The sequence below is a fragment of the Rhipicephalus microplus genome, chromosome 6 (genome assembly GCF_043290135.1).
Source record: "Rhipicephalus microplus isolate Deutch F79 chromosome 6, USDA_Rmic, whole genome shotgun sequence".
NCBI lineage: Eukaryota > Metazoa > Arthropoda > Arachnida > Ixodida > Ixodidae > Rhipicephalus > Rhipicephalus microplus.
This window is the reverse complement of record NC_134705.1, coordinates 202,484,448-202,772,805: the sequence shown is the minus strand read 5'-3', so window position 1 is coordinate 202,772,805 and position 288,358 is coordinate 202,484,448. Positions and strand designations below refer to the sequence as shown.

General features: G+C 42.0%; 4 protein-coding genes and 1 long non-coding RNA gene across 7 annotated transcripts in view; 1 reads left to right on the top strand and 4 right to left on the bottom strand.

Annotated features, from left to right (window-relative positions):
* Positions 1–119,128: 119,128 nt before the first annotated feature.
* LOC119166935 (L-asparaginase) lies at positions 119,129–159,283 on the bottom strand. 3 transcript variants are annotated; one of them, XM_037418325.2, is made up of 14 exons: positions 157,841–159,263; positions 157,099–157,216; positions 154,124–154,235; positions 151,332–151,457; positions 143,087–143,170; positions 138,265–138,391; positions 136,362–136,474; positions 133,192–133,377; positions 130,075–130,188; positions 127,089–127,199; positions 125,505–125,600; positions 124,138–124,385; positions 123,755–123,854; positions 119,129–120,839 (listed from the first exon to the last, which is right to left on the bottom strand). In XM_037418325.2, the coding sequence occupies exons 1-14, from the start codon at positions 158,127–158,129 to the stop codon at positions 120,639–120,641; spliced, it is 2,025 nt and encodes a 674-aa protein (XP_037274222.2). In that variant the 5' UTR covers positions 158,130–159,263; the 3' UTR covers positions 119,129–120,638. The 3 variants fall into 3 exon arrangements, 2 of the variants coding, with proteins under 2 accessions (XP_037274222.2, XP_075723742.1); XR_012884415.1 differs by having other exon boundaries at positions 120,700–120,839; positions 124,112–124,385; positions 157,841–159,269; XM_075867627.1 differs by lacking the exons at positions 119,129–120,839; positions 123,755–123,854 and adding an exon at positions 124,765–125,079 and having other exon boundaries at positions 124,251–124,385; positions 157,841–159,283.
* Positions 159,284–176,936: 17,653 nt separating this feature from the next.
* LOC142765825 (uncharacterized) lies at positions 176,937–185,816 on the bottom strand. The gene is made up of 4 exons (XM_075867626.1): positions 185,621–185,816; positions 181,358–181,553; positions 180,084–180,209; positions 176,937–177,322 (listed from the first exon to the last, which is right to left on the bottom strand). The coding sequence occupies exons 1-4, from the start codon at positions 185,636–185,638 to the stop codon at positions 177,096–177,098; spliced, it is 567 nt and encodes a 188-aa protein (XP_075723741.1). The 5' UTR covers positions 185,639–185,816; the 3' UTR covers positions 176,937–177,095.
* Positions 185,817–186,645: 829 nt separating this feature from the next.
* LOC119166932 (uncharacterized) lies at positions 186,646–261,606 on the top strand. The gene is made up of 17 exons (XM_037418322.2): positions 186,646–186,924; positions 187,639–187,715; positions 228,050–228,157; positions 245,852–245,914; positions 247,596–247,707; positions 249,052–249,174; positions 249,265–249,356; positions 249,493–250,620; positions 251,556–251,627; positions 251,690–251,811; positions 253,611–253,753; positions 255,092–255,195; positions 255,730–255,829; positions 257,142–257,223; positions 258,928–259,042; positions 260,227–260,331; positions 261,293–261,606. The coding sequence occupies exons 1-17, from the start codon at positions 186,831–186,833 to the stop codon at positions 261,548–261,550; spliced, it is 2,898 nt and encodes a 965-aa protein (XP_037274219.2). The 5' UTR covers positions 186,646–186,830; the 3' UTR covers positions 261,551–261,606.
* Positions 261,607–265,222: 3,616 nt separating this feature from the next.
* On the bottom strand, positions 265,223–276,572 carry LOC119166933 (decapentaplegic morphogen). Its single transcript, XM_037418323.2, has 2 exons — positions 276,315–276,572; positions 265,223–266,627 (listed from the first exon to the last, which is right to left on the bottom strand). The coding sequence occupies exons 1-2, from the start codon at positions 276,328–276,330 to the stop codon at positions 265,531–265,533; spliced, it is 1,113 nt and encodes a 370-aa protein (XP_037274220.2). The 5' UTR covers positions 276,331–276,572; the 3' UTR covers positions 265,223–265,530.
* Positions 276,573–287,480: 10,908 nt separating this feature from the next.
* Positions 287,481–288,358, bottom strand: part of LOC142765824 (uncharacterized) — a 3,221-nt gene continuing 2,343 nt past the window's right edge. Inside the window, exon 3 of the long non-coding RNA XR_012884414.1 lies at positions 287,481–287,799. This is a non-coding gene — a long non-coding RNA (uncharacterized LOC142765824). The remainder of the gene's footprint in view (positions 287,800–288,358) is intronic.

Here is a 288,358-nt window from a genome sequence, read left to right as displayed (position 1 = left end):
TCTGGATCAATACCACAACATTACTGAATGTTGGCCGCAACGATTTCAGCTTTGAAATCTGGATCACTGCTTAGGTTAATTATTCTTAAAGGCTACTAATTAAAGATCAATAAGTGCAATACAACGAAATAAAGTTCAGGTTTATTGCAATACTTTTGTTCTATAATAATGACCATCTAGCATCCTTATATGCCATTTCTTTGGTATCATTAAAATCAAGTTTATGAAATATTGACGCACTGTGACGTGATAGCGCTTATTGATCTAAGTAAATTACATCCACAGCTCTAAGCACCCTTTTAACTCATGCAACTTTGCAGAATACAACTTTAATAACATTTTTAAAATAGTTCCTATTACGTATCAATACCTTTTGCGAAAGGCATAACATTACAGTCAGAATAGAGGCTACTTCTTGGAATACCATTTTCGAGAAGTAGTTTTTGTTTTACATGCTTTTATATTTTGATTAGACAACATACTTAAGCATCTCATTCAAATGCTATTGCTCAAGTACTTTTCACCTTACAACCATACCATTACAAAAGAATTATTCCTGTATTTATATTCTAATTTGAGCAATGGTTTTTTTTTTTCAAAGAACACCTTTGAAGGGGGTTACCACCAGGTTTTATTTTCCTATGCAATATATGCTATAATTTGGATTTCGTTCCTTTTTAGAGTAGTATTTCAACAACTGTGTTCAATTTTTGACAAAGTCACATTACTTTAACTTGTCATGAGTAACACTATATGCGTTATTGACTATTAATCTGTGGTTACGTGGTTCACTATTGTGTGTATTATCACTCATTTCTCGACTCCTAAGCATACAGCTTGAACCACTATTTTCTGCTGTTGAGCTATCACGACCTATGGACCTTTCCTAAAGTACTATGGTATGCATGCCTACAAAATTAATTTTACTTAATGCTTCTATATATTTTTATTTCTGCCATGCGTATTCCATTTAGTATATTATGACCATACTGTTTCACAAGTATATTTACATATACTATTTCACATATCACTACTTTTTTCATAAATACTTTAGAATATTTTCAACCTTTAATGAATATCTCAGATTAATTGCAAATGAACATATTCTAATATACATAGTTGCTAGACACACATTCTTACACCTGCACAGTGTAATATTTTAGTGTAATTGTGCATCACTCAGTACAGATTCCACACACACAAATTCACAGATCTGTATACCTTGATATATTGGTTTGAAAGTACATTTCAATTTTTCAGATTTCATCGCATCGATCTCACCCACACATTTTCATTGAATAGTGTACAGCTATGTTTGGTTTCAACAGAGCTACAACTATTTATACTTCATTCTACTGATTTCTTTTTATTTACCTGTACTTCTGATATTTTGGTTCGAAAGCACATCTGGACTGTTATTTAGCAGTGCAAATATCACCCGCACTATTTTACACACCAGGCCATATCCTTCTTGAAATTCACTAGTGCATCAATATTCTTCATTTCATTGTACAGATGAACCAACATGTACACATGCATACTGCAATACTTCAGTTCACTGAAATGTGCAGATTTCACTTACATAATGATACACTTGTGTACCTTGATATTTTGGTTTATAGCCTATTAGTATTCATAATAATTACACCCACATATTCATATACTTATATACTTTGGTTAAAACTATATTTCATTGCACAGTATTTTATAAACACATTTTCATTGAACTATCCTGTAATACTTATGTTCAATAGTGCATTGCTATTCATACTGATTACACACACGTATTCATACCCTTGCATGCATTCGGTATAGTTGCCCATCATGGTTCGTATCTTATTATTCAGATTCCACATGCATTTATTTAAACATCTGTATACTGTTACTTACCACTATTCTATTTTACCACTAATTTTCTCATTTCACACACACAATTATTCACCTTAGTGAATACTTTGGGTTAACAAGGCATCACTATTTGCATCTCATTTTACAGATTTGACCAAAACTCAGATGCACATCACAATTCGAATTCATTCTACGAATTTTTCTCACATTTCAGTGCACCTGAATACTACTATACATTAGTTTGAAGTCCATGACTATTTATCATTTGATTGCATAGATTTTACAGATTTTCATACAGCTAAAACCTAGATATGTGCACACAATCATATACCTGTGCATCGCAATATTTTTGTTAATTAGTGCATCGGTATTGATCAATTGTATTGACTTCACCCAAAAATACTCGCACACCGATATACTCCGCCTATACATATATTACACCTGCATACTGTGAAACCTCATTAACAGACCATCACTATTCATAGCACCGATTTAACCTTATAACATATTTGTACACCTGTATACTGCAATAGTTGTTTTTTCATATCGATTTCACTCATGTTCACACACCTGTATGTTTAACCAGTTGTTTTAATAGTGCATCACATATTTCATTGTACCGGTTCCACTCGCATACCTTAGTTCACCAAAGACCACTATTTTTATTTTACCGTACCAATTCAATTCACTGTTTCATCTTAATAACTCTACTAAATTCATATCGATTACATTCACGTTCACACACCTGTATACTTTATAATTGCTTAACTTAGTTCACTAAAGACCACTATTTTTATTTTACAGTACCGGTTCAATTCACTGTTTCCTCTTAATAACTCTTTGCAATTCATACCGATTACTTTCACGTTCACACACCCGTATACTTTATAATTGCTTCAGTAATACCGCACATATTCCACTATACCAGTTCCACTCGCATAACTGTATCTTTTAATACTTTGGTTCAATGAAACACCACGATTCGAATTTCACTGTACCTATTTCGCCTGCATAACTATTCAAACACTTGTATATTTGATCTCTTGGATGACCAGTGCATCACTTCATATTTCATGGTAGATTTCACCCACATGTTCATACCCCTGCATACTGCTATATATTGGTTTAAGAGCACATCACGACTCACATTTCAGTGTACGTATTTCAATTATTTCTATCAACTGTACTCTGCGATATAGTTCAATGAAGACCACTATTGTTATTGAATAGTACTGATATCATTCACAACTCCGGTTTATTCCGTGCCATTCATATCGATTTCGCCCATTTCACACACCTGTATGTTTAACCAGTTGTTTTATTAGTGTATCACATATTCCTTAGTACCAGTTCCACTCGCCGATATAGTTCAATGAAGACCACTATTCTTAATTCACAGTACCAATTTCATTCACTGGTTCGGCTTAATAATTTTTGCAAATCATATCGATTTCACTCATGTTCACACACCTATATACTTTATAGTTCACACACCTGTATACTTTATAAATTGGTTAAATAACGCATCATTCATTCCACTATACCAGTTCCACTCGCATAACTGTATAAAGTAATACTTTGGTTATATGAAGCACCATTATTTCAATTTCAATGTACCTATTTCACCCGCATAACTATTTAAACATTTGTCCACTTTATCCTTCGCATGACCAGTGCATCACTATTCATATTTCATGGTACATTTTACCCACAAGCTCACACCCCTGCATACCGCTATATGTTTGTTTAAGAGCACATCACAACTCGCATTTCAGTGTACGTATTTCACTTGTATCATTCAACGAACAACTCCGGTTTATTCCTTGCCATTCTTGCCAATTTCACCCACGTTCACACACCTGTATGCTTTACGAGTTATTCTAATAGTGCATCACATATTGCATTGTACCGGTTCCACTCGCATAACATAGTCACAACAGCGGATTATTCCTTGCCTTTCTTATCAATTTCACCCACGTTCACACACCTGTAAGCTTTACGAGTTGTTCTAATAGTGCATCACATATTGCATTGTACCGGTTCCACTCGCATAACATAGTTAAGCAAAGACCACTATTTTATTTCACAGTACCAATTTAATTCACTGTTTCGGCTTTACTCTTTCAAAATCATATTGATGATACTCATTCACACACCTGTATACTTGATAAATTGGTTCAGTAACACCTCAGATATTCCACTTTACCATTTCCACTCGCATAACTATACTGTAGTACTTCCGTTCAATGAAGCACCACTATTCAAATTTCACTGTACCGATTATCTCTTGAATGACCAGTGCATCATTATTCATATTTCATGGTAGATTTTACCCACAAGCTCATTTATACCCTTGCATACTGCTATATGTTGGTTTAAGAGCACATCACGAATCATATGTCAGTGTACGTATTTCACTTATTTCATTCTACTGTGCTCTGCGATATAGTTCGATGACCACTATTATTTCATAGTACTGATACCATTCAAAATTTCACTTTAGACCTTGCCATTAATTTCGATTTCACCAACGTTCACACACCTGCATGCTTTATGAATGGTTTCAATAGTGGATCACATATTGCATTGTACCGGTTCCACTCCCATAACATAGTTCAATGAAGAGCACTATTTTATTTCACAGTACCGATTTATTTCACTGTTTCGGTTTAATAACTTTTTGCAAATCATTACGATTTCACTCATGTTCACACACCTGTATACTTTATAGTTCACACACCTGTATACGTTATAAATTGGTTAAATAACGCATCACTTATTCCACTATACCAGTTCCACTCGCATAACTGTGTACTGTAATACTTTGGTTTAATGAAGCACCATTATTCGAATTTCACTGTAACTATTTCACCAGCTTAACTATTTAAACACTTGTCTATTTTATCCTTCAGATGACCAGTGCATCACTATTCATATTTCATGGTAGATTTTACCCACAAGCTCATACCCCTGCATACTGCTAAAGTTTGTTTTAAGAGCACATCACAACTCGCATTTCAGTGTACGTATTTCACTTGTTTCATTCAACGCACAACTCCGATTTATTCCTTGCCATTCTTGCCAATTTCACCCACGTTCACACACCTGTATGCCTTACGAGTTGTTTTAATAGTGCACCACATATTGCATTGTACCGGTTCCACTCGCATAAAATAGTTCAGCAAAGACCACTATTTTATTTCACAGTACCAATTTAAATCACTGTTTCGGCTTTACTCTCTGAAATTCATATTGATGATACTCATTCACACACCTGTATACTTTATAAATTGGTTCAGTAACACCTCAGATAATCCACTATACCAGTTCCACTCGCATAACTATACTGTAATACTTCCGTTCAATGAAGCACCACTATTCAAATTTCACTGTACCGATTATCTCTTGAACGACCAGTGCATAATTATTCATATTTGATGGTAGATTTTACCCACAAGCTAATTTATACCCCTGCATACTGCTATATGTTGGTTTAAGAGCACATTTCAGTGTACGTATTTAACTTATTTCTATCAAATGTACTCTGCGAATAGTTCAATGAAGACCACAATTGTTATTGAATAGTACTGATATCATTCACAACTCCGGTTCATACCCTGCCATCCATATCGATTTCACTCATTTCACACACCTGTATGTTTAACCAGTGGTTTTTTAGTGGATCACATATTTCATTGTACCGGTTCCACTCGCCAACATAGTTCAATGAAGACCACAATTCTTAATTCACAGTACCAATTTCATTCACTGGTTCGGCTTAATAACTTTTTGCAAATCATATATATTTCACTCATGTTCACACACCTGCATACTTTATAAATTGGTTAAATACAGATCACTTATTCCACTATGCCAGTTCCACTCGCGTAACTGTATAATGTAATACTTTGGTTCAATGAAGCACCATTATTCGAATTTCACTGTACCTATTTCGCCCGCTTAACTATTTAAACACTTGTCTACTTTATCCTTCGGATGACCAGTGCATCACTATTCATACTTCATGGTACATTTTACCCACAAGCTCACACCCCTGCATACTGCTATATGTTGGTTTAAGAGCACATAACAACTCGCATTTGTTGGTTTAAGAGCACATCACGAATCATATGTCAGTGTACGTAGTTCACTTATTTCATTCTACTGTACTATGCGATATAGTTCGACCACTATTCTTATTTCATAATACCGATGCCATTCACAACTCCGGTTTATTCCGTGCCAATCATATCGATTTCACCCATTTCACACACCTGTACGGTTCCACTCCCCAATATAGTTCAATGAAGACCACTATTCTTAATTCACAGTACCAATTTCATTCACTGGTTCGGCTTAACAACTTTTTGCAAACCATTACGATTTCACTCATGTTCACACACCTGTATACTTTCTATTATTGTAGTTCACACACCTGTACACTTTATAAATTGGTTAACTAACGCATCATTTATTCTACTATACCAGTTCCACTCGCATAACTGTATCCTGTAATACTTCAATTCAATGAAGCACCATTATTCGAATTTCACTATACCTATTTCACCCAAATAACTATTTAAACACTTGCCCACTATATCCTTCGGATGACCAGTGCATCGCTATTCATGTCGTGGTAGATTTTACCCACAAGCTCACACCTCTGCATGCTGCTATAAGTTGGTTTAAGAGCACATTTCAGTGTACGTATTTCACGTGTTTCATTCACCGCACAACTCCTGTTTATTCCTTCCCATTCTTATCAATTTCATCCACGTTCACAACCTGTATGCTTTTATGAGTTGCTTCAACAGTGCATCACATATTGCATTGTACCAGTTCCACTCGCATAACATAGTTCAGCAAAGACCACTATTTTATTTCACAGTACCGATTTGATTCACTGTTTCGGCTTAACTCACTTAAATTCATATTGTTGATACTCATTCACACACCTGTATACTTTATAAATTGGTTTAGTAACACCTCAGTTAATCCACTATACCAGTCTTAACTCACTTAAATTCATATTGATGATACTCATTCACACACCTGTATACTTTAAAAATTGGTTTAGTAACTGGTTTAGTAACACCTCAGATAACCCACTATACCAGTTCCACTCGCATAACTATACTATAAGACTTCTGTTCAATGAAGCACCACTATTCAAATTTCACTGTACAGATTATCTCTTGAATGACCAGTGCATCATTATACATAGTAGATTTTACCCAGAAGCTCATTTATACCCCTGCATACTGCTATATATTGGTTTAAAAGCAAATCACGAATCACATGTCAGTGTACGTATTTCACTTATTTCATTCTACTGTGCTCTGCGATGTAGTTCGATGACCACTATTATTTCATAGTACTGACACCATTCAAAATTTCACTTTATACCTTGCCATTCATTTCGATTTCACCAACGTTCACACACCTGCATGCTTTATGAATGGTTTCAATAGTGGATCACATATTGCATTGTACCGGTTCCACTCCCATAACATAGTTCAATGAAGACCACTATTTTATTTCACAGTACCGATTTATTTCACTGTTTCGGCTTAATAACCTTTTGCAAATCATATCGATTTCACTCATGTTCACACACCTGTATACTTTATAGTTCACACACCTGTATACTTGATAAGTTGGTTAAATAACGCATCACCTATTCCACTATACCAGTTCCACTCGCATAACTGTGTACTGTAATACTTTGGTTTAATGAAGCACCATTATTCGAATTTCACTGTAACTATTTCACCCGCTTAACTATTTAAACACTTGTCTACTTTATCCTTGAGATGACCAGTGAATCACTATTCATATTTCATGGTAGATTTTACCCACAAGCTCATACCTCTGCATACTGCTATATGTTGGTTTAGGAGCACATCACAAATCGCATTTCAGGGTACGTATTTCACTTGTTTCATTCAACGCACAACTCCGGTTGATTCCTTGCCATTCTGCCAAGCGCACATCACAACTCGCATTTCAGTGTACGTATTTCACTTGTTTCATTCAACACACAACTCCGGTTTATTCCTTGCCATTCTTGCCAATTTCACCCACGTTCACACACCTGTATGCCTTACGAGTTGTTTTAATAGTGCATCACATATTGCATTGTACCGGTTCCACTCGCATAACATAGTTTAGCAAAGACCACTATTTTATTTCACAGTACCAATTTAATTCACTGTTTCGGCTTTACTCTTTGAAATTCATATTGATGATACTCATTCACACACCTGTATACTTTATAAATTGGTTCAGTAACACCTCAGATAATCCACTATACCAGTTCCACTCGCATAACTATACTGTAATACTTCCGTTCAATGAAGAACCACTATTCAAATTTCACTGTACCGATTATCTCTTGAATGACCAGTGCATCATTATTCATATTTAACGGTAGATTTTACCCACAAGCTCATTTATACCCCTGCATACTGCTATATGTTGGTTGAAGAGCACATCACGACTCACATTTCAGTGTACGTATTTAACTCATTTCTATCAACTGTACTCTGCGATATAGTTCAATGAAGACCACTATTGTTATTGAATAGTACTGATATCATTCACAACTCCGGTTTATTCCGTGCCATCCATATTGATTTCACCCATTTCACACACCTGTATGTTTAACCAGTTGTTTTTATAGTGCATCACATATTGCATTGTACCGGTTCCACTCGCCAACATAGTTCAATGAAGACCACTATTCTTAATTCACAGTACCAATTTCATTCACTGGTTCGGCTTAATAACTTTTTGCAAATCATATATATTTCACTCATGTTCACACACCTGCATACTTTATAAATTGGTTAAATAACGCATCACTTATTCCACTATACCAGTTAAACTCGCATAACTGTCTAATGTAATACTTTGGTTCAATGAAGCACCAATATTCGAATTTCAATGTACCTATTTCACTCGCATAACTATTTAAACATTTGTCTACTTTATCCTTCGCATGACCAGTGCATCACTATTCATATTTCATGGTAGATTTTACCCACAAGCTCATTTATACCCCTGCATACTGCTATATGTTGGTTTAAGAGCACATCACGAATCATATGTCAGTGTACGTATTTCACTTATTTCATTCTACTGTGCTCTGCGATATAGTTCGATGACCACTATTATTTCATAGTACTGATACCATTCAAAATTTCACTTTAGACCTTGCCATTAATTTCGATTTCACCAACGTTCACACACCTGCATGCTTTATGAATGGTTTCAATAGTGGATCACATATTGCATTGTACCGGTTCCACTCCCATAACATAGTTCAATGAAGAGCACTATTTTATTTCACAGTACCGATTTATTTCACTGTTTCGGTTTAATAACTTTTTGCAAATCATTACGATTTCACTCATGTTCACACACCTGTATACTTTATAGTTCACACACCTGTATACGTTATAAATTGGTTAAATAACGCATCACTTATTCCACTATACCAGTTCCACTCGCATAACTGTGTACTGTAATACTTTGGTTTAATGAAGCACCATTATTCGAATTTCACTGTAACTATTTCACCAGCTTAACTATTTAAACACTTGTCTATTTTATCCTTCAGATGACCAGTGCATCACTATTCATATTTCATGGTAGATTTTACCCACAAGCTCATACCCCTGCATACTGCTAAAGTTTGTTTTAAGAGCACATCACAACTCGCATTTCAGTGTACGTATTTCACTTGTTTCATTCAACGCACAACTCCGATTTATTCCTTGCCATTCTTGCCAATTTCACCCACGTTCACACACCTGTATGCCTTACGAGTTGTTTTAATAGTGCACCACATATTGCATTGTACCGGTTCCACTCGCATAAAATAGTTCAGCAAAGACCACTATTTTATTTCACAGTACCAATTTAAATCACTGTTTCGGCTTTACTCTCTGAAATTCATATTGATGATACTCATTCACACACCTGTATACTTTATAAATTGGTTCAGTAACACCTCAGATAATCCACTATACCAGTTCCACTCGCATAACTATACTGTAATACTTCCGTTCAATGAAGCACCACTATTCAAATTTCACTGTACCGATTATCTCTTGAACGACCAGTGCATAATTATTCATATTTGATGGTAGATTTTACCCACAAGCTAATTTATACCCCTGCATACTGCTATATGTTGGTTTAAGAGCACATTTCAGTGTACGTATTTAACTTATTTCTATCAAATGTACTCTGCGAATAGTTCAATGAAGACCACAATTGTTATTGAATAGTACTGATATCATTCACAACTCCGGTTCATACCCTGCCATCCATATCGATTTCACTCATTTCACACACCTGTATGTTTAACCAGTGGTTTTTTAGTGGATCACATATTTCATTGTACCGGTTCCACTCGCCAACATAGTTCAATGAAGACCACAATTCTTAATTCACAGTACCAATTTCATTCACTGGTTCGGCTTAATAACTTTTTGCAAATCATATATATTTCACTCATGTTCACACACCTGCATACTTTATAAATTGGTTAAATACAGATCACTTATTCCACTATGCCAGTTCCACTCGCGTAACTGTATAATGTAATACTTTGGTTCAATGAAGCACCATTATTCGAATTTCACTGTACCTATTTCGCCCGCTTAACTATTTAAACACTTGTCTACTTTATCCTTCGGATGACCAGTGCATCACTATTCATACTTCATGGTACATTTTACCCACAAGCTCACACCCCTGCATACTGCTATATGTTGGTTTAAGAGCACATAACAACTCGCATTTGTTGGTTTAAGAGCACATCACGAATCATATGTCAGTGTACGTAGTTCACTTATTTCATTCTACTGTACTATGCGATATAGTTCGACCACTATTCTTATTTCATAATACCGATGCCATTCACAACTCCGGTTTATTCCGTGCCAATCATATCGATTTCACCCATTTCACACACCTGTACGGTTCCACTCCCCAATATAGTTCAATGAAGACCACTATTCTTAATTCACAGTACCAATTTCATTCACTGGTTCGGCTTAACAACTTTTTGCAAACCATTACGATTTCACTCATGTTCACACACCTGTATACTTTCTATTATTGTAGTTCACACACCTGTACACTTTATAAATTGGTTAACTAACGCATCATTTATTCTACTATACCAGTTCCACTCGCATAACTGTATCCTGTAATACTTCAATTCAATGAAGCACCATTATTCGAATTTCACTATACCTATTTCACCCAAATAACTATTTAAACACTTGCCCACTATATCCTTCGGATGACCAGTGCATCGCTATTCATGTCGTGGTAGATTTTACCCACAAGCTCACACCTCTGCATGCTGCTATAAGTTGGTTTAAGAGCACATTTCAGTGTACGTATTTCACGTGTTTCATTCACCGCACAACTCCTGTTTATTCCTTCCCATTCTTATCAATTTCATCCACGTTCACAACCTGTATGCTTTTATGAGTTGCTTCAACAGTGCATCACATATTGCATTGTACCAGTTCCACTCGCATAACATAGTTCAGCAAAGACCACTATTTTATTTCACAGTACCGATTTGATTCACTGTTTCGGCTTAACTCACTTAAATTCATATTGTTGATACTCATTCACACACCTGTATACTTTATAAATTGGTTTAGTAACACCTCAGTTAATCCACTATACCAGTCTTAACTCACTTAAATTCATATTGATGATACTCATTCACACACCTGTATACTTTAAAAATTGGTTTAGTAACTGGTTTAGTAACACCTCAGATAACCCACTATACCAGTTCCACTCGCATAACTATACTATAAGACTTCTGTTCAATGAAGCACCACTATTCAAATTTCACTGTACAGATTATCTCTTGAATGACCAGTGCATCATTATACATAGTAGATTTTACCCAGAAGCTCATTTATACCCCTGCATACTGCTATATATTGGTTTAAAAGCAAATCACGAATCACATGTCAGTGTACGTATTTCACTTATTTCATTCTACTGTGCTCTGCGATGTAGTTCGATGACCACTATTATTTCATAGTACTGACACCATTCAAAATTTCACTTTATACCTTGCCATTCATTTCGATTTCACCAACGTTCACACACCTGCATGCTTTATGAATGGTTTCAATAGTGGATCACATATTGCATTGTACCGGTTCCACTCCCATAACATAGTTCAATGAAGACCACTATTTTATTTCACAGTACCGATTTATTTCACTGTTTCGGCTTAATAACCTTTTGCAAATCATATCGATTTCACTCATGTTCACACACCTGTATACTTTATAGTTCACACACCTGTATACTTGATAAGTTGGTTAAATAACGCATCACCTATTCCACTATACCAGTTCCACTCGCATAACTGTGTACTGTAATACTTTGGTTTAATGAAGCACCATTATTCGAATTTCACTGTAACTATTTCACCCGCTTAACTATTTAAACACTTGTCTACTTTATCCTTGAGATGACCAGTGAATCACTATTCATATTTCATGGTAGATTTTACCCACAAGCTCATACCTCTGCATACTGCTATATGTTGGTTTAGGAGCACATCACAAATCGCATTTCAGGGTACGTATTTCACTTGTTTCATTCAACGCACAACTCCGGTTGATTCCTTGCCATTCTGCCAAGCGCACATCACAACTCGCATTTCAGTGTACGTATTTCACTTGTTTCATTCAACACACAACTCCGGTTTATTCCTTGCCATTCTTGCCAATTTCACCCACGTTCACACACCTGTATGCCTTACGAGTTGTTTTAATAGTGCATCACATATTGCATTGTACCGGTTCCACTCGCATAACATAGTTTAGCAAAGACCACTATTTTATTTCACAGTACCAATTTAATTCACTGTTTCGGCTTTACTCTTTGAAATTCATATTGATGATACTCATTCACACACCTGTATACTTTATAAATTGGTTCAGTAACACCTCAGATAATCCACTATACCAGTTCCACTCGCATAACTATACTGTAATACTTCCGTTCAATGAAGAACCACTATTCAAATTTCACTGTACCGATTATCTCTTGAATGACCAGTGCATCATTATTCATATTTAACGGTAGATTTTACCCACAAGCTCATTTATACCCCTGCATACTGCTATATGTTGGTTGAAGAGCACATCACGACTCACATTTCAGTGTACGTATTTAACTCATTTCTATCAACTGTACTCTGCGATATAGTTCAATGAAGACCACTATTGTTATTGAATAGTACTGATATCATTCACAACTCCGGTTTATTCCGTGCCATCCATATTGATTTCACCCATTTCACACACCTGTATGTTTAACCAGTTGTTTTTATAGTGCATCACATATTGCATTGTACCGGTTCCACTCGCCAACATAGTTCAATGAAGACCACTATTCTTAATTCACAGTACCAATTTCATTCACTGGTTCGGCTTAATAACTTTTTGCAAATCATATATATTTCACTCATGTTCACACACCTGCATACTTTATAAATTGGTTAAATAACGCATCACTTATTCCACTATACCAGTTAAACTCGCATAACTGTCTAATGTAATACTTTGGTTCAATGAAGCACCAATATTCGAATTTCAATGTACCTATTTCACTCGCATAACTATTTAAACATTTGTCTACTTTATCCTTCGCATGACCAGTGCATCACTATTCATATTTCATGGTAGATTTTACCCACAAGCTCATTTATACCCCTGCATACTGCTATATGTTGGTTTAAGAGCACATTTCAGTGTACGTATTTCACGTGTTTCATTCAACGCACAACTCCTGTTTATTCCTTCCCATTCTTATCAATTTCATCCACGTTCACAACCTGTATGCTTTTATGAGTTGTTAAACTGTGCATCACATATTGCATTGTACCAGTTTCACTCGCTTTACATAGTTAAGCAAGGACCACTATTTTATTTCACAGTACCAATTTAATTCAATGTTTTGGCTTAACTCATTGAAATTCATATTGATGGTACTCATTCACACACCTGTATACTTTAAAAATTGGTTTAGTAACACCTCAGATAATCCACTATACCAGTTCCACTCGCATAACTATACTATAATACTTCTGTTCAATGAAGCACCACTATTCAAATTTCACTGTACAGATTATCTCTTGAATGACCAGTGCATCATTATACATAGTAGATTTTACCCAGAAGCTCATTTATACCTTTGCATACTGCTATATATTGGTTTAAGAGCACATCACGAATTGCATGACAGTGTACGTATTTCACTTATTTCATTCTACTGTACACTGCGATATAGTTCGATGAAGACCACTATTCTTATTTCATAGTACTGATACCATTCAAAATTTCACTTTATTCCTTGCCATTCATCTCGATTTCACCACGTTCATACACCTGCATGCTTTATGAATGGTTTCAATAGTGTATCACATATTGCATTGTACCAGTTCCATTCCCATAACATAGTTCAATGAAGAGCACTATTTTATTTCACAGTACCGATTTATTTCACTGTTTAGGCTTAATAACTTTTTGCAAATCATTACGATTTCGCTCATGTTCACACACCTGTATACTTTATTGTTCACACACCTGTATACGTTATAAATTGGTTAAATAACGCATCATTTATTCCACTATACCAGTTCCACTCGCATAACTGTGTACTGTAATACTTTGGTTTAATGAAGCACCATTATTCGAATTTCACTGTAACTATTTCACCCGCTTAACTATTTAAACACTTGTCTATTTTATCCTTCAGATGACCAGTGCATCACTATTCATATTTCATGGTAGATTTTACCCCCAAGCTCATACCCCTGCATACTGCTATATGTTGGTTTAAGAGCACATCACATCTCGCATTTCAGGGTACGTATTTCACTTATTTCATTCAACGCACAACTTCGGTTTATTCCTTGCCATTCTGCCAAGAGCACATCACAACTCGCATTTCAGTGTACGTATTTCACTTGTTTCATTCAACGCACAACTCCGATTTATTCCTTGCCATTCTTGCCAAATTCACCCACGTTCACACACCTGTATGCCTTACGAGTTGTTTTAATAGTGCACCACATATTGCATTGTACCGGTTCCACTCGCATAAAATAGTTCAGCAAAGACCACTACTTCATTTCACAGTACCAATTTAAATCACTGTTTCGGCTTTACTCTCTGAAATTCATATTGATGATAGTCATTCACACACCTGTATACTTTATAAATTGGTACAGTAACACCTCAGATAATCCACTATACCAGTTCCACTCGCATAACTATACTGTAATACTTCCGTTCAATAAAGCACCACTATTCAAATTTCACTGTACCGATTATCTCTTGAATAACCAGTGCATCATTATTCATATTTCACGGTAGATTTTACCCACAAGCTCATTTATACCCCTGCATACTGCTATATGTTGGTTTAAGAGCACATCACGACTCACATTTCAGTGTACGTATTTAACTTATTTCTATCAAACGTACTCTGCGAATAGTTCAATGAAGACCACTATTGTTATTGAATAGTACTGATATCATTCACAACTCCGGTTCATACCCTGCCATCCATATCGATTTCACTCATTTCACACACCTGTATGTTTAACAAGTGGTTTTTTTGTGCATCACATATTTCATTGTACCGGTTCCACTCGCCAACATAGTTCAATGAAGACCACTATTCTTAATTCACAGTACCAATTTCATTCACTGGTTCGGCTTAATAACTTTTTGCAAATCATATATATTTCACTCATGTTCACACACCTGCATACTTTATAAATTGGTTAAATAACGCATCACTTATTCCACTATGCCAGTTCCACTCGCGTAACTGTATAATGTAATACTTTGGTTCAATGAAGCACCATTATTCGAATTTCACTGTACCTATTTCGCCCGCTTAACTATTCAAACACTTGTCTACTTTATCCTTCGGATGACCAGTGCATCACTATTCATACTTCATGGTACATTTTACCCACAAGCTCACACCCCTGCATACTGCTATATGTTGGTTTAAGAGCACATAACAACTCGCATTTGTTGGTTTAAGAGCACATCACGAATCATATGTCAGTGTACGTATTTCACTTATTTCATTCTACTGTACTATGCGATATAGTTCGACCACTATTCTTATTTTATAGTACCGATGTCATTCACAACTCCGGTTTATTCCGTGCCAATCATATCGATTTCACCCATTTCACACACCTGTACGGTTCCACTCCCCAATATAGTTCAATGAAGACCACTATTCTTAATTCACAGTACCAATTTCATTCACTGGTTCGGCTTAACAACTTTTTGCAAACCATTACGATTTCACTCATGTTCACACACCTGTATACTCTCTATTATTGTAGTTCACACACCTGTACACTTTATAAATTGGTTAACTAACGCATCACTTAATCTACTATACCAGTTCCACTCGCATAACTGTATCCTGTAATACTTCGATTCAATGAAGCACCATTATTCGAATTTCACTATACCTATTTCACCCAAATAACTATTTAAACACTTGCCCACTATATCCTTCGGATGACCAGTGCATCGCTATTCATGTCGTGGTAGATTTTACCCACAAGCTCACACCTCTGCATGCTGCTGTAAGTTGGTTTAAGAGCACATTTCAGTGTACGTATTTCACGTGTTTCATTCACCGCACAACTCCTGTTTATTCCTTCCCATTCTTATCAATTTCATTCACGTTCACAACCTGTATGCTTTTATGAGTTGCTTCAACAGTGCATCACATATTGCATTGTACCAGTTCCACTCGCATAACATAGTTCAGCAAAGACCACTATTTTATTTCACAGTACCGATTTGATTCACTGTTTCGGCTTAACTCACTTAAATTCATATTGATGATACTCAATCACACACCTGTATACTTTATAAATTGGTTTAGTAACACCTCAGTTAATCCACTATACCAGTTCCACTCGCATAACTATACTGTAATACTTCCGTTCAATGAAGCACCACTATTCAAATTTCACTCTACAGATTATCTCTTGAATGACCAGTGCATTATTATTCATAGTAGATTTTACCCAGAAGCTCATTTATACCCCTGCATACTGCTATATATTGGTTTAAGAGAAATCACGAATCACATGTCAATGTACGTATTTCACTTATTTCATTCTACTGTGCTCTACGACATAGTTCATGACCACTATTATTTCATAGTACTGATACCATTCAAAATTTCACTTTATACCTTGCCATTCATTTCGATTTCACCAACGTTCACACACCTGCATGCTTTATGAATGGTTTCAATAATGGATCACATATTGCATTGTACCGGTTCCACTCCCATAACATAGATCAATGAAGACCACTATTTTATTTCACAGTACCGATTTATTTCACTGTTTCGGCTTAATAACCTTTTGCAAATCATATCTATTTCACTCATGTTCACACACCTGTATACTTTATAGTTCACACACCTGTATACTTTATAAATTGGTTAAATAACGCATCATTTATTCCACTATACCAGTTCCACTCGCATAACTGTATAAAGTAATACTTTGGTTCAATGAAGCACCATTATTCGAATTTCACTGTACCTATTTCGCCCGCTTAACTATTCAAACACTTGTCTACTTTATCCTTCGCATGACCAGTGCATCACTATTCATATTTCATGGTAGATTTTACCCACAAGCTCATACCCCTGCATACTGCTATATGTTGGTTTAGGAGCACATCACAACTCGCATTTCAGGATACGTATTTCACTTATTTCATTCAACGCACAACTTCGGTTTATTCCTTGCCATTCTGCCAAGAGCACATCACAACTCGCATTTCAGTGTACGTATTTCACTTGTTTCATTCAACGCACAACTCCGATTTATTCCTTGCCATTCTTGCCAATTTCACCCACGTTCACACACCTGTATGCCTTACGAGTTGTTTTAATAGTGCACCACATATTGCATTGTACCGGTTCCACTCGCATAACATAGTTCAGCAAAGACCACTATTTTATTTCACAGTACCGATTTAATTCACTGTTTTGGCTTAACTCATTGAAATTCATATTGATGGTACTCATTCACACACCTGTATACTTTATAAATTGGTTTAGTAACACCTCAGATAATCCACTATACCAGTTCCACTCGCATAACTATACTGTAATACTTCCGTTCAATAAAGCACCTTTATTCAAATTTCACTGTACCGATTATCTCTTGAATGACCAGTGCATCATTATTCATAATTCATGGTAGATTTTACCCAGAAGCTCATTTATACCCCTGCATACTGCTATATATATATAAGAGCACATCACGAATCACATGACAGTGTACGTATTTCACTTATTTCATTCTACTGTACTCAGCGATATAGTTCGATGAAGACCACTATTCTTATTTCATAGTAATGATACCATTCAAAACTTCACTTTATTCTTTGCCATTTATCTCGATTTCACCCACGTTCACACACCTGCATGCTTTATGAATGGTTTCAATAGTGTATCACATATTGCATTGTACCGGTTCCATTCCCATAACATAGTTCAATGAAGACCACTATTTTATTTCACAGTACCGATTTATTTCACTGTTTCGGCTTAATAACTTTTTCTTAATAACTATAATAACTATTCTTAATTCACAGTACTAATTTTGTTCACTGATTCGGCTTAACTTTTTGCAAATCATATCGATTTCACTCATGTTCACACACCTGTATACTTTATAAATTGGTTTAGTAACACCTCAGATAATCCACTATACCAGTTCCACTCGCATAAGTATACTGTAATACTTCTGTTCAATGAAGCACCACTATTCAAATTTCACTGTACAGGTTATCTCTTGAATGACCAGTGCATCATTATTCATATTTCATAGTCGATTTTACACAGAAGCTCATTTATACCCCTGCATACTGCTATATATTTGTTTAAGAGCACATCACGAATTGCATGACAGTGTACGTATTTCACTTATTTCATTCTACTGTACACTGCGATATAGTTCGATGAAGACCACTATTCTTATTTCATAGTACTAATACCATTCAAAATTTCACTTTATTCCTTGCCATTCATCTCGATTTCACCACGTTCATACACCTGCATGCTTTATGAATGGTTTCAATAGTGTATCACATATTGCATTGTACCAGTTCCATTCCCATAACATAGTTCAATGAAGAGCACTATTTTATTTCACAGTACCGATTTATTTCACTGTTTAGGCTTAATAACTTTTTGCAAATCATTACGATTTCCCTCATGTTCACACACCTGTATACTTTATAGTTCACACACCTGTATACGTTATAAATTGGTTAAATAACGCATCATTTATTCCACTATACCAGTTCCACTCGCATAACTGTGTACTGTAATACTTTGGTTTAATGAAGCACCATTATTCGAATTTCACTGTAACTATTTCACCCGCTTAACTATTTAAACACTTGTCTATTTTATCCTTCAGATGACCAGTGCATCACTATTCATATTTCATGGTAGATTTTACCCCCAAGCTCATACCCCTGCATACTGCTATATGTTGGTTTAAAAGCACATCACATCTCGCATTTCAGGGTACGTATTTCACTTATTTCATTCAACGCACAACTTCGGTTTATTCCTTGCCATTCTGCCAAGAGCACATCACAACTCGCATTTCAGTGTACGTATTTCACTTGTTTCATTCAACGCACAACTCCGATTTATTCCTTGCCATTCTTGCCAATTTCACCCACGTTCACACACCTGTATGCCTTACGAGTTGTTTTAATAGTGCACCACATATTGCATTGTACCGGTTCCACTCGCATAAAATAGTTCAGCAAAGACCACTACTTTATTTCACAGTACCAATTTAAATCACTGTTTCGGCTTTACTCTCTGAAATTCATATTGATGATACTCATTCACACACCTGTATACTTTATAAATTGGTACAGTAACACCTCAGATAATCCACTATACCAGTTCCACTCGCTTAACTATACTGTAATACTTCCGTTCAATGAAGCACCACAATTCAAATTTCACTGTACCGATTATCTCTTGAACGACCAGTGCATCATTATTCATATTTCATGGTAGATTTTACCCACAAGCTCACACCTCTGCATGCTGCTATAAGTTGGTTTAAGAGCACATTTCAGTGTACGTATTTCACGTGTTTCATTCACCGCACAACTCCTGTTTATTCCTTCCCATTTTTATCAATTTCATCCACGTTCACAACCTGTATGCTTTTATGAGTTGCTTCAACAGTGCATCACATATTGCATTGTACCAGTTCCACTCGCATAACATAGTTCAGCAAAGACCACTATTTTATTTCACAGTACCGATTTGATTCACTGTTTCGGCTTAACTCACTTAAATTCATATTGATGATACTCATTCACACACCTGTATACTTTATAAATTGGTTTAGTAACACCTCAGTTAATCCACTATACCAGTTCCACTCGCATAACTATACTGTAATACTTCCGTTCAATGAAGCACCACTATTCAAATTTCACTGTACAGATTATCTCTTGAATGACCAGTGCATCATTATTCATAGTAGATTTTACCCAGAAGCTCATTTATACCGCTGCCTACTGCTATATATTGGTTTAAGAGCAAATCACGAATCACATGTCAATGTACGTATTTCACTTATTTCATTCTACTGTGCTCTGCGACATAGTTCGATGACCACTATTATTTCATAGTAATGATACCATTCAAAATTTCACTTTATACCTTGCCATTCATTTCGATTTCACCAACGTTCACACACCTGCATGCTTTATGAATGGTTTCAATAGTGGATCACATATTGCATTGTACCGGTTCCACTCCCATAACATAGTTCAATGAAGACCACTATATTATTTCACAGTACCGATTTATTTCACTGTTTCGGCTTAATAACCTTTTGCAAATCACATCGATTTCACTCATGTTCACACACCTGTATACTTTATAGTTCACACACCTGTATACTTTATAAATTGGTTAAATAACGCATCATTTATTTCACTATACCAGTTCCACTCGCATAACTGTATAAAGTAATACTTTGGTTCAATGAAGCACCATTATTCGAATTTCACTGTACCTATTTCGCCCGCTTAACTATTCAAACACTTGTCTACTTTATCCTTCGCATGACCAGTGCATCACTATTCATATTTCATGGTAGATTTTACCCACAAGCTCATACCCCTGCATACTGCTATATGTTGGTTTAGGAGCACATCACAACTCGCATTTCAGTGTACGTATTTCACTTGTTTCATTCAACGCACAACTCCGATTTATTCTTTGCCATTCTTGCCAATTTCACCCACGTTCACACACCTGTATGCCTTACGAGTTGTTTTAATAGTGCACCACATATTGCATTGTACCGGTTCCACTCGCATAAAATAGTTCAGAAAAGACCACTATTTTATTTCACAGTACAAATTTAAATCACTGTTTCGGCTTAACTCATTGAAATTCATATTGATGATACTCATTCACACACCTGTATACTTTATAAATTGGTTCAGTAACACCTCAGATAAGCCACTATACCAGTTCCACTCGCATAACTATACTGTAATACTTTCGTTCAATAAAGCACCACTATTCAAATTTCACTGTACCGATTATCTCTTGAATAACCAACGCATCATTATTCATATTTCATGGTAGATTTTACCCACAAGCTCATTTATACCCCTGGATACTGCTATGTGTTGGTTTAAGAGCACATCACGACTCACATTTCAGTGTACGTATTTAACTTATTTCTATCAAATGTACTCTGCGAATAGTTCAATGAAGACCACTATAGTTATTGAATAGTACTGATATCATTCACAACTCCGGTTCATACCCTGCCATCCATATCGATTTCACCCATTTCACACACCTGTATGTTTAACCAGTGGTTTTTTAGTGCATCACATATTTCATTGTACCGGTTCCACTCGCCAACATAGTTCTATGAAGACCACTATTCATAATTCACAGTACCAATTTCATTCACCGGTTCGGCTTAATAACTTTTTGCAAATCATATATATTTCACTCATGTTCACACACCTGCATACTTTATAAGTTGGTTAAATAACGCATCACTTATTCCACTATGCCAGTTCTACTCGCGTAACTGTATAATGTAATACTTTGGTTCAATGAAGCACCATTATTCGAATTTCACTGTAACTATTTCACCCGCTTAACTATTTAAACACTTGTCTATTTTATCCTTTAGATGACCAGTGCATCACTATTCATATTTCATGGTAGATTTTACCCCCAAGCTCATACCCCTGCATACTGCTATATGTTGGTTTAAAAGCACATCACATCTCGCATTTCAGGGTACGTATTTCACTTATTTCATTCAACGCACAACTTCGGTTTATTCCTTGCCATTCTGCCAAGAGCACATCACAACTCGCATTTCAGTGTACGTATTTCACTTGTTTCATTCAACGCACAACTCCGATTTATTCCTTGCCATTCTTGCCAATTTCACCCACGTTCACACACCTGTATGCCTTACGAGTTGTTTTAATAGTGCACCACATATTGCATTGTACCGGTTCCACTCGCATAAAATAGTTCAGCAAAGACCACTACTTTATTTCACAGTACCAATTTAAATCACTGTTTCGGCTTTACTCTCTGAAATTCATATTGATGATACTCATTCACACACCTGTATACTTTATAAATTGGTACAGTAACACCTCAGATAATCCACTATACCAGTTCCACTCGCATAACTATACTGTAATACTTTCGTTCAATAAAGCACCACTATTCAAATTTCACTGTACCGACTATCTCTTGAATAACCAGTGCATCATTATTCATATTTCATGGTAGATTTTAAACACAAGCTCATTTATACCCCTGGATACTGCTATATGTTGGTTTAAGAGCACATCACGACTCGCATTTCAGTGTACGTATTTAACTTATTTCTATCAAATGTACTCTGCGAATAGTTCAATGAAGACCACTATTGTTATTGAATAGTACTCATATCATTCACAACTCCGGTTCATACCCTGCCATCATCGATTTCACCCATTTCACACACCTGTATGTTTAACCAGTGGTTTTTTAGTGCATCACATATTGCATTGTACCGGTTCCACTCGCATAACATAGTTTAGCAAAGACCACTATTTTATTTCACAGTACCAATTTAATTCACTGTTTCGGCTTTACTCATTGAAATTCATATTGATGGTACTCATTCACACACCTGTATACTTTATAAATTGGTTTAGTAACACCTCAGATAATCCACTATACCAGTTCCACTCGCATAACTATACTGTAATACTTCTGTTCAATGAAGCACCCCTATTCAAATTTCACTGTACAGATTATCTCTTGAATGACCAGTGCATCATTATTCATAATTCATGGTAGATTTTACCCAGAAGCTCATTTATACCCCTGCATACTGCTATATATATAAGAGCACATCACGAATCACATGACAGTGTACGTATTTCACTTATTTCATTCTACTGTACTCTGCGATATAGTTCGATGAAGACCACTATTCTTATTTCATAGTAATGATACCATTCAAAACTTCACTTTATTCCTTGCCATTTATCTCGATTTCACCCACGTTCACACACCTGCATGCTTTATGAATGGTTTCAATAGTGTATCACATATTGCATTGTACCGGTTCCATTCCCATAACATAGTTCAATGAAGACCACTATTTTATTTCACCGTACCGATTTATTTCACTGTTTCGGCTTAATAACTTTTTCTTAATAACTATAATAACTATTCTTAATTCACAGTACTAATTTTGTTCACTGATTCGGCCTAACTTTTTGCAAATCATATCGATTTCACTCATGTTCACACACCTGTATACTTTATAAATTGGTTTAGTAACACCTCAGATAATCCACTATACCAGTTCCACTCGCATAAGTATACTGTAATACTTCTGTTCAATGAAGCACCACTATTCAAATTTCACTGTACAGGTTATCTCTTGAATGACCAGTGCATCATTATTCATATTTCATAGTCGATTTTACACAGAAGCTCATTTATACCCCTGCATACTGCTATATATTTGTTTAAGAGCACATCACGAATTGCATGACAGTGTACGTATTTCACTTATTTCATTCTACTGTACACTGCGATATAGTTCGATGAAGACCACTATTCTTATTTCATAGTACTGATACCATTCAAAATTTCACTTTATTCCTTGCCATTCAGCTCGATTTCACCACGTTCATACACCTGCATGCTTTATGAATGGTTTCAATAGTGTATCACATATTGCATTGTACCAGTTCCATTCCCATAACATAGTTCAATGAAGAGCACTATTTTATTTCACAGTACCGATTTATTTCACTGTTTAGGCTTAATAACTTTTTGCAAATCATTACGATTTCACTCATGTTCACACACCTGTATACTTTATAGTTCACACACCTGTATACGTTATAAATTGGTTAAATAACGCATCATTTATTCCACTATACCAGTTCCACTCGCATAACTTTGTACTGTAATACTTTGGTTTAATGAAGCACCATTATTCGAATTTCACTGTAACTATTTCACCCGCTTAACTATTTAAACACTTGTCTATTTTATCCTTCAGATGACCAGTGCATCACTATTCATATTTCATGGTAGATTTCACCCCCAAGCTCATACCCCTGCATACTGCTATATGTTGGTTTAAGAGCACATCACATCTCGCATTTCAGGGTACGTATTTCACTTATTTCATTCAACGCACAACTTCGGTTTATTCCTTGCCATTCTGCCAAGAGCACATCACAACTCGCATTTCAGTGTACGTATTTCACTTGTTTCATTCAACGCACAACTCCGATTTATTCCTTGCCATTCTTGCCAATTTCACCCACGTTCACACACCTGTATGCCTTACGAGTTGTTTTAATAGTGCACCACATATTGCATTGTACCGGTTCCACTCCCATAAAATAGTTCAGCAAAGACCACTACTTCATTTCACAGTACCAATTTAAATCACTGTTTCGGCTTTACTCTCTGAAATTCATATTGATGATACTCATTCACACACCTGTATACTTTATAAATTGGTACAGTAACACCTCAGATAATCCACTATACCAGTTCCACTCGCATAACTATACTGTAATACTTCCGTTCAATAAAGCACCACTATTCAAATTTCACTGTACCGATTATCTCTTGAATAACCAGTGCATCATTATTCATATTTCACGGTAGATTTTACCCACAAGCTCATTTATACCCCTGCATACTGCTATATGTTGGTTTAAGAGCACATCACGACTCACATTTCAGTGTACGTATTTAACTTATTTCTATCAAACGTACTCTGCGAATAGTTCAATGAAGACCACTATTGTTATTGAATAGTACTGATATCATTCACAACTCCGGTTCATACCCTGCCATCCATATCGATTTCACTCATTTCACACACCTGTATGTTTAACAAGTGGTTTTTTTGTGCATCACATATTTCATTGTACCGGTTCCACTCGCCAACATAGTTCAATGAAGACCACTATTCTTAATTCACAGTACCAATTTCATTCACTGGTTCGGCTTAATAACTTTTTGCAAATCATATATATTTCACTCATGTTCACACACCTGCATACTTTATAAATTGGTTAAATAACGCATCACTTATTCCACTATGCCAGTTCCACTCGCGTAACTGTATAATGTAATACTTTGGTTCAATGAAGCACCATTATTCGAATTTCACTGTACCTATTTCGCCCGCTTAACTATTCAAACACTTGTCTACTTTATCCTTCGGATGACCAGTGCATCACTATTCATACTTCATGGTACATTTTACCCACAAGCTCACACCCCTGCATACTGCTATATGTTGGTTTAAGAGCACATAACAACTCGCATTTGTTGGTTTAAGAGCACATCACGAATCATATGTCAGTGTACGTATTTCACTTATTTCATTCTACTGTACTATGCGATATAGTTCGACCACTATTCTTATTTTATAGTACCGATGTCATTCACAACTCCGGTTTATTCCGTGCCAATCATATCGATTTCACCCATTTCACACACCTGTACGGTTCCACTCCCCAATATAGTTCAATGAAGACCACTATTCTTAATTCACAGTACCAATTTCATTCACTGGTTCGGCTTAACAACTTTTTGCAAACCATTACGATTTCACTCATGTTCACACACCTGTATACTCTCTATTATTGTAGTTCACACACCTGTACACTTTATAAATTGGTTAACTAACGCATCACTTAATCTACTATACCAGTTCCACTCGCATAACTGTATCCTGTAATACTTCGATTCAATGAAGCACCATTATTCGAATTTCACTATACCTATTTCACCCAAATAACTATTTAAACACTTGCCCACTATATCCTTCGGATGACCAGTGCATCGCTATTCATGTCGTGGTAGATTTTACCCACAAGCTCACACCTCTGCATGCTGCTATAAGTTGGTTTAAGAGTACATTTCAGTGTACGTATTTCACGTGTTTCATTCACCGCACAACTCCTGTTTATTCCTTCCCATTCTTATCAATTTCATTCACGTTCACAACCTGTATGCTTTTACGAGTTGCTTCAACAGTGCATCACATATTGCATTGTACCAGTTCCACTCGCATAACATAGTTCAGCAAAGACCACTATTTTATTTCACAGTACCGATTTGATTCACTGTTTCGGCTTAACTCACTTAAATTCATATTGATGATACTCAATCACACACCTGTATACTTTATAAATTGGTTTAGTAACACCTCAGTTAATCCACTATACCAGTTCCACTCGCATAACTATACTGTAATACTTCCGTTCAATGAAGCACCACTATTCAAATTTCACTCTACAGATTATCTCTTGAATGACCAGTGCATTATTATTCATAGTAGATTTTACCCAGAAGCTCAATTATACCCCTGCATACCGCTATATATTGGTTTAAGAGAAATCACGAATCACATGTCAATGTACGTATTTCACTTATTTCATTCTACTGTGCTCTGCGACATAGTTCATGACCACTATTATTTCATAGTACTGATACCATTCAAAATTTCACTTTATACCTTGCCATTCATTTCGATTTCACCAACGTTCACACACCTGCATGCTTTATGAATGGTTTCAATAGTGGATCACATATTGCATTTTACCGGTTCCACTCCCATAACATAGTTCAATGAAGACCACTATTTTATTTCACAGTACCGATTTATTTCACTGTTTCGGCTTAATAACCTTTTGCAAATCATATCTATTTCACTCATGTTCACACACCTGTATACTTTATAGTTCACACGCCTGTATACTTTATAAATTGGTTAAATAACGCATCATTTATTCCACTATACCAGTTCCACTCGCATAACTGTATAAAGTAATACTTTGGTTCAATGAAGCACCATTATTCGAATTTCACTGTACCTATTTCGCCCGCTTAACTATTCAAACACTTGTCTACTTTATCCTTCGCATGACCAGGGCATCACTATTCATATTTCATGGTAGATTTTACCCACAAGCTCATACCCCTGCATACTGCTATATGTTGGTTTAGGAGCACATCACAACTCGCATTTCAGGATACGTATTTCACTTATTTCATTCAACGCACAACTTCGGTTTATTCCTTGCCATACTGCCAAGAGCACATCACAACTCGCATTTCAGTGTACGTATTTCACTTGTTTCATTCAATGCACAACTCCGATTTATTCCTTGCCATTCTTGCCAATTTCACCCACGTTCACACACCTGTATGCCTTACGAGTTGTTTTAATAGTGCACCACATATTGCATTGTACCGGTTCCACTCGCATAACATAGTTCAGCAAAGACCACTATTTTATTTCACAGTACCGATTTAATTCACTGTTTTGGCTTAACTCATTGAAATTCATATTGATGGTACTCATTCACACACCTGTATACTTTATAAATTGGTTTAGTAACACCTCAGATAATCCACTATACCAGTTCCACTCGCATAACTATACTGTAATACTTCCGTTCAATAAAGCACCTTTATTCAAATTTCACTGTACCGATTATCTCTTGAATGACCAGTGCATCATTATTCATAATTCATGGTAGATTTTACCCAGAAGCTCATTTATACCCCTGCATATTGCTATATATATAAGAGCACATCACGAATCACATGACAGTGTACGTATTTCACTTATTTCATTCTACTGTACTCAGCGATATAGTTCGATGAAGACCACTATTCTTATTTCATAGTAATGATACCATTCAAAATTTCACTTTATTCCTTGCCATTTATCTCGATTTCACCCACGTTCACACACCTGCATGCTTTATGAATGGTTTCAATAGTGTATCACATATTGCATTGTACCGGTTCCATTCCCATAACATAGTTCAATGAAGACCACTATTTTATTTCACAGTACCGATTTATTTCACTGTTTCGGCTTAATAACTTTTTCTTAATAACTATAATAACTATTCTTAATTCACAGTACTAATTTTGTTCACTGATTCGGCTTAGCTTTTTGCAAATCATATCGATTTCACTCATGTTAACACACCTGTATACTTTATAAATTGGTTTAGTAACACCTCAGATAATCCACTATACCTGTTCCACTCGCATAAGTATACTGTAATACTTCTGTTCAATGAAGCACCACTATTCAAATTTCACTGTACAGGTTATCTCTTGAATGACCAGTGCATCATTATTCATATTTCATAGTCGATTTTACACAGAAGCTCATTTATACCCCTGCATACTGCTATATATTTGTTTAAGAGCACATCACGAATTGCATGACGGTGTACGTATTTCACTTATTTCATTCTACTGTACACTGCGATATAGCTCGATGAAGACCACTATTCTTATTTCATAGTACTGATACCATTCAAAATTTCACTTTATTCCTTGCCATTCATCTCGATTTCACCACGTTCATACACCTGCATGCTTTATGAATGGTTTCAATAGTGTATCACATATTGCATTGTACCAGTTCCATTCCCATAACATAGTTCAATGAAGAGCACTATTTTATTTCACAGTACCGATTTGTTTCACTGTTTAGGCTTAATAACTTTTTGCAAATCATTACGATTTCCCTCATGTTCACACACCTGTATACTTTATAGTTCACACACCTGTATACGTTATAAATTGGTTAAATAACGCATCATTTATTCCACTATACCAGTTCCACTCGCATAACTGTGTACTGTAATACTTTGGTTTAATGAAGCACCATTATTCGAATTTCACTGTAACTATTTCACCCGCTTAACTATTTAAACACTTGTCTATTTTATCCTTCAGATGACCAGTGCATCACTATTCATATTTCATGGTAGATTTTACCCCCAAGCTCATACCCCTGCATACTGCTATATGTTGGTTTAAAAGCACATCACATCTCGCATTTCAGGGTACCTATTTCACTTATTTCATTCAACTCACAACTTCGGTTTATTCCTTGCCATTCTGCCAAGAGCACATCACAACTCGCATTTCAGTGTACGTATTTCACTTGTTTCATTCAACGCACAACTCCGATTTATTCCTTGCCATTCTTGCCAATTTCACCCACGTTCACACACCTGTATGCCTTACGAGTTGTTTTAATAGTGCACCACATATTGCATTGTACCGGTTCCACTCGCATAAAATAGTTCAGCAAAGACCACTACTTTATTTCACAGTACCAATTTAAATCACTGTTTCGGCTTTACTCTCTGAAATTCATATTGATGATACTCATTCACACACCTGTATACTTTATAAATTGGTACAGTAACACCTCAGATAATCCACTATACCAGTTCCACTCGCATAACTATACTGTAATACTTCCGTTCAATGAAGCACCACAATTCAAATTTCACTCTACCGATTATCTCTTGAACGACCAGTGCATCATTATTCATATTTCATGGTAGATTTTACCCACAAGCTCATTTATACCCCTGCATACTGCTATATGTTGGTTTAAGAGCACATTTCAGTGTACGTATTTCACGTGTTTCATTCAACGCACAACTCCTGTTTATTCCTTCCCATTCTTATCAATTTCACCCACGTTCACAACCTGTATGCTTTACGAGTTGTTTCAACAGTGCATCACATATTGCATTGTACCGGTCCCACTCGCATAACAAAGTTCAGCAAAGACCACTATTTTATATTACAGTACCGATTTAATTCACTGTTTTGGCTTAACTCATTGAAATTCATATTGATGATACTCATTCACACACCTGTATACTTTATAAATTGGTTCAGTAACACCTCAGATAATCCACTATACCAGTTCCACTCGCATAACTATACTGTAATACTTCCGTTCAATAAAGCACCACTATTCAAATTTCACTGTACCGATTATCTCTTGAATAACCAGTGCATCATTATTCATATTTCATGGTAGATTTTACCCACAAGCTCATTTATACCCCTGGATACTGCTATATGTTGGTTTAAGAGCACATCACGACTCACATTTCAGTGTACGTATTTAACTTACTTCTATCAAATGTACTCTGCGAATAGTTCAATGAAGACCACTATTGTTATTGAATAGTACTGATATCATTCACAACTCCGGTTCATACCCTGCCATCCATATCGATTTCACCCATTTCACACACCTGTATGTTTAACCAGTGGTTTTTTAGTGCATCACATATTTCATTGTACCGGTTCTACTCGCCAACATAGTTCAATGAAGACCACTATTCTTAATTCACAGTACCAATTTCATTCACTGGTTCGGCTTAATAACTTTTTGCAAATCATATATATTTCACTCATGTTCACACACCTGCATACTTTATAAATTGGTTAAATAACGCATCACTTATTCCACTATGCCAGTTCCACTCGCGTAACTGTATAATGTAATACTTTGGTTCAATGAAGCACCATTATTCGAATTTCACTGTACCTATTTCGCCCGCTTAACTATTCAAACACTTGTCTACTTTATCCTTCGGATGACCAGTGCATCACTATTCATACTTCATGGTACATTTTACCCACAAGCTCACACCCCTGCATACTGCTATATGTTGGTTTAAGAGCACATAACAACTCGCATTTGTTGGTTTAAGAGCACATCACGAATCATATGTCAGTGTACGTATTTCACTTATTTCATTCTACTGTACTATGCGATATAGTTCGACCACTATTCTTATTTTATAGTACCGATGTCATTCACAACTCCGGTTTATTCCGTGCCAATCATATCGATTTCACCCATTTCACACACCTGTACGGTTCCACTCCCCAATATAGTTCAATGAAGACCACTATTCTTAATTCACAGTACCAATTTCATTCACTGGTTCGGCTTAACAACTTTTTGCAAACCATTACGATTTCACTCATGTTCACACACCTGTATACTCTCTATTATTGTAGTTCACACACCTGTACACTTTATAAATTGGTTAACTAACGCATCACTTAATCTACTATACCAGTTCCACTCGCATAACTGTATCCTGTAATACTTCGATTCAATGAAGCACCATTATTCGAATTTCACTATACCTATTTCACCCAAATAACTATTTAAACACTTGCCCACTATATCCTTCGGATGACCAGTGCATCGCTATTCATGTCGTGGTAGATTTTACCCACAAGCTCACACCTCTGCATGCTGCTGTAAATTGGTTTAAGAGCACATTTCAGTGTACGTATTTCACGTGTTTCATTCACCGCACAACTCCTGTTTATTCCTTCCCATTCTTATCAATTTCATCCACGTTCACAACCTGTATGCTTTTATGAGTTGCTTCAACAGTGCATCACATATTGCATTGTACCAGTTCCACTCGCATAACATAGTTCAGCAAAGACCACTATTTTATTTCACAGTACCGATTTGATTCACTGTTTCGGCTTAACTCACTTAAATTCATATTGATGATACTCATTCACACACCTGTATACTTTATAAATTGGTTTAGTAACGCCTCAGTTACTCCACTATACCAGTTCCACTCGCATAACTATACTGTAATACTTCCGTTCAATGAAGCACCACTATTCAAATTTCACTGTACAGATTATCTCTTGAATGACCAGTGCATCATTATTCATAGTAGATTTTACCCAGAAGCTCATTTATACCGCTGCATACTGCTATATATTGGTTTAAGAGCAAATCACGAATCACATGTCAATGTACGTATTTCACTTATTTCATTCTACTGTGCTCTGCGACATAGTTCGATGACCACTATTATTTCATAGTAATGATACCATTCAAAATTTCACTTTATACCTTGCCATTCATTTCGATTTCACCAACGTTCACACACCTGCATGCTTTATGAATGGTTTCAATAGTGGATCACATATTGCATTGTACCGGTTCCACTCCCATAACATAGTTCAATGAAGACCACTATTTTATTTCACAGTACCGATTTATTTTACTGTTTCGGCTTAATAACCTTTTGCAAATCACATCGATTTCACTCATGTTCACACACCTGTATACTTTATAGTTCACACACCTGTATACTTTATAAATTGGTTAAATAACGCATCATTTATTTCACTATACCAGTTCCACTCGCATAACTGTATAAAGTAATACTTTGGTTCAATGAAGCACCATTATTCGAATTTCACTGTACCTATTTCGCCCGCTTAACTATTCAAACACTTGTCTACTTTATCCTTCGCATGACCAGTGCATCACTATTCATATTTTATGGTAGATTTTACCCACAAGCTCATACCCCTGCATACTGCTATATGTTGGTTTAGGAGCACATCACAACTCGCATTTCAGGATACGTATTTCACTTATTTCATTCAACGCACAACTTCGGTTTATTCCTTGCCATTCTGCCAAGAGCACATCACAACTCGCATTTCAGTGTACGTATTTCACTTGTGTCATTCAACGCACAACTCCGATTTATTCTTTGCCATTCTTGCCAATTTCACCCACGTTCACAAACCTGTATGCCTTACGAGTTGTTTTAATAGTGCACCACATATTGCATTGTACCGGTTCCACTCGCATAAAATAGTTCAGCAAAGACCACTATTTTATTTCACAGAACAAATTTAAATCACTGTTTCGGCTTAACTCATTGAAATTCATATTGATGATACTCATTCACACACCTGTATACTTTATAAATTGGTTCAGTAACACCTCAGATAAGCCACTATACCAGTTCCACTCGCATAACTATACTGTAATACTTTCGTTCAATAAAGCACCACTATTCAAATTTCACTGTACCGATTATCTCTTGAATAACCAACGTATCATTATTCATATTTCATGGTAGATTTTACCCACAAGCTCATTTATACCCCTGGATACTGCTATATGTTGGTTTAAGAGCACATCACGACTCACATTTCAGTGTACGTATTTAACTTATTTCTATCAAATGTACTCTGCAAATAGTTCAATGAAGACCACTATTGTTATTGAATAGTACTGATATCATTCACAACTCCGGTTCATACATTGCCATCCATATCGATTTCACCCATTTCACACACCTGTATGTTTAACCAGTGGTTTTTTAGTGCATCACATATTTCATTGTACCGGTTCCACTCGCCAACATAGTTCAATGAAGACCACTATTCTTAATTCACAGTACCAATTTCATTCACCGGTTCGGCTTAATAACTTTTTGCAAATCATATATATTTCACTCATGTTCACACACCTGCATACTTTATAAATTGGTTAAATAACGCATCACTTATTCCACTATGCCAGTTAAACTCGCATAACTGTCTAATGTAATACTTTGGTTCAATGAAGCACCAATATCCGAATTTCAATGTACCTATTTCACTCGCATAACTATTTAAACATTTGTCTACTTTATCCTTCGCATGACCAGTGCATCACTATTCATATTTCATGGTAGATTTTACCCACAAGCTCATTTATACCCCTGCATACTGCTATATGTTGGTTTAAGAGCACATTTCAGTGTACGTATTTCACGTGTTTCATTCAACGCACAACTCCTGTTTATTCCTTCCCATTCTTATCAATTTCATCCACGTTCACAACCTGTATGCTTTTATGAGTTGTTAAACTGTGCATCACATATTGCATTGTACCAGTTTCACTCGCTTTACATAGTTAAGCAAGGACCACTATTTTATTTCACAGTACCAATTTAATTCAATGTTTTGGCTTAACTCATTGAAATTCATATTGATGGTACTCATTCACACACCTGTATACTTTAAAAATTGGTTTAGTAACACCTCAGATAATCCACTATACCAGTTCCACTCGCATAACTATACTATAATACTTCTGTTCAATGAAGCACCACTATTCAAATTTCACTGTACAGATTATCTCTTGAATGACCAGTGCATCATTATACATAGTAGATTTTACCCAGAAGCTCATTTATACCCCTGCATACTGCTATATATTGGTTTAAGAGCACATCACGAATTGCATGACAGTGTACGTATTTCACTTATTTCATTCTACTGTACACTGCGATATAGTTCGATGAAGACCACTATTCTTATTTCATAGTACTGATACCATTCAAAATTTCACTTTATTCCTTGCCATTCATCTCGATTTCACCACGTTCATACACCTGCATGCTTTATGAATGGTTTCAATAGTGTATCACATATTGCATTGTACCAGTTCCATTCCCATAACATAGTTCAATGAAGAGCACTATTTTATTTCACAGTACCGATTTATTTCACTGTTTAGGCTTAATAACTTTTTGCAAATCATTACGATTTCGCTCATGTTCACACACCTGTATACTTTATAGTTCACACACCTGTATACGTTATAAATTGGTTAAATAACGCATCATTTATTCCACTATACCAGTTCCACTCGCATAACTGTATAAAGTAATACTTTGGTTCAATGAAGCACCATTATTCGAATTTCACTGTACCTATTTCGCCCGCTTAACTATTCAAACACTTGTCTACTTTATCCTTCGCATGACCAGTGCATCACTATTCATATTTCATGGTAGATTTTACCCACAAGCTCATACCCCTGCATACTGCTATATGTTGGTTTAGGAGCACATCACAACTCGCATTTCAGTGTACGTATTTCACTTGTTTCATTCAACGCACAACTCCGATTTATTCTTTGCCATTCTTGCCAATTTCACCCACGTTCACACACCTGTATGCCTTACGAGTTGTTTTAATAGTGCACCACATATTGCATTGTACCGGTTCCACTCGCATAAAATAGTTCAGAAAAGACCACTATTTTATTTCACAGTACAAATTTAAATCACTGTTTCGGCTTAACTCATTGAAATTCATATTGATGATACTCATTCACACACCTGTATACTTTATAAATTGGTTCAGTAACACCTCAGATAAGCCACTATACCAGTTCCACTCGCATAACTATACTGTAATACTTTCGTTCAATAAAGCACCACTATTCAAATTTCACTGTACCGATTATCTCTTGAATAACCAACGCATCATTATTCATATTTCATGGTAGATTTTACCCACAAGCTCATTTATACCCCTGGATACTGCTATATGTTGGTTTAAGAGCACATCACGACTCACATTTCAATGTACGTATTTAACTTATTTCTATCAAATGTACTCTGCGAATAGTTCAATGAAGACCACTATAGTTATTGAATAGTACTGATATCATTCACAACTCCGGTTCATACCCTGCCATCCATATCGATTTCACCCATTTCACACACCTGTATGTTTAACCAGTGGTTTTTTAGTGCATCACATATTTCATTGTACCGGTTCCACTCGCCAACATAGTTCAATGAAGACCACTATTCATAATTCACAGTACCAATTTCATTCACCGGTTCGGCTTAATAACTTTTTGCAAATCATATATATTTCACTCATGTTCACACACCTGCATACTTTATAAGTTGGTTAAATAACGCATCACTTATTCCACTATGCCAGTTCTACTCGCGTAACTGTATAATGTAATACTTTGGTTCAATGAAGCACCATTATTCGAATTTCACTGTAACTATTTCACCCGCTTAACTATTTAAACACTTGTCTATTTTATCCTTTAGATGACCAGTGCATCACTATTCATATTTCATGGTAGATTTTACCCACAAGCTCACACCCCTGCATACTGCTATATGTTGGTTTAAGAGCACATAACAACTCGCATTTGTTGGTTTAAGAGCACATCACGAATCATATGTCAGTGTACGTATTTCACTTATTTCATTCTACTGTACTATGCGATATAGTTCGACCACTATTCTTATTTTATAGTACCGATGTCATTCACAACTCCGGTTTATTCCGTGCCAATCATATCGATTTCACCCATTTCACACACCTGTACGGTTCCACTCCCCAATATAGTTCAATGAAGACCACTATTCTTAATTCACAGTACCAATTTCATTCACTGGTTCGGCTTAACACCTTTTTGCAAACCATTACGATTTCACTCATGTTCACACACCTGTATACTCTCTATTATTGTAGTTCACACACCTGTACACTTTATAAATTGGTTAACTAACGCATCACTTAATCTACTATACCAGTTCCACTCGCATAACTGTATCCTGTAATACTTCGATTCAATGAAGCACCATTATTCGAATTTCACTATACCTATTTCACCCAAATAACTATTTAAACACTTGCCCACTATATCCTTCGGATGACCAGTGCATCGCTATTCATGTCGTGGTAGATTTTACCCACAAGCTCACACCTCTGCATGCTGCTATAAGTTGGTTTAAGAGCACATTTCAGTGTACGTATTTCACGTGTTTCATTCACCGCACAACTCCTGTTTATTCCTTCCCATTCTTATCAATTTCATTCACGTTCACAACCTGTATGCTTTTACGAGTTGCTTCAACAGTGCATCACATATTGCATTGTACCAGTTCCACTCGCATAACATAGTTCAGCAAAGACCACTATTTTATTTCACAGTACCGATTTGATTCACTGTTTCGGCTTAACTCACTTAAATTCATATTGATGATACTCAATCACACACCTGTATACTTTATAAATTGGTTTAGTAACACCTCAGTTAATCCACTATACCAGTTCCACTCGCATAACTATACTGTAATACTTCCGTTCAATGAAGCACCACTATTCAAATTTCACTCTACAGATTATCTCTTGAATGACCAGTGCATTATTATTCATAGTAGATTTTACCCAGAAGCTCAATTATACCCCTGCATACCGCTATATATTGGTTTAAGAGAAATCACGAATCACATGTCAATGTACGTATTTCACTTATTTCATTCTACTGTGCTCTGCGACATAGTTCATGACCACTATTATTTCATAGTACTGATACCATTCAAAATTTCACTTTATACCTTGCCATTCATTTCGATTTCACCAACGTTCACACACCTGCATGCTTTATGAATGGTTTCAATAGTGGATCACATATTGCATTTTACCGGTTCCACTCCCATAACATAGTTCAATGAAGACCACTATTTTATTTCACAGTACCGATTTATTTCACTGTTTCGGCTTAATAACCTTTTGCAAATCATATCTATTTCACTCATGTTCACACACCTGTATACTTTATAGTTCACACGCCTGTATACTTTATAAATTGGTTAAATAACGCATCATTTATTCCACTATACCAGTTCCACTCGCATAACTGTATAAAGTAATACTTTGGTTCAATGAAGCACCATTATTCGAATTTCACTGTACCTATTTCGCCCGCTTAACTATTCAAACACTTGTCTACTTTATCCTTCGCATGACCAGGGCATCACTATTCATATTTCATGGTAGATTTTACCCACAAGCTCATACCCCTGCATACTGCTATATGTTGGTTTAGGAGCACATCACAACTCGCATTTCAGGATACGTATTTCACTTATTTCATTCAACGCACAACTTCGGTTTATTCCTTGCCATACTGCCAAGAGCACATCACAACTCGCATTTCAGTGTACGTATTTCACTTGTTTCATTCAACGCACAACTCCGATTTATTCCTTGCCATTCTTGCCAATTTCACCCACGTTCACACACCTGTATGCCTTACGAGTTGTTTTAATAGTGCACCACATATTGCATTGTACCGGTTCCACTCGCATAACATAGTTCAGCAAAGACCACTATTTTATTTCACAGTACCGATTTAATTCACTGTTTTGGCTTAACTCATTGAAATTCATATTGATGGTACTCATTCACACACCTGTATACTTTATAAATTGGTTTAGTAACACCTCAGATAATCCACTATACCAGTTCCACTCGCATAACTATACTGTAATACTTCCGTTCAATAAAGCACCTTTATTCAAATTTCACTGTACCGATTATCTCTTGAATGACCAGTGCATCATTATTCATAATTCATGGTAGATTTTACCCAGAAGCTCATTTATACCCCTGCATATTGCTATATATATAAGAGCACATCACGAATCACATGACAGTGTACGTATTTCACTTATTTCATTCTACTGTACTCAGCGATATAGTTCGATGAAGACCACTATTCTTATTTCATAGTAATGATACCATTCAAAATTTCACTTTATTCCTTGCCATTTATCTCGATTTCACCCACGTTCACACACCTGCATGCTTTATGAATGGTTTCAATAGTGTATCACATATTGCATTGTACCGGTTCCATTCCCATAACATAGTTCAATGAAGACCACTATTTTATTTCACAGTACCGATTTATTTCACTGTTTCGGCTTAATAACTTTTTCTTAATAACTATAATAACTATTCTTAATTCACAGTACTAATTTTGTTCACTGATTCGGCTTAGCTTTTTGCAAATCATATCGATTTCACTCATGTTAACACACCTGTATACTTTATAAATTGGTTTAGTAACACCTCAGATAATCCACTATACCTGTTCCACTCGCATAAGTATACTGTAATACTTCTGTTCAATGAAGCACCACTATTCAAATTTCACTGTACAGGTTATCTCTTGAATGACCAGTGCATCATTATTCATATTTCATAGTCGATTTTACACAGAAGCTCATTTATACCCCTGCATACTGCTATATATTTGTTTAAGAGCACATCACGAATTGCATGACGGTGTACGTATTTCACTTATTTCATTCTACTGTACACTGCGATATAGCTCGATGAAGACCACTATTCTTATTTCATAGTACTGATACCATTCAAAATTTCACTTTATTCCTTGCCATTCATCTCGATTTCACCACGTTCATACACCTGCATGCTTTATGAATGGTTTCAATAGTGTATCACATATTGCATTGTACCAGTTCCATTCCCATAACATAGTTCAATGAAGAGCACTATTTTATTTCACAGTACCGATTTATTTCACTGTTTAGGCTTAATAACTTTTTGCAAATCATTACGATTTCCCTCATGTTCACACACCTGTATACTTTATAGTTCACACACCTGTATACGTTATAAATTGGTTAAATAACGCATCATTTATTCCACTATACCAGTTCCACTCGCATAACTGTGTACTGTAATACTTTGGTTTAATGAAGCACCATTATTCGAATTTCACTGTAACTATTTCACCCGCTTAACTATTTAAACACTTGTCTATTTTATCCTTCAGATGACCAGTGCATCACTATTCATATTTCATGGTAGATTTTACCCCCAAGCTCATACCCCTGCATACTGCTATATGTTGGTTTAAAAGCACATCACATCTCGCATTTCAGGGTACGTATTTCACTTATTTCATTCAACTCACAACTTCGGTTTATTCCTTGCCATTCTGCCAAGAGCACATCACAACTCGCATTTCAGTGTACGTATTTCACTTGTTTCATTCAACGCACAACTCCGATTTATTCCTTGCCATTCTTGCCAATTTCACCCACGTTCACACACCTGTATGCCTTACGAGTTGTTTTAATAGTGCACCACATATTGCATTGTACCGGTTCCACTCGCATAAAATAGTTCAGCAAAGACCACTACTTTATTTCACAGTACCAATTTAAATCACTGTTTCGGCTTTACTCTCTGAAATTCATATTGATGATACTCATTCACACACCTGTATACTTTATAAATTGGTACAGTAACACCTCAGATAATCCACTATACCAGTTCCACTCGCATAACTATACTGTAATACTTCCGTTCAATGAAGCACCACAATTCAAATTTCACTCTACCGATTATCTCTTGAACGACCAGTGCATCATTATTCATATTTCATGGTAGATTTTACCCACAAGCTCATTTATACCCCTGCATACTGCTATATGTTGGTTTAAGAGCACATTTCAGTGTACGTATTTCACGTGTTTCATTCAACGCACAACTCCTGTTTATTCCTTCCCATTCTTATCAATTTCACCCACGTTCACAACCTGTATGCTTTACGAGTTGTTTCAACAGTGCATCACATATTGCATTGTACCGGTCCCACTCGCATAACAAAGTTCAGCAAAGACCACTATTTTAAATTACAGTACCGATTTAATTCACTGTTTTGGCTTAACTCATTGAAATTCATATTGATGATACTCATTCACACACCTGTATACTTTATAAATTGGTTCAGTAACACCTCAGATAATCCACTATACCAGTTCCACTCGCATAACTATACTGTAATACTTTCGTTCAATAAAGCACCACTATTCAAATTTCACTGTACAGATTATCTCTTGAATGACCAGTGCATCATTACTCATAGTAGATTTTACCCAGAAGCTCATTTATACCGCTGCATACTGCTATATATTGGTTTAAGAGCAAATCACGAATCACATGTCAATGTACGTATTTCACTTATTTCATTCTACTGTGCTCTGCGACATAGTTCGATGACCACTATTATTTCATAGTAATGATACCATTCAAAATTTCACTTTATACCTTGCCATTCATTTCGATTTCACCAACGTTCACACACCTGCATGCTTTATGAATGGTTTCAATAGTGTATCACATATTGCATTGTACCGGTTCCATTCCCATAACATAGTTCAATGAAGACCACTATTTTATTTCACCGTACCGATTTATTTCACTGTTTCGGCTTAATAACTTTTTCTTAATAACTATAATAACTATTCTTAATTCACAGTACTAATTTTGTTCACTGATTCGGCCTAACTTTTTGCAAATCATATCGATTTCACTCATGTTCACACACCTGTATACTTTATAAATTGGTTTAGTAACACCTCAGATAATCCACTATACCAGTTCCACTCGCATAAGTATACTGTAATACTTCTGTTCAATGAAGCACCACTATTCAAATTTCACTGTACAGGTTATCTCTTGAATGACCAGTGCATCATTATTCATATTTCATAGTCGATTTTACACAGAAGCTCATTTATACCCCTGCATACTGCTATATATTTGTTTAAGAGCACATCACGAATTGCATGACAGTGTACGTATTTCACTTATTTCATTCTACTGTACACTGCGATATAGTTCGATGAAGACCACTATTCTTATTTCATAGTACTGATACCATTCAAAATTTCACTTTATTCCTTGCCATTCAGCTCGATTTCACCACGTTCATACACCTGCATGCTTTATGAATGGTTTCAATAGTGTATCACATATTGCATTGTACCAGTTCCATTCCCATAACATAGTTCAATGAAGAGCACTATTTTATTTCACAGTACCGATTTATTTCACTGTTTAGGCTTAATAACTTTTTGCAAATCATTACGATTTCACTCATGTTCACACACCTGTATACTTTATAGTTCACACACCTGTATACGTTATAAATTGGTTAAATAACGCATCATTTATTCCACTATACCAGTTCCACTCGCATAACTTTGTACTGTAATACTTTGGTTTAATGAAGCACCATTATTCGAATTTCACTGTAACTATTTCACCCGCTTAACTATTTAAACACTTGTCTATTTTATCCTTCAGATGACCAGTGCATCACTATTCATATTTCATGGTAGATTTCACCCCCAAGCTCATACCCCTGCATACTGCTATATGTTGGTTTAAGAGCACATCACATCTCGCATTTCAGGGTACGTATTTCACTTATTTCATTCAACGCACAACTTCGGTTTATTCCTTGCCATTCTGCCAAGAGCACATCACAACTCGCATTTCAGTGTACGTATTTCACTTGTTTCATTCAACGCACAACTCCGATTTATTCCTTGCCATTCTTGCCAATTTCACCCACGTTCACACACCTGTATGCCTTACGAGTTGTTTTAATAGTGCACCACATATTGCATTGTACCGGTTCCACTCCCATAAAATAGTTCAGCAAAGACCACTACTTCATTTCACAGTACCAATTTAAATCACTGTTTCGGCTTTACTCTCTGAAATTCATATTGATGATACTCATTCACACACCTGTATACTTTATAAATTGGTACAGTAACACCTCAGATAATCCACTATACCAGTTCCACTCGCATAACTATACTGTAATACTTCCGTTCAATAAAGCACCACTATTCAAATTTCACTGTACCGATTATCTCTTGAATAACCAGTGCATCATTATTCATATTTCACGGTAGATTTTACCCACAAGCTCATTTATACCCCTGCATACTGCTATATGTTGGTTTAAGAGCACATCACGACTCACATTTCAGTGTACGTATTTAACTTATTTCTATCAAACGTACTCTGCGAATAGTTCAATGAAGACCACTATTGTTATTGAATAGTACTGATATCATTCACAACTCCGGTTCATACCCTGCCATCCATATCGATTTCACTCATTTCACACACCTGTATGTTTAACAAGTGGTTTTTTTGTGCATCAAATATTTCATTGTACCGTTTCCACTCGCCAACATAGTTCAATGAAGACCACTATTCTTAATTCACAGTACCAATTTCATTCACTGGTTCGGCTTAATAACTTTTTGCAAATCATATATATTTCACTCATGTTCACACACCTGCATACTTTATAAATTGGTTAAATAACGCATCACTTATTCCACTATGCCAGTTCCACTCGCGTAACTGTATAATGTAATACTTTGGTTCAATGAAGCACCATTATTCGAATTTCACTGTACCTATTTCGCCCGCTTAACTATTCAAACACTTGTCTACTTTATCCTTCGGATGACCAGTGCATCACTATTCATACTTCATGGTACATTTTACCCACAAGCTCACACCCCTGCATACTGCTATATGTTGGTTTAAGAGCACATAACAACTCGCATTTGTTGGTTTAAGAGCACATCACGAATCATATGTCAGTGTACGTATTTCACTTATTTCATTCTACTGTACTATGCGATATAGTTCGACCACTATTCTTATTTTATAGTACCGATGTCATTCACAACTCCGGTTTATTCCGTGCCAATCATATCGATTTCACCCATTTCACACACCTGTACGGTTCCACTCCCCAATATAGTTCAATGAAGACCACTATTCTTAATTCACAGTACCAATTTCATTCACTGGTTCGGCTTAACAACTTTTTGCAAACCATTACGATTTCACTCATGTTCACACACCTGTATACTCTCTATTATTGTAGTTCACACACCTGTACACTTTATAAATTGGTTAACTAACGCATCACTTAATCTACTATACCAGTTCCACTCGCATAACTGTATCCTGTAATACTTCGATTCAATGAAGCACCATTATTCGAATTTCACTATACCTATTTCACCCAAATAACTATTTAAACACTTGCCCACTATATCCTTCGGATGACCAGTGCATCGCTATTCATGTCGTGGTAGATTTTACCCACAAGCTCACACCTCTGCATGCTGCTATAAGTTGGTTTAAGAGTACATTTCAGTGTACGTATTTCACGTGTTTCATTCACCGCACAACTCCTGTTTATTCCTTCCCATTCTTATCAATTTCATTCACGTTCACAACCTGTATGCTTTTACGAGTTGCTTCAACAGTGCATCACATATTGCATTGTACCAGTTCCACTCGCATAACATAGTTCAGCAAAGACCACTATTTTATTTCACAGTACCGATTTGATTCACTGTTTCGGCTTAACTCACTTAAATTCATATTGATGATACTCAATCACACACCTGTATACTTTATAAATTGGTTTAGTAACACCTCAGTTAATCCACTATACCAGTTCCACTCGCATAACTATACTGTAATACTTCCGTTCAATGAAGCACCACTATTCAAATTTCACTCTACAGATTATCTCTTGAATGACCAGTGCATTATTATTCATAGTAGATTTTACCCAGAAGCTCAATTATACCCCTGCATACCGCTATATATTGGTTTAAGAGAAATCACGAATCACATGTCAATGTACGTATTTCACTTATTTCATTCTACTGTGCTCTGCGACATAGTTCATGACCACTATTATTTCATAGTACTGATACCATTCAAAATTTCACTTTATACCTTGCCATTCATTTCGATTTCACCAACGTTCACACACCTGCATGCTTTATGAATGGTTTCAATAGTGGATCACATATTGCATTTTACCGGTTCCACTCCCATAACATAGTTCAATGAAGACCACTATTTTATTTCACAGTACCGATTTATTTCACTGTTTCGGCTTAATAACCTTTTGCAAATCATATCTATTTCACTCATGTTCACACACCTGTATACTTTATAGTTCACACGCCTGTATACTTTATAAATTGGTTAAATAACGCATCATTTATTCCACTATACCAGTTCCACTCGCATAACTGTATAAAGTAATACTTTGGTTCAATGAAGCACCATTATTCGAATTTCACTGTACCTATTTCGCCCGCTTAACTATTCAAACACTTGTCTACTTTATCCTTCGCATGACCAGGGCATCACTATTCATATTTCATGGTAGATTTTACCCACAAGCTCATACCCCTGCATACTGCTATATGTTGGTTTAGGAGCACATCACAACTCGCATTTCAGGATACGTATTTCACTTATTTCATTCAACGCACAACTTCGGTTTATTCCTTGCCATACTGCCAAGAGCACATCACAACTCGCATTTCAGTGTACGTATTTCACTTGTTTCATTCAATGCACAACTCCGATTTATTCCTTGCCATTCTTGCCAATTTCACCCACGTTCACACACCTGTATGCCTTACGAGTTGTTTTAATAGTGCACCACATATTGCATTGTACCGGTTCCACTCGCATAACATAGTTCAGCAAAGACCACTATTTTATTTCACAGTACCGATTTAATTCACTGTTTTGGCTTAACTCATTGAAATTCATATTGATGGTACTCATTCACACACCTGTATACTTTATAAATTGGTTTAGTAACACCTCAGATAATCCACTATACCAGTTCCACTCGCATAACTATACTGTAATACTTCCGTTCAATAAAGCACCTTTATTCAAATTTCACTGTACCGATTATCTCTTGAATGACCAGTGCATCATTATTCATAATTCATGGTAGATTTTACCCAGAAGCTCATTTATACCCCTGCATATTGCTATATATATAAGAGCACATCACGAATCACATGACAGTGTACGTATTTCACTTATTTCATTCTACTGTACTCAGCGATATAGTTCGATGAAGACCACTATTCTTATTTCATAGTAATGATACCATTCAAAATTTCACTTTATTCCTTGCCATTTATCTCGATTTCACCCACGTTCACACACCTGCATGCTTTATGAATGGTTTCAATAGTGTATCACATATTGCATTGTACCGGTTCCATTCCCATAACATAGTTCAATGAAGACCACTATTTTATTTCACAGTACCGATTTATTTCACTGTTTCGGCTTAATAACTTTTTCTTAATAACTATAATAACTATTCTTAATTCACAGTACTAATTTTGTTCACTGATTCGGCTTAGCTTTTTGCAAATCATATCGATTTCACTCATGTTAACACACCTGTATACTTTATAAATTGGTTTAGTAACACCTCAGATAATCCACTATACCTGTTCCACTCGCATAAGTATACTGTAATACTTCTGTTCAATGAAGCACCACTATTCAAATTTCACTGTACAGGTTATCTCTTGAATGACCAGTGCATCATTATTCATATTTCATAGTCGATTTTACACAGAAGCTCATTTATACCCCTGCATACTGCTATATATTTGTTTAAGAGCACATCACGAATTGCATGACGGTGTACGTATTTCACTTATTTCATTCTACTGTACACTGCGATATAGCTCGATGAAGACCACTATTCTTATTTCATAGTACTGATACCATTCAAAATTTCACTTTATTCCTTGCCATTCATCTCGATTTCACCACGTTCATACACCTGCATGCTTTATGAATGGTTTCAATAGTGTATCACATATTGCATTGTACCAGTTCCATTCCCATAACATAGTTCAATGAAGAGCACTATTTTATTTCACAGTACCGATTTGTTTCACTGTTTAGGCTTAATAACTTTTTGCAAATCATTACGATTTCCCTCATGTTCACACACCTGTATACTTTATAGTTCACACACCTGTATACGTTATAAATTGGTTAAATAACGCATCATTTATTCCACTATACCAGTTCCACTCGCATAACTGTGTACTGTAATACTTTGGTTTAATGAAGCACCATTATTCGAATTTCACTGTAACTATTTCACCCGCTTAACTATTTAAACACTTGTCTATTTTATCCTTCAGATGACCAGTGCATCACTATTCATATTTCATGGTAGATTTTACCCCCAAGCTCATACCCCTGCATACTGCTATATGTTGGTTTAAAAGCACATCACATCTCGCATTTCAGGGTACCTATTTCACTTATTTCATTCAACTCACAACTTCGGTTTATTCCTTGCCATTCTGCCAAGAGCACATCACAACTCGCATTTCAGTGTACGTATTTCACTTGTTTCATTCAACGCACAACTCCGATTTATTCCTTGCCATTCTTGCCAATTTCACCCACGTTCACACACCTGTATGCCTTACGAGTTGTTTTAATAGTGCACCACATATTGCATTGTACCGGTTCCACTCGCATAAAATAGTTCAGCAAAGACCACTACTTTATTTCACAGTACCAATTTAAATCACTGTTTCGGCTTTACTCTCTGAAATTCATATTGATGATACTCATTCACACACCTGTATACTTTATAAATTGGTACAGTAACACCTCAGATAATCCACTATACCAGTTCCACTCGCATAACTACACTGTAATACTTCCGTTCAATGAAGCACCACAATTCAAATTTCACTCTACCGATTATCTCTTGAACGACCAGTGCATCATTATTCATATTTCATGGTAGATTTTACCCACAAGCTCATTTATACCCCTGCATACTGCTATATGTTGGTTTAAGAGCACATTTCAGTGTACGTATTTCACGTGTTTCATTCAACGCACAACTCCTGTTTATTCCTTCCCATTCTTATCAATTTCACCCACGTTCACAACCTGTATGCTTTACGAGTTGTTTCAACAGTGCATCACATATTGCATTGTACCGGTCCCACTCGCATAACAAAGTTCAGCAAAGACCACTATTTTATATTACAGTACCGATTTAATTCACTGTTTTGGCTTAACTCATTGAAATTCATATTGATGATACTCATTCACACACCTGTATACTTTATAAATTGGTTCAGTAACACCTCAGATAATCCACTATACCAGTTCCACTCGCATAACTATACTGTAATACTTCCGTTCAATAAAGCACCACTATTCAAATTTCACTGTACCGATTATCTCTTGAATAACCAGTGCATCATTATTCATATTTCATGGTAGATTTTACCCACAAGCTCATTTATACCCCTGGATACTGCTATATGTTGGTTTAAGAGCACATCACGACTCACATTTCAGTGTACGTATTTAACTTACTTCTATCAAATGTACTCTGCGAATAGTTCAATGAAGACCACTATTGTTATTGAATAGTACTGATATCATTCACAACTCCGGTTCATACCCTGCCATCCATATCGATTTCACCCATTTCACACACCTGTATGTTTAACCAGTGGTTTTTTAGTGCATCACATATTTCATTGTACCGGTTCTACTCGCCAACATAGTTCAATGAAGACCACTATTCTTAATTCACAGTACCAATTTCATTCACTGGTTCGGCTTAATAACTTTTTGCAAATCATATATATTTCACTCATGTTCACACACCTGCATACTTTATAAATTGGTTAAATAACGCATCACTTATTCCACTATGCCAGTTCCACTCGCGTAACTGTATAATGTAATACTTTGGTTCAATGAAGCACCATTATTCGAATTTCACTGTACCTATTTCGCCCGCTTAACTATTCAAACACTTGTCTACTTTATCCTTCGGATGACCAGTGCATCACTATTCATACTTCATGGTACATTTTACCCACAAGCTCACACCCCTGCATACTGCTATATGTTGGTTTAAGAGCACATAACAACTCGCATTTGTTGGTTTAAGAGCACATCACGAATCATATGTCAGTGTACGTATTTCACTTATTTCATTCTACTGTACTATGCGATATAGTTCGACCACTATTCTTATTTTATAGTACCGATGTCATTCACAACTCCGGTTTATTCCGTGCCAATCATATCGATTTCACCCATTTCACACACCTGTACGGTTCCACTCCCCAATATAGTTCAATGAAGACCACTATTCTTAATTCACAGTACCAATTTCATTCACTGGTTCGGCTTAACAACTTTTTGCAAACCATTACGATTTCACTCATGTTCACACACCTGTATACTCTCTATTATTGTAGTTCACACACCTGTACACTTTATAAATTGGTTAACTAACGCATCACTTAATCTACTATACCAGTTCCACTCGCATAACTGTATCCTGTAATACTTCGATTCAATGAAGCACCATTATTCGAATTTCACTATACCTATTTCACCCAAATAACTATTTAAACACTTGCCCACTATATCCTTCGGATGACCAGTGCATCGCTATTCATGTCGTGGTAGATTTTACCCACAAGCTCACACCTCTGCATGCTGCTGTAAATTGGTTTAAGAGCACATTTCAGTGTACGTATTTCACGTGTTTCATTCACCGCACAACTCCTGTTTATTCCTTCCCATTCTTATCAATTTCATCCACGTTCACAACCTGTATGCTTTTATGAGTTGCTTCAACAGTGCATCACATATTGCATTGTACCAGTTCCACTCGCATAACATAGTTCAGCAAAGACCACTATTTTATTTCACAGTACCGATTTGATTCACTGTTTCGGCTTAACTCACTTAAATTCATATTGATGATACTCATTCACACACCTGTATACTTTATAAATTGGTTTAGTAACGCCTCAGTTACTCCACTATACCAGTTCCACTCGCATAACTATACTGTAATACTTCCGTTCAATGAAGCACCACTATTCAAATTTCACTGTACAGATTATCTCTTGAATGACCAGTGCATCATTATTCATAGTAGATTTTACCCAGAAGCTCATTTATACCGCTGCATACTGCTATATATTGGTTTAAGAGCAAATCACGAATCACATGTCAATGTACGTATTTCACTTATTTCATTCTACTGTGCTCTGCGACATAGTTCGATGACCACTATTATTTCATAGTAATGATACCATTCAAAATTTCACTTTATACCTTGCCATTCATTTCGATTTCACCAACGTTCACACACCTGCATGCTTTATGAATGGTTTCAATAGTGGATCACATATTGCATTGTACCGGTTCCACTCCCATAACATAGTTCAATGAAGACCACTATTTTATTTCACAGTACCGATTTATTTTACTGTTTCGGCTTAATAACCTTTTGCAAATCACATCGATTTCACTCATGTTCACACACCTGTATACTTTATAGTTCACACACCTGTATACTTTATAAATTGGTTAAATAACGCATCATTTATTTCACTATACCAGTTCCACTCGCATAACTGTATAAAGTAATACTTTGGTTCAATGAAGCACCATTATTCGAATTTCACTGTACCTATTTCGCCCGCTTAACTATTCAAACACTTGTCTACTTTATCCTTCGCATGACCAGTGCATCACTATTCATATTTTATGGTAGATTTTACCCACAAGCTCATACCCCTGCATACTGCTATATGTTGGTTTAGGAGCACATCACAACTCGCATTTCAGGATACGTATTTCACTTATTTCATTCAACGCACAACTTCGGTTTATTCCTTGCCATTCTGCCAAGAGCACATCACAACTCGCATTTCAGTGTACGTATTTCACTTGTGTCATTCAACGCACAACTCCGATTTATTCTTTGCCATTCTTGCCAATTTCACCCACGTTCACAAACCTGTATGCCTTACGAGTTGTTTTAATAGTGCACCACATATTGCATTGTACCGGTTCCACTCGCATAAAATAGTTCAGCAAAGACCACTATTTTATTTCACAGAACAAATTTAAATCACTGTTTCGGCTTAACTCATTGAAATTCATATTGATGATACTCATTCACACACCTGTATACTTTATAAATTGGTTCAGTAACACCTCAGATAAGCCACTATACCAGTTCCACTCGCATAACTATACTGTAATACTTTCGTTCAATAAAGCACCACTATTCAAATTTCACTGTACCGATTATCTCTTGAATAACCAACGTATCATTATTCATATTTCATGGTAGATTTTACCCACAAGCTCATTTATACCCCTGGATACTGCTATATGTTGGTTTAAGAGCACATCACGACTCACATTTCAGTGTACGTATTTAACTTATTTCTATCAAATGTACTCTGCAAATAGTTCAATGAAGACCACTATTGTTATTGAATAGTACTGATATCATTCACAACTCCGGTTCATACATTGCCATCCATATCGATTTCACCCATTTCACACACCTGTATGTTTAACCAGTGGTTTTTTAGTGCATCACATATTTCATTGTACCGGTTCCACTCGCCAACATAGTTCAATGAAGACCACTATTCTTAATTCACAGTACCAATTTCATTCACCGGTTCGGCTTAATAACTTTTTGCAAATCATATATATTTCACTCATGTTCACACACCTGCATACTTTATAAATTGGTTAAATAACGCATCACTTATTCCACTATGCCAGTTAAACTCGCATAACTGTCTAATGTAATACTTTGGTTCAATGAAGCACCAATATCCGAATTTCAATGTACCTATTTCACTCGCATAACTATTTAAACATTTGTCTACTTTATCCTTCGCATGACCAGTGCATCACTATTCATATTTCATGGTAGATTTTACCCACAAGCTCATTTATACCCCTGCATACTGCTATATGTTGGTTTAAGAGCACATTTCAGTGTACGTATTTCACGTGTTTCATTCAACGCACAACTCCTGTTTATTCCTTCCCATTCTTATCAATTTCATCCACGTTCACAACCTGTATGCTTTTATGAGTTGTTAAACTGTGCATCACATATTGCATTGTACCAGTTTCACTCGCTTTACATAGTTAAGCAAGGACCACTATTTTATTTCACAGTACCAATTTAATTCAATGTTTTGGCTTAACTCATTGAAATTCATATTGATGGTACTCATTCACACACCTGTATACTTTAAAAATTGGTTTAGTAACACCTCAGATAATCCACTATACCAGTTCCACTCGCATAACTATACTATAATACTTCTGTTCAATGAAGCACCACTATTCAAATTTCACTGTACAGATTATCTCTTGAATGACCAGTGCATCATTATACATAGTAGATTTTACCCAGAAGCTCATTTATACCCCTGCATACTGCTATATATTGGTTTAAGAGCACATCACGAATTGCATGACAGTGTACGTATTTCACTTATTTCATTCTACTGTACACTGCGATATAGTTCGATGAAGACCACTATTCTTATTTCATAGTACTGATACCATTCAAAATTTCACTTTATTCCTTGCCATTCATCTCGATTTCACCACGTTCATACACCTGCATGCTTTATGAATGGTTTCAATAGTGTATCACATATTGCATTGTACCAGTTCCATTCCCATAACATAGTTCAATGAAGAGCACTATTTTATTTCACAGTACCGATTTATTTCACTGTTTAGGCTTAATAACTTTTTGCAAATCATTACGATTTCGCTCATGTTCACACACCTGTATACTTTATAGTTCACACACCTGTATACGTTATAAATTGGTTAAATAACGCATCATTTATTCCACTATACCAGTTCCACTCGCATAACTGTATAAAGTAATACTTTGGTTCAATGAAGCACCATTATTCGAATTTCACTGTACCTATTTCGCCCGCTTAACTATTCAAACACTTGTCTACTTTATCCTTCGCATGACCAGTGCATCACTATTCATATTTCATGGTAGATTTTACCCACAAGCTCATACCCCTGCATACTGCTATATGTTGGTTTAGGAGCACATCACAACTCGCATTTCAGTGTACGTATTTCACTTGTTTCATTCAACGCACAACTCCGATTTATTCTTTGCCATTCTTGCCAATTTCACCCACGTTCACACACCTGTATGCCTTACGAGTTGTTTTAATAGTGCACCACATATTGCATTGTACCGGTTCCACTCGCATAAAATAGTTCAGAAAAGACCACTATTTTATTTCACAGTACAAATTTAAATCACTGTTTCGGCTTAACTCATTGAAATTCATATTGATGATACTCATTCACACACCTGTATTCTTTATAAATTGGTTCAGTAACACCTCAGATAAGCCACTATACCAGTTCCACTCGCATAACTATACTGTAATACTTTCGTTCAATAAAGCACCACTATTCAAATTTCACTGTACCGATTATCTCTTGAATAACCAACGCATCATTATTCATATTTCATGGTAGATTTTACCCACAAGCTCATTTATACCCCTGGATACTGCTATATGTTGGTTTAAGAGCACATCACGACTCACATTTCAATGTACGTATTTAACTTATTTCTATCAAATGTACTCTGCGAATAGTTCAATGAAGACCACTATAGTTATTGAATAGTACTGATATCATTCACAACTCCGGTTCATACCCTGCCATCCATATCGATTTCACCCATTTCACACACCTGTATGTTTAACCAGTGGTTTTTTAGTGCATCACATATTTCATTGTACCGGTTCCACTCGCCAACATAGTTCAATGAAGACCACTATTCATAATTCACAGTACCAATTTCATTCACCGGTTCGGCTTAATAACTTTTTGCAAATCATATATATTTCACTCATGTTCACACACCTGCATACTTTATAAGTTGGTTAAATAACGCATCACTTATTCCACTATGCCAGTTCTACTCGCGTAACTGTATAATGTAATACTTTGGTTCAATGAAGCACCATTATTCGAATTTCACTGTAACTATTTCACCCGCTTAACTATTTAAACACTTGTCTATTTTATCCTTTAGATGACCAGTGCATCACTATTCATATTTCATGGTAGATTTTACCCACAAGCTCACACCCCTGCATACTGCTATATGTTGGTTTAAGAGCACATAACAACTCGCATTTGTTGGTTTAAGAGCACATCACGAATCATATGTCAGTGTACGTATTTCACTTATTTCATTCTACTGTACTATGCGATATAGTTCGACCACTATTCTTATTTTATAGTACCGATGTCATTCACAACTCCGGTTTATTCCGTGCCAATCATATCGATTTCACCCATTTCACACACCTGTACGGTTCCACTCCCCAATATAGTTCAATGAAGACCACTATTCTTAATTCACAGTACCAATTTCATTCACTGGTTCGGCTTAACACCTTTTTGCAAACCATTACGATTTCACTCATGTTCACACACCTGTATACTCTCTATTATTGTAGTTCACACACCTGTACACTTTATAAATTGGTTAACTAACGCATCACTTAATCTACTATACCAGTTCCACTCGCATAACTGTATCCTGTAATACTTCGATTCAATGAAGCACCATTATTCGAATTTCACTATACCTATTTCACCCAAATAACTATTTAAACACTTGCCCACTATATCCTTCGGATGACCAGTGCATCGCTATTCATGTCGTGGTAGATTTTACCCACAAGCTCACACCTCTGCATGCTGCTATAAGTTGGTTTAAGAGCACATTTCAGTGTACGTATTTCACGTGTTTCATTCACCGCACAACTCCTGTTTATTCCTTCCCATTCTTATCAATTTCATTCACGTTCACAACCTGTATGCTTTTACGAGTTGCTTCAACAGTGCATCACATATTGCATTGTACCAGTTCCACTCGCATAACATAGTTCAGCAAAGACCACTATTTTATTTCACAGTACCGATTTGATTCACTGTTTCGGCTTAACTCACTTAAATTCATATTGATGATACTCAATCACACACCTGTATACTTTATAAATTGGTTTAGTAACACCTCAGTTAATCCACTATACCAGTTCCACTCGCATAACTATACTGTAATACTTCCGTTCAATGAAGCACCACTATTCAAATTTCACTCTACAGATTATCTCTTGAATGACCAGTGCATTATTATTCATAGTAGATTTTACCCAGAAGCTCAATTATACCCCTGCATACCGCTATATATTGGTTTAAGAGAAATCACGAATCACATGTCAATGTACGTATTTCACTTATTTCATTCTACTGTGCTCTGCGACATAGTTCATGACCACTATTATTTCATAGTACTGATACCATTCAAAATTTCACTTTATACCTTGCCATTCATTTCGATTTCACCAACGTTCACACACCTGCATGCTTTATGAATGGTTTCAATAGTGGATCACATATTGCATTTTACCGGTTCCACTCCCATAACATAGTTCAATGAAGACCACTATTTTATTTCACAGTACCGATTTATTTCACTGTTTCGGCTTAATAACCTTTTGCAAATCATATCTATTTCACTCATGTTCACACACCTGTATACTTTATAGTTCACACGCCTGTATACTTTATAAATTGGTTAAATAACGCATCATTTATTCCACTATACCAGTTCCACTCGCATAACTGTATAAAGTAATACTTTGGTTCAATGAAGCACCATTATTCGAATTTCACTGTACCTATTTCGCCCGCTTAACTATTCAAACACTTGTCTACTTTATCCTTCGCATGACCAGGGCATCACTATTCATATTTCATGGTAGATTTTACCCACAAGCTCATACCCCTGCATACTGCTATATGTTGGTTTAGGAGCACATCACAACTCGCATTTCAGGATACGTATTTCACTTATTTCATTCAACGCACAACTTCGGTTTATTCCTTGCCATACTGCCAAGAGCACATCACAACTCGCATTTCAGTGTACGTATTTCACTTGTTTCATTCAACGCACAACTCCGATTTATTCCTTGCCATTCTTGCCAATTTCACCCACGTTCACACACCTGTATGCCTTACGAGTTGTTTTAATAGTGCACCACATATTGCATTGTACCGGTTCCACTCGCATAACATAGTTCAGCAAAGACCACTATTTTATTTCACAGTACCGATTTAATTCACTGTTTTGGCTTAACTCATTGAAATTCATATTGATGGTACTCATTCACACACCTGTATACTTTATAAATTGGTTTAGTAACACCTCAGATAATCCACTATACCAGTTCCACTCGCATAACTATACTGTAATACTTCCGTTCAATAAAGCACCTTTATTCAAATTTCACTGTACCGATTATCTCTTGAATGACCAGTGCATCATTATTCATAATTCATGGTAGATTTTACCCAGAAGCTCATTTATACCCCTGCATATTGCTATATATATAAGAGCACATCACGAATCACATGACAGTGTACGTATTTCACTTATTTCATTCTACTGTACTCAGCGATATAGTTCGATGAAGACCACTATTCTTATTTCATAGTAATGATACCATTCAAAATTTCACTTTATTCCTTGCCATTTATCTCGATTTCACCCACGTTCACACACCTGCATGCTTTATGAATGGTTTCAATAGTGTATCACATATTGCATTGTACCGGTTCCATTCCCATAACATAGTTCAATGAAGACCACTATTTTATTTCACAGTACCGATTTATTTCACTGTTTCGGCTTAATAACTTTTTCTTAATAACTATAATAACTATTCTTAATTCACAGTACTAATTTTGTTCACTGATTCGGCTTAGCTTTTTGCAAATCATATCGATTTCACTCATGTTAACACACCTGTATACTTTATAAATTGGTTTAGTAACACCTCAGATAATCCACTATACCTGTTCCACTCGCATAAGTATACTGTAATACTTCTGTTCAATGAAGCACCACTATTCAAATTTCACTGTACAGGTTATCTCTTGAATGACCAGTGCATCATTATTCATATTTCATAGTCGATTTTACACAGAAGCTCATTTATACCCCTGCATACTGCTATATATTTGTTTAAGAGCACATCACGAATTGCATGACGGTGTACGTATTTCACTTATTTCATTCTACTGTACACTGCGATATAGCTCGATGAAGACCACTATTCTTATTTCATAGTACTGATACCATTCAAAATTTCACTTTATTCCTTGCCATTCATCTCGATTTCACCACGTTCATACACCTGCATGCTTTATGAATGGTTTCAATAGTGTATCACATATTGCATTGTACCAGTTCCATTCCCATAACATAGTTCAATGAAGAGCACTATTTTATTTCACAGTACCGATTTATTTCACTGTTTAGGCTTAATAACTTTTTGCAAATCATTACGATTTCCCTCATGTTCACACACCTGTATACTTTATAGTTCACACACCTGTATACGTTATAAATTGGTTAAATAACGCATCATTTATTCCACTATACCAGTTCCACTCGCATAACTGTGTACTGTAATACTTTGGTTTAATGAAGCACCATTATTCGAATTTCACTGTAACTATTTCACCCGCTTAACTATTTAAACACTTGTCTATTTTATCCTTCAGATGACCAGTGCATCACTATTCATATTTCATGGTAGATTTTACCCCCAAGCTCATACCCCTGCATACTGCTATATGTTGGTTTAAAAGCACATCACATCTCGCATTTCAGGGTACGTATTTCACTTATTTCATTCAACTCACAACTTCGGTTTATTCCTTGCCATTCTGCCAAGAGCACATCACAACTCGCATTTCAGTGTACGTATTTCACTTGTTTCATTCAACGCACAACTCCGATTTATTCCTTGCCATTCTTGCCAATTTCACCCACGTTCACACACCTGTATGCCTTACGAGTTGTTTTAATAGTGCACCACATATTGCATTGTACCGGTTCCACTCGCATAAAATAGTTCAGCAAAGACCACTACTTTATTTCACAGTACCAATTTAAATCACTGTTTCGGCTTTACTCTCTGAAATTCATATTGATGATACTCATTCACACACCTGTATACTTTATAAATTGGTACAGTAACACCTCAGATAATCCACTATACCAGTTCCACTCGCATAACTATACTGTAATACTTCCGTTCAATGAAGCACCACAATTCAAATTTCACTCTACCGATTATCTCTTGAACGACCAGTGCATCATTATTCATATTTCATGGTAGATTTTACCCACAAGCTCATTTATACCCCTGCATACTGCTATATGTTGGTTTAAGAGCACATTTCAGTGTACGTATTTCACGTGTTTCATTCAACGCACAACTCCTGTTTATTCCTTCCCATTCTTATCAATTTCACCCACGTTCACAACCTGTATGCTTTACGAGTTGTTTCAACAGTGCATCACATATTGCATTGTACCGGTCCCACTCGCATAACAAAGTTCAGCAAAGACCACTATTTTAAATTACAGTACCGATTTAATTCACTGTTTTGGCTTAACTCATTGAAATTCATATTGATGATACTCATTCACACACCTGTATACTTTATAAATTGGTTCAGTAACACCTCAGATAATCCACTATACCAGTTCCACTCGCATAACTATACTGTAATACTTTCGTTCAATAAAGCACCACTATTCAAATTTCACTGTACCGATTATCTCTTGAATAACCAGTGCATCATTATTCATATTTCATGGTAGATTTTACCCACAAGCTCATTTATACCCCTGGATACTGCTATATGTTGGTTTAAGAGCACATCACGACTCACATTTCAGTGTACCTATTTAACTTACTTCTATCAAATGTACTCTGCGAATAGTTCAATGAAGACCACTATTGTTATTGAATAGTACTGATATCATTCACAACTCCGGTTCATACCCTGCCATCCATATCGATTTCACCCATTTCACACACCTGTATGTTTAACCAGTGGTTTTTTAGTGCATCACATATTTCATTGTACCGGTTCTACTCGCCAACATAGTTCAATGAAGACCACTATTCTTAATTCACAGTACCAATTTCATTCACTGGTTCGGCTTAATAACTTTTTGCAAATCATATATATTTCACTCATGTTCACACACCTGCATACTTTATAAATTGGTTAAATAACGCATCACTTATTCCACTATGCCAGTTCCACTCGCGTAACTGTATAATGTAATACTTTGGTTCAATGAAGCACCATTATTCGAATTTCACTGTACCTATTTCGCCCGCTTAACTATTCAAACACTTGTCTACTTTATCCTTCGGATGACCAGTGCATCACTATTCATACTTCATGGTACATTTTACCCACAAGCTCACACCCCTGCATACTGCTATATGTTGGTTTAAGAGCACATAACAACTCGCATTTGTTGGTTTAAGAGCACATCACGAATCATATGTCAGTGTACGTATTTCACTTATTTCATTCTACTGTACTATGCGATATAGTTCGACCACTATTCTTATTTTATAGTACCGATGTCATTCACAACTCCGGTTTATTCCGTGCCAATCATATCGATTTCACCCATTTCACACACCTGTACGGTTCCACTCCCCAATATAGTTCAATGAAGACCACTATTCTTAATTCACAGTACCAATTTCATTCACTGGTTCGGCTTAACAACTTTTTGCAAACCATTACGATTTCACTCATGTTCACACACCTGTATACTCTCTATTATTGTAGTTCACACACCTGTACACTTTATAAATTGGTTAACTAACGCATCACTTAATCTACTATACCAGTTCCACTCGCATAACTGTATCCTGTAATACTTCGATTCAATGAAGCACCATTATTCGAATTTCACTATACCTATTTCACCCAAATAACTATTTAAACACTTGCCCACTATATCCTTCGGATGACCAGTGCATCGCTATTCATGTCGTGGTAGATTTTACCCACAAGCTCACACCTCTGCATGCTGCTGTAAGTTGGTTTAAGAGCACATTTCAGTGTACGTATTTCACGTGTTTCATTCACCGCACAACTCCTGTTTATTCCTTCCCATTCTTATCAATTTCATCCACGTTCACAACCTGTATGCTTTTATGAGTTGCTTCAACAGTGCATCACATATTGCATTGTACCAGTTCCACTCACATAACATAGTTCAGCAAAGACCACTATTTTATTTCACAGTACCGATTTGATTCACTGTTTCGGCTTAACTCACTTAAATTCATATTGATGATACTCATTCACACACCTGTATACTTTATAAATTGGTTTAGTAACGCCTCAGTTACTCCACTATACCAGTTCCACTCGCATAACTATACTGTAATACTTCCGTTCAATGAAGCACCACTATTCAAATTTCACTGTACAGATTATCTCTTGAATGACCAGTGCATCATTATTCATAGTAGATTTTACCCAGAAGCTCATTTATACCGCTGCATACTGCTATATATTGGTTTAAGAGCAAATCACGAATCACATGTCAATGTACGTATTTCACTTATTTCATTCTACTGTGCTCTGCGACATAGTTCGATGACCACTATTATTTCATAGTAATGATACCATTCAAAATTTCACTTTATACCTTGCCATTCATTTCGATTTCACCAACGTTCACACACCTGCATGCTTTATGAATGGTTTCAATAGTGGATCACATATTGCATTGTACCGGTTCCACTCCCATAACATAGTTCAATGAAGACCACTATTTTATTTCACAGTACCGATTTATTTTACTGTTTCGGCTTAATAACCTTTTGCAAATCACATCGATTTCACTCATGTTCACACACCTGTATACTTTATAGTTCACACACCTGTATACTTTATAAATTGGTTAAATAACGCATCATTTATTTCACTATACCAGTTCCACTCGCATAACTGTATAAAGTAATACTTTGGTTCAATGAAGCACCATTATTCGAATTTCACTGTACCTATTTCGCCCGCTTAACTATTCAAACACTTGTCTACTTTATCCTTCGCATGACCAGTGCATCACTATTCATATTTTATGGTAGATTTTACCCACAAGCTCATACCCCTGCATACTGCTATATGTTGGTTTAGGAGCACATCACAACTCGCATTTCAGGATACGTATTTCACTTATTTCATTCAACGCACAACTTCGGTTTATTCCTTGCCATTCTGCCAAGAGCACATCACAACTCGCATTTCAGTGTACGTATTTCACTTGTGTCATTCAACGCACAACTCCGATTTATTCTTTGCCATTCTTGCCAATTTCACCCACGTTCACAAACCTGTATGCCTTACGAGTTGTTTTAATAGTGCACCACATATTGCATTGTACCGGTTCCACTCGCATAAAATAGTTCAGCAAAGACCACTATTTTATTTCACAGAACAAATTTAAATCACTGTTTCGGCTTAACTCATTGAAATTCATATTGATGATACTCATTCACACACCTGTATACTTTATAAATTGGTTCAGTAACACCTCAGATAAGCCACTATACCAGTTCCACTCGCATAACTATACTGTAATACTTTCGTTCAATAAAGCACCACTATTCAAATTTCACTGTACCGATTATCTCTTGAATAACCAACGTATCATTATTCATATTTCATGGTAGATTTTACCCACAAGCTCATTTATACCCCTGGATACTGCTATATGTTGGTTTAAGAGCACATCACGACTCACATTTCAGTGTACGTATTTAACTTATTTCTATCAAATGTACTCTGCGAATAGTTCAATGAAGACCACTATTGTTATTGAATAGTACTGATATCATTCACAACTCCGGTTCATACATTGCCATCCATATCGATTTCACCCATTTCACACACCTGTATGTTTAACCAGTGGTTTTTTAGTGCATCACATATTTCATTGTACCGGTTCCACTCGCCAACATAGTTCAATGAAGACCACTATTCTTAATTCACAGTACCAATTTCATTCACCGGTTCGGCTTAATAACTTTTTGCAAATCATATATATTTCACTCATGTTCACACACCTGCATACTTTATAAATTGGTTAAATAACGCATCACTTATTCCACTATGCCAGTTCTACTCGCGTAACTGTATAATGTAATACTTTGGTTCAATGAAGCACCATTATTCGAATTTCACTGTAACTATTTCACCCGCTTAACTATTTAAACACTTGTCTATTTTATCCTTCAGATGACCAGTGCATCACTATTCATATTTCATGGTAGATTTTACCCCCAAGCTCATACCCCTGCATACTGCTGTATGTTGGTTTAAAAGCACATCACATCTCGCATTTCAGGGTACGTATTTCACTTATTTCATTCAACGCACAACTTCGGTTTATTCCTTGCCATTCTGCCAAGAGCACATCACAACTCGCATTTCAGTGTACGTATTTCACTTGTTTCATTCAACGCACAACTCCCGATTTATTCCTTGCCATTCTTGCCAATTTCACCCACGTTCACACACCTGTATGCCTTACGAGTTGTTTTAATAGTGCACCACATATTGCATTGTACCGGTTCCACTCGCATAAAATAGTTCAGCAAAGACCACTACTTTATTTCACAGTACCAATTTAAATCACTGTTTCGGCTTTACTCTCTGAAATTCATATTGATGATACTCATTCACACACCTGTATACTTTATAAATTGGTACAGTAACACCTCAGATAATCCACTATACCAGTTCCACTCGCATAACTATACTGTAATACTTCCGTTCAATGAAGCACCACAATTCAAATTTCACTGTACCGATTATCTCTTGAACGACCAGTGCATCATTATTCATATTTCATGGTAGATTTTACCCACAAGCTCACACCTCTGCATGCTGCTATAAGTTGGTTGAAGAGCACATTTCAGTGTACGTATTTCACGTGTTTCATTCACCGCACAACTCCTGTTTATTCCTTCCCATTCTTATCAATTTCATCCACGTTCACAACCTGTATGCTTTTATGAGTTGCTTCAACAGTGCATCACATATTGCATTGTACCAGTTCCACTCGCATAACATAGTTCAGCAAAGACCACTATTTTATTTCACAGTACCGATTTGATTCACTGTTTCGGCTTAACTCACTTAAATTCATATTGATGATACTCATTCACACACCTGTATACTTTATAAATTGGTTTAGTAACACCTCAGTTAATCCACTATACCAGTTCCACTCGCATAACTATACTGTAATACTTCCGTTCAATGAAGCACCACTATTCAAATTTCACTGTACAGATTATCTCTTGAATGACCAGTGCATCATTATTCATAGTAGATTTTACCCAGAAGCTCATTTATACCGCTGCATACTGCTATATATTGGTTTAAGAGCAAATCACGAATCACATGTCAATGTACGTATTTCACTTATTTCATTCTACTGTGCTCTGCGACATAGTTCGATGACCACTATTATTTCATAGTAATGATACCATTCAAAATTTCACTTTATACCTTGCCATTCATTTCGATTTCACCAACGTTCACACACCTGCATGCTTTATGAATGGTTTCAATAGTGGATCACATATTGCATTGTACCGGTTCCACTCCCATAACATAGTTCAATGAAGACCACTATTTTATTTCACAGTACCGATTTATTTCACTGTTTCGGCTTAATAACCTTTTGCAAATCACATCGATTTCACTCATGTTCACACACCTGTATACTTTATAGTTCACACACCTGTATACTTTATAAATTGGTTAAATAACGCATCATTTATTTCACTATACAAGTTCCACTCGCATAACTGTATAAAGTAATACTTTGGTTCAATGAAGCACCATTATTCGAATTTCACTGTACCTATTTCACCCGCTTAACTATTTAAACACTTGTCTATTTTATCCTTCAGATGACCAGTGCATCACTATTCATATTTCATGGTAGATTTTACCCCCAAGCTCATACCCCTGCATACTGCTATATGTTGGTTTAAAAGCACATCACATCTCGCATTTCAAGGTACGTATTTCACTTATTTCATTCAACGCACAACTTCGGTTTATTCCTTGCCATTCTGCCAAGAGCACATCACAACTCGCATTTCAGTGTACGTATTTCACTTGTTTCATTCAACGCACAACTCCGATTTATTCCTTGCCATTCTTGCCAATTTCACCCACGTTCACACACCTGTATGCCTTACGAGTTGTTTTAATAGTGCACCACATATTGCATTGTACCGGTTCCACTCGCATAAAATAGTTCAGCAAAGACCACTACTTTATTTCACAGTACCAATTTAAATCACTGTTTTGGCTTTACTCTCTGAAATTCATATTGATGATACTCATTCACACACCTGTATACTTTATAAATTGGTACAGTAACACCTCAGATAATCCACTATACCAGTTCCACTCGCATAACTATACTGTAATACTTCCGTTCAATGAAGCACCACAATTCAAATTTCACTCTACCGATTATCTCTTGAACGACCAGTGCATCATTATTCATATTTCATGGTAGATTTTACCCACAAGCTCATTTATACCCCTGCATAGTGCTATATGTTGGTTTAAGAGCACATTTCAGTGTACGTATTTCACGTGTTTCATTCAACGCACAACTCCTGTTTATTCCTTCCCATTCTTATCAATTTCACCCACGTTCACAACCTGTATGCTTTACGAGTTGTTTCAACAGTGCATCACATATTGCATTGTACCGGTCCCACTCGCATAACAAAGTTCAGCAAAGACCACTATTTTATATTACAGTACCAATTTAATTCACTGTTTTGGCTTAACTCATTGAAATTCATATTGATGATACTCATTCACACACCTGTATACTTTATAAATTGGTTCAGTAACACCTCAGATAATCCACTATACCAGTTCCACTCGCATAACTATACTGTAATACTTCCGTTCAATAAAGCACCACTATTCAAATTTCACTGTACCGATTATCTCTTGAAGAACCAGTGCATCATTATTCATATTTCATGGTAGATTTTACCCACAAGCTCATTTATACTCCTGCATACTGCTATACGTTGGTTTAAGAGCACATCACGACTCACATTTCAGTGTACGTATTCAACTTATTTCTATCAAACGTACTCTGCGAATAGTTCAATGAAGACCACTATTGTTATTGAATAGTACTGATATCATTCACAACTCCGGTTCATACCCTGCCATCCATATCGATTTCACTCATTTCACACACCTGTATGTTTAACAAGGGGTTTTTTTGTGCATCACATATTTCATTGTACCGGTTCCACTCGCCAACATAGTTCAATGAAGACCACTATTCTTAATTCACAGTACCAATTTCATTCACTGGTTCGGCTTAATAACTTTTTGCAAATCATATATATTTCACTCATGTTCACACACCTGCATACTTTATAAATTGGTTAAATAACGCATCACTTATTCCACTATGCCAGTTCCACTCGCGTAAGTGTATAATGTAATACTTTGGTTCAATGAAGCACCATTATTCGAATTTCACTGTACCTATTTCGCCCGCTTAACTATTCAAACACTTGTCTACTTTATCCTTCGGATGACCAGTGCATCACTATTCATACTTCATGGTACATTTTACCCACAAGCTCACACCCCTGCATACTGCTGTATGTTGGTTTAAGAGCACATAACAACTCGCATTTGTTGGTTTAAGAGCACATCACGAATCATATGTCAGTGTACGTATTTCACTTATTTCATTCTACTGTACTATGCGATATAGTTCGACCACTATTCTTATTTTATAGTACCGATGTCATTCACAACTCCGGTTTATTCCGTGCCAATCATATCGATTTCACCCATTTCACACACCTGTACGGTTCCACTCCCCAATATAGTTCAATGAAGACCACTATTCTTAATTCACAGTACCAATTTCATTCACTGGTTCGGCTTAACAACTTTTTGCAAACCATTACGATTTCACTCATGTTCACACACCTGTATACTCTCTATTATTGTAGTTCACACACCTATACACTTTATAAATTGGTTAACTAACGCATCACTTAATCTACTATACCAGTTCCACTCGCATAACTGTATCCTGTAATACTTCGATTCAATGAAGCACCATTATTCGAATTTCACTATACCTATTTCACCCAAATAACTATTTAAACACTTGCCCACTATATCCTTCGGATGACCAGTGCATCGCTATTCATGTCGTGGTAGATTTTACCCACAAGCTCACACCTCTGCATGCTGCTATAAGTTGGTTTAAGAGCACATTTCAGTGTACGTATTTCACGTGTTTCATTCACCGCACAACTCCTGTTTATTCCTTCCCATTCTTATCAATTTCATCCACGTTCACAACCTGTATGCTTTTATGAGTTGCTTCAACAGTGCATCACATATTGCATTGTACCAGTTCCACTCGCATAACATAGTTCAGCAAAGACCACTATTTTATTTCACAGTACCGATTTGATTCACTGTTTCGGCTTAACTCACTTAAATTCATATTGATGATACTCATTCACACACCTGTATACTTTATAAATTGGTTTAGTAACACCTCAGTTAATCCACTATACCAGTTCCACTCGCATAACTATACTGTAATACTTCCGTTCAATGAAGCACCACTATTCAAATTTCACTGTACAGATTATCTCTTGAATGACCAGTGCATCATTATTCATAGTAGATTTTACCCAGAAGCTCATTTATACCGCTGCATACTGCTATATATTGGTTTAAGAGCAAATCACGAATCACATGTCAATGTACGTATTTCACTTATTTCATTCTACTGTGCTCTGCGACATAGTTCGATGACCACTATTATTTCATAGTAATGATACCATTCAAAATTTCACTTTATACCTTGCCATTCATTTCGATTTCACCAACGTTCACACACCTGCATGCTTTATGAATGGTTTCAATAGTGGATCACATATTGCATTGTACCGGTTCCACTCCCATAACATAGTTCAATGAAGACCACTATTTTATTTCACAGTACCGATTTATTTCACTGTTTCGGCTTAATAACCTTTTGCAAATCACATCGATTTCACTCATGTTCACACACCTGTATACTTTATAGTTCACACACCTGTATACTTTATAAATTGGTTAAATAACGCATCATTTATTTCACTATACAAGTTCCACTCGCATAACTGTATAAAGTAATACTTTGGTTCAATGAAGCACCATTATTCGAATTTCACTGTACCTATTTCACCCGCTTAACTATTTAAACACTTGTCTATTTTATCCTTCAGATGACCAGTGCATCACTATTCATATTTCATGGTAGATTTTACCCCCAAGCTCATACCCCTGCATACTGCTATATGTTGGTTTAAAAGCACATCACATCTCGCATTTCAAGGTACGTATTTCACTTATTTCATTCAACGCACAACTTCGGTTTATTCCTTGCCATTCTGCCAAGAGCACATCACAACTCGCATTTCAGTGTACGTATTTCACTTGTTTCATTCAACGCACAACTCCGATTTATTCCTTGCCATTCTTGCCAATTTCACCCACGTTCACACACCTGTATGCCTTACGAGTTGTTTTAATAGTGCACCACATATTGCATTGTACCGGTTCCACTCGCATAAAATAGTTCAGCAAAGACCACTACTTTATTTCACAGTACCAATTTAAATCACTGTTTTGGCTTTACTCTCTGAAATTCATATTGATGATACTCATTCACACACCTGTATACTTTATAAATTGGTACAGTAACACCTCAGATAATCCACTATACCAGTTCCACTCGCATAACTATACTGTAATACTTCCGTTCAATGAAGCACCACAATTCAAATTTCACTCTACCGATTATCTCTTGAACGACCAGTGCATCATTATTCATATTTCATGGTAGATTTTACCCACAAGCTCATTTATACCCCTGCATAGTGCTATATGTTGGTTTAAGAGCACATTTCAGTGTACGTATTTCACGTGTTTCATTCAACGCACAACTCCTGTTTATTCCTTCCCATTCTTATCAATTTCACCCACGTTCACAACCTGTATGCTTTACGAGTTGTTTCAACAGTGCATCACATATTGCATTGTACCGGTCCCACTCGCATAACAAAGTTCAGCAAAGACCACTATTTTATATTACAGTACCAATTTAATTCACTGTTTTGGCTTAACTCATTGAAATTCATATTGATGATACTCATTCACACACCTGTATACTTTATAAATTGGTTCAGTAACACCTCAGATAATCCACTATACCAGTTCCACTCGCATAACTATACTGTAATACTTCCGTTCAATAAAGCACCACTATTCAAATTTCACTGTACCGATTATCTCTTGAAGAACCAGTGCATCATTATTCATATTTCATGGTAGATTTTACCCACAAGCTCATTTATACTCCTGCATACTGCTATACGTTGGTTTAAGAGCACATCACGACTCACATTTCAGTGTACGTATTCAACTTATTTCTATCAAACGTACTCTGCGAATAGTTCAATGAAGACCACTATTGTTATTGAATAGTACTGATATCATTCACAACTCCGGTTCATACCCTGCCATCCATATCGATTTCACTCATTTCACACACCTGTATGTTTAACAAGGGGTTTTTTTGTGCATCACATATTTCATTGTACCGGTTCCACTCGCCAACATAGTTCAATGAAGACCACTATTCTTAATTCACAGTACCAATTTCATTCACTGGTTCGGCTTAATAACTTTTTGCAAATCATATATATTTCACTCATGTTCACACACCTGCATACTTTATAAATTGGTTAAATAACGCATCACTTATTCCACTATGCCAGTTCCACTCGCGTAACTGTATAATGTAATACTTTGGTTCAATGAAGCACCATTATTCGAATTTCACTGTACCTATTTCGCCCGCTTAACTATTCAAACACTTGTCTACTTTATCCTTCGGATGACCAGTGCATCACTATTCATACTTCATGGTACATTTTACCCACAAGCTCACACCCCTGCATACTGCTGTATGTTGGTTTAAGAGCACATAACAACTCGCATTTGTTGGTTTAAGAGCACATCACGAATCATATGTCAGTGTACGTATTTCACTTATTTCATTCTACTGTACTATGCGATATAGTTCGACCACTATTCTTATTTTATAGTACCGATGTCATTCACAACTCCGGTTTATTCAGTGCCAATCATATCGATTTCACCCATTTCACACACCTGTACGGTTCCACTCCCCAATATAGTTCAATGAAGACCACTATTCTTAATTCACAGTACCAATTTCATTCACTGGTTCGGCTTAACAACTTTTTGCAAACCATTACGATTTCACTCATGTTCACACACCTGTATACTCTCTATTATTGTAGTTCACACACCTATACACTTTATAAATTGGTTAACTAACGCATCACTTAATCTACTATACCAGTTCCACTCGCATAACTGTATCCTGTAATACTTCGATTCAATGAAGCACCATTATTCGAATTTCACTATACCTATTTCACCCAAATAACTATTTAAACACTTGCCCACTATATCCTTCGGATGACCAGTGCATCGCTATTCATGTCGTGGTAGATTTTACCCACAAGCTCACACCTCTGCATGCTGCTATAAGTTGGTTTAAGAGCACATTTCAGTGTACGTATTTCACGTGTTTCATTCACCGCACAACTCCTGTTTATTCCTTCCCATTCTTATCAATTTCATCCACGTTCACAACCTGTATGCTTTTATGAGTTGCTTCAACAGTGCATCACATATTGCATTGTACCAGTTCCACTCGCATAACATAGTTCAGCAAAGACCACTATTTTATTTCACAGTACCGATTTGATTCACTGTTTCGGCTTAACTCACTTAAATTCATATTGATGATACTCATTCACACACCTGTATACTTTATAAATTGGTTTAGTAACACCTCAGTTAATCCACTATACCAGTTCCACTCGCATAACTATACTGTAATACTTCCGTTCAATGAAGCACCACTATTCAAATTTCACTGTACAGATTATCTCTTGAATGACCAGTGCATCATTATTCATAGTAGATTTTACCCAGAAGCTCATTTATACCGCTGCATACTGCTATATATTGGTTTAAGAGCAAATCACGAATCACATGTCAATGTACGTATTTCACTTATTTCATTCTACTGTGCTCTGCGACATAGTTCGATGACCACTATTATTTCATAGTAATGATACCATTCAAAATTTCACTTTATACCTTGCCATTCATTTCGATTTCACCAACGTTCACACACCTGCATGCTTTATGAATGGTTTCAATAGTGGATCACATATTGCATTGTACCGGTTCCACTCCCATAACATAGTTCAATGAAGACCACTATTTTATTTCACAGTACCGATTTATTTCACTGTTTCGGCTTAATAACCTTTTGCAAATCACATCGATTTCACTCATGTTCACACACCTGTATACTTTAAAAATTGGTTAAATAACGCATCATTTATTTCACTATACCAGTTCCTCTCGCATAACTGTATAAAGTAATACTTTGGTTCAATGAAGCACCATTGAACCAAAGACACTGGTGGTGATGCTGATAAGGATATGTTAGATGGTAAAGACCTTCGGGAATTAATTAGAGCGTTCGACACTTTCAAGCGAGACTACCGATCGGACATGAGGGAACTAAAAGACAGCGTGTCGTTCTGTACGGACATTTGTAATGACGTAAAGGGAATAGCAGAAAACATAAAACAGCTCAGACAGGAAATGCATGGCATTGTAAACGAGAACAAAGCACTCAAAGCAGAAAATGAAAGGCTTGCGCATAAGTGTGAAGAATTAGAGCAATACCAGCGCCTCAATAATGTAGAAATAAAGGGAGTGCCAGCTGAAGATGATCCAATACTTACAATACAAAAAATTGGGAAAAGCGTGGGTGAGGCTGTAGAAGCAGCTGATCTCGACACATGTCACTGGGTACGTAGCTCAAAGCAGAATGCGCAAAGCATTATCGCTCGTTTTGTGCGACGAAGCAAACGAAATGCGTTTCTGTCAAAATGCAGAAAACAAAAGATAGACAGTTCAGTGCTTGGAAGTGAGGCGAAGACGCCTATCTACGTAAACGAGAATCTCACACAGGCTAATAAAGCACTGCTTTCAGCCGCAATTCAAAAAAAGAAAGCTGCCAACTGGAAATTCGTCTGGACGAACAGCGGAAAAATTTTGGCTAGAAAGGATGAAGGCTCATCTGTAGTTCGTATCGCCACACAGGCCGATCTTATTCAGATATGCGCTGATACTGCTTTGAATGCCTAGTGACATACTTCCTAGCGCAACATCTTTTTTAACATCTTTGCCCTCATTTCACCATGCCTGAGCTAGAACATGGTACAAACTATTACACGACTGATGCCTTCAATTCTGAATTCTCACTTCCTGCAAAACGTTTTTCGCTTCTACATATCAATAGCAGAAGCCTTAAGAACAAAGTTGACGCGATTACCAATTTTCTTCACTCTTGTACCGTATCATTTGACGTGATAATGTTCTCAGAAACTTGGATTCACGGAAATGAAGTGCCCTATATATCTGGGTACCATTCTGAGCACCTGTGCCGCAGCGCTAAGAAGGGAGGGGGCGTTGCTATATACTTCAAAGACACGCTTACTTGTGAAAAGTTGCCTCACCTTTCCGTCATAAATGATGACGTCGAGTGCTTAGCTCTACGCATTGGCAAGGTGCTCGCAGTGGTTGTGTATAGGCCACCTCTTGGAAAGGAAGTAAACTTTCTTCATTTCTTCGAGACGCTACTGTGTGATAATTCTTTCACTTTGGGTTCATTTGTTATTATGGGTGACATAAACATTGATCTGAAATCATCACACACGTACTCTAGGGAATTCACTACCATGTTGGACACGTATGCCTGTAAAAATTACGTAGATATACCCACTAGAATCACAACACACAGTGCCACGTTACTGGACGTCTGCATTACAAACCTTTGCACAGACTACATAAAAACGGGCGTTTTCTCTTCCGATATTAGTGACCACCTGCCGGTATTTTTACTGGCCACCTTATATGAAAATAAGCCTCAAGAGCAAATGTGTTCTCGACGTAACCTAAATGACATCTCGCGCGAAGTATTTAGAAACTTAGTCCAAGGACTTGACTGGAGCATTATATTAGACCAGGCAGACGCCAACACTGCCTATGACATGTTTTTCGAGATGATCCATAAATGTTTTGACAATGCATTTCCGCTCAAGAAAATCATGGTGCAGCGAAACAAAAAATATAGGAAACCATGGATAAACAAAGGTCTATATCAACGCATAAAGGCTAAGAATAAATTATACCACGAATTCATTAGTTGTCGGGACCCTGAAGTGTTTTGTAGATACAAAAAAATTCGAAATACTCTGAATGCTGATTTAAGAAAAGCCAAGAAAAATTACTACACAGCAAAGTTTGAGAGCATTTACGATAACCCAAAGAAGGTATGGCAAATGGTAAATGCTCTAACTAATAGAATGGAACAGTGCAGTGATATAAAAGAAATGACTATAAACGGTACAACTATATATGCTGAAGATTTGGCTAACTCAATAAATGCACATTTCATAAATGCCGGTTGTTATGAAGAGCCAAATGACATTGACCGTGATACTAATATCCCGGATACACCTATGATAGAACACACAATATTCTTACAACCAACATCTCCTGCTGAAGTGGAGGCATCAATAAGGCTACTGAAAAGTAATGTCGCACCAGGCATTGATGAGATTGGTGCGAAAGAATTAAAACAAGTATCCCACCTTATTTCGGAGGCAGTTGCTCATATTGTTAATCTCATGTTGTCAACTGGTGTTTTTCCACAAAAACTCAAAGTAGCACGGGTGACAGCTATATTTAAAGGTGGCCTTAGAAATAATTTATCAAATTACCGACCGATATCGGTCCTCCCCATTATGTCGAAAATATTTGAAAGTGTGATTAACCAAAGACTGGTTTCTTTCTTTGACAAACACAAAATTCTTTCTAATAGCCAATATGGTTTTCGGAAAAACAGATCAACTGAAAAAGCATTGTGCTACATCAAAGATAGTATACTTACGAACATAGATAGCAAAAATTTCACACTTGGTTTATTTCTAGATTTGAAGAAAGCTTTCGATTCCATAAAATATAATATTTTATACGACAAACTATCTAGGTATGGGGTGCGGGGAGTAGCATTAGAGCTCATTAAAAACTATCTGAGTCACCGTTCTCAAATTGTGCAAATACAAAACGCAAAATCATCGAAACTAAAGCTAACACAAGGAGTTCCTCAGGGGTCCATACTGGGGCCATTTTTATTTCTTGTTTATATTAACGATATTGTAACTATAGCAAACTCTCCTGAAATTATTATGTATGCCGATGACACTAATGTTTTTTTTAAATCCACAGACTTAACTGATTTGGAAACTAAGGCCAACGAGTACCTTGCGTTGCTCTCGACTTGGCTAGGCCAAAATAGACTGCAGCTTAATATAGCAAAGACAAACTATGTCATATTTCGTGCTCTGAACAAACAACTTAGCCGGGAAATAGTTCTAACTTTCCAAGGGCATGAGTTAACCAGGGTTAAAGAGCAAAAGTTTCTTGGTGTCTGGTTCCAAGAGCATCTTTCGTGGAACGTTCATGTTAATAATTTAGTCGTTGAACTCTCCCGAGCTGTTGGCTGCTTGTATAAAATTGCACCCTTGATACCTATCTGGTTGAAGCAAAACCTATATAATTCATTGTTCTACTCTAGACTATGCTACGGAATACTGGTCTGGGGTACCACTACAAAAACCAACTACAATAGGATTATTCGTCTACAAAAAATGATACTGCGCATTTATGAAAGTTATCAGGGGCCATGGTACCAATTAAGCACGTCACCGTTATTTTTAAAATATCAAATGCTTCAAGCAAACAAAGTTTATGACTTCAAACTACTGCAGTATATACATTCCAATGCACTATATCTAGACGACAGCAGCAGTAATGAAGTCCCATACGACATGAGACTGAAGAGAAGACGAACATTAAAAACCAGGACTAACTATGGTACACAAACAACCAGCCACCAAGTACTTATGATCCTGAATAAGCTAGAAGGTCATATTGAATTCTTCACGACTAGAAATGCATTTAAAAATAAGGTGAAGGAACTGTTACTTGCACAGGCTTTGAGAGAATGACTATTGCAACACATGTGTGTGTGGGTATATGTGTGTGTATGTGTGTATATATGTGTATGTGTATATATGTGTATGTATATGTGTGTATATATATGTGTGTATATATGTGTATGTAGGTGTATATATGTGTGTATATATGTGTGTGTATGTGTGTGTGTATGTATATATATGTGTGTATGTATATATGTGTGTATGTGTATATATATGTGTATGTATATATATATATGTATATATATATGGATGTATGTGTATGTATCTATGTATACTATTGCATTCCATGCGTTTGATTGAGCTTGATTGTGTGCTGATATCAATACTCCTTTTGTTATCTTATGCCTCTGTCTATTAAAAAAAAAAAAAATAGCACAGTAACTATGTGGACGTACGAATGCGAAAGACTTTGTATTCCTAACGCATTGTATATCAAATGTGTAACGATTTTTTTTATATTTTTGTTTACTGCCAATGAACTACTATTATGCCATGTAATATGATGTTGTAACATGTTACGGGTACCGGGGCCCCTGTCAGGCGTTGTTCGCCTTTAGCTCCTGTACCTTTCTTGAAGTTGTCAAGATCAAATAAATCTTATTCTTATTCTTATTCTTATTATTCGAATTTCACTGTACCTATTTCGCCCGCTTAACTATTCAAACACTTGTCTACTTTATCCTTCGCATGACCAGTGCATCACTATTCATATTTCATGGTAGATTTTACCCACAAGCTCATACCCCTGCATACTGCTATATGTTGGTTTAGGAGCACATCACAACTCGCATTTCAGGATACGTATTTCACTTATTTCATTCAACGCACAACTTCGGTTTATTCCTTGCCATTCTGCCAAGAGCACATCACAACTCGCATTTCAGTGTACGTATTTCACTTGTTTCATTCAACGCACAACTCCGATTTATTCTTTGCCATTCTTGCCAATTTCACCCACGTTCACACACCTGTATGCCTTACGAGTTGTTTTAATAGTGCACCACATATTGCATTGTACCGGTTCCACTCGCATAAAATAGTTCAGCAAAGACCACTATTTTATTTCACAGTACAAATTTAAATCACTGTTTCGGCTTAACTCATTGAAATTCATATTGATGATACTCATTCACACACCTGTATACTTTATAAATTGGTTCAGTAACACCTCAGATAAGCCACTATACCAGTTCCACTCGCATAACTATACTGTAATACTTTCGTTCAATAAAGCACCACTATTCAAATTTCACTGTACCGACTATCTCTTGAATAACCAGTGCATCATTATTCATATTTCATGGTAGATTTTAACCACAAGCTCATTTATACCCCTGGATACTGCTATATGTTGGTTTAAGAGCACATCACGACTCGCATTTCAGTGTACGTATTTAACTTATTTCTATCAAATGTACTCTGCGAATAGTTCAATGAAGACCACTATTGTTATTGAATAGTACTCATATCATTCACAACACCGGTTCATACCCTGCCATCATCGATTTCACCCATTTCACACACCTGTATGTTTAACCAGTGGTTTTTTAGTGCATCACATATTGCATTGTACCGGTTCCACTCGCATAACATAGTTTACCAAAGACCACTATTTTATTTCACAGTACCAATTTAATTCACTGTTTCGGCTTTACTCATTGAAATTCATATTGATGGTACTCATTCACACACCTGTATACTTTATAAATTGGTTTAGTAACACCTCAGATAATCCACTATACCAGTTCCACTCGCATAACTATACTGTAATACTTCTGTTCAATGAAGCACCCCTATTCAAATTTCACTGTACAGATTATCTCTTGAATGACCAGTGCATCATTATACATAGTAGATTTTACCCAGAAGCTCATTTATACCCCTGCATACTGCTATATATTGGTTTAAGAGCAAATCACGAATCACATGTCAGTGTACGTATTTCACTTATTTCATTCTACTGTACTCTGCGATATAGTTCGATGACCACTATTCTTATTTCATAGTACTGATACCATTCAAAATTTCACTTTATACCTTGCCATTCATTTCGATTTCACCCACGTTCACACACCTGCATGCTTTATGAATGGTTTCAATAGTGTATCACATATTCCATTGTACCGGTTCCACTCCCATAACATAGTTCAATGAAGACCACTATTTTATTTCACAGTACAGATTTATTTCACTGTTTCGGCTTAATAACCTTTTGCAAATCATATCGATTTCACTCATGTTCACACACCTGTATACTTTATAGTTCACACACCTGTATACTTTATAAATTGGTTAAATAACGCATCATTTATTCCACTATACCTGTTCCACTCGCATAACTGTATAAAGTAATACTTTGGTTCAATGAAGCACCATTATTCGAATTTCAATGCACCTATTTCACCCGCATAACTATTTAAACATTTGTCTACTTTATCCTTCGCATGACCAGTGCATCACTATTCATATTTCATGGTAGATTTTACCCACAAGCTCATACCCCTGCATACTGCTATATGTTGGTTTAAGAGCACATCACAATTCGCATTTCAGGGTACGTATTTCACTTGTTTCATTCAATGCACAACTCCCGTTTATTCCTTGCCATTCTGCCAAGAGCACATCACAACTCGCATTTCGGTGTACGTATTTCACTTGTTTCACTCATTGCACAACTCCGATTTATTCCTTGCCATTCTCATCAATTTCCCCCACGTTCACAGACCTGTATGCTTTACAAGTTCTTTCAATACTGCATCACATACTGCATTGTACTGGTTCCACTCGCATAACATAGTTCAATGAAGACCACTATTCTTAATTCACAGTACCAATTTTGTTCACTGATTCGGCTTAATAACTTTTTGCAAATCATATCGATTTCACTCATGTTCACACACCTGTATACTTGATAAGTTGGTTAAATAACGCATCACCTATTCCACTATACCAGTTCCACTCGCCTAACTGTGTACTGTAATACCTTGGTTTAATGAAGCACCATTATTCGAATTTCACTAACTATTTCACCCGCTTAACTATTTCAACACTTGTCTACTTTATCCTTGAGATGACCAGTGCATCACTATTCATATTTCATGGTAGATTTTACCCACAAGCTCATACCTCTGCATACTGCTATATGTTGGTTTAAGAGCACATCACAACTCGCATCATTTCAGTGTACGTATTTCACTTGTTTCATTCAACGCACAACTCCGATTTATTCCTTGCCATTCTTGCCAATTTCACCCACGTTCACACACCTGTATGCCTTACGAGTTGTTTTAATAGTGCACCACATATTGCATTGTACCGGTTCCACTCGCATAAATAGTTCAGCAAAGACCACTATTTTATTTCACAGTACAAATTTAAATCACTGTTTCGGCTTAACTCATTGAAATTCATAGTGATGATACTCATTCACACACCTGTATACTTTATAAATTGGTTCAGTAACACCTCAGATAAGCCACTATACCAGTTCCACTCGCATAACTATACTGTAATACTTTCGTTCAATAAAGCACCACTATTCAAATTTCACTGTACCGATTATCTCTTGAATAACCAGTGCATCATTATTCATATTTCATGGTAGATTTTACCCACAAGCTCATTTATACCCCTGGATACTGCTATATGTTGGTTTAAGAGCACATCACGACTCACATTTCAGTGTACGTATTTAACTTATTTCTATCAAATGTACTCTGCGAATAGTTCAATGAAGACCACTATTGTTATTGAATAGTACTGATATCATTCACAACTCCGGTTCATACCCTGCCATCCATATCGATTTCACCCATTTCACACACCTGTATGTTTAACCAGTGGTTTTTTAGTGCATCACATATTTCATTGTACCGGTTCCACTCGCCAACATAGTTCAATGAAGACCACTATTCTTAATTCACAGTACCAATTTCATTCACCGGTTCGGCTTAATAACTTTTTGCAAATCATATATATTTCACTCATGTTCACACACCTGCATACTTTATAAATTGGTTAAATAACGCATCACTTATTCCACTATGCCAGTTCTACTCGCGTAACTGTATAATGTAATACTTTGGTTCAATGAAGCACCATTATTCGAATTTCACTGTACCTATTTCGCCCGCTTAACTATTCAAACACTTGTCTACTTTATCCTTCGCATGACCAGTGCATCACTATTCATATTTCATGGTAGATTTTACCCACAAGCTCATACCCCTGCATACTGCTATATGTTGGTTTAGGAGCACATCACAACTCGCATTTCAGGGTACGTATTTCACTTGTCTCATTCAACGCACAACTTCGGTTTATTCCTTGCCATTCTGCCAAGAGCACAACACAACTCGCATTTCAGTGTACGTATTTCACTTGTTTCATTCAACGCACAACTCCGATTTATTCTTTGCCATTCTTGCCAATTTCACCCACGTTCACACACCTGTATGCCTTACGAGTTGTTTTAATAGTGCACCACATATTGCATTGTACCGGTTCCACTCGCATAAAATAGTTCAGCAAAGACCACTATTTTATTTCACAGTACAAATTTAAATCACTGTTTCGGCTCAACTCATTGAAATTCATATTGATGATACTCATTCACACACCTGTATACTTTATAAATTGGTTCAGTAACACCTCAGATAAGCCACTATACCAGTTCCACTCGCATAACTATACTGTAATACTTTCGTTCAATAAAGCACCACTATTCAAATTTCACTGTACCGATTATCTCTTGAATAACCAACGCATCATTATTCATATTTCATGGTAGATTTTACCCACAAGCTCATTTATACCCCTGCATACTGCTATATGTTGGTTTAAGAGCACATCACGACTCACATTTCAGTGTATGTATTTAACTTATTTCTATCAAACGTACTCTGCGAATAGTTCAATGAAGACCACTATTGTTATTGAATAGTACTGATATCATTCACAACTCCGGTTCATACCCTGCCATCCATATCGATTTCACTCATTTCACACACCTGTATGTTTAACAAGGGGTTTTTTTGTGCATCACATATTTCATTGTACCGGTTCCACTCGCCAACATAGTTCAATGAAGACCACTATTCTTAATTCACAGTACCAATTTCATTCACTGGTTCGGCTTAATAACTTTTTGCAAATCATATATATTTCACTCATGTTCACACACCTGCATACTTTATAAATTGGTTAAATAACGCATCACTTATTCCACTATGCCAGTTCCACTCGCGTAACTGTATAATGTAATACTTTGGTTCAATGAAGCACCATTATTCGAATTTCACTGTACCTATTTCGCCCGCTTAACTATTCAAACACTTGTCTACTTTATCCTTCGGATGACCAGTGCATCACTATTCATACTTCATGGTACATTTTACCCACAAGCTCACACCCCTGCATACTGCTATATGTTGGTTTAAGAGCACATAACAACTCGCATTTGTTGGTTTAAGAGCACATCACGAATCATATGTCAGTGTACGTATTTCACTTATTTCATTCTACTGTACAATGCGATATAGTTCGACCACTATTCTTATTTTATAGTACCGATGTCATTCACAACTCCGGTTTATTCCGTGCCAATCATATCGATTTCACCCATTTCACACACCTGTACGGTTCCACTCCCCAATATAGTTCAATGAAGACCACTATTCTTAATTCACAGTACCAATTTCATTCACTGGTTCGGCTTAACAACTTTTTGCAAACCATTACGATTTCACTCATGTTCACACACCTGTATACTCTCTATTATTGTAGTTCACACACCTGTGCACTTTATAAATTGGTTAACTAACGCATCACTTAATCTACTATACCAGTTCCACTCGCATAACTGTATCCTGTAATACTTCGATTCAATGAAGCACCATTATTCGAATTTCACTATACCTATTTCACCCAAATAACTATTTAAACACTTGCCCACTATATCCTTCGGATGACCAGTGCATCGCTATTCATGTCGTGGTAGATTTTACCCACAATCTCACACCTCTGCATGCTGCTATAAGTTGGTTTAAGAGCACATTTCAGTGTACGTATTTCACGTGTTTCATTCACCGCACAACTCCTGTTTATTCCTTCCCATTCTTATCAATTTCATCCACGTTCACAACCTGTATGCTTTTATGAGTTGCTTCAACAGTGCATCACATATTGCATTGTACCAGTTCCACTCGCATAACATAGTTCAGCAAAGACCACTATTTTATTTCACAGTACCGATTTGATTCACTGTTTCGGCTTAACTCACTTAAATTCATATTGATGATACTCATTCACACACCTGTATACTTTATAAATTGGTTTAGTGACACCTCAGTTAATCCACTATACCAGTTCCACTCGCATAACTATACTGTAATACTTCCGTTCAATGAAGCACCACTATTCAAATTTCACTGTACAGATTATCTCTTGAATGACCAGTGCATCATTACTCATAGTAGATTTTACCCAGAAGCTCATTTATACCGCTGCATACTGCTATATATTGGTTTAAGAGCAAATCACGAATCACATGTCAATGTACGTATTTCACTTATTTCATTCTACTGTGCTCTGCGACATAGTTCGATGACCACTATTATTTCATAGTAATGATACCATTCAAAATTTCACTTTATACCTTGCCATTCATTTCGATTTCACCAACGTTCACACACCTGCATGCTTTATGAATGGTTTCAATAGTGGATCACATATTGCATTGTACCGGTTCCACTCCCATAACATAGTTCAATGAAGACCACTATTTTATTTCACAGTACCGATTTATTTCACTGTTTCGGCTTAATAACCTTTTGCAAATCACATCGATTTCACTCATGTTCACACACCTGTATACTATATAAATTGGTTAAATAACGCATCATTTATTTCACTATACCAGTTCCACTCGCATAACTGTATAAAGTAATACTTTGGTTCAATGAAGCACCATTATTCGAATTTCACTGTACCTATTTCGCCCGCTTAACTATTCAAACACTTGTCTACTTTATCCTTCGCATGACCAGTGCATCACTATTCATATTTCATGGTAGATTTTACCCACAAGCTCATACCCCTGCATACTGCTATATGTTGGTTTAGGAGCACATCACAACTCGCATTTCAGGGTACGTATTTCACTTGTCTCATTCAACGCACAACTTCGGTTTATTCCTTGCCATTCTGCCAAGAGCACAACACAACTCGCATTTCAGTGTACGTATTTCACTTGTTTCATTCAACGCACAACTCCGATTTATTCTTTGCCATTCTTGCCAATTTCACCCACGTTCACACACCTGTATGCCTTACGAGTTGTTTTAATAGTGCACCACATATTGCATTGTACCGGTTCCACTCGCATAAAATAGTTCAGCAAAGACCACTATTTTATTTCACAGTACAAATTTAAATCACTGTTTCGGCTCAACTCATTGAAATTCATATTGATGATACTCATTCACACACCTGTATACTTTATAAATTGGTTCAGTAACACCTCAGATAAGCCACTATACCAGTTCCACTCGCATAACTATACTGTAATACTTTCGTTCAATAAAGCACCACTATTCAAATTTCACTGTACCGATTATCTCTTGAATAACCAACGCATCATTATTCATATTTCATGGTAGATTTTACCCACAAGCTCATTTATACCCCTGCATACTGCTATATGTTGGTTTAAGAGCACATCACGACTCACATTTCAGTGTATGTATTTAACTTATTTCTATCAAACGTACTCTGCGAATAGTTCAATGAAGACCACTATTGTTATTGAATAGTACTGATATCATTCACAACTCCGGTTCATACCCTGCCATCCATATCGATTTCACTCATTTCACACACCTGTATGTTTAACAAGGGGTTTTTTTGTGCATCACATATTTCATTGTACCGGTTCCACTCGCCAACATAGTTCAATGAAGACCACTATTCTTAATTCACAGTACCAATTTCATTCACTGGTTCGGCTTAATAACTTTTTGCAAATCATATATATTTCACTCATGTTCACACACCTGCATACTTTATAAATTGGTTAAATAACGCATCACTTATTCCACTATGCCAGTTCCACTCGCGTAACTGTATAATGTAATACTTTGGTTCAATGAAGCACCATTATTCGAATTTCACTGTACCTATTTCGCCCGCTTAACTATTCAAACACTTGTCTACTTTATCCTTCGGATGACCAGTGCATCACTATTCATACTTCATGGTACATTTTACCCACAAGCTCACACCCCTGCATACTGCTATATGTTGGTTTAAGAGCACATAACAACTCGCATTTGTTGGTTTAAGAGCACATCACGAATCATATGTCAGTGTACGTATTTCACTTATTTCATTCTACTGTACAATGCGATATAGTTCGACCACTATTCTTATTTTATAGTACCGATGTCATTCACAACTCCGGTTTATTCCGTGCCAATCATATCGATTTCACCCATTTCACACACCTGTACGGTTCCACTCCCCAATATAGTTCAATGAAGACCACTATTCTTAATTCACAGTACCAATTTCATTCACTGGTTCGGCTTAACAACTTTTTGCAAACCATTACGATTTCACTCATGTTCACACACCTGTATACTCTCTATTATTGTAGTTCACACACCTGTGCACTTTATAAATTGGTTAACTAACGCATCACTTAATCTACTATACCAGTTCCACTCGCATAACTGTATCCTGTAATACTTCGATTCAATGAAGCACCATTATTCGAATTTCACTATACCTATTTCACCCAAATAACTATTTAAACACTTGCCCACTATATCCTTCGGATGACCAGTGCATCGCTATTCATGTCGTGGTAGATTTTACCCACAATCTCACACCTCTGCATGCTGCTATAAGTTGGTTTAAGAGCACATTTCAGTGTACGTATTTCACGTGTTTCATTCACCGCACAACTCCTGTTTATTCCTTCCCATTCTTATCAATTTCATCCACGTTCACAACCTGTATGCTTTTATGAGTTGCTTCAACAGTGCATCACATATTGCATTGTACCAGTTCCACTCGCATAACATAGTTCAGCAAAGACCACTATTTTATTTCACAGTACCGATTTGATTCACTGTTTCGGCTTAACTCACTTAAATTCATATTGATGATACTCATTCACACACCTGTATACTTTATAAATTGGTTTAGTGACACCTCAGTTAATCCACTATACCAGTTCCACTCGCATAACTATACTGTAATACTTCCGTTCAATGAAGCACCACTATTCAAATTTCACTGTACAGATTATCTCTTGAATGACCAGTGCATCATTACTCATAGTAGATTTTACCCAGAAGCTCATTTATACCGCTGCATACTGCTATATATTGGTTTAAGAGCAAATCACGAATCACATGTCAATGTACGTATTTCACTTATTTCATTCTACTGTGCTCTGCGACATAGTTCGATGACCACTATTATTTCATAGTAATGATACCATTCAAAATTTCACTTTATACCTTGCCATTCATTTCGATTTCACCAACGTTCACACACCTGCATGCTTTATGAATGGTTTCAATAGTGGATCACATATTGCATTGTACCGGTTCCACTCCCATAACATAGTTCAATGAAGACCACTATTTTATTTCACAGTACCGATTTATTTCACTGTTTCGGCTTAATAACCTTTTGCAAATCACATCGATTTCACTCATGTTCACACACCTGTATACTATATAAATTGGTTAAATAACGCATCATTTATTTCACTATACCAGTTCCACTCGCATAACTGTATAAAGTAATACTTTGGTTCAATGAAGCACCATTATTCGAATTTCACTGTACCTATTTCGCCCGCTTAACTATTCAAACACTTGTCTACTTTATCCTTCGCATGACCAGTGCATCACTATTCATATTTCATGGTAGATTTTACCCACAAGCTCATACCCCTGCATACTGCTATATGTTGGTTTAGGAGCACATCACAACTCGCATTTCAGGATACGTATTTCACTTATTTCATTCAACGCACAACTTCGGTTTATTCCTTGCCATTCTGCCAAGAGCACAACACAACTCGCATTTCAGTGTACGTATTTCACTTGTTTCATTCAACGCACAACTCCGATTTATTCTTTGCCATTCTTGCCAATTTCACCCACGTTCACACACCTGTATGCCTTACGAGTTGTTTTAATAGTGCACCACATATTGCATTGTACCGGTTCCACTCGCATAAAATAGTTCAGCAAAGACCACTATTTTATTTCACAGTACAAATTTAAATCACTGTTTCGGCTCAACTCATTGAAATTCATATTGATGATACTCATTCACACACCTGTATACTTTATAAATTGGTTCAGTAACACCTCAGATAAGCCACTATACCAGTTCCACTCGCATAACTATACTGTAATACTTTCGTTCAATAAAGCACCACTATTCAAATTTCACTGTACCGATTATCTCTTGAATAACCAACGCATCATTATTCATATTTCATGGTAGATTTTACCCACAAGCTCATTTATACCCCTGGATACTGCTATATGTTGGTTTAAGAGCACATCACGACTCACATTTCAGTGTACGTATTTAACTTATTTCTATCAAATGTACTCTGCGAATAGTTCAATGAAGACCACTATTGTTATTGAATAGTACTGATATCATTCACAACTCCGGTTCATACCCTGCCATCCATATCGATTTCACCCATTTCACACACCTGTATGTTTAACCAGTGGTTTTTTAGTGCATCACATATTTCATTGTACCGGTTCCACTCGCCAACATAGTTCAATGAAGACCACTATTCTTAATTCACAGTACCAATTTCATTCACCGGTTCGGCTTAATAACTTTTTGCAAATCATATATATTTCACTCATGTTCACACACCTGCATACTTTATAAATTGGTTAAATAACGCATCACTTATTCCACTATGCCAGTTCTACTCGCGTAACTGTATAATGTAATACTTTGGTTCAATGAAGCACCATTATTCGAATTTCACTGTACCTATTTCGCCCGCTTAACTATTCAAACACTTGTCTACTTTATCCTTCGCATGACCAGTGCATCACTATTCATATTTCATGGTAGATTTTACCCACAAGCTCATACCCCTGCATACTGCTATATGTTGGTTTAGGAGCACATCACAACTCGCATTTCAGGGTACGTATTTCACTTGTCTCATTCAACGCACAACTCCGGTTGATTCCTTGCCATTCTGCCAAGCGCACATCACAAGTCGCATTTCAGTGTACGTATTTCACTTGTTTCATTCAACACACAACTCCGGTTTATTCCTTGCCATTCTTGCCAATTTCACCCACGTTCACACACCTGTATGCCTTACGAGTTGTTTTAATAGTGCACCACATATTGCATTGTACCGGTTCCACTCGCATAAAATAGTTCAGCAAAGACCACTATTTTATTTCACAGTACAAATTTAAATCACTGTTTCGGCTTAACTCATTGAAATTCATATTGATGATACTCATTCACACACCTGTATACTTTATAAATTGGTTCAGTAACACCTCAGATAAGCCACTATACCAGTTCCACTCGCATAACTATACTGTAATACTTTCGTTCAATAAAGCACCACTATTCAAATTTCTCTGTACCGACTATCTCTTGAATAACCAGTGCATCATTATTCATATTTCATGGTAGATTTTAACCACAAGCTCATTTATACCCCTGGATGCTGCTATATGTTGGTTTAAGAGAACATCACGACTCGCATTTCAGTGTACGTATTTAACTTATTTCTATCAAATGTACTCTGCGAATAGTTCAATGAAGACCACTATTGTTATTGAATAGTACTCATATGATTCACAACTCCGGTTCATACCCTGCCATCATCGATTTCACCCATTTCACACACCTGTATGTTTAACCAGTGGTTTTTTAGTGCATCACATATTGCATTGTACCGGTTCCACTCGCATAACATAGTTTAGCAAAGACCACTATTTTATTTCACAGTACCAATTTAATTCACTGTTTCGGCTTTACTCATTGAAATTCATATTGATGGTACTCATTCACACACCTGTATACTTTATAAATTGGTTTAGTAACACCTGAGATAATCCACTATACCAGTTCCACTCGCATAACTATGCTGTAATACTTCTGTTCAATGAAGCGCCCCTATTCAAATTTCACTGTACAGATTAGCTCTTGAATGACCAGTGCATCATTATACATAGTAGATTTTACCCAGAAGCTCATTTATACCCCTGCATACTGCTATATATTGGTTTAAGAGCAAATCACGAATCACATGTCAGTGTACGTATTTCACTTATTTCATTCTACTGTACTCTGCGATATAGTTCGATGACCACTATTCTTCTTTCATAGTACTGATACCATTCAAAATTTCACTTTATACCTTGCCATTCATTTCGATTTCACCCACGTTCACACACCTGCATGCTTTATGAATGGTTTCAATAGTGTATCACATATTCCATTGTACCGGTTCCACTCCCATAACATAGTTCAATAAAGACCACTATTTTATTTCACAGTACCGATTCATTTCACTGTTTCGGCTTAATAACCTTTTGCAAATCATATCGATTTCACTCATGTTCACACACCTGTATACTTTATAGTTCACACACCTGTATACTTTATAAATTGGTTAAATAATGCATCATTTATTCCACTATACCTGTTCCACTCGCATAACTGTATAAAGTAATACTTTGGTTCAATGAAGCACCATTATTCGAATTTCAATGTACCTATTTCACCCGCATAACTATTTAAACATTTGTCTACTTTATCCTTCGCATGACCAGTGCATCACTATTCATATTTCATGGTAGATTTTACCCACAAGCTCATACCCCTGCATACTGCTATATGTTGGTTTAAGAGCACATCACAATTCGCATTTCAGGGTACGTATTTCACTTGTTTCATTCAGTGCACAACTCCCGTTTATTCCTTGCCATTCTGCCAAGAGCACATCACAACTCGCATTTCGGTGTACGTATTTCACTTGTTTCATTCAACGCACAACTCCGATTTATTCCTTGCCATTCTTGCCAATTTCACCCACGTTCACACACCTGTATGCCTTACAAGTTGTTTTAATAGTGCACCACATATTGCATTGTACCGGTTCCACTCGCATAAAATAGTTCAGCAAAGACCACTACTTTATTTCACAGTACCAATTTAAATCACTGTTTCGGCTTTACTCTCTGAAATTCATATTGATGATACTCATTCACACACCTGTATAATTTATAAATTGGTACAGTAACACCTCAGATAATCCACTATACCAGTTCCACTCGCATAACTATACTGTAATACTTCCGTTCAATGAAGCACCACAATTCAAATTTCACTCTACCGATCTCTTGAACGACCAGTGCATCATTATTCATATTTCATGGTAGATTTTACCCACAAGCTCATTTATACCCCTGCATACTGCTATATGTTGGTTTAAGAGCACATTTCAGTGTACGTATTTCACGTGTTTCATTCAACGCACAACTCCTGTTTATTCCTTCCCATTCTTATCAATTTCACCCACGTTCACAACCTGTATGCTTTACGAGTTGTTTCAACAGTGCATCACATATTGCATTGTACCGGTCCCACTCGCATAACAAAGTTCAGCAAAGACCACTATTTTATATTACAGTACCGATTTAATTCCCTGTTTTGGCTTAACTCATTGAAATTCATATTGATGATACTCATTCACACACCTGTATACTTTATAAATTGGTTCAGTAACACCTCAGATAATCCACTATACCAGTTCCACTCGCATAACTATACTGTAATACTTCCGTTCAATAAAGCACCACTATTCAAATTTCACTGTACCGATTATCTCTTGAAGAACCAGTGCATCATTATTCATATTTCATGGTAGATTTTACCCACAAGCTCATTTATACCCCTGCATACTGCTATATGTTGGTTTAAGAGAACATCACGACTCGCATTTCAGTGTACGTATTTAACTTATTTCTATCAAATGTACTCTGCGAATAGTTCAATGAAGACCACTATTGTTATTGAATAGTACTGATATCATTCACAACTCCGGTTCATACCCTGCCATCCATATCGATTTCACCCATTTCACACACCTGTATGTTTAACCAGTGGTTTTTTAGTGCATCACATATTTCATTGTACCGGTTCCACTCGCCAACATAGTTCAATGAAGACCACTATTCTTAATTCACAGTACCAATTTCATTCACCGGTTCGGCTTAATAACTTTTTGCAAATCATATATATTTCACTCATGTTCACACACCTGCATACTTTATAAATTGGTTAAATAACGCATCACTTATTCCACTATGCCAGTTCTACTCGCGTAACTGTATAATGTAATACTTTGGTTCAATGAAGCACCATTATTCGAATTTCACTGTACCTATTTCGCCCGCTTAACTATTCAAACACTTGTCTACTTTATCCTTCGCATGACCAGTGCATCACTATTCATATTTCATGGTAGATTTTACCCACAAGCTCATACCCCTGCATACTGCTATATGTTGGTTTAGGAGCACATCACAACTCGCATTTCAGGGTACGTATTTCACTTGTCTCATTCAACGCACAACTCCGGTTGATTCCTTGCCATTCTGCCAAGCGCACATCACAAGTCGCATTTCAGTGTACGTATTTCACTTGTTTCATTCAACACACAACTCCGGTTTATTCCTTGCCATTCTTGCCAATTTCACCCACGTTCACACACCTGTATGCCTTACGAGTTGTTTTAATAGTGCACCACATATTGCATTGTACCGGTTCCACCCGCATAAAATAGTTCAGCAAAGACCACTATTTTATTTCACAGTACAAATTTAAATCACTGTTTCGGCTTAACTCATTGAAATTCATATTGATGATACTCATTCACACACCTGTATACTTTATAAATTGGTTCAGTAACACCTCAGATAAGCCACTATACCAGTTCCACTCGCATAACTATACTGTAATACTTTCGTTCAATAAAGCACCACTATTCAAATTTCTCTGTACCGACTATCTCTTGAATAACCAGTGCATCATTATTCATATTTCATGGTAGATTTTAACCACAAGCTCATTTATACCCCTGGATACTGCTATATGTTGGTTTAAGAGAACATCACGACTCGCATTTCAGTGTACGTATTTAACTTATTTCTATCAAATGTACTCTGCGAATAGTTCAATGAAGACCACTATTGTTATTGAATAGTACTCATATGATTCACAACTCCGGTTCATACCCTGCCATCATCGATTTCACCCATTTCACACACCTGTATGTTTAACCAGTGGTTTTTTAGTGCATCACATATTGCATTGTACCGGTTCCACTCGCATAACATAGTTTAGCAAAGACCACTATTTTATTTCACAGTACCAATTTAATTCACTGTTTCGGCTTTACTCATTGAAATTCATATTGATGGTACTCATTCACACACCTGTATACATTATAAATTGGTTTAGTAACACCTGAGATAATCCACTATACCAGTTCCACTCGCATAACTACGCTGTAATACTTCTGTTCAATGAAGCGCCCCTATTCAAATTTCACTGTACAGATTATCTCTTGAATGACCAGTGCATCATTATACATAGTAGATTTTACCCAGAAGCTCATTTATACCCCTGCATACTGCTATATATTGGTTTAAGAGCAAATCACGAATCACATGTCAGTGTACGTATTTCACTTATTTCATTCTACTGTACTCTGCGATATAGTTCGATGACCACTATTCTTCTTTCATAGTACTGATACCATTCAAAATTTCACTTTATACCTTGCCATTCATTTCGATTTCACCCACGTTCACACACCTGCATGCTTTATGAATGGTTTCAATAGTGTATCACATATTCCATTGTACCGGTTCCACTCCCATAACATAGTTCAATAAAGACCACTATTTTATTTCACAGTACCGATTCATTTCACTGTTTCGGCTTAATAACCTTTTGCAAATCATATCGATTTCACTCATGTTCACACACCTGTATACTTTATAGTTCACACACCTGTATACTTTATAAATTGGTTAAATAACGCATCATTTATTCCACTATACCTGTTCCACTCGCATAACTGTATAAAGTAATACTTTGGTTCAATGAAGCACCATTATTCGAATTTCAATGTACCTATTTCACCCGCATAACTATTTAAACATTTGTCTACTTTATCCTTCGCATGACCAGTGCATCACTATTCATATTTCATGGTAGATTTTACCCACAAGCTCATACCCCTGCATACTGCTATATGTTGGTTTAAGAGCACATCACAATTCGCATTTCAGGGTACGTATTTCACTTGTTTCATTCAATGCACAACTCCCGTTTATTCCTTGCCATTCTGCCAAGAGCACATCACAACTCGCATTTCGGTGTACGTATTTCACTTGTTTCATTCAACGCACAACTCCGATTTATTCCTTGCCATTCTTGCCAATTTCACCCACGTTCACACACCTGTATGCCTTACAAGTTGTTTTAATAGTGCACCACATATTGCATTGTACCGGTTCCACTCGCATAAAATAGTTCAGCAAAGACCACTACTTTATTTCACAGTACCAATTTAAATCACTGTTTCGGCTTTACTCTCTGAAATTCATATTGATGATACTCATTCACACACCTGTATAATTTATAAATTGGTACAGTAACACCTCAGATAATCCACTATACCAGTTCCACTCGCATAACTATACTGTAATACTTCCGTTCAATGAAGCACCACAATTCAAATTTCACTCTACCGATCTCTTGAACGACCAGTGCATCATTATTCATATTTCATGGTAGATTTTACCCACAAGCTCATTTATACCCCTGCATACTGCTATATGTTGGTTTAAGAGCACATTTCAGTGTACGTATTTCACGTGTTTCATTCAACGCACAACTCCTGTTTATTCCTTCCCATTCTTATCAATTTCACCCACGTTCACAACCTGTATGCTTTACGAGTTGTTTCAACAGTGCATCACATATTGCATTGTACCGGTCCCACTCGCATAACAAAGTTCAGCAAAGACCACTATTTTATATTACAGTACCGATTTAATTCCCTGTTTTGGCTTAACTCATTGAAATTCATATTGATGATACTCATTCACACACCTGTATACTTTATAAATTGGTTCAGTAACACCTCAGATAATCCACTATACCAGTTCCACTCGCATAACTATACTGTAATACTTCCGTTCAATAAAGCACCACTATTCAAATTTCACTGTACCGATTATCTCTTGAAGAACCAGTGCATCATTATTCATATTTCATGGTAGATTTTACCCACAAGCTCATTTATACCCCTGGATACTGCTATATGTTGGTTTAAGAGCACATCACGACTCACATTTCAGTGTACGTATTTAACTTATTTCTATCAAACGTATTCTGCGAATAGTTCAATGAAGACCACTATTGTTATTGAATAGTACTGATATCATTCACAACTCCGATTCATACCCTGCCATCCATATCGATTTCACTCATTTCACACACCTGTATGTTTAACAAGGGGTTTTTTTGTGCATCACATATTTCATTGTACCGGTTCCACTCGCCAACATAGTTCAATGAAGACCACTACTCTTAATTCACAGTACCAATTTCATTCACTGGTTCGGCTTAATAACTTTTTGCAAATCATATATATTTCACTCATGTTCACACACCTGCATACTTTATAAATTGGTTAAATAACGCATCACTTATTCCACTATGCCAGTTCCACTCGCGTAACTGTATAATGTAATACTTTGGTTCAATGAAGCACCATTATTCGAATTTCACTGTACCTATTTCGCCCGCTTAACTATTCAAACACTTGTCTACTTTATCCTTCGGATGACCAGTGCATCACTATTCATACTTCATGGTACATTTTACCCACAAGCTCACACCCCTGCATACTGCTATATGTTGGTTTAAGAGCACATAACAACTCGCATTTGTTGGTTTAAGAGCACATCACGAATCATATGTCAGTGTACGTATTTCACTTATTTCATTCTACTGTACTATGCGATATAGTTCGACCACTATTCTTATTTTATAGTACCGATGTCATTCACAACTCCAGTTTATTCCGTGCCAATCATATCGATTTCACCCATTTCACACACCTGTACGGTTCCACTCCCCAATATAGTTCAATGAAGACCACTATTCTTAATTCACAGTACCAATTTCATTCACTGGTTCGGCTTAACAACTTTTTGCAAACCATTACGATTTCACTCATGTTCACACACCTGTATACTCTCTATTATTGTAGTTCACACACCTGTGCACTTTATAAATTGGTTAACTAACGCATCACTTAATCTACTATACCAGTTCCACTCGCATAACTGTATCCTGTAATACTTCGATTCAATGAAGCACCATTATTCGAATTTCACTATACCTATTTCACCCAAATAACTATTTTAACACTTGCCCACTATATCCTTCGGATGACCAGTGCATCGCTATTCATGTCGTGGTAGATTTTACCCACAAGCTCACACCTCTGCATGCTGCTATAAGTTGGTTTAAGAGCACATTTCAGTGTACGTATTTCACGTGTTTCATTCACCGCACAACTCCTGTTTATTCCTTCCCATTCTTATCAATTTCATCCACGTTCACAACCTGTATGCTTTTATGAGTTGCTTCAACAGTGCATCACATATTGCATTGTACCAGTTCCACTCGCATAACATAGTTCAGCAAAGACCACTATTTTATTTCACAGTACCGATTTGATTCACTGTTTCGGCTTAACTCACTTAAATTCATATTGATGATACTCATTCACACACCTGTATACTTTATAAATTGGTTTAGTGACACCTCAGTTAATCCACTATACCAGTTCCACTCGCATAACTATACTGTAATACTTCCGTTCAATGAAGCACCACTATTCAAATTTCACTGTACAGATTATCTCTTGAATGACCAGTGCATCATTATTCATAGTAGATTTTACCCAGAAGCTCATTTATACCGCTGCATACTGCTATATATTGGTTTAAGAGCAAATCACGAATCACATGTCAATGTACGTATTTCACTTATTTCATTCTACTGTGCTCTGCGACATAGTTCGATGACCACTATTATTTCATAGTAATGATACCATTCAAAATTTCACTTTATACCTTGCCATTCATTTCGATTTCACCAACGTTCACACACCTGCATGCTTTATGAATGGTTTCAATAGTGGATCACATATTGCATTGTACTGGTTCCACTCCCATAACATAGTTCAATGAAGACCACTATTTCATTTCACAGTACCGATTTATTTCACTGTTTCGGCTTAATAACCTTTTGCAAATCACATCGATTTCACTCATGTTCACACACCTGTATACTTTATAAATTGGTTAAATAACGCATCATTTATTTCACTATACCAGTTCCACTCGCATAACTGTATAAAGTAATACTTTGGTTCAATGAAGCACCATTATTCGAATTTCACTGTACCTATTTCGCCCGCTTAACTATTCAAACACTTGTCTACTTTATCCTTCGCATGACCAGTGCATCACTATTCATATTTCATGGTAGATTTTACCCACAAGCTCATACCCCTGCATACTGCTATATGTTGGTTTAGGAGCACATCACAACTCGCATTTCAGGATACGTATTTCACTTATTTCATTCAACGCACAACTTCGGTTTATTCCTTGCCATTCTGCCAAGAGCACATCACAACTCGCATTTCAGTGTACGTATTTCACTTGTTTCATTCAACGCACAACTCCGATTTATTCTTTGCCATTCTTGCCAATTTCACCCACGTTCACACACCTGTATGCCTTACGAGTTGTTTTAATAGTGCACCACATATTGCATTGTACCGGTTCCACTCGCATAAAATAGTTCAGCAAAGACCACTATTTTGTTTCACAGTACAAATTTAAATCACTGTTTCGGCTCAACTCATTGAAATTCATATTGATGATACTCATTCACACACCTGTATACTTTATAAATTGGTTCAGTAACACCTCAGATAATCCACTATACCAGTTCCACTCGCATAACTATACTGTAATACTTCCGTTCAATAAAGCACCACTATTCAAATTTCACTGTACCGATTATCTCTTGAAGAACCAGTGCATCATTATTCATATTTCATGGTAGATTTTACCCACAAGCTCATTTATACCCCTGCATACTGCTATATGTTGGTTTAAGAGCACATCACGACTCACATTTCAGTGTACGTATTTAACTTATTTCTATCAAACGTACTCTGCAAATAGTTCAATGAAGACCACTATTGTTATTGAATAGTACTGATATCATTCACAACTCCGGTTCATACCCTGCCATCCATATCGATTTCACTCATTTCACACACCTGTATGTTTAACAAGGGGTTTTTTTGTGCATCACATATTTCATTGTACCGGTTCCACTCGCCAACATAGTTCAATGAAGACCACTATTCTTAATTCACAGTACCAATTTCATTCACTGGTTCGGCTTAATAACTTTTTGCAAATCATATATATTTCACTCATGTTCACACACCTGCATACTTTATAAATTGGTTAAATAACGCATCACTTATTCCACTATGCCAGTTCCACTCGCGTAACTGTATAATGTAATACTTTGGTTCAATGAAGCACCATTATTCGAATTTCACTGTACCTATTTCGCCCGCTTAACGATTCAAACACTTGTCTACTTTATCCTTCGGATGACCAGTGCATCACTATTCATACTTCATGGTACATTTTACCCACAAGCTCACACCCCTGCATACTGCTATATGTTGGTTTAAGAGCACATAACAACTCGCATTTGTTGGTTTAAGAGCACATCACGAATCATATGTCAGTGTACGTATTTCACTTATTTCATTCTACTGTACTATGCGATATAGTTCGACCACTATTCTTATTTTATAGTACCGATGTCATTCACAACTCCGGTTTATTCCGTGCCAATCATATCGATTTCACCCATTTCACACACCTGTACGGTTCCACTCCCCAATATAGTTCAATGAAGACCACTATTCTTAATTCACAGTACCAATTTCATTCACTGGTTCGGCTTAACAACTTTTTGCAAACCATTACGATTTCACTCATGTTCACACACCTGTATACTCTCTATTATTGTAGTTCACACACCTGTGCACTTTATAAATTGGTTAACTAACGCATCACTTAATCTACTATACCAGTTCCACTCGCATAACTGTATCCTGTAATACTTCGATTCAATGAAGCACCATTATTCGAATTTCACTATACCTATTTCACCCAAATAACTATTTAAACACTTGCCCACTATATCCTTCGGATGACCAGTGCATCGCTATTCATGTCGTGGTAGATTTTACCCACAAGCTCACACCTCTGCATGCTGCTATAAGTTGGTTTAAGAGCACATTTCAGTGTACGTATTTCACGTGTTTCATTCACCGCACAACTCCTGTTTATTCCTTCCCATTCTTATCAATTTCATCCACGTTCACAACCTGTATGCTTTTATGAGTTGCTTCAACAGTGCATCACATATTGCATTGTACCAGTGCCACTCGCATAACATAGTTCAGCAAAGACCACTATTTTATTTCACAGTACCGATTTGATTCACTGTTTCGGCTTAACTCACTTAAATTCATATTGATGATACTCATTCACACACCTGTATACTTTATAAATTGGTTTAGTGACACCTCAGTTAATCCACTATACCAGTTCCACTCGCATAACTATACTGTAATACTTCCGTTCAATGAAGCACCACTATTCAAATTTCACTGTACAGATTATCTCTTGAATAACCAGTGCATCATTATTCATATTTCATGGTAGATTTTACCCACAAGCTCATTTATACCCCTGGATACTGCTATATGTTGGTTTAAGAGCACATCACGACTCACATTTCAGTGTACGAATTTAACTTATTTCTATCAAATGTACTCTGCGAATAGTTCAATGAAGACCACTATTGTTATTGAATAGTACTGATATCATTCACAACTCCGGTTCATACCCTGCCATCCATGTCGATTTCACCCATTTCACACACCTGTATGTTTAACCAGTGGTTTTTTAGTGCATCACATATTTCATTGTACCGGTTCCACTCGCCAACATAGTTCAATGAAGACCACTATTCTTAATTCACAGTACCAATTTCATTCACCGGTTCGGCTTAATAACTTTTTGCAAATCATATATATTTCACTCATGTTCACACACCTGCATACTTTATAAATTGGTTAAATAACGCATCACTTATTCCACTATGCCAGTTCCACTCGCTTAACTGTATAATGTAATACTCTGGTTCAATGAAGCACCATTATTCGAATTTCACTGTACCTATTTCGCCCGCATAACTATTTAAACACTTGTCTACTTTATCCTTCGGATGACCAGTGCCTCACTATTCATACTTCATGGTACATTTTACCCACAAGTTCACACCCCTGCATACTGCTATATGTTGGTTTAAGAGCACAATTCAGTGTACGTATTTCACGTGTTTCATTCAACGCACAACTCCTGTTTATTCCTTCCCATTCTTATCAATTTCATCCACGTTCACAACCTGTATGCTTTTATAAGTTGTTTCAACTGCGCATCACATATTGCATTGTACCAGTTCCACTCGCATAACATGGTTAAGCAAGGACCACTATTTTATTTCACAGTACCGATTTAATTCAATGTTTTGGCTTAACTCATTGAAATTCATATTGATGGTACTCAATCACACACCTGTATACTTTATAAATTGGTTTAGTAACACCTCAGTTAATCCACTAATCCAGTTCCACTCGCATAACTATACTGTAATACTTCCGTTCACAATGAAGCACCACTATTCAAATTTCACTGTACAGATTATCTCTTGAATGACCAGTGCATCATTATTCATAGTAGATTTTACCCAGAAGCTCATTTATACCCCTGCATACTGCTCTATATTGGTTTAAGAGCAAATCACGACTCACATTTCAGTGTACGTACTTAACTCATTTCTATCAACTGTACTCTGCGATATAGTTCGATGACCACTATTCTTATTTCATAGTACTGATACCATTCAAAATTTCACTTTATACCTTGCCATTCATTTCGATTTCACCCACGTTCACACACCTGCATGCTTTATGAAAGGTTTCAATAGTGTATCACATATTGCATTCTACCGGTTCCACTCCCATAACATAGTTCAATGAAGACCACTATTTTATTTCACAGTACAGATTTATTTCACAGTTTCGGCTTAATAACTCTGCAATTCATGTCGATGTCACTCACGTTCACACACCTGTATACTTTATAAATTGGGTTCAGTAAGACCTCAGATATCCACTCGCATAAGTATACTGTAATACTTTTTTCAATGAAGTAACACTATTCAAATTTCACTGTACCGATTATCTCTTGAATTTCGTATTACCGATATTATTCTCTATTCCAGTTTCTTCCTTGCTATTCATATAGATTTCACCAATGTTCACACACCTGTATGTTTTATGAATTGGTTTAATAGTACATCACATATTGCATTGTACCGGTTCCACTCGCATAAGGTTCAATGAAGACCACTTATTTCTATTTCACAGTACCGATTTCATTCCCAATTCCAATTTAATTATATTTTGATAGATTTCACCCACACTACCACACCTGTGTGCTTTATGAATTGGTTCAATAGTGCATCACATATTGCATTGTACCGGTCCCACTCGCACAACCATATACTATGATATTTTTGTTCAATGAAGCACCACTAATCAAATTTCACTGAATCTTTCACCCACATTATTCAAAAACCTATATACTTTATATTTCGGATGACTAGTGCATCACTATTTCTCATGGTACATTATATACTTCTAGTCCTGTGTACTGCTATATTTTGGTTCAAGTACACATCACTATGCATGATTCATTGTACTCATTTCACTGAATGCTTTAATTGTACACTGTGATAGCTTGCTTCAAGGAAGACCACTATTCTTATTCCACAGCACCAATTTCATTCACTGTTTAGTTGAAGGAAGCACCACTATTCCCGAGTTCACAGTACAGATTTCAGCCACATTACTATTTAGTTGGGCAAACCGGTACCTCACCATACTGCTGCTACTGCATGCTTATCATAACATATTGCTGGACACTTAGGAAAACTGATGACCTCTGCCACCTACAACTTGCAGACCACACAGTCAAATTAGAAGTGAATACCTCAATCGAGCCATCTGCTATAGTCCCTAGAAGAGGACACTATCAATGCATACCGCCAGTTCCAACTAGTAGATGCTCAAGATAATGAACCAAGTACCAAGCATAGCGCAATAAATATATGAAGGTTTGAGGTTGCCTAACAGGGGTAGCAGATATTCAAGCTGGCCACAGAATATGCAACAGCCAACTTAAACCATTAGAAAATTGGAACATGGGGTTGGCTCACACAAGATAAAGCAAGCAAGATGGGGTAAAATGGGAGAAGAGTCTTTCCCAACACCAGACATAAAAATATGCCTAGATATTCAAAACTTCCAGATTTTGGCAGGCATTTCCCCCTCCCCCAACTTGGACACTTATGAAATATTTCATAAGTATGCCAAGCAAATCGCCATTGGAGATCCAAGATTTGTCTTCACTGTTTATTGGGGTGCAATTTGTAGCACTCATTCCAAGTTTCTTAGTTTTTCCAAGTTTTTTACACTAAATCTTGGTGTAGAAAATTACACCGCAGGACAATAGCAGTGCTTTGTTTGTAGAAATTTTTTGAGCTGATCAATTCTGAGCACTGAAAAATGAGCACCAACTAGGTTTTGGAAGAAGAGCAGGCAATTGTTCATTAACCATTCACTGAAGAAAACTTAAGCTAAATGTTAAGGTTACATGGCTTGCATTGTAACATGATCAATAAGCATAAGAGAACTGCAAAATGGGCAAGAGAATGAACAGAGGCAGGTGTGAGAGACAGATCAATGGTCAAAGGTCACTAGACTGCTCTGCTGGGAAATGAGACAGCAAGTGCCAGGTGGCGCAATGAAAAAATTTCCCAGGTGTGAAACAGCAGCAGAACAGAACAAATCTGGGATACATGCAACAGACCCCTCTACAATAACTATAAGGTCATCAACTCTCGCTTTATGAATATAGCACCAAGCACCCTTTTAACCTTTTAAGAGACCAAAAGATGTCAGCAGAATGAGCCCGAGAATGACAGGAGCAGAAAACATTGTGGGAACAGGTAAATGTGCAAGGCCAATTAAGGGAACTATTGTCCTTCAAGAGGAAAACTGAAAATCTAGGAAATTAACTGGGTAAGCAAGCATAGCATGCAACACCACTACTCCAGACAAGTTCAATTGATCTCACAGTTTGGACAACAGAAAATTGACAACTATTCCACACAAAAAACGGGGTGGGGACAATCTGGAAGGGTAACTGTCTACACCTTTCGAACAAGAATGACCACAACCTCCTCTAAATGGAGGTAGTACACATGCATGACTGCCTATACAGGCACAGCTGAAGCCTTGCAAGTCTGCCACAGCTCAAGAGAAGGTGCTCCACCACCACATAGAACTTTTTTTTTTTTTAACACCCCTGTACACTTCCACATTCGGAGTATAGTAAAAAAAATTCACACCAGCCAGCAGCAGAGTATTTAAGCACCTACACAGCAAGAGGGCAAATGGAGAGACCCCATACTTATCTCCAGAATCGATACTGTGAAAGCTATGTGTGGGAAACTAGATATTCTAAAAGCCATGTGGAAAACAAAGCTGAGCAAAATATATTACAATCAAATCACATTTACATCACAACATTTACATTACTACATCATGAATATTTCTGCAAAAGCTATTTGCCTAATTAGTACTGAAGTCATATCCCACCAGACCACAACCCAGACCTATACTAATTGTCACTTGATATATAATGCAGCTCGCACTAAAGGAGCCATAGCAAACATCTACCTACAAGATCTGTTCCCGTGAATTTACTTAAAACACCAGCTATGTGACTTATTACACTTACACCGCCCACAATTCCAAAGACTACAGGCTTACTACCTGCCACTTCAGTAACCACCACAGCATGGCCAACCAAAGAGTAAATGCATACTATACCATTCACACCACAGGACCTCCAGTAAACTTCTATGCAGTATCTCCATGGCTTACCACTAAAAAAAAAGGTGGCACTACAAGAAAAGCGTCAATTCATGAACCCTTCTGCAAAGTGAAGGAGGGGTTCATGGATTGCGCCATCAATCCCAGCACGCCCTTGCCAATCTACTGCACAGTGCAGCAGTGAGCAAAGAGTCTGGGGGGGGGGGGGGGGGGGCAAATACTGCCTGGCCTGGAATAACACTCTGGAAACTGTGTGCAATTGGTTTTAAGAGTTCTTTATTTCATCATTTAAGAATTCTTCATTTTCTTCTGTTTAAAACTTCACAATACCAAAAGCTGCTAACGTTGCTGCAAATAGAGTGCTTATAATTTTTTCTGGCAGGCTCCCTACTCCCCTGGCACCTGCCCCAGATTCCACACCTTTCCAATTTTTTTTTTCCACTAGCCTTTGATAAGTTTTCCTCTATCTTTTTTTTTCATAAGCTTTGCTCAATTTTTTTTTCATAGGCTTTTTGTGGAATCGTTTTATTGACCCTTCATTTACAGCAACGCTTATCTCTGGGCGTTGTAAGTATATTTACAATGAATGACTAGCCATATGGCATTCATCATCATCATCATCGCTTGTGCAGAAGAGCTTTGGATGAAAATTGTCGAAGGAATCTTCGGATGAAAATGGCAAAGCAATCAAGAATTTCGCACTCCCTGTCCAGACATAAGTGCAAAGTATTCATAAATGCAAACTAGAGATTTAGTTTTCAAGGCAGATACATGAAATACTTTTGTTTTTGAACATAGAACTCAGTTTCAAGGCAGCTACTTGCAATACTTGTTTTTGAACATACAACTCTTGAATAGTATATTTTTGCATAAACTGCAAGACTTTTTGTCGTTCGAACATACAATGCTTCTATGAAACTCGATTCAGACCTACTAAGTAGCTACTGTGCAAAATTATGCACCAATGTAATTCAAGGCAGCAAGAACTGCTTACTACATACACATAGTCAGGATCACTTCATGTAAGCGATACCTTTGCATTTGGTAACAGTGGTATACAATTTCTTGCTTAAGGCTAAGCTATTACTTGTAGAAAGCAAGTCATAGTTTCTTCCAGGAATTTCTTCACAAATAGTGTAAACATTGAAGGTCTCAACACCTAATGGCCAGCATTACAATATATCATAGCAAAAATGTATTTGATAGTTGCCAATGGGCAGCCTGTAAGGGATTTCTAGTTGGCACATCCACTCAAGGCCATCAACTTTTCAATATGCTTGATTATTGATGTAACAAGTGAAATCTACAATTAGTACTTGCCAATAATCTTAAATTTTCCAAAGTGCATATTTATAGGCAAATCAGAGGAACAGGTGTTTAAGCAGCTCACCATCAAGTGATCTAGATGTGTAACAGTAATACTTGCCGATGCACGTTATGCTCATTTTCAACATGTGCGGCAACTTTTTTTATCAATATTATCAAATGCATATGCTTTACGTGCACGCATATTAGCTTTGTAATGATGCATCTAACGCAATGCATCAGAGCCGACAAACAGTGTAAATGAACATGTTTGCATTGACCAACGATTGCAATTTTGAAGTATGCAACTTAGGTGTAGTCTAACACATTAGACCACAAACAATGGCTGTTTGCAAGTAATTTAGTCACTACGGCTGCCGTTTACATTAACACCATTCGTTTGGTGATCAATAGATCTTTCAAACTCTGGAATGCTGACAAGCAAAAATGTTGGGAACATTTCAAGGCACACGTTCAATTAGTGCCATTATTCAGACTGCATTAAAAATGAGTTAAGCTATGTTTGCCAACAATGCATTTGGAGCTACTCGCGTTACATATGCCCCCATACTTTTGCCATTTCCAACTTCAACACAAGTGAATTGTAATTGAGGATAACGAGATGATACAGCATAAAACATGATCACGAATATAGTCGAATGAAACTGACCATCACAAAAGCTGTAAAACTGGAATAAGCAGTGCATAACACTTGCACTGAATTACATGGTCTTTCAAAAAGGTCAAAACTGCTTGATAAAATTGGGGAGAATAGATCTGTAACAGCGTTCACTTTTCAGCTTAAATGGCATTCATTATATCTTTGGAATCTCTTGACAAATAGTCCATTTCTCGCTTGAATGATCAGCCTTTTTAGAGCAGAGGAATATCAAGTGCCAGATGAAGCTTCAATCGCTGGGGGACATTAGTGGTGGCATTTAGATGGGGCTAGGTAGGCGTCGTCGAACGAGCTAGGTAATGAAGCCGCGATGACATCTCGGTCGGACTAGGCTGGCAATGGAACTCTTGGAGAGATATCTTGACTTGAGGGAGAACACGCATCCTCCAACGACGGCCCTGGCACGCCTCACACGCTACTCGCACAAGACGCGTCGCCGGCGGTCCTTGCACACTACACCGGGGAAAGCACGGGAACCACGGCCTCAGATGTATAGGCCGACGCAGGGAAGGATACCCCTTGCTCGACGCCTTGCTTTACGGCATCATCGCGGCACACAACACAGCCAGCCCAGAGCGGCCCCGCACATCGGCATTGCACACACTCGCGCCAGGAGCTGCAAGAAAACGCCGACTACCCACACACCGTTACGCAATGCTACCTGACTAACCTTAACCTTAAGCAATAATCCACAAGGTTGGCTAGGTGTAAATAGCTAGCTACAACCCTACAAAAAAACACAGCCCCACATTTAGTGACTGCAGAGATGAAAGCCTCTGAGCAAACCTGCGTGCACAGCACCGTGTCCTCGAGGGCCAGCATGCCCATACACGCTCGGCAGGCGGCGGCGTAGAATGGAGTTAAGCAGCCCGGTAGCCGGTACAGGGATCTTCGCGGTCGGCGGGCGTTAGGGCCAGGACACCAGAACAGGATCTCGATACGTTTCCCCAACTTCTTGCCTAGGCGCATTTTAACGGCAACATAAGCGGTGGTCCCAAAACCACAGGAGCAAAGACTACAGAAGTACTCCCTGCAACCAATATCGGCGAAGAGGGCCCAGCACACCGGAAAGGGACCGCGTCCCGCTTTCTCTTTGCCAGCCAGTGAAGCACATGGGAAGCTATGAGTCGGCACGTAACTGCAAGGACTCATGCACGCCCCCCCCATCCACACAAAGCCACTCGCACTCCTCAAATCATGCTGAAATAAGCTCCGCAGCACAGGTCAATTACCACTCCCAACCCCCATTAGCAGTTTAATTCACTCTGCTTACATTTGGTCCTCTTCTGCAGACAGGCACTGCCATGAGCACCGAACTGTACGACTCTTGGAGAAGAAAAAGTTAAGTGAATCCCCCCCCCCTCTCCACCGTAAACAAGACGCTTAGAAATGCGAAGTAAAAGATTGTTGGCACTGTACAGACTTTTAACCAAATCTCCTCCCCTTACAAAAAAAAAAAATGCTTACGGCAGCTTCTCTCCAGATCCAGTCTATGGAACTTCCGTCAAGCACTGCAAAAACTAGATATTCCATAGCAGCCCCTTTCCCCGCCCCCAGAAAAAAATGCACTGTACACAGACTTAACCAATTCTCTCCTTACAAAAAAAATGCTTACGGCAGCTTCTCTCCAGGTCCAGTTTAAGGAACTTCCGTCAAGCACTGCAAAAACTAGATATTCCATAGCAGCCCCTTTCCCCGCCCCCAGAAAAATGCTTAAGAGATCTGCTGAACTTCCAGATCCTGGCTACCTCGGCACTGCACAAACTTGCATAATACGCCGAAACTTCTTCCCTATTACATCAAAATCCCCTTACCCGGCAATGTCGGCTGCTCACAACAGCAGGGTTTGCTCCAGACCTTTATGCCAAGTACCTAGCTTCCTGCAAAAACACTAATCACAATTACCGCTACCCCCCCCCCATCCAATTTAAAATGCTCTGGCGACGATTGACGACCAATGCAGAGAAATTGCATGCAATGCTTCAGCAGGTTACATTCAAAGTGCTCTAATGCAGGTGATACTGTTAACTTGCAATAGCTGCACAATTAACCCTCCCCCACAAAGTTCGCACTTGAGCATTACAAAAGCCTTGCAGTACCCAGTCTGAAAGACTAGCAAAGCAACTTGCAACTTATTGCAGTTAGGAAACTGTCCGTGCAAATTTCATAGGAAGAACGAAAACCCCATTCACACGTGGCTTACGAGAGAATTTCCGTGCAGCCAGGACGGACAAAAACAAGACCAGGGCGCACCAGGCAGAATGGAAAGCAACGCACGGAGACTCCAGGACGCAGTGAGACGATGTGATTGTGTCGTAGCAGTGATGGTGTCACTAAGGTCTATGTCATCCAGGTGGTACACCTAGTTAGCTGCAATGGGTCTCAAGCAAAGCATACAACACGCCCCCCCTCCCCAAGACATGCTGGAGAAAATATTCGACTGAAAAAGGACTTCGCAGAAATGCAGAGGAGTATACTATGTATACATTTTTTTTTTTGCGAGCACTAGTACAGCTGCTATAGGAAAGTGGTCAATTACAAATGCAATGCAACGTAACGTAACAGATGGACAAGTTCAGGAAACAAATGCAACAAGAACTCACGAATACCTGTGGGAGCTACACACCAGCGTAACCATTGCGATGCCTTCTATTAAATGAACGATCCCTCGTTTTCATTACATGTCATTCGGACACTAAATCTCGTTGGGCAGTCCCCGTGCATACCTGCAAAACAAACATGCCTGAGCCTCAAACTCGTTCCAAATTCATGCCTAGCCTAAGCCTATGTGCTGCTGCTATAAGATATAAGCACTGCTAAGAAATTTTCGCTTTAATGCAGCACCAACAATTGAGCTAGCCTACTGAAAAAGAGAAAAGCAAACCAGTTCCAATGCACGGCGAAACTTGCTATCCGGTTATTTCTTTTCGGGCAACCTTGGCACTTCTGTCTGGCACGATCTACTGTGCCCGAGTTTCTTGCTCTGTATGTATAAATAAATCTTTTCTGTAAGATGACCCCTCCCCCCTCTTGGAATAATCTTCTGGTCTGTTCTATTTCTTCAATCTTCTAACTTCAGAGCACATCTTGATAGATATTCAACTACTTGCAAGTGAAATTTCTCAGAATTGTCTTCAACTTCATAGAGCACATCTTGCAAAATTTAACTACTTGCTTATTTTTCTTTGTTCTCCGACATTTCTTCAAGCTTTAACTTCAGTGAGCACATCTTGCAAAAATTAACTGCTTGCAATATTTCTTTAACTTAATCTTCATAAGCACATCGGCCAAAACCTAAATGCTTGCTTGCTATTTCTTCTCAAATTTCTTCAAGCTTTAACTTCAGATAGCAGATCTCTTGACGACTGCTTGAAGGTTAAATAAAAAATTTCTTAACTACCACAAAGAATTTTGAAGCTTGGATACGGACTGTTCTTGAACATTCACATTACTTGAACACCGACTATTCCAATTCTATGTCGCTAACTAGGACCACTTGAACCAAAACTTGAAACCTTGAGAAACTTGATTGTGCACTGTATACTTCATAGCTGGAATCTGCACTTTAAAACCAGGGACACCATGCTTCCACATTAAAACATAACTGGCATACAAATCTTGGAGAACTCTTCAAGAGGACGACTTACAGCTTGTGCTTCACATTACTTCAAACTTGCCATACTTCTGAAGAAGTTATGATTTGAGCTCTGATCGGGTTCTTTGGCATTTCTTCCCCTTGAACTGTACAATGGCTTTCGAAGCTTGAGCCAGAATTCTATCCTTGGTCAAGATTCCCATATTGGTCAGCTTTTAGCAGTTTCCCCAACACAATCTTTGCAATACTTCCACTGTAAATCCAGAGTACTGTGAAGACCTCTTTGAATAGGACTTGGTGCTATAGAAATGGAGAAGAAGGTCAAAAGCAAAAGATAGCGATCAGACTTCTCGAACGAAGAATGTATGTGCCTTGGCTGAAATGGCGATGGCAATTTAGGAAAATTCGTCATAGCATAGTTGATGTAATCAACCAATAACTTGAACTAGATGAAACTTACATTTTATGACAAGTATAAAAACTCAAAAAATCTGATCGATTCAGTAATTGACAAATGAAGCCACGCCATGAATAGTGTACAAAAGAAAAAGAGCGGGCAAACCCAAGAGTTGAAGAAAAGTCAAATCCATGACAGGCGACGACGGCGATGCAGTGCTATCATCCATCCCGTACGAACTTTTCTCAAGTACTTGCAAAATTTGCTGGAGTTGCAGAAGTAATGCAGAATTTTCTTCGATACTCTCAAGGTCTGAAACGCAAGTCTCTTTCAACACATAAAAGGGTGCTCGACCTTCTCATCGGCTTGGGATATCTACTGCAAAAAGAACACGTTATTCTTGAAAACGTTGCGACGACTGGGAACTGTTCAACAAGGTCGCCTATAGACAAGAGAAATCAAGTAAGCACATCAACGCGAATCATCATAGCTGTGCAGATAAAAATTAAAAATACAAGGTTACTGACTATTTGCAGCAATGGACGGGAAACTACCAGCTTTACGAATCTGCATGTGGCGCCATTATGTCAGTGAACATGTAAGCCTAACGACGGCATTATATCTGCTAAGCCTACCAAGATGGCGGCCGCTCAGCGACAATAGAATTGCGACGGACTGCAGAATTCGACATTTCATCAGTTTAATAAGACGACTATGGCTATGTACAATGAGAAATATATTATTTACAGCGATGATGATATGTACAATTAGTGCGACCACCGGTGACTCACTCCCTTCCAGCGGACGCCGACATCCAGGCGGGTAGTCGCGCCGTGGGGGCGGGAGGTGGTGGTGGGAACTGCAAAAACAGAAAGGAAACGACGCCACGCTCAGACTCAGTCCTGCACTGCCACTTGTCCGTGCCGAAGCTTCTCAAAGAAACAGTTCAGGGAAAGTGGGTCATCGTCGCTTGAGCCGCCATCTTGGTGCGGTCGCTTCCACTGGGCACTCTCGGACCACAGCTCCTGCCAGCGGCGTTTGCGAGATAGGCGTTTGCGTTCCAACTCCTCCTTTGCCCTTGAATATGTTGCCCGGACGAGGACGTTAATTCGCAGATCGCACTTCCGCCTCAACCATTTCTGCCACGCGCCGTTCACTATCTTCTGAAGCTCTTGGGTGTTGACCGTGTAAGTTGGCCCACCAGCCGTTTCGAAAACGGCTACCATGATTTGTCCATATATCACAACAGACGCCACTGAGGTAAGCAGACAGACGAAACAAGGCGTAGGCTTACCTTATCGCAGACACGCGGCCGCGAGCTCCAGCGCACGTCCCTGCGAGAAGTTCCACCAAGATGAACGTCACGCGGACTTTTATAGCGCTGCTCTGCAGTTTGTAGCGCTCCGCCAAGAAGAAATGTAGTTCTTTCAGTCATGCTAATGTGCTTCTGTTATGACTTTACTCAATTCATTCAAAATAACATTTAGTTATTTTACTTTTAATTTTTAGGTATTAAAAGCAATACTTTGTTTATATATTGCAAAATCGTAAATGTGCGCTTCAGGACGCACCGCGGACGATTTTTGTCTGCGGCCGCACTGCGGCTTCGGGAAATTTTTCTCTGTGACGTCAGCTATGCGTTGTTGTGGTTGCAACGCTTGCTAGTCCGCTTCGTGCGTCTTCTTTTTTGTTTGTTTTTATTTTCTGCGTGGCCTGTTTAGGCCTCGGAACAAATGGTGTCCTTTCCAAAAACGTTCTCGGACACCCATCCAGACCCACGAAGGAGGAATTAACGCCTAGCAAGGACTGAGGCGGCAGTGTGGCGACGTGTTCTTCGTTGGAAAATAGTAGTATCGCCACATTGGCGTCGTCTGTGGAATGTTCTAGCACTGGTTTTAGGCTTCGGCGCTGCGTAGATCATTCGAGATTTGACGTAATTCTTACGGCTGGGTTGAAAATAGAATATGAATATTTTTGTTTTATTTTACAGTCTCCAGGACTGTGTGCATTTTTTTTTTTTTACGTTTGCCGTCAACTGCTACAGCTTGTGTGGTGCATATTGATCCCAGAAATCGCCAAGGTAAACGCATTGTATCTTAGTGGGACTAGTTGCGTGAATTATATTAGGAATAGAAAATCAAAATAACAGAATTTAAGAGCTTAGGTCCTCGTTTTCTTTCATCGATCACGCCTGCGCCTAAATTGGCATTCTTTGTAAACCTATATGCTGCAACGCCCTACACCCTGCTTTTGTGTACGTTATTTCGTGTAGTCCTAGCAGTTCGTTTTCCAACAACTGACAAGAATCTCGGTTATGTGCAGTGACCATGCGTTCGGCCGGCCCCTACAACAGATCTTCCGAAGTTATCGGTAGATATGCGAGGCGTCGTCAGCTGCGCTCCGTGGTACAGAACATGTCATAAAATGGCCGTGCATCGCGCGGCGTTTACGCTATGACCAAGTGGGTGAATTATTCGGTATTGTATGGCTGGTAACGGGATTACAATTTTAGAAGTGAAATGTGTTGAAAAATTGCATTACAGGGACTGAAATCTTGCGAGCGGGTTTAGAGGAATTCGTGCTTGTACTCGGAGCACAGAAGAAACTGAGGAGGGAAACGGCATAGATTAGCGTTGTTCATAATCAAGTAAAAAGTGAGCAGCGCTGGATTGAATACAAAGGATGATATGAAGACAGGACTGTCATCATCTCGCCCATTGTGTTCGCTCTTGCGCTGCCCTCTTTTCACTCCATTATGAGCCCAAACCAACTAGCCCACTTATCTGTGACTAACGTAGTTCTCTTAATGCAGTGCCCTGTAATATTAATAGAGAGAGAAGATTAAAAAGGGCATCTCATTTGAGAGAATACTAACACCACTGGCACTGGCAAAATAGTAAAAGCCCACCAGCACAGAGATTTCAGTGATTGCAAGCTTTTACTTTGAGCAGCAGATTTCATTCATGTTTTTTAATTGGATGGCAAATTTCATGACAGGGACAATCTAACGATTGTGGTAACTTCAAGAGAAATGTTCAGCCATGAACAAATGAAGTGAGAACAAGAAATTGGTGGAGCAGCTTCTGCAAGTGATAAACTTGGGAGCACTGTCTTCCATTGATAATGATACCATCGTACACACTGTCCACATTGCATTCAGAAACAAAAACGTTATAAATTATTAGCACCGCTGTCCATCGAGAAGGTAAGTTAATGTACCTTTCCAAATGGCAGAACAGATGTACAAGAGCTCGGGTTCTGTGTCAAAGAATAGTAGGAGTTGTCAGGCTCCGGCCAATTTCGCAACACATCTTCTAAGATTTCCTCATTACAGCAAATGCAAAGAAAGAACATATGTTAGTTAAAATGTTCAAAAACCTGATTGACCTGCATGTTGTTATTCCAGCAGCAGTGTTGTGTCAATATCTTGGCTTAGACAACTTTTGAACTCTTGAATAAGAGTGGTGTCAGTGATTGAGAAACGACAACATGCGTCCTTGTTTTCATGTCTTTGTGCCTTTAAAGTGCTGTGTATTCTAAAGGAGTGAAGCCTGAATTGACAAGTGGATGCTAACAAAAGATTGTCTCTGCAGGGTTCAGTCAGTAACATTTGCAACAAAACACAGCATCTCTCAGATCTCTCAGCAGAATAGACGAACAAGGGATCCCTGTTAATTTCACTGCATAAAAAGGCAGCACCAATAAATGCTGTAAGTTTTGAACCCTTGACATCAGCAGAAAACCTGTGACAGAATTGCAAGAAAGGCTTTACATGGATGCCAAGCATTTGTTATAAAAGGCACAAGAGAGCAAAGTAAAACGAGAATAATGATGGAAGCTTGCTGAGAATAACTTTTGTGCTACTCGTTGATGACATAATGTTGCTTCATAAAACAGTAACACAAAGTCAAGTCCTTTCTGTACACACGAACGACTTGACAAAAGCTTCCACACTTGAGTCAAGGCTTTTGACTCGGGCGTGGCTTAAAAAGTTTCTCTCACCAAACATGTTGTAACTCTACGAAAATAAACACCATTAAAGAAACACTATAAGACAAATGTTTTTTTAATAATGTCAAGTGCCAGTGAATGAGGGCTTTGCCCATCTGGTGTTCTTTAACGTGCTTTGACATAATCCAGTACATGGGCCTTGTTGAAGTGCAACTGCCGAAGCTGGGATCGAACCGACATTTGGGTCAGCAGCCAAGCACCATAACCGGTGCAGTGGGCAAAAGTCCCTTCACAACACATGCGTACAAACTATGCTACCAGCCTGCTTTGCACTTGACCTTTTATGTTGCGGTCGAGGATGGTTATCATGAGACCCTGCTGGACCCTAGATTTGTCCTTCATGGTCACCCTAACGGACCCAGTTTCTGAACCATTGTTTCAGTTTTTCTTTCAAAATCATTTAAATCACACATTTTTTTCAATTCTTTTATTCTTGTAGCAATTGTTTTCCTTGCCATTGCAAAGAATAGTGCAATTATGTTTTATACCTTGTAGTTTTTTTAATCTTGTTCATTTTTTTCCCAGTTTTACGTGGTCAGCTTATGTGCCAGTTATCATTCAGACATCCTTGTGAATTCATTTTCCACTTGTTAGTGTTGTCACGGGCATGTGACAACACTAACAAGTGGAAAACGAAGATAAATTAATCATAGCGGGAGATTTTAATATGCCAAATATGAATTGGGAAACGTTTATATCAGACCCATGTCAAGCTGCGGATACTCAAATATCCGATATCATGTTTCAATATGATTTGACGCAAATAGTCACCGACCCTACCAGAATAGATCAGGGGACGAAATCTTTCCTAGATATATATCTTGTAAGTGGCAATATAAAAGAAAGCATGTTGTGCAGCGTCACGAATGGCATATCGGATCACAAGGCTGTGGTACTAAAGCTAAAGGGAGTTGAACTTAGTCAGCAGAGAATGGTGAAGAAATTTCCCAATTTTTCAAAAGCAGATGATGAATCTATAATTGATGTTCTGGCCTTTGAATATGATCATTTCAATGCAAGTAATCGTAGCGTTGAAGATCTGTGGCTTTGCTTTAAGAGAATGATTGAAGATTGTGTGCAGCGTTTTATCCCTTTAATTACAAAGAAAGTAGAGAATCACAATCCCTGGATAACAAGAGAGACGTTACAGCTGAAGCGAAAGTTGAAACGGTTAAAAAAAAAGGTCGAACAAGGCTAACAGTCCTAATTTAAAAACAACTATTTGTAATATACGTGAAGAAATTAAAGAAAAATCTTTTCGTGACAAAGAAAAGTATTTTAACGAAAAATTGCCGTCATTTATTAAAACGTGTCCAAGAAAATTTTGGAAAGAGGTCACTCCGGGCACGTGCTCTACCGATGTATTTCTTTTAGATGGAAAATTAGAGAGTGATGAAAAAGCTGTCTGTACGGCCTTTAATAACTATTTCAACAGCGTCTATACAAAAGATAATAATCATCTCCCACCTTTCGATGCGAACCTACCACCAATATCAGATGTCACTATTTCTGAAGAGGGTATCTTTAATTTATTGCTAAATCTGGATGTTAAGAAATCTGTTGGACCAGATGAGATACCGAATGCCTTCTTAAAACGGTACGCAGAGTGGTGCGCGAAATATTTGTGTGTGTTATATACTAGGTCTTTGAACGAAGGTGTACTCCCTGAGGACTGGAAGATTGCTCGAATTAAGCCTCTACACAAAGCAGGTGATAAAACTCAAATAAAGAATTATCGACCAGTTTCGTTAACCTCTACAGCTTGTAAAATTCTCGAGCACATAATTCACAAACAGATTGTTACATTTCTTGATGAACACAAAGTACTAACAAAAGCGCAGCATGGATTTAGACGTGGATATTCTACCACTACACAGCTGGTTGAAACCATCCATGATTTTGCTACCGCACTAAATGAAGGTGAACAGCTAGATGCCATTTTTATGGACTTCCAAAAGGCCTTTGATAAAGTTTCACATAAAAAATTACTTCATAAATTGCAATATATCTTGAAAAATCCGAAACTTATAGTATGGATACGAGCGTATCTTGAAAACAGGCAACAATTTGTTTCATTTAATGACAGTTGTTCCAGCAAACTTCCTGTGGATTCCGGCGTACCTCAGGGCTCGGTCCTCGGACCTCTTTTTTTTTTTTTTTTTCTATTATACATAAATGATATAACGAATGACCTTTCTGTAAGTGTAAAGCTTTATGCTGATGATTGTGTATTATACACGAAGGTATCAACTGCTGGAGATCAGATAAGGCTCAATAATCAATTCAACAAGGTCGTCTCTTGGTGCCAGGAATGGCAAATGTCAATTAATTACAACAAAACTGTTTATATGAAAATAACACTAAAGAAAAATCCTTTATGTTATCAGTACAGCACAAATAGCGTCAATCTTACAGAAGTTGCAGAATACAAGTACCTTGGAGTATGGATAACTAATGATCTAAACTGGAACAAACACGTCGATATAACTACAGGTAAATGTCTACGGAAACTTTTTTTTTCTAAAGCGATCCTTAAAATATTCTACCCCGTCTGTACGCATGTTGGCATATAAAACACTCATTCGTCCAATGTTGGAATATGCTGTAATAATATGGGATCCATTCACTAAACGTAACATTAATCAATTAGAAAAAGTGCAGAACAAGGGCTTACGTTTTATTTATAACTCCTACGGTAGAACATCCGTATCTGAATTATTGGTAAAAAGCGGTCTGCAACCCATTGTGGACAGAAACCGCACTTGCCGGCTTAAGTTTTTCTATCAATTAATAAATGGTCATTTAAATGTTGACAATGCAGGCATTCTTCGGTATTCTTCCGGTTACGCAACTCGCAAGCGACATAGTAAAACGATAACTCCTTTACCTTCACGGATTAACTGCCACAAGTATTCGTTCTTCCCTAGAACTATTAATGACTGGAATAGCCTGACAAATGATGTCGTTTTACAGAACAAACTGTCATTGTTTGAAAACAGCATCGCCTAAACCATCACTACACATTGCATTGTATTATTTGTTTTATTGTAATTATTGTATAACCCGTATTCTACGTGTTACGTTCTTATGTGTTATGTTACTCGAAAAATTTGTTGAAATAAGCGTTTGTGAACCTTCGCCTTGTATATTCAAATCGTACGATTTATTGTGTTTTCATTATTTTTTTTTGTATGTACCGATTCTCGAACATTTTTTTCCCACCCTGCCATGATCTTTCAGCTGAAGGATCGCAGTATTTATAAATAAATTTATAAATAAATGTGTTTCATGCCTGGCTCTCTTGTTAGTTGTTTCTTGTTGCTGAACATGAAATGTCTTGTGCGCATTACTTAACTGCGGTGCCACTTTTCAATAAATGTTTCGAGTTGTCGGAGCACTTCAACCTGTCTGTCTCTCTTTTCTTTGGTTCATTTATTGTGCGTCATTTCACCAAGTATGTGTCAGCAACTAGCCCAAACTTCTGCTTTTCAAAATGTCATTATTTAAGAGCCCCTAAACCACCCCGGGTTCAAAGACGACCGTCACTGCCCTTCCTACAAGTGCTATCTTCTCCTTGCCACTTCATAAACATGGAATGTCAGCATAAAGTGTTAAGCCACTCAGAATTACGCGCTTTCAACTACACGCTGTTATCTCTGCTTCTACAGACGCAAATGCAGAAAATGGAGTGAAATCAGTTTGTCACTCACGACAATGATGGGAGCTAAGGCAGAACAAGCATGCAATTGCAGGGTAAAGCAGAGTATGAAGCAGTTCACGAGATATATTTCATATATTCACCAATTGAGAGCTCATTTCATGTTGCTATTACGTGAACACAGTACTGATGTCACTAATAGTGCCGCGATAATGGGAAAGGCCAAAAGAGAAAGGTGGGTTGGTGAGAATGGGTGTTTTTTTATTGTTTTTTAGTGTACATGTAGTGGCTGTTTAAGTCCTTTAGTGGTCCATCGGACGGACAGCTCCTCTCCAGCCTGATTTAATAGGCACATATGACACCACCCTGTTTTCTGTTGTCAGAGCTTGAGCGAGCTGGCAATATCGACGTGTTTGTGTTGTGCAAATCGAATCAGGAGAGGACACGACACTGAGCTGGTCACTTCACCCAAGCTTTATTAATAAGTACCAGTGCCAGATAAATATATATATATGCACGCAAGACAAGAGTAGAAAGCTGTGCATGACGTCACAAACCCTGTCATATCACTGCCATTTCCTTTTTGGTGAGGCCAGCATGATAATACAAAGGTCACTCAGCTGTTGATCTTGCTTGCTGCTATGATTTCATAGACGAAAACACCCACGAAAGCATCGTCTTTATACCATTCGAAAATGCGTGCAGCTGTTTTACCTTGAAAGCCCTAGTTGTGCTTTACGGATTTCACGCAGCTGGTTGATTACAATGTGCCAACTTTAGGCTGTAAAGATCCCCTTCTAGGCAATTAATACGAAATTTAAATGTTCAGTTAATTTGGTACACATTTTCTTACTAATGCATGCAAAAGCAAGAATGTGTACTAGTGCATTACATACAATACTAATAATAACTAAGAGACAGCATTGTCAAGAAATATATAGGAGATTATAATATAAATGCAAAGAAAGGAAACAGGCAAAAAAATAACTTGCCGCCGGCACTGGTAGGGACTGAAGCTGCTAACTTTGAATTCGGTCCCGGCCCGCAGCAAGTTATCTTTTCTTTCACTTTACCTTCTTCACATTTACATGACAATTATAAACTTCCTATAACATACATTACAACCTAATTTATTCGAATTCGGTTATTTCGAAATCCCCCTTAATTCGAAGTATTTTAACGGGGATTTTGCAATGTAAGTTCGAGTGAATAATTTGAAGTGACGGTCAGCACCAGTCCGGTTAATCAAAAACTTTGGAAGCACTGTACGGATCTTGATTTCGTCACAAAACCATGGAAACTGGAGCCCTTAAGAGCCACTAGGCATATGTACTGTAGCGAAAATACTGAGTGGCAGCTGAAGCACCCTAAACTTCCAACTCGAAAAACTAAATTCTAAAAAATAAAACGGTTTGCAGAAAACATATGCACCTGCGGAAAGCAAGACGTGTGTGGCAGGCAGCATGTTGCATGCTTCTTATAACCTCAGCATGTACGTCAAATGGTTTACCCATTATTTCTGGGAGTTCGCAATGTATGCGAACATCTGCGTTCCGATTGCTGGCTAAGTTCTTGCCCGCAACACATATATTGAAAACTCAGTTCGAAAATTAAACTTCAATGATCACGTTTTTCAGCCAAGACAATGAATTTTGTCACACTGTCTATTGTTAAACTTTTTACTTTACTAGAAAGAATGGCGTCGCATCATGACGTACTGATGCAGCAAGAAGCAGGCGACCTGCTGCCCACATGCAGCACGTCTCCTACCTTTAAAAGCGAAGTGACAATGTGTGGGGGTGCCATCACCCTCTATAAACTTGTTTTCACCATTTTCACCTCATGGTGCACGCGTGTCCAATGGATTAGTTCTATTTAGTGTGGTTAGTTTTGCCACCAAGCAAGAAATGGATGCCAGGAGAGATTCTCTTTATATCGAGTCAGTCACGTGCCACCAGGCTTGAGGAAAAAATTTGCTTTCTCCCTTTTCTTTCTTCAAGTTGGCCTCATGCCTTATCTGCTTTGATTAAATTCATTTTGTAGGGAAAAATATTGTAAATTCACAGCTAGTTCTCTACCCCTTCACGGCAGAATGTCCTCATTTCTCCCAATATTTATTTTTGTTCTTTCTCAGCATTTCCTGCCACCAATTACTTTACCCACTATTGCTACTTTGTGTCACAGTAATCACTTGACTTGTATATTCAAAAAAGCTAAATTCATAGTTTTCTGTTCTCCTCATTGACGACTACAATTTTCACCTCGGGTTACCTTTGACTCCCACTTGATTTCAACTAGTGGCTGTGTTTCATTTCTGGACATCTATCTCAATGAAACACTAAAATTTCACCATCACATTTCACAAGTTAGAAAAAAAACTTTCAGCATTAGAGTAATAATAAAAGCCAGGTGTCTACTTCTGCCCTCCTTTCGCTTTATCATGCATTCATACAGTCATATCAATTATGCCTGCGGCAACACCTATCAGTGTCATTTCTCATCTGTTCAACATATAAGCTCTGTGCATTATTTCTAACTTTGATCACAATAATAATAGTATCATATGCATTGGGAAGAAAGAGCTCATACCTAATGATTTATTTGCATGTAACTTGACTACCATGCTTTCAGGTTGATTAATAAAGATCTTACCCACAAGTTTATTTTCTTGGATTCCTTGAATAATAATAACCCAACATGTTTTTCTAAAAAGAATACCTTCGTGCTGCCTAAAGATTCTACTAATTATGGTAAAATACAGCATCATTCAGTGCTGTCAAAATGTGGAATTCTTTTTCTCACTCTATGAAAACATTGTTATCTCTTGCTGAATTAAAAAAAGCACTCAAAGATCATTTCCTAGCTAAGTCAATAGTTGTATGAATTATTCACAGCGTGACTTTTTTTTTTTTTTTCAGTGCTTTGTTTTCCTGTATAGTTATAAACATTACGTGAAATACCTTGCTACTGTTCACGGTATACATGTTATCACTGTTAGTACGAATATATGTATTTGCTTATCCCACATTCATACACTTCGAAAACAGTTCTGTACACTCAAGAATGTTTATTGTATCTTATTATCGTAGTATTTCTTTGTTATAACTTGTACGCATTTTTCTTTTTTGTTGTTGACTTAGACTTTTTTTATTTTTGTGCTTATTTCATAATTTTTATGTAATAATTATGTACAGAGGGTCCCGGTATGGTTTTCTAACTTTGGAACCCTATTTTGTTTTATTTCCTAGTGATGTAACTATAATGTACAAAATAAAGGTGTCAATAAAGGTGGGGATGTGCCACTTTCCATTGTTGTCCCTAAAACCAAAGACTTCACGTCGACTTGTGTCCAAACGTACACCCGAGTGGATATCTCCACATTCATTCAGAGCATGCTTTGTCGTTTTGACATCTTACCCACAGTATGTCCATCGTTCTTTACTGAATTTCGCTTTATAACTACTTCTAAGGCACCTCAACCTCACTTAAAACAGTAAAACACTTCCTCTGAAATCATCATAGAACGCCTCCCACCTTATTTCGTTTTTGCCCGCTGTGGTCACAACACAGAATGGTCACACAGTGCCGCCACTTGGCGGGAAGGGAGCCGACGTTTGAGGAAAGGGACTTTTTTTTCTTCAGAGTTTGGTGTGGTCAGTAACAGACGGCTGCCGGGAGGGTCATTAGGAGCAACACCACAGCTCGTTCTTGTGGGACGTCGTGGTGCATTCACAGAACATCATATGTGTTATGTTGTTTTGTGTGTGCTATGTCCTCTGTGTGTTGTATTTGTCAGTATATTGAATTATTTCTCATGTTACCAGTTGCTGACAAAATTTGGCTGGTGAACTCGCCATTTTGAAAAAGCAGTTCATAAGACTATGGCGTAACTGTGTGTCCATATATTCTGAAAGCAGGTGTCTCACGACTCAACAAATATGATGTTGCATCACACAATGTCATAGTGACTTCATGATGACGTCATAATGACGCCACAAATTCTGGCATTCTGTGACATCGTGATAATTTCTTGCATGACTCATCTTGAAAGACGAATTTTCACATTTGTTGAGGCATTTAATGGGGCCCTACAACACGATTTAACCCCCCATTTTTTTACTCGTGCATTGCACAGACTTAAACAGACAGATTAGTGCGGCAAGAACAGCAGTGACAGTGGCACGCTGTCCACAGTTACTAATTCCAAAAAATTCAAAATAAAGAGAAATTCCAACACTTGACTAGATTTTAATGTGGTCAGGTAGCCCCCTTTCACTTTGCCGTGCTTTTGCAACATGGCACGAATGAAATGAGCTGAAAGCTTCTGCGTAGGGGAAGCTTGGATGCGTGCACACACTGTTGTTGCTAATCTCTTTCAATGTGTTGTTGATGCCATTTCCATGGTAATCAATATAGTGCCCGACGCCTGACTTGTCACAATTTGAGTGGGCGCTCTGCTGTTCCTTTTCTGCTGTTCCTTCAAACATCCCATGTCATTCTCTCCTCTCATATTTACAAGGAAATTCGTGGAACTACAAGGGCAGTGAAGCAAGACTGCCCCTACGCGGATTGTTCAGTGAACCGTTCGACTAACTACAAGTGCTCAGCGATATCAATCCAACAAGGGGATGACTTGTGTTGCTTTAGCAGCAGTTAATAGCATAGCGCATGTGTGAAAATAGGCAGCTTGCAGCAATACAGAAGCAAGAAGAGAGAGAAGCCTTTCAAATGGACATCTGGCCCACACAAGCAAAAAACCCAGAGGCAATATGGCAGCCAGCACCTCTGTGTGCTTTTTAGTTGTAGTGTTCCTTCTTTCTTGCAATGGCATCTGTTTTGAGATAAATTAAAAAGCACAAAAAAAAAGAAAACTCAATAGTAATTTCAATTTTGTTGCTACACCACAATAACTTCTAACATTACATTTATCCAATTACAGGCTTGCGTGCTTAGCCGTCATTTTTACCCACAACTGTACAGGCACTACGCTCTGACGTGGTTGACAGCAATGCGGTGACTTTATTGTATGAAAAAAATACTAAATTCTTCAACATCGGTGCTTAGACCCTTTAGACATGTGCTAAACTTATCCCCAGCCGTCATTTTATGCACACCACAAATAAAACAAATAGGTGCTTTTAAAGTGTTGGAGGGCCCCTTTAAGGATTTTGCCTTAATGCAAAATTACCCACTGTTGAAAAGTGTGCTTCAACAGCGGCTAGTTGGTATGACATTCTGAAAGATGAATGATGCACAAACAATCACAACAAAAAACACGAAACAGATCTTTTGCAAGGTCTGTGTCTGTTGTAGGTTTTATGTGGTTCTCGGCATTTATGGTAATTAGGTATATCTCTTTGGTTCAAACTAGGCATAAGTTCTGAAGAAAGGCTTGAAGTAAACAAGCACTGCAACATCTGTTATTTGTCAGTTTCTCATCAAGTCATTATTCTTTCACTGGTTTCTGAAGCTCCAAAATTTAAAGAAGGCTTTCACATAACCCAGCTGTTTGACTTTTCTCAAGTGTGACATGCTGTGGCTAACGTCTCGTAAGTCACCAGTAATGTGAATGCACCTAGGCAAGTTGCTTTATTGTGCGACATCTTGCACAATTGTTCAAGCTTGTCCAACTGTGAATACCACTTGCAGTTGTATTCTAAAACATATTTTATTTATCACCAGACAACCCAAAGCAAGAATTCATCATCTTGTCAGTTGTGACAATAAATAGGATTGAAGTTCATTGTCTTGCACATTCAACTCTGTGTGTGGCCTGTTCAGACTAGTCAAGGAAGCCCTGGGCAGCAATTGTGAACATGATGAACAAGGAGCTGTGCACACTATCAAATGCACTTTCTTGTACGGGAATAAGACCACCGAGTAAGTGCGGGCAAACTTGCATTGAGCGTGCAGGAACTGTAGAATTTTGTAAACATTTGCGGTTTTCACCTTGTAGTATGTGACTAGGGACCAGTTATGATCAACATTTATCTGGGCTTTACATAAAAGGTGCGAATTCACAACTAAAACCAAGCAAATAAAAATATGTTTTCTGTTGGTGGCTGGATGCCTGCAGCAGTGTTTAAAAGGAAAAACAAGCTGCTAAAATAGTCACATAGAACTACACTTTTATTGTTTACACATAACAGATTCGTTATAAAGGTGTGGACCCAAGCACTGCTGTAACAAGAGCTGCCAAGGCAATTCGAAACTAAGTCTAACCTCTTGTGTTTCCTCACAAGAAAGAAAAAGTGTACGGTGAAAGTTAGCTCGGCAAGAGCAGAATAAAAAAAATAAATTATGGTCTAAATTGCATGAATTTGCACTCATTCAAGCATCACAAGAGATCAGTGTATTCTCTCGTAAGTTTACTAACACAGTAATGTCTTCATTTTTTTCTTGGTTGGCCTGAATTGGATATTCATGTTCGGCAGAACTGTGCTAAACAGGTCGATGAAACAAGGACGCACACACGACAGCCATCTTAATTACTAAGAATTTGGCCCATTATCCTACTGCTCGTCACTCATATGCAATAACAAAAATTACAAAAGTGCAGCACAAACAAATAAGGAACACATAAATGCACCATTGCAAAGTTGCAAAAATCAGCAGTACTTATTCTATGTTGGTGCTTTAATAAAAGACATTAATCATGTCCACATGCAGAGGCTGCCTACAATTTGCACCTCACCGCACACGACTATCATCTCGTCTAAAGCAAGAACATATTTCAGGCGAGCACTGAGGTAATTCTACGTGAATGGTCATTGCTAAAGGCTACAATGGATAATATTTGCGAGATCGAGATAATGCGTTCTTAAAACTTGCATACAACAATATGTCACACCGGAGCACACGCATCGAAGCATCAGTCATTCACACATTGCCAGCTAATCAAGCAAGTCCAAGTACAGGTGAAATATTCCAACAAACCTTAACAGAGTTAAAAGTCACAAATCCTCTCTAGCACCAAAAGCCTCGGCATAACCACAGACATTTTGTCATAAACTAGAATATGTTCAGAATGAAAACTTTGGAAACTATCAAACAATACGTTAACATGAGACTGCCTCATGTGGGCATAAACTTTGGTAGCTAGGCTATAGGAACCCTGTACACAATGCACACCGAGTGCTACTACAGTGCCATGATTGTACTACAAGGGTGGTTGTTGGTGAGAATCCTGAGTCGTCCTGTTAGTAGTCGGCATGATGCTTTTAAAAAGCTGAAGCAGCTTCACGTGGCCAAGAAGCTGAGCGATTTCTTTGGGCGAGTGGTTGTAGACGTCCTTTGTCTCGGGCCAAACCTTGTTTTCCAGCAAGAATTTGACAACTGCTTCCTGTCCCGCCTCACATGCCTTGAGGGAGAAAAAAAAGGTTGGGTGTAACGCATTGCAGCAAGACGGAAATTTGAATCATGCACCATCATTTACTGCCAAATAGTTCGTTTATCTCAAGAGAACCCAGCAAAACTTTTTGAGCACAGTCAGCAAATGCTGCCGATCGATAGTCGAGGCTCCCTAGAACATGCAAGCCAAATATCATAGCGCAGCACGCAGCTTGGAATTTACAATAAATTCTCACAGACAACTAAAAATCACTTTTTTCTTTTTCAATAAATTATGCTATATACTCACAGATCCACAGGCCCAAATATCACATTATTGGCTGATTTGAGCGTAGCTCGTTTGGAAGTTACTGGGGCCGTACAATCGCGTGTGCAATCGCACTGAGAAGCCACACATTCGAAGACACACAAAAAAATTAACCTTCGTATCTGCACGTTTCACTGCAAATATCGTTGAAAGACGATAGTGCGTGTGGAGAGAGTGAACAAAATGTTTATTTGATGTCCTGCGCAAAAAAATCGGTGAATTGTATTCTAGAAGCACTGCGTTAGAGAGTCTCGATCCGTGCAGCGAAGGCGATAGAGCGAATCGGGGCACGTTAGACACGAGCGCTACCTGGCAGTTATCTTTGAAAACGAAGGAAGGCGTGCGCAACCACGGAGAAAGATGCGCACCTGTCTCGGAGGCAAAAAGGTGTAGAATGCAAGGCGATGGGCAAGTGCTACCACCGTGTCGTCTTAGCAAAGCATTGGAAACACTTGCCTTTTTGAGCATCGCATTTCACTGTCAGCACAGCGTGATAAACGCTACAGTCCTTAGAATTGCTTATGTGTGCCTTCTCTAGTATAAAGGCACACATACAAAATATCGACGTGTTATGGTGCCTCAGATATGCACAATAATTGCTTTTAATTGACAATCGCACAAGTATGTACGCTGAAACTTGAGCAATATTTGTGGGCGTTGCGGATGGGGTTGGCTGTTTGGGGTATCGTTTGGTGCCGTTTGGGGTATTGATAAGGCTGACAAACAGAAAAATGTGTGGACAGACAGCAAGACAAGACAGACGGACCAAAATTTTGGCGTCAAAGGTCCCCAAAAAAGACTATTGTCTTTAAAGGTCTTCAAGGATTCCCTTGTGCCATACCTTCCTGCTCAGCTTCCAGTCCTTTCATCGAGATGAGAGAAGAGGGAAAGAAATGGCAGTGTGCGACATATCTTTGCAACTCCACTCATACTGGATAGATTCTACAAGTTTTTGCCGATGTCAGTGAGGCAATAAGCTCCCTTACTGAATAAATTACACGGCTACTTGGAAAAGTGTTGCGAGGCCCCTTTAAAGTGTTTCTTTAAAGTGTTTCTGAAACCGCTTTGAAAGCAATCCTAAATTGACTGCACGAGTGCTTCAAGTCTAAGCAAAGAGAGCTAGTTGTAGTCGCAATTACACCTATGATATGTTTTATTTTCATTATTGTTATTGATTTCAACTTTTTACATCCACTGTAGCTTTCCAGCAGCCTGGTATGGACTCTGCCATCCTTTGCTACACCTCCCATTGCCAGGTTTCATAGTTCTGAGTGACTGCCAGTTATCTGCCATTACGTGGACTGCACACGTAAAGCCCTACCTTTAGAGCTCTATTCTTTGCGTTACAAAACAACGAAATGACCCTCGCGTGTGTTTCCTCATAGCAACAGACATGCGCAGTGTCGATTTGTCCTCCTCTCACACAACCCTATTCGCCAGAGTGTGAGAGTCGCGAGCCAGCCGTCACGTGTGCCTCGAGACCTGCAATGCCACTGCTGCATTGGCAATAAGAAGAGAAATGTGGGCAGACTGCCAGTGCTTGCCGCACAGTAGTTGTTGCTATTGCTCAACAAACTTGGTCTAACTGTGTTTGAACGCAGCATTTTTCTTTGTAATGTCAGCTGGAATTTCGCCTACACCTTTTTGTTTCCTACTCTGTTCCTGTCTCTTCAAGTTATGCCTAATACTTTTTATTCTATCGCATGTTGCACAGTACTTAAACTTCTTGATTTTCTTAATAATCCTGCAAACTTCCACCCTACATGGTAGCACTGGCCATATAAAACGATCGCAAACGAAAGTTACTTGTTGATCATGATTTTGCCACTTACTTTCTATGTTATTTTTCAGAAATGAAACTGAATTTTAGAATATGTGGGAACACAGCCCAGTGCAACAACAAAGGTGTCACACTTTTCAATAACGGATGAAGAAATGTTTCAAATAAGTAAAGTTTTCCCCAATTATTCAATCATCACCATTATCATTTATTTACGGCCCCTCTTGGGGCTTTACATAATGGGGGAGGGGGGTATAACAATAGGTAGCCACACACAGAGTGCTCTGTGTGTGGTGTGTTTCTTGAGTAGAAGCATGTGTGAATGTGAGAGTGTTTCTCGAGGAATTAGCAAGTTGTGAGAAATAACTGCGATATGACAAGTAACCAACTGGCCCTACAACTTCTAATAAACAATTCGCCCTCACATGGGTGAATTGCTACCTCCCAGGTTAGCTCACTGGTAGAGCAACTGTCCTGAAAAGGTGCTGGTCTCACATTTGATCCCTGAACCAGTACATACTCTTTGGCAAATAATAAGCCTTCCTTCTGAAGAGTCAAGACGAATGTGTTTCTGGCTTGCTTTTTTTTGTTTTACAAAGTTAGTGGTGTCAATTTGCCTTTATTGATGTGTAAGAGCCTAATATGCTGAAAGTCACTTGCTGCACTTCATATGACACAAAAGAAACAATCTTCTATAACCCTCAAGGGCTTATTTTTCATCTGATCACAGAAGAAACATTAGAGGGAGGAGTATTTTTAAATCCAAAGTCAGAATATTGCATGGAAAGATTATTTCAAGCATAAGGCAACACTGGCTTCTGTTCTTTTGAACACTCACAGCATGAAGGCATGTCCGTCCAGTCACGTCACTTTCGTAGAAGCTGGCTCCGGCAAGCTTGTAGGACTCTAGCCGCTTTACATTGCCATTCCTGGCCGCTCTGGAGTGGCAACAAACATAAGACTTCCTATAGCTGCACAGCCTTAACCACACTTAGCAAGAGGTGTTAACAAGAAGCATCATTGTGGCCTGTCCAACTCAAACAACAAAACTATGGTCAGCCTGGTAGACAATCAACGACTCAACCCAATGATGTTCTCTGTTCTTACAGCGTTATACTGGGAGAAGAGGATTTTCCAAAAGAGAGCTGCTTGACGGTGCAAAAGGCAGATTAGATCATGCCAGTGCAATACATACGGTGAAGGAATAGAGTGGTGACTAACGTGCACAGTTCGTCAGCCAGCTGCAAGGCAGGTAAGCTGAGATGGGCGCCCGCCTGCACCAGCAGCTCGATGACGGCATGCTGGTCACAGAAGACGGCACTCATAAGTGGCGTGTGGTGGTCGCGGTCGCGCATGTGTACGCTGGCACCGTGCTGGAGCAGGTAGCGCACCATGGCCACGTTGCCCTCGCTCGAGGCCACGTGCAGGGGCGTGCGGAAGTCGTAGTCACACGACGACAGGTAGGCACCCTGCGGCAGACCATTTCACATGACACCACATGGAGCGGCTTAGCCATTCAGAATACAGCTGCACTGTCACAACAGTTCGTAAAACACAAAGGGCTGAGAACTGCCCATCCCACCATTTCGCACGCGAGTGGTGCAAACGCCATAATGCAGCAGAATCAAGTGATGCTTTCATGAATTTGTCATCTAAAATGCAGGAGGATTAGGCACTCGTGGCCGAACTGTCCAGTACACTACAAAATGCAGAGTTGTTCTTTGGAAAAATTTTCTTCAAGGCGATTATTTATTTATTCATTTTTTGGTTATATGCATGCCTTGTTACGAGCGTGCCGTGACCCATGAGTTTAAAGGCTTCCACAGGCTACACCCAGAGCTGGACTACCTGAAAAGTGCTGCACGACCCGCCTTCAGACAGCAAGTGCATCCATCAGAGATGCTGAGTGTGTCCGCCACAGACACTGGGCGTGTCTCTCAGGGACGCTGCCCGTGTCCGACACCCTCCTCCTCGAGCGCCTCGGTAGTTATCAAAGGCCAGCACATCTCGTGTCGTCTGCTTCCTTGTCCACATTTTATACATGCATTGTAAATATAAATGTTTTGTTTCCTTCTGGCTGCCTTGCCCCTGCTTGGATGCTCCCCGCCTGTGTTGGCCCTTGCGGCACGCTACCCGAGAGACCGTGGGACCTCTCGTAACAGCCTATACACAAAGAGAACACAACAGCAATATCAATACCAAGAATGAGCCAGGAGTTTACAATAAGAATGCCTCATTCATTGTTTACCTTGTGCTTCACATCAGTAAGGTGAGATACAGAGGCGGGTTGGCTTGTTGTGCCACTAGTCACTGGAGCGCAAAAAACACACAAAAAACAAAGCACTAATGACGAGCCCTGGTCATTGTTTGTGCTCCATGAATTGTGTGTTTTTTTAAGCTGTAGTGTACCGGATGATCAGATGTCCATTGAAAACCTCTTACTGGGCGGCATCTCAATTTTTCCTATTTTTGGTTGATTCTTTTCCATCAATATCTGTCTATATATAAAATCAAATACAAAAAAAAGGTAATTCTCTGGTGTTATGATGACACATGCCCGAGTGGAGTGTGTAAAAGGGGACACTCACGAATTGCCTCATCACTTCCAGCCGATCGACATCTCCATGTGCTGTGACTGAACAGAGAATGCTGGGATACAGCACCGTCTGCAGGGACTGCAGTTCCTGCAAAGAAGAGAACCACTACCATTTAAAGGGACCATGTTATGGTTATCCACCACATGACACAGTTACCCACCAAATAGGGGTTTTTGGTGAAAATGAATGTAGAAAGTCTATTGTGCCCATGTATGAAAAATGGACTGTGGAAAGAAATTTCATCACAAAATGAGCCCTAGAAATTGCCGAAATAAACACCACCCACTGCCGGTGACTGCCATTTAGCCAAGGCGAGTGTGATGTCGTGTGCTTCAAGTAGTGAAGCTAATAGTGAAGCTATTGTCTTGTACTTTAGTTTCAGCCACTGTAAATCGTTCCATTATCAATGTCAAGCTGAAGAAAGCTGAAATAGCTCCACTGCTCGCAGCTGACCAGGAAACAACATCATTTGCTGGAATACAGATGCTCATAATGCAAGCGAGTTGTTACATCACAGCTCATGAACGCGCAAGTGTTGTCAGACTATCGGGCTACTCGCGTGGTTGTAAAAATATTCATTATAAATTAAGTGCTCGACCAAATACGCTGAGACTTTGCCAGCTTGTTTGTGAACACCCATGGATTAAACCACAATACACAAATTATGAGCAAAAATTGGATGCAATCACCCCTGTAATTCACGAGTAGGAGTTCATTTACAAGGTGCCTCCATGGAAGGTCACGAAATTGCAAGGACTAGGTGAGGCACACAGCGCAGCCTAACTAAGCAGAGCAATCAAAGCAGCCAATTCAAGGAATAACTATGCCATAGGTAAAACGACCTTTCCATTGCATAAAAGGGAATCCCAAATGATGACCATCATACCTGTGCAAACATCTAGGCACAAAAGAGACGAGATACACTGTGGACAGCATGGACATCATCCTGACTTCTATGTCTTCTTCGTGCCTAGACGTAAGCATGAGTACCCAAATGGTGGTGACCCCTAACGTGTGATACAATGCCATACTCCCTGTGCATTGCTTGAGGTTGTAAAAACTGTTAAGTGACATCATTCCTTCCAACTCGTGTCTCAGCTCCTATGTCGAATTTTCAAAGTCAGACAGGATACACAGAAACTGTGAGCTCGTGCCACAGTTGACTTGTCTGTCTGATTATACACCAGTCCTTACTGTTTTGTAACAGCTTCTTAAGTAAAAAATACACAACTCCTTTTCCCAAAATTACCTACATATTTTTTCATTTTTATTTGCTTTGACAAGTAATTAGTTCTACTTTCACGATAAAAAAAAACTGAAGATTGCCATGAGCTCGAAGTAAGAGTCCTTTAAAAGTGCGCAAAGTAGCTACTAAAAAATAAAAACATCTCGTTGTCTAAGGTCTCCTGGAAAATGTCACCTGGCTACTTACCTTTGCATTTCGCATGAGGAGTTGACTAAAGCCACATGTTCAAAATAACCGCAATTGCCAAGCTCTCATGATGGAATAAGTCACCTTAAAAGAGATATCTTTTTCGCATGTCTTCCCTTCAGCAGAGTATTCTGAACAAGTACCTCAGGTGATGAGATGTTCATGGTCCTTGCAATGGCGGTGATCAGATCCAAGTCATCCAGCTTGCTTGGCTTTGCCACAGTTAACTCTCCCCTCAGACTGGCCTGCAGCATCTGCACTGGCCGAAATCACAGCAATCAAGAGAACACTGCTGCTGCATAAGTGCAAACATGACATTGCAATGCTACGCAGAGCAGCCACAGCAAATGCCACAAGATTAGTACAGTTTTGTGATGAAATAGCATTCAGACAAAAACACCTTTATTATGTTCCCTGTCTGTTAAAGCATATTGGAGACAGAAATGCAAGTAGGGTGCCTTGAAAAAGATCAGCAAAGGCAAAAAAAAAATAGAGGATGAGTTTAATTTTACCCTATAACCACCCATCCTCAAACTGCACAGTGAAGCGAAATAAAATTATTTACAGGACATGTGCCAAAGTTAAGGATTTTGGAGTAAAGCAATGGTCTCCCAGATACGGTATGAGCCTAAGGGACTGGTAGGTGGCTACTGGGGACCTTTGTTGCCTGTCTCAGTTGCCTGACAGCACCCTTGTCCCCTTCTTTCACTGGAGAAATTATTATTCTTTAATTCATTCCTCTAGTGTAGGAACACTGAGCACTGCTTACACTGACTTCTTTAGAATCATAATGTGTATAGCACGCGAGCGGGTGGCCTTGCTTTATGGCACAACACCTTGCAGCGGTTGTGGACACTGATGTGGTGTGCCCAGGAGCAGGCACAGTCTAATAGGCATGCTGACCTGCTTTGCACGAGTGACATCGTTGAAAAGTGCGCTCGTTCAACCAAAGAAGCACGCTCCCTCAGAGTGCTTTCAGATTCTAGATCCCAAAAGATGGCGTTTTATCATTTGAAACGCGACTCTTTTGGAATCTAGAATTTGAAAGCTCCCTCAGGGAGCGTGCTTCTTCGGTTGAACAAGCGCACCTTTCAACGATGTCACTCGTGCAAAGCAGGTCAGCATGCCTATTAGTCTGTGCCTGCTCCTGGGCACACCACATCAGTGTCCACAACCGCTGCAAGGTGTTGCACCACAGAGCAAGGCCACCCGCTCACGTGCTATACACAGACGTGGACACAGCTGTACATGGCACTATTTACTTTTATGCAAACCACGAAGTGCCTGGACAGACAAGCCTTCAGCAAAACACCATGATTTGTCACCACTAGAGAGAAAATATGTGGCACAGCTCAAGCCAACAACAGGGACCAAATATTGGTGATGTCTCTTCTTGATTGCAGAACGCCAATTGGTGCTTCGGCACATGCAACCAAAAATTCTACTATTGTGATGGCAATCAGAAAGGTACTTCAGGTGCTTTTTTGCTATCCGCGCCGCCAGAATGAAGTTCAAGTTGCAATAACATCACTTCACCTGCTGCACGTAAGCAGTGATCATTAGCATTGATAGGAGTTAGTGAACTCGCTACAATTGAACCCCTCTGTGAAAGACACTGATATAAGAGACACCAATGTGCCTACAGTGAAATAAGTGTTGATAAAAAAATGCATATGTCATACCCTTCTCATAAAAAACACCTCATATAAAAAACAAGAATTATTCCCAGTGCAGGTCTCTTATAAAGGGGTTCAACTGTATACGATTACATACTGGCAAAGATAACAAACAGACAAGTGCTCATGCTTTAATGTTTCAACCAAGTACACTAATTGACTATTATTTTTTAAATTGAATAAATATGAAGAGCCTTCCCTGCATTCAGTAGTGACAGAAGGCCCAGTGTGCAATACAGTAGACTCTCAGTAAACGGAAATCTGTTAATCGGAACTACTGCTTAAACTGAACTATTGCCTCTGCAATACTTGGTTTCGGACTTGTATTCTGCACCCATGTTAACCTCTCAGTAAACGGAACTCCTGTTAAATGGAACATATTTTGCCGGTCCCTTTAGGTTCAGTTTACTGAGAGCCTACTGTATATTCATAGAACAGCTATGTTAGGAAATACATTGGAAGTAATTAGAGAATTTCAGATTGTACATATACTATACTTCTTTACGTTACTATGTTGCTGAATACCGAGAGCAATCTATGCATGGATAGGCCTTTTCGGAATGTAGAGTTTTACCGCACATAAACTACCTTGAGGATAGGCTTTACATTTGCGGACCTATCTTTTGGATCCATTTTCGTTCATGGCTACTCGCGATATCTGCTTTGCAAGACTCCAGCCATCAAGTCAAAATAAGACAAAGTGCGAGCGATAACCTTGTTTCAGCCTGATCAACGAAGCTAGGGTGACCTAGCATACTGAAGCAAGCCGTAAACGTGTGAGGCCCTTCCACAGATGGGAGAAGTGCCGCCATCTAGCGGGGCCAAGATGAGCCCGGCAAGCACAAGATTGTTATTGCATAAACATTGTGCATTGTACTTCTGCAGTAAATGTCTTGTAGCGGCATAATTACGAATGAGCTGCCTTTGTAATAAGTTTCTTTTGTCTCAAAAACAGGCAAAAACAAAAGTGTCCATGACAATGGTTGCATGAAGCGGCACAAATGTCAACCCCATCGTCTAGTAACCCAGTACTTTTACACACCTTTGTTAATGACAAGATACTGCACATGTTAAAAAGTTCTCTTGCGATGTTGATGTAGTGTTGATTCAATCTAATCTAGATTAAATATTGTTTCAGTTAACATCACCATTTAGTCGTTTGGGCAGCTGTACCAATGTAAATATTTACGTATAAGGAGCTAAAACGCTGATAAATATGCATTTTGGCAACATGGCAACGTTAGAAAGTATGCACACAAGGTAAAAGCCCTTATTACAACACCTCTTACATATAATTACACGATAGCTTCAATATTATGCATGTGGGCACTAAAACAGCATGGCCTCAGTAACATATGAGCGAAAATATTTCAGAATTCAAGACCACAGAAGCAAAATGACATGTCAGCCTGCCCTCAAGTGAGAGAGTTAGGAGCGATGGCCAATTACACACCTCCTTTTTAGTAGCATACGACCATTCCGTCTTGCTCAGTACATAGCTCAACTTGGTGAGGGCAGCTTCGGGTGTCATGTCTGAACCGGGAATGACACCAGCTGCACAAAGAGCCTGTGGGAAGGAAGTCCACCATTAAAAACTGACCCCACAGAAAAGGCCCACAGATGAATTTTCGGAACAGGGATAGGCACGCCAACATTTCAATAGGAGGAACTTGGTTTCGTCAGGAAAGCCTGGTAATCAGAGTAGCTAGTTTTGCTTATAATAAGCAGACGGACTTTTTTTCACCTAGTTGCCTGTAAAATTTTTCACTCGCTTGTCATGTTTTTTGGACTTATTTGTGTTTTTCTGCAAATATAGTTACCTTACAGTTTCTCACGTACATGAATACAGTGTTTTTCTGTGCCCTTGTGTAGCTTAGTGTTGTAATCAAACACATTCAACAAACATTATTCATGTACTGCCAAACAGGCATTTTTAAGAAGGCCACCCTGGGACTCTTAGTAAATGGGAATCTGTTAAACCGAACTGAACTGCCTCTAATATGATTTATATCGTACCTGAATACTGCAACCCAGTTTATATCTCAGTAAATGGAACTCTTGTTAAACTCAACACATTTTCCTAGTCCCTTCAAGTTCCATTTAACGAGAGTCTACTATATATGTTAGAGTATACACGTGATTTTGGTCATAGTTGTACATATGTTGCTGTATCAAAGAGTTAATGTTATTTTTTTACCTTTTCGTTATATTTGAGCAACAATTTATTATAATTAAAGAATATTTTAATAAATGGGAAAATCTATTATACTTCTGCTTCTTGTGCACATTTTTGCAAAAGTCGTGCTGCCTTTTTGGGCTTCTTTTGGGATAAATACTTGGTCGTTAGCTCAGCAACATCTGGCAACTTTGTGCTGGTAATCTTAGGTGTGTTGCTTACTTAAGGTTTAACAGCGCAAAAAAATACATGGCGGACAGGAAAAGGACGTAACAAGCCGTTTATTTTTTCGCACTGTTAAACCTTAAATATGTAAACCAAATAGCCCAGTCAGCCACTTTGTTAGATGTGTTGGTTTTTCAGCAGGTCAGTTGGTGACAAATTGTCATGAGAAAAAAATTAATGGAAAAAGACCACCGGGCCTGCGCAGAATGCACAACACAGTCACAGCAAAAGCCAGAAGAGTGGCCTTTTAAGAGCCTTTTTTAAACACTCTGTGGGTAACTGCTACAAACACACTTGCAGATGCCCAATGCACCATAAATCATAACTTTTCTGTAGTACGGAGGCATTCACTATGCCATTCGAAGAAGTTTGGTACCCGCAACACACTTGCAGGAAAATATGTGCATATTGTTGATACTGGGACTGACGATGATGAAGACTTATGCCTGAGTCTTTTTTGATGAGTCAGAGCATTCGGCAACCCCCTCATTACAAAATCCGCATTGTGTGGCACCCGGTTGTTCCTTTGCTGTTCTAAAATGCTGTATTGCTCATGCTAATGATTTTCCTTACCCGAGATGAAGCCTGCCTAGGGTCACTTAGTGACAGAGTTTCAACCACTACCGTAGGTCAGTGATAGAGTGACCTTTGTTTTCTTTTTCTGGTGGAAAGCAGTGCCAGTGACCGACAACACATGGCTTCAACAACTAACCAGCTTGAAACCAACACATCAGGGATGCCACAATCGAAACATTGGCCAGCCTCTCTGAGGCTAATTCCTGTTCATACAATCTATCAGCAAACTGAGTCAGACTCATGGCCAGACATTTTTTCCAAAGAGGCACTTGTTGAAGGCATTGAAGAACCTCTGTTTTCATTATGTATTATCAGTAAAATGCCCCCAACATGCGAATTTTGAGGGAGGGGAGTGCCCTGGAGCACCTCCTTTTGCTATGGGCCTAAATTGAGTGCACTGTATACGTAGTACCTGATTCTGCACCACTGGCAGGGGCTTCACTCAAATAAACTATACTACCACAAAACATTCCAACAGAAAACATTTCAGGTAGTGTGTCAATGTGACTAACACTGAATCAATGTGACAACACACTGTAAAATTGAAGGAAAACGATTTGGAACGATGCTCTCAGCCAAACAACACAATTATCTGCACCTCCCCGTCCTCTTTATTTCCTCGCGGCGGTGATCTAGTGGCTAAGGTACTCTGGGCTGCTGACTGAAAGGGCTGCTGACCCGCAGGTTGCGGGATTAAGTCCTCGCGGCAGCATCTGCATTTTCGATGAAGGTGGAAATACTGTAGGCCCATGTGGTCAGATTTGGGTGCACGTTAAAGAACCCAAGGCGGTTGAAATTTCCGGAGCCCTCCACTACGGTGTCTCTCATAATCATATGGTTGTTTTGGGACGTTAAACCCCACATATCAATGAATCAATCGTCCTCTTTATCTAGGCTGACGAGCTTTTTTTTTTCAAAGTGTACGCCTACACCATCTTGCCTAAAGTGTGAGGTACAACGCTATGATGATAAGTCAATGTCAAGGTCAAGATGGATGTAGAGCCAGTATGGGCAGGAAAAACATGGTGAGACTCAGGGCCGTACACAGGAATCTTTTTCTGTAGATGTTAATGTGTAGAATGAGTAGCTTTGGCAACTAGTGGTCGATATGAAGGCATGAAAATGTTTTAGCATCACCTGAAAAAAGTTAAAGCATAAAAATATTTCGGGGTGTGTCACAAAACCCCTCAACTCCCCCCTAGTTATGGTCCTGGTTACGCCAGTAAACTAAGGGTATCCAGCAGCTGTATTAATGTAGCAGTCATGACGAAGTGGTTCCACTAGCCAAATGGTCCACATTCAGTAAATCATTCACAGTAATTCCACTTGCAGCAAACTATTGCTGCAAAGTACTACTGCACACATACTGCAAGGATTACACAAAAGTGCTAATTATCAAGTCAGGCTATGGGGTATCATCAGAGTTATGGCATGTGAAGAGCTGTCGGACATAATTTTCTGCCAAATTACAAATTAGCATGAACTCTGTTCATCTGCCAGACACTAAAGTGCACAAAAAGTGGTATGCATGCTCCACGAACTGTGAGTGCTACACAGCGAAGCCCAGCCCTGAGTGAACCATCCAGTACTCACATTGCCTGTCGCATAGGCCGCATCGATAGAACCCTGTGTGCACTGTGAACAGTTGACTATGAGGATGCCTCTCAATGAGGCACGACGGATTTCATCCAGCAGATCTGCACGGGCGGTTGGGCCGTTGCCGGCACCGTAGGTCTGTAACACAACCCCCTGCACGGGTGGCGTAAGGAAGGCGCGCACCTGGAGGCCAGAATAACACAAATATTTCAGTTTCCCTGAAACCTCATCATTTCACAGCATGCACTTATGCAACACAAAATACATACAAGTACGGTCACAGCCACTACAGCTTTGTGGCTGAATTATGCGGAAAACCGAAAAATGTTCAGGTTAAAAGCTTTCACACAATAGTGCTGCAATAACATGATAATCAACTACAGCACATATGCACCTAAAACAACTTCACTACAACAGATGCCAAAATTCCAAGAAAATATTGCCCCACCAAGGTTGTACATTAGTGTTTTCATTCTCTCCTCAAAGGAATGAAATATGCGATAGAGTCGGCACCCAATTTTTCATCTCCAATAGAAAGCATTGCATGACATGGCTTAAACAAGCACTGACATCAAATTTACTCATGTCAAGATTTTTGTGTCAGCGAGTAGCTGTAGACCCCGTAGCAGCGATTCACTACATAAAGCGCAACTGAGGGATGAATAACCATCATTTTTATAAATTTATATCACTGGTATCTAGCACTATCCAAAACGGCCGGCAATCCCGCCATTTTTAGCGCTGGGAGCACCAGCAGTGGCGTTACCTCGCGGTCACCTCCAGATCACTTCACACCTGACCACTTCTCCACAGAAAAGAGTGATGTCAGGCTCAGTTGCTCCGCAAACATTTCATCTGCTAGGTGGACACATTCAGTCATGCCTTGTCACCTGCATTGCTGTCGTCGCCGTACAAAGTGTCGACTCAGGTCCAATACGATAGTCTGGAGCATGGAATCCCCGCGATTCGCGACCTTGCGAATTATTTTTGCTTCGATCGACCTTTTGCAGAACAGTGATTCCGAAATGGACGCTGTTCCAAGCAACACTGCCGAGTTGCCCGAGGATGCACGCTTCAGCCATGTTCACTCGTGTGTCTCAGTTAGTTATATTGGTGTGTTTTGGCGTGCAAAGCATTCAGGTATACGCAGAGGGGTCAATGCAATATAGCTATCGCGAATGAGTATCAACGGAGAAATAGAACAAGTTTCGTGCTTGCCAGGTTCTTTTTTGCCCATCCAAATGGCCCCACCTATCCAGCCTCTCGCGGTTAATACGATATTACGCAGTCTACAGCTGAACTAAAATTCAACGATACCTGCGTGTTGCTTGTTAGCAATGATATCTGATTATACGCTGTTCCAATTTTGATAGCTTCTGGTCGTGTTTATGTGTAACACATATGTGATATGAAAAGACACCCTCGTTGCACTTTTTCTGTGCTCCGAACTAGACGACTGCAACTCACCTGCAACCCACAACGCTTCCCCGACATGCTGACCGACAAGCATACGTTTAATCATGCTCTTTTCTTTCGCCATTCTTTCAAAGGTGGTTTTTATTTTGATAATTTCACGAAATCATTCAAACCGTTGTGATGAAAATCAGACGCGACGAGCGAGGGCGTTTCTGCGCTTCGGCGCCAGTCGGTGCCACAATAAGAATACTCTGATCGTACACGTCATTGCTACTAAGGCATCGTCACTCAGGATGGTATTTTTGGAATGTATTACACCAAACACATAGGCACCAGTGTCAATGTCACAGGGCAGTCTATTTTCCATTTTTTCTCCTTAGTTTTTCTACGCTGTTTCACATCGAATTAAAATAACTTCCACTCAATGGATGCCCTCCAAATTTGGCTAAGGGGACCTATGCATACCAAGCGATCGAGTGATGGGCACGTCTTGATCTTGAAGTTTGATGTCAGTGCTCCTTTAAGATAATACTTCCAATACCTCACTTTACGCACAATATAGCCTACTTCATAATGAGATTTAATGATGCTTGGTACTGAATGTGCTGCATTTCTCTGTTGTTGGAGGCCTTGAAAACACCTATTTTCATTATTTATTCACAGTAAAACGCCACAGTAGAACAGGAGAGGGTGGCTAAGGCGTTTTACCTGGCTATGGGCCTGTCTTCTACAGAATCCCCCACCTGTGCGAGATGAACTGGTTTGTTTATTGCCTACTAATAAGTTTTCGTGCCTTCTTTCCTTTCCACCTCAGTTGTTAATCAGCGTTTGTGGTGCCCAAATTCTTTCTTGTGTCTGTGTTTGCACGCCCTGTCTTTTAGGATAAATTTTTTGCCACTAGCTCAGCTCTTTGTAGTTTTCCATTGTCACAATGCCCTTTAATATCAAGTTCCCACACTGACATTTTCAGCACTCCCTGTTCCTTTTTCTCTGCGGTGTCATACATGCTGTAAATAAAGAAGCTAAAAACCAACTCGCCCTGCACACTGTTTCAAGAAGCACCATGTCAGCACAAACAAAGAGGAGCACAAGAAGAGAAGGGCACGATATTTTATTTTAATAATTTTAATAACTGAAAAAAAACTGAATGCGACAAAAACCAACACATGCATACACATAAAATTTCTAGGACTTTAAAAAAACAGTTGAGCTTGCATATTTTGCAATTCAGTAAGCGATGGATGGCTCAGATATCTAGTTATTGCCCTTCTTTTTCATAAGGAACCCTCATCTGAACCCTATGTTTGTTTACTAGATTAAGAGGTAAGCAAGCTCAATCACTTCTTTGACGTCACCTGAATTTTTGTGCACGGATGTGTTAGTTCTCATTACATTCAGTTTTCCCTTGAATAAACTTCAGTTGTTAGAAAATGTTCATATTGTGTCCTTCTCTTCTTGTGCTCCGTCTTGTTTGCGCTGAATTGATGCAACATGCAATGTTTGCACCTTGCCCACCTCTCGAACTTACTGCTTAAAACACCACTCGGAAAAATTCTCGCGGCTATGCATTTGTTGTAGACTCTTGCATCACGTCAACAACACAACTAACTTTCTGCCTTTAGCTGGTTTAAGGGCCCTTGTAAGGCCTATCTCGGCAGTGATGCACAAAGCCAGAAGTTCCCCCACTCTGCCATTCACAGGGCAAGTTTTTTTCTCCTTCATGCACTCATCAAAACGAGACCCACACGTACCACTTCAACGGTGATACTGGGGAAGAGACGGAGGAGGCCGACGTTGCGATTCAGCTTGGAGTGCACACGAAACTTCTCCATGGTGTTCTGCTGGAAGACAGCTTTCCAGTTTACTGCATCAACAACAAAAACCACACAGTGACACTGCACATAGAAACGTGGCAGAGTGTTCAGGGAGACACCCACCACATGCGCTTGAAAAACCAGCATCTCCTGCGAGCAGCACACAAGGACAAATACCACGTTAAACACGACTTCATGTTCGCTTCCTTTTTAGTAATGCTCACGGTAAACAACAATATGGACAGCTTCACAAAGGTTGTTTTCCAGAACACCTCAATGGGCACAATGCCTCTCAAAAGCATGGATGGCAAGAATGTGACAAGAAGTGCAAGCAGTACTGCCGTGTCTGCCTCTCACAGTGCAGAGCAGAATGACAACACATTCCATGCGTTCTTATGTTCATGTTCTCTTTCTGAAAATGAGCGATGCAACCCATGGTGATGCTTTTTGTGCTGTTAAGTGAACTGCCCGAGCAGAGGCTCGGGCCTGTAATACTGCATTGAGGTGTACTGTAAGCCCGGGAAATTTTTCACCTTGCTTTTTCTCTTTTTCTACTACAAAAACTGGGGGGCGTGATTTGTGTTGCCTATCCATTTCCCTGTCACTGCCCCCCCCCCCCCCCACGTGTCCAAACTGTGTAAATGAATCCTGAGAAAGCAATGGCTTTTGGCAAAGTTCTTTCGTTGTTGGGGCAACTGAGCATCTCAATGGGCAGATGATACCTGACCACTCAAATAGAAACATATTTGTCTTACTAGTAAGCCTATAAGATCTTTTGTATGTGCACCTAAATGTGAAAACAAACATTATTACGATCTCGACAATGAAAGTAGAATTAATAAATGTTAGTGATTATAGAGACACATACGGCTCACGTAAGTGGCTTCTTCGAAAGAGCTAGCTGGTCAGTTTGTATGGAAGCACCGTCCGTCTTGATTCCTGGAGGCCGACATGAACAAAAATGGCACCAGAGAACTAACAACACAAACATAGGACCCATACCAATAAAAATTGGAAAAACATTATCTACTTCTTAACCAAACACCTGACTATATTTGTGCCAAAAGTACTACAGTAAAAGCCTACCAGTCTAGTGAGCAATATGTGGTGTCTTGTTTTTCCCTTCAATGTTTGTGGTGACACCCTATAGATCGTCATCAACGTAATTTATTTTGATGCAAAACAGAAAAAAAAAGGAAATGCACTCGCAAGTGACTGCCACATCAAGATGGGTCTTTCGGACAAATAGACGTTGCGTTAACCAAGATGCTGCAATAAAGCCACGGCTGATTGAGATCACGATGCACTCAGATAAAACCGCCCTAGTGGCATTTTTTCCTAAACACACCGTAAATGAAAGCACATTCTGATGCAGAATATTTTAAATAAAGCTAAGTGTACAAGGTGCAAATCGCCTTAGGGTCTCGGCTTGTCGCTGTGTAATATCGTCACAGTGTGTCATGTTGTCATGGTCCATTATAAATGCGCATGCGCCAAAAAAGTTGGGTGAATCCTACAACTCTCCTCTGATCCGCTGAAAATGAAGACGGCAACAGTACACCCAACAAGTAGCTGACAACGTTCGTGAAGCTGCATCACCTGCATGCCATAGGTAACTGAAACTGGGCGTGCAGGGAAGAAGATGCATTCCAAGCTAGTTATGTTAGTGGAGCTGAAACACGCTTCCCTACATGCTCTGTTTCAGGTTTGGCAACATTAGAGCCTCGTCACAGACTTCATGTAAGTGCATTCTGTCAGTGCAGCTGTGTCTACAGTTTATGCTCAATGTGTACCATGGAAGTGTGCTAATATGAGACTCGCTGCCAGATAGGATTGGTACCTTTTATCTTGACACCAATGGTGGCCAGGGGAGGCAGGTTGGGGGAGGAGAAAGCGTCAAGCTCATTGATGCTAGCCTTACTTGTCCGGTTGCCACGAAACAGCTTGTTGTTGAACATCAGCGTGACCTGGGTAAGTACAACAGGAATAGTGATTCATTAGCTTTGGGTAAGGCAACGGAGTTGCCTGAAAGTGCGGGCACGAAAAACCGAAATTCAGGGTTTAATGCTCCCAGGCAACTTACAATTGAACCAATCAATCATGGTAAGATGGTTAGAAGGGCAAGAGTGGGGGCTAGTTGGTTGAACATTGTTGAGACTCACACCGCGCTGGAATTAAACACACAAATAAAAGACACACTGAAGCACAGGTAGGACACACACGAGCGCGAACTAACAACTGTTTATTCGATGGAAATGTGACACACACATATATAGGTTGAAAGGAGAGAAAAAGAAGAAAAAGAAAGAGCGTGAACATGCGCACTGCCCACCAAGATAAAGCGCCCATCAGTGCTAATCAAATCCAGCCTTGTCAACTATCTAAAATGTCTACGTAAAAAAGTATATTCATTGTTTGACAAATGAATAGATGGCACACTAACACATTTGTCCTCACCAAATTGTAAGCCGAACTTTGAAAAGACCATTGTTTTATCCAGATCAGAAGACAAAAGGGAAAGAGAAATCATTGAAGCTTTCATGATGCGCAGGTTTGGTGAGGACAAATGTGTTAGTGTGCCATCTATTCATTTGTCAAACAATGAATATACTTTTTTACGTAGACATTTTAGATAGTTGACAAGGCTGGATTTGATTAGCACTGATGGGCGCTTTATCTTGGTGGGCAGTGCGCATGTTCACGCTCTTTCTTTTTCTTCTTTTTCTCTCCTTTCAACCTATATATGTGTGTGTCACATTTCCATCGAATAAACAGTTGTTAGTTCGCGCTCGTGTGTGTCCTACCTGTGCTTCAGTGTGTCTTTTATTTGTGTGTTTAATTCCAGCGCGGTGTGAGTCTCAACAATGGTAAGATGGCTGACTAGGCTGGTTGGTGATCCACACCACCAGTGAACAAAAGCCAAAGTAGAGGGCAAACAGTGACTTTCACATGTTTTTATTATTATTATTATTATTATTGACAGGGTGATAAAGTTATAGAATCAGAGCATATGTGTTTCTAATGATTAAGTTTCAAAGGGCTGGGCAGGGGTTACTTGTGCATACTTTCTTAGCCATCTGAGTTGGCTTGCTGATGGCACTTGCTTACTCGTCCTTGATCTCACAAATAAGCCCAGTAAGTCACCTTGCATGCCTTTATATACTGTCGGGCCAACAGGCCCTTATCTACAGCACTTGGGATGAAGAGAACACATGCACATTGCCCATGCACGTGATGAGCGTTAGCGTCGCACAAGGTGCAGAAAAGTGGATAGCCGATAAGAAAAGGGTGAGACCAGCGCGTTGGCTTTTTGGGAGGCTAGGGAATGGGATGCGAGGACGGCCGTGCTAGGCGCGAGGTTTTTCCTTCCCGAGTGCGGCAGACCAAGAGGCCACGCCGATTCAAGCCGTCAGCTAAGATGAGTTGATGGTTCGCATTCCACTGCGAGTTGCATGCGAGTTTGCTTTCCTGCCATTAAGTTTCGCGCCAGTTTTCTTGCCCCTATGTTTCGCACCGTATGTTCCATTGACCACTAGTCTGCGGGCATTGTTCATTCCGGGCTTTTGGTCTTCCTGTCTGTGCTAGTGCCGTGTTGTGCTGGTTCGGAAGGTCGGTTGTGATTTCCTTGAGTCATGAATTAAAAACGGTTCTAGTTCTCAGTGTTGCTGGCTCATGTCCTGTGAAGTGCGCCTCACTGACCCCCCTGAGTGGAGGAGAAGACCTTCAGTAGAAAACCTTCCATTTCGTTTCAGGAATTATGGGCATTTTTACATGAACACTTTTGTCTCACCAACACAACACACTCAGCAAGACAAGAAAATTCTACACATGCTAATACAGTCTAGAAATTGTGTTCTGAGCTCAATAAAACGTTGGCTCTCGTGTTTCTTAATAGGTCAAGTCGTTCTTAACACTACAGGGTGGCAAAATAGAATAGCATACATTTCACATGCAGGAGATACTGAGTTCAATCCCTAGTGCTGGCCATTTTTCTAGCAGGCAGACGAGTAACCTAACTTGGCACATGGTAATGTACAGATATTCATGTTGAAAAGCTAAGATTTATGTATGTCATAAGGTGCACACCCATTGCAGCCTGGGTAAAAGACCGATGAGACTGCCATGGAAGGCCGAGAGTTGCTAGCACCAATCAGTCATTAGGCATAAATACACTTTCGGTCAGCTGCCTGGCAGGAAAGGCATTGGCTGGGTGGAATTCACCTGAACCAGAAAATAGCAGACTGCGTCTCTTTTATTTCTGCATCTCTGTAAGAAATTCTAGAATATACACAACTGATTGCAAAGAAAAAGACGATATGCAAAAGCTCTGCCACGGGGCATCGAACCAGCGACCTCTCGAACGGCAGCGCGCAGCGTGAACCACTACACCACAGCAGGCATGCAGTGAGCACCACTTCCATGGAGCGTAATCACTCCTGCGTGCGCGCTTATCAAACTCGTGTTTCGAGAAAGTGTAAAGGTCACTTTCCTTGCTGCCACAACCCAATATATGAAAGGAACATGCTGTTCACACACGAAGAAGTAAGAATTGTGAGTTGTTCACGCTTTTCCTGTGATTTCTTGTGCGCTTGCTTTATGAACCTTTCTCTTTATACAATGTGCTTCCAGTCTCAAGCTGTGACAGTTGTTAGTCCGCACTCATCCTGTGTATGCTCATTTCGTCTGTGCTTTTCGCTTGAAGTGTGTGCTCGTACTTTCGAGCTTTGTCACTTGCTGTTCTTCACGTGACTTTGCAATTTGTTGCTGTAGCATTCATTCCTTGGGCCTTGTGGCGAAATCATGCACAATAAACGCTCAACTGCCTCCTAGGGTATGTTTCACTTTCGCGTTTTACCGGTTCTTAGAAAGAGGGATCAGCCTCAATTTTTCACCATTGAAATGCTCGGCGACAGACCGCCCATGCACCATGAAGCTGCTGGTGGGTTTCATGCATGTGCAGGCTGTGGCAAAATCATTCTTCATGAACTCCCCCCATGTTCTTGACGTCTGTTCAAAACAAAACTGCCACTCGTCGGAACTAGTTCTGTGATCGCGAACGATGTTTACGGCATAATGAAGACGCAAACACGGCCAGTGCGCAGCTAGTCCAAGCATAACCACATTTTGCTGCAACCGCTTGAACACAAATGCAGTCTTGTTGACACGATCACGGGTGACCACGAAAGTACGCGTGCCTCGGATGCACACGGACTCGACCTAATAGTGCTGCTTTCCGCAACGCTGCGTAGAAAACCGCGTCAAATATATGCGGCCAAAGATAAAAACATCGTAGTTCTGAAGGCACGTGCACGGCCAGCGTGCACAGATTGAAAACAAAACTACCCTTTGCCGAGCTTTGTACCCACGACCTGCGGATCAGCAGCCTTACAGTACTTAAGCCACCAGATCACTGCGGCGGGGCTATCGGTAAGCAATACGCTGCGAAGGTGCACAACTAACACAGCAGTAGATTAAACACAATTACCCGTCAAATGGTTCGAAGCTTTATGCTTTTCCTGTTGTTCGCGTATTGCTATGGTAGTACGGTGCTTCGGCATTTTCAGCTGCAGTGTTCAGTTGGTATCTAGCGAAGCATTGAAACAATCGTTTCGGCCCTACGCATTCTGCACGCTGCAAGGGTCACTTGGGTATTGTGCTTTCTCATGTATAACCCGCCCCTGCATATAACCGGCACCACCAATTTGCAGGAGAAAGAAATAAGTACCAGCGTCACAATTTTTGGTGCAAACAGGAGGGAAAGAAAGAACTAGCTGAGAAAAGAAGAAGACAGGGCTGCTCTTCTCAGCCAGTCCTCGCTAAAAGATATGTCGTCTGGCATACAACACCAACAAGCCCGAGAGAGTTTTATTGAAGTACGCGTGTATTGACGCAAGGCTGCCTTCCTTGCATTACCGTGAAGGCGTGCCGTGAAGCCAACTTGCGCACCAAAATTCTTTTATAACTTGCATTCCTATTCAACTCCGAATTTTCCTTATATTTGATCGTGTTACAAGCGAGAAAACGCGTTCACTTGGTGTGCGGCCAGGTACGTCCGAGTTGGCAAGAGTTCAATGCGCTCAGTGGGACCAAAGGATGAGTCACAATAATCAGATCTTACCAAATTTTGTCGTCAATAGATGAAATTTCGCTACAACGAAATTCCGTGACAACGAATTCTTTTCACGTGTCCCGTCAATTTTGTTGTAGTGGAATTTTACTGTATCATTAGTTGGAAGTCAGCACTTGTCCCCATGTGCTTGCTTTTTTTGTCCACAAATCTACTGATTTCCTGACACCTGTAACTTGATAGTGAGGCCCTGTCGCGGTGGTCTAGTGGCTAAGGGGGCTGCAGACCCGCAGGTCTCGGGTTCGTATTTCGGCTGCGGCGGCTGCATTTCTGATGAAGGCGAAAATGTTGTAGGCCCGTGTGCTCAGATTTGTGTGCACGTTTAAGAACCCCAGGTGGTCAAAATTTCCGGAACCCTCCACTACGGCGTCTCACATAATAATATGGTGATTTTGGGACGTTAAACCCTACATATCAATCAATCAACTTGATAATGAGGTTGAAATATAATGCTCATTGATGGCAGCAAACTAAACAAATACCATGACACACGAAACATGAGTGTGGTGCATTAATAACTTGAAAAGAATCTCACCTCTGGAATGACGTAGTTGCCAGCTATAATGAGCGAGTTGAGCAAGTTCTCCCGTCCATCACTTCTCGGTTCAAATATTGGAATCTGGATAAACCATAGCAGAGTTCGCTTGAGCATAGATACTTACCCATAAGCAATACAACTATTTGTGCTTAAACACACTGACAAGTCTACAAGTTTGAGCTGCCTCTGGACACTACGTCAAATCTTCTAACTTAAGAACATACTGAGCGCTAACAAAGAGGGCGTAAGAGAGACAACAACACAATGTGCTAACTTCAATATTTTTTCCAGGAAACAGATAAATAGGTTGGTATTTCCTGGAAATAAAAATGTTGAAGTTAGCGCATCGTGTCGTCATCTCTCTTACGTCCCTGTCTGTTAGCACTCAATATGTTTTTGAGTTCTGTTTACCAACACGCCCAAAAAATGGCAAGCCTTCCAAGTTCATCCCAACAAGTTAGGCTTGTGTGAATAATAAATTTCAGGTTAAAGCGAATTCAAAGTGAATAGTGATTTGTTAGAATAATTTCGAATAGTATACATATAAAAACTGGGAATATTTGTCATGACCCAATTAACCTGTACAATATTTTTTACAAAGTGAAAAAAGGCATGTGCAAATGCCCTTTTTTTGTTTCAAAGGAAATGGAAACAACTTAATAGCAGCAAGAATTTTAAGTTTGGTAGAATGCATGCAAGTGATATCCTGTAAAGCACCTAAAATTTTAGAATCTGCTATACTTAGGGCATATAAGCTGGCATAACAAGCTTTTAAACTTAAAAACGAATAACCTATGAGTAATATGTTAATTTAACCTTGATGATAGGCTTCGTGACAGTGCAGACTTTCCTTGAATAAGTGTTTTCACGGCCTAACAGACCTACACTGCAGTTAAACCATTTTACAAAACTGTCACATGCAGCCTCATATGCACCTATTTGTCCCTTTAGAATACTTCAAAATTTCCAATAATTAAAACTTAAATAAAAGTGAATTTGAATACTGTAATATTTATTGGAATATTCAAAGCACTCAAACAATCAAACAAGCCTGCAATGGGTAGTAGTGACAAGTCTTTCTACAATATAAACATCAGACCTGGGTTTCAATTCACAAGCCTTTCTCTTACACACGAGATTCTTAAGTAGAATAGCTCAAACCGAGACAAAAGTGTAGCAGCAATGGTACGCATTTAGTTCGCTCAGCACAGCAGAGGTCAAAGAGGGAAGACAATGAAGCGCTTGATCACAAGTGCTGCCAAGACTCCAGCAAATCTTGCTTTACTGCATCTCAGCCCACACTGCACATGTCCAGGATAATATCTTGGCAACATTAAAAAAAAGATCATCATGCTATCTCACGAAGTTGATCGATGAGATGTGCGTCATTCAAGCTATTTATGTTGTTTTAGAGTTAATAATGTCAAATAATTATACGCAAGTGAATAATCATCAGGGCGTCGGACATTACCATCCAACGAAAACAAAGTATAACACACAGCCATATGTTGACAGCACCTTTCAATTCCAAGGTGGCCCACCTTATTTCTATGCCAACCCAACACGGAAACTTGCCCACCAGGTGAATTGCTGTATAAACTAAGATAAATTCAAAAGGAAGAGCACTGGCAGGTATTGCACTAGTACCCACAGAATCCGAGTATCTTGCTCACTGGGCTAAACACCCAAAAAACTGAACAATATTATATCTGAATCATGTGAATGTTGTGCTGGTGTAGAACACTGGAAGGAGAGAAAAGGAAAGGTCCCAATGTGCAGCAACAGGTCAGCACCAGCATTCTATGGCCTGCCGAAAATTCACAAATCTGGAGTCCCCCTGTGCCAAACAGTGAATCACTGTCCATGCGCCTACACCGGCTCATTTCACTGCTGACCTAAATGTCTCATGTGCACAACGTGGGGGACTTTGTTGTGTCGACATCTAAGCTACGACAAGAGGATGATGAGTGCCTCATCTCGTTCGATGTCGTACCTCTATTCACCAGCATACCCATACATCTTGCAGCTGCCGTGACCCAAGACGCAACAGTTATCTGAACGAGAGAACTCCGTCAAAAGTAGATGCCACCTGTGGATTTCTGAAATTATGCTAATCAAATATGTAATTTTTCTTTAAAGATGAATGCTACAGGCAGATAAAAAGAGCACCAATGGAAGCCTCAATCTCAGTGACCATGGCCAACGACACCATGCAAAGCATTGAATACAGAGCCCTCTGCACTTCTGCACCAAAATTGGAAGTCTTCCTTAGGTATGTGAATGATTGTTTTTGCATTATAAAAAAATTGCAAGCCACCTCCTATTCAGCCACATAAACTACATAAAACCGGACATTCAGTTCACTTGTAAGTGCAAAAAAAATTGATTCCTTCCATTCTTTGATTTAATAATTAGGTGAACAGAAGACTTTCAAAGTCTTTCTGTCAACTACAAACCTACTCACAGAGGTCGCTACCTGCACTTCAATTCAAATCACCCTGCAATCCACATTGCATCAGTAGTGAATACTTTAATAAGAAGAATGGAAATGCACTGCACATTGCAATCGGACAGAAGGAAATAAAGAAACATTTTTTTTCACCACACTCCAAAAAAAGATCTGCAGGCGCTGCGTTAGAGTGCCTTAAGCGTGCGGCGGAGGCGAACGAGCGCACCTAGGCACGTTAGACACAAGTGCCGTTATCTTCGAAAACAAATGCGTGCAGCCCGCGGAGAAAGTTGCGCGCCAGTCTCGGAGGTGATAAAATGTAGAATGCAAAGCGACGGGCAGGTGCCACCACCGTGACGTCATAGCAGAGCGTTGAAAACACCTTTTTGAGCATCGCGTTGCACTGTCAGCGCAGCGTGATTAAACGCTACATTCCTTAGAGTTACTTGTGTGTGCCTGTTTAAGTATAAAGGCAGACATAGAAAACATCAAAGAGTTGTTGTGGCGCCTCAGATGTGTGCAATAATTGCTTTTTAATTGACAATGGCACAACTATGAACGCTAAACCTTGAGCAATATTGGTGGGTGCTGCGGATGGGGTTGGCTGTTTGGTGCCGTTTGAGGCATCGTTAGGGTGGACAAACAGACAAAAGTACAGACAGACCAAAATTTTTTCGTCAAAGGTCCCCAAGAAAGACTATCGTCTATAAAAATGGATACCCGCACCATTTAATTTGGAAACCAGTTCGAAAGCAAAAAAGAAATGACCTAACGGATTCCCCAATCTTCTCTTTCCCAGATGAAAATCTCCTTTCCCTATGTAAGAGGCACCAGTGAAGCCATCAGCGGAATCCTAAAGAAAGGCATAATGGTTTTACGCAAGCCAACCAACACAATAAATCTCCTGCCAAAACCGAAAGATTGTCCACCAAGAAAGAAAGCACAAGGCATCACACATAAGATTAAATGCTCAGACTTCCTAGCGGCACACATTAAAAAAAACGCCAGGCCTCCGCGGTAGACGCAGCACAATCACAGCGAAAGCTAGACGAGCGGCCTTTCAGAGCCTTTTCAAAACACTCATTGGGTAACTACTGCAAGCACACTTGCTTGGTACCCACTAGGGCATTAATAATAAGCTTTTGGGTAGTAGGCCGGCATTCGCTATGCTATTTTTCGTCATTATTCTGAGAAGCATGGTATCCGCTAAACACTTGCTGGGAATTTCGTGCCAATTGTCCATGCAGTGGCTGACGACGATGAGAAATTATGGCTGAAATGGGTATGCGCCACGGTTAATAGACAAGAACAAGCTTTTGTAATGGGTAGGAGCATTGGACGGCCCACTCGTTACGCTAATCGTATTGTGTGACGACTGGTTGTTCTTTCGCTGATGTAAAACGCTTTATAAGTCATATTAACGCGATTGCTTTCCTGACATCAAGCCTGCCTAAGGCAAGTTTGACAGTAAGTCACAAACACCGGAGTAGCTCAGTTGTAGAATACTGGGCTGGCACCAGCAGACCCGGGGTCGAGCCCAACTGTGCCATTGGTGCTAGGTCATGCCTGCTTAAAAGAACTCTGACAACAAGTTACAAGCCCCGGCGTAACTCAGTTGTAGAATATTGGGCTGGCACCCAGCAGACCCGGGTTCAAGCCCCACTATGTCATTGGTGCAAGGTTTTTTTTTTCTAACTTCGCGCGATGTGGTTACGGACACCGGCGGCAGCGGTGGCAGACAACATGGAACTGCGCGTGACCAGAATTGTGATCTCATAACAGCTTTCGCTGTAAAAAAAAAGGTACACTTGACCAAAACAATTAGGCAGCACAGAAATTATGTGAGGATGATCGCAAGACAATTTAAACCTCTTGCGGAACACTCCAGATATGTAGACCATAACGTTGCCTTCGGGAAAAAAAAAACGTCATCCTGACAACAGAAACTAGCCAACAAAAATGGCCATTACTGGAATCATGGTACATCCTAAACACTGCAAACATTTCGAACCGTTGCAAAGGAAACTTGCGATCAGTTTGCGTTCATAGACTAGCCTCACCAAGAAAAGCAGGTCAAATGGTCTCCCCAGCTGGTCCGTGAATTAAGTCAAGAAAACTTGCACCTCTACATCTCTGCAGTGACTCCCCCTGAAAAAGGAATCGAATTGGTTCCGAAACGTTGGGAAATATACCATTTTTTTTGGTTGGAGCCTTGTGAAAGTCTTAATGATTTAACCCAGCCATGCAGATGGGTAGCCTAGTCAAATTGTTCAGCTTTCAGCGTCCCTGTGGTTTACACAGCCTCCCTGTGGCACACAATGTCGAATTTTATGCAACGACACGATGTCTAGCCTACATGCCTATACGGCACACATGCAATGACATGAGTAGCAAGATTGTGCATCAAAACAACCATTATTTGTCAATGAAATCGTTCAGGAAACAAGTGAAATTACAACAGGACATTCAACTAAACAGCTGCAATGTCTAACCTTTAATGTGTTTTTGCTCTTCTGCATGTTTGTTCAATCATCTCACCAAATGATAAAAAAAATAAAAGCACACATGACAGAATGACCTGATGTTTTAAAAAGGTGGACAATACTTGCCACACTAATCATACATGGCTCGTATCTTATTTATTTTTTTAACATTATTCTGAGGCTGCATGCCAACTAGCACTAAACAGTCCATCAGAATAGTAAAAAAAAAGCTTTAGAAAGAAGTGCAAAATAAAGGAGTGTCTCGTGCAGGATAGTACCACCACTGATCGAGGCATTCACCTAAATGCCCAGCAGCCAGTCTTGTCTCGCATGCAGCTGTGACACTAACATAGGCAATAAACAGAGACTGTGCTCCCACAAGCCTTGACACTACAGATGCAAACATGAGGCAGCTTGACAAGTAACTCTCATGTCTACTTTTCTGTCACTCAAACAGTGTCCCTAAAGAGCCGTGCCATGACAGGAGCTATGTCAGTCTGTCATGAAGGGTGAAAGAAAATGAGCAGGGGTCAGAGCCAGTCACATCTACATGCTATATATTCAGTGGCCGACTGCAAAAACTTTTGCAACATGTAAGGGCCCGTGCCTCAATACACTTGTAGATATGGCTGGACTCAAAATGCAAACAAGTGCGTAAGAAACAAGTGTCATTGTGGCAGCATTACTTATTTGTGAATTAAGGCTGATTAGTTCAAAAGAGTGCTCTTAGATTCGATGGTATGCAATGCCTTGAGCTGCAAGGGCCAGAAGCTGCAGACAGTACCACACTCGTTATTGGGCTAGTTGGTACATCACTTCAGAAAAACATATCCAGCCAATAAAATAACGAACACAGGAAACGAAGCCGCTTTCCTGTCTCCTTCTTCCTTTCCTGTGTTCATTATTTCCTTGGCTGGATATTTTTTTCCGATACAGTACCACATCTTGAAAACTATTGGGTACTATATGGAACTATAGTGGGTAATATATCGCTGAACTTCTAGCAAACGTGTTAAAACAGTAGCCCTTTGGAGCCACAAGGCAATTCCAAGTAGCGACACTAATGATTTGTGGGACAAGCACCTTATCTGTGTTGCTGCCAGCATAAAAATAAGAAGATGAGAGACAGTTTAAAGTTCTGTGGTATGCCTCACAGATTACTCAAATGCACAGCTGCAGTGATGCACAGCAACGCAGCAGTCACAAGCAAGCAGTGTGCAACTCCCTTCTTTCAGGAAAATAAAAAAAGAAAGTGTTGTCTCATGACATTTGTGATGTATGCCGGCCTCCAATTAGCAGCTGCTCTGGCATGCAATTCATGCTGCTGGAGGAGAACTTGCCTGCATCACATACTTTTTAAATTATCATTTTCTCCAGCCAGAACGCATAGTGAACTCCGTCAGGTTGATCGTTATTGTCCTTTTTTTTTTTTTGTCCCAGAAAGAATCCGTGAAGGGTCGCATCGTAACACTAGGACAATGAAAGGAATTCTTGACACAGTATGTGTGTGTCACTTCTGTGCTGCAATGAAGCACGTCTTCTATGAAAGTGCATTCGAAATTACAATTATTTTTTTGTTTTGTTTTTTTCTGTTTTTATAAGAGCGAAGGTGTTTTTGTGGACCCTGCACCAATGCAGCCCTGGCTTCATTGAAACATTCGCATGACCAGTGACAAGGAGCCTGGGAAACGTTATCATCCGCAGAGAGGAAATGAAGGGTGACTGAAATTGTCACCGATTCAGCCCAGTGGAATGCTATACACAACCACAGTGGAACACCATGCACAGCAGCAGTGTTTGCAGCACTGCTTACGTTCCAGCGCTGCCACAAATGAGCACATGGTCGCATGGGATCCACATGGCTTACTATGAAGAACAAGGAACCAACAAAAAAATCCTTAGTGAAACTTTGACAAAACTTAGGAGCAAAGTGGTACAATGCCTGGCAAAAGGGACGGCAGCTTTCATGTCACGGAAGTGGCTTTTAGCTGGCAGCAACTAGGAGGATGTGCTTTGCCTGTGAATACCATCACGTGGCATCACTCCACAGGGCTGCCGTTTCCTCGCATTTACACCAACATGGGGATCAGGAATTTGTGGCAATCCCGACCATTTGATGTGGCAATCCCGACCATTTGACAACACAGTACCATTTGATGTACTTAGCATAGCAGACCAGCATCTTTGATCACATTAAGCAATCCAAACTTACCTGAGTACCATTTGTTGCACGTGCCGTTAACTTGAAAACTTGCACAATTACAAGATTTTAACGGTTCCAATCACCTCAAATTAATGCATTTTTACTCTGTACCTACTGCTGTTAAGGCATAGGGCGGCAACAAACAGATGACAAGTAAAAAATAAAGAAAGCCTTTTGCACACACATGTGCTAAGATACGAGAATAACTAATGTTATTTATAGAAAACGTAATGATGTTGTTAAACAAACAGATCTTCAAAATATTCAGCATACAAACTTGTTATTTAGGAGCAACTTCACAACACAGATAACAATTATTTGACACTCTGGGCTAATAAGTTGTTAAGGGCTGACATGGCTCGTGAAGATTTGTTTGCCCTAATTTATGACAGAAACTAATGAAACTAAATATACCTGCGCAGCTTTTCATGCCGACTACAAATATTCAATAATCTTTTTTGCAGGCCAACTACTCTACAAGAAGACAAAGCTGCCTCTTTATTGTTTCCAGAGACAATAGGAAAAAAGCACTCAAGAGAGAGTGCATATTATGAGACAACCAGATAGATATGCAATACGTACAACGCTGCAATTTTCAGATCAATTCTGAAATGTTTTAGTTTCAGCTCGTACTTGTCAGATATGTAGATCTAAGTTGTGGCTAAAATACCAATTTTACGAGACTTCAATTATGCTTTACGTGCGAAAGAATAGCTGCAGGTTTCAATAACATTAGCAAAACATGCTTTTTTTTAAATTAACGAGTTTTAGTGCTTACAAGCCATGTTTACCCTCTCCTTGTGATTTAGGAAAACACAAGCTGTAAAAAGAATTTGATCTGAAGTTATAGGTTGTAATTTTTTATCACAGTGAGTGGATAAGTAGTCCACTTTGAATAGGCTCTTACACCTATGCGACAGTGAAATACCTGGGTGCAACAGTCTAAGAAAGTAGCAGATCTAATCCAGATCTTCAAAACGCAGCAGATATCATCCTAAAGTACTCTTAATTTTTGAATTGCTATGGTACAGAGCAATGGCACTGAAAAAGAGCTTGCAATTTCCTGGAGCAGACATGTAGAATTAAAATGTGTTGCAAGGAACTTGCCTGTGAACCTGTGATGATGACAGACTTGCCAAGGTTCTCAAGCATGAAGGATAGGGCAGACGCTGTGTAAGCCATCGTGTCAGTTCCATGCAACACAACAAAGCCGTCGAACTGTTCGTAACATGCCTGTGGGAATTGGAGAAAAAAAAAATAACCGTAATACACGAAAGTGAATTGTGTCCTCGCAGAGGTACTTGAGCATTCATTGTGCATTGTCTTAACACAAGGGTGAAGGAATCAATGCTGCAGTAATAAATTGCAACGTCACACCAAGAATGGCATGCACCTCGATACATGCAGTGCACACCTCAAACAGAAAACATTCACGAAATGAGCATACACAGAACCAGCGCGGACAAACAACTGTGCACATTGCTTAAACAGAGTGAAAGACGCACTAAATGAACCCACATATATACACAGAATGAGCGTGAACAACGGTCACAATTCTTACTTCTTGGGTGAGCAGCGCGCTTCTTTCGTATATGCAGCTTCGGCAAAATGACGTTCGTGCTCTCTTTAACTACTGTAACTTCAAAGCAAACTTGTGATTGAAGCACAAGAGGTAGAAATTGCCCGAATTACAAGATAAGCACACGCACAAGCGAGCCATTATTCTAGAGAACATTTATACGCACTTTGACCCCGCTATGTAAAGAGGCGCGCACACACCGACGCGCAGGATGGCGCGGCACGACGACCTCTAGAATGTGTGCACCCAATGCGCACCCGTTGTGCCATCTCGCTACTGATGATGGCAATGCGCTGAAGTTTCCGAGCTCTGAGGACCGCCAGCTGTACATGGTGTATATAAATGGCTCACCATTAACATGCTGGAGAAGCTTCTTTCTGTGGCATAGTGGTCAGCGCCGTGCGCTGTGGAACTTCTTTTTCTTTTTTAAACCAGTTACTAAATATTTCACAAAGTTATATCCATGACGAAAATACATCACGCAGCTGTGGTGGACCCCGGCATAAAACACTTACGTGCCAAAAAAAAAAAAAAAATGACAGGCAAATACTGTCACTACAAGTGCCCCAAACCTTGAAGCAGGTAGGCAAAGCAGCCTTTCTGCATAGCAGACCTGCTTGTCTCTGCATAGCTTTGATGGGAATTTCCGCAAATTGATATTTTCTCAATTTAAAGCAATTTACAAATTATCTTAAAAGGTCACTGTCCTTTTTTCACTGGCATAACAAAAAAAAGTGATCGCACTCAAAGCACGCTTCTATTAGCTGAACATTAGCTGTTTGTCAAAAAAATGTCTCACCATAGATGAGTACACAGTCGCAAAAAAACCTTACATGTATGCTCGTTAAAGTGAACATTGCCCACTTTCCTGGTCCCAAAGTGATACATACTTTATTGAACAATTGGTCTTTGCAGAAATACTTGCATGGCACAGATGTGAACATATGAAAATTTTTGTCGAGGCATCTACACAGTAGCTTTAAACGATGTACAACATCGGTTGCAGCGTGGTCTTGAGCAGTTGAGTGTGAAGTCGGAAGGTAAACCCCGACCCATAGCACAGAATTTCAATCCAAGAGGAGTAAGAACACCCATTACTCTGCATTCAATCGATAAACCCCATATTGAAGCCAAGGGCACTCTTCAAAACCCTGTGAGCAGTTTTGGGATCTTACAGATCATAATTTAATATACTGACTAATCCGTTGTGTGATTACTTCACTGCTTTTGCAAAGAACAAAATCACATAAAAGACTAGTACGAGAAAAAAGCACACATATGGACACACAGGCACTACTTCCAACAAATTTATTGTTTCAACACCGAAGCTACTTACAGCACCCCCTAATCTGGCCACATCAGAGTGCATTATTTTGAAACCACTAAGGGATGGCGCTTTAAAAATGGCATAGTCGCACCCAGGAAATAAAAATATTTCTTTGTCAGAGCAATGAACGGCATGCTTATACAAATTTCCCCACCTGCTCGATCTCTTGTGCCTCAGTCAGCTGATTCCTATTTTTGTTAACGATTCTGCATGTGTACAACAACAGAATGCCACACTTCTTACTATGTATTGCTAAAAAACCACCAGCCCAGTTCTTGACAATGTAACAGTGCTCACATAAACAAATGTTAAGGCGATGACTGATTTGCCCAACATGGCTCAAATAAACGGAGAGCTACAACAGCTGTGCTTCAGTGCAAAAGTAATGACACAATGATGGTCACATGTAAGTCTGCATCCCAGAGATCATTTGGATTCATTGTCCATTGCTTGATAAAAATGATTTGTGAATGCTTTCTTGTTGTTTCTTTTGGTGCTGATATGGTCATATCCCCCTGGTTTGGTTCGTTTATCATGTAGTCTCTTTCTTGTTAGTTATTCACATGTAGCTAGCAGAATGTTGCGAATCAGTATCTATGCATCATCTTTCAGCATTAACAAATTTGCCTAATCTGATATTCACCATATTAAAAGCACTAAGCCCAATGCAAGAAGTTTGAAAGACTGCGAAACAACATAAATAAAAAACCAACTCTACCAAAAAATAGCAAAAAATGTTGAGATACCAATCAGAACGAGCATCAAATTTTTTTTTGATGCTCATTTTTCAGCATTGTCAGCCCTAAAAGGAGGGCTGACAATGCTGAACTGTGGCACATCAACCAGGTTTGTCAAAGTAATGCACCACTGCATTTCTTATCATCTTATCAGAATTAATACATCTTATCATCAGAATTTAATCATGTTTCTGTAAACAAAGATTTGTCACTCAACACGAGCGTGGTGTCAAAAACCAACAGTGACGAGACTCACCCGAATATCAAGTGCAATACGGATCCAGTCGTCCATGGTGGCATTGGACGAATCAAGCAGTGGGTCGTACTCATAGATGGTGTACACGACACGATTGGGATCCCCTGTACAACTGAAGAAACCAAAACAAGTGTTTCCTCTCAATAAAATGGCAACTGGTTTAAACATAAACGCTGTACAACTTGCAAGTCAATTTTCAAAGGCCACAAAGGCCGTGCTTATAGAAATATTTTTAAGTTTTGATCCTAAAGCTGATTGATTTGTACCTGCCTTCAGAGTGGCTGTTTTAAACCTTCAAGTGTGTTACGTGAAAAATGTTTAAACAAGATAAAAGTTAATTACCAATATTATCCATTATATGCCCGTCACACCAGCAGTCATAACATCTGATCCTACCATAAGAAAGAAAAATGACTTGGCGGTACTGTAGGTGAATATAAAGGCTCTGTTATGAACTACGACCTTTGTAATATCTTATATATTAAATGTTGTATAGTCAAAAAACTAAAAAAATTTCATATTTTCAGGTGGTTACATTTAAACTGAAATATTTCAGATATTTTTATTATCCTAGTTCACTGCACAGGCTAATGTCTAAGAAAGAATCATAGAAAGCATGATTGAAAAATATTCCTTAAATGTCACAAGCTTTGCACAAAGAAAAACATCTGAAAGTGAACTTTCCAAAAAGCAAGAATTATTCTTGCAAAACATAATGTTGGCTTGAGGGTCGTCATCAAAAAGACCAATCCTTTTGAATAAGACCATGTCAAGACATAATTTTCTTGGTTTTATGATTACAAATGTCTTTACATTCTTATAATATCCAAAATAAAAAATCTGCTCCTTGAAAAAAGTACGCCATTTTAAAGTGTGGCGACATACCTTAAGTCGAACTCTCCACTAACCATCCGAGCCTTGCAGGAAAGCACTTACCAGGCAGTATGGAGTAGACAAGAGTCGAGTAGCTCACGCAGTATATGCATTTCAGCACTAACCAAACACACCTAAGCCTTGCCCGAGTCGCAGAATGTGAATATATTCTTACTACTTATCTGTTTCAAGCTATGTGCTTTGAACAAGATTACATAGGTCTGTTTACATGGTTAGTTGTATATACTAGTATGCTATAGTTCGTAAAATGTGTCTGACACCAAATTCAAGGATAGACGAAAATGCTTCCAGGTGAGAAAAATCACAGTTGAGTGCCGACAAATCGCTGACAAAGGTTCCTTGTGAACAAAGCCTCCATGGTGGGGCCAGAATATATATTTTTTTTTCATTTCAGCGATTTGCTGGCACTTTTTATTTCCTGCCAAGGTGTCTTGCAGCAACACAGGAAAAAGTCTGGCTCACAAGTGATACGTTTTGCAATAGAGGCATGTATATACACAGTCCGAAAGTAAGCTTCTGTCACGTAAATCTTGCTCATACACAAAGAACATGGAATGCAATTTTCAAACAGGTTAGTAGATAGGGCTGGCAAAGCTGACCAACAGAAAAATTCCAACAGAGTTCCCTTTCTCTCTCTTGCAACGCGAAACTTCTTGCAATCAGGTGCCCCAGTAGATAAAACGTGATGGTGTGAGCTGTTGATAGATAAGAGTGTCATTTCACTTTCAACTGTGAGATGAGGTATGCTTATCTCCCAAGAATCTGTTCTAATAAACATAAAAGAAAATGCCAACCACCCCAGTACAGTTAAGCGCTTATCAAGAGCTGCACAGGACAGATGAACCAGCAAAAGCGTGAAGCAACCATAAAGAAACCTGGGATTGCCTTATCACGAGCTGCAAAGTCTTACGCGCGTCCTTTACTTGCTGCTTGACCATAGGAGTTTCTTATTGCGCTCCCAGAGTGTGCTCCAAGAATCAAGTTGTATTGTAGCGGTGGTAGGTACTCAGTTGTGTTAATAAAAATAAGCAATTGTCTTTATTTTTCCCAACCAAAAGGGGGAAGGGGCCCCACACCAAAAGCTACATAACTGTAGCTTGAGTGCAACTGAGGCCCAACAGCAATACATTCATGCGACATACATGGCAGAGAAACTAAGCACAGTCACCTAGCAAAATTGAATACACTGCACATAACGGTGTAAGGTTTGATGAAATAAATAAATAAAAAATATAACTATGCAAGTTGCAAGAAAAAAAAATGAAGTACTACTCTGCCGGTATTCAATACACACATAAACAAGAAACCTTAGACAATTGCACCTTACAAAATGTCTTTTGTGTTCTTTGATTGTTATGGTGAGTACGGGACTGTATCTTTCATATTTGTTCAGAATCGTTGGCAGGAAAAATTGGGGAGTGTGACTTCCACAGTTCATTCTCATACGAGAAAGCTTATTTTTCCTGGCACTAATTTTTAGTTCCTCAGTGTCCTCACAGTATGCACAAACATTTTGCAGCTGCCCAGGAATGATCTCCTTATCAAACGACAAATATAGAGGGACTCCCCAATAATGATGAGCTACATCATGATACCTCAAGTTTAAAACTTGTTGAACACAAGGTGACAGCTCTTTTGGTGTTAAAATAAGAATCCCTAAACACCACAGGTTCTTCTGATAGAAAGTATTTTTTTTTTTTTTATGAGAAATCTAGAGACATGTGAACAATGCAGTGCATTAGCGCTCCACTGTTTATATTTGCTTCCATCACACTTTTGCCTTTGCGGCAATAAAATGATGCTACAATCGTTCCTGATGGTATCATTGATGACTGTTTTATTATCAGCCAGCTTATAACCACTCAAAAAGAAAGGCAAAGAGCGGAGTATGTACGTGCTGTGCTGTTCGCACCTTTTTATCCCGATACATGTATAATTTAATTATCCTGCTTTACACGTGGATAACAGCATACGACGTTCAATCTGCAATGGGATGTGCCAGCCACACATGTGACCTAGATATGTTCCCCAGTATATAAGTACGCGCATGACAGCATGACTGTTAAGGTCACGCAACTTACGGCAGCACCAAGGGCGGCTTGTTTGGGTCCGTGAACCGTGTGCTTGAATACTCAGCATCATGCAATTGAGGAAAGGTGCGCAGCCGATTCTCCATTACCTGAGGCATTGGCCGCAGAACTGCAAGAAGAGATATGAAATAAAGCTACACTGTTGCATCGGTTATCAGGACATACTATAATCTACTTGGAAATATCTACTTAGAAATTGCCTATCACAAGGGCAACAAACAAAATAGAATCCACAATACCGTAACAGGAGAAAGTATATTAACATGGAGATGATGTGGCAATTTAATACAGAATGTGAACTAACAGAACAAAATTTCGGATATGTTAAGAAACATCAGTATTTGGTCTTCTGTTTTTGAAAAAACTAATTCCCCCCTCACACCCCCCCCCCCAAAAAAAAAATTGATTATTTTAATGGCAACAGAAGCGCGGGTAATGAGCACACCGATGTCACACGGGCACTTTCGATATGGTGGCTTGCTTTCGATCGTGATCAGGGCCGATTCCGATTCGGCTCGATCCGGGTCACTGCCAGATGGTATATTTTAATAGCGATTTGGCTGACGCCAGCGCTAAACACGATTCTGATTAGTTTGGACCAATTAAGACCGGTGACCAGATAGTGATAAAAAAATTCGATCCGCACAGGCCCCGATCGCGATCGAGCCCGATTCGTATCGAGTTTCTTTAACGTGATTGGATCCATTGGCGGAGCCAATGATCGAACCCTTACCTCCTCCTTCGCAGTCTCGAACCATGCCAATTGTGCCACCGCTGTAGAGCACCAGCACTTTAGACTCATTGCAGTGCGACGACGGCTCCTGGCTGACAAGGCAATCGCTCGTCTTGCGCAGCACTTTAGGTGCGTACGAGGTATCCAGGAGGTTGCGAGAAGAGCGCCTGTCTTGCCGCGACGGGCTTCTTTCACTGTACCCGTTCGTGCGAGCTTCCATAGCTGGGCTCGACGATCGGGACAGGCTGTCGCTGGAACGCGGCTCTTGCTCCGCATCCGACGACATCATGCCGTACGCGATCAAGCTTTCAGCACGCAGTACTTTCGTGCTGAAAAACCGGCAGCGGAGCCCGGCGCCCCGGCCACAGAACCAACAGAACACCTGCGCCTCCTCTGATGAAAGGGGATTGGGGAAATGGTTGCTAAAACGTCATTACGTCACTGCCAGAATAAAGCCGTGCCTGTCGGTGCCTGCCTAATATAGCTGCCGCCATCTTACTACAGGAAAGATTACTCCGCTCTATGGTATAGAGGCTAGAAAAATTCTAGCCTCTATATCTATGGAGGGCGAGCCTTCTTAGAGTAGAACAGGAAAGGTTTCCTTCCTCCGTGGAGTAGAATAATTCAGAGAACTAGGCTAGTCGGTACGTATTAATAATAAGAGATACAGGAAGGCTTCTCGATTTGGCCGCACTTTCTGCACTAGTTCAAGAGTGCTGCACTTTGGCCATGGAGGAAGGAAAAACTACTAGCACTGACTAGTTTTCCCGCGACTTGTCGTCTCGCTAGGTAAATGATCTGGCCACAGAACACCTATGCACTCGATCTGACCGCTGCACCGAAACCGCTAGTGTCGTGCTGCATTAATACTAGACGAGGCACTGCAGTAGAGCAACTGGCGCGGCATTTGCACGACACTTTCTTGAACAATAGGTGTTCTGGGCGTGAACTGCGTGCAGAAAGTGCAGTAAAAAGAAGGAATTCAGGACACCACAAGCCATAACAGCTGAAGAAGCTCACAACGGTGAAAAAGAAAGAAGGCACGAACTTATCTGTGCATGCCCATGCAATATACAAGCCAATCAATCTGTTCTGGGCGTGAACTGCGTGCAGAAAGTGCAGTCAAAAGAAGGAATTCAGGACACCACAAGCCATAACAGCTGAAGAAGCTCACAATGGTGAAAAAGAAAGAAGGCACGAACTTATCTGCGCATGCCTATGCTATATACAAGCCAATCAACCTGCGGTCGTGGTGCTCTACGTGAAACATAACTTTAAGGCATTTGATTTCATCTGTAAGAAAGTTTATCGATGGTAGGATCATGCAGTATTTACCGGTATTATCGATCGACTTGCCATATATGACTCAATCATCAGACGCGTTTTCAAATTCCTATGCTGGTACAAAACAGTGCATTGATTGAATTTCGGAGTGTACAGCTTACACTCTCGACAATGTAATATATATATGTAATATAATGTAATATAAAATAATGACAATGTAATATAATATATATATATATATATATATATACACACACGGAGGAAGGAAGGAAAAGGTAAGGAGAGGCCCTGACGTCACTCGTTGTAAAGCCGCGATGAAGCCGGAAGTCGGCCATATTGAGTAGGCAAATTTTCCTCTCTTGTTTACATATGAATGCGAAGCAGAAGGCGCGACTCCCTCTCCGGCTCGGAAAGCACGTGGGCTGCGCAGCGCGTGTGTCGTGACGATCCGAAACTAATGGAACTGGGCTCATCACTCAGAGCCAGCGGGACACCTTCAGCGAAATCGCTTCGTCCGAGTAATAACAAAGAGTAACAGCTCGCTGACAACGAAGCAACTACGAAAGAACGCGCGCTAGATGCACTGACAACGGCGAGTGCTTTCACGTCATTAATTCAGCAACTGTACAGACAACACGATCGGTCGTGCGCCTTCTACGGTTGCATTCCGCCACGCGACTGACGCAGCGTCCTGCCACTGTGTCCGTGTTCCGCGTGAAACTCACCTGCGTCAGCATTCTGCGATCGTGGTGACTTTGAGCACGGTGCTAGTGACAGTTGAACGAGGTTGCTGTTACGTTGAGATTACATGCAATGCTGGTGGAGAGTGTACCAAGCGGAACAGAAAAGGTGTTTTAATACGCACATGCAAGTTGTTACTGTACACACACAACACGAAACTACGTATGTGCACATGGTCCTCACGGCGTCTTGCTGGGCCCAACAGCGTCGTCCGTTGTCACAAGCAGGAGCACTGCTCAACCGTCACTGACCTGCAAGGCGTTCGTCGTCATTCAGCTTCGTCATGGTGCCCAACGCCATTTCGCCGAACACTAACTGCTTCATCCGCCACACGACACATGGATATGCATTTGTTCTACGCACTGTTGAAACCCCGTGATGGACAAAGAGATTTGTAAACGTTGCTAAGAGTACAGTAACTGCCAGGAGAACACTGCTTAACTAATAACGCGGCGCAGAGCACGGATATTGTCCGCCACTGCTCAGCACGAGACCTGGGGAGGCACACATTCCGCCGCCAGCCGCGGCCGCTCACTGCTAGACCATAGAGAAATAAAAAAGGTCTTCTTCTTTCTCTATGGCTAGACCAGCTTCACTGCGCAACACGTAACCATAACAACGCCGCCATTGTGCCTACTGAATATGGCCGCCATGATGTCATTTCCGCCACATTTTTTACGCCCTGCGCCGGCTAGGCATGCCCTCTCCTTACCTTTTTCCTTCCTCCGTGATATATATATATATATATATATATATATATATATATATATATATATATATATATATATATATATATATATATATATATATATATATATATATATATATATATATATATATATATATATATATATATATGATACAGCTTGCGCTTCGGATATAAACAAACCCCGTCATATATGTTTGCCGATACAGGGAAAACGACCGATACGATTACTGCTAGTACGAATTTCAGGGTGATACGAATTTTTCAGTGCTCCTGGCTGCCCGGGCCCATCCTTCACTGTAATGTGAATTTGCCAACAGTTTTTCACCCTGCGACGTTTGATCGCTACCGCGCAAGTTCGAACGGATGATGCCTGCGCTGCCGCGGACGTCAACACGCGTCGCTGTGCCCATATATTACACCGTGCTGCCAGTTTTTCAGTATCGGCCATCAGCAGGGCATGACATCCTCGTGCATGCGAATCTTCCCTGATATGTGCCTTCGCGGTCTTTTTTAATTGTTTAGAACCCGAAGCGTCATAGCGAGTAAAAAATTAACATATCGAGGGGGTGCCCCCCCCCCAAAAAAAAAAAAAAATTAGAGAGTTTTAGTACTGCGTACGTGGCGGCGTTGCGTACGTAAGGACACCACGTTCTGCGTAGTGCGCATGCGCAGACCGCAACGCGCACGTATCGCGTTACGTGCGCGGTTGCTACGTACGCACGCATGAGATGCGTGCGTGCGTACGTATGAGGTGATCGCGCCGCTCTCGAACAAGTTCGCTACAGCGCGAGACTTCGTTTTGCAAAATGGCGGCATTGAAGGCAAGCACCGACCGGCTCTGTGGCTTAAAACATGGCCATAATCTGGCTATAACACTTGGATTGGCTCACAATGGCTGTCAACAACACGTGCTTCTATTTTGATCTACCAGATGGCGCAACACGCTTCACGCTCTAGGGTGCCTTGATGCCCGCGCGCTCCGCTGCGGGGGCGCGCGCATCGAGGCACTCTACACGCTCGTTCGTTCCCTTCTGATCAATGAAAAGATTAGAAGGAAGGGAGCTCAGTGGCTGGCAGAAGTACATAAAAAAGATAGAAAGGCAGCTGCGAAATTTTGGAACCATCTAAACTCCCTAAGAAATGAGACGAGCCTAGAGCAGAACTTTATAACTACAGCTCAAGGTGCTAGGCTACAAGGGGACAAAGCTATTGAATATATAAGAACAAGGGTGACAGAAAAATTTCAACAAAGAAGTACTTTATGCACCACAATAGACAAAGACGAATCGAGTGGTGCAATGGCTCCATTTTCACAACAAGAGTGGGAAAGGGCTGAGAAAAGGGTTCCTAGTAGTACATCAACAGGCCCAGATGGCATTCCAATTAGGCTGATAAAAACATTAGGTCCGAAGTCTAAGCAGGCTTTGAGAGAGACAGTGAGTACAATAATAATCGATGGCGAAGTTCCCGATGGATGGAAACTTAGCAAGATGAGCATGATCTATAAAGGAAAGGGGGACAAAGCTGACATAAACAACTACCGTCCTATAACAGTGACATCAGTGGTCTACAGACTGGCGATGCAGATTATAAAGGAAAGACTGCAGGCGTGGATAGAGGATGAGGGGGTGCTGGGGGAACTGCAGAATGGGTTTCGGAAACACAGGAGGTTGGAAGACAATCTGTTCTCACTGACGCAGTGCATCGAAATAGCAGAAAAAGAACACAGGCCCCTGTGGCTAGCATTTTTGGATATCAAGGGAGCGTACGATAGTGTGGTTCAAGAGGAATTGTGGGGAATACTGGACACACTAGGCGTGGAACATGTAGTCACTAATCTTTTAAAGGGTGTCTATAAAGGTAACAAGGTAGTTATAAAGTGGGAAAAAGAGGTATCCAAGCCTGCAGAGGTAAAACGGGGGCTTAGGCAGGGGTGCCCCCTGTCACCCTTATTATTCATGATGTACCTACAAGGATTAGAGGCAAAATTAGAGGGAAGTGGACTGGGCTTCAACCTCTCTTTAGTCAAACAAGGAAAACTTATTGATCAGGCACTACCAGCATTAATGTACGCAGATGATATAGTGCTAATGGCCAACAACAACGAAGATTTGCAGAGATTGATGGACATCTGCGGTAATGAGGGAGATAGGTTAGATTTTAGATTCAGTAGGGAAAAATCAGCAGTCATGATTTTCAATGACAACGAAGGTAGTGAGCTTAGAATACAGGAGGTCACGCTAGAGATAACAGATAAATACAAATATCTGGGCGTATGGATAAGTAATGGGACCGAGTATCTGAGGGAACACGAAATATACGTGACGACTAAAGGTAACAGAAATGCAGCAGTCATGAAAAATAGGGCACTGTGGAATTACAATAGGTATGATGTTGTGAGAGGAATATGGAAAGGGGTCATGGTTCCTGGGCTGACGTTCAGCAATGCGGTCTTGTGCGTGAGATCAGAAGTTCAAGCAAGATTAGAAATTAAGCAACGTGGAATAGGTAGGCTTGCTTTAGGAGCTCACGGGAATACACCAAATCCGGGAGTACAAGGTGATATGGGATGGACATCATTAGAGGGCAGGGAAGCTAGCAGCAAGATAAAATTTGAGAAGCGATTGAGAGAGATGGGGGAAGAGCGTTGGGCTAAGAAGGTTTTCAGCTACTTGTACATGAAGAATGTCGATACAAAATGGAGGAAGCGAACCAGGAAGTTGACTGGTAAATACTTAGAAAACAGCAGGTGGCCAAACCAAAAAGAACTATCGGTTAAGAAAAAAGTGAAGGAAACGGAGACTGACATGTGGAGAATGGGCATGATTAAGAAGTCCGCACTAGAGATCTATCGAACTTTTAAGCAGGAAATTGCCAAGGAAAGGATCTATGATAATACTCGGGGTAGTTCTCTACTGTTTGAGGCCAGGACGGGAGTACTGCGAACCAAGACATATCGGGCCAAATACGAAGGGGTCGACACAGTATGCAGTGCGTGTGGAGAGGAAGAAGAAACTGCCGAACACTTGATAATGTTCTGTAAAGGGCTTCACCCTATAGTTCAGGATGATGGCGCTGAGTTTTTCAAAGCACTGGGGTTTAGGGACAGGGAGGGCAAGATAGACATTAAAAGGGTAGACTTAACTAGAAGGAGATTATCTGATTGGTGGCTAAAGTCAAGGCACGAGTGAAAATTAAACCCTTCACTGCGAAGTACGAATCCTCAACTTCACTATTTAAAGAAAAAAAAAAGATAAATGTAATGGTTATTTCACTAAGTATTACGGCTAGGTGGCGTTAGCCGCCGCCCGATCTAAAGGGTACAGCCACATCCATCCATCCATCCATCCATCGTTACGTACGCGGGTACTACGGCTTACTAAAAGCCGATTAGTGGCAAACGACGCCACGTAACGCAAGGTACTTGCGTGATGCGTACGTAGCACCATTCCGCAGTACTAAAACTCTCTATTCTCAGCATATCCATGGAATGAGTGATGGTGAGTGGGAGAAGCGTACGTCCATCAGCCCGTCCATGCTTCCGTCCGTCCACGCGTACATTCGTGTGTCCATTCGTCGGTACGTCCGCCCGTCTGCTAGTTTGTCCGTCCGTCCGTGCGTCCATCTAGTGAACACTCCAAGTACCCCCATCTCGCAGCCCCTGTGGCACATACCCGCTCCAGAGCGGGTATGTGCCACCGGTGGCTAAATACATACATACATACATACATACATACATACATACATACATACATACATACATACATACATACATACATACATACATACGGAGGAGCGACACACCCACGCCCTAAAGAGCTTCGCCCCTAAAAGGTGCCCCCCCCCCCCCAATAAGAAATTTCTGGCTACGCGCCTGGGTAGGGGCTGATCTCGGAGAACGTCATGTATTTTTGGAACGCGCGTAGTACGGTAATTAATAAAGCATTGGTAACTCGTGCAAGAATTATTCCACTTCGCATGTTCAACTGTAGTCGGGTTTGACAGCATCACTCCGTGTTCCGCCAGTTAAACCGGTTCTGTGCTGCTGCCGATTTATACCCGCAGACTTCTTAATCTCATCTGCCCACCTAACCTTCTGTCTCCCCCTAACCCGCTTGCCTTCTCTTCTGGGAATATCCATAGAAGGCAAGCGTGGTATATATATATATATATATATATATATATATATATATATATATATATATATATATATATATATATATATATATATATATATATATATATATATATATATATATATATATATATCTGTATTGTACGTGGTAGATCTTGCTAGATGCAACGTGGAAAACTCTCCGTGCCTTGTGCATGGCATGCGCAAAAGGGAGGCGGGGGGGGGGGGCGACGACGAACCTTGGCCCTAAGGGGAACCCTGCGCACGCTTATGCTTGTGCGCGTGTTGAAGATCCCGCCACTAATTAAAGCGCACCGATTGATTGATTGGTTGATTGATTGATATGTGGGGTTTAACGTCCCAAAACCACTATATGATTATGAGAGACGCCGTAGTGGAGGGCTCCGGAAATTTAGACCACCTGGGGTTCTTTAACGTGCACCCAAATCTGAGCACACGGGCCTACAACATTTCCGCCTCCATCGGAAATGCAGCCGCCGCAGCCGGGATAAAAAGCGCACCGATTACCCGCGTAGCTCTTTAGAGGGACACTAAATCTAACTTCAAGTCGACGTTAATTGCTGAAATGGCGGTTCAAAAACCTCGTAGTGTTACTTTCATGACAAGGAAGGACCTATCTTGAAATAAAATAACGTTTTAGTGCTCCGCATTGGGTTAGCGCGCTTCGAATTACCCGCCTCAAAAAGCGGACCAACCGGACCATCTCACGTCACTGTTGCCGTGCACAACGTTGCCCGGTTTTCTTGCGCCAGTAGCAGCAAACCGAAAGCAGCGGGAGCCACAGTAGCAACAACGGCCATTGATCAATTTCCCGCGATTGGCTTTGATATTGCAGACGTTTTTGTTTCAACGGCGCCCGCTAGATTGCACCACCTGCCCCGTGTAACCACGCGGAAATTGAATTTTGGAACCACTCTCGCCATTCCCCATAGTAACGTCCGGCAGTTCTTTCTTTCATAAATCAAACAGAAACGAACAAGCAGCATTTTATTGCGTCTGCACGGAAGGTTCTTTATTTAGTGCAGTTATATCGTTATAAGGATTAATTGTAGGCGGTCCGTCTGATGTCATCGGGATCATTTTAACGCGATAGCGTTAAAGAGCTGGTGTCGCAGAAAACCCGCCGCCGGCGTCGGCCCCGTTGGTTATGAGCGAAAAATCGTCTGTGCGTCTGTGACCGAAAACCGCGGGAGCCCACTACTTTTTCACGCATCCACGCGCGATCACATTCAAAAAGCCGCGCATTCGAAGAAAAAAAAAAAGTGCTCAAGGTCACGAGGCGTGGTAGTTTTTTTTTTTTTTTTTTTGCCCTGCCACCCCTTCCTGTTTGGCTTCCAGCGCTTTCGTCGAAACGAGAGAAGAGATAATGCATGCGATAAACCTTTGCAACCCCACTCGCACTGGACAGATTCTTAAAATTTTTGCGGCGTTGAATTTGTGAGGCAATAAGCTCTTCTAGTGAATTCATTCTATGTTACTTGAAGTGTTTCAGCGCCCCTTTAACGCATTTTGTTCGACAGGTGTCACGACGAAAACGAGCCCGTTCGGCGATAATAGCGCGCGCTGGTCCAATTTACTGTGTGCGTGTTTGTGTGCCTGCGTGTGTATGTAACAAAACATATGAATAAGTATGCACTTAACGGTTGAAGGGTGCACTAGGGGCCGGATTTTGTTCAACTCTTAAAGGCGAACCTTAACGGTCCCCAAATTTTTGAAAATGCCCTACTGCGGAGCTTGTGTTCTTGTGCATTTACCTTAATTTCTCGGTAACTAGGGCACTGTTGTTGATTATATTGTCGTTTTAGATGTAGTCATACATTGAGGTTTCACTCTGACGTAAATTGTTATTTGACCTTAGTGTCCCTTTAAGTGGGACATTGCTTCGTGACACGTGGGCAGAAATGATCATCATGAACCGGCACGCGCTCCCTTTCATGGAGGAAAAGTATATGTAATATGTATAGGAGGGGGGCACTGATCTCCACTAGGGTTGCAACCCTAGTGGAGATCAGTGGAGGGGGGCATTCATATCGTCCGAAGCTGTTTGCTCCTCGTGTTCATTCTCACTTCCCATGATGCTCCTCTTCAGGGGTGGCGCCAGGATGTTTTTACTGGGGGTCAACCACGAAAAGTGAGTTCCTACGGGGGGGGGGGGGGGGGCAAGCTAGCTCTGCTCCTACTAGGTTTTCAATATACGCTTCCGGGCACTTGGGTGGGCATAGGGGGGGGGGGGGGGGGGGGGAGGGGCAGGCGAGAATTTTGGGGGGGCTCCAGCCCACCCTTGCCCCCCCCCCCCCTGGCGTCGCCCCTGCTCCTCTTCCACACCATTTTATGGTGGGCTCGTGAAAAAAAAAAAAAATGCGAGCGAGCGCACATAGCTGCGCCCACAAGCCAACCTCCTCGCTCCGTCAGTTACCCTCGCTTGCTGGATTCCGTGCCGACCGGTTGTGCCCTCGCGATCTCCGACGTCAGCGTAGCTCCGGCCGACTGGGCTCGCCCTGCGTCACCTCCTGACGCCGACGACCTTCGACGACAGTGTAGCTCTGACCGACTGGACTCGCTCTACGCCATCTACTGACGCCGACAAGAGCTCTCGCAAGTGGTACCCCGTGCTCGGACTCCTGTGACCATGTTTCCATCTTTCCTATCTCTCCTATCCCCTCAGTTAATTGTCGCTCCTTCTGGCTTACCACCTCAGGTCTCTTCCTCTTTTCTACACCTTTACTCTTACCCCTTTTATGCCTCCTCACACCCATCCCTTGTGAGCTACTGTTGTGGTGTCGCTCACTGAAGTAGAGAGTTACGGGGCTCACTTTTCTCTTCCTTTCTCTCGTAAGAATCACCCTCTCCTCCGATGCCACTCGACCTTTACTCTCCAAACGGGGGGGGGGGGGGGGGGGTGCTCACTTTTCAGCATGCTCCTTTTTCATTTTTTTTTTTGTGGCTGGGCTTCAGAACTGTCCCATGACGCCCCCTCCTAACGTTTTTTTTACGCTCCCTTTGTCTTCTTTGCTCCCATTTGACCAACGCAACTAGATGCATTAAGTCTGATGGGCGAGATAACGAGTACAGGCAGAGAAAGGAAAAGTGATAAATTTCTATCAAAAAAAAAAGAAAATCTTGGCTAGGAGGGATCCGAACACTTGAACCTACAGGGCAAGCGTAGTAACCAATGGGCTATCAAAGCATGCCAGCAGAGCATAGCCATGTGTAGTTTAGTATGGCAAGAGAAATGTGAGAAGGATAGAGTAAAATATAGCACAGAGGAAGAGAGAAAACGGAAATAGAAAAATGGATAGAAAGGAAGCAAGTGAAAAATACAAAGGGAAGAAATAACTATACAAAGAGAAACAGAAACAATTGAGAGAGAACAAGTTAAGAAATATAAAAGTGAACACAACAAATGACACAAACTAAGTCGAGACGAAAAAAAGAAAGAGAGGAAGAAGAAATTAAAAGTACAGAAGAAAACTTACCCTGCTCCAAACTTTCTTCCCACTTGACCTACTAGTTCGAAGTTGCTATATATTTATTCGAATGCTTTTGTGCATTAAATTATAGAAGTAATTATTTAATTATTATCAAAACTTGTGCAAGCATGCTCAAAAATATTTCTGGTGATTGGTCATCTGCAATTTTTATTAGCACCTTCAAAGAGACGATACATAAAAAGTAGTGTCTTCTTCCTGTACTTAGAATTGAAAATAATGGCACTACTGCAAATTAACTCCAAATAATGCATCTTCACTACACAGCCAAATCATTTGTGTCATGGCAGAAAGGTGATAGCATAAAAAAATGTACCGAGTATGTGCCATTACATTGGGACAAGCATCCACACGCTTTAGTAAGCAGCGTGAAAAGTAGGGCCACTTGGTAAGAGTTCATTTTCAGTCTAACTGTGCAGTGGGACGAGATACGAAGACCCGAGACAAACAAGCAGAAAACAAACTAAACTTATTTGTCTTACTTCTTCATGTCTTGTCCCACCGCACAGTTCGACTGAAAAAATCTACTCGCTTATCACAGTATATAAATATTATATAGGCTTGTGTGAACAGTGATCTCGTCGAATGATTTTGAATAAAATTTGAATCATATATATCACATATCTTAAAGAAAAATGAGTATACTGGACATGATGCAACTAACGTGCACAATATTTTATAAAAATGGAAACTAGGCGTGTGCAAGTCTCATTTTTGTTCAATTCAAAGGGAAGGGGGAGCAACTTTGAATAGTAGCACGACTTCACTTATACAAAAATGCAGGTGATAACCTTTAAAATACACTACATTTGCAAATTTGTTACAGGAGCATATCACCTGACATGACCCCACATAACAAATTTTTTAGACTTGAAAAAAGTGAAGGTAATATGTTCATTTAACTCTGAAGCGGGGCTGCTACGGCAGTGTGGGTTTCCACTGGATAAGTGCATTAATGGTATAGCAACCCTCCATTGCAGGGAAATGATCTTTACAGGGGTGCTATGCTTGGACTAATATATACCTATCCGTTCATTTTGACCTTCCAATAACTTCAATTCGAATCGAAGCAATTCGTATACTGTAATATTTGTTTGAATATTCAAAGTGCTTGAATATTTACACAAGCCTAGAAGTATGCATACAAGAAAGATCTCAACTAGCCTGAATTTCTGACACACTCCACAGGCTACTTGTAATGACTCGGATTAGATGTCAAAAAACTTTGCCAAAAAATGCACAGGAGAGGAAAGAGAGGCATGGCACTTCAAGCAGCTTTTTGGCATTCGGGCTGCAACTTTTTGATATTGTGGTCAAGTATCTAACGGCAGAACCGTAGTTTCCTACAATATTTACTAGAGGGACCTCTGGCGGTGCAATCATTGGACTACCATGAGGATGATGGGTAGTACACAGATTTGCCTAATCTTTATGTTTATGACTTCGAATATTGCCCTTTGACGTCTGTTACGAAAAAAAGAATTCATTCTAAACTTTGCGAGTCTCCATTCTGACCTAGTGAGTCTAAATATGTCAACATGGTGAAGTAAAACTGCTGAACATTTGCCGACCTTCGTTTTGCGACAAAGTGACTCCAGGTCACATGGAGACAAACAGAGGAGACAGAACGAAGTTGAGACATATCCATGTACTATACCATGCTGGCTGAAGCGCCATGTGTTGTAGCTCCCGTAGACACTAGAGTCACGGTTTCGTCTCGCGTATTTGTAGAAAACTCTAGGGGTGAACCATTACCACGGACCATGACCCAATGGAGAAGCGCAGCAGCAGCTGCGGAATCTTGAAACACGGCATATTAAAAATTGTGGTGCATTCAGTGCATTTATTTCTTGAATGACAGATTATTCTGTCTTGTGAGAGCAGGCTACACACATGACAATCACAGGAAAAGCACATACGAGTGTGGGTTATACAATATCATTACAGAAAGAAAGAGATAGCACCAGCACGGTTGCTGTATTCCTACAATTAGAAAAAAAATGCAATTATCAAAAAGGAAACAGACAGCCTCATAAAAGGGCTACACAGTCGATTCTGAATATATCAAACTAAAAGCAGACTGCTAAGCATATCGAGACGTAGATGATTTCATGCAAAACATGTGGCTAAAGTTTGTCTGGAAAGCATGCAGAGCTAAGACAGTTTTCCAGAGATGGTCAGAGGCAGAAACTTCACTTATTACTCTGAGGCCACAATGAACACTCAAAATCAGGCTCTTACTGACTCAAGCCCGCTTATTTCAACTTCTTGCCTCATTTTAACATCACCAAGAAGGTTGTGGCAAGAAACTACACGTCACTCCTCAGTGAAATCACCTTAGGGACCTCATTACAATTTATTACAAGAGACACTTGAAAATGATTGGTTTCGTGCTCTTTACATTCACCATGTTAACAACACTGCATATAAGAAACTTCGCTTATACTACGTAGGCAGAAAACAACCTAGACATGTTCATGCAACAAGGCTGACTGGACCAATGAGAAAATGCTACCATCTTTATTCCCCTGGATCGATTCTTTTCCTTTCTTCAGCCGGATGTCATTCCTTGCACGATTGCAACCACAAAACGCACTGAACATTCTGTAATTTTGAACAAATAGCAGGGAAGTAAGTGTTGGAAATCGGGGCTAATGAATATGTTCAGAGGTAACATGAAGGTTTGCAAGGTGGCTAATACAACCTGCCACAAAGCAAACTACTGTGCATGACCACTTGAGGCCACCCCGAGCCCTTTTTTGAAAATGTATTAAAATACTCTTTGAGGCTAATAGATAAAGTGGTCTAGCCCGACAACTGAAGAATTTTCGGTTACAAGAGACTTTGGTTATAGGAGAGAAGTTTCTTGGATCCCTAGAGTGTCTGTTGTAATAAAGTTTCGGTGCATATGTAAAGGCCACTAAGTTTGAACAAAAAAATATGCTGTTTGGATAATTTGGCCTTCATGCATTCAATACCACTCAAAGCACGAAAACAGAGTCAATTCAGTAAATAGCACTTCTACTTTTGTCTGTCTTGATGACCTCGTCGGAACAAAGTGTCGAAGACTACTGGCTGGCGACTGACAATCGCATGAGGAGAAGTGTCCCACACTTCAGCAGCACGTCCTTTGTCAAATGATAGCCGAGTCACACTTCTAGATCAGAAAAAAAGAAGGCATCACAGCAGACTCCATCAATAAAATTGCTGCTTAAATGGAACTGCCTCCAATATAATTAGTTTCGTTCTGCTGCCTTGTTCCCCTCTCATAAAGTGGAACTCCTGTTAAAAAAACCGACAACTGCCCAGAACATGAAACGAAATGACTCTGTGGATAGAAAGATTGTCCCTAACTAAAACAGTTTTTCTCGTGAAAAGTGAACTTATACTTTTATTTCTTCATTAAGAACTGCAAAAAATGGCCTGTGGTGCTCTGGTGGCAGAAACTTCAATTATTTGACGTAACCTGTCATGTGAGCGTAGATTAGCGTATGCAGTCTGTTAGCATTGAAACAGTGTTCGCTTATTTGCAGTTAAAGATATAACTCCATGAAAATGTACATATAGGCCTCCATTAAGAGTATGCACTGAAGTGGCGCTGTTTTCGCGTGACGTAATGATCTCATGTACGTGAGCCTGTTTTGAGCAACTTTTCTGCGCGCTCATGAAACCGTGCATGCAGTTTCCAGGTTGCTAAGATTTTGGAGCAATGTGGTTCTTTTACCTACACCTTGTCTCAGAAATGATGTGTACTGCTAATTGGCACGGCCACGCATATGTTTGGTTTGTGTGTTGAGGAAGTGACGACGACAGGACAAGCCATCCACGACACATTCGCAACAACCTTAGGCGCAGGTGCACACCACGTGGTACAAATACAAGGAAGCTGTATAAAGCCACGTCGTCTCAAATTAATGGCTTGTTATTTTCGAAAATTGTTGTGAAGTTCAGAACAAACGTGGTTAAGCGTAGTTACAGGAACTCCTGCGAAAGCAGAACGACAACATGCAAAAGTCGCTAGGACTACTGGCATCGCTATTAATTCTCAGTGTAGCTGGACGATAAGGGACAGCCGTGCTCAGAGCTTTTCAGATTGGAAAATATAGCTTATAAAATAACTACACGCTTTTTGGACAAACTACTGCAGCTATGAACACTACTAAGGGTAAGCTTTCTGTCGTGCCGGAAAAAACTAAGTCGAAAAAAATTAGTTGTCGGTCCCTTTAATACAATTTCCTGATCCCTCGAGGCTCTGTTTAATGACAGTCTACTGTACATGCAGATCGTTAATATTGAATGTAATGTGGAACTTTAAGAAAGGAAAAGAAGACAACCACTCGTTTGTAGCATGAAGCCACCTTGCAAGTAGAACTAATTTGCATTACAATGTGAAGCTTTGTGTTCCTACAACGACCAAAAAAAAAAGAGCTTCCTGTGTTAAAGAACCGTGTCGCAAGCAACTTGGCCTGCAAAAAGGTGCTCATAATAGCAATGTCACCCATGAAAGCCTATGTTGATGGGCTGCCCACGACCTCATTTCTATCAATGTGACTGCTGCATACTTTTATTTCAGGTAAGGTAACACGGGTTAAAAGCACTAACCTGCATGGATAAGCACCACATCAGCAGCAGGTCACACAGGCCAAATTAGGAAGAAAGTTTGGAGACAACAGCCAAGCCCATTCTCCCTCCCATGCTCCCCAACTCTGTACCATTACGCTGGCGATGACTCTGTCGTCCTTTGTTGCAAGAGCGCGTCAAGCCCTAGTCTCAATATACTGCAAAATAATGGCTGTGACCATTCGCAGAAAAGTTTACAAACCTCCGAGTGAGAAGTGCCACTGTTTTTTTAACTGCAACCACATTAGCATTGACTGAGAAACATCACTTGCTCATCATTTCTTTTATATGGACATCCAGATGTTAGTTCTTGTTAGGCAGCATCACTGAAGTAGGAGAACATGGCCACATTAGAAGACACACGCTTGGAGGAAATTAATGCAGGTTTCAACATACGATATGCATTTGCATACATGTGCACAATAAAGCTACACTTTTTTACAATACTTCAAAGGGGATGTCCAGATGTTACTCAGAAATGATAATTCGAATTATATAGCATCAACAGTAGGAAAAATTGCAGATGCAGGATTGAAAACAGTTGCTCATCATACAGTGTACCACTTTTTTTTTTTTTTTTATGCAAGCTGCCAAGTGCGAGCTACCATTGTATTGGAAAATGCAGCATCCTGTCAGTTGGAGCACTGAAAAGCAACATCGGTAACAAAATTAGTATAACCATAATGAACGAGCAAGACTGAGTAACCACTGTTCCATTTTACATTCAAACCACATTTTTATACTCGCATACAAAGCATGACATCCACACGTAGCTGCCAAGAGCATTGGCAACTCACAAAAAAGCAGCACTAGCCAACTTAGCCACGACAAAGTTGCCCTTCTGTATGATGAACCTTGGGTTCAAAACAACTGCACGGAAAATTGTATTGTGTGAAATACCTGAATGACTACACAGTGCTCTCTGCTAAGCTTGAAAACCAAGGTGGCCAGCCTTGACTTTCAGTTCCACACCACAGTTAGGGAGTTCCTGACCATTAGGATCAAACGGTCTGCTCTATAGTGCTTGATGACAAGAAACAGTGTAACAACAGCAGCTTATTTATAATTCGAATTACAATAGTCTGCCTGCCACAAAGAATTCAAAGGGTCGAAACTTCTTTGTGTTTATTAAAGGGATTTAGAGATCTAATTATTGCACATAAGCAGCACACCTTGCATGCAGGCAGCTACGAGCTGTGATCTGTTTTTCTTCACTTGCTGAGCAAGAGGCAGCTGTTGCTGGGAACAAAGTGCGTCACAGAGTGGTTGAGATCTGCTTCGACAGCTGGTGCAAAACTATCAGCCGTTTCCATTAACACAATAGCATTAAGGAGCTCGTTTCGCAAAAATTCCGATGTCAGCATCGTTGTTAGTGAGTAAGATTTCAAAAATTAAATATACAATAAAACATGTTCGGTGTCAGACAAATCACAGCCCGGCCTTCTGCGTGGCAAGCAGCTGTTCTACCATGGAGGCATGCAAGTAGTTGAAACGGCTCCACAAAAGAAACGCTGTAAGAATATCATGTAGCTGAAAGAGTGTGCTTAACGCATGTAGTATTATATGTCACAACCACAGCATAGTGCGAGGCATGATGAAAACATACGGAATGTGAAACGAATTGGTGGCTTCAAGATGCCCACCCACTACAAAGTGCCCAGGTGTGTGCGGCCCCTTACAGACACTTGTTAAGTGGCCACTTTGCAAATGTACTTGCACTGGGCATTCAACAATACTTTAAAACAGGCAATGTTATGCACACCAACGTTAGTTTCCTTAGTAAACTACAAAAGCTACAAAACGTCAAAATCAGAAAAAGAAATTTGCAGTATACAACAATGCTACACCAATTCATGGCGTCAAAGAAAAGAAACCTCAAAGTAAACACTGTGACACAGCTATTGTGACACACGAAGGCTATTTTAACATAGGCAGACAACGCTTCCTGCCCATTAGAGGTTCAGCGACGTAGACAGGACATATCAGATTGGTAACCCGTGCTGCATATAAGGGAACAACACTTGATTGAAACAATGCAGTACACAAGTTGAAAACTCATCCAAATGAGCTGCCAAGATCGGTAGCAATTTGCATGCTTAAATCTCTTACCAAATTACAGCCTTGACATAGTAAACTTAAATTGGTCTGCAAATCATCCTAGGGACTTGCGTTACCAGCTAATGCATTCATACGAAATTGTCACAACCTTTTCAGGGTCCCTTTAACAGTTTCATTTAAGTGCCAGGGATATCAACATCGAATCAATCCTGCATGGCACACACTCTAAGACATCTTAATATTAAGACAAACTAACAAGCCTTCAACCAGGATGCTGTAGGATGAGTAAATTCTCCAGAAGAGTCAATTATATTGTCCTACCTTTACTTTCTGTCATCTTGAAATGAAGCATTAGTAGCTTCATTTATTACTAACAGTCACCTACAATTCACCAACAGCAATCAGGAAATTTTTCATCATGGTATGTGGAATTGCAAGTTCATAGCGTAAGTCTCTGACCTAACAATAGAATGGCACAAGGGGCAACTAAGTAGACTGTCCTCTAAAATGCACAAAAGAACCTAAAGGACAATGAAATATGACCAGACATGGTTTTTCCAGCCTAAGGGATCACATGTTAGCCATAGAGAGCTTTTGAAAACAAATAAGAAACAGGTCGATATTCACCAGCAAAATGATATGACTAGCAGACCTTGTAAAAAGGAACATTGTAAAAAGCAAAACTTCATTAAAATTAAAAAAAGAATGCAAAACATGTGGGCAATATATTGCACAGAACTGTACAGCTTCCAAGTTGATCTTGCATTTTTAAAATAAATAAATGCAAATTTTCATGTGGGGTGTATAAATCCCATGGGTAACCATGTTAATGAGATTTCACAGACAGCTACATAATAATAATAATAATAATAATAATAATAATAATAATAATAATAATAATAATAATAATAATAATAATAATAATAATATCCGATGTTTCACATTCCAAAGCAACAAGATCATTATGAGAGATGATTATGAGGGCTCCGGAAATTTCTCCCATGCGGTTTTCTTTAATGCACCCTGACATTGCATGGTACATGGGCCTCTAGCATTTCACTTCCATCAAAATGTGACCGCCAGGGCCGAGATTGAAGTCGCGACCTTCAGGTCAGCAGTCGAGCACCATAACCCTTACTCTACTGCAATGGATGATGGACAGCAACAGGCATACATTTTTTCAACTCGCAAAGGCCTGGCATAAGTATTTTTACAGCTCCAAAGAAAAGATCACCAGGCATCTTCCGAGTCAGGCCTAACATAGGAAGCTGGCCTATAGGACAGTGCAAACAAACATCTGCTTAATAATTATAACAAACGTTTGGCTCCGCCAAGCAACATAGTGTCGTGTGGAAGCATGTTGCTATAAAAGCACAATACTCGGGAGCTGTGGACAATGCCAAACATGGTTGAAATCTCAGAGATATGCAAATGCATTAATGTAACGAATGAGGAACGCCAAGCCTGGCAGGCCAGAGAAGTCTGGCCTTGACATTGATGGATAGGGCAGACACTAAAAAAAAAGACACTAACTATGCAGAGATGTCTATGTCAAGACACTAAAATTACATGGTGCTGAAACTGCTCCTCCAGCCACAGTTTTGACATGTCCTTAGGGGCTGACAGTAAGGATGTCATTGGATAGTGCAGCTTGTGACACATTTGCAATAATAACCAATTAAAAAAATTTCTGCAAGCCACTAGTGTGCCTCGCCAAGCGCTCTGGTTGTCAGCGTACACTGGCATGATGGCATTTTCATCACGTTCAACCACAGCAGGGACTGTGGGCCAATTCTGTGAGCAATTTGCACATAGCCTACAGTGTGCCGCCCACACTGGGACTGGCCCACATTACCAGCACAGAAAACAGAATTTTCACCTGACACGCAAGTGCTTGTCATGGTGGAACATCCTCGTTTGCATGCGTAGTGCACCTTTTCTTGTTCACATGGAATCTAGAAAATAAGTAATTTTGCTTGTAAGGCCTTTCAGCACGAGGCTAAAGAAGAGATGCACTGTGCCTTTTTGTCTCATCTAATGAACGATGCTGCCGAAAAAAATAGTTTTCTAGCAGGCTAAAAAAGAATCGCAAAAGTTCCGAGTTATTTTTGTGTGCCCTAGAATACAAATGCCAATGCTGGGAAATCGGTCTGCCCCAGATCGAGGTTACACGACCTTCCTAAAGTGGTCGATGTCTGTTTACTGAACCAGTGGGCCGTGGTGATGGTGGGGTAGCTGCCGGTAGCCTCCGAGAGACGGCGGTTGCAGCTGGCGTAGCAGGGATGCGCGTGGTGGACCGCCGCCGCTCGTGACGGTGACGTTTTCCGCGAAGGCCGAGTTGTCGTAGGCACCTGCGACTGGCAGGGAGGAGGCTCCCACCAGGATGCCCTTGGAAGGAAGCAGGGCCGCAGGCACTCGATGGTGGCCTGCATGCACAGCAGAAAAACTCACGCAATTTCACATACCACTACATTAGACTCTCAGCAAACGGATATCTCTTAAATGGAACAACTGCCACTAGCATAATTGTTTCTTACTAGCAGTCCTGTCCATCTCTCAGTAAATGGAACTCCTGCTAAATGAAATTCATTTTCCTGATCCCTTAACGTTCTGTTTAACGACAGGCCGCTCTATTGTGGAGATCCATAGCAAAGGCCACTTATAGTTGCCAATGATAATTGATCTCCACAGCTGCCAATAGAGCTCACCTCTAGTATGAGAGATGACGAAATATTTAACCACCAACAGTTATGAAACACATGACGACTAAATCCCGAGGGAGAAAAACAAAGGAAAATTTGAAGGGCTCCATTTTCCTCCATTAGACACAACATTGATAAGAAGCAACAGATAATCAAGCCAAGAAAAGTATAGGGGACATTATTTGTCATGGTTACGACGTAAATGTGAACAAACTAAAGTGGGCAAAAAGACAACATACCACCAGTAGAGATGGAACCTGGAACCTTCGAATGACACTCCTGACACCATACCAATTGAGCTATGGTGCCATTCGTTTTGCTGTACACCTGTATATCAGTATCATGCTGGTCAGCGCAACTGATAAAGAAGCTCGTAAAGGGATCACATGCTATGCAACATCAGCAGGCATCAGCAAGAGTGTTCCACGCTCATCGTGATGACTATCAATGCACAGATATACTCATTAAAGAGCATGGAAGGACTGCCACCTGAGCTCAATCGATACAGCATTGGATGCGATAAAAGGTTGCGATTTCTGCCCCTCTAGCATCACGTTGCTTTTCTGTCCACTTTAAATTCTTCGTATTAATCCCTGCAAGTAGAGTCCCCTACACTCGACTCAGCCTGGTTGTCCATTGGTTCTCGGGACAATTATGATGACAGAAGATTAACCAAAACCAGTCCTTCGAGGCTCCTGGCCACAAGCTGTGTTATTGGTGCGTACTCCTGTCCCAACCAGTCACACTGGCATGCGTCTTTAATCATTTGTTTTGCAGACACTGCCACTGAGGCACCATAAACTTTCGACCAAGCGCCCTCTTCAATTTCACATCCAATGTCTAATTTTCACTGAAGTAGCATAGTGTTAGAAAAAGCTCGAATACGTCTGACAAAGCTTATGTTGACTGTTTTTTCTTTGAGGGATAATCTTGTTGCTCCTATCTTAAAATTTGGTGCTGTTTCAGGAAAATGCTCCTTTCCCCTCAGCTTGGCCAGTAATTCTATTACAATATACAAAAAAAGGACAATAACATGGAATGTCACAAAATGAGAGATGCTAGCATGATTTCCTTGTAAAACTTCCACAGAGGCCCCTATATACTCTAATACGTTTGTGACATTATTATAGCAGGTGTGGATTTTGGTGTGACAAAGGTTCGTATTATTTCCGAGCCTAAAAATACTGTCTCTGCACTACGTTAGTCCAACAGTCAATTTCTTTTTCTTGATATGTGAATGTGGTGTTCACATCGTTTACCTTCAGTCGCTTACTTCTAGCACTTCATGGGAGTTTGATCTGTTCATCACCAACATGTTGTGAAAATGAAATTTATTTACAGAGGAGAACGACCTACAGCATACACAGATGTGAAACCAGAAGAAACTAACCTCACCAAGTAGTAAAGTTTCTTGCCGTCTACACTGAGCACCATTGTCAGTCAGAATGACCAGGGGCGATAGAAAATGTGCAATGCTTAGGCACCGACACCAAAGAAGCAAGAATCGCCCTGCACGTGGCCTCAGACCACTAGATTCGGCGTCACCGGGACTCTCTCCATGGGAAGCACCTTCCTGTTCAACGTGCCCTTTGCGAATCAGTGAACTGTAGCCCGCCTCAGCAGGTGTGTGTGCTAGCTACGGTTCCACATGATAAGAGTGGTGCCTAGTGCTTGTGCATGGTATTACTATGCTGTGCCACACTTGCCGGAGGCCCACTGGCTCTCACGAGAAGGCACAGTGGTCCTCTTGAGAGTGCACATCCACATGGGACCTTTTTCCAAGCAGCGTGTCAAAGCTCACCATTGCTAGCTGCGACGTGTCCGTGCTTCTCTCTTTTCGTGCACTTTCCGAAACGGCTCCCGCACACCGGGAACGAACAAAGTTCTGTGTTTGGGGTGCCACCAAAGGCAAATAAAGGTCTTGTTGTGCATTGCTAGAACGAGCATTGTTGTCAGACTGAGCACTGTGCAGAGCTGTACACTGTACACAAGCAGGCAACGGTGTACACGACCGTGTGGCTTGCCAAGTTAAGTAAAAGTTAAATCAAATTCATTTATGTGCAATGACAAAAAAGAGGTAGCTTACTACGTGCTTCTTTGTTAAGAAATCAGCCTTCTGGCGCAAGAATCACGTTCAAGCCAGACGAGCCTTCATGGTGTCTGGGCTATTCATGAATAATAGAAATCCAGATCAAGCCTGAATCCCACATATACCAGCATTACCATGCGTAAAACAGCTCACAGTGCCAGTTTTCCCTCTAGGTAAGTGCAAGAAACTCGATGGAAGCAGATATATAGTATTTAATTTTGTGTACGTTCTGGTTACAAAAGTATTCCACACGTCACTATAAAATTCGGTTGCATTCAGATTTCACTGTACTATGAAAATTCAGTCAGTGATTTCTGTGCCATATTCAAGCAGGTAAACCAAACACTGTACTGCGGGCCCAAACACTCGGCTCGTGCGAGAGAATTGTTTGATCACCTGGAGAGGAGCGGCCTGGCTGCCACCGCTTTTTCTTGGAAAGAACCAGCAGCACGACGGAACCAAGCACTGTGGCTGAGCCAGCCACTAAAACCACAGCCAGGGGCCACGCCTTGTCTCCTCCACCTGTGCAAAAGAGTGCGGTAGCTGTTACAGGAAGTCAAACTGAACACTCATTTGCTTCTAGCACTGCGCGACAATCACTTTTTTATTTGCAGCTTAGCTGATACAAAGGCCAATCTCTCATGTCTTTCTAGCCACAGTAACAGACACAGAAACTCAGTCTTTTGGCATTACACAGTCACCTTCACCTCTCAAAAAGGCTTTGTGAGCAACTTTACAGCACTGCAGGATAAACAAAATTAAAGTAATTACCATATTAACATGATTGTAAGTTGACTTGAATTTAGGCTGAATACCCTGAATGCCTGAGAAAAAAAAACTGAGCACATTTTACAAAAACCTTCATTTACAAAGTTGCTGAAAAAAAAATTGCATACTGGTGTGCAAAAGCGGCTTCATGGCAGAGCTTGATAACTGAGTGGAAAAGATAGCTTTGAGGCAATATGTGGGGTTTATTTTTAAAAAAATTTCTTTTCATTGTTACAGAGGGTTCTGCTTATACATGATAATATACAGTTTGAGGTACAAGTACAAACCATGCCACGGCATACTCAATTTTTTTTTTTCAAGCTGTAAGTCGACCTTGCAACCGGAACGAGTTTCTGTTTCGATTGTAAGCCAAATGCATAAGCAGGATGCTCTCGGTTTTCGTCATTCCAAAGTCAAAGAGAACGAAGTGCACAATTGCCTCACAGTTGCAGAAGCCGTGCCATTTCATTCGAAGAATACGTTGACAAAATATTAAAGCAGCATTACCGTGACATTCGTTCCCTTAAAATAATGTTACAGCAAATTTCCCTGATTGGAGCACAATTTTTTTGAGTATTACCAGACAATGAGAAATACCAGAAAATTCCCAGTTTTCCCAGTCAGTAGATACCCTGTTACGGTGATGAAATTTTTTTGATGAAAAAATCCATATACAGGGGTTGTGTGCCGATGTTTTGACAAATGAACTTGACTCTGTCAAAGCAAGAACCTTGAAGAAGTCCACTCGTCGAAATGTCAGCTCAAGTACACAACACCTGTTCATAGATTTTTTTCCCGCACAAGCTTCCACCTTTCTCTTTTTTTGAAAATTCTGTCAGTTGTTTCCAAACCCCGTTGCAAACCAAGAAGCCTGTGCCATGACATCAGCACTACTGACTCACCTGAGCTTGGCCCCACAAGCCACCAGCTGGAGGAGTGTGCCGAGCCATTTAATGTCGCGTGCTGGTGGCACATGGTCCAGCTGGGGAACGACGGAAGGCGTGGAGGGGGTGGCATTTCCAATATGGCCGACGGAGGAGGCGTGGTGCAGTGTGGGCAGCCAGCATGCACGCCACCCAGCACCACCAGAAGCCAAACCTAGGACACATCACGTAAGATTGCCTTATTTTGCCAAGCACTCTTCAACTGCAAACAAGCACTTTTTACAGTAAAAATGATACGTCGCACTACATGAGCTGTGCAAGGGCAGCCAAAGTATTCCCCGGTAACACTGTGGCTCAGTGCTTGGCTGCTGACCTGAAGGATGCTAGTTCAATCCCAGCTATGATAAATGCATTTTCAAGGAGGTAAAATCCCAGAGGCCCATCTACTGTGCCATGTTAGTGCATGCAAAAGATCCCCAAATGGCTGAATTTATCCGGAGCACAGTTTCGCTCTCATCCCTGTCTAGTTGGCGTGCAATGATTTTCTTCACAAAAAGGTTTTATGCTGGCGACCACCAAGACTTCACTGAGATATTTTGATCACGTATAAGACATTGGTAAAATGTATACTAACAAATGAGAAATAAACAAACTAGAAGAAAAAGTTCTACAATGGCGAATCGAACCCATGACTTCCCAGTCCGCAATAATAGGTGCCCGGTGCTCCACCAATTATCCTACTGGTACACTACACTAGGCGCAATTACACTATACTCTGTTTAAGAAGTTCCTTTCAGCACTGTGGAGGCTACAGGGCCCACAGCCAATAGGAAAGGTGATTAGCCCCTCCACATGTAATAATCTGCACCGTGTCGTCTGCTCACCATCTTCAGGGCGTCTGCTCACTTAATTGTCCTTGCATGCTCACTGCATGTAGCATGGGTGGTTTATTAACTTTAAAAAATAAGTAAAACTGTCAAACAAGCCATTCCACTTCAACGTCAGAATGTTTGATGTCTTAACAGTATGATTTGTGGCTCTACTGAAAATCGGTAGACGCTCATGCCAGCGGATAACTTCACTTTGTGGCTCTCCGATGCTGTTCTTGGCCCTGGCATGACTTTTCTTTCCCATCTTTTTTGTTTCAGCAAAGGAGTACTCGACACGCGCGGAACGCTGTGCAAGGTTGCATGTCCGATATTTGGGGATGCAGCGTTGTTGGTCTGGCGACACAACCCAAGCCCTGGCCTCAGCGCGTTAGGCTTATCAGAAAAGGTTATGCAAGCAGCATAATGCGCTAATAATGACCAAACATACCTAATACTTCATCCTCAGAGCAAGATTAAACAAATTTATGGCTGATTTTACCATTTATTTGTTGCTGTCAGTACTGTGGGATTTTAGCAGGAGCCAGTTCGTATCGAAGCGGGCGGTCTCTTCTGCATGGGGGCTGCCATGTTGATTTGTAACCATAGTTACTGCCGGTAAGCGATACAAATAATTAAATGCGTAAGAAATAAATGCAATGAAGAAAAACATATCGTGTAATGATGTGGCACAACACACACCAAATAAATGCCAATTTTAGGCAACCCTGCCACTTTCAAGGCACTCATATATGTGACTATGTTGCACTGTGCAAGCGTGTGGCTTTGTTTCAACCCGTAGCTTTGGTGGTGCTGAAACAAAGTACAGGCGCAATTGTTCTTCCAATATTATTCTTAAAAAAAAAAAACTACCTACTCAATAGAAGTCAAGTTGTCAGTTTGTCAGGTTATAAATAATCTACATCCAAAGTAACAAATATAGGAGTACCGCAAGGTTCTATTCTTGGTCCACTTCTTTTCACAGTTTATGCAAATGATCCGCCATCTAGTCTGGCCAGTTCAGAATGTTTAGTGTATCGAGATGACATAACAGTTATTAACTTTGATAAGTGCCTTCAGTCTTTGACAAAGAAACTGAATCGTGACCTTTCAAACTTGACTGCTCAGTGTACCCATAATAAATCAATCCCAATAAAAACAAATTCCTTGTCTTCCACTCCTACTGATGTGAGCATAATTATATCCTGCCAATACTCCTAAATCAATTCACAATTGAAGCAGATGATGAGGTTGTGACGAGGTTTATTAGTTGATAACGACCTTCTTGGGAATTAAAATGAACCTTAATTAAAATTTCATTCACATGTTGCACACCTGCAAAAAATTTTTTTTACAGAATACGTGTTTTAATTAAATCCCATGATACATTCTCCCATACTACATTACTTTCCTTGTACTATGCTTTTGTTCATTCTCATATTGTTTACTGTATCACTTCTTGAGGCGATACCTACACTAGTCATCTAGTCTCTCTACAAACCATGCAAAATTCCTCCATTAGAATGCTTATCCGCAGTCATTACTAATGCACTCCTGCTTGCTAACAACATCCTCACAGTGAATAACACTTTAGAATATAATATAGGAGTACTAGTTTTCAAGTGAATAAAAAATCAGCTTCCTTTGGTTATAATCCCTCCATACAGTTTAGAAAATAAAAGCTTGACAAGGTTCGCACACAATCGCAATTTTATCTTACTTTTAGTTTATACTAACTATGACAAAAAAAAAAAACAGCCCACTTCTCTTGAATTACTCTCTGGAATTGGTTAATTTTAGAAATTAAAAACCTTGCAATTGATCAACACATTCAAAAAAGAATTAAAACTTTCCTGCCATTCATTCCATAATCTGGATAGTTTCGGTCACTCCCATTCACTTTCATGAGTTCTCACAATATCAATGACAAAGCATTGCATCATCATTATACACTGATGATGATGATGGCCTCATATGAATGGCGCTCACCCACACTGCTGAAATTGGTTGTCACTGTTTTGTTTTCTTTCTCATCATTCATTTTTACTATCTTTCACCATGTATTATCTGAAAACTGTTTAGGAGATTTGAATTACCTTTATTTACAACGATGTCCAATTTTGGTCTTTTTTGCTACTTTCTGTTATTGCGTTTCTTAATTGGAACTCTTTTTTTTTGCCTGCAATGTATTATGCTGCTTGTTTTCTGTTCTACTGTTTGATGCTTCAATTAATTTTCTCTATATTCACTACTGTAGGAGGTCCCAATTCCCTCTATGGCTATGGGACTTCCTTCTATATACACAAATACTGTATTGATTTCATGACTAAATAAAAACATTTTTGATATCTCTCACATGCGCTCTCTCTAGGCAGGGCAAGGCAGGACGAGGTGGTGCCTACTGTTGTCTCCCGTGGGACCATACTGTCTAAAGGGTGACTATACAGTAACTGTGTGACCAATTAGTCATTGAAAAAAAAAAAAGTATCACCACTTATAGGGAGCATATATGCTAACTCTTGAACCAACGGCTTTATTGTGCCATGTACCCTCTCCATCATGGAATTGCTGAGTGCGCTCCACAATGCCCTCCAAACTGGCAAACCACTTGAAACCTCAGCGACCGTGGTTCTCTAATGCGATGTTTCCATCTCCCCACTTGGTAGATCACCTTTAAAAAGCATATACTCGCTAAACTACTTTTCATGTACCCCGAGGCGACTTTAACAAATAAGAGTATATTATCCTTTGTATAGGGAATCGGCGAATCCCGAATGAATCAGATCTACAAATAAATAAACAGGTATGGCATCACTGCAGTCGGCTGTTAATTTTCAGGGACCATGCATATTTAAAACATCCATCGGATGTTGTAAGTACAACTTGATGGGGATGCACAACACGAGCTTTCCCTGGAAACTTCGAGCGCCTTGGTATCCCTGGGGGCCGATGTCGGCGATTAAGGTGGTACATGCGAGCATGTTTGGCATGCGTGCTTTGTTAAACATCAATGTCGAACACCTAATTGTCGCTTTTAACAGATTGTTGGGAATGGCATCACGCCAATTTTATTACTTTTTTTCCCCAATCAACTGCGTGCTGGCCCCAGTGCACCGGATAAAGCTGCTGGATGTGTGCACGTACATATGCAAATTTTAATGCGCACTAAATTTATAACGTAGTCTAATTAGCAACGACTAGTATGAATGCATTTTGGCAAAGAAGTCGCTTTCTACAAATTATCCCGAGTAAGTGAAATATAGCATGCTAAAGAACCGCTCACATTAATTTGCAAAGGCACGAGACAGCGCTGCTGCGTATGTACTACCGAGGGGACTGGCGAAGCCAACAAAGGAAAAAACACAGGTCAGCAAAATCTGGCGGCAGCGCTACACTGCGGTGCTGGAAAGCTCACCTTCGACAGCCAAAACATTTCAAGGAGTCGTCGTACACATCACGCCGAAAGAGCGAATCACCTCGCACTCCTCTGGTCGGACGGCGATGACTACATAACCATAGACAAAGTCAGGAACTCCTCGCGAAATGAAGGACAGAAACGAATTAATTGCAAAGTTTATGTTTATGCCTGGGCAGACGTCGAGCTGGGCGAGTTCCGAAGCTACAGCGGCGAAGAAATGCTGCGTTGCGATTGGCTGCCTTCGTCACGTGCCCGGTTTTGGTAGGATCCATGGTAAGGTGTTTGAAGATTATATATTTTTTTTATACAATCTGCCACTCATGAAAAAAGGAATAAAGCACGGCGGAAGTCTTTTTTTTTTCTTCCATGGAGTAAAGCTTTCTTTCCTCTATGTCACCACTTTTCGTAGTTATGTTGCTGATGATGATAGTTTGTAGCGAACGGACTCTATTTAAATTTTTACCTCTTATTTAATCACTGTATTCTCAATATTATGGTACAGTCGGCTGGGCACTACACAGTGCAACATGATGAAGCCCACTGCTTGAAGTCAGAGAAAAAAGTTTGTCTCAGGCGACGGTGAACGAGCAGCCGCTCGACAGCATGCTCGACAGCGCCAACGCGTCATTGAGCGGCACATTACTACAGTGTACTAGTAACATTACAACTACAAGTCCCTTCTGAAGGAGCACAAGTGTCTCCAGAATTATCTCTGCAAGTAGAGGGGCAAATAAACCTTCTTGCCAAAAGCAATGTGACTTACTCGTCTGCCACTGCCAATGTTTATACACAGCCTCCACAGCTCCTGTGCTGTCGTGCATAGAATTTCATAAAATTCTAAAATTAACTAGAGAGTTCGTATACTAACTATGAGAAAGAACGCAAGTGTTCTCTGAGGCAGTGCCTCCTTAGGAGGCCTTGTCTGAGGCTCTGAGGGCATACAGCTTCCTAAAATTAACGGCACACCCGGACGCGCCTCGCACCCGGTTCGAGAATATCAAGAAAAAAAAAAGAAACAAAAAACATGTCGTCTGCAGTGTGCATTGTTGGCATCGTTCACGAACAGGACGTTAGGCGTTAAGTGGTGACCAGCCTCCTTGAATACAGTCGCCTGAGGCTCATTTTAGTGAAAATCACAATGGGCAAGAAGTAAGTGCGTGTGGGGCGTCGTGTAGACAAGAAGGGCTATGCCCTTTGGAATGCCGACATGTCTTGGTTGGGCGGCACACTGTCATCACTCACCAACCAGATATCGAATCTGACGAGCGAAGTTCTGCTCGAAGGACGTGAAGAACTGGACGGTACGTGCTTCGGCCGACAGGCGAACACGGTTGCTCGCAGCTGTTCGTTTCGCACCAGCTTGCCCGTGAGGTTATTCTCGACTTCCCCGATATCGTGGTATGTAGAAGCAGCATCGGCTGTAGCCGTCGCATAAATGAATGCATTGCGAGAGGTGCCAATGGTACCCTGGCCTATATATGCAAGGCACAGAGCGCACGCTTAGCCACATAGCTCTGGTTACGTTTGAATGCCATTTATTCTCGGCCACGATCGCAACACCATTCTGGCAATTTTTTAGCGATGTTTCATTTGCTGTAGCCTTCCAGCAACAATCTAACGAACAAAAAAGAAATAGCGATCTTTTGTACGTAGTTGCAGGACGTGACGTTGAAGCAAACTAAAACATGGACGTTATCCGTTTTCTGCAGACGGCGAGTGGCCGCCTTTAAGGCCGGCTGACCGCGAGCGAATGAAATTTTAATAGAACAGACTTTTGGGCCAGTTGGCTTGTTATGTTCAATGAAGCCAGAGCAGGGAGTGCGCGCGTCCTGTCCTCTCACTTGGTCCGCTTCATCAGCGCTGTGGAATCAGTGAACAAAATATATCATATGCAAGCGCACGAGTTGTGGTAGTACGTTGAAACGTGAAGGATCTCGGAACTAAACATGTTTGTGAAGTAACTGTCGTTCCGTGCCATCGTAATGTGCTTATAACCAACGTGTCACGTTTTTCAGACCAAGGAGCGCAACTGCAGCTGTTTAAAGCACGCCTCGAACAGCTTGAGGGCTGCAATGCTACTCTTCGTAAGGAGGTATGTGGCTTATTATTGCATGCAGAACGGGACGGTATGGGCTTTGCTCACATACATCTCTGATGTGAAAGTGACAGCGCAAACACGGAAGACGTCCCACATAAGAAGGACCCGGCAAACAAGTGTGCTAACTACCAGCCTTTATTTCCTTGGGTTGTCAATGCACATGTAAGATCAGTCCAGCCCTGTTGTATCAGCTATACGTTTTCATCCCTGCACTCATCTGAATACGAATTCTTGTTCTTGTGCTTTTAATACACCAATATGTCACTTTTGTTCAGAAATACTGTTGTGTGTGCATTTGGAACATCACTGCCTTGGGCTTATATATATGTACAATGACAACTAAAGGAGCAATACAATTGACGGTCAGCGCTTACGTGAGGGCTGTTTCACGTAAGGAATACATGCAAACTAGGCTCAAATGAAGTTTTATTCTCACATACATGCATGTCACGAAGAATGCTCACAATGTCTGGTTTGCGCCATTTTTAGAGTGAAAAGAAAGTTGAATGACATTTAATGGGCAGAGCTTGGCTTTGATGCACATTTGAGACAAAAATAATTGCCTGGGTATTGCGGCCAAAGCCACGCTATGATTATGTCCTAGGGGGGTGACTGCACATTCACTGTGGTGACCTTGCCTTCCCTCATGGGCCCCTCTTCTAAGGGCATGGGTCTTTAGGCATTGCTCCCCCATCAAAATGCTGCTGCTGTGACCAATAATTGAACTCATGCCCTCGAGCAAGGCACCTTACAAGATAACATGCCACAGTGGTTAAGGCACACAGATGCTTGTGTTACCTAAGGATAAATGATGCAATGCAGAGGTGCCCACGGGCAAATAATCAGAATGCTCGCTTCTACACAATGGCCATGTCTGGCTGTAGCTACTTGAAATATAAAATGCGTCGACGATGCTTTCAATGCATTTTGTGCAATTGTTTAAAGCATAAAAGCATAGGCAGAGTGTTTTCATATTCCCGATGTGGGTAGGGCACCTGACTTGCTCTTCCACATTTCTCTCTCACTGTGTTTGTATATATATATATATATATATATATATATATATATATATATATATATTGTAGCGAAGCCTTGTGGGGTCTCGGCGAAGAAGAACGCGCGCATCGCCACGCCACGCTCTTGGAGTGAACGGACACAGTGGACACGGTCGGTACAAAGCACACAACATACATACGTTTATTAACTAATTTAGACGACGATATCGTCTGCCAAATGATACACCAATTTCAACTAACACGCTACCATACAAACAACATAACCCAGTGACACACTAAACACACAATAACATGATAAACACACACTAACACACTCAACACACTAGCCCATACCCAAGACGGCGTCGCCAACGCCTGACTTTCCACGCGGGACCCCGGCGCGAAGCCCGCGGTGCCGAGCACCGGGGACCCGCGCTACAGACAACCGTTCGCGGCAGCCGCCACGCGCAGAAGAGACTCGCTCAACGCTCGCCCACCGCCAAGGCCTGCCTTCCGCCAGGGGCCACCGCCGGCGCTACCACTCTACCAACAGTGGTACTGAAAGCGAACACAACGCCATCTATCGCCCGGCGGTGGTCACCACCGCAATAAAGCCTTGGGGCGAGATACGTGCGCCACGCGGCGCAGACAACTTTACAGGGGGGGGGGGCAGCACCCCCACAGCCTTCGAACTATGAAATGGGTCGAACTCTTGAGTACCTTCTAGTGGGGCTACCCAACAAGGACGCCGCTCGCACTGAGAGCCCGTGCTTGGCCGTTACTGTCGCCATTGTGCTTGCTCGCTGTGGACCGGCTATTAAACGCCTTAACATTTTGGTGGAGAGTGCTGTGCCCTTCAAACATCTTCGGTTCACATTCGATGCCCTTGGAGCTTAGATCCCGTACCGTGCCTTCAACCATGCAACAAGACGCCGCCCAGCAAACGCTTCCTCCTGCGCCGACGCCATGTTCCGGTGTCCCCCGCATCCGCGACCCACCTGTCTTCACCGGCGCGGATGGCACCGGCGTCGAGGACTGGCTCGTCATGTACGAACGCGTCAGCGTCCCCAATCATTGGGACGAGGCAGGTAAACTCGGCAACCTGGTTTTCTACCTCGCGGGTGTGGCTGGCATGTGGTATAACAACCACGCGTCTGATTTCGCAACCTGGTCCGATTTTAAGACCGCTATCACCAACGTTTTTGGCCGCCCTGCCGTTCGTAAGCTGCAAGCCGAGCAGCGCTTACGCGAACGCGCTCAGCAGGCCGGTGAATCATTCACCAGCTACATTGAAGACGTCTTGGACCTATGCAAGAAATGCAACGACAGCATGTCCGAATCAGACAAGATCCGGAACGTCATGAAGGGCATTGCCGATGATGCCTTCACGATGCTGCTGGCCAAAAACCCAAGCACAGTAGCTGAGGTCATCACGCTGTGCCAGAGCTACGAGGAGCTCCGCCGGCAGCGTTCGATGACCCGTCGCTCCACACCACGAGGTGCAGGGCTTGCAGGCTTGGAGGCGAGCTGTGACCAGGTGGCACTGCTGGCAGACCTCAAGTCCTTCATACGTGAGGAAATCGCACGGCAGTTCTCTCTCCTGCCCTTCGCCCACCCACCGGCTGCTCAACAATCGGCCACTACCATTTTCCCCCCCATCCGCCGAGCGATTGAGCAGGAAATAGCGGAGGTTATGCCTGCGTACCACCCACAACAGCTTCCGGCTCCTGTATCCCCAAGTTACGCCCAAGTGGTCGCCAGGCCGCCTCCAGTCGTTCAAGCGCCCGCCCCACTCACTTACGCCGAAGCTGCCGCACGACCTCCATCCTTTGCAGCGGGTATGCCGGCTACGTATGTTGACGTGACCTCTCAGACTCAGCTCCAGCACCCCCTGCAGCCTTTCCAGCCACCGTTCCGTCCATCGGCTCTTGCGTCATGGACAAGACCTACCCCGGCGAACCGATGGCGCACATCCGACAACCGGCCCATTTGCTTTGCCTGCGGTTACGCCGGCCACGTAGCACGTTATTGCACTCGCGTACAGACGCCCCATGTCTCGTCGCCTGTTGCTGGCCAGATTAGGCGTACCTATCACGAGGAAACGCCGTCTATGCCACCGCCAACTCGCCTAGCTTCATCTTCTCGTAGGTCACCGTCTCCACGACGTCGTTCCCCGTCCCCCATGCGGCCAAGTTCAGCTGCTCACGAGCGGGAAAACTAGTCGTCGCAGTCCCCGAGGCAAGGACTGCGATGCTATCGCATTGTGAAAGCCCTCAGAGCCGCCCATCTAATGTCATTGACGTGCTTGTGGACGGTGTTCACGCATCTGCTCTTATTGACACAGGAGCTGCAGTATCCGTTATGGACGAAAAATTTTGCCGCTTGCTTCGTAAAGTGACGACGCCAATTTCTGGATTGTCCCTTCGTACCGCCGGTTTGCATCGTATCCATCCTACAGCAGGGTGCACAGCTCGCGTTGTCGTTCAGGACGTTCTGTATGTCGCCCAATTCATCATCATTCCCGCATGCTCTCATGACGTCATCCTGGGGTGGGATTTTCTCTCCCGCAACGACGCCGTCATCCATTGTGCCGCCGCCGAAATTGAACTCTCCCCCTTCTCGCATTTGACGCCGGAAGACAGTTCTTCGAAAGTGAGCAAGATTCTCGTGAAAGACGATACCATAGTGCCTCCAAGCTCCACGATGGGTGTATCTGTCTACTGCGCTGGACTCTCCGACACAATTGCACTCGTTTCGCCATCCGACCGTGCTTGCCGAAGGAAAGGGTTGCTAGTACCTTTCGCGACCGTGCAAATCACCCAGGGCAACGCCTCTATTTTCGTGACCAACCCATCCCCGTACACTGTTACCTTGGTTCGAGGGGAATGTCTCGGCAGAGTGGAACCAGTGGATAACGCACAAGTCCTGGACGTACCTGATGACTCGCGTTGTCCCAATTTGCGTACCATCAGTGCTGTTTCCACTTCTGATTCGTCATCTCCTGATGTATTTGGCCCTTGCATTGATGACAACCTCACGTCGGTACAGCGTTCCCAGCTTCTGAACCTTTTGCGAGAATATCGTTCTTCTTTCGATGTCGGGCGAAGTTCTCTCGGTCGTGCGTCCGCTGTTACGCATCGTATCGACACTGGTGCCCATCCACCATTACGGCAACGTCCCTACCGCGTGTCGCCTGCTGAACGTCGGGAAATTAACGAGCAGGTTGATGATATGCTCAGACGCGACGTTATTCGGCCCTCGGACAGTCCATGGGCGTCTCCTGTTGTTCTTGTTGCGAAGAAAGATGGTTCTGCGCGGTTCTGTGTAGACTACAGACGGCTCAATAAGATCACTTGCAAGGATGTTTACCCACTGCCGCGCATCGATGACGCAATTGACAGCCTTCACGGAGCCGAATTTTTTTCTTCTCTCGATCTGCGCTCGGGGTACTGGCAAGTACCCATGGCTGATGACGCTCGACCGAAGACTGCGTTCATCACACCCGACGGCTTGTACGAATTCAACGTCATGCCGTTTGGTCTATGTAATGCACCTGCGACCTTTGAGCGCATGATGGACACCGTTCTGCGCAACTTGAAATGGCACACGTGCTTGTGTTACCTCGATGACGTTGTTGTGTTCGCTCCAGATTTCTCTACGCACCTCCAACGTCTGAAAGAAGTTTTTGCACGTGTCAGCAATGCCGGCTTGCAACTAAATCTGAAGAAGTGCCGCTTTGCAGCACGGCAACTCACCATCCTTGGGTACGTCGTGTCCAAGGATGGCATTCTTCCTGACCCAGCCAAGCTTCGGGCCGTGGCCGAATTCCCCAAACCTGCGTCCGTCAAAGAACTGCGTAGTTTCGTGGGCCTGTGCTCGTACTTCCGACGCTTCATACGAAACTTTGCCACGATCATATCACTGCTGACGAAGCTCCTTGGAAGTAACGGGTCCCTCAATTCGTGGTCGTCTGAGTGCGACGACGCGTTCGCGAAGCTCCGCCATGTGTTGACATCTCCTCCCATTCTACGCCACTACGACCCTACGGCCCCGACGGAGGTGCACACAGACGCCAGCGGTGTAGGCCTCGGCGCTGTCCTGGCGCAGCGCAAACCCGGCTTCCCTGAATATGTCGTAGCATATGCAAGCCGTACGCTCACGAGAGCTGAGACAAACTACACCGTCACGGAGAAAAAGTGCCTGGCGATCGTCTGGGCTCTTACAAAGTTTCGACCGTATTTGTATGGTTGCCCATTCGATGTCGTCACCGACCATCATGCACTATGCTGGCTTTCATCCTTGAAGGATCCCTCAGGCCGTCTCGCCCGTTGGGCTCTTCGTTTACAAGACTACGACATCCGCGTGCTGTACCGCAATGGACGCCAGCATGCTGATGCCGACGCCCTCTCGCGCTCCCCTCTGCCTGAAGGTGATGTGCTCTGCTCAGTATCCTCGGCTGCTGTTTCTGCCATTGACGTTGACATAATCGCTACCGAACAGCGAAAGGATAATTGGATCGGCCCGCTGATCGACTTGCTCTCTGATCCATCCGCAACGCCATCCACGCGTGCATTGCGTCGTCAAGCTCGCCATTTCGCCATTCGTGACGGCCTTCTACAGCGACGCAATTATGACGCCGACGGCCGGCAGTGGTTACTCGTGATACCCCGCAGTCTGCGGTCAGAGATATGTGAATCCTTCCATTCTGATCCGCAATGCGCGCACTCTGGGGTATTCAAAACCTACCATCGCATTCGACAACGCTACTTCTGGCGCGGGATGTACCGCTATGTGCAGCAGTTCGTTCGCTCTTGCCTCACTTGCCAACGCCGTAAACCGTCAGCTCACATGTCGCACGCCAGTCTACAACCGTTACCTTGCCCTGACCGTCCCTTTGGGCGCGTAGGTATCGATTTGTATGGACCACTTCCTCTGACGTCGGCTGGTAACCGCTGGGCCATCGTTGCCGTTGACCATTTAACGCGATACGCCGAAACCGCCGCTCTCCCTGCGGCTGCTGCGCGCGATGTTGCGTCCTTCCTGCTGCATCGATTTATACTGCGCCATGGACCACCCCAAGAGCTTCTCAGCGATCGAGGCCGTGTCTTCTTGTCGGAAGTCGTCGAAGCCATTCTGACGGAGTGCCATACTGTCCACCGCAAAACTACTGCTTACCACCCACAGACGAATGGCCTCACCGAACGCTTTAACCGCACCCTCGGCGACATGCTTTCTATGTACGCCGCTGCCAACCACACTAATTGGGATAATATACTGCCCTTCGTCACCTACGCCTACAACACCGCCCCTCAGAGCACGACTGGTTTTTCACCTTTCTACTTGCTGTACGGAAGGCACCCGTCGCACACCATGGACACGATACTCCCGTACACGCCGGATCCATCTGAGTGTACACCTATTTCCGAGACAGCCAGGCTTGCTGAAGAGTGTCGCGAGCTTGCCAAGACTTTTACGACGCAAGAGCAAGAGCGGCAGAAGAGTATCCGTGATGCCAGCGCCACTTCTGAGCCCACGTTCCTTCCTGGTGCGCTTGTATGGCTCTCGATCCCGACCTCTGCCGCTGGCCTCTCTTCCAAACTACGTCCCAAATACGAAGGCCCCTACCGTGTCATCGAGCGCACCTCACCCGTCAACTATCTGATCGAACCCGTTGAACAATCTTCGGACATGCGCCTGAAGGCTTATTATGAACCGCTCATAATAACAAGCTGTTAGGTCGCCAGGCGGCTCCCTCTTCGACCCCGGGGTAATTGTAGCGAAGCCTTCGAACTATGAAATGGGTCGAACTCTTGAGTACCTTCTAGTGGGGCTACCCAACAAGGACGCCGCTCGCACTGAGAGCCCGTGCTTGGCCGTTACTGTCGCCTTTGTGCTTGCTCGCTGTGGACCGGCTATTAAACGCCTTAACAATATATATATATGATTCAGAAAAGAAGTTCTGCGGGTCCGGTGCACTTATAGTGAAGAAATAAAGGATCACACTTACGAAAATTGGATACTTTTTTACTCTACGTTTCGGCCGTGGCACTGCCTTCGTCAGGATGAACAACAATAAGAGTGTGTGGCCGCTTTTATGGGCAGGCATGGACACGTGAGTACAAAACACGTGCTATCAGCATATGAGTGTTTCAAAATATTTAAGACAATCATGACAACACAAAAAAAGCATTATAAAAATTTTTTTAGAAAAAAAATGTAATGCAGTATACAAGTTCATGGGCATAAAAAAGGCATCTGTAACATTGACCATTGACGACGATGATCGCACGTAAAAAACAAAACAATAAAAAATATGTGATAACTTTTAGGAAGCAGAGAATACGTTGGGGATGCTTCTTTAAATGTTTCGCAAAAATGCGGGCGTCAGGGCATCGTATAAAGGCAAGAAACTTTTCCTACGCATTCGTTAATGCCAGATAACACACTATTGAATTTATGGATTAAAAAAGATTCTCAAATTTCGTGTTCATGGTGCAATTTGAAGCCTGATTCCAATTGTGTCACCATAATCTTGTTGAACGAATGACCTGGTAGATGAAAATGCTTGGACAATAGGAGATGTGGCAAACTGTTTAACTGTGATTTGTGGTTGTTGAAACGGATACGAAAGTTTGGCCGATGTATTGCATCTGGCAGATTGAGCATTCAAGTAAGTAAATGATGTTGCTGCTATCGCAATTTAAGTCGCCGTTAATCTTAAGTGAAAAGTTAGATGCCGTGCTTTTAGCAACAATCGCAGTGGTCATGTGTGTGCAAACTTTACATCGTGGTTTGTAACAGGGCTGACAACCAACAGGAGCAATGAATCTAGTCTTGGAAGAAGTTACAATGTCACGCAAGTTCCTTGATCTTCGATATACAACACGTGGTGATTCAGTGAAAATGTCCTTAGGCCGATCTCTCTGTGTCAATAAGTTGTAATGCTTTCTGAGTATATGCGACACGTTAGGAATAGATGCAGAATGTGTTAGAATGAGCTTGGTTCGGGAAGGTGGTGCTGATCGCTTGTCCTTACTGATGAGCTCTTAACGGTCAAAACAATTGGCCCGCTGGAGAGCGTCGTCGATTATTTGTGAAGGATATTGTTGTTCGGTTAAAGCTTTACAGAGCTGGTCACAGTTGCGAGTAAATTCCCTGTTGTCCGAACAAATTCTTTTAAAACAGATAGCTTGGCTATAGGGGATATTTGTTTTGTAATGTTTCATATGGCTGCTTTTAAAATGAAGATATCTTTGTCGGTCACTTGGCTTCCTGTAAAGGTTCGTCGTTAGTTTATCATTGCTTAAAGCTACATTGACATCAAGGAAGTCTATGTTGACTGGTGAATAAGAGTGGGAAAAGCAGATGGATAGTTCTACGTTGTTGAAGTCAGCAATGAAAGAAAGTAATGCGGATTCACCACGGTGACAAATTAAGAAAATGTCGTCAATGAAGCGTTTGTAATAAAGTGGTTTAAGGTCACGAGTGGCGAGAAAATTATTTTCTAGAATGCCCATGAAGATGTTCGCATAATTGGGACCTATTTTTGTGCCCATCGAGGTGCCGTTGGTTTGAACATAATGTTCACCGTTAAATTCAAAGTTGTTAAGTTCGAGTATCAGTGTTAAAATAGTGCTTAAGGTGGAATCATCAATGGGTTTGTCATTTACCGAATCGTTGTATGCTTGGAGTACAGAACGAATCCCGTCCCCATAGGGTATATTTGTGTACAGCGACACCACATCTAGTGTGACCAGAAGAGCATCACACGGAACACGCATATTGACAATGTCACGCAGAACTGCGCTTAAATCTTTAGTCCCCCTGAGTCCGGTAGCTGGTAGATTTTATCTGCTCCCTAAAATTCATAAACAAAACAATTCAGGCCAGCCAATAATTTCAGGAATAGGAACCGTCATGGAAAGCCTGTCTCGCTATGCCGACAGCTTAATCAGTCCCATTCCTTTTCTTCATATGTCAAGGACACTAAGCACTTTCTGCGAGACATTGTCAATATGCGTGTTCCGAGTGATGCTCTTCTCGTCACATTAGATGTGGTGTCACAGCAGAGAAGTGATCTAAGGATCATTGCACTGTTCTTCCGGCATATCGGCGATGGTCAGAGATGATTAACACGTGGAAGCTGGCTGAGTCGGAAGGCAGTGTTGATCTATATAGGGCATGAGCGTTTGAGTGTTTTCATCCAGAACGATAAATCACACGTATATCGTACTCCTGTGCTCGTAAAGCCCAGCGAGTGAGGCGTCCAGTTGGGTTTTTCAAGGATGACAGTTGGCACAGCGTGTTGTGGTCGGTAACAACATCAAACTGCTGCCCATAGAGGTAGGTGCGAAATTTACTGATTGCTCAAACAATTGCCAAACACTCCTTTTTTGTGACAGAGTAATTTGACTCCGCCTTTGTGAGGGTACGACTTGCATATGCTGTAACATCCTCGCCAAAGTTGTGTTTTCTCTGAGCGAGTACCGCGCCAAGGCCGACACCGCTAGCGACCGTGTGTATTTCTCTAGGCGCTTTGTGATCGTACTGGCGCAGAATTGGAGGAGATGTGAGAAGTAGGCGGAGCATCGTAAATGACTTATTGCAATCGCCATTCCAAGCTGAGAGGTCGTTGCTGCTGTTGAGAAGCTGTGTCAAGCGAGATATAATAGAGGCGAAATTGTGAATAAAGCACCGAAAATATGAACGCAGCCCTATGAAGCTTCGGAGTTCCTTTAGAGTGCTGGGCTTGGGGTATTCAGCAAACCCTGGAAGTTTGGCAGGATCTGGCGAAATTTCTTCTATGGAGACGACGTGGCCTAGGATGGTAAGCTGACGGGCGCCAAAATGACATTTACTTAGGTTTAAATGCAAGCCGGCGTTAGTGAGGCACTCAAGAACTTGCTCCAGGCGAGCAATGTGAGATGGAAAATCTGCTGAAAAAAACCACTATGTTATCTAAGTAGCATAAACAGGTCAGCCATTTGAGGCCTCTGAGAATGGTGTCCATCATTATCTCGAAGATAGCAGGCACGTTGCAAAGGCTGAAAGGCATTACCTCAAACTCGTATGAACCGTCAGGGGTGACAAACGCTGTTTTCGGGTAGTCGGCTTCAGCCATGGGCACTTGTCAGTAGCCTGAGCGCAGATTCAGTGATGAAAAATATTCAGCTTTCATGGCAGTCCAGGGCATCGTCGATGTGGGGTAGGGGATAAACATTCCTCCGCGTAATCTTATTTAGCTGGCGGTAGTCAAGGCAAACGTAACACATAACCTTCATCATCATCATCAGCCTGACTACGTCCACTGCAGGACAAAGGCCTCTCCCATGTTCTGCCAGTTAACCCGGTCCTGTGCTTGCTGCTGCCAATTTATACCCGCAAACTTCTTAATCTCATCTGCCCACCTAACAATCTGTCTCCCCCTAACCCGCTTCCCTTCTCTGGGAATCCAGTCAGTTGCCCTTAATGACCAGCGGTTATCCTGTCTACGCGCTACATGCCCTGCCCATGTCCATTTCTTCTTCTTGATTTCAGCTATGATATCCTTAACCTCCGTTTGTTCCCTAATCCACTCTGCTCTCTTCTTGTCTCTTAAGGTTACACCTACCATTTTTCTTTCCATTGCTCGCTGCGTCGTCCTCAATTTAAGCTGAACCCTCTTTGTAAGTCTCCAGGTTTCTGCTCCGTAGCTAAGTACCGGCAAGATACAGCTGTTATATAACCTTCATGTAACAATATTATCGAACCGTCTTTTTTTCGCACCAGCACGATAGGAGAGGCCCGGGGACTGTTAGATTCCTGAATCACGCCACGCTGCAGCATGTCACCGACGTTGTCGCTAATAGCGCGGTGTTCGGCCTTCGCCTGCGGTACTCCTGGCGAGGCATGTATCAATACGTTCGCCGGTACGTTCAGTCGTGCCCTGCATGTCAACGTCGCAAGGTTCCTTCTCGCAGCAGCGCTGGTCTTCTACAGCCATTGCCCTGCCCTGCCCAACCATTCGATTGTGTCGGAGTCGATGCCTTTTTGTCGTGGAGAAATTGTACTGGTGCACATCGGCGTCAGCTCTGTGCCAGTGAGAGAAAAGACGACGACGTTTGTGTGTTGCACTCTCGGCCTCCTGTTTTGTGTGCTGCAGCTGTCTTGCTTGCCCTGGCGAGTCCCTTGCTAAAACTCCTCCGAAGGACACGCTTGTTACAATATATATATATATATATATATATATGTATGTATGTATGTACCGTTAGAAGGTAGCGATGGTTAGGAGTTGGAAGTAGAAGCTGAGAAGGAAGAAGTGCTGAATGGAATAAACATGGTGTATGAGCCAGGCCACGTCACCCAATCATCATAGCGTCACATGAGTCGACAGGATGGAGACCTACCAGCCCCTTCATCAGTCGCACATCATCGACAAGGTTCTCCGCAAGACAGCCTGACCATAAATGAACTACCGAACCAGCACCTAGCAGTACACATCGACGAGCACTATGACAGAATCATTGACTGTCCTTCCCATCCCCAAGTACACCGGAGCAGCGGACGATGGACCCGTGCAGGACTGGTTCGACCTGTTCGAACTCCACGCTACCGCTGCATCATGGTCGGAACGGGAGATGATCATCAACTTTACCGACTACGTCTCCGGTGAGGCCTTCAAATTCTACCTCACCCACATATTTCAAAACGACGAGTCATGGGAGAAGATCAAACAAGAAATGATCGTTTGGTTTAAAGAATGCAATGACGACTACGACGAAGACTTGCTTATAACCCACCATCCACAGACAATCGCGCTCGGTCGTCACACTCAAAAGCAGTCTTCACGCATGAACCCACCTCCTGATTTTCCATTGCGTGGATGTACTATCGCTCACCATTTGCCTCATAAGGACGCCGAGACTACGGTAGACGACCTGACGCTTCACGAAAATACCCTGTTAAGCCATGCACCTTCCGGAGGGGTTCATTCATCACCGTGCGGTGAACACACATTAGACAATCGAAACAAAGTAAAAAGTTCAGACGAATCGAACATCGCACGCTGCCAAGCGCAAAAGTCCTTCGTAGTGAACAGTGCAGAAAAAGCCTCCAAAGACCTTTTTGTCGATTCTAGTGCACCACCTTCATTTTCTTTTGAGAATCATGACAACCCAATGACTACCAACTATTTATTGGTCACACCAACTATAAAAGAAAAGCAGGCTCGTGTTACTAAAGAAGTACCACCTCGTCGGGTTCCGCAACATCAGCAGTGCCATCAAGAACTCAAAGAACTCCAGAAACACGGCAGTTACATCAAGCACTACGACGAACTAAAATAAGATCACAAGCAGATTTGCGGCTTAAGGATGGTCGTCAGGAACGACACCAACTAAAGGAAAGACCAAGTCAACATCTGAGCCATATTCATAGAAGGAAACCTCAAGGAAGTCTTCTGTACTAGATATCAAGGCATGATGTACAATCCTACCGATGGAGATACCACCACAGAAAACCACGAAAGAGACTGAACGTTACCATTTGCGAATTGCAGGTACACAGACTTCGTATCATCAACTTCGGTTCTCGCGAACGCAAGTTTAAAGCAATGCTTCTGTCTCAGCCACGACAAAGAATACAACACCCACGACAGAAAACTCGGCGCCTACGACGTCCGACCTTCAAATTCTACAAGGACGTCCAGCATCGTTGGTTCTTCGCAGCTGCTGAAGCCGTGTCATGGTCAGTGCAGTTGTGCAGGACACGGTTATCTTATCCAGAACGCCACAGCCAGCCTTGTCCACCTGAGTTCTCTTAGATATGGCCGGACTGCTTCCCTCTGCTGTAGATTTTTTGTGTGAGTTAAGGAACTCCCCTTTGAAATGGAACTATGGTGTATCTTGACATTTTTTGCTCGCTTTAACACCCTTTTTGTTGTTTTGTTAAGTGTCTTCCGGGGGGAGGGGGAATCCTGTAATGTAAGAAGGTAGGGATGGTTAGGAGTTGGAAGTAGAAGCCGAGAAGGAAGAAGTGCTGAATGGAATAAACATGGTGTATGAGCCAGGCCACGTCGCCCATTCATCATAGCGTCACATATATATATGACACACAGCTTAGCAGTTGTCTTATTTTTATTTCGAACGGTTTTGACCGGAGGACCTGTCCAAACCGTTCGAAAAGTAAAATAACCGCTAAGTTGTGTCTCATGTCTTTCCAAGTACGTTTGGCCCATCAGAAAAACTCATTCACAATATAAAGACACATTGAAAATATTAAGAAGATAATAAACAAATGTCTGTTAAATAAAAAAACTTATTTTGTTAATAGACATACGTACATCTCGTACTTATTGTGCACAAGAGCCATGCAAATGCCATGATTTTCTTTATCGTGTGACTTAGTTTTCAATGAGGCCACAGTGTCACTGCCAGACTTGTCACTTCCTATGATCCGAATTTTAAAATCATGAAAGGTAAAGGAACAGGCATAAGCAGTCCTCTGTGAAATAGCTTTTCCTAGAAAGGATTGCTCAACAGTCCAGTGGCGAGGGATGAAAGCCTAAGCCAAGCCCTAAAGGAAAATCTCCCGTGCCGGGGTGAGGAGGAGGCTCTGATGCAGCCCGATGGGGGCATGAGCTCCCCAGCTTCATCCCGCACTCTCCGCATATAGCTTATAGCATTGTATTGTGGCTTAAGAATGTCACTTTGTGTGAAATGTCGAGGTGAATCGTAAGGCGGCGTGTCATGTTGACGGAAATTCTAGATGGTGCCTGCACTTATCCGGTTATTCTCTGTAGCCAATTAGCATTCACTAAAGGCAACACATTTGTGACTGTCTCCTCTTGCGATTGTTTCAGAATCTGGCCTCTGTAGTGCATCATTTGCCCTTCACTATGCCATACCAAACAGCCTCAGTTAAGCACTTTTACGCTTTTACATGATCATGCAGCCATGTGGCATTTCTGTGTTAAGTATTGAAGTGCTATTACATGCAGCAAAACACATGGTGTGCTGAGCCCCTTTGCCAACGATTGTTTACGCTTCTGTAATTTCACAAGTGCAGTGCACTCATCTTTGTAGTCACTGCAGCAGCTTAAAAACGTTGGTGAACAACCACAGTTTTGTTGCAGTGGGCGATGTGCAACATTTGTTCTGGGAAAGGTGCCCTACCTGGTTGATGCACACTTATCTTTCTGTATATTGCATGTAAAAGTTGTGCTACTTAGTCTGCTGCCCTCTTGTTTGTTTCTCTTTCTTTTTTTTTTCCATTTAGCCAACACAGATGGCTTAGCTTTCCTGCTGCCAAAAGTGTCTCTTTGAACAGAATGGTACCTTGCTCAGCCAATGGTAGCTCATTCCGTGACATCTACTTTTTGAGGGGTGGCACTGGGATTTTATTATTTTTTTCTCTTAATGACTGAGGGGGCAGCGACGACAAGTGAGTCGTTTCGAGATGGACAGGAAGGTGGATGCATTGCGTTATGATCACTTGAGGGCAGCACTGGGCTAATGTGTCAGCTTCACCGCACTACAGTTGTGTCGTGTGATAAAGCATTCTGTAAAAGCAAACGGGGTCATTATGTAGTTGTCCCGCGGTACGCGCACTGGGACTCTCCGATTCAACTAATGAATCATTATAGAATAAAAACATTACAATTATGATGGAAAAGCAAAATAAAACTTATCTTACAATCAGAACATCACGACTTACCACTGTACCCTTAATCTTACTTAAAGGCCTTACTGGTTATGCAATGCTGGTAATCTTGCTGGCAATGCTGAAAACACGATAGTTCCCTCCCCCCGAGATGCCCGTCACGAGCGGTAAGTGGCAGATATAAATAGCTTGCCGTTTTAACGTTGAACGACGTGCTCCTCGGTGGCTCAGTGATTAACGCCTCTCACTCACGTTTTAGAGGTCCCACGTTAGATTCCGTGCACCAGTCTTTTTCTGGATTTTTGTTTCTTCATTTTCATATATATAGATACGTATGCATATACGGTGAGTGACGACGACGTCGACGGCAAAATACAGCCGAGAATGTCGATATGATTGCTATCGCACTAATAAAAGAATGATAAGTAAAGCTACAAAACATTATAGAAGCGTTCGTGAGCTGCCTCGTTTCGCACGTGTCGTTCGCTCTTCAAGTACCACATTATTTGTTACCATCGCAATGGCGACCTGAATACGTTGCACATAACAGGCAATGTCATGCGAGCTTCCTGTACGATAGGGCTTTCAGTTCATTTCATTGGGCAGCCTTCCGACATCTCAGGGCGAGGGAAACATGGTCAGGTGAGCCCGCGAAAATTGAGTTGAGAGTAAGCATTCATTTCATTGTATTCTGATATTTCTACGCTGAATAACTTTGCGCTGCGTGCCCCTATCGCTGTCGTTCTTGCGGCGCCTATCTCTTTAGCCTTCAGTGTACGCAACGAGCTAGAAAAACATCTAAAACTATGAGGTTGTGAAAAGTCTTATAGAGGGCCCATTTAATGGGCGATTTTCTAGCGGCATTGTGGCCGTTATTTGTTGCTACGCACACGTTGCATTACGCGGGCTTGACGAAGAAGACCTGATCTAGTGTAACAACGCGTGTATTACTCTCGGAAGTTGTGCGGTTCCAGTTTCGCTTATAGTAAGCGGATTTGGACTTCTTTTTATTTTCTGCCGAGTCGTTTGTCGCTTTTTTTGCTTGTTTGCATTTTTCTAACAAATGATTGTTCTAGACATCACCTTCACCAGTAGCGTTCACTAATAGAGCGTTTGTCGATGACTTCGAGTGTTGCAATCGAAACATACCCAGGAGAAATGAACAAATGGCGTTAATCATGCACTGACAAGCGTGCATTCAACCGAGTGGAGAGTGTAGCATTCGGGTCGGCCGTTTGTCGTGGCAGACGCCATTGGGCGTGTCCGCAAAAATGCTTTCAATCCGATATCGGTGCCTGGTCGGAAGCGCCCTGCAGCTTGACCAGGTAGGGTCTGGTTACATGGAACCCGCCGGAAGTGTCGCGAACAACCCTTTGTTGAGCGGAGTGGAACAGCATGAGACAGCGTCGCTGTTGCAGTTCTCATAGAGTCAACATCTCAACTCCGCCATTGTCACCTACGCGTGGTCGTGACAAAGCGCCGACGGTTCGTCAGCGTGAGACGGCATCGCTGTAGCAGTTCTCAGAAATCCAGCAAGTGGACGCAGCCATGAACCGCTACTGACGTTCGTTTGATCAGCCTTATTTTCCAGGGAGGTGCTCAATTTTCTCCTCCTCCAGACTCCACCTCCTTGCCCATGTTTCAGAACGCTTTTCAAGGCATGGGCCAGGCACTGCGCCGTGCTCTCGACCGGGTTGCAGAAATTAGGTGCCTTTTCTCATCTTCTAACCACTACCACCAAGGCATGGGCCGGGTACAGCATTGTGTGGTGCCCTCGTGCTGCCCATTGAACCTTTTCGTTTAATGTTTCTCTTCAAACGAGTGGCCCAATTTCTGCACCCTTTCTGGTGGGTGGACCACTGCGACTTGAACTCAACTGATTCGCGGCAGCAGTGGTCACCGCTTCCTTCAGATCTCCGCTTTGGCAAAACGACAGGCCATAAAAACCCGAAGACATTTGTACACAGATCGCTGTACAGTGCTATTTCTCACATTAAATGAACCTACGTTCCGTAGAACGCGCCTGCGCACTGGGGAACATCGGTCATGTGGACGACGGCGGGTAGCGAGCTACCCTATAGAGAGATTCGCCCAACCCCACACCCTTATGACTTGCGGTAGCGGTAAGATGCCATCAGCCCCGCGCCCTGACAAGAGTATACTCTGGAGACGTTATAAATATGTGCAATGTTGGATGGGTGTTCATATTCGCGCATAATTTGGCTGTGCAAAACAATTGGGCATCACCTTCGTTACATTTACGAAAATGGGAGCATTCATTAAATTTTCGCTCTTTGTGGGCTTCTTTTGCGATGATTGTTAGCTCGGGTAGTATCTGGCAACTCTGTGCGGGAACGTGTGCGGCGGACATACGCCAATGGCTGACAGTGCGTGCTGCGGCATACGTGGTGCTGCTCGTCGAGCGCGTACTTCCGTGCACCACGTGATTACGAGAAACGCCGTTGTGGAGGGCTCCGCGACCACCTGGTGTTCTTTGACGTGCACTGTCATCGCACGGGCCATTTCGGAGAATGTGTTGCCGGGCGAGTCGGTGCATTGTCTAAAAAAGACGAGGCACGGGAACGGGCGCCTTCATCGAAATGCCGGGATTGAACATGCGACCTCTGTTTCAGCAGCCGAGGCGGACGCTCCTTGTGATCTTTGGGTGATTGTTTGGGTTCTACGTCCGAAAACCACAATGCGATTATGAGACTCTGTAGTGGAGGGCTTCGCGAATTTCGGCCATGCATCTGGGGTTCTTTCTGAATCTTAGGTACACGGGTCTATGTAGCATTTTCGCCTCCATCTAAAATGCGGCCAGGATTCGATCCCGTGACCTTCGCGTCAGCAGTCGAAGCACCACAGCCATTGGGACACCATGGCGAGTATCTTTAGATCTTAAGGACGCTGAAGGTAGTCGAGTTTGAAAGGTGAAGTATTGCCATTAATTTTGCTATCATAAGTTCGTTTGGAGAAGAGCAAATGATGGTAATTTTTTTTTCATTTCGCACAAGAACGTCAGTGTGAACTTCAGCATGAATGGCGTCACGACTTGCTAAGTCTTTTAGCGTGTTTTGGCCACATGAGGGGATGTGCGGAAACTCGTTCCGAGCACCGTTGATTTAAATCCTTTTTAGCCATTGACCAACGATTACGTAGATCCCAGACGCCGTCAGAAATCTATGACGCCGCCGCGTGCTAGGGAGGGAACGTGAGGACGGCGTGTCGAACTCGCGGTAAGGCTTTGGGTATTGGGCATTTGCATATCACACGAGAGGAGTGGCCTTCTTTTCCTTGTCCTGAGTAGCAGGCGTCGAGGCTTCGGCTGTGGTCACTGTTTCCTGCAGAGTCATCTGGAACGTTTTCCCGCCATCTTAGACCTTATATAGGCCCGTAATGACAAACCAACCGTACCATTATCTTGTTTACCCCAAGTTTCTGTGCATTCTACGCGCGTTATGAGGACAGGAAAAAAAAATAAGGGCAGGAAAAAAAAACCCCGCTATGGTGGCCTAGTGGTTATGCTTCGCGACTGCTGACCGCAGGTCGCGGCATCGAATGCCGGCTGCGGCGACCGCATTTTCGATGGAGGTGAAAATGCTCGAAGCCAGTGTACATTTACATTTAGGTGTACGCTAAAGAACACCAGGTAATCGAAATAATGGCAGCTCTCCACTAAGACCGCCTCTCTGATAATCATATGTTTGTTTTGGGACGTTAAACCCCTACAATTATTATCAGTTTGGATAGAGACGCGGTAGCAGGGTGAATAATGACTACAAGATGTATTTGTGAATGCTGACCTACTTTGTTTATGGAACAGATAAGTACACAAAATGGATAAGGAAAACGCAAGATTAGGAATTCGCAGCTACTGAGGTATATGGTCTGGTATGGTATGGTATGGTATGGTATGGTATGGAGAGCTTTAATAAAGTTTTGGGGATCAATACACGACTGATGCTGGATGCTCCCACGTCGGGACAGAGAGGCCAAGCCCCTCTGCCGCCACACGGACCCTCTGGACAGCCCTGAGTTGGTCCGCTAGCGCGTCACTGCGCAGCATTCGCTGCCACCACTGTTCACCGTGAGAAGCCCCACCGGCCATTGTCGAGCAGTGCCAGAGCATATGTTCAAATTCAGTGAGCCCCCACACATACTACAATAAATGGAAACCCCGCAGTCCGAGTTAATTTTATTCATGACGACCGGGTTGGGGTACGTCCGCCGGCGCCTGCAGAAGTCTTAATGTAACCGCCTGTGACCTGTTAAGTCTGGCAAGGGGAATTCCCTGCGCTTTAAGTAATAATGTTTGGTTATATCGTTGTACGCTAACAGCTGGTCCCTTAACTCCGGAGCGGGAGATTCAGCCGCCTCAGGGATTGCTCGGCACACAAATGTAGCTGCGTTTTTTTTAGCCTTGCGCATAGTCTGCATATACTGGCCTTGCCTTAATGTGCTGCGTATGACCGCAGAAACGTGATCATGGCAGTGTTTTACAGAGGTCGTCTCACGAAATGCGTTATGGGACCAATGACAAAACTAGACTATTGTTTCATTTCTTCAACCGAATACGACCTAACATTTATTGCGCACACATTTTGAGCATACGATTTCATTCACTTTACCTAAAGGTGGAACGTCAGTGATTGCAGAATAATAAAACATTTAGTTACGTGCTAATGATCACTTGTAGGTACCACCAAACCCCACATTCCCTCATTTTATTGCTAGGAACGTAATCCTGACGGCTGCATTTTCGATGGAGGCGAAAATGCTGTAAGCCCGCGTGCTCAGGTTTGGGTGCACGTTGAAGAACCCTAGGTGGTCGAAATTTCCGGAGCCCTCCACTATACGGTGTCTCTCAATCGTATGGTGGTTTTGGGACGTTAAATCCCACATATCAATCGAACGTAATCCTGGGTGCCTCGGAATTGTATGTGCCACGTGAAACAGGCACGTTTACAGAGCGTGCATGTTATAACTTGCGCCTGAATGGAGATGAGGTTTGTGAATACGGACGATTTGGGAAGCCATGTCGGATCGGTGCAACAACGCGATGCGTGTATGGTTCTCGGTGATAATGTGCCTGCGCATCGGAAACGCATAAATCGGGGCCGTCCGATGGCGGGGAGCGAATGATGCTTATTCATGCACACATGCGCGCTCGGCTCACGGCTGGCTGCGTTTCTGTCGCAATGGCTGCTGCACGAGGCTGAAGCCGCTGCGTTGTTCTGCCCCCGCGACAGGAACAGCGGCACCTGTATGCGATTGCGGAATCAAAAGAAAGAAATGAGCGATCGAGGATGCCGTCCGTTTCCACACCGCTGTCGGCATGCTCTGATTGGCCCAGATACGTGTGCATGGCTCCTGCTGGCGGCATTTGCGTTTGATGAGATCGTACGCGAGAGATAGAAACGCTGGTTCTGCTATAGAAAGCGCGGGTTTTCCGTTCGGGCCGATATTGTATACTCTTAACGCAACAACGTTAAAAAGCTTGTTTCGCAGAAATTCCTGTGCCGGCGTCGACAGTTGTGAGCGAAGAATTATCTAATGCGTGAGCGAAAAATCGAGAACGATGCAAACAAAATAATAAAAAACATCCTGGTTCAGAGTGGGGATCGAACCCGGGTCGTTTGCGCGGCATTCGGATGCTGCAGCCACGCGTGTGCTTGTGAATACAGTGAAAGTAACCTCCTCTGCTTAGAAATCCAGTGAAAGTAACTTGTGCTTTACCAAGCTTTACAAACACACGCGTCTTCTATGCATACTTCACAATACAAACCGAAACATCGCAGCATTAATGCGTGGTACAAGCGCCCATTGACATCAGGTGTCGGGACACATGATTATCGTAATGACTTCGTGGTTTAAAGCCGGTCACCCTCTACAAAAGGCGCACACGCTACTGCGCCTATTCCCTTAAGGCCACGCAGTGGGCGCATAACGAGTTCGGAAACGTTTCATGCACTAAATACACACAAGAGACACGACGTCACTATCGCGTTCAACTTTTAAAGGCGAAGCTTTAGGGTCCGCTATATTTTCCCCGCTCGTTTGATAACGAGTGGAACGCTTAGTTTTTAAGGTGAACACTCGTTATGTGAGCGAAGCAGTGTTTGGTGTTTTGCGCAATGAAAAACCCAGAAACCGTATAGCAGTCTTTTGGATAAACGTACGGACCATCGCACCACTTCTCATTTATTATGAAGTTCCAACACTACGTTTGCATCAAATTCTGATGCGAAAGGCGTGGCGAATGAACTCTCCTCTGACGTCGTAACGGCTGCGGCAACGCGGGTGACTGAAAAGGGTGCTGCATGCCCACAAAGGGTCGATCCAGCTGCAGCTTTTACCCGAGGCAGGATACAAGCCGAGGCGGCACCCGAACGCGGCAGCGACCTCGAGCGGGAGGCATGGGTGGCTGATTAGCGCATATTAATTAATTGGCCTCCGTGACATCGGCGGGCGTCGTCGTCCTGTTTTGGGCCTCCATTGTGGCTGCCTGGCCATGCGTGAAAAGGGGCCGTTTCTCGGGCCGTCGCGCGTGGCTGCCACCACTGTTGCCGATGCTGACGCGGGATACTTTGCACTGCGCACGCTGACCGACCCTCGCCACTCCCGCTCTCTGAGAGACGCCGCGAGCTAAAAAGAGAGAGAGGGATCACTTGTGTGGCTGTTGTCGATTGCAGCGCGTAAAGAAAATAACTTTGCTCGTGGAGCGGTATAGTTCATTCTGTATAAGAGACGGGGCAAGGTAGATATATTCAACTGGTAGCGAAGCCCATACTTTCAGAAAATGGCGGCTGATGCGCTGCTCCTAGAGCTTAGCGCCATCTCTGTGAGGAGGGAACACTTACAACGGAACAAAAAATAAATAAATAAATTAGATGTGACGCAATAGCTGGTAAACAAGTGACGTCATTTTGTGTGCACTAGTACGAAACTTGATCTCGAATTGCTTCACATAAGCCCCTGATTGCCAAGGGCTCGGCACCGTCCGCTGACCAGAGGGAGCTGCGTTGCTGGCACTGGCCCGTCCTAAGTTCGCTGACGCTGGCCTTTAGGGGCACGCAGAAAACAGACGCGCGCACGCGTCCCCCGTGTATACCATGCTGCAGTGCGCCCACTCATGCGGGCAGTGAGACGTGGGCATCGCGTTCCATTTTGACTGACCCCAACCTATTCTTGCTTTCTTTCTACTCTATATATAGGCATTCCGTTTTGACGCTGCAGTCACACTGTAAAACTCGACTGCGCGGTGCCTATACGCCGACGAGCCCTTCACGATTGCGCTTCGATTCAACGCCAGCTAGTCTAATATCGAATCATGACTAGATAGTAATGTTTAAGTGCACTACTGTTCACTTTGCCTGGGTTTTACGAGGAAACTTATTTTTCAAACTTTTATTCGGCGTTCGTGGCATCTTCCGCAGATGGATTAAGACAGCCAACAGCGTACATACCTGTCATATCTGCAGTGTTGTGTATTCGCTTCACACATACGCAGGTTAATATTTAGCATGCACGATTCTTGTGTTCTTCAGTTTTAACGGGAAAAAATGGCGGTTTGTCATGTCAAAATAACTCAAACTTACTGCACACAGTGGTAACAACCACAAGAATGTCTGCGCACGGTACTTGCGTTACGTCTTTTTTTTTTTGGCATTATGCTTCGATAAATTACCGCTACGTTTGCGAATACAGACGTGCAAACTGTATCGTGATAGATAACTTGGCGATCTGCTCGCCGATAACGCGAATATGCACTGCATGCTCAAGAAGAAAACCGGGCTGCAGGAATGCTGATGGATGCAAGTCCAGCGAACACTGTATTCCGAGCCGTTGCCCTTGTTTCTTATCTAGAAGACATGGTTCACCAAGCATACGTTTGTTGCTACTGCATCATTGCACAGGACATCGTTTCCGCTGGTACCAACGAAAGCACCCGGCGTTAAAATGTGATCCGCATCGTTCCGCTGCATGTTGGACAATGCACTCAAGACGTTCACTAACGATAAACGCACCTCACAATTTCGCGCACAGCGGAGAACGCAAGTAAGTGCGAAACACTAAAACACGTGAGGGGGTGTGCCATCGCGTACGAATTTTACGAGCGTGCCTTTCCGTGTAGTGCAAGGGCTGCACTGAGTATTAATAGCGTGGGCAGATGGCGCTATAAAACAAAAGATGTATTTTGGAATAATAAAAGAAAAACTTATAAATTATTTTGCACTTTACGCCTACATAACATTGCTGGGGAAAAGAAATGTGATTTGAAAAACATAGTGATTGCTTCGATTTTGAATCAAACTTGGGTTTTCACAATCGGTGTTTGTTCCCTCCACACATCATAGTCTCGCTTTAATCGCAGCTCCCGTAGCTCCCCATGCTGATGTCGCTGGCAATAGCTTCTGACGACCGCTTTTCCCCCGAGCTTTCGTGACCTATTCAAATAGACCTTGAATAGGGCGTGCAAACACACTCACCTGAGACATCACCACGAACGTCAACTGAAGATGCGCACGACGGCGGTGAAGGCACGAAAGCCTTGCCCATGCAATTGATAGGTTCGCATATTGCATGGGTGTGCGCAGACAAGTTTCCGTGCCGTCTTTCGTTTTCGCCGTCGTTTCTGGTGTCTCGACATGTCTTCTGTGACAGTGTTTGCACGTCCTGTCTCTTTTGGATAAGTATATATGTTCCAACTAGCTGAGCTCTGTGTTACTCCAAGGATATCTGGCCGCAATCATAAGTTGGCAGTGGGTATTTTTTTTTTCGGTTTCCATACGAAGGTCAATGAGTCCTATATCGACCGACTTGCCTTCTCGTCAACTGCAGAGAACGCTACGCCTATGCCGACGAACTTGCCACATATACAATGATAAAAGGTGGTAACAGTTTCTTGGATGTGTCCGTTACAAATTCGAAGTCTCTCCTTGGCAGCAGTGACGTAGCCAGAGGGTGGCACACCGGGCCCGTGCTGCGCCCCACAAAAAAAATCCGCCATGGCATAGAAAGATAAAAATGATCATTTTAAGGAGTCCCTCGCCGAAATATCAAAAAGCCCCCCCCCCCCCCCCCCTGCCCCGACAAAAATTTCTGGCTACGCCCCTGCTTGGCAGTGTACTCGGAAGCTATTAGCAGAACATGTGAGACGGCAAATTCTAACTTCATTTTTTGAACCCCTACCTATAAGTAACTGCGCCATCGAATATGCCGTCTTGGAGACATGATCTCTTGCTGTGTAGCCATAGAATAGGGTTTTATAATTAGTTTATTTTCCGCCGCGGTGTACCAGTGGTTAAGGCGCTTGACTGCTAACGCGAAGGTCGCGGTGACGATCCCGGCCGTCGCGTTTTGGTGTAGGCAAGAAGCCCGTACTGAGCGATGCCAGTGCACGTGGAAGAAGCCCAGATTATTATTATTATTATTATTATTATTATTATTATTATTATTATTATTTGATGTCGACTGGTGAAGAAGCACCCTCCCGCCTGCAATAAACGTGAAGGGTTTACAGTTCATCACACTCTGCTTTCTTCCACTTTATGAACCTGGAAGAAAGGAGTATTTTTCAACCTACTTGCCGCGATAAATTTTCCCTTGCATCCAGCAATGTTTCCTGGAAGGGATTCAGTATTTGACGCAGACGTAGTCCTAAACTTTCTTAACAGAACAAGCGCACTGCCTGTTATTAGTCACCCGCTATGCTTAGTCACACAGTGGTTAAAGGGGCACTGACACAAAATTTCGTGGCCTAGATAGCCTGTGGGGTCGATTCTCAGGAACATTCGTATATCATCTGCAAAATATTAACACTGAATGTAGCTAAGAAGGTACTTAAAAGAATCTTGAAGTTTGCGTGAGCCCTCGGCTCCATAGTGCCTCTGACACCCTTGAAGGGGACCGCTTGGGGACTCCCTACCTCCCTCACTTCACCACACTGCAGTCAACAAAACAAGTTATCATGACGTCAAAGCCACCATTTTTCTTTTGCCGCATTTGTTCCCGCAGTCTATTGGTGTTCATCCATCGGCAGATTCGGAGCACTTGCGGTAATATGTTTTCTGCTCCACGCGGAGCAAGTCTATTCAATTGGCAGAGTGAGAGTGCTCCCCGTATGTTACATTGACAGATCTGGAGCAGCTCTGTCGCAAGATCCACTCCACGGAGCGACTTTTTATTCACCTTTTCATAAACGCCTCCCTGGGCGCCGCCATAGCCCTCCTTGGGCTGTGCAAATCGGCGCGTCCCCTCGAAAATGCACTGGCAACGCTGCGCCCTTAGCCTTTGTACTCCCGCGCACAGCCCATCATGGCGGTGTTCTTTTCCTTCCCGCGAAAAAGTGTATACTCCGCGAAAATCGGCGGATTCGACCGGGCATTTCAAGCGCCCCGTGCCTTGAAACGGTGCCAACTTAGGGCGCGCCAGCGGACGCCCGTAGCGTCAGTTGCGCCTCGCGTCGAAGCTCACGTTTTGCTAGCGTAGCTGGGCGTAGCGTCGCCGTGCCCAGCGTGGCCACTCACGCAAGAAGAGAGATGCGCGCATCGCGTTTCATTCTGACGCTGCCGCTTGCTCCAGAGGGAGCGCTTGTGTTCCACTGGTAAGATTCCGCCCTGTTGTCCTCTGCCCAAGTAGAGTGCTCCGGAGCAGAGTTCGTCGGCCGCTCCGTATCTGCAAATTGAAGGCACCATATATTTCTCGGCGGCTGGTTGCGAGTGCGTGGTGCACGCTTAGAAAGTTTTGTGTTTGGAGACATCGCAGTCCCGCTTCTCATTCGAAAGTAATTATTGATGCGGACCGTGTGGAATTGTGTCACAGTCCTGTGTGCTAACGTGATCAAGAGCCGCACTCGCTAGGTGGCGACAGTTGCACCCAGTTTTTGGAGCTATACCAAACCGAAACTGAAACCGATCGATAATGAGGGGCCTGTAATTAATTATCTGTCGCGTGCTGCAGCAAACGACGTGTCGTGTCATTACTAACAGCCCCCTAGTGGTACATTGCAGCAAAAAAAAAAAAAAAAAAAAAAACGCGTGGCCAATTTTGTTTTGTGTGAGTACCCCTTTAAAGCGCTTTGCTGCTGTCCCCCAGGTGGCTGGCGACGGTGGCCGCATTTTCGATGGGGGCGAAAATGCTAGAGGCAGTGTACTGAGATTCAGGTGCATGTTAAAGAACTCCACGTGGTCAAAATTTCTAGTTTTCCACTACAGCGTCTTTCATAATCATATCGTAGCTTTAGGACGTCAAATCTCAACAGTAATTATTATGAATTTAAATTTTGCTAACAGAAATGCATTGTTGTCCGTACTTCCAAGGGCCCTGACGAAGTCCCCCCCCCCCCTTTCTTTTTTAAATTAAAAAAGTTAATTCGTGCATACCATGTTCGCACATCTATTGTACGTCTCGGTAACATTCTTTCAAAAGCTGTTTTTGTTTGTTTTACGATCTCTACTGCAAAAGTTTTTTGACCCATATACAGCCAAGGTTATGAACTGTCGTGACCATTGGCTGGATCATCTTCTAAGCATAATTTAGTGCGCTTTGGCGTCTTTGGTCATTATTGGCCTTTGCGCCACGAAACACCAAACGCCGTCATCATCGCGTACCACAGTTGCCACAGGCTAACGAGCTGCCAAGGAAAAATAACAATAAAAAAGTGGTGTGCGCCAAAGAGTACCGCCTCCCCCCCCCCCCCCGAAGAAACTAGGTATAAATAATGTTCCCATTTTTGAACAAAAATAATAACAAAATATCATTCAAGTTTGAAAGCAAGTTGATAAATGTCACCGTTTTCTTATGTGCAGAACAAAAAAACACACACGAAATTGTAATTAACATTGTATCCAGGGTAGTTTCCATTCGGTTGAATGCACGTTTGCCAGTGATTCAGTGATTCCTCCAATCTACGTTTGACTTCAACAGTCGAGTTGTCAAAGTCGTCGACAAACGCGCAATTAGTGAACGACCAAAGTGTTATTGTTAGGCGTGATGATCACCACGATAACTATATGTGCTGGGGAAATGCAGGTATAAGCCACCCTCCCTCAAGAAAAAAAAAAATGTGACAGCCGGCTAGAGAATTCTATATGTGACTCGGTAAAAAAAAAAGAAACTCACGTCCGTCTGTTGTAAACAGAACTGGCAACTCTTTCGTGCACTGAGACCAACATTTGGTAATGCATACGCATATTTCTTCCACTGGCCGTTTCTGAGTGGAATGCACCTGCATTTTCGAGGAGGTTGAAAAATACGACTTCGAAAAACGTTTTAACGCGATAGCGTTAGAGAGCTAGTGTCGCAGGAATTCCGCTGTCGGCGTCGGCACCGTTGGTTGTGAGCGAAAAATTGTCCGTGAGCGAAAAATCGAGAAGGAAGCAAATAAAACTAACAATAAAATTGTCGGTACGATTGAGGATCGAACCAGGAACGTTCGCGTGGCACATAGGTGTCCCACCACAAAGCTACGATGTTACTTGCAGCTGCCTTAAGAAAAAGAAAACACCACATAAATGCCTTGTAGTAGAAGGAGTCTCCCTAACGCATTTTTTTCGACTGGTGTCACGACGAAAACGAGCCCATTCGGCGATTTGTAGGCGCATTTGGGAGGCGATCAAACTACGTCGAAAAAGGCCAGGATAGAGCAGCCATCTCGGCTAAAACACACAGGAACTTTCAAACAGCTCTAAAAATGGACAACGATGTCCATCTAGCGGAAAACATGTACCTTTCAAGAGGCGTTGATCAAGCAAAAAGCAAACGTTGAATAATGTGTTGCAATCTGTGAGGCATTGTTAGACTCTTTATGGCCATTCAAGAAAATGCCATTTCAACAAACCACAACAATTGCATAGATTTAGCTTTTCATCCTCACGACAGTGAAGTACTGCAGTTGCCATTTCACCGACCATAAGGCAATGCTTGTTGCGGTTGGGCGGAAGAGGTCTCCAGAACAACAAGTCGAACAGTTGTGTGATAACTAACGCAAGACGGATGACAGAATGTGACCGTTTACGAATACAAGTGTCACGCCTACGCGCAGTTCATAATACAGGACCATGTGACTATGTCACTGTATTACTATAGATACGTCGCGCTTGCGTGTGTATGTGTGTGCGTTTGTGTCTTGCTTGTGCGCGCGCGTGTGTGTATGTGTGTAACAAAACATATTAATAAGTATGCACTTAGTGGTTGACGGGCGCCCTATATAGGGGCCAAATTTTGATATCGCGTTCAACTTTTAAAGGCAAAGCTTAAGGGTTCTCCAATTTTTGGCTGACTTGTTCGTTTCAGATCGTCTAGTAAACGTGCGGTGGTGTAACCTTGCTCATTTGTTATCACCATTCTGTATTTTAAAAACCCAAATTAAGTTAATTGCTGTTTGAAATTCTGCTCTGCTTGAACCCGTCAGGCCTTTAATATTTTCAAGGCGTATACGTCACAGGGGTATACGTGTTTCCGGTCACACCTATAGGAGGCTCGCGATCCCCTTTCCTCTGAAGGGGCGTTGGCAGACTTTATTTTTTTTTTTGAAAGTGCACCACTAAGATCTAAAGTGGGGCCCGGATAGGCAGATCTGGGCGAGTGTCATTATGTGCTCTGCATACCATGGCGAAAAATAATTTGAGAGAGTAGGGCACAGGCATGGTGTGCGACCCCCTGTCTACTCCACTGCCTCCCCCCCCCCCCCCTCAGCATCCGTGCTGTGCACCTTCTTTTCCTAGACCTCGTCCCCCATAAAATCAAAATGAATCTGTACCAACTTGCTCAAGTTTCAATTCTCATGCTGTTTATCCCCTCCCCTCCTTCGTGTCCCGGAAATATTTGAGTTTGTACATGTGTATACAAAGACATGAATCGATATTTAACGCAAGGTAACGCAAGGACTTGAAGGGAGGACACAACGCATGCGTCAACTTTTATCTAATTGGCTTATCGCAACCGAAGCATGAAGATATACAGGCGTGATGTGATGGTGTGTACCTCTGGCTTGCTTACATGCCCGCGGTGTGCCAAGAACTGAGAGCTTTGGCCTCATGTGGTGTACGAAGGCATACTCTAGACGGTGCCACATATGCCCGCAAAGCGTCGTTGGATTTTCATGGTGATTTTTTTTGTTGAGTTGGCTTCTGGGACCTTAAAAAAAAGCCTCCTGTATGTGAAAAAAAAAAGGAAAAGCTGTGGCGTAGTGGGTATAGCGTGCCCGTCATTTTTTTGTGGAGTAAGTGGTCGTTGGCTTGACACCCGCGGGTTGAACATTTACGCGCGTCACTTCCGTTACGGAAATACGTCACTGAAGTCTTGGGACTCTGTCTTAAAACACGTTCGTGTTAAAAAAAAAGGCCTCGTATTTGGCTCGAGGAGTTATTTGTGTGCAAAAATCCGAGTGGTCGCCATATTGATGGAGTAGTGCGACCAAGGTTTCTCGTGTGACTCGAAACGAGAGACCTGTCGAGGCAAAGCCGCAGCACATCGTTAACACGTGATGTGCGCATCGAAGCGTGGCCACGCCACGCGTAATATTTGCTGTCTCATTCCGCGTGTGTCACCTATAGACAAAGCGCAACTACTGTTTGTCTGCCCGCATAATCTTTATTGGCGCCTTCGGTAGTTGGGCCACAGAAGGTAAGAACAGTAGTTTGCCATGCGCCATTGAGTCGTATATACGATGAGTGCCATCGTCTAAGAGCTGGTATTCACGTGACGTCATCTGCAAGGGGTGATAGTGTGGCAGTCGCCATATTCGTGGTCTCGCGCTCGGACGTTATGGTTGGACTACAGCCAAAGTTTTCAGCAGCACGTGTTGTTTTCATATAAAAAAACATGTTTGATCCTTTTGGTATAGGAATCGTTAAAACACGAAAGTGAGACGTGTCCGTACAAAAGTAGTTTAGTGTTTACTGTACATTGATTTAAAAGAGCTTGTGCACTGTCTGAGTTTGACAGCTATAACTCCGCTTCAGTGGATGCATCCACATTAACGCTTAGTCATACATCTCCATCCCGACGACTAACATCCATCAACAATGATTAAACAACCGCTTGTGAAGTGTGGAAACTTGGTTGAACATAACTGAATTTACGAACAGTGCAACCTAGAAGTAGTTACAGCGTAACTGCGGAAGCGAAAAAAATGGCCTTGACTGTGGCATGTAGTCATGTTGTTACATGACACGCATCTCATGATGATCATATTTGCACCAGTCACATACCTTCGTCATTCATTGACGTCACGTAATACTAAATTTGGCGTATGCGACGCTAGCGAAACGGCTGCAAGCGCATTATGAGCGTGGCATTTAGTCATGTTGTTACATGACACGCATATCATGATTTTCATGTTATTGTCTGTCGCTTGTGTTCGCCGTGCAATAATGTCATACCGTACTAGTTTTGTAGCATGTCATGTGCACCAAACCACTGCATGAGTAGCAGGACCATGAAATGTAAATTATGACATTCATGAGATACGTGTCATGATTTTCATGTTATGACTAGCCGAATATGCTCGTTATACAGTCATGTTGTGCAATACCAACTTTGGTATTGATACCATTATCGAAACGGCCAGGAGAGCTAGAAGTCGTAGGCGGATAGACAGACAGACAGACAGACAGACAGACAGACAGACAGACAGACAGACAGACAGACAGACAGACAGACAGACAGATAGATAGATAGATAGATAGATAGATAGATAGATAGATAGATAGATAGATAGATAGATAGATAGATAGATAGATAGATAGATAGATAGATACGCTTAATGTCGCCGAAGTTTGCTAACAAATGCTTCGCATTTAAAACAAGCATGGAAAATAGCGCTATTTTGTAACCTTGTTTGCGACAGTCAAAAGAACGTGACTGATTGGGCGCCGATTTTGGGCTAAAGTCACCTACTTGCGACATTATGGAGTTATTGAACGTTATGGCCCGACCGGAAGGAAACGCAGGCGCTTTGTGTCTTGTCTGTTGGCCGGCCACGATTCTTCGCGGGGTGAGTGTTAGCGACGAACGCTGAGTTACATCCAGACGAAGTGAACTAGTTGCAGGGTTAGTTTTTTAGATGGGAAGCAGCTTTTTGACTCACGTGTGTAACGCCGTACTCACGTGCGTCCGTACGAACGCGCTGAAACCTGTTCCGCTCGCCGCAGGTGTTCGAGCGGTGTCAAGTAGGTCACGCCGCAGCTGCGTGTTGACGTCATGCTCCCCTCACATGCTTTCCTCGCAGGTGCGTGCTGACATCGTTTTCCTCACCACAGCGCCCGCAGCTGCTGGATCTTTTGCCCGCTCGCAACACACTTCTCGCTCGCTTCAATCTCTCCACAGCCCGCAACGCTCGACCGCACGTCGAGTGGAAACACTCTTTCGTCTCGTTTATCTGCGATTAAACTTACACGAAACCCAACCTGCCTCCCATGTCTTTGCGTTTCAAACAAACGTTCAGTCGAGTGAACGCTACACCGAGTTTCGCTTCAAACCGTTCTTTCAGCAACCGCGGCGATTCCCTTTTCAATCGGATCAACGTCGCGTGCAACGCTGCTGCTTCGCATCCCATCAGGGTTTCCTTCGGGTACATATTTTTTTAGATGCGGAGCATCTAATACTCGAGGCTTGTAGTGCGGCGCCGTCCGCAAGCTTCCTCCTCTTTCTTCCACCATCTGTGCATCCCTTCCTCCTCTACACACCGCGCGCGCTTCACTCCTCCACCATCTGTGCACCCTTCCTCCTCTACACACCGCGTGCGCTTCTCCTCTTCACGAACATTCGCTAGCTGTATAATGTAGCGCGCATGCGCCGTCACGCTTCGAGAACATCGGCAGCTGACGCGCGCGCATGCGCCGTCGCGCTTCGAGAACATCGGCAGCTGACGCGCGCGCATGCGCCGTTGCGCCTCTCCCCCTTCTCGAACATTCTACAGCTGACAGTGCATGTGCCGTCGCGCTGTATATATACTCAAGGTCGGTGCTCGCTTGCTCAGTTGCCGCTCGTCGGTTGGTTTGTACGGCGCGTCGACGTCCGAGGTCGCAATGATCGACGTCCCTTCGATCAGCGCCGGCCAAAGTGTTGGCGGAACCGCAACCAAGTCGTCGTCCGAAGACAAGGCAGCGCGTAGAAGAGCTCGCGACGCCGAACGTAAACGTCGGCGTCGAGCGGAAGATGCTCAACTTGGAGAACGTGAAGCCGCTGAGAGACGTCAGCGTCGAGCAGCAGCACCGGATTCGGCCGCTTTGAAACGTAAGCGTCGACAACAGGACCCGGACTTTCGAAAACGGGATACGTGTCGTACGTGTTCACTCATTTAACACCCCTCCTACAACCACGTTAACCAATTTAGCCATCGACCCAAGTAAGTCGCAATTTAACACCCCATTTCACAACCACGTTAACCAATTTAGCCATCGACCCAAGTAAGTCGCACTTTAACACCCCGTTAACCAATTATATGCTCCGCATCCTCCTTAGTGTTCCCCCGAGGGAAGCTGCGGGCAATTTTTTTTTGTATATATGAATGCCATGAGTGACACCGACGCTTGGGGGCTAGATCGTCACCTGGGGGTGTGTTTGGCGTTGACAAAATTGCACATACTCCTATTAGAAACGCGTTTAATAAGATGGACACTTAGAAACGACACGTTGAAGGAACTAATCGTGGATGCCACGGTCATGATGTATTACTGCACTTTACCAAGAACGCTGAGAAGACTGTAGAAAATATAAAACGTGTATTTTTTAAGCTTTGAAGGTATGTGACCATGGCGCAGTGGATAGCGTGCCCGTCTTCTGCTGCCGCGTACCCAGAGGTCACGGGTTCGACTCTTGATGACGCAACTTTTTTGATCGTGCAATTTTTGACACCAGACGGAAATAATTCATTGAGGTCTTGGTGGGCCCCGGCATAAAACACTTAGGTGTTAAAAAAATGTCGTAGTGAAATGCAGCGCTGCCGAACATCAAACTGAGTGCTGTACGACCAATGCTATGGCGGCGCACTCGCTGGCTCCACCTTGCGGGAAGATCTCAGTGAATACTTCCTATTGGTCCAATACGTGCTGGCTGTTGTGCTGGCTGTTCTCACTACAGAGAGAGGAAGTATACCACAAGTGCTAGTGTGTCGTTTCTCTTGTTTGTGCTGACACTTGCTTCCGCCGTCACGAAACCACTCGCTCAACCAGATGCATTCATCTTTTCATTACAGCTCTCATTCCGTTATAAAATGTCATATCGATCAGCTTTTGAAATACTGGTGGTCACCAAAGGGACGCAAACCTTCCTCTGTGATTACTGAAATCGCGCTCGCGTTGCCTCGCCATGGATACCTCGGGTGGTTCGTTACAGGATGAGGGCCTCTCTGATTCATCCTATTTTGTTCGAGCTGATTGAATTTCATTTCTATGAACTTGTTTACTTTATCGCCACACCCACCGCCCTCGGCTGCGTTTGCCGTTTTCTCGGTGGTATGAAATGTCTCTAGTTGTCTTTACTACGCATTTGGTGGCCTGCATACTGCAGCACTTATACGACACTCCAGGCGCTTTCTTGCCGTCGCCGTGCGGTTCCGTAAAATTCCATAGACAATAACATCGCTCCGGATGTGGTACGTGTGCTAGGCCTGTCCAGGTGGGTCGGTAGGGGTTAAGTGGATGCCTCCTCTTGTCACCTAAGAGGAGGGTACAATGTCTGCCCCCTACATTGACTTGTGGGGTGGGCGTTGCGATAAATCCCCCCCCCCCCCCTTTTCTGAAGTGAACGCAGCCCAAGCGGAGATCAAGTGCCGTCGCGCGGGGAGCCCATGCATGGTTCTGCTGCGTGACTCGATCCCGCTGGACCTTAATCGTGAACAGCACAGATCTCGAGCTGCAGTTGGTTGTTTACCGTCACGAGCAAAAAAAATTTGGCCCCGTATCTGCATGTTTCACTGCGGACGTCGAAAGACTATAGTCTGGGGAGAGTGAACAAAACGTTTATTTGATGTTCTGTGCGAGAAAAATCGGTAAATTGTATTCTGGAGGTGCTGCGTTAGAGAGTCTCGATCCGTGCAGCGAAGGGGAACGAGTGCATCGAGGCACGCTACACACGAGCGCTATCTGGCAGTTATCTTCGAAAACGAATGAAGGCCTGCGTGCCTGTCTCGGAGGCGATAAAGCGTAGACCACAAAGCGAGGGGCAGGTGCCACCACCGTGTCGTCTTAGCAAAGCGTTGGAAACACATGCCTTCTTGAGCATCGCGTTGCATTGTCATCGCAGCGTGATAAACGCTACGGTCCTTAGAATCACTTATGTATGCGTTCTCAAGTACAAAGACGCACATACAAATTATTGGTGTGCTGTTATGGTGCCTAAGATATGCGCAATAATTGTTTTTAATTGACAATCGCACAAGTATGAACGCTGAAACTTGAGCAGTATTGATGGGCGCTGCGGATGGGTTTGGCCGTTAGTGGTATCGTTCGGTGCTGTTTGGGGTACCTTTACGGCGGACAAACAGACAAATGTACAGACAGACAGAAAGACCACATTTGCGTCGAAGTACCCCAAGAAAAACTGTCGTCTTTAATACAGCACACCCCTCACGAGGACCACAGGCGCCCTCGCGTGACAGTGACAGTCGCCTCAGCATTCCGGTACGATGTTCGCCTTTTCGCGGTAAGGCTCAGTTTCGTCGGCTGATGTTAGACGGTGCCTATGGCTAATGTTCCTTGTGACAATCTGCATGAAACATGACTTGTGCTGTGATAAAGTACTTCAGATTAAGAGTTTGCTTAAACAAAACTGCTCTGGTCGGGAATGCTGGTGGCGAAAGGTAATTTAAGGGTTATTTTTGCATTTGGCCGGCGTCTTCCTCTTACCTTGACCATCAAGCTCTTCATGGTGCATTATCAGATGGCTCATATCTTCTTTGCATTTTCACCGCTAAGTTTGCGTACAAGTGACAAACGGCGAGAAGGTCTCTGCAGTTGAAGGTTACCTCATACGTCAGCGTTTTGTCGAGTAACGCCAGGTCGGATGCTGAAGGCACAATTGCCTCGCTTCATTCCGATTTGTTGCATTAGTTTCTTCGCCTTTCTTGCGGCAGAACTCTGACCTAGCTCTTGATTTCGTTACCATGAACTATAACATATCGGCCACCCTCGTTTATTTTCTGATCTATTGTGCTGTCTTCTCATCACTTAATGGCATACCTGTCATTTTGCCTTGCACCGCATGCTGCGTGAAAAAAAGAAAAGAACAGTGCTTAGGGGAGAGAACCACACGCATAGCGTAGTGCAGGAGTCTGTAACCTGAACTAACGGTCCAGTCACGAAATTTAATCCTACAAAGGTCGGGAGATGTTGGGAGCGGGGGAGGAAGGCGGTTGAACGAAATGTCACCTAACGCTGCTCTTTAACGAACGCCTTTCTCGTATATGGATCATTTCTGAAGGGGAGCCGAGGTCTGGTCTGTAGAAAAACATATCGACAGTGATTTCCAGGATTGCTTGAATCTAGACGCCTATTTCGAAAAAAAAAAATGTAGTTTTCGTTTCGTGTTCATGTTTAAAGTGAGCGACAGTGTGGGATGGCTAACGAAAAAAGAACGAAAAAAGGCCTGTTACATTTCTCTGTAGCTTTCCCGGCAAAAGCACCATTAATTACGGAACTACGGAAGGTCAGCCCTCACTTATCAGATACCTGCACTAATAAATCGTGTATCTTCACAAAAATAAAATTTTGATATCCCATTCCATAGATTTAAAAAACAAATAAGACTTTTCCTATTGAATGACTGTGCAGCCGTTACAGCATAACCTTATTAACTGTCACTGCACCACTGTTCTTCCATTGCATTTTTTATACGTTCAAACGTTTGCATTTTCGGTATGTGCAGTTTTCCTAGTTATATGGGTGCATTTTAATTTCTGATGCATTTACCTGTTACATTCATTTCGCTGTATCTGTGCATTTTTGTTGTACCTCCTTACTTTGCTATGTACCGATGCTATTATATCTTGTCAAGTTGTATAAGTTGTATCATGTCGTGTTAGTTATACTTTTTATTCGCTGCTGCCTGTACGGTCCCGCAGGTCCCTTCAAGCTGTTATTCAACAGCTTTTTTGCCTGGGGAACCCCCAACTTTTTGTGTTGGAAATAAACCCAGACCCAATTACTGTATTTAAGAAAACGACGCTAGTGCTAATTGATAAACTCGGAGAAGTTCATTTTGCGTGAAGACGCCACGGGCCGCGTGTTTGACTCCCCCGGCGGAGCGCTTACGTGTGGTGAGTGCCTGTCTAGAAGGCGCTGTTTTCTTCGAAATTTCGAGCTCTCAGCGCCTTATATGTTAGAAGTGGCAATATTTAGAGACAGCGGTAACTTCCCTGTTAGGTACAGCTGTTGCGGTGCTCGGCTGTCGACCCCGAGGTCGTGGGTTCGATCCCTATCGCATATCGATGGACGTCAAGTGATCCGTGAACTGTGCGATGTCATGCAGTGCACGTTGAAAGAACAGCAGGTGGTCGAAATATCCGGAGACTTCCACCACGGCGTCTCTCATAATGCCATTATGGTTTCGGAACGTGAAAGTTCAGATGATATTATTATTATTATTATTATTATTATTATTATTATTATTAATATTATTATTATTATTATTATTATTATTATTTATCTGCTCCCTCGTTTGGTTTTAAGATGCACTTTTTCTAGACTTGCACATGTCTCTAATTGCAGAAAATTCATATTGATCTTTGAGGTGTGTAGTAAATAACAAGCAACTTTTTCAAGCAAGGTTAGCCCCGACGCGGTGGTCTAATGGCTAAGGCCCGTGTGCTAAGATTTGTGTGCACGTTAAAGAACCCCAGGTGGTCGAAATTTCCGGAGCCCTCCAGTACGGCGTCTCTCATAATCATATGGCGGTTTTGGGACGTTAGACCCCACATATCAATCAACCAATCAAGCAAGGTTAACTTGGCATACTTTCGTGCATTATTATTTTCTTTTTTTTTGAGCCAGGCTTGCGGAAATAAGGCCACAAATTGATTGATACCGGCGTCACATTTTGGTCGCGCCTGATGCGGGGCGGAGGTCGTGATTGGCTCTTTCACGCAAGCAACGGAAGAGGAACCAATCGGCGTCGCCTAATCGCGCCGTGCTGCATTGTTGGCGCTGCGCGGGTGGCCACGCCCAGCGCGTGCTCGGATGCGCAACGGCGGCGGTGACGCGGCACTTCGCGATGCTAATCGTCGCCGCCGTTCAGGCACGTTTTGCGCGCCCCGCTTCGAACACAAATGCCGCCGTCCGAGGGGTCGTTGACGTCCGCTGCGAGCGTTCCTGCTGCCAGCCTCGCTATACAGTTAGTTCTGCGGTGACCACTATTTGGACACGTTGTCTCGAAGCCCAATGCCGTGTTTTTATTCATTATTTTTTAATAAAAGTGCTTCGTAACGATGTTTCTTCTTGTAGGACGCTTGTTGTGGATAGTGCAGGTCATAACGGTCGTAGCCAGAAACTGCTTTTTTTTTTATTGGAGGTACCACCATGTTTTACGTCTGTAAGCGCGTACGTGCAGTAAAATACCACTTGAACGAACGCCAGGTCAAACTTGTACAAACATTTTTTTTTATATCCCCCCCCCCCCCCTGCAGCGGGCCCCATGCAAACGCGTTTCCGTACGTACAACGAAATTGGTGCAAAGTGCGTTTCATGTCTACGAACACATTTTTTGACGTCGTCGAGCGCCTGTTACGTCATAGTGGTCAGAAATAGTCTGAAATACTTGTCAGTGCTTTGCGTTTTAAGGACTGCGTGGAGCAAAAGATTACAACATTCTTCAAAGCATGGGAAATAAGCAGGCAATCGCATTCAAATAAGTACCATTGCAAGTGAAAGAGTTCAAGTTTGATTTCGACAAGTGACGGTTTTTGTTTGTTTTTGTAGTTCCTGATAAAAGCTATTTCAGTTCAACGAACTTTCACTTCAACTAACTTTTTCTTAGAGCCTCTTGAGGTTCGTTCAAGTGATGTTTCACTGCGATTGCAAAATTAATCATCATCATCGTTAACCTCACTACGCCCACTGCAGGGCAAAGGCCTCTCCCATGATCCGCCAATCAATTCCGGTCTTGTGCTCTCCGTTGCCACGTTATACCTGCGAACTTTTTAATCCCATCGGTCCTCCTAACTTCCCGAGTCCCCTTCGTGCGTTTGCCTTCTTTAGGAATCCAGTCAGTCCCCGCGATCCCACAAGGCTCTATGCTGATGACTGTATATTGTATACAGAAATACGAACACCGTCAGACCAAGTTGAATTGAATACAAACCTACAAAAAGTTAAACATTGGCGTAAAAGCTGGCATATTGAATGAAATTTAAATAAAAAAGTCTACATGTGCGTCTCTTGCAAAAAAAATGTTTTCAACTTTCAGTATTTTATTGGCAACCAGATTCTAATGAACGTCAAATAGTTTAATAAATATCTTGGTTTGACAATTACGCATGACATACGCTGGAATACCCACATCGATAATGTATCTTCTTAAGCTAATAAGGCTCTCTGGGCGCTCAGAAGAAGCTTAAGATATGCCACTACACACATTAAAATTTAGCATACGAAACGTTGATACACCCTATTCTTGAGTACGTTAAGTATCAGACCCTTATACACAACCAAACAAAATCAAACTAAACAGAGTACGAAGGCTTGCTTCGAGGTTTATTCTTGAATAGTACAAGTGATGTCGCTCACCTTCCGAGTTGTGCAAACGTGCTGACCTTTCCCGCTCGAAGTCCGAAGCTCTTCCGAGTGTTTGAGCTGCCTCTATGAAATTATACACCACAAAATAAACCACAATGAACGCTTTGAAATTAAACACAATGAAACTTCTAGACATCGTCATTGCATGTTTGTTCCCCCGCCGTTTGGCCGAAGTGCTTTAAATTTAGCATTTTCCCCAAAATCATTGCTCAATGGAACTTGTTACCCGATGACATTGTAACCTCGCCTACCTTAGACATTTTTTGAACAGAATTAATGACTACCTGAAACATGACCCCATTTAGCAAACCTGATTTTGATTTCCCTTGTATGTGCTTGTTGCAGGAGTTTTTTTTTTAACTATTGTTGTACTACTGTTTTTGAACTATTGTAACTGTTCCCATGTGTCTCATATATTCGTTGTATACTACTGCTAGTACTCTGATGATATACAGGTATGTTTAATATCATCAAAAGTGTGATACACCCGAGTATACCATATTCTTTCAAGTTTTTTTCCGTTTCTGTACGCACATTGACAGTATGTTTACGTTGTATTTTCCACTCTTTTATTAGCCCTAAACAGGGCTGACAGCATAAATAAATAAATAAATGAATTAATGAGTTACTCTTAATGAACAACGATTATCCTGCCTACGTGCCCGGCCCATGTCCATTTCTTCTTTTTTGATTTCAACTATGATATCCTTAACCAGGGTTTGTTCCCTCACCCACTCTGCTCTCTTCTTGTCTCTTAAGGTTACACCTATATGTAGGCCCGTGTCCTAAGATTCGGGTGCACGTTAAAGAACCCCAGGTGGTGGAAATTTCCCGAGCACTCCACTATGGCGTCTCTCATAATCATATGGTGGTTTTGGGACGTCAAACCCCACATATCAATCAATCAAGGTTACACCTATCATTTTACTTTCTATCGCTCGCTGCGTCGTCCTCAGTTTAAGCTGAACCCTCTTTGTCAGCCTCCCTACAGGTTTCTGCTCCGTAGGTAAGTACTGGCAAGATGCAGCTGTTATATACCTTCCTCTTGATGGTTAGTGGCAGATTACCATTCATGATTTGAGAATGCTTGCCGAATGTGATCCACCCAATCCTTATTATTATAGTTACTTCACTCTCCTGGTTCGGCTGCGCATTTACTACTTCTCCTAAGTAGACATATTTGCTTAAAACTTCCAAAGTCTCTCCGCCTGTCGCAAAGCGCTGTTTTCTGCCGAGGCTGTTGCACATTACTTTATTTATGTGCACACAAATAATTTTCGGACCTACTTTTCTGCTTTCCGTGTCCAGTTCAGTAATCATACAATGTAATTCGTCTCCCAAAGAGAGAGAGAGAAAGACACACACACACACGTACACACACAGACACACACCACACACACACACACACACACACACACACACACACACACACACACACACACACACACACACACACACACACACACACACACACACACACACACACACACACACACACACACACACACACACACACACACACACACACACACACACACACACACACGCACGCGCGCACGCACGCACGCAGAGTCTGGTTTTGGTTGCCGTAAAATTCGGGGTAAATAAGTATACGCTTCAAAAAACTGTTTTGGTGAAGTTTCGATCGGAACGTCACCAATAAGCAGTTTTTTAGAAGCGTATACTGATTTTACTATATATATATATATATATATATATATATATATATATATATATATATATATATATATATATATATATATATATATATATATATATATATATATATATATATATATATAAACGCGGGACGGGGGTGGCGAAAAACCACCTCCCTTCCCCTCTGGCTACGCCCCCGAAATTGCGAGGCGAGTGACGGATTTACCTAGTGTAAATAGAAAATTTATTTGAATTCGATACGTGCTCTCGGTGTGTACATAATGCGTAAATTACTTCGCAGCTCGAACGTCTTCGGTCGGCCAACGCGGAACTGGAGGACCGCTGCCACGCCACCGAGCTGCAGCTGTGCGCCGAACGACGCTCCAGGGAGGAACGCAACAACCACACGGTGAGCTCTCCGGTCACCTTGGCTAAGGTACCGCAGCTTAGATAGACCTCGAGCATGGGGGAGTCTGTCCGGTGCACCGCCATACGCAAAATAGTTACCGTATGCCAGTTTACTGCGGGTGTGTTCCAATACCGTCACCGTAGACGGCTAAATGGACGGCGGCCATCTCAAGTCTCATTCCAGTTCTCACGTAGCCGGCAAAATAGACAGCTCCGAGAAGACGTCATCGTAGACATATACGATGCAGGCTACTTTGCTGTCCAAACAAGATGGCGACTTAGCGCACTGCTCGGAAAGCTCAAATATCGCCTAAATTCTGTCTGCATTGAAGCAGATGCTTTTCCAAGCGCTCAATGTGAGTAACGCTCAATTTTTCTAAGATTTGAACGCGAAATAGGTTAAAAAATAACAGTTATGTTTGTTTATTTTAGCTTTCTCTTCTCGACGCTAGGTGGCGCCTCGTCGCGTAGAAGCCGTCTGATGTTGTGAGAGGAATATGGAAAGGGGTCATGGTTCCTGGGCTGACGTTCGGCAATGCGGTCTTGTGCATGAGATCAGAAGTTTAAGCAAGATTAGAAACTAAGCAACGTGGAATAGGTAGGCTTGCTTTAGGAGCTCACGGGAATACACCAAATCAGGGATTACAAGGTGATATGGGATGGACATCATTTGAGGGCAGGGAAGCTAGCAGCAAGATAAAATTTGAGAAGCGATTGAGAGAAATGGGGAAAGAGCGTTGGGCTAGGAAGGTTTTCAGCTACTTGTACATGAAGAATGTCGATACAAAATGGAGGAAGCGAACCAGGAAGTTGACTGGTAAATACTTAGAAAACAGCAGGTGGCCAAACCAAAAAGAACTATCGGTTAAGAAGAAAGTGAAGGAAACGGAGGCTGACATGTGGAGAATGGGCATGATTAAGAAGTCCGCACTAGAAATCTATCGAACTTTTAAGCAGGAAATTGCCAAGGAAAGGATCTATGATAATACTCGGGGTAGTTCTCTACTGTTTGAGGCCAGGACGGGAGTATTGCGAACTAGGACATATCGGGTCAAATACGAAAAGGTAGACACAGTATGCAGTGCGTGTGGAGCGGAAGAAGAAACTGCCGAATACTTGATAATGTTCTGTAAAGGGCTTCACCCTATAGTTCAGGATGATGGCGCAGAGTTTTTCAAAGCACTGGGATTTAGGGACAGCGAGGGCAAAATAGACTTTAAGCGGGTAGACTTAACTAGAAGGAGGTTATCTGATTGGTGGCTAAAGTCAAGGCACGAGTGAAAATTAAACCCTTCACTGCGAAGTACGAATCCTCAACTTCATTATTTAAAGGAAAAAAAAAGATAAATGTAATGGTTAGTTCACTAAGTATTACGGCTAGGTGGCGTTAGCCGCCGCCCGATCTAAAGGGTACAGCCACATCCATCCATCCATCCATCCATCCATCCATCCAGCCGTCTGATGTTGTGAGAGGAATATGGAAAGTGGTCATGGTTCCTGGGCTGACGTTCGGCAATGCGGTCTTGTGCATGAGATCAGAAGTTCAAGCAAGATTAGAAATTAAGGAACGTGGAATAGGTAGGCTTGCTTTAGGAGCTCACGGGAATACACCAATTCAGGGAGTACAAGGTGATATGGGATGGACATTATTTGAGGGCAGGGAAGCTAGCAGCAAGATAAAATTCGAGAAGCGATTGAGAGAAATGGGAGAGGATCGAGCGGTGGGCTAGGAAGGTTTTCAGCTACTTGTACATGAAGAATGTCGATACAAAATGGAGGAAGCGAACCAGGAAGTTGACTGGTAAATACTTAGAAAACAGCAGGTGGCCAAACCAAAAAGAACTATCGGTTAAGAAGAAAGTGAGGGAAACGGAGACTGACATGTGGAGAATGGGCATGATTAAGAAGTCCGCGCTAGAGATCTTTCGAACTTTTAAGCAGGAAATTGCCAAGGAAAGGATCTATGATAATACTCGGGGTAGTTCTCTACTGTTTGAGGCAAGGACGGGAGTACTGCGAACCAAGACATATCGGGCCAAATACGAAGGGGTAATCACAGTATGCAGTGCGTGTGGAGAGGAAGAAGAAACTGCCGAACACTTGATAATGTTCTGTAAAGGGCTTTACCCTATATGGTTCAGGATGATGGCGCAGAGTTTTTCAAAGCAGTGGGGTTTAGGGACCGGGAGGGCAAAATAGACTTTAAGCAAGTAGACTTAACTAGAAGGAGGTTATCTGATTGGTGGCTAAAGTCAAGGCACGAGTGAAAATTAAACTCTTCACTGCAAAGTACGAATCCTCAAACTCACTTTTTAAGGAAAAAAAAATAAATATAGTTTTGGGTTCATTAAGTATTACGGCTTGGTGGCGCTAGCCACCGCCCGATCTAAAGGGTACAGCCATATCCATCCATCCATCCAGCCGTCTTAGACGTGTTCCATTTCTCGGACAGCATGGACTTGATGCTGTCTTCCAAGCTGTCTGCGTAGACTGTTTACGTGCGAGATAAGAATTGGAACCCAGCCTGGGTGTGAACTGTGCACGCGCGTGCCTTACGGACGTTCACAAGATAGGAGCCCGACATGCAGTCCCGTTGCTTCCGAGGTTGCAAGCCGTTACCGCCTTGAGCCGAGTCAAGGCGAGCCAATTAAAAAAAATAACAGCAAAATAGCTACTCCGAGGCCGGCACTGTCTGTTGCCTCTGTCTGCATTTTTTTTTTTCCAGTTTTAGGCAGTAAACGCGGGGACTTTCTACTTCGTGCATACGCAGATGTGGAGGCCAGTGCCGCGCGGTCGTTGCGGGCGCACTTGGGTGCTACGGACTATAAAAGCTCATTACAACGGTATTCGGCGTGATGCTGTCCGGCACCCGATATACCGGAGTGCGGGACACACTAAAGTCATCAATTGTGGGTTTCTGGGTAATCCGGCATTGCGGTATACGCAGATGGCTCAACAGAATACCGGGTTACAAAAGTACCGACAACTGCCTCGACTACGGGCTCGCTCTCACGGGCAGTTCTTTTGTTTTTTTTTTCCCAAGCCACATACGTCTAAGTACATACGCGTCGCGCCTCTCTCCTCTCTTCGATTCCCCTTCGTTAGTGAGCGGGAACCGCGTTTCACCTGGCGTTGGAAAAGCGTTAGGAAGAACGTGGCTGCCGAAAATGGGCGTCGGCCAATGAGATTCGTCGGTGGCGCTCGAGAAAGAAGGGAGGGGGGGGGGGGGGTCTGGGAATTTTAGTACCGACATCTTCAGATGCTTATTGGCGTACTCCTTGAGGGGGAAAAAATGGAAGTAAGCTCAGTCGATTTTAGGCCGCTGCTGCGAATTTGTGCCACCAGAAAAGTAGAATGCACTTGGTCTGTGCAATGACGAGTCTATGCTTGCCTGGTTCGTCTCGGGTCCGCCCGATGGCATCGCCTAAAGTTCCTAGAGGGAGAAATCTAGAGGCTTTATCGCTGCTTATCCGACCTTTCAAGTGTACGGCTACGGTATTCTGCTTTCGTTTATATGCGCTTATTTTCGTTGTACGGAACATATTGGCATGACTTTTTCCCCTTTTTTCGTACTTGAGTAACTTTTCTAGTATAACTAAGAATGGGAAAATTAATTAATTTTCCGCTTGTATTGCGCACCTTCGCAAAAGTCGGCCCATAGACGTTATGGGCTTCTTTTGTGACGATTATTTTTTGCCTGTTAGCTCGCTAGCACCTGGCTACTCTGCAATCAGATGCGCAGCCATATTATTACGAGGCCATGCGAACGGACGCGAATTGGGCGCAGCCATGGGTTGCCTCGAGTGGTTGCACTTTTGCTGATTGCCGCCGCGTGATCTTGTTCGATGACGACGCTCGAAACCTGGGGGAGGGTGCTCGCAGCAGTCGCCTCATTTTGTTATTACTGAAGCTTCTGCAGAGTCGAGTCTGCTGCTGGTCTTGCGGGGTGTTTTTTTTTTCTTCCCGTGCGGCGCGAAGAAAAAAACGCTCGAACATGCTGGCTTAGTTGAGGGAGGTCGAGACGACCTTTTAATCCGACTCATAAAGATAAGGCCTAGATAAGAAAGAGAGCTCGTTGCTCCTCGAATTGACAGATAAATGTTACGGGGTGGTAATTCTTTGTTAGAACCATGACTTGGCTGCATGCCTTCTTTTAGCCACTTTCTGCGTGCTGTGTCGCTGTTGAAAATCAATATTTTCACCTCGAGGTTTGTCTCGCGTGTGCTTCCAGGGAAAAGAAAAAAAGAAGAGTACAGATTTCTTTTGAGACATCAATTATTTATCTGTCAGAAAAAAAGGACATCATTCGTTGACGAGTGGTCATTCATAGCCAGTGCTGTGAAGAGCATCTTGATGACGTACGATTTTTTTTAAAGGTGATTTCAGGCTCACTGTACATGCGTGTTTTGATTTCAAGTAAAATAGCGCGAATATTGTTCTGACAGTTGTTCATGAAAACAGTAATAACGGTGCAGTATTTTTTTATTTTGAAGAGCACGAATTACGTGCTTTGCTCCAGCGTGGGTAGGCCGATGCCAAAACGTAGCGCGTTCGCAAGTGTGAAAAGGGTGCGAGCAGCCCTGCCTTGGTTTGTCTTTGCCCATGCGTTGCCGTAACGCTGATGAATGAACGAATCTGAACATGCTTCGTCAGCATGGCTTCGCTTTTATGCTTGCTACTTTTAGGTGACCTATAGCGCAAGTGCATGTGCATGCGTGGTTGTGCTACTTTCGAGCGGGAACTTTGCTTGGGTGCACTTACAAAGAAAGCCTGCGGGGTAATGCGCGGTGACGCGGTACAGTAAACAAGCCTTGGTGTTTTTAGGGGAATACTGACACGATTTTGAGACATTGCAAAAAGGACATTTTTCATTTCCTCGCTATGCAGTGCCCCCGCCGCGGTGGTCTAGTGGCTAAGGTACTCGGCTGCTGACCCGCAGGTCGCGGGTTCGATTCCCGGCTGCGGCGGCTGCATTTCCGATGGAGGCGGAAATGTTGTAGACCCGTGTACTCAGATTTGGGTGCACGTTAAAGAACCCCAGGTGGTCAAAATTTCCGGAGCCCTCCACTACGGCGTCTCTCATAATCAAATGGTGGTTTTGGGACGTTAAACCCCACAAATCAATCAATCAATCATCGCTATGCAGTGTTAACACTCTCCACACACCAGAGTCGGCCAACACGTATAAAATATTCTTTTTTTTTACATTATAGTATTCGTCGCTGAGTATCGGCTAGCCATGAACACTGTTCCGACGAGTCAGCACAGTTCCACTGATTTTGCTAACGGGGCGTCCTGTATGCAGCCGCAGTCGTTGGAGGCATCGTTGTTTACCACGAGGCGATGGCCAATCTGACTCGTCGCTAATTGCCGTCTCCCCGTAACGTCCTTCTGCCAGGAGACGTCGCGGAAAAATCGCTCCCTCGATATTGAAACCGAATGAGTCTTTTTCTTTTTTTTAGATAGTGGTATTTAAAATATAGGCAATGCTTTCCAAGGCACCTCAGTGTTATTTTTAGGGTTGCAGATACCCGTGTTCTTGTTAAAGGGCCAGTAAACAACCCATAGGTTCAAAAATTTTTATGAAGAGAAAGAAGTGAACTTTTGCCTTGTGAACATGCTGCCGCACAAATTTTGCGAACACGTGCTGTAACAACGAAGTTACAGGGGTTAAAACGTGCGTTCCAGCTGGTTTCAAATTTTCGCGCGGCCTCGCCACCCTTCTCCCGCCCCAAGGAAAGGAAGGCTTAGCCCATCCTCGTGACTAGTTTAGACCAATCGACGAGCTGCGTGGCCGGTCGGTGACATTGCGTCACTGAGCATGAAAGGAGGATTGGTCAGTCGTAGCAAAGAAGCGCGGGAATGTTTTTTTCGAAATGGGGGGCTCGCCGCGGTCTACTCTGCGAATTGCCGAGCTTTTTTGGGAGCGGGGAAGGGGGAGTCGGAACCTGTTGACTGGTCCTCGACAATCCTAAAATATTTGAAGGTGATGTGAGTACTCTTTTAAGGTGACGTACTGGAGCTGTACACTTGCGAGGAACGCGGTCTGAGGAATAGAAATTGTGCTTTTGTAGGTATTGAATGACCTCGGACCATGGAACGAGTCGAGGTACAGTATTGAATGGTCGGCCGCGGGATTCAGAATAGACGCTGAGTTTAAAATTTTTGGCTAACGTTTCACGACCTTTTAAAACTCTCTTCAGTTTACATAATCATTAACACACTACAGTGAAAAAAAAAAGAAATCCTTATGGATTTTTTGGCCTAATTGTAAGTCTTATTCGATTTGTTGTCTAACAAAGAAACGAGCCCCACTGAAAATGTACTCCCCTGGTTCCTTCCCTTTCGGGCGATTTAATGTATCGGTCGATTTCATGTCAACAAAGCCCGCGTGATGACGTAATCTTCGTCACTGCATTTTCGACCCATGTGGCACGTTATACCTTGAAGGGAGCCCTGCAACATTGAGCATGGTCAGAAAACGCTATAGCGATCAGTAGTTATGCTCCCAAGAACACTTGAGTCACACATGATAATGCAGCACGCAGCCCGGAATTCACAATAAATGAAAACAATGCATGCTTCGTCCCTCCCCAGTTGTTTTTTTTTTCTGGCAAGACAGCGATACTGTCGTGTCCCCGACGAATTATTCGCATCAACAGTCTAGTTACGTTCATGCTTGTTTTGTTACGCATAATATTTATTTATTTAATAATACTGTCAACCCTCGCTTGAGGGTCATAACAGGGAGGGAGTACAATATGAGTACAAACAGAACACCTAAACAAACCACTAAGCAATAAACACAGGAAAACAGAATGGGCAGTACTTCAACCATTACCAAAATAAGCATCAATTTCTCCGTCAAAAGTTTGCACATCGGTACTATTAATAACATGTTGGGGTAAAGAATTCCATTGTTCTATAGCATCCGGGAAAAATGACCACCGAAAGATGTCAGTGCGAGCGCTGAAAGGTTCAATGGGGGCGTCATGATTCAATCTAGTGCTACGTTTTCCGGGAAGGCATATGTACTCGTCTTTAGGTATTTTGAATATCCCTTGGATTATACGAAATAAGTTTTTGTTTCCGTCTTCGAATTTCCAGTGATTCTAAATTGCGTGAATTTAGCATATCAGTTACTGAATCCCGCCTTCTATATCTATAGAGCACACAAACCGAGCTGAAATATTGAAAACAGTGTCACGCGGCGTTTGAAGCAAATTGTCTTTGTACATGAAGGAACATCCAAAGGGACACGTTGAAAGAACGTTCACGAAGATGCTGTGGTCGTAACTCTAAAATAAACATTTGTGTCCCAATTTGACTGTCATACCAAGCATTGTTTCCTCGCTCGCTTTATTCGCAAGATATATTCACTGGACAAAATGTTGCCTCGTGTATTTGGTGCACCCACGACTGACATTTGCCATGTAATAATAATAATAATAATAATAATAATAATAATAATAATAATAATAATAATAATAATAATAATAATAATAATAATAATAATAATAATAATAATAATAGTGGAGATTGCCATAAATAAAGGAATGATTTACGTTTTTAAAGACTCGCCTTCTTCTAAACTTTTTGTTTGATTTATTTATTCACATGCGCAGATGGGTGAATGGATGGATTGATGTGGCTGTACCCTTTAGATCGGGCGGCGGCTAACGCCACCTAGCTGTTAACCTAGAGTTAGAAAAGTGTATGAGTGCCACCTCGCGTCGCTCACCTCTCCTGCGCTGTGTGAATGCCAACCAATTTCTTTTTACGACGAAGTTTCACAGGTAGCATTCTGTATTTGAAACTGTTTGTTTCAATTTATTCAGGCAAAGCGTAGCACCAGCTCTTTAAAAAGTGGGCTTGCAATTATCACAGCCTGATCTTCTTTCGTTTGGAGCCTCTACACTGGGTTTCAGCCACAGGGATGTTTTATTCGCCGTTCAGGAATACATCACTGCGACTAAACGATTTTCTTGCTCAATTACGGTCTCACTATTTTTTTTTGCTAATTTGCAATTGGCATTTCAAATCAGAATTAAATAACAAAAGTTTATTAGGAATGACGCAATGCTGAAAGTATCGGGCAAATTCACCTTATAATCGGCCAATCCCCTCCTTTGGGTACGAGCCATTTGCAGAGGAAAACAACAACAACAACAAAACTATCTGTCTATCGGCTACGTGCAGTATGACATGCGTGAACGCTTGTCGATGTTGTAATGTTGTTTTTTAAATGATATCTGTACTGTGTGTGCTGGGAATATTGTTAAATTTTAACGAGCGCCTGGTTAGTTTTACAGTTAAGCGTACTTTTTATTAAAACAAGGAAGAATTTTCGGACGCAGCTTTCTTCGGCAGTTAGCGACCGCAGCGCTCGGGGCACCCTTTGAGAAATGGAAGAGCTTTCAGTTACGCATGGTACTGCGTTTACGCATCGTATCAAGAATAACGGGACGGTACTGAGTTGGAGCAGCGCGGAGTCGGGCGTGAACGCGGCCCAGTCGGGGCGCTGTTGTTTGGGCGGGGTCTCTGACGCTCGCCGGAAACCGTCGGGTGGCGTCGACGTTGGCGGCGCTGCGGGGGAGGGCAGCACACAACAAGCGAACGAGCAACCGGAGGCCACAGATGCCGCGCCGACACCGACGGGAGCGGACGCTTCTACGCCGACGGCCACCGCCCCGAACCGACGGCACGGAGGGTGAGCTTGGCTTCTTTTTCAGCCGCACTGGTCGTTGTTCTTGCGACGAACAGAGTTACTCACTCGGGGACAAAACGGCGGCCGCGTTCGCCGTCCCGCGCGTTACCCGCTGCACATTGCACGTGGCCGGCTTTTCGCTGCAGGCGTTTCCAACCGCCCTTATACTTTGGCCTCTGTGCCGTATTTGTGGCCAGCAGTCTGGGTCATAAGGCAGCGCCGCTTCTCGACGTCACTATACGAAAGGTCGTCGGGAGCGTGCGGCGCCACATTTTCGCGCCGAGCGAACGCACAGGTGGGCCAAGTGTGGATCGGGTCGCGACGACGCAAGCATTCGTCCGCAAAACGTGTCACTTGTGCTCACAGAAATGTCGGAAAGTTTTCGTCACGCACATGAGCCAACCGCCGTGCCATCGCATTGTTTCGCCGGCAACAATGGAGGAGTCGCAGCTGCTCGCTCTGCAGTCGAGTGGGCTGCGAGACGTTTCTTCCACGCCCGAGAGGCGACTATACTAGCGTTCGCACGAATTTGGCTTCGATCCTGTATCGTCGCGTGAGCTGCAAAGCACATTGGCTGCTCCCCTCACATCCGGACATTCGAGAAGCCCTTCTTTGATTTCGCCTTCCAGTGAGCGGTGCGGGTTAGTTTTCACGATTGGGCGTGTCATTAACGTGTACTTTGCGCCGATCAGCCAGGATAGAACCTGAGTAGCTCATGGTAATAAGGGCTGTAGCGCGAGCACGAAGGTGCTAGAAGAAACGTGAAACGAAAGGCGAGGCAAGGAAACCAAAGAGGACAACACCTCTTTCCTTGCCCTCGCCTTTCGTTTCACGTTTATTCTAGCACCTTCGTGCTCGCGCTGCAGCCCTTATTATTACCATGAATTCCAACCAACTAGCCCAAATAGCCGTTCTTCTTCGATGCATTTCTGAGTAGCTCAATGCGTCCGAATAACTGTCTCTCGTTTGGACGGAAAATGGAGACTGATGGACTGTTTACAGCATAGCTAATATTCTTCAGAGTACTTGTACGAGGGACATAACAGCAACGGATGTGTTGTTGAGCTGACCGTGTAAATCACCATGTTGGTGGACATGAAGCAACTCGGCTGCAAGAAGATCGCTTCACCGTCGGGGAGGACACGGCCCTGAATATACGCCACGCTCCGAAGGCACCGCCTCGTGAATGCATGGCGGAAGACCTCCGAAGCGCGGCACTTTTTTTTTTATCTTTATACTATTATTTTTGAGCCACAACTGAATAGCCTGCAAAATTTTTGCGTACTGGCATTCGTCACCAACGTACGGCCAGTGACATCGCATTGTCGTTGCAACGGGCTTCACTCGATCTGTCCGAAGAAAGATTATTGCAAGCTGCGGAAACTCAACAGGGAATATTTTGTTGGAATATAAACACTAATTTTATTGGGACACTGCGGGGGAAAAAAATGGCCGTTATGTTGGGTTCCAAGTGTGATTTCAGTAGAGTGTCTTGCCGACAGCTCGCCGTACTGCGCATGCGTTGAGTTTACCGGGACGTTCCCGCCACAGGGGCAGGCAATGCGCGACGTTGGCGGGCCTGAATCCTATGCCGGGGGTCTCAAGAACACGTGGTCCGCACTTGGCTGCCTTCGTCCCACGTTTTAGAGCGTTAGACGCCCGTTCCTGCGCTGTGTGGCGTCGGTGGCGTAGCTAATGAGCATTAAAGAAATCTATAAAAAAAGGCCGCGGGATGGAACGAGGTTTGAACCCCTCAGCGTGACAGTCGAGTATTCTACCGCGGCGCTCACGCTATAGTGCCCGAAACTAGTATTCAGAGGACCCTATTCATGCGCCATGTTGGGCAGGGAATCGCGTTAACCCGTGCAATATAGCGCGTCAGAAGAGTACGCAAAACAACCAGCCACCACACGGTGCTAATTGTGCAACGGGTGTGTGGTTTAATGCTTCCCACCGACTGCAGAGTGGTCAGCCATAATCCTTCATGCTCATCGAAAAGTGAACCTAATACCTTACGAACGCGTAGTGGGTGCTGTCCCACATCACAAAAACAGATTCATAGCGTAACTTGTGGCAAGCCGGGACTTGAAGCATAGTTGGCCTTGTCTCAACACGAAGCTGCTTTCAGAATTCGCACTAAGCAGTATCGTAGGTGAATTTATTATTAATATTGCCAAGGAATGGAAAACGCTGTCGAGAAGAATTAGATGGATTGACGAACTGCGGAATTTCTCAGGGATGAAATGATATCAGCTCGCGCAACTGGACATCACTGTGAGAGGCCTCCGTCCTGGACGGAGAAACAGGCTGGGAACTACGATCATCATCGTGAGCTGCTACTCAGGCATGACTGGTCTCCAGCATTCTGTTCGTGAGGCCCCCATGCGTCTAGTAGCGTTGCCAGGGGATGCAGAGCACAGTGCGTACCCCAAGCTTTCTCCGCCGCAGCGATATACATAACTCAAAACCACACTTGTCTGCCCTGCACCCCCTTGGAGGCGCAACCCCAGAGACAAATTTCTGCCAACGCCCCTGCTATAGTGGGTTCAAACAACCGTGGAGGAAGAACCCTGAGAATCGGCGTTGATTCCTTCAATCCTCTCCCTCCCATTGCTATAACCTTCTTCGAGGGTGACTTAATTCCGTGGCTTCGGCCCGCTAGCCAAAGTTGGAGACCCCTTGCCCTATGCCACGCTGCTGGTAATACAGGGCGACATTGCTTGGTCGCTTTCTGCGTTGAAGGAATACATTTTTTTCGCACTTGCTTCTGCGCGGCCTCGGTGTTTCATTGAAACAGCGAGAGATAATGCTTACCGCGTCGTATCATGAAACTGTGCCATGATGGAAACGCGGCACGCCTCAGTGCATGGCTGAGGTCACGAGTTTGATTTCCGTTTTTTATTTGAACAGCTTGATAATTCAGAAAAGTCGCTCGGAATTCGAGAGGCCTCAAACGCAGTGCCTTGTTTTCGTAGTTTTTGTTGTCCTTCCTGCCGTTTATATATAACCGAACAAGCTCGCGATACAGACTCGTTAATCTGACGTCGTACTTGTGCTAGAACAGCGGCTCGTCAGCGCATCCTGACAGCCGGCCCCACATTATTGAAGTTTTTGCGCACACACACAAGGACACAGAAGAAGGGAACACAAGGACTGCGCTGGTCCTTGTGTTCCCTTCTTCTGTGTCCTTGTGTGTGTGCGCAAAAACTTCAATTATGCAGCAGTACCAACTAGCCCGTCTTTCCGTATTATTTGGCCCCACATTACTCGTACTTTCGTGGTGGCTGCAGTGGCGAGTAGCGTTTATTTGTCGTTTTGGGGGTGGTTAGAAGAAGAAGGCGCCCAATTTCTGCAACCCGGTTGGGAGCACGGCGCAGCGCCTACTTTGTCAGTATGCCCTTTTTCTCAGGGGACGCCTGTTTAGCGCACTGCGGAAGTTGCTTACTGTCGTCGATCGGCTCGTCGCGGTTACCTCGATTAGCCGCTTTGATCATTTCATCGCGTTACACTACGCAATGTGCAACTATGATCGAGTGACAAAAAAAAATTATGTTGAGGCAGTGATAAAAGAACATAAAATAATGTGCCTCTGCCCGTGCCACCGTGGTATAACAGGCGAGTGACAGTGAAGAATCGCCCCGCCGTCGTGGTTTAGTGGCTAAGGTACTCGGCTGCTGACCCGCAGGTCGCGGGATCGAATCTCGGCTGCGGCTGGCTGCATTTCCGATGGAGGCGGAAACGTTGTAGGCCCGTGTGCTCAGATTTAGGTGCACGTTAAAGAACCCCACGTGGTTGAAATTTCCGGAGCCCTCCACTACGGCGTCTTTCATAATCATATGGGGGTTTTGGGACGTTAAACCACACATATCAATCAGTGAAGAATCACCGCTTTCCGCGTGTCGATACTCCCGCGGCAAGCGGCGTGAAAGGAAGACCTGCTTATCGCGAAAGGGGCCACACCCTGCCAGCAAGGAATTCATCAGCAGTGTGCCAATACCGCTATGATAACAGCCGCTTTTATCTTCGGTGATGAAGAAAACCGAACAAAATGTTACTCGATTTTGTAGGCCGCGCCATGTTGCGCCCTAACACGTGACATACCCAACGCCAATCGCAGCACGCGAATAAACGCACCTTGTACGGACGAACATGGAGTCCACGTAGAAGAACAGGGTGTTACTCAGCACTGCTATACACAGCACGAACAAACATGGCGCCTTGTATCTGTAGCGGTGCCCGGGATCGTGCAAAGTATCCGAGAAGGCTTATACCTCTATACCTGCATATATAATTAAATCTATGGTTTAACTTACCCAAACCACGATTTGATCAAGCCAGGGTTCCGAAAATTTCGACCACCTGGTGTTCTTTTACCGCACGGGCCTCCTCCATCGTAATGCCGCGGCAGTGATCGAACCCGCGACTTTCGGGTCGGTAGCTGAGCGTTCACACACACACACACACACACACACACACACACACACACACACACACACACACATATACATATATATATATATATATATATATATATATATATATATATATATATATATATATATATATATATATATATATAAAACCTTAGGGGCAGTCTTTTTCGAGTTATAGATCAAGCGCCATTTATCCAACCGCCTGTGTAAGTTTCTCCCGAGAGTAAGCTTTATTAACTCTCACGATTCCCCTATTGTACTCCGTCGGCTTGTCGGAGCACGTCGAGCGCGCTGTGCGCAAGGACGTGCTGCAGTTCACCTTGCGGAGCTCAGAAGAAGGATGCGGCGTTGCGCGTGCTGGCGCAAATAAAGATAGATTCGAGCGGAAACGAACGGAGGAGGACGGGAAGCGAGCCGCCGCGGGCGCTTATCAAGCATCTCGTAAATTTTTACACCCCTCGCACCTTCTTCCAGCATTTTTCGCTTATCGCCCCCACGTCTCGTCTGCTAAGCTTATCCGGTTCCTTGTAAAACGCTTTATTGCGGACGCCATTTTTTTTTTCTAGTGCGCTGTAAAAGCGGGTCGCTGAGCGTCGCGTCTCGCGTGTGCAAGGCAGTTCGTGCGTGCACTGGACATTCACATGTGTGACCAACCTTGTCAGTCCTTGGTCGGTCCATTCTTTTGGAAGCACGTTCATTTGAAAACCTTCGGTGTAGCGCAAAAAGGTACTCGAATACAAGAAGGCACGTATGGACACAGCTCTACTAGCAACGACATGTTGATTTCCTATAGTAGACCGCTTATAAACTATTATGGCCAGGCATTATGGCTTCAGCTCGTGGGATCACTTTACCTAAACGAAATGGTAATAGAGATAATACCGCGTATCACCGCGAACACAAATCGACTTCCTTAGGTGACAATGCTACGGTGGCTTGCCAATGCATAAATCACCAAGTGCGTAGATAAGTTCGGCTTCCACAATCATGCAGGTGATGTCGTCATTAAATCGACCAACAATAACTGTGTTGTGAAACAAAGACCGACAACCATGTTGCAACCTGCGTCGGTAAGCAGGGATTTAGCCAAGGGGGTTCGGGGGGGGGGGATCAACTCCCCCCTCCCCAAGAAAAATTTGTTTTGCTTCTTGCCTACATATACACACACGTACAAACACACGCGTGGAAACATACATAAAGTACTGCCCTCCCCCCCAAAAATTCTGGCAATGCTCCTGTAGAATAGCATGTTCATTTGCCAAAGTATGGCCGCTGATGCACAGCTAATGCAGTCGTGCAGCGTCAGGCTTGTTCTCTTCCTTTTTAGGTGCCCTCTTTTATTCTAGGATATCTCATTGGGGCTGCAACTTTTGCTTTCTGGCTGTAGCTGCTTTCTGTGTGACGCCCTGGTTGTGGCATTTCCTGTCTGCCTGCTGTTGCAGTCGGCTCCGAGCTTGCGTACTAACTTTCGCTTCCTGGAAACAGCCTGCTCTCGTTTCATTTTTCTTTTGCTGTTTCACTTTTCAGCAGGACACATGCACAGAGTGCCGTGTCGTACGGCATCCAATTTGGTCCTCAGAACGGCTCAGCACAATGTGAAATCCGCAGGTGGTTGAAGCTCGAGCCACATGACTGTATAGGCCGCATGGAGAACATGAAAAAACAAACGGAGAAAGCTCTTTTGCTTAGTTTGTTCTTTTTCTGACTCGCCGACGATCATGTATGCGAAGCACAAAGAGCGAGCAATGTGACACATGACAGAGCTGCAGTGGTGGGAGGGCAGAAATGTACTCTCGTTGCTCTCTGCGTGTGCTGGGTTTCCCCTCGAAGCTCCGCCCCCACTGCTGTGTCCTCTAGCTGACCTCAACTGGAGTTGATGACTTTCGATTTCTCTCCTGTTTCATCAGTTTTGCTGCTCGGTGTTGCTTCCAAAAGTGCTCTCTATGTATTTGCTCCTGCAGTTGATAGTCATCCGGCAATATATTTTCCTTTAAGCCTCTCAATTCGAGCTGTTTAATTGCAGATGCTGCAGATTTTCTTTCCTTGTTTGAAAGGCCTGTCTCCGCTTGAGTTTGCTTGGCTCCACGTATTACTTGAATTGTGTGCTTGCAGAAGGTGAAAGTGCATACCTAGCACAAGCCAGAGAAGCAAAAAGCTTTCTTTTTGAAGGGCAAAGCCGAATTGCTAGTTTTGCACACGATGTCCTTGCTAATGATGCAGAAATGAAGCTTGCATAAACTGTGCAGTTATGAACAGTTTACTTTTAAGATTTCTTGAGTTGCGAATGACACTAGAATCTAGCGTTGTAGGCCAACCGATTTACAGCAGTATATGCATAGGTTGTTCAAACAGTGTTTGCTATTGCAATGCTGGTTTAACACTATGCCAAAGATCGTAGCAGTTGTGCCTCAGGCAGCAGGTGTCCTGTCCAGCCGAGTGGGGAGGCCAACCAACCAATGAGAGTGGCCCCCAGGGTTGGGGGGTGCTCAGGCGGAACGGAGTCTCCGCGCTTCAATGGACAGATGTCAGTGCCGGTTTGAGGCCTGTCACCTTTTCACCTCTGAGCACCTTGTGCTGCTGACGGAGTTCTCTCTTTGTCTCTGTCCGTGTGATGGGTCCTGTCGGAACAACAGCTCCTGACGGGTTGACGGCATGCTGGGATGCCTCCAGCTGGATGGCTGGCCTGCTAGTGTGTTAATAATTGCTGCCTTGCTCATTTGTATTCCACCATCCATGTGAGTTTTCCCGCAAAAATGCTCTTTCTGTATGCTCTTTAGCGCCGTGGATGTTTCAAGTGCAGGTGATGCCATAATCTGGGGCGTTTGAGGAAGCTACTCAGGTGTCTTGCACAGGTGGTCTATGGGTTTTAACAAAGCCAATATAACTTTCTGTCAAGACAGTGGTAGGATGAACTAGGTTGCCATCTGTGCATTAAAGGCTTACAAAGAGGGTTGAACTTGCATTGAGGACGACTCAGGAAGGGATCGAAAGAAAAATGATAAATGTAAAGTTAAGAGACTAGAAGATCACAGACATGGTCAGGGAACAAATGGGGGTTAAGAATATTATAGTTGAAATCAAGAAGAAAAAATGGACATGGGCCGGACATGTAGCACATATGCAGGATATTCACTGGTCATTAGGGGTAACTGACTGGATTCCTAGAGAACGCAAACGCGTGAGAGGGAGACAAAAAAAAAAATCAGGTGGGCTTAAAAATTTTGCAGGTATAATGTGGCAACTGAAAGCACAGGACTGAATTGATTGCTAGAACATAGAAGAAGTCTTTGCCCTGCAGTGGACATAGTCAGGCTGATGATTATGATGATGATGTTCATTAAAAAAATTGCATGCTTTCTTGGACGCTGTAATAGGTTGCCAAATACCTACCTGGTGGTTCGCATTAAAAGTGGATCACTTTGTGTTTAGATTATCCTGAACTCGATTGTAATAGCTTGTGATACTGCTGTCAGATGCATTATTGAAGAAACACTGCATTTTAATATTTGTCTTTCACCTTGTGATTGCTGAGCTACCCATAATTATAGTCTTGGTGTGATATTAACTAGAAGAGTGAGTGTCAAAATACCCCAAAAAATGAAAGAAAAAGAGCATTAGGGCTCGTTTTTTGAAAAATATTTTATTTATCTACTTCGTAGAATGCTTCGTAGAAGATCGTGCTGGGCAAGTAGGGGCTTGGGATAACAAGGGGCACTTGTATTTACCCAGTTCTTGTTTGTACGAAAGTCATGGGCTGACAAGCCACGATTTCTACTGTGCCGTGAGTTAGTGTACTCACTATGGGATTGTGTAGACAAACGAAACAAGATATTGTTGAAATAGGTCTTGGGAGATGTTTTTCTGGCTGGAGTGGGACTCCCATTATTGTCAGCTACAGGAACTAGTTTTGATGTGTGTTCCCACGCTTTCATTTTTACTAATTACATTTTAAAGTAAGTGCTTTTACTGGGGCTAGCTCATATGGCACTCTGAAGTGTAACAATGTACTGCATATATGAATAGAAACGAATGATACAAGAGCTCAAAACGGACAAATAACTAGTACACTAACAACTGTGATTCAGTTGCTATCGCTGGTCACATCATAATTCAATAAAAACTGTCGATGTGTGAGGTTCTTGCCTGTTTCGTGCCCCTGTGTCGTTTGTCTCTGTTGCATTGTTACACTTCAAGAACTGTTAATTACACCACCAAATATGAGGATGGAGATGCACAAATCAAGGACAGCATGGGCAGAAGGCAATTGGGCCATCATCATTTTGACCCTACAACAGGTGGGGTGGCTGAAAATGGGTTCTGTTTGCTCAGCACTCGTGGAGTGCCACTTGGCCTTTTATCGGTGCACACTTTCTCCTCCGCCGCCGATATGGAAGCGCGATAAAGCAGCCGGCCTCCCTCTGATACCCCTCCCTCAAGCAGCTGCTGGCTCTCTTGAACGCAGGTGTGGGTGTAACGCCCAGTTCCATTAAAATGTGCCTAATGCCTGAGCTTTTATGGTCTTAGTAAAGACAGCTGTTTTCTTTTTTTTTAACAGGTCAGCAATGGAGAAGAAAGTGAGCTATCTTCGCTCCTGGAGCAGCACAGCAATCGCATCCAGGTAAGTCATCGTTGGACTTGGCTGCCTTTGCGTCTGAAAGTGAGCACCTGTTCTTTATAGTGTGTGATAGCCAGGCGTAGAATACACATTTTCTGCAGCTGTTTAATTGAGTCTGTTAAACTATAGCTTTTGAGGTACACTAATATATTGTAGCCTAAAACCATGCAGGGAATTTGTGACACTCGCTTTGCTGAGCTTCGGTTTAGGCAAGAAAATTTGACCGTTCACCAGGGAACCGAAGTTGCTGAATATGCAACAGCTGTTTTGCTTTTTTGTGCTATTTCAGCTTTTATTACGTATGAACGTGATGCATCTTAGAGAAGACTTGCCGACCCACGACTTGCTTTGCTACTGCACCAGACATTCTACTTGAGGCGTTTTCTTTTTTAATAACATTAGCTCTTCTCTATTTCCTAACCTCCATTTGCATTGTTCTATTTAACTTTCCTGGCTATGTGTAATCTACAACCTGTTTTTGACTGTAAGTATTTTTTTGTCCACTTTCATAATGGCATAGTTAGTTTACTTTAGTTATAAACTAAACTACAAGTAATGTTTTCCTAAGCTTTATAAACTCGTGCATTTCTTATCAGTGCATAATATTACTAAGATTGCAGGAAGAGAAGTGCTTGTATGGCCTGTGTACCTTATATTTGGTGGGCCTTAGAACCAAAAAGTTGTTGCGCATTTCACATATTTTGATGCCTGGTGCCATGTTGTGAAATATTATTACGATACTGCTCGCACTACATACATTCATATACTTTTTTTTTTCAAGGCTATCTCAAGCACTGGCGTGGCTCTGTGACCTTTGCGACACAGAAGCTCTGGGTTTTATTCCCACTGCAGTTGAAAATTTTTTTCACTATGTCTTTATTTGCAACTATATCGAATTTCAGCTCGCAGACAATGCTGAGTTTTCATTACAACCGAAGACATCGATACCAAAGTTTCTGCGAAACAAGCTCTTTAACATGCTCATATTAAAATACCTCTGCCTAGTATTGCTCTCGCTCAGCTAGGCTGTGTAAACATGTACTTTGATATAGATTATTAAAATGTTGCTGACAGTTGAGCCTTGAGATCCACAGCAGGACAACATGGCCGTGTTTATTTAACCCTTTCATGACTGGAAGTTGAAAAACATGCCAAAATTACTGATAAGTTTTTTTGCTCACTTTGTAGAGTTATTATCTGAATGAAATGGCACCTTTACTTTAATGAAATATTTTTTAAATTCTCTAGTCTCATAAAACGATACAGCATGCACAATATCAGAAGCGGCAAAGCTGTGAAAACAGAGAAACATGAGGAGGAGGAGAAATAAACTTTATCGAGAAAAAAAAAACATAAGAAAAACGTAAAACAAGTGGGACCATCTAGCGTCAAAAAACACAGCTACTACAGCGTGTATGGTTGTCATTGGTTCCATGTGGCACCAGTTTTTGCTGATGTCGAACAGAGTCGTCATCGGTCATATTGTTAGAAAAGCTTACGACAGCCATACTCGTCAACGGTCGTGAAAGGGTTAATGCTCATGCAACTGTGAAGCTTCCCACACTCGAGTGTGGTAAATACATGGTTTTGATTGTGAGACTATGGATTTGATTGGCATTCACAGGTGACTGTTATGGCTATCACATCATGTGTGTCTGAAACCTTGAATGAATTTGTCTTGCAGGAGCTCGAGCGGGCACTTTCCCAGGCGGCCATTGAGCGGCAGGAAGAGGTGGCTGCCCTGCAGAGTCATCATGCTGGGCAGCTCGCACTGCTCCAGAGACGCTTGGCCGAAGGTTTGTGTTTCACCTACGTCTGCATTGTGGATCTCGGCTAGGCGAATATTTCGCTCTCATAATTCAATTTCTCTTTTTTATGTGTGGAGTAGGCTGTCGTGTCCTGTAGAATGCTGTTGTCGTCGCTTTGTGTAGTCCATATTGAGCATCTACGCTCTCTTCTGCTTTTTGTTCTTCAAGTACCTTGATGATGAGTGCTTATCATAATTGGCAAAAAAAAAAAAACTATTGCACTTCGCGTAATGCTAGTAAAAACCACGTATACAATAGGACAAAGAGACGAAGAAAGTGGGAAATAGAGAGCAAGGAATAAAGTAAGAAGAGAAATGGAAAGAGCAAGAAAAATAGAAAAGTAGAGTGGGGAAGGAATAAATGGAGAATATTAGAGAAAATAGAAAGACAGAAGAAAAGGAGACAAAAGATGTAAGAGAGGAGGAAAGGAAAAGATACATGCAGAAAACAGAATACAAAAAACAAACATATCTGGGCGTCAAACAATTTCACTGAAGCGTGTCATAGAATACGGATGCAATGATGCTAACCCGGATATGTTTCTTTTTTGTATTCTGCTTTCTAGCCTTAAATTCCCCTCCCTCTTACATAAGGCAGTTCGTGATCAAAATAAAGCAGTTGTTAGTTTGTGCATCACTCTGTGTCGTCTGTTGATTTTTTGTCGTACCCTGCGGCACATCACAAATATGCAGGTACATGTGAAGTGCGATAGAAGTTATGTTTGCCCAATAGTATGTTTAGTTTAATTATTGTATTTACTGATGTACTGCATTTCCAGGTGAGTACTTTTCTTAGGCTCCTACCTTGTTCTTCTGGTTGGTGGTTGTTCTTTTTATCACCATTGCAGAAGGTGTTGCTAATATCTCTGAGCTCCAGGGCGCACTTGTTTTCAATGCTGAATATGTTATGGTAAAGCTTGCAGTGGTAAAATAAATCTTTTGCCAGATCTTGTAATATACCCGGGGATATGCGGTGTGTGGTAATGTAAAAGTAGAGCTTGGCTCCATTGGAGACATGCTTTAGTTATGTGTGCATGCTCTTGCATGACAGCTTTGAGGTCGCGTGATGGCTAAGAGCTCTAACTCTGCTCAGTTCTGCCATGAAACATTGCGTGCTTTCTCTCTGTAAAAACAAATCAAATGCATCAAACCTGTAATAATTTAATTAGCTTCCTAAAGGGGTTTGGCTACTCGCTCACACTAATAATCTATTTTCTGTGATTCCTGCACAGTTATTGTTTAATTTACTTCAAAGCAGCAGTTATTTGGTTTTGTTTCAAGGCCTCCTTCGAAGGGAGCTAACTGAGAAAAAATCTTTCCCCATTCATTGAAGATGATGCACCATCATCCCTGCAAAAGTCTGGCACTGAGCTGCAAGTGCCCAAACCGGATGCCCCCATGAGCATGGACTCTCACGAGCTTGCAGACTTAAAAGATGGCACCTGCCAGACAGATGGTGAGGACTCGCATTGCCTTATTTAGGATGTCATGCCATTGGTTCGAGTGTGACTATTTGTAAGCGGCACATCATGATCCATCATTTCAGATCACATGCAACATGATCTGTGCGTCGAGCAGTTGCTTCAAGAAAAGCAACAGCTGGAAACGAGCCTCGTTGAGTTGGACCGTCAGAATCAGGTACTACATTATAATTGACCAGCCCTGTTTCTTCATATTATTAGATGACTGTTTTTTGCCAAATAGCAAGAATTTCCTTGCTCCATTTATCAATATGTTTGCTTCAAGTGACCATTGCTGTCACACTTTTGTGCAGGAGGCCCTTGCGCAGCTACTGGCTTTAAAAACAAAGCTTGAGGCAGAGAACCGCCAACAAGCCGAGGAGCTGAAGAAGTTCGAGAAGTATTTAAAGCCAGTTTTTAGTCGAGCTGCGCAAACGGACTCCACGCCTCTCAGAACTGCATCAGTTGAGACAGAAAGTGTCACTACATCTGCGTCTTCAACTGGTGTTCAGACTCAAGTAGATATGGAAACGTCTCGAGAAGAACAGCACTCGGTAAGTTCCGAGGAGGATGATGAGAGAAAATTCAAAGAAGCTAGGGAGAAGTGTGCTTGGCTGGAGCAAGAGCTCGCTAGTCACAGTGCTCGAGAGCAGCAGCTGGAAAAGAAATTGGAGAAACTTACGGCCAATGGCGTCTTTGGTGAGCGTCAGGAAGGAGACGGAGCCGCGGCGCAGGACACCTCTACTACGACGGCCAGCATGGAGGAGCGACTGCGCAGCCTGCAGGCAGACAAGGACCGCATTCTGTCGGTGATGAACGAGAAGTCGCGCGAAAGCAGTTCGCTCAAGGCCGAGGTGCATCGGCTGCTCGGTGTCATTGCTCAGGAGCGGCAGGCGGCGGCCAAGCTACGTCGAGAGCAGCAGGTGGTTCAGGAAAGCGACGATGTCGAGCTGACTCGGCAGGCCCTGCGTAACCTCTCGCAGCTCGTCCGAGACCGCGAGCTAGAAGTTGAGGCGGAGAAGCAGAAGAACGCCACGCTGCTCCAGCTTCTGCGTCAGTGCTCGCCGGTCGAGCAGGAGCATCTGCAGGAGCTGCTTGAGGAACGCGAGTCTCTCGCTCAGCGAGCTGCCCTGGCCGATGAAGAACAGGGCCATCTCAAGGTGGCCCTGCAGCAGAAGGACAGGGAGCTGAGCGATGCGCTAGCGCAAGTGGACAAACTGACGCTCGATCTGGGGCTTCTCCGCCTGGAAGTGGACTCCTCGACGCAGAAGCTGGAAGAGAAAAACAATGCCCTCCTTGCTGCACGGGAGGAAGCGCTTGCTTTGCGACAGCGGATAGTCGAGCTCCAGAATGCTGTGCAGCGCTTCGAGCATACACAACCAGAATCTTCTGGAAGCTCAGTGCAACACTGGAAGACACAAGCAGAACAGTATCAGAAGCAGGTAAGTCTGGCTTAGCTTTAGGCATAAGCTTAGGCATTTTTGACAGTATAAACATGCATAATGCAAAATGTGCTGGTGCAACCTCGTGGATGTTAGTTCCCATGCTTCAGTTCTGGTTGCCTTATTGCATTTGTTTGCATGCGTGTTCAGACTGTTTAGTTAGCCAATGTCGCATACCACGCCATAGAGGCTGTGTCAACCACTGTGGCCCAGGCAGTGCATTTGTGCAGTAAGAGGCAGAAAATGTTGTTTCCTCAGCTTAATGAAGTTTCCATGCTAGAATTTGCAGCTCTTGAAGGTTTCGTTTTATGCAAACTTAGAGCCCGGATGTGGACAAGTGCAGTTTTTTATATTGGAGTATGCAAGCTTGCATTATGTCATGCCAGTGAAGCTAGGATAGGTGCATCTTATATACCAGTGCCACTAATAGACCAGTCTTTTTCTGCAAATCTTGGAAAGTGCAGCAGTTGCAACTTATTAACATGTATATTGTAGTCCATTACTTTGTACCGCTTGCATGTGATACATGAGGGGTTGACTTGCAGACAGGGAAATTCCCAAGGAGTGCAGGCTCTTAAGCTATCAAAATTATATGAAAAAACAGAACATTGAGTTACGTGAAACGTGATTAGCTGTGCTAGTACATGCAGTTACGATATGGTTGCTTTCGTGCCAGCCAGATAAGAGGCACCTATCGTGTTACAATAAAGCTCGAGTGCTTAACATGGACAGGTCACGCTTTGTCTTCTTGGCAGCTGTTTTCGTGATGTTTTTTTGCATCTGGGCAGCTATAGGAGTTTCGGTCAACCAGATTTCTTGCCTAGCTTGTTTGAATTAAACCTCTAGAAAATCTGATGGAAACCTACCAGATTGTTTAGGTTATGGCCATTATAATGCAGTGGTTGCCGTTTTACTTTCTTTCTGATGACTGGTAGGTTCATGAGCTGCAACTGAAAGAGGCCAAACTGAGCAAGGAACTCGAGCGGCTGCGGACTCATCTCATTCAGGTGTGCTTTTTCAGCGTAGCTGTGTACATTTTGAGCTGATTTTTTGGTGTTGTGTCATCTAGATGGAAGAAAGCTACACTCGAGAGGCACTTGAGGCCGAGGCCCGAGAAGAAAGTCTTCGAAGCCGTCTCATAAAACTGGAAGAGTGGGCACGTGTGTCCGAGTCTGCAGCTCAAAATGCCACGTAAGACTGGCTTACCTGTTGCTTTTTCGAATGACTGCCAGTAGCGTGTGTTGTTATATGATCATCATGGTGAAGTGCTAAAAAAGACGACAGGCCTGCGCGGAAAGAACAGCACAGTCGCAGCAAAATCTAGAAGAACGGCCTTTCAGGGCCTTTTTCAAGCACTCATTGGGTAACTGCTGCAAGCACACTTGCTTGATACCCACTGCAGCATTAATATAAATATTTTTGGGTAGTAGGCCAGCATTCGCTGGGATATTTTTTGTCATTCTTCTGAGAAGCGTGGTATCCGCTATACGCCTGCAAGGAATTTTGTGCGAATTGTTCATGCAGTGGCTCACGATGATGAGGAATTATGCCTGAATTGGGTATGCACCACAGTTAATAGGTGATCAAGAAGCTTTCGTAATGGGTTGGAGCATTGGACGACCCAGTCGTTATTGTGCGACGACTGGTTGTTGTTTCACTGTTGTAAAATGCAACTGGACGCTGTTTCACCAGCGTCCAGTTGTGCTGTTGTAACTTCAACCATAGCTCAGCGTGCGGCTGAAGCACTCAACACGTCACAATGAAAGACCTAGTTAGCCTATGTGAATAATGCCATGCCTCTGCATTGAGCAAACAAGATGGCAGATTCATTAAAGGGATACTGAATGAAATTCTTGCCGCCAATACTTTCAGTCAAATCGATGGATTGGATCCTGAAATCGATAGAGACAACCTTCATTCCAAGCAGAAACTACGGTAAAATAATAAGTGTAACGCGTTTTTCACAAACTGCTGCTGTGACGTTTAGGGATGTCAAACTCACCAGAAACTGGCAAGCCAAGAATTCCAGCCATTGGCTGTGTCTCTAGACTCGCTCAGCTTCTACTTTGGTTCCTTGAACCGGTATGAACAGCAACAGCAGCGAACAATGCTTCCAGTTGGGACTAAACGCGAGCGCTTTTGTGGAAGGAAAAGAGTGGAGTGAAAGGGCAGCTGGAAAAAAGGAAGAGGAGTACAAGAACACGTGCATCCTGCATGCGCCTTGGTGAATTTGACGTCGCTGCTCGCGCTCGTGAGCAGCCGCTGTGCACTCACAATATATCAAAAGTACAGCCAACTGTTCAAAAATACAGGAAATAAACTGTGTCTATCGAAACAATGGCATCTTCCGAGTGAAATTTCAAAGTTTCGTCAGTTTTTCTAATTTTCGTTCAGTATCCCTTTAACTGTGATGCTGCGGTTCATGGCAATGGTGACAAGAGCGCGGTTTGACAGCTGTCTTAGTGGTCCTGGCACATGAAAAACTGCGCACTTTTTTGAAAAGTAACTGTCACCTTGAGGCTATCGACAGAAAAATAACTTCTAATTAACCAATATTACAGGCTTTTAACTTCAAATTATCGGTCATTTTTCTCCATAGGAGGGCATGCAAAATTGATGGGAGCACTTGTTTACTTTTAATTAACTGAAGATATCAATTAAAGCAACTTTGAATTATCGAGAGTCAACTGTAGTTCTCTCGATAAACTGGCTCGCGTCATATTTCACAGTCAAGGTACCTGACCGGATGCATGGCAGTTTTCTGCTGGCACTAATGTTCTGTGTGCGCATTTTTCTTGTTTTTCCTTCTGCTCACCTACCTCAGTTGTCAGTCAGCATTATGTGTGTCTCATGCACATTCTTTTCTATGCTATTGTACGTCCTGTAAATAGTATGAGAGCACAATCATGGTTGTTCAGATATTGAGCAAATAAGTTGTTTTTTTTTTTGTTTGAGTAAATTTCTAACATAATTTCACCGTCTGCAATCAGAGAACAGGCGAGCCAGCAGGTGGACAACCTTGTTCAGCAGTTGGCCCAGGCACAATCGCAGCAGGCGGCACTGGCTGAAGAACTGCGCCACAGCAAAGCATCACTCACCAACCTACAGTCGGTGCTGGACCACTTTCAGACAGGTTGGTATCCAGGGGTGCTTTACTTCAACGTTGGTCGGCTGAATGAAATTAGTGGAGATATGCACACAGAGCTTAGTGATATTCGAAATCAAACTTTCGGGCCTCTCGCCGTAATGATAAGGGGCAACTTGGTCTCGAACAGCCTGTCTACCTAGCGTATTTCTCCCGTTTATCTAAGTTTGCCCACAATGTGCCTTTTATTCAAGGTCACGTCCGCGTTTTGTGTTCATCCTCGCTGCCATGAGTTCTCATTCTATTTTATTGGTGCAGCGAATGCATACACCTGCATTTCAGTCGGTAAATCGGGGCTTGTTTAAATGTTGAAGGCGTATATTACATGGCAATTGTTCGGCAAGAGCTCACTAGAGAACATTGCTCAAAGTGTAGTTTGCCACTGGTAATGTAAACATTAATAATGTCTACACATCACCTCTAGTCTTTTAAAGGGATAGTAGTAAGTTTACGTAGATTGCTATATTAGTCTTCTGTAATAACAAATTTACCATTTTTAGCAAGAACAGAACACTTAGCCAAAAAATTATCACATTCGAGGTGTTCCGTTGTCCATTTGTCGTGGTACCTCTTAAAATGACGTCAGAGCCTTTTTTTTTTCTGTTTCGGCACTTGGCTTTATTTTACACATGAGAAGTTATTAGATAAACTTCAAAAATATAAAGAAATGTAAAGTAAGGTCAGAGCTCTAGCTATCTATTAGTGTAGTGGAACCCACTATACATTAGTATTGACAAGATTTGGCCACACTGACCATGCTCATACTTATGCTTGATTAATGGCAAAGTTTTCACATTGCTGACATGTCAGCTTGAGCACACAACCCCTGTTTTTTTTTTTTTACTGATGTTACTCATATTCTATATGTACCTTATGTTACTTATGCTACCCCTGCAGACTGACTAACGTGTTTCATTTTAGTATTTCTCTTAATGATTAGGTTTTAGTGTATGTGTGTGTGTGTGAGTGGAAAAGGGGAGGGGGCACGTGCTTATACTGTTCTTTTTTTAGTTGTGTTGCTTTGCATAGCAATGATTGTTCTGGGGTCAGTGTCTCAGTCATGCTATGCCTTTAATCCTGATACTCTTGGTTTTCTGTAAGAAAACTCACAAATGTGTGTATAAAAAAAATACATTTGCTTATCTTGTGGCAGTTATTGGGGAATTTAGGTGGTCCCCGTTGACACGAAGTTCTGTTGCAGTATCAGCATCTCGATGCTTTTAGAACTGCCCTATAGCTGCCCCTAAGTCATATTATATTTGATTGTGTTGATGAACCTGAGCTGTGTATTTTGTTTCACTGGGGTTATAACTGTGGCACTTGCAGAGAAGGACAGAGAGATTCAGCTGCTGCGCTCCTCTTATGAGTCACAGCTATGCTTGGAGAGGGAAAAGTCTCAGCAGCTCATTTCACTGGTCACTCAGAAGCAGGTACGTGTCCACAGCTGGGCAGGAAAGACTCTTTTTTCTATCAACATTTGCCATGAATTTTGTCGCTTGTGCTATGTCTTCAAGCTCATTCAAGAGGCATGGGGTTGCGTACAACTGAAAAGCTCCTCAGATGACTGTAGTAATAACATAGTCCAGCTCAAGTACTCATTGGCAAAACCACCGGTCGTTGGTCTCATGACGTCAGTCTGGAGTGTGCATAGCTTCTTTCAAACAGAAATGCCTTCTGAAGTTTTACTCGACCCTTTAAGGTGTTGGTATGTAATTCAATAGCACTGCCAAAGGACCAAGATGTTGATGAGAAAACAAGGGATGAGTACAACAGAATTGTGTTTCCTTCTGTAGCAATCGTCAGAAGTCAAACATGGTCACTTGGGTTGCATGCGTCACACCAGAACTCAATAGAGAAGAACGTCTTTTCTTTAGGATGCTACCTCATTGGACCTTTTCAGAACATGCACAGTAGAATTGGGGCAGGAGTGTCCAGCAATGGTTTGAGTGTTTGCTAACCTGTAGGAACAACTGGAGGGAAGCAGAGATGCTCTCGAAGCTGCTGAGAGGCTTAGCCAGCAACTGGATCGTCGAGAGGAGGTCATAGCGACGCTCAAGCAGCAATGTGAGTAGCCTGGCCTAGCATGCCATTCTTTCGTCTCTGAAGCACGGAGTCGTCTTTGAAAATTGAAAGGTGTTCTGCACGGTGACTTCACTGGAAGAGAGAGACACCACTGCACTGGCACCCTGCCGAGGCCTAATCTCATTTGGTATCTCTGGGGAGATGAGGGACGCCCGGGGAACCAGATGAGATGCTGTCTCGGGAGGACCACCCATGCATGGCACACCACCGCACATTCTATCTTCCCCTTCGGGTAAACCTGTTGTCTACCATCACCAACTGCTCGAATTTGCCTTTCTGCATCTGCTGCCTGCGTGTGTGTTTTTTTCCAAGGGCTGCACTGTTCCACTGAATGAGCAATGTGCCACTGCCTGTTGAAGGTATAGTTGGTGCATGGTGTGAATGCTGCGTGTTTTTTGTTCCTCTTTTACTCTTTTGCTTGTTTGTCCATGTAGTGTTCATGCTTTTGATGCTGCTAGCATGGCCTGTTGTAAAGTTATCCTCGAGACAAGAACCTAAGTGTACATTAATGAAACATGGTTGCTTGAAGTCTGGAGTATTGTCTAACCCTTGCCCTTTAATGCACCAGTTTCATTGAAGAGGTGAAAATCTTACATGAATCAGTTACGAACTGATCAGAGGAAAAAAAAAGCTTATTTGCTATAGCAGAGCTGTTCATGCGAAGGCTCGGCACTTGCATGTACCTGGCACGAATGTAGCTGCTTCAGTCATGAACATGCCTCCTTTCTGAAGCTCTGATTCACAGATTGTAGCATGTAGTAGTACTTCAAGAGATGAAAAAAAATCCGTAAACAGGGATTGTGTGCTTGAGCTGACATTTCAACAAGCAGACTTGTCTTCTTCAATGCTAGAGCTAGCCGTTAAGAAGACAATCTTGCCTTGAAGACAAGTGCATTTGTGGAATTCAAGCACGCACCTCCTGTTTACTGATTTTTCATTGCAAGCTTTTGTCTTCCCCTTCCCTTTGTTTTTTGAATTCCCTGCTAGAGACGGCGTGACTTGTAGCTCTGCCAACTGATGTGCCTGGCGCATGTGCATTGCCATAAGCATGAGGCGCATGACATTGGCCTCCGTCGACTGCTGCAAGAAGACCGTGGTGACCCGAACTGAGCCTGGGCCTGAGTATTACATCAGGTACTGGTCTGACAGATGAGCCACCAGTACCTGTGTGATATTCACTCCCCCGTCCCAGACACTGCATCGTCCTCATCCTCGCCACAGGCTATGCTCGTTGCATGTGTGTGCCACAAGTGATGTGGGGCCAACCATGCAGCCTTGTTTCTTGTTGTTCCAGTATCTGAGCGAGAAGCCGAGCTGGAGAGGATACACCAAGAGGTCCACCATGTCCGCAGCACGACCGAGGGAAAGGTTGACAAGTATGTGGATTCCAAGGGGAAAAACAGAACAGTGGGGTTGCCGATTTGCCTCTCATGCTGTCCTCTATTTTTATATCCCCTTCAGGCGAGAATTATAATCCACTGTCTGCACATGTCTCAAATTTTCATGGCACGATTCCAATGCACTCAGTGTTACATGCCAAGAAAAAAACATGAAGGAATGTTTTGTTTTGTGTGTGTTTCAGTAGTGCTAATAAGCATGTAATTAAATATCTAATGATTTTTCAATCAGTCAGCATCAGTCTTCGCATAAAAAGAATGAAATATTAGGCCCAAGTGCAGGCACAGTATTTTTTTGTTGTTGCATTCATTTGAGAAAAAGAAAAAAATGCTCTTGATGTGGGTCCCGGAACACTGCACGTCAAACAGTCATCAAACACTGTAGTGTCTCAATCAAAGTGATCCTCTGGAGCAATACGCAGCATAAAGAAGCTAAATTATTGGTATTTGTCCACTCGGGAATCCTGCACAAATGTGCACACGTTACAAGCCATTCGAATAAACATGCGATGTGCCTCTAAATTTGGTATGTACAATTTTACACGCTGCTGCTGAAGGGGATATAATGCTGCACATTGTTCTAAAATTGAATAGCCAACATTGCATCACAACTTTTCACCAGCTTCAGCCATCTGTGCTGTTTTATGGGTAAATCTGTACCTTTAAAAGTGTAGCACCCACTTTCACTGAGATAGTCGTGTCATCAGCAGGTACGGTCACATATGACATCGTTGGAAAAGCGACACGTCACCTTTTGGTACTAGCAATGCTGGCAGAATAGCGAGAACTTCAGAGCAGCACAACTTAGGTTGCTGGCCCTTCCAACTGCATATCGATACTTTTGCCATCTCAAGCAAAACTTTGCTCTTTTATGGGGTGGTATGATGTCATAAATTATACTTTCTGCCCATCCCAGCTCCCCCACTTGTGGGCATGACGCCCTAAGTGCCTCAAAGAAGTTCTAATCAGGTTGGGTCACATCACTCTCCCTAGCCACTGCTCCTTTTAGGGTTTGGAAAAGCAGCACGCATGTCATTTATGCTAGGTCATGTATATTCTGATATTTCAGTCTTGGAAATGATCTTAATGACATCTTGCCATTTGTGCCACTCATCTTTGTCATTTATGAATGTCATAGTCTGGCATATTGGATCACTAATACATGGGATGAGCAAATATCGGATTGTCAACTTTAACAACAATTCATATAATAAAAATAAGTGTGAATCAAATGGGGGAGTAGGAGGCACTGAGCTGACTGTTCAATTTGTGCTTTAATGTTGTGCCGATTTCGATACTTGTTTTCAAGTTATTGGCGCTGCAACGTATCAGAGAGTAAAAGTACAGCGAAAATTGAAAATGGTAATATTTAAATAAAATATTTATGCAACTCTCATGCCAAACTGATGAAGCAGTTAACGAAACTACTACAGCCTTGCAATGTGGGAGGCTAGGCAGGTATGTACTATCAAGGTTCCTTTAAGTCGTAAGGAGATAGTTTACATTTAAAACACCTGTATAGTGTCCTAGCTTTAAGTCTAGTATCCCTATTGTATTGTACATGTGCTGTACATGCAAAAAAATAGCACAATATGTTGTTCACTTGTGTGTGGCCGCCAAGAGTTTCAGTGATCACAAGTGTCCTCACGCAGTGAGTGAAGACAGTGAAATGTGCTCTTGCAGGCAAATAATGAAGAGCTTAGTGCTGGGCTATTTTAGCAGTCCACAGGGTCAACGTCCAGAAGTCGTCAGACTGTTGGCCCGTGTCTTGGATTTTAGTCGAGATGAAATGGACAAGGTAAGTTTTGCTCCTGTCGAACCAGCGCTTGTTCTGTATGGTTGTTCTTCTTCTTCCCTGTCTTCATGTGGTTCTTTGCTGTGGTTTCTTCTTCCTATTTCTCTGAACCAACTCGCACAAAAAGCTACGTTGTTGAGAAGAGTTATTGCATACTACTGACAGGCATATTCAGTTACTTCAGGCGAAAGAGCCAAACAGTCTCAGAGGGGTACTGACACGAAAATGTTAAGCTGTAGTTTTTTTGTGTCAAATGAAAAGCCATGTCCTCAAAAACCCAGAAAGTGTTCTGCTAAGAGCGAGTCCACCCACAAAAAGTATTGACAGTACGTTTTCAAAAGCTACTTTCAGTTCCTGCTGTATTGTGACGTCTCAACACAGTATGAGCTTCTTGTCAGGTGCTCGTGCAAGACAGTGTGACGTTTCCACGGCTGCTCTGCATCGTGGCTTCATTGGTAATGCACAAGGGACCATGTTGAATGTCTTGGGTTTCACATTTGACCATTTTGGAAGTTTTGGTACCTAATGTCATCACAAGTAGCTAGACTGCTGCGTGAAGTCGCCACAATTTATGCTGTAGCCTGACGTCAAGCGAATGTCGATGCTATTAGGTGTCATGGAAAAATTTAATTCAGTATCAAAATGAGATATCTTATCAGAATTTCCTGGGCTTGACAGTTCCTCAGAGCAGTCCCTGTATACAGGGGACTTGTGTGACAGTAAACTCGCCCTTTGAAAAATGATGTCAGTACCCCAGTGAGGAGATCTCAGTCTTGTGCTGGCGCTGGTGGCAATCTGAATAAAGAGATGGGGTGGGGTTATTTTGCGGCTCAACGTTTCACATTTTCATAAACATATTCCGGTGTGAGGTGGGTTGTTTTCTTCTGTGATACTATGTGTTTTGATTTGTATTACCTTTGTTATTATTTTATGTATGCACAAATATTTTTGTTGTTTGCTGGCAGTCTATGCTAAAATGTGAGGGTCAGTGGTCTCTTGCAACTTCAAGTTCTTTTTAATTGCTTATTGTGTTTTTTCATTTTCTGTGCAACCACTGCAATCGTATATGAATATTGTGATCATTGTACCCTAACAAAATAATCTGCAAGAAAGAATGGGAACAAACTTTTGGGTAGCTCACAGTGTTGCTTCATCAAAGAAACTCTGGAAAAAAACTTTTCTCGCAGGCTGGGATCAGCCTGGGTTCTCAGGAGGGCAGAATCCGCATAGGCTGGATATCTGGTTTCTTTCGGAAGTCAGCTGACACCGTACCTAGGCCTCTTAACCGGGAGGTGAGAAAGCCGACTTGCATGGATCTTCGCCTTGGAGATGAGCATTCGCTTTGGATTTGCAGGCAATTGTTCTCATAGGAACCAGGCCTGAATACTACTTGTCTCCCATGCAGCTTCTTCAAGCAAGATTTCTTCAACTTCTTGCCGATAAGGACTACAACAGTTACAAATCCCGTACCAGTGCGTTTAATGCACAAATTTATAAATAAGCGCACCTTTATTATGGCCAATATGTAGCGCATTTTATCCTCTGTTGAGGCATGATGCAGGCAAAATGAAGTGGCCTGACTTCATGCTGCAACCTCTTGGCGTGTTTCTTGTTCCGGAAGTCATTAGAAATTACTACTTGAAAAACAGTGTTAATGGCTCCATAAGGGGTTAGTTCCTATGACCTGATCGCTAACCCTGAGGCTTATTCAAATATTCACTTTGGTTCGAACTTAAAGTATTGGAAATTTCGAAGTATTCATAATGAATGAATAGGTGCATATTAGTCCACATGAAAACCCTGTGTAAAAGTGGTTTCACTGCAGCGAAGGGGTGTTGTAGCGTGAATTTAGAGAAAACTGGCACTGCCGTGGAGCCCCACTCGAGGGTTAAGTGAACATATTACATCGATTTGTCACTTTTTAAGTTTTGAAACCTTGTTATATCGGGTTATATGCTCTAAGTATAATAAATTTTAAGCATAACGTAATTCACTGGTTGTCCGCTGGTTGTGTTCTCGGTATAACAATCCTCCACTGCAGTGAAACCACTTTTACAGAGGGTTCTACTTGCGGTTTTCTATTCATCCATTTCGAATTCAAATATTTATAATAATTTAAATTTTAATCTAAGCAAATTTGAATACTCCAATATTTGTTTGACTATTTGAAATGTTAAAATAGTCTAGTTCAATTTACTGATGAAAGGGCATTTAATTTTGGGGATTAATGCTGAGAATCCTTTGCCTTTGCAGTCCTTCTCGGCACTGTTCGTCAAGTTCCTACAAGAAGAGTCGGAGCCTCAGAAAGAAGTGCGCCTTCCTGTTGAGGCCATGGCCTTAGGGACGGTGTCTCGACTGCCAGCCATCAAGGCTGCTGCTCCCACGACGACACCACCACCACAGCAGCACCTTTTGCTGCAACCCATCTCAGAGTCACTGCCAACCCTAGCTCCAGTGACACCCAATGAACCCAGAGACTCTACTGCATTCCTCCAAGAAATGCTCAGCTGAGCTCAGCTTTGCACAATGACTCTTTCGTAGAATACACATTATTTTTCCATGTTGAATCAGCCAGCCTCTTGACTACTCGTGCCTCACTGCCTGCCTTCTCTGGTTGGCCCCTGTGGAAAGAAACATCTTCAGAGTGGCTAGCATTCAAGAATGAATCTCTGTGGATACAAGTTGTGCACTCGATTTCATATTTGGTCCTCTATATTTGGGTGTCTGCTACTATTGGATATTTTTGTCTCTTGCTATAGTTATGCTGGTTGTACATTGCACTCTGAAGCAATAATAGAAGTAAATACATGTACTATGTACACAGCTGGGCTATTGTTTCTGCTGCAAAAGTTTTGTTCTGGACTATTCACAGGAGAGCTTCAACACTCATTCGTACATAGCCCCAAGTAAATACAGTATGTGTGTATGCGCACATAAACAAGACATTTGACTAGCCCTTACATTTATTTAAGAAACAAGCTGTTTTGCTTGTTTCTGATAGCCAGCGGGGTTGTTTTTTAAAACAACCCTGCTGACTATCAGAAACAAGCAACACTGCTCCTTTCTCACTTCCACAAGGCTCACACATTGCAGGGAAATGGTGAAACATACTACAAGTCCCAAAATGTCAACTTGCGAGAGCCACCTTTTGCAAACCCTTGTACATTCTGTGGTTGCTTAGGTCTCACTATTACTTGTGCACCATTTCACTTTTGTGAGAGAGCACATTAATGTTATTCTAGTTCATTGTACGAATAGGTGCAATAACGTGCAGAGCAAGCCTTCGGTGCAAGTACTCCTATTCTTTGCATGCACATGGTCACATATGAATTGTATTTGGGAAAATGACTCATAAATTGTAGTAATTAATTACTCATAGCTTTTCTAGAATTGCTCAAGTGTAACCAAGTTACATTGCAAAATACAACTGGCTTAAAGTAACGATGATGGATTACTATCGCTTTTGAATAGTAATTAACTCGATTTATCATGCAGTTGGCATTCATGCATTAACTTGTACGTACTTTATTTACAACACATACTTTTACACTGAAGTCTTTGATCCCTCTTTTTAAAAACTTCCCATGCTAAGGTTTAGCACTCATATTAACTTGTCTTAGTTTTAATGCTTTTTTTAGTCTGATTTTTATGCCATCCACAAAAGGTATTCATTGCATTACTCAGTCTACTAAACATAATTTAATTGCCATACTTTCACTACTTGAATGCCTAGCACTTCCCTTAGCCAGAATATGCTGCCTCCATTCACACAGGTAGGGCAAAATCTTTGCACAGTGCAGCAAGATGTCATTTCTGGCAACAGCTGTTTGCAGTCACTGCGTGAATAGCACAAACTTGCAGTCAATGCTTCAACGGACTTATTTGAATAAACTTTTGTGCTTTGTCAAAATGCCAGAGGTACCACAATAGTAGGGTGCACAAGGCACAATGATACATGCTTTGATTTGCTGTATTAAATGAACCAGGATTACATTCATTTCCTCACAGGTGTGCTTACTTTTTGCTAATGGGTATAAGGTAGTCAAGTTTCTGTGCGATGTTGTTAATTCCTTTTGAAATTTGTGTCACTTGCAATAGATTTGCTTGTGCCACACTTGGGATCTAAAGGGTCTTTATGTTTTGACGCTCTGTGGAAAAGACGCAAGTCACATTGTGCATCACTTCTTTATGTGTTAATTGTAACAAAACGTGAGGCTGCACACATTCTTGCCCAGTATGTGTAAACCATTCATTGGTTGGCATAATCTGTAAGTGAGCTCCTTAATGGGCACTACATCAATTTGCCAAGTAATCATCAAATCACCTCACTATCAGAGTTTATTACATCACAATTTAACTGCCACAAAAAAAGTTTTGAATCTGTCAAATACGAGTGAAATTACGGGCATTTGTCCCTAATTTTAAGTGCACAACGAATGCTCGCGATTGCTCTACTTTGTAGGATTATGCAGAATAGATTTGTCATATTCAATGTCTGCAGATAATGATATGGTATCTGTGCATACCCGCTTGATTCAATGCTTATTACTAGGCAAAGGAATTGACACTGACAAGCGGTGCTGCATTTGCGGTGACTAGTGGATGCAAAGGCCCATGTCAAGCTGGTGCACATGCAGACAGTAAATGCGGAGTGAACGACAGAGCATGAAGACAAACCACAGCAATGCTGGCTTTTCTTATGGCCTGTGTGCATAACACGCTGTTTGCAGCATGTGTTGTCTGTACAGCTTCAGCAGCACTGCTGGCAATAAAATTTTGTTAATGTTTCGTATTTTTTGAATAATCATTTGACGATTAGACACTCTCGTGAGTGATCTTCGCATTGCAGCACGAAAATTGCTAGTCAGTTAGTTTAAAGTTGAGACTTTAAAAAGGGGCCCTGCAACACTTTTTGAGCATTGTCACAGAATGCTGCCAATCGCTCATCGAGGCTTCTGAGAACATATGAGCCAAAAATTTAAGCGCAGCGCGTGGCCTGGAATGAACAATTAATTTTAAAGTCACCTAGAGATCACTTGTTCATATTTCGACAAGTTCATGGTCATTGGTTTATTGTGTGCTATATAGTTACTGCGGCCACTTCGGGTTGCCACAAAGTGCCCGCACACAATATAGAATTACACAAGCCAGCTCGCGATCACACTAGAAGTAAGCTGTGTGTTTGAAGAAAAAAAAAAACGAAAAAAAAATGCCAGGAGGTCATGACGTGTGCTGACAAACGGTCGTAACTTCTTGACTCCTTGTCATTCATGCCTAATCTTTGCAGCTAATCCCTGTAAATCCACTCTTATTTGACTCATTCAAAAAAATTTTTTGGCAGTCGGTTCATGAGGCATACTCCTGTGATGAAGTCATTCGACAATTACTTGCAGGCCCCTTTGAGCCACAGTGAGTTCCAGTGACAGATATGGACATTAGTAAAGACCAGAGGAACATTTACAGGTGTGAGCAAATTTCTACTGAAGTTGTTGTGTTAGTCTCCCGCGGCCTTCACAGACTGTGACAAAAAGATTGGTGGCAAAGAGTCCTTCACAGTGGGGCTCTTTCAGATCAAGCACAGACCACCCAGAAAACCCATGATATGGCGGTTAGGTTCATGCTTACTTTGCCGACGTGGAAGTAATCTGAATCAACCTGCGTCAACCTACGGTTATCTCCAGGACATGAATAAGGTGCAATAAACTATGACATACACAGTCACATTTCTATAGTAAAATGTTGCTTCCACTAAGAGTATGGTTCAACATTTTATTGTGGTGTTATGGCACAAATGAACAGTTACAAAGAAAATTTGCAAGGCAGTATGCAGTAAAACAGTGCATTGCCACTAAGGAGTTTGTTTCATCGATGCTGGGAAACCCATAATGCCGCCACTTGATTCAAATACTTGGAAGCAGCTTCACTGAAGTGTGTACATTTAATAATTAAAAAAATGTTTACCACCCTCATCTTACCATGGATGTATATTAGTAGTTGTATTCATCATCTGCTGTAAGGCAAAGTGCAAATTGTACTGGAGCCTTTTTGCATTTCATACTTACCGGAGCATACTCACTGGATGTGACGCATTGGGGATGGAATGAATATGCACAGTGCAATCTGTTTGCGCTGATGAAACTAGCCAACAAAAAGTTTGTACACAGCCCCTTGAAAAGTCTGTTGTCTGGTCATTGATGCATATCTGTATGTACCTTATTGTGAAATAGTTAATCCTGAGACTTGCAGCCACAAGGGATAGCTGGTTGGGCATTTATCTGGCTCAGTCTTTTCAGGATCCTTCACTGGACACTCTTGAGTGGAAGGAAGTCTTAATGAGTAGCCATGACACTGCACTTGTCAGTCTGTTGTCACAAGGCAGTGTCGACAAGCGTCCTTTCGGCAATGTCGTCCAGCGCCACTCGGAGGACTCGCTCGCACGACCACAGTTGAGATTCAAATGCCACTGGGAGAAAAACCGCGCGCACTGGCGATCACCTGCAGCCGCATCCCTCGACGACCATGTCCTGGTAGTTCTTAAGGACGACGCGCTCGAACGCGTCCACGTACAGCAGCGACACGGGCGACAGGTCGGTGGGCACGCAGCACGCGCCAGGCACCTTGCTGGCGCGCATCGAGTTGACCAGCGACTGCACGATCGCGTGGTTCGTACTGTTCAGGTGTTCGGGCATCGGGAACGGGCACGTGCCGTGGCAGTAGTACGCCTCGTAACTGGGCGGCGCCACGATCCAGTCGTTCCAGCCCACGTGACTGAACTCGATGCGCAGCGAGTGGCGGCGACAGGCGTCGCGGCCCTGTTTGCCCGGCGGCTGCTTGCGGCGCCGTGCGGCGCCGCGTCGGACTCTCTTCGGCGCGCGCTTGCCGTCGGCCGAGTACGTGACCAGCACCGGCTGCCTCTGGGCCCAGTATCGCTCGCTGTGCCGCTCGCGCCGCAGAAGAACCCTGCTGGAGTTGGAGGCGCCCGTCCGGGCGTCGACGACTTGCACGTAGAGGCCGTGGTTGGGCTCTCCGACCAGCCAGCGGCGTACCGCCGGAAGGACGTCCAGGGCGAGCCATCCCTTGGACGAGATGGCGCGCGTGTCCAGGAGCCGGAGGTGCGCCTCGCCTAGTTTGCGAGTGGCCGGTCGGAGGACCTCGTAGACGCGTATCAGTTCGACGGGCGCCGCGGCACCGCTGGGACACTCTGAGGGCTCGGACGGGAGCCGGAAGAGGCGCAGCTCGGCCCCCAGCAGGCTCTCGTCCGGGTCGCCGCTCACGTTGAAGCGAAAGCGTGCTCCCCCGGTCTGTGCCTCGCGGTCGGGGCCCCACGGCGTGTGGCTACGCACGGTGTCGGCCGAGCCGCCGGTCGTGAGGAAGGCGCCCTCGTTTTCCCGCCACTTCGAGAACAGCTTGGCCATGTGGTCCGGCACCACGGGCAGCTTTGCGGAGGAGCCTCTGTGCGGCGCCGACTCCAGGCCGAGTGCCTGGAGCAGGCGTGCCTTGGCCAGCTCCAGCGACGGATCGCCACTGCACACGTGCGGCAGCAGCAGAGGTGGCCACAGCAGCAGCAGCCACTTACCCATCTTGTGGCCTAGAAAGATGCACAATATGGCCAAGTTTTCTAGCAAATGAAAAGCACTAAACTGCAGAGCCCGAATTCGGTATACGGGACATTGAAAAACGAACACAGCAGAGTATCGATAAGTGCAGTCTCGCAACTATTTTGTGAGATATATACCCTGTACAGCCCGCAGGCGCACTGCCTGTCATAACCGAAAAAAAAAAAACGTCGCCGGAGTGCAGATTAGAACATCAAATAAAAATTTGACCTGGACTAACCACGACGTCTCGTCGCCGGGGCCAAGAGAGAAAACATTTTATAAAGTACATATTAGCAAAGCATGTGGGAGGGAACCCTAGTCCGGGTTCCCTATGATGATCGCGGCGACAGACCAGGCCTGTTGAACCAAGGCTTAGCAGATGAATTTGCCGCATGGTCGTTAACGAGCATATCAGATTTCCAGCATTTCCAGTCATTCAAAGCTTGAAGGTGGATGCCATTGGCGACGAAGACCAGGGCGAGTGCATTTCTGTCTCTATGAGGTAGGGCTGTAGACGGCTCTGGGCTTGTTCTACTACAAATATGCGCTGTAGAGCAAAATATTAGACATGATCGATTTCTGGGCCCCGGCATCGCTTGCCTCGCACTCATGCGCACCGACCAAGGATTGGTGTTGGGAGAGGCGATTGCCGTTATCAATTAATCTGAATTTTTAATCGATCAATATGATTAACTAAAAGGTGGAAAATGATTATCTATCGTTCACCTTCGATCGATGAATGCCTAATCGATATTACCATCCCTATGCGAAGAGTGAAAGAAGACCGCGGTATCACTTCAAGTGATAATACCTGCCAAGCTTCATCTTTACACAGACACGCAAGCACACATACACACATGATATATAACTTTTTTAGCGCGCACAAAAACCTGACAAAAAAGAGACAGACGAGCGCTATGCATCGTACACCACTAAAAGAGCATGATAACTCACTAGGAAAAGAAACATTTTCACACTTGTCAGACAATTGTATATCACGCCATTGCGATCCCGTGTTTCGCGATACACGCATTTTGTTCACACATAGAGATAAACTACGATGTCAACTGACGGAAGCCTTCCATATAAATAGGTGTAAAAACGAACGTATTAGTCAAGCATTGGTGACTCTAACTGATAGAGAGTATAGATTTTCAAATTCTATTTAGCCATGCCTTTGTATGTTTGCCTGTCACATGACTTGCACATGCGCTGAGCTGGTTTCCAGGTCCTTATACGTTTTCTTCCTCTCAAAAATAGATTACTTGTGAGTAAAATAGCGCTCGTCTGTCTCTTGTCCAGTTTTTTTGCGTGCTAAAAAAGTGATATCATGGATACTTACCAACTCGCCCAGCTATCTGTTTTACTGCAACACATGCGTTCTATTTAGTCATTCAAAGTCGTATAAATCAGGCCCGTAGCCAGGATTTTTTTTTTTTTCGGGAAGAGATGGGTGGGAATAGAGCAGGGGGGGGGGGGCATTTACTGGGAACCTTGACTATTTCCGAAGAACACCTAGTATATTCATTACTTTTTTTGGTAAAATTTTTTTGTTACAGAATTTTGCGGTGGAGGGGGTGGATAGGGCACCTCCTTTCCCATGATTACAGACCTGGTGCAAACGAAAGTGGGAGCATGTGGCTCACTGTGACATGCTAAGGCACGTTGCCGGGCTAGTTGGTTGGGATTCATCATTTTCACTGGTATAGCGCACCACGACAAGGACACACACAAAGGAGAGATTCACACAGTGCTGTGTAGCGCTGTGTGTGTGTGAATCTCTCCTTTGTGTGTGTCCTTGTCGTGGTGCGCTATACCAGTGAAAATGATGACTGTGACATGCTCACCTTTATGCATGTGCTCTCACCTTGGCCGAAACATGGCTTTTTTTTTTTTCGCTTCTGCAAAGGTTCCTTATCAGGGTGCTTTAAGAGGGGCGACATTCAAAGCACCCTGCAGCGCCGCCAGAATTAAGGCGCAAAGCTGGCTGTAACGCGGGTCATTCCTCGCACGCACTCGGCTCTCGCCACGCCAGGAAACTCGGCACGGTGGCTGCGTGGACTGTCTCCGCTAATGGACGCGCCTGATAAGCAACGGCGCCGAAGGTTTTCTGCGGGCTCACTTTACCTATAAGCCTGTGAATCACCCAGAGGTCAAAGTTCAGTTGTTGTGGGCAAATTGGGATCGAGTGTACGACGAACACGGATCTGTGAGAATTTTTAGAAACGGTGTCGTGATAGCGGAGTTAGACGGGTTTGATTATCGAAACCGCGACGATCCCCATTTTCGCTCTCTCCTGCGCTACCCTTCATGGTATCCTCTCCCAAAGCCGCTTTGCCCTCTAGCTGAGCGCCCCTCCCACGCCCCTTCCAATCTCGCGTGACATACGTCACCGCTGACGTGCTGCTTGAAACACCGTGTACTTCCGGTTTTCGCGACTCCGTCCGTTTGTGAGATGCGTTGTAGCTGCGTGCTAGTTGGCGAACCGCTGCCGGCTGCTGCGGTACCTATACGAATCGTGCCGGCATGGACCCTGCGTTGCGCGCACACCTTCAAAGGATCGCCAATAGGGTGAACACGTGCGAGAACATGCCGTGCCAGACAACCTCCGCACCTGATTCGTGAGCGGGCGCACGCACGCGGGCAACACGACTACCAAGCAGCGTGAACAACTGCCAGCAGACTGACCGGAAGTTGTAGGCTCTTGGTCGACCAATCACAGCTTATTTGGATCGGCGCGTCACTCGGAGGCACGAAGTACCCGGAAAGAAGGAGGGATTGTTTCTTGGATTTAGTGGCGCGCCGGCGGTAATAGGCGAGGGGATTACACTGTCGCAACCCTGAGAAGGACAATGAAGAAAATAGCTCGGCTAATTGCAATGATCGTTAAGGGAGAGGCCTGCACGAAAGCGAAACAATACGACTGGTTCAAGCTTTTATCAAGGATAACATATGCTCTACCCTGTCAAAACCCAAGTTGCTCAGAAATCAAGATGACGGACCAGGTCATATGGAGCGCCTACAAAGCGGCACTAAAATTGCCGGTGAACACCGCGAATTAAATACTCTACGATAGAGGCGTATAAATTACATTCGAAGAGTTGAAGGCCGCGGTTATGATAATTCAGACAGAACGACTGTGTCTAACATAACCTGGACAACAACTATTATCGGTACTGAGCTACCCGGTCTGACCGCCATACTGCAGTGACAAAATCAAATTTTCAGCCACATCAAGACACAAATACAAGCGACACCGATACCAAAGAAGATGAATGCCAAATATCACAAAGGCAGAAGGCAAACCCGAGCTGATTAACTCATTAAAACCTTCGGACACAGTCAAGAGGTGCTGTACCCGGACGCCGCTCGCACTGTCAGAGGACACGTCATGGTAGCCGTTCGCAAACACACAACGCAATAAAACTAATATAACGGCATCAGTCAACACCAAATGCACAGCCACAGCTGAAGTCCTAGCAATCGCGATGGCAATCAAACATACCGACAGCGCCGGGTAGTAGGCATTGGTTATATCTGCGATTCTCAAGCAGCCTGCAGAATGTACGTACAAGGGAAATTACCCCGAATCGCACTAAGAATAGTAGGTGACTCAATCCGAGAAAACCATGCGATCATATGGTGTCCAAGGAATGAGAGGGCGCACGCCTTAGCTCGAGAACTTACAAACCAAGCGGGTATTCACAGCCCATTCCAAGGTAGTCCGTTTACGGCGCAAGACATCCTTGAACACCAACGACGCACGAGACCGGAGAACGTCTAGCTCCACTGCATGCGCAGCTGGGAACCTCAGAAGCTCGCGCGTATAGAACTCAAACACACACCTATACCGCCACTTGGAGAGAGCCCACCACATGAATCCCACACTATATGGCAGCGCTTGCCCATCGTGTGGTGCACGGCCGTCACTGTCACATGTGACGTAGGAATGCGCAGCAAGACCACATGAGGCGAGCTCGCCTGGGTTACGAGCTTACTCTAGGGAGCCGTGGGAGACGCTCCTTGCTCGGCCAAGGCTGGAGGTCCAAAGAGGCCTTTTGGACCAGGCGGAGCGTCTAGCGAGAATCATTGGAATCCTGGAAGAGGGACCCACCTACTCGCTCTTTCCCCTTCGCCTGAATAACCAATAAAGCTTTTTCTACCACCACCACCACCACCACCACCACCACGATATGCCGGGTGGTGTTTACTTACAAGAAAGAAAAAAAAAACTTTTTACGCTTATTGCGAGATCTACGAGGCCACTTTGTGCGTTTGATTTTGAGTGCAAGGCCATCTCGGCAAAATTCACCGATTTCCCAACTTAGCCGTGTAACTCGTTCTCAGGTGCTTAGTACGGCCGCCGACGATGGTAACAACGCCGTCAAGAAGTGAGGCCCGTTTCGGCACGAAGGCGCGCTCAAAGCCGTGTATTGATTGTAAACGACGCCTTGATAGCCGTGCGCAGGGTTTTCCTTCAGGGGAGGGGAAGGCGGCGCCCCCTTAACTATATGCCAATGTATGGGGCAGACTTTCCACCCCCCCCCCCTTCCTCTAAGGTCAAAAGGGGGTGCGGTGCCCCCCTGAGCCCTCCCCTCCGTCGCACTCATATATGTACCGACCCCCTGGCTATGCCAGTGCTACCGAGGTGCCAGTTGCAATAAAAACGAGGCATCGATCGAACGACCCCTCCCCACGTCCCACAACTCGCGCGCCTAAAATATTTCAATTTCGCACTTGCACAGCACACGCATATAAAGGCCAACAAGAAGTACGTCGAACCCCCTTTCCCTGTGGAAAGAGATTACGTCCCTGAACAATCGAATCAAATAATGTTTATTTCCCAGAAAGAAACAGGTTCTGGAGAGGTTCAGTGGCTAAACGCTGCTTATGGACAGCTTGGCGAGGCCAGCGAACCCTTTACAAGACAGTTGGGAAAATGCCGAAAAAGTGACTGTAACATATAAACATTGCTGAGTGCTCGCTGAGTGAAACGCGAATTTCTGCGTTGTAAGCCAAACTACAAGCGGGATTCCGCGAAGACGAACGCGATAAAAGGAAGCAGCGATATCCCCTTGACAACCTCCTGAAATGCAAATATTTTACTGGCTGCAGGATCCCATTAGAAAATGTCAGAAACATACCGCGGGGCTGGAACAGTTATTACGCGTATAAAGCCCCGTAATTACACCGTGCAATTTTTAAAATAGAAGCTAAAATTGGCTGGAGAGTCTCTACTTTTTTACTTCCCTAAAGCAACCCAAAAGCATCGTGTTATACTAAGTTGTTGACCCGGAAATCCAGTGCAGGACGTCTTTATTTTTGTGTCAAGTACGAAGCCGGTTTGTGTCTGGTGATACTTGGCTTCACCTGAGCCTTTTGCCCCCGTATATGGTTCCCGTATGGGTATGTACGCGTGAGCATAGAGTTTCTCAAAATTAACTAGAGGGCACTCTGGCGCTGCGATCGTTCAGCGACCATGGGAATGATGGGTAGTACACACATTTGCCTAGTCTTCGTACTTGCGGGCGGCGAATTGTACTTGCGGCTTCGTTTATTGCTGTGTTTCGGTTTTGTTTTGAAATAAAGATTGAATGCTTTTGAACTTCGTGAGCCGATTTAGAAAGTTAATAAAAAAGTGAAATGGTGAAGCGCAACCGCTGAACGTTTTCTAATACTTGTTTCGTAAGAAAACAGCTCCAAGCCACACGAACACACACGGAGCCAAAGGCAGGCCAGAAGTACGAATATTAGACAAATGTGTGTACTACCCATGCTCGCTGAAGCGCCATGCGTTGCAGCTCCCATAGACACTAGCGCCAGAGTTCCCTCTAGTAAGTATTGTGGGAAACTCTATGCGCGCGAGGTCATAAAATCTGGTACAGCCAGGCCTGGCTATCGATCGCTTGTGGTGAGTTCTAGCTGAGGGACCCAGGAAAACTGCGAACCACAAGTGCACATGTGCAGAGTCTGAGCCACACTTCGGTTCTTGCGTTGACTCAAGACCCACAAAATGGAAAACCAGCGTTGCTCCCCAAAGCATCGACAACGAGGCGACACAGGCGCAGTGTGGCGTGCGTCTTGCATGATTGTAGGTTAACCATCGCGTGGGGCGTAGTCCCGTGCATCGAAATATGCTACTCCTTGCCTTGGCTCTTATGAATGCGAGGCATTTCAAAACAAGTCTAACATGAAAATTCACGCAGAATAGAATGCGAGCCGTGAAATCCGTGACACAAGAGTATGTCAGGAGCTTAATTACGCTGACGATAAGAACGAACGAGACAACCTTGAAATGCTGTCAAACCGTACAGACGTCATAGTCGTCTCTGTACCCAACTTTGATTAGTGACCCTTGGAACGACATAAATGTCTGGAGCACACGATTCAGACGTTGACCAGCATTTCTAAAATTGTTGGGCTTCACCACACAAAGCATCTTGTTGCCGTGAAGCCAGCTTAGACGAAAGCTTACTTTATCCAGGAGGGAGTCACGAGAAAGACCGCGGCCGCTTCGAAACGCCTTTTAGAGCGGAAATTGTATCGACTCACATGTGGAGCTGGTTACTCGACCCGAGCGCTCAAAAAAAAAAAATTCACGCAACAAAAAAATGAAAAATAAAACTTGTAACGCACTCACCAAAAATCACTTCACACCAAAAGATGCATGTCGCGCATAGAAGAAATAAAATAAAATTTATTTATTTATTTATTGCTACTGCAGTCCCCTGGAGGGATTTTAGCAGGTGTGTACAAAAGACGTAAAATGGTTCTGGGGCTGGGCTTAAAACCGTGCCCCCCCCCCCCTCTCCGGTCGTCCCACAGTGGGTTCCCAGACCAGTCACCAAGCGCTAATTTTTTAAAATTAAGTGTGAAGGGGCTAGACTTGTCTCCTGTCCTCACGATGTGATGTAGTCACTGTCCATCATGAAAACGGGTAGGCGCCACAATTTTGTACTTCTGTGTAAAAGAATGTTTTCTAGTTAGGTCACTAGGTATTGTGAATTGTGAACTTATTCTTTTTTTTTTTGTCGTTTTCATTCTACATGCTAACAAAATTTTGAATGCTGCGAACAATTTTCTATGTATTTGCTGTTAACTGTTTTTCTAAAATAGGTACAGATGCATTTTGCCAGGTATTGCTATACCTTTAGCTTCTGTAACTTTCTTGCGTGTAATTAAAGAAAAATATAGCATCTGAGTTTGAACAAGTAAACCCCACCGGTACACGAGGGAATGAAGGAGGCACCAGTGAGCCCAACAAATAGGCGGCAGTGAGCAAAAACACCCTTCACGACATGCCCGGTTTCAGGCTTAGCCCCACTCACCAAAGAAATGTTTCTCAAAACACTGCGTGCATTGCCCACACGAACACAAGCGTTATTGCGCTTGTGGGGTTTTTGGTCTCGGCATGTAATAACGTAACAGTGAATAGATACTGTCCCAAGCGAGTAGGCGACTTCAACGTAGGCATTTCAAACTTTAGGATTTAGCTTTGTCGTCGACTCTTTACGTCACTCAATTTCAATTTTCAAAATTTGTTTTATTGTTTTCTTGTACAAGACACAAGAAACAAAAGAATGTTGGGGCTAAAGGCATATAGCCTGACAGAGGACCCAACACCTTTGTACACATTTCGTACATCAAAAAAATAAAAATAAAAAACAGCTTTTGGGGCATCCAGACCTTCATGAGCAAAAGAAGCAACAGAGCAAAGAATAGCTTCAAAAATATCATGTTACATTGAATCTGACTGATTATACAAATCTTGTAACATACTTACTACATAACATAATTAAATAGCAATCACTCAGGAAGGAATCAGACTAGAACATTAGAGACATGTGATACATACCATTATATTTTATAGTTAATAAAATACATGCAGTACAAGATTTTCATCGCCCGACTACTACCATTGCATTATATGGAACAACGATCGGCTGACGTACGGTTACTCACCCATAGGATACCCAGAGTTTTGCCTACTCGTCATGATTCACTTCGTGGAGATGCGTGGAAATTTCAGCTGTGCCATTTGCTCGATCGGCCGATAATGGTGGCCAGTGGTGATTGAAATAGTAACTGTACATGCGCGTTCGATTGACGGTGGCGGTATTATCAGATCTTAAAGCCAGAAAGTGCCCAGAGAGGCACGCCCCCCTATCTTTTTTTAAGGAGGGCCTCCTCTCTCCCTCCCCTGGCAAGTCTACTGTAGCACACCCGTTGACAAGCACTGGACCTGAACTATATCATTCACCGCCCTGTGACCCTTCCTCCCCCCTTGCCTCCAACGAAAGGAGAATGTAATAAGTCCGGCATTTCACAACTAAATTTATTTTCGGTGATGTTCTGAGTTATTTCGCTGCCACAGGCTTCATAAATTGCGTCTTGCACACTTGGACGATAAGTCACACACCTTGCGTGTGGCTTACATTAAGGTGCTTTAAGCGGATATGAATAGCGCGCCTTTGGTCCGCCGAGAAACGCGAATCCAATTCGTCTAAAAAGTTTATTCTATATGTGGGCAGTTAAGCGATGAAGTTGCCATTCGCAAAGAAAAAAAAAACACTTCTTAGAACATAGCCGCACATGCGAATCTGCTGCGACGCAAATTCCTACGCATGCCGGGTATCCGAGCTTGCTTCATCGGAATGTCGACCAAGGCTACTGTTTCGCTGACGAAATTCAGAGCTGACGGCGGAGCTCAAGAATTTTTATTATTTTTTACTGTGTTTGAAGGACAAAGCTCCATCTGATCTCTCTCGTTCTTTCGCTGAATGAATAAGTAATAATCACTCTCATTTTACACGCTGTGATGAAAGCGCGCAGATGCATATAACTGAGGGTTAATTGTCATTGCTACGCGTTCCTAGACACCACTGCTTGACTGAACGGTCAATTTGTATATTTACCTAAAGGAACTACTGAATCGGAATATATGGCACTTGTAGTACATGCAGCGCAAAAGAAACAAAACGAAACAATGCGACTGACGATGTGCATCATTCCAGCATTCAGCGGTCCTGCACTGCACTGGGATGATTACCCTTAATGCTCACTGGCGTAATACACCTGGGCTCACTGACTTTTTGTTAAGCAACTTATCAACTTAAATACCATTATTTTTTATAGTACTTGAATACCCGTTCTTGCTGTTCATACAAATGGTGGCTGCAAACAACTTCAGCTCAGTCTTCGCATGGCTCCTCCGCCGTTATGTTTCTTTTTGTTTGACCTGGCAGTCACTACGCTTTACGAAACTCGAGCGGCAACCGCACTGGCACCCACTGTTATACTGTTTTGTTGTTTACACCAAAACCTTGCAAGTACGAGATGCCGGAAACGGAGAATAACGCCCTGCAAGCTTGGTCCAAGTTTAGTATTCTCTCTAGGCATTCCGTAGGACTCGTTAATTTCAACTCTTAACGAAATTCTTCTCTGGTTGAAGGTTAGGAAATGAAGTACACTTCGAGCTAGACGCATAAAAAATATATGTACAGAACGAATAACGATGCGTATTAAAAAGAAAGAAAGAAAGAAGAAGCGGCAGCTACCGAAGGATATAATTGTGGCGTTGTTGCTACGGCGTCAAGGTTCGCGCAGGATAAGGTTAAGAGCCGCCCATCTTGTGGCCAGTCAACTCATGGCATCACGTGAGAGAAAACAAGTCTTACCAGGCGATGGCGTCATGGGGTCTTCTCGGTAATCCAATCGGTGTCCGTCGCACTCTTGACGCCACAAGGAGCTAATAAGAGAGATGACCTACTTTTGAGGCACACTCGGTGATTATATCCGCCAGGCAAAAGACACCACATGAGCACTCGAACCGTGCGCGGCGCGGCTGATGGCCTCGCAGACGTTACACAACTGGAGCAAGGAGAGTCATCATCATCATCGAGGCGGGGCGCCTCCTTGCAAACGATGCCGTGCGTAGTACAAAAACGGTGGACTCACGGCGGCACGGCTCCCTGCCTCGTGACTGACAGGCAACCGTTACCTGCTGCTGGCGTGCGTGACGTGTCGTCTGCTTGCTGCGTCGTCTGCTGTTGCGGCGGCGGTCGTCAGCCGCGTCGTTCATTCCGACGGCGCATCCTTGGGAGTTTGAAGCGACGCACGGAGAAGAAGCGACGCATGCGCACATCTGCGCTTCTGAGCGCAAACAGGTTTCCCGCAAGGAGAACGGACGAGATAAAAAAGCATCCGGCGCCGCCAAGAGATCTCGAAGACGCTTTTCCGAGAAGGAAAGGGAGTTCCTTCCGGTGGAGAAGACGCCACGTCGCCGTCGGGCCCGCAGCGCTTCTTCTCCAGATAGGCATCGTCTGCTCCAAACAATGCGGCGCCGTCTCCCATCGCGAGACAGATGGAGCCTTTTCGGTGTGACTACCTCGAAAGGGTGCTCATTCATGCGCAACTCCCTTCGCACCCGCAGTGTGATTGCTCGGCGCTTCTGCATTGCACACTGCAGCAGGCATAGCGCGAAACTACCAACACCCAAGCGAGGATCATGCACACGAGATGAGCTCGAACTTCAAGCTAGATTTTATTGTCAGATCACAAGCTTATTTGTCGAAGATGAAAGCACCGCATCGGCTTCCAAGAAAGAAAAAACTCTTCCCACGAGGAATAGCACGATGCCACAACATCTTGATCTCCTTACGACATGAGGCAACTCAGTGAAAACATGCTAAAAAGTGAAAGCGAGCGAATTCTACACGAGACGAGCGCGATTAGTTGTTTCGTGCTACCTGCTCTCATATGCATTCTCATAAGCTAGCCCAGATTTCCGTCCTCGATTTCCGTACGCGTTGTTGCTGAGGTTCGAGAAATTGACTCATCTTACAGGCATCTAAGTGGTTCACAGTTATTTAGTGAACTGCGCTCTCAAAATACCAAGATCATCACAATTTCCGCGGGAAAATGCTTGATAAGCGAGGAAACGTTCAGAAAGTAACTTCAATTTCCCGCAACAATCTCCGTGACGTCAAAAGATTTTGACGGTACCTACAAGGGCCTCAGTCTATGAAAATGAGGTCAGTACTCACGGACTGACACGGGACAATTTAGGGCTAAGTAATGCACATACTTTACACCCTCTTCAGCCCGGCCTATAGGTCCACGTATCGTCTCGAACGCCTAGATCAGAGCCAACATTATTTTTAGAGACTGAATTTGTCGCGACATATAGTTATCCCAAGCAATTGCGCGTACGAGCTGTTTTATTTTTAAAAACATTATGTCGTGTTTAATCTGCCTGTACTGTACAACGCACCCTAAGGGGGCAATGTGTTAAACATACCACGTTTTCGGGAAACTTCTCTGGGCCGATTCAGCCAAATTAGGCGAAAAAAAAAAAAGAAATCTAATTGAAATCAGTGACATCTTGCTGACGTACACGTGTGAAGCTTTCAGCGCAAAATTTAAAAGTGAACCGTTGACATTTTTGGTTTTGAACAAATATATGATGATTCGTGACAACAGTTTTTGTTTTCTTTTCTTTTTTTTGCGAGCATCAGCGGAGTTAGAAACAGAACGTGGGTTATTTTCCTCTTACCCCCACTTCGTTCAAAAAATACTGCTGGTCTTAAATTAAAAAAATATATATATTCATTTATTACCGAAAAAGCCTTGTTTAATTTTAGTGACCCTTTAAGCTTCAGTAGCAACGACACGGGCAATCAATTAATGCTCCGACATCAAAAGCGTCACTTTCTTTAAATTCTGCTTCGAGGATACGCTTCCCATGACATGATATAATTTGAAGGAAGGAATAAATTGGAATTTTTAAGGGCTTCAAGCTTTAAATTCAAAGGTTGCAGGTTCACAAAAGCTGAAGATATGTCGAGTTGGTTCATCGTAACTTATTTTTAGAGCACACTGACAACGAAAAGAAAGGTACAACACCAGCGCTCGTGTGTCAGCGTGCGCTAAAAATAAGTTACGATGCACTCATGCCGACTACCTCGTCTTGCATGATTACTCGAGTTGGTTCGTCGTACTTGAACTGGTACAGCGCATTGCGGTAAAGAAGAAATGGCCGAGCATTAATCGGCACCAGAGGACGGCCCTAACTTCCAATTGAGCTCTATTCGCTCTTTGAACCAAATATGTACACTTGCGCCATCATACAGATAACCCCCGAACGTATCGCGAAGATCAGGCACCACCTTCGCAACGTCACATACCAAATATTTATAGACTGTTAACCTGATTAAGGAAGGAAACTTCTTCATCATCATAATCAGCCTGACTACGCCCACTGAAGGCCAAAAGCCTCTCATTTTACGCCAGTTACCTTGGTCCTGTGCTCGTTGCTGCCACTCTATACCCGCAAACATCCTAATCTCATGCCCACCTAACTTTCTCTCGCCCCACCACGGTGGTCTAGTGGCGAAGGTACTCGGCTGCTGACCCGCAGGTCGCGGGATCAAATCCCGGCTGTGGCGGCTGCATTTCCGATGGAGGCGGAAGTGTTGTAGGCCCGTGTACTCAGATTTGGGTGCACGTTAAAGAACCCCAGGTGGTCGAAATTGCCGGAGCCCTCCACTACGGCGTCTCTCATAATCATATAGTGGTTTTGGGACGTTAAACCCCACAAATCAATCAACCAACCTAACTTTCTCTCTCCCAGTGAGGTTCGTGTGTGTGCCCCTTTCTCCGGTGCAAACAGAGAAGACCGGCTCTCGTATGCCACTGCTGAGAGTGAGACCTTGACTGGGAATATGCAGTTGGTTTATTCACCATGCGCACTTGGCGCGCTCCGGAATTCGTCTCTCCCTGAACGCTCCCCGCGCGTCTGTTATAAACACTGCTGCACGGGGTCTTCAAAGTTCGTGCACGGCGTTCTCGGGCAGAAGTCACGTCCCGCGGTTTGGGCACGATGCTCGAATGCCCCCAGTCGATGGGGTCTGCAACGCCATAGTCGTCGGGCCATTTAGCGCAGCAGAGTCGCAGTTTGTGGCGAGCACTTGAAGTCGTAAATTGGGGCTCCGAGCTCGTTGTATAGACGCTCGCTGCCGTAGCTGTCAGAGACCCCCGCAATGACCTGCGCCCACCGCCTGGTCGTACAGTCCGCTGACAGAGATGTTTCGGTCCCCTTAACTACGCGTTCTTGAAGGCTCGCTTCCCGGGAAACACCACCGTAGCCAGTCGATGCATACATGCCAAGCACCGGCATTGGCCGGCAGCTCGTTTTTGTTTATCCGAGCCGCCGGCGCCGCGTCGCTTCGCCCGACACCTCCGCCGCCACTGTGTTGCATAAACGTCTCGTGATGCAACACGTCGATGTCCCACGTGTATACATTTGTTGGTTCCTGAAGAGGCTGCATAGCACAGGTTAATTACGCAGCCATCGCAAAGTATGGATGTCCGACTCCACTAAAAGCCCACAGTGTCATGACCAGTATCATTCATATGCATGCATTGATATCCTATCCCGCAGAGTGCGAGCTTGCCAGCCGAAACAACGCGTCCGCGTTTGCGTTGAGTTTACCCTTTTTGCGCACAATCGTATAACATTAAACCTTTGCAGTGCCAGTTTCCAGCGCATCAGCCGTGCACTTGGAGGGGAAGTCAAAGTGAGGAACTTGAGAGGATTATGATCAGTCAAAACTGTCACATTTGCGCCGAAAAGCCACGTCTGAAGACGCTGTAATGCCCATATCACCGCATAAGCCTCCCGCTCAATCATGGCCCAACGGGTTTCGGCCGGCGTTCGCTTTTTGCGGAGGAAAGCCTCCGGCACTTCCCTGCTATTTTCATCGATCTGAGAAAGGCAAGCCCCTAAAGCCACACCAGATGCATCTGTAGCCAGGATGTAGCTTTTACTGATGACAGGTACGTGAAGTGTCGGCGCACTCAATAACTGTTCCTTAATGGATTCAAAGGCCTTCATGCGCGGCGTCGCTCCACGGCATTCGCTGTGGGACCCGGCGCTCTGTCAAATTGATTCGGGGAAACACTAATGTAGAGTATCCGGGCACGTAGTCGCGGTAGTAATTACACAGCCCGAGAAAGCTGCGCAGTTCGCGTTTATCCTGCGGCCGAGAAATATTTTGAACTGCCATAAGCCTTTCTGGGTCGTGTGCGTGTTTACCTGAACCTACAATGTGACCAAGGTATTTGACTTCCTGCTACGCAAACTTGCACTTTTCAGCATTAGTGGTTAGTCCCACCTGGGCCGCCGTTTGAAGCACCTGCCTTAAGTGACTTATGTGGTCCTCCCATGTGTTTGAGTTCACTGCCACATCATCAATGTACGAGCAAGCATATTCCCTGTGCGGCTCCAAAACCTGATTCATGATGCGCTGAAAAGTGGCTGCCGAGTTTCGCAGACCATAGGGCATCGCCTGCCACGCGTATTGCCCCTCGTGAGTGACGAAAGCCGTGTACTTCTTTGCCTCCTCGTCTAGAGGTACCTGCCAATATCCACACAGCATATCAATTACCGTGATGTAATTGGCTGCTGATACTTCATAAAGCAGTTCATTTGCACGACCCATAAGAAACGCATCAGGCTCAGTGATCGCATTTAGCTGCCTGTAATTAATGCACAGGCGTATGCCCCCATCCCTTTTCGTCACGCATACCACCGGGTGCGCGAAGTTACTCTCCGTGGGGTATATCAGCCCCAAATGCAGTAGCTCCTGATTCTGATGTTTAACCTCTTCTCTTAGGGCAAGAGGTACACGATAGTTGTAAGCCCGTTTGGGTTCACTCCCTGCCTTCAGGCAGATGCTGTGCACTCCCGCATTACATGTGTCTGGTGTGTCTTGAAACACGTGCGAGTATATAGCTACTTACTAATTCGCCCAGCTCTTTTTTTCTGCACATCGGTTAAGTGATCTGTGCCGACGTAGAAGTCGTTGCTTCTCTGCGTGCTCCTCGGTAAGCTGGCACATCCCCGAACTCTTCGTCCGTTTTAAATATAGCTCCCACGGAGCTTATCCTTGTTACGTACTCACGCAATTTGTTCGCGTGGACACTTCGACGGCTGTCGTCACTTGCAGGCCTATACTTCAATTTCTTAAAAGGCAAACAGCACTGAAATAGCGGTCGACTGTGTTCAGAACGCCGACTTCGAAATGACTTGGTCAAGGGAGTGGCCAAGACCTGCTGAATTACCAAGCAAGCAAGCGCGCACAGTATGACGTGTTCCGGAGCGAAGAGGGCTAATTTTCGAGCAGTCAGGCAGATAAATTGCGATACAGCCGGGGGTAACATTCACGCATGGGTATTGGAGCATAACTATTTTATTTGCCCTTGCTCGCGTAGCAGCCACGCACTGTTAAGATTGCAGACGTAGCTTTTTTGTGCGTTCAAAGTAAACGCGAATAAAAGCACGTCTACAATACGTACTTAGATTGATTGATATGTGGCGTTTAACGTCCCAAAACCACCGTATGATTATGAGAGACGCCGTAGTGGAGGGCTCCGAAAATTTCGACCACCTGGGTTTTTTTTTCGTGCACCCATATTTGAGCCATGAGCCTACAGCACTTCCGCCTCCATCGAAAATGCAGCTGCCGCAGCCGTGATTTCATCCCGCGACCTGCGGGTCAGCAGCCGAGTACCTTAGCCACTAGACCACCGCGGCGGGGCAATACGTATACTCATATATATAAACGAAAGTGTCCCAAGGGGACTGATCTTGGGCACGACAGGATTCCAAGATTCCGACGCACGTGCTTGGCGCGCAAACAAAGGCAATCGGCCAAGGTCACAGATTCGCTGTCTGTAGCTCAAGTTACCCGACCCCATTTGGCGCCCGCACAAAAAGCACTTCGAGGTGCCGACGTAGGATTTGATGTTTGACTGCGTTCCTTCGGTGGGAAGCAGCATGAAAACTGCGAGCGCTCACTTCCTGCACGCGGGTGACAGCCGCTTTAGAAACTGCGCTGCACGAATTGATCTCAGTGAAGACCATATATAAAGGTGGTTATCCACAAGCCAAATCAAAAGGGGACAAACGCCAAACTATAGACAACCGGGTGTGCCTGCCCATCTCAAGTGGCGGCAGCAGGCAACTTGTACTGGCCGTGTGCACAGTCCGATGCTCACACTGCATTTTACTCCGATAGTGCTCACGCTTTGCTCTGCTGCTGCGCGTTTCATGGCGGTAAAGTATAGCTGGTAGAAAAATTATTGTGCCGACTACCATTCGAAGCGAAAGAAGCTAATTTCAAAGAAACGAAATTTTCTCAGGGTTACCAACTTCACAGCTTGATGTCACAGTGCCTCAATGAACCGACGCGTACAACAGTAATTTCTAATTATTCACTATTACCGCGTTTATCACTTCTAATTTGCAGTGGCAACAGATAATTACTAAGTACAATATCATGCCAAATTGAACAGCCGTTCACGATCACAAATTTCATACAATCTTTATATCCTAAGTTGTGCTCAGTCTTGCGCAAAGGCCTTATTCGACGTGCCCTCTTCACACCGGAACATAGACTGTGCGCGCTTGCTTGCTCATGGCCGCTCCCCTGACCAAATCATTTAGAAATTGGTTTCCCCGCAATCGACAGCGATTTCAGTGCTGCTTGCCTTTTGAAAAACGGAAGTATAGGCCTGCATTTCCTATTCAGAGGGCACCGATCTACAAATGGCTATCCTTGCGCAATGACATTATTTGACGGGCCGTAACTGCAAATGAAACCACATTGTGCAACATGTCTTTATTGATTGTGAAAGCTGATGCGCAAAAGAATAAGTGCGGTAAGTTTAAAAATATCAAAAAGGTTTTTTAACCGTCGTCAGAAGTTTCCCTTGCATGCTCTTTTCTTGTAGTTTGCATCATTATATCTTTTATTGAAAAGTGTAGTTAACAAAGGCTTTGGCAGTTTTATAAATAAGCATGCTGAGAAAATTATGTGGAATTTTAACCGTTACGTCGTAAGCCCTTTTTGAAATAAAGGCCTGCAAACTAGGCAAAAAAGTTTGTAGGCCAAATTTGAAAATTTTAATAAAAAATCTACATTACGCAGATAATTGAAATACATTTAAACGTAAGCGTAAGTACACCTATGTTTCGTTAAACAAATATGATGTACGTAGCTTTAATATATTTTGTGCAATTCGTCGCCAAACACGAAAAAAACAAAACAGCAGCGCAGGTAAACGTGGCACTCCACCTTTTTCTCTTTATTGGTTTATCGTGCTTCGAAAACGTTTGTGACATCAAAACTCAAAAACATTTTTTACGTCAAAACTAATTACGGATCTCTGCTTTCGACTCATCAAGCATCAATGTATAAAATTTTGAAAGAAGTTTAAAAGGTTGACCAGCCATGTTTTGTTCGATCGAATCAATGTCTTGTCTCTTAATGTTACACCTATCATTTTCCTTTACATCGCTCGCTGCGTCGTCTTCAGTTTAAGCTGAACCCTTTTTGTAAGCCTCCAGGCTCCATGAAGGGCAACGAAGCGGCGCTGATGCATCCCATGCACTGCCACCTCTTGCTGTACCCGCAAGATATTCTATTATTTATAGACGGATTTATAAATTGTGCTTTTTTATCACTTCGCATTGTTGAAAGAAAGGGGAACATCCACAACAAAGGCATTGATTTTCAATGTTCCCCTGCATTGCTTTGTGCACATTGTAATGGTGGTCTTTTAGCCTTTTATTAAAGCAGCACCCCGTTTGGCCAATTACCTCTTACCACTCGAGAGAAGTATCGAGTAAACAACATGGCACAAACAGCGTTTTGTATTCACAGCGGCTTTACAAATAAGTCAGTTCCGTGAAACCACGTGCCGCTGTGCGGACAACCAATCACAAAAATGCGGTGATGCAAGAGGTTATGGTGGGTAAGGGAGTAAAATATGTCTTCGACATAAACACTGAAGTCCCAGCAGCGGCCGAAGTTCTCAGATTTTAAATATCGGTCTGCTTCAACAAAGCTCAGCATCTGATAAGGGTCTTCAAATGTCAGCGAATAGTGAGTGAGTGAAACAATTTTATTTGGTCCACAATAGGAGCGAGCTAACTTGACGTCACCTGGAGTGGGGCGAGACATCCGTCCGTGTGTCTATCCGACTGTTCGCCCGTCCGTCCATCCGTCTATGCTTTCGTCCATGCGTGCGCGATTTTGTCCATCCGTCAGTGAGTCCGTCCGTCTCTCTGTCCGTCCGTCCATTTGTCCATCCGTCTGTCCGTGCTTCCGTCCATCTGTCTGTCCGTCCATGATTCAGCCCGTCCATCTGTCCATCCGTGCGTCCGGACGGATGCTTCGCCCCACTCATTATCATTCACTCCGTGAATATGCTGTGATTTTTAGATGCGAAGCAGCTTTTTGATTGGCCTGTGTAACAATGTTCTCTGCGTCTGCACAAAGCCCCTCGCCGAAGGTTTTGGAGTGATGCCAAGTAGGTCAAGTCGCAGCTGCGCGTTGATGTCGCTCTTTCCCTCACTCGCAGCAGCTGCCGGCTCCTCCACCCGCTGGCAATACACTTCTCTCTCGATTCACCCTCTCCACCATCCATAACGGTCGACCGCACGTCGAGTGGAAACACAGACAGGTTTAGTTGCGCGCCCGCAGCCGCCGTGCGTGGCCTGCCGTTGCAAATAGCTATAGCAAGCTGCATCCGTATGGCTGCTTCGGACGTGTGACTAAATCAGTCTACTCTTTCGGCTCGTTTATCTGTGATGAAACTTACACGAAACCCAACCCGCCTCACGTGTCTTAGCGTTTGAAACAAACGTTTACTCGAGTAAACGCTACGCTGAGTTTCACTTCAATCCGTTCTTCCAGCACCCGCGTCGACGCCCGTTTCAACCTAGTCAACGCCGTGCGCACCGCTGCTGCTTCGAATCCCATCGGGATTCCCTTCGGGGAGATGGTCCATAACTTTAAAGGGCGAAGCTCCTTATGGCGTGGCTTGTGCGTCCCTCGTCATTGTGCGTAACCGCCTCTCGTTAGTTCTTGATCCGGCCATAAAGGGTGGTACTGACGTCACACGTACGGAAGGAGAGAGACGATCGAGTGTTCTTCAGCAGCGCCGTACGCCAGGGGCTTTCTATAGTACAATAAAAGCGCTGTTTTTGGCGCGAGCGCATTCAGAGGCTTGGTGGCGAAGGATGGACAAGGCTGCCGACCGGTGTGCGCGCAGGGCGGCGGCGGCTCGCGCTCGAAGACGTCCCCCACGTGCGGGCGCGGGAGGTCGAAGCGAAACGTGAAGCTGCGTGGCGGCGCCGCGAGGACCCTGCAGTACGAGAGTGGGAGGCCGAATTGGCGCGGCAGCGGCGTGTGGACCTTGAAGATGGTGGACTTTGAAGCACGGAAGGATTGATGGACACTTCGCCCCACTCATCATCATTCATTTCGTGGATATGCTGTGATTATTTTTTTCATAAAGGAAGCACGCACTCTGCGTGGCGTCGTCATAAAACTGACTGGCAATCCAAAGAGTCAACCCACCCTTCAAACATATATGTTCATGTGCGTATGCGAAATGCAGTGATTTCCGGTGCGTGGGTTTGAATCCTTCCCTCTGGTTGTCCCTATGGTTCCTAAATGGTTTAATAAAGCTGGGACTCAAACTTGTGGGGTCTAAAGGTGGAGAGCGCCTCTGCGCTCTTGGAGTGAATGGACACAGTAGACGCGGTCGGAACAAACCAAACAGCACATTTTATTTCACTAATTTTTAGAACGACGATATCGTCAGCCAAATTATTATAACATCAATCGTGATCAACATGCTAAGACATCTTTACACAATATTAAACAACACTCAACAACATAACAAACACAATAACACTCGTAAGGCGGCTTCGCCAACGCTTGACTCACCACGTGGGCCCACCACTGGAGGCAACCTCCACCCGCAAAAGAGACGCTATATTCTTTCGTGCCGCCACCAAGGCTTGCCGCCAGGGGTCACTGCCGGCACTACCAATCTAAAAACCATGATGATGAAGATAGTGGTAATCTACGCTCGCGAACACAACGCCACCTACCACTCAATAGTTGTGACCCCGAAATACGGCTTTTGCGCGAGACACGTGCGCCACGCGGCGCAACAACTTTACAGGGGGTGTCAGCACCCCCACAAACTATGCAAATCGGCCGCGGCCACGCCCTAATGTGTTTATTCATGAGTGTAATTTTTCACTGTTTAAGCATAAATTAGGCAGTTTAACTTTTCCTTCTGTTTTTGTTTTATCACACTAAGTCTTTGTAGCAATAATAGGTGTGGTCGCTGACCAACGACGTACGAAAATTTTCAAAATGTTCTACGTGCCTGTGATTGCTGATGTATAAATCTGGCGTTCACAATAATTGATCAGCTCGCATATAGTTTGTTTTTTACAGCATCCTCATGCAGTGTGGGTGCTATCATCCCTTCAAAGTCGTTTTCACCTGATGGTGCACGCGCGTCCGGTGGATTAGTCGGAGTTGGTGTGATTAGTTTCGCTGCCGAGTGAGAGGTATAGCTATGGGGAGCCTACATGACCAATTTTTATGTAGGCCCCCTAGATATAACACTGTGAACGCGCCGCTTGGCGAGAAGCGAGGTTGAGGACGAGCGCTTTCGCTTCTTTTGGTGTTTTGGGCGTGGTCGGCGATAGTCAGGTGACCGGGAGTGTCCATGGGTGCGACACCATGGCTTATTTCTCACGGGCTCTCGGTATACAGTGGGGACGTTGGTGAGATCGCATCCAGATACATTGCATGTTTCATTACGGCGTAAATGTAGCACGAAATGGACAGGGACAAGAAATAAGTGTACACCACAAGCGCTTATACTCACAACTGAAAGCTTTATTGCTTAAACCATAACACTGTCACTATATACACTTTCTTGTCCTTGTCTTTTTCGCGCTACATTTACGCCGTAATGAATTAGCACCAACTCGCTCGCCTCTCCGTTTTACTACATTGTATGTGCTATGCTGTTTTGCCTTCTTTGTGTGTTTTATGACATTATGTTTGGGTAATTAGTCATGCTAATGTAGTTATTAAATTCGGATGGCGGGCTCGCCGTGATTTAAAAGCGTTTAATAAATGTCGAGGTGTTTACAGCCTGACGGCGTCCACCATGTCCGCTTGTTCTGGAGTGACTCTTTTAGAACCCACAGAGAGTGTCATCTCCTCTCCAATTGTTCTTTTCGGCCGTCCTTTCTTAGTCGGATGGCCTTTCCGCGAGGCAGTCCTGTAAAAAGCGGCACTGACTGAGTGACACGTCCTGAAAATAAATTTAGAGTTGCATGAGTGTGAGAATAAGAGGAATGATAACATCCCAAAACCCTGATATGATTATATGAGAGGCGCCGTAGTGGAGGGCTATAAAAATTTTGACCGCGGTGTTCTTTAAAGCACACGGCTCTCAAGCATCATCGGCGAAAGTGGGGCCGATACGACCGGAATACGATACCACGACCAGCACCATATCCTCTAGTCCACCGTGGCGTTTATGTGCTATTAAAGTTAGTTGTGGAAACAGCGCTTGTTTTTGTATCCCTCCTTTAATTTTGTGTTGTTTCGCGCTCAATTCACTCAACAGGTTGAACGTTTGGCTTGCCGTCCTTTCCTCTGAGTTATACTCTTTCCGTCAAGTGCGAGGTTGAGCCCACCACACGGCCGTCTCGGTATCGTCGAGCTGAAACCGCCGTGCCATGGCTACTCGGCAGCCGGTTTATTGAGCAAGCCACCTGGCAGCCTCGAGCCCGTCCTTGAAACGTGTCCTTTCTTTGTTGCGGCGTAAATAAATC

Coding starts and splice junctions, on each gene's coding strand:
- LOC119166935 (XM_037418325.2), bottom strand. CDS start 158,129: ATGATGTCGTCGGATGCGGAGCAAGAGCCGCGTTCCAGCGACAGCCTG. Junction 157,217..157,840: donor TCGAGACTGCGAAGGAGGAG/GTAAGGGTTCGA, acceptor CTCTTCTTGCAG/TTCTGCGGCCAATGCCTCAG. Junction 151,458..154,123: donor GTATTGCACTTGATATTCGG/GTGAGTCTCGTC, acceptor CAATTCCCACAG/GCATGTTACGAACAGTTCGA.
- LOC142765825 (XM_075867626.1), bottom strand. Junction 180,210..181,357: donor GCTTGTGGGGCCAAGCTCAG/GTGAGTCAGTAG, acceptor TCTTTTGCACAG/GTGGAGGAGACAAGGCGTGG. Junction 177,323..180,083: donor GCCAGGCCGCTCCTCTCCAG/GTGATCAAACAA, acceptor CTGTGCATGCAG/GCCACCATCGAGTGCCTGCG.
- LOC119166932 (XM_037418322.2), top strand. CDS start 186,831: ATGTCTTGGTTGGGCGGCACACTGTCATCACTCACCAACCAGATATCG. Junction 251,628..251,689: donor TGCGGACTCATCTCATTCAG/GTGTGCTTTTTC, acceptor TGTGTCATCTAG/ATGGAAGAAAGCTACACTCG. Junction 260,332..261,292: donor CTAGGCCTCTTAACCGGGAG/GTGAGAAAGCCG, acceptor TTGCCTTTGCAG/TCCTTCTCGGCACTGTTCGT.